The sequence below is a fragment of the Artibeus jamaicensis genome, unplaced genomic scaffold, assembly GCF_021234435.1.
Source record: "Artibeus jamaicensis isolate MK-2021 breed Jamaican fruit bat unplaced genomic scaffold, CSHL_Jam_final contig_402, whole genome shotgun sequence".
In the NCBI taxonomy this organism is placed as follows: domain Eukaryota; kingdom Metazoa; phylum Chordata; class Mammalia; order Chiroptera; family Phyllostomidae; genus Artibeus; species Artibeus jamaicensis.
The window spans coordinates 8,556,324-8,844,681 of NW_026521818.1; the positions used below are offsets into that span (position 1 = coordinate 8,556,324).

At 39.6% G+C, this 288,358-nt stretch overlaps 3 protein-coding genes, 1 long non-coding RNA gene and 2 pseudogenes across 8 annotated transcripts; 2 read left to right on the plus strand and 4 right to left on the minus strand.

The window, feature by feature from the left end:
* Nucleotides 1-23,903: 23,903 nt before the first annotated feature.
* PGGT1B (protein geranylgeranyltransferase type I subunit beta) lies at nucleotides 23,904-81,250 on the minus strand. 3 transcript variants are annotated; one of them, XM_037167054.2, is made up of 11 exons: nucleotides 81,102-81,190; nucleotides 73,842-74,018; nucleotides 73,508-73,631; nucleotides 72,739-72,857; nucleotides 55,935-56,002; nucleotides 54,662-54,813; nucleotides 53,517-53,649; nucleotides 46,156-46,201; nucleotides 36,422-36,606; nucleotides 28,254-28,362; nucleotides 23,904-25,185 (listed from the first exon to the last, which is right to left on the minus strand). In XM_037167054.2, exons 4-11 carry the CDS (start codon nucleotides 72,818-72,820, stop codon nucleotides 25,004-25,006), a joined length of 957 nt encoding a protein of 318 aa, XP_037022949.1. In that variant the 5' UTR covers nucleotides 72,821-72,857; nucleotides 73,508-73,631; nucleotides 73,842-74,018; nucleotides 81,102-81,190; the 3' UTR covers nucleotides 23,904-25,003. The 3 variants fall into 3 exon arrangements, with proteins under 3 accessions (XP_037022949.1, XP_037022948.1, XP_037022947.2); XM_037167053.2 differs by lacking the exon at nucleotides 73,842-74,018 and having other exon boundaries at nucleotides 81,102-81,191; XM_037167052.2 differs by lacking the exons at nucleotides 73,508-73,631; nucleotides 73,842-74,018 and having other exon boundaries at nucleotides 81,102-81,250.
* LOC119065106 (lys-63-specific deubiquitinase BRCC36-like) lies at nucleotides 61,358-62,229 on the minus strand (annotated as a pseudogene).
* Nucleotides 81,251-84,486: 3,236 nt separating the features above from the next.
* On the minus strand, nucleotides 84,487-162,932 carry CCDC112 (coiled-coil domain containing 112). Of its 3 annotated transcripts, XM_037167071.2 has the most exons (12): nucleotides 162,883-162,932; nucleotides 159,380-159,440; nucleotides 146,818-146,931; nucleotides 105,401-105,522; nucleotides 101,731-101,852; nucleotides 98,786-98,875; nucleotides 92,406-92,481; nucleotides 91,617-92,007; nucleotides 87,889-88,299; nucleotides 86,278-86,373; nucleotides 85,458-85,576; nucleotides 84,489-85,101 (listed from the first exon to the last, which is right to left on the minus strand). In XM_037167071.2, exons 5-12 carry the CDS (start codon nucleotides 101,777-101,779, stop codon nucleotides 85,071-85,073), a joined length of 1,263 nt encoding a protein of 420 aa, XP_037022966.2. In that variant the 5' UTR covers nucleotides 101,780-101,852; nucleotides 105,401-105,522; nucleotides 146,818-146,931; nucleotides 159,380-159,440; nucleotides 162,883-162,932; the 3' UTR covers nucleotides 84,489-85,070. The 3 variants fall into 3 exon arrangements, with proteins under 3 accessions (XP_037022965.2, XP_037022966.2, XP_037022964.2); XM_037167069.2 differs by lacking the exons at nucleotides 146,818-146,931; nucleotides 159,380-159,440; nucleotides 162,883-162,932 and adding an exon at nucleotides 114,272-114,478; XM_037167070.2 differs by lacking the exons at nucleotides 86,278-86,373; nucleotides 146,818-146,931; nucleotides 159,380-159,440; nucleotides 162,883-162,932 and adding an exon at nucleotides 114,272-114,478 and having other exon boundaries at nucleotides 84,487-85,101.
* A 7,030-nt stretch (nucleotides 162,933-169,962) lies between these two features.
* On the minus strand, nucleotides 169,963-221,992 carry LOC128627454 (uncharacterized). Its single transcript, XR_008391628.1, has 3 exons — nucleotides 221,940-221,992; nucleotides 221,747-221,815; nucleotides 169,963-170,020 (listed from the first exon to the last, which is right to left on the minus strand). It is a non-coding gene; the product is annotated as an uncharacterized LOC128627454 (long non-coding RNA).
* A 714-nt stretch (nucleotides 221,993-222,706) lies between these two features.
* Nucleotides 222,707-223,396, plus strand: LOC119062556 (GTP:AMP phosphotransferase AK3, mitochondrial-like). Its single transcript, XM_037163554.2, has one exon. It carries the CDS (start codon nucleotides 222,707-222,709, stop codon nucleotides 223,394-223,396), a length of 690 nt encoding a protein of 229 aa, XP_037019449.2.
* Nucleotides 223,397-269,886: 46,490 nt separating this feature from the next.
* LOC119062555 (keratin, type I cytoskeletal 18-like) lies at nucleotides 269,887-271,047 on the plus strand (annotated as a pseudogene).
* The last annotated feature ends 17,311 nt before the right edge of the window (nucleotides 271,048-288,358 follow it).

Here is a 288,358-nt window from a genome sequence, read left to right on the forward strand (position 1 = left end):
GAGAGTGTGTCTATTGTTCTACACTTTTAAAACCTCCTTCTCATTTTGTCGGTGTTCCTCAACAGGCTGCACAGCTCATACCTCCATTAATCTGAAACTAAGAATGTTAACACCGCCAATATAGGCTACTGATTCCTTAAGTAGTTGCCAGGACCCTAGCACTGTTGTTCTATTGCAGAGGAGAGGAGTATCTGGGAGGAAATTCACAGAATAGAAAAAAATGCTAAGAAAGGGATTCTATAAGTATCATACTATAAAAATAACACTGACTTTGAGGAGCAGGAAGGACAAGCTTTTGGCCAAGAGGCAAGCACATTTTCACCTGTCCCCAAACTACAAACTAGCCAGCCAAAGCAAAAAATGGAGCTATGGTGTATGTGTGTTTAAAATTTTTTAATCATCTTTTTCTAAATAAGATCGAGGGCACAATGGGAAAAGCATGTCAAGGAATTTATTTATTAACCCGTTTTCTGCTTTTTGTAATTGCCATATTCAGTCTTTGCACAAAAACTCCTTCAAAGTCTTGCTGCTCTTATAAGACTTAACTTGTTCTTGCTGTTCTTCTCCCCATTGCTTCTGCTCTACTTCATTTGCATCTTATGTGAATCCACAATTAAAATGGAGGGTTCTCTGTCTTTTGTAATTTGAAGTGACTACTTTGTATTTTAAGGACTCAAGAGATTTTTAGGGCCCTTTTCCCCTACAGCCACACATTTAGACAGGTCTCCAACCTGTGTACCAAGGCTTCTAGGTGCTCTAAGGCTCCTCCCACAGCTATTGTTGTCTGACAAACAAAAGGTGAAGAATTCAATAGTTTGAATGGCTTATCTGGTGTCAGAAGGCAATCGGGATTAATAACAAGCTGAAAAACCAGGACACCACTCGTAGCCTTAGGCTCTGATGCAGAACTCATGTCTCTTTGTTTACTATGACATGCACAATTTTGAATTCTACCAGGGGAAATGATATTATAACATTTTCCATTGTAGAAGATTCATCTACAAAGATTTTCTTCCTAAAACATTTCTGAAACACAGTAGCAATATTTATAAATATTCCCTCAGAGAAGCAATATGGCTATATTACTATGAATGAGATAAATATTTCTGCAAATATATTTACTTTAGAGTTGTATCAGCTCTAGGGGAGAGCACTGTATTTCATAAACACATTTCACAATATACTGTTTACTCTTTAAAGGAAAATTGTTAATATTTGTCTTTTAGTATCTTATATGTAGATTCATAATATGTTTTTCTATGTGTAATATGCTCATAATTGAAATGTTCATATCTCATGATTCCAAAAGGTTTCAGTTTCTTTTTTAAATATACCAAATTTGTTTGCCTGTATGAAAAGAAATAGTACTCATTGAGGTACAAACTTTAAATAATTTGTTACACTTTACACAATTATTTTGTTAGCAATCAGATGGAAATGACTATCGCACATAAAGCATCTGACATCTTTTAAGCCCACAAGTATTTAGTGAATGAATGAATAAACAAATGACTATATAACTGGAGAAACTGAGGTCAAAAGAAAAATTTTAGCCATAAACCAAGTACAGTATAACTCAAGTAAGAAATTCTCTAAATATTTAATTCAAATGTCTTTTCCTTAAAAGACAAAATGAAAGTTTTAATATAAGACACTCTTTGAAAGGGAAATCTGAGAGTCATGTCTTTTTTTTTAAGATTTTATTTATTTTTAGAGAGGGGAAGGGAAGGAGAAAGAGAAGGAGAGAAACATCAATGTGTGGTTGCCTCTCAAGAGCCCTGTAATGGGGACCTGGCCTGCAACCCAGGCATGTGCCCTGATCAAGAACTGAACTGGCGACCCTTGGTTCACAGGCTGGTGCTCAATCCACTGAGCCACACCAGCCAGGGCTGAGAGAGTCATGTCTTGCAGAAAAAACCTTCAGATAAAAATGAGGAAGAAAGGTATTGCATCTAAATACCATTTCTTTCTTCCTCCCTCTCTTCCTCTCTCTTTCCTTCTTCATTGTAAGAGGCTAAAATAATAATTGGAATACTATGAAGTTACAGAATCTCATCAACTGTATCTAAATTGTAGGTAAGGGAAAACTGGAAATCTAAGTAAAGTTCAAATTTTTCAAAAATTGTATAACTTCACCTTGTTTGTGTTTTTTCAAATGACTATTGAAAGCAGAAAATAAAAACAATAATACAGCTTTATCTCCACCTGCCAATGAAACTCATAATTCTATTCTGAGAAACTGTAACATGTGTTATATGAGTCTAAAATTTATTTTCTTTTTTGTTTTACAGAACCTTAAGAAATGTGCCCAACTTTAAAAAAGAAAGAGAGAAAGTGGGAGAGAGAGAGAAAGAAAGAGTAAGACAATTTCCCAGCTTGGCAGCTGGGGGTAACCAATAGATGTTAGTAGAAGTTGTAAGGGGGCTTCTCAGAAAGCCCTCTGGCCAGCTCCTTCCTTCCCCTCTAACTGAAACACAGGTCTGATGCCTGGCATGACGAGCCCCCCGGGACTACTGAGGAGGACCTGGTATAGAAGTCATGTGCCGAGATGGCTAAAGAAAGAAAGATGAGCCTGAGTCTAAGAATGGTGAGGCTGCCATTCTAGCCTTTGATTACCTGCCTCCCATCTTCTTTTACTCAAGAGAAAATTAAATTCTAATTTGTTTAAACCTTGGTACTTGAGTTATCTGTTATACAACCAAACCTAGTCTCAACTGATATAGCCACAGTGTAGCTTTTTGACCTTTAGCAATTCATTTAACTACTCTGTATCTTAGTTTACTCATCTGTAATAATGAGCACAAGTAACAGACAGTTGTTAAAGGATTAAATGAATTAATATGTGTAAAGAGCTTAGAATTGTAACCGGCACACTGAGGGCTCAATGAATCCTGTCTGCTATTATTATTCACTTGCACCACCTATAATATAATGCCTAGATTATAACTGTGAAAGAAAAGGGTGTGTGAAGGGGAGAAATCACCACATTCCTTTCTTGCCACATTTTTTGGACACAGAGACCTAGGCAAAGAGCTTAACAGAACACTGATAATACTTCTCAATTAAAAGCACTTTACAAATTACCAAGTACTTTCAGATAACTGAGTTCCTCTAATCCTTACCAGAGTTCTAAGCCGAGGGTGAATGCTGAAGCTTATTTGTGTTGGCAGGTCATTACCTTGCTGGCTGAGTGGCCAGAGTCCAAGTTCACTGTGCCAGTAAAAGCCAGTCGGCTTGGTTCCATCTCATGGCCCCAGACAGTGAAGCATACTTAGCCTTAGTTAACTGCCCTCTGAACATGATTCCAAGTTTAAACTGTATGGGAGAAGACATGAAGAAGTAGAGCTCAGACACGGCCTTGAGAAACTCTAAGGGTCTGCCTGCTCCACTTGCCAGCAGGTGCATGTGAATGGTAAGTAAGGCATTTTTTTTTTTTTTGTAAGAGAGAGATTTCCGGATCTTTCCCAGAACATTTTTTTTCAGATAGCTTATTTAGAAGGAAGGCTTCTGAGCCAAAGGATTGTAACTTTAGGATACTTCCCAGATTAGGACCATTTCAATCTTAATATAATAATGATGCTAATAGCTAATAAGTATCAAATACTATTGGTTAGGCACTTCTGTCAGTGCTTACTCATATTGTCCCATTAGAGCCCCACAAAACTCTGAGGCAGGTATTACTCTGTCCGCCAGTCAGAGATGATCGCCCTGAGGCGCAGACAGTGGAGGGACTTGCCCAGAGTCTCCCGGAGAGGCGGAGGCAGAGCCAGGAGGGAGGCAAGCTCTGTCACCACCTGATACCTGACACATTCACCAACTCTCCACTTTCTGCCTTTCCCCCACCAGATAGCGTGTGGGTTTTTTGGTTGTTTTTTTTGATCAGGTGCCTTTGCCTGTGGCCATGTTTTTATCCCACATTCCAGTCTTTCATTGAGCATGAAGGATTAAAAAACCCCTGACTGTGTCCTTTCACAGGTCAACCGCCAGGACTGCTCTGTTTTCCATGCCTGGCCTGCTGCCTTTGGTGGGTCCCCCTTCTCAGCTGGCTCTCTATCAAGCCTGTGGCTCTGAGGGACTCCTCCCAGGAAATGCTCTCTGAGGAGTCCATTTCCACGAGTGATATCCAATCAGGTAAGAATGGCTTCCTACAATACATACCAGAATAAGGTTTGTATTTAGGATCAAGCCCATTTCCTTGATCCTAAAAGGTACTATCAATATGATAACAGCTTTTGGAGGTAAAGGAGATAGCGAGGAATTGACACAGGATTTTTAAAAGTAAAAAGGCATAAAAATGCACTTCTGTCTTCCTTCCCCAAACCCATAATCCCATGTAATAATAAGAAAATAATTGAGAGGCACTGGACAAAATACCTGGCCAGTACTCCTCAAAGCTGTTAGAATCATCAACAAGGGAAGTCAAGAAACTGTCACAGCCACGAGACCGGATGACTGAATGTAGTGTGGCGTTCCGGATGGGACCCTGGAACAGAAAAAGGGCACCAGGTAAAACTGGTGGGAATCTGCATATAGTTAATAATGCATTGATATTAGTTAGATGTAGCAAATGTACCAGATGAATATAAGATGTTAATAGGGGAAACTGGGTGCTGAGTATTTGGGAACTCTCTGTCTTATCTTTGCAATGGTCCCGTTAATATAAAACCTGTGAAATAAGAAATTTATTAAAACAAAACAAAACAAACAGGGGAAACGTAGTAAAGTGCTACCATATATTCGAGATTCTACTGGGCGGTCCGACCCACTGCTGTCTCAGCAATAGCAACTGGGAACCAAACTGCCTCTCCTCTCCTGCGAAGAGCTTTGGGTGCTTCACAGATGGGAACACGTCCACATTCCTGCTTCAGCTGATCCAGGCAGCACATTTTATGGTTCCTGCGGTACAAGGTAATGAGGGCTGGCATAGGGAATGGCTCGTTAAAGGTCACTAGAACCGGACTTAGCTGGGTGGGGAGCCCTGTCTGTTTATCTTTCCCAGCACTGAAGCAGAATAGTAAAAAGCTAGGAAAATTCTTTGGCAAGTGGAATAAGGAAACTGAAGGAGATAGGTAAATGGCCAAGCAATTTATAGCCAGATAATAAATTGCACTCTTATCTTCCCTAACAAATGGTTAGGAGCAAATGGTTTACACATTCCATACCCTAAGGGGACAGACTGGCCTCGTTCCTGGTCCCTTTTGGGTGACATAATTTGAAGGTGAAACTGTCCAGAGAATGACTATACACTCATTTTGAGGAATCAGCATATTAAAGGACACACCTAGAAAGCTGATGAATATTCTATTTGAGATTCTCTCCAGACTTCCCATAAAATTCCCACCTTTAGAAAAGATAAAAACCCTGAAGACAAAGAACCCGATTTGTGCTCTCTCTCTCTCTCTCTCTCTCGCACACTCATGTCTTCCCCCCATTCCTTCTAAGGCATGTGCCTTTGCTCTCTTGCCCCTTTGCTCTAAGGGTTCCAACAAGACTTGCAACCAGGGGAGCAGAAGCGGCAGCAGCTCTTCCCAGGCTAGCCCTCTGAACCTGTCTCCAAGGGCCCCGCTTTTGCTTGTATAAGTTTCCTGAGTTCACGCAGCCCAGCTGGCTCATTTTCTGACTCTGTGACTTTCTTTGCAGAGGGCCAAGGCAGCTCCACCTAGGTTCACTTCTGTTACTTTGATCTTGCGTCTTCTATCTTAAGCTCTTACTTTGTTTCACCCTCCCCAGCTTTAATCAACATACTCTCAGAATCACCTGGATTTGTGTTATGAAATCTTTTCTGCACAAAGTCAGGAACCCACATGTTCCAGACTGTGCTGGAGATCTGTCTGGGTCCCAGTCTCTTTGCAGTGACAGTTCCATTGTAGGCTGGGCAGGAAAACTGGCTTAGATGAATTTAATTCAACGAATGTTAACAAGCACCCAGCATGTGTTGTAAGCACTGGGAATTTGAAACAATAAGGTTTAGTTCCCTGCTCAAGGGTCACCTGTTGTCACTGAGGAGAGACACATATATCAATAGATAATTTTAATAGAAGCAGCTAAGTGCCATGGCAGATGTGTAAAGATTATTGAGGAACCTGGGAGGAAAGGCACCTCCAGACAGGAGGTGGCTATTCAGCCACTGGATAAAAATCTCAGCCTGAAGTGCAGGTGAAGTCTGGTTAGAGAAATATGTGTTTCTTGGTTCTGTAGAAGTCCTGTTGCACCTGAATTCTTACAGTCCCAAGGCCTCTTCTGCAGGATTCACTTGGTGGTACTAGTGGGGCCTCGCTGGGGCCCGTGTCCTGGCAGGGCAGGACTCTTTCTTACACGGCCCAGGTCTGTGAAAACATGAAAAGGCTTTGATCACAAAATCACAGTCCAAGTAACTTGGCTTCTTCCTCTATCTTTGTGGTATGAATAGAAAAAGGAGATACATGCAGCATCTTCTAGGCTGTAAAGTATCTTGGTGCTCCTTGGAGAGTGCGACAGCCTGAATGTTCTGTTTATGTTTTTAGTGACTGATTAGCCTGTCAGGACAGTGGAGATTAATGCTATTATCTTATGTCCTTTGATAGTAAGGCCTAGCCATTCCTTCTATGGGCTTTGAATCGGATCTGGGAGACATTCCCTGGACCCCTTTCATCCCTCTGAGAGATCCTCATTAACTCCTTAGGACACTAAACCCCAGTTTTGAGGCATTGAACAAGACCCATTTTGCAAATGTAATGTTTTCTTTCTTTTGAATAGAGAGTCTTTGCATTAGAAAAGCTATGTCCTAAACCCAAAATTCATATGGTCTGTGCTGCCTAAGTTTTATTTTCTATATTTTGAAATGATCTGTTCTCTCTTCCTGTTTTCTGAGGGATTGCCAGCAATCAGCTGATGGGTCCTCTTCTTTCTCTGCTCAGAGTCATCACAGTCACCACCGTCTCCCCTTCTCATGTCCTAGTTCCTCTTCCGAGAGACAGCTGCCCACATCAGATCCTCCGAGAGTTACCATCCTTCCCATCACACCCACTTTCCTAAACTCAAGAAAGAAATACTGTCTGCTTGGCTTTTTTCAGCACTGGATGTGGTCTCACAGGCTACAGTTGTTTGGTAGATTACACCAATAATTGTTCAGCTATGAGAAGAAATTAGTCTTTTGTAACATCTCTTGTATGAGTGTCCCTAACACAGTGAAATGGCCCTTGCACCCAGATGAGGACTGAAAAGTGCTCATGGAGGCCAGCTGGACATGTATGTGGAGGTAAGTTTACAATACATAGGGAAGGAAAAGAATACAACATAAGAATCTGATTTCTAAAGTGAACACAGATCAGCTAGAAATAACAATTTTCTTAGTATCTTTAGGGAAAAGACAGTGAGTGATCAATATTTAATCTTATATTTAAAAAAATTCATCTATAATTTATCTTGATATGATTTAATTTCACTTTGAAATAACTTTGTTAACATATACTAAATTCTAAAGATCATAATTTTACATCTGGCCTGAGGCATTAGAAATGAGTTTACATACAATCTTATATTTTATAAAACTGGACACAAATCAGAGAAATACAAACAGTTATTTTGAAATGATTTATAAATATCATTTACACTGTTATCTTTAGAGGAAAGAGTTTTCTGGCTGAAAAGTCAGCAAGATTCCCTGCCATCTGCTGGAAATTCAAACATGAGTACACCAAAGTTGCTGACATCAGGAACTGACTTCTGCTTGAGGAAATGGAGAGTAAACAGATCATTGATGCTCAATGTGATAATTATTGTAACAGAAGCACATGATCAGAAATAGGGAGTCACAGGGTGGAAGATGAGCCACTCACTGACTTGCTCTGCCTAATCAGCTAGGCAGGTGAGGCTTGACTTTTTTTTTCAATTATAGTTTATAATCATTTTGTATTAGGTGTCTTGCATAGTGGTTAGACAGTCATATACTTTAGAGTGTTTAATATTTCCAGTACCCAACAGGCAAGATACATAATTATTACATTATTGACTATAATTCCCATGTTGTATATTACATTCCTATGACTTATTTTGTAACTACCAATTTGTACTTCTCAATCCCCTCACCTTTTTTACTCAGCCCCCCGGCACCTCTTCCTTCTGACAACCATGAGACTGTTCTCTGTATCTACGAATCTGTTTCTGTTTGTTTGTTAATATTGTTCTTTAGATTCCACATATAAGTGAAATCAGATGGTATTTGCCTTTCTCTGACTGACTTATTTCACAGCGTAATACTCACTGGGTACATCTATACTGTTGTAAATGGTAATATTCATTCTTTTTTATGGCCAAGTAACATTCCAGTGTGTGTATGTACCACCACTTTTTTATCCACTTGCATACTGATGGGCACTTGGGTTGCTTTCACATCTTGGCTTTTGTAAATAATGCTGCAACCAACATAGGGGTGCATGTAGACTTTCAGATTAGTGTTTTGGGTTTCTTTGGCTATATAGTGAGAAGTGGAATCACTGGGTCATAAGGCAGTTCTATTTTTAATTGAGGTATCTCCATACTCTTTTCCACAGTGGCTGCACCAAACTACATTCCCACTAGCAGTGCAAAAGGGACCACCTTTCCCCACATCCTTGCCAGCACTTGTTGATTTATTAATGATAGCCATTCTGACAAGTGTGAGGTGACATATCTCACTGTGGTTTTACTTTGTGTGTCTCTGATAATTAGTGATGTTGAGCATCTTTTCATGTCTATTAGCCATCTGTATGTCCTCTTTGGAGAAGATCTACTTAGATCCTCTGCACATTTTTAATTGGATTACTTATTTGGTGTTGTGTGAGTTCTTTATAAATTTTGGATGCTAACCCCTTATCAGATGTATGTATCACTGGTGACTATGTTCTCCCATTCAGTGGGAGAACTCAATGTCTTTTTGTTTTGTTCATGATTTCCTTCACTGTGCAAAATCTTTTTCATTTGATATAGTCCCGTTTATTTATTTATTTTCCCTTGTTCTAAGAGATATGTCAAAAAAAAATTGCCAAAAAAAATGTCCAAAATTTTAGTGCCTGTTTTCTTTTAGCATTTTTATGGCATCAAGTCTCACATTTAAGTCTTTAATCCATTTGGAGTTTATTCTGGTATATGGTGTAAGATGCTCTAGTTTCATGTTTTTTTGCACATATCTGCCCAATTTTTCCAGTATCATTTATTAAACAGACTGTCTTTATTGCAGTTTGTTCTTGCCTCCTTTGTCAAATTATTAATTGATCATATAGCTGTGGGTTTATTTTTGGGCTCTCTATTCTGTTCCATTGATCTATGTTTTTATGCTAGTACCATGCTGTTTTGATTATTATAGCCTTGTAGTATATTTTGATATCAGGTAGCATGATTCCTTCAACTTTGTTATTCTTTCTCAAGATTTCTGTAGCTATTTGGGGTCTTTGTCATTCCATATACCCTTTTGGATTCTTTGTTCTAGTTCTGTGAAATACACCTTGATATTTTTAATAGGAATTGCAATGAATCTATAGATTGCTGTCAGTAGTATGAACATTTTAACAACTTATATTCTTCCTATCCATGAGGGTAGTATATGCTTCCATTTATTTGCATCTTGTTCAATTTCTTCAGTGTCTTATAATTTTCTGAGTACAGGTCTTTTACATCCTTGGTTAAATGTATTCCTAGGCAAATTTTTTATGCAATTTTAAATGGAATATTTTTCTTAAGTTTTCTTTTTTGATTGTTATTGGTGTATAAAAGTGCACCCGATTTCTGGATATTTGTTTCATATCCTGCTACTTTACTGAATTTATCGGTTCCAGTAGTTTTTTGGTGAAATCTTTAGGGTTCTCTATATACAGTATAATGTCATCTGTAAATAATGAGTTTTACTTTACCCTTCCCAATTTGAATGCCTTTTATCTCTTTTCTTGTCTGATTGCTGTGTCTAGGATTTCCAATACTATGTTGGATATTGTTAAAAGTTTTTCTGCATCTATTGATAGGACTATATGATTTTTATATTTCATTGTTTATGTGTATCATATTAATTGATTGAAAATATTGTATTAACTTGCATCCCTGGAATAAATCCCCTTTGATCATGGTGTATGATCTTTTTAAGGTATTGCTGGATTTGGTTTGCTAATATTTTGTTGAGTATTTTTGCATCTATGTTCATCGGTTATATTGGCCTATAATTTTCTTTCTTTGTAGTGTCTTTACCTGGGTTTGGAATTAGGGTAATGCTGTCCTCATAAAATGAGCGTGGGAGTCTCCACTCCTACTGACTTTTTTTGGAATAGTTTGAAAAGAAAATGTGTTAGTTCTTTTTGAATGTTGGGTAAAACTCACATGTGAAGCCTTCCAGTCCAGGACTTTATTCATTAGAAGTTTTTTGATTACTGCTTCAATTTCATTAGTTGTGATTGGTCTGTTTATATTTTCTGTTTCTTCATTTCAGTTTTGAGAGATTGTATGTTTCTAGGAATTTACTCATTTCTTCCAGATTTATTGGCATATGGCATATTTTCTTATAATCTTTTGTATTTCTGTGATGTCAGTCATTACTTCTCTTTCATTATGGATTTTGAGTTTTCTTTTTTTCTTGATGAATCTGATTGAAGGTTGTATCAATCTTGTTTATCTTTTCAAAGAACCAGCTTTTGGCTTCATTGACCATTTGTATTTTTTTAGCTCTATTTTGTTTGTTTCTGTTGGTTTCATTATTTCCTTTCTTCTCCTCACTTTGACCTTTGTTGTTCTTTTTCTAGTTCCTTTAAGTGGAGTGTTAGGTTGTTTGAGACTTTTCATGTTTCTTTAGGTAGGCCTTTAATGTAAGTACTTGACTACTAAATTGACAGTTGAAGGACAAGTAAAAGTTTAGAAGGGTAAGTAAATGTCATTCTAGGCTGAGAGTCAGCCAGGATAGAGGAAAGACTAGAGACTGGAGTATTTCAGATATTAAAGATACTTCACTGCAGCTAGGTTGGAAGAGAGCAATGACCAAAATGAGGCTGGAAAGATAGGTAGAGCTTTACTTTCCAAGGGCTGTAGAAGCATGCCAAGGAGGTAGAGATTATGTATAGAACACTTCTCAAACTTAAATATTCACAATAATCACTTGTGGGGCTTATATTGGTTGATGGGTCTGAGTGTCAACTTTTCTAACAAGTTCCAAATGATGCTGCCACTGCTGCAATGAAGTGGTATGCCAGCCTCACTTAGGTAGTAGTGAGACTGCAAATTCCAGTTCCTGGAATGGATTCTCTGTGTACTAATATGTACCTTCAGCCTTTTGAGAGGAAGGGTGTTGGGTACAACCTGGGCCAACAGAGCTCCCAGGATGGATGTTCTCCTCATAAGGTGCCTTCTGGGTTTTCACCTTGCCTCCTGCAAGTGCTCTACAAACAATATTTTATGTTCTATGATGTGAAGAGGGTAAGGAAGCAAAGCCATACAACCAGGTCTGTGCTTCCTTGCTTTCTACTAAGTGCCAACGTTGCAGCAGATAGTCCTGGTTACCCAAAACAACTGATGTTGATTGTTTGGCATGGTCCCAAGCCTTCTCTCCTCAAGCATTCAGCGTTTGAAGGTGGAAATCCCAGCTCCAATCCACCTCTGCAGTGGGACTTAGTTCCTCTCAGCCAGTGGCAGTGCCTGCAGCAGCCCGATGCTACTAGGCTCAAAGGTGAAAGATTCCCTTATGCAGTAGCAATGAGTGGTGGAATTAAAAAACAAGAATCTTGCTCTATGACCTTCCAGTTATTATTGTTTAATTATTTTATGGGTTTATATAAGTTATTTATTAAGTCATTCCTCAATCCTTTCTCAAATGTTATGAAGATTATTAAATTGGCTATTTTTCCTAATAACTGGTAGTAGCTATCTGAAATACAAAAATGGCAGGTTATGTCAAATAAATGAAAATTTAAATTCCTTCTGAGTAAGTGTGTGAGTTTAAACACATTCATACATATGTGGTTGTATTCACAGGTCCATTGCTAGAAAACAAACTGCCCATACTTGTTTTCTCTGCAGAGAACTAGGGAATGAGGCATTGGGTATTGGAAGGAGACCTTGTTGTCTGCATACCCCTTTTGTCCTGTTTAAAATTTTTCTGATGTAACTGCTTACCTTTAAAAAGAAAATAGAAAAGAAGAGTTGAAGCACTGGTTTGGGCAGTAACAACCACTTTCCTCCTGGGGCATATAGCCTTGAAACTCTTCTTTTGCTGCTACTTCAGGGGAAAAGATGAACGTCATTAGGTCTCCAGTGTTTAAAGCCAGGCTGCTAAGTTACTCAGAGTCTGTTAGTAAGGAAATGAATCTTTGAAATAAAAAAATTCCCCATAAGTCTGGATTTTTTCCAGTTGTGTCCTTGGATGCCAATTTCTGCCCTTTTTACAGACAACAGTGAAACATAGTTGCAATGAGATGTAACATAACAAAATAAAAAGGAACTGGAGGGAAAGGCATTTCTTTTTGACAGTCAAGCATCTTCATTGATGCCTCTCCCAGCGACCTCTCTCTCCCTCCAAATATTCTATCATAAGACTTTGGGGGAAAGCACATTCCAGACATATGCTTTACTGAATACTAAAAGTGTAATGGATATCTTCGAGTATATTATTATATATTTATAAGCAGAGAAGTGTTATTGTTCAACATATTACCAAGTACTCAACATTCTACAGTTATAACCCAGTTTGCAATCTCCTATGATTTAAGTAAAATCTCATTTTAATAAAGTCTCTACAAACTCATTTAGACACTAAAATAACATCAGTGTATGGCTGTTACAGAAATAAAAGCTGAAATAATTTGGTTTGGAGCTCTACATTCTGTAATCTGTGTTACTTTTCCTCCTGATAGGCACCAAAATGTTTGAAAAAAACTTAAATGCAGAGCTTCCTGAAATTCATTTGTCTACTTAAATATTAATAGGATTTACATGTAGTAATTCTTCCTACATTTTTAGGTTTCACTTATAAAGGATATAGAGATCAATACAATGTTTTCAATATAATAACTTGGAGCCAAACCCTACTTAAATATTTTCAATAAAATCATCTTTCTTCTCCAGAGTTGGACAAAGCCTACCTAGTCTAGCCAGGCCTGACACAGAAACTGGACAGCTACTGGGATCCCTTTTTCCCCCCTCCTCAAATGCTCAGGCCTCCAATTACTGAGGAAAACCTCTTAGGAAAAAAAAATTTTTGCTAGAAACTTAACTGCCTCCTAAAGATGCTGCTCTTAACTACTATTTAGGAGACATGTATTAGCCTTAAGTCACCTGAAGATCATGTACTGTCCATGTAAGAAGGGACTTTTTGAGTTATTTAATAAAGGGATCCCTAAACCTGGCTTCTCATCAGATTCCCATGGAGCTTAAAACAGCAAATAGATTCCTGTCTCTACTCTAGCCTTCTGAATAATAAGCTTCAGAAGTAAGAAATATGTGTACATAACACAAATCATTATCACACCAAAATGAAAAATAATTGTCATTTAATATTGAGTCCATAATCAAATTTCTCTAATCCTCTCAAAGATATCTTTTTGTTCAAATTAGGACCCCAACAAAGCCCAGCATGCTGTTCTTACATTTCTTTTAATCTAAGTTTCTCCCTCCCCCTCTACTTTTCATGCCACTGACCAGCTTTGGCTTTGGGAAGTCCTGCCTTCTGATAGGGCTGATTGCTTCCTTGTGGTGCCATTCCACTTGTTCCCATTCTACTTGTTACAAGTGAGACCTAGCAGGTTGATTTGTGCTAAGTGTACCTTACATGGCATTGTATTGGGGAGTTGGTAATGTCCATTTCACTTCTAGAGACTAGGATTGGTCAGTTGGTTCAAGTGAGCCTTTGAAAGATTTCCATCAACTTTTCTCCTAATAAGTTTTCTATGTACTGATTGCTGCCTAAAATCAGCCCTTGTTAATTCTTTGCTACCTTCAACAGAGCTTTAGCAAGGAAAAAGAAATATGGATCTTTAAGAGTCTGCAGCAAAATAAGTATCTAAAGCCAGGCTTTGTCACTTGACAAAGGATATTCTAAATTTCTTAAACATGTCAAGGCAGTGGTAGAGAGAGCTCAGGAAATGAAGACAGTAAAGTCCTGGCATAAAGGCTGGAAATCTTATTACTCCCATCCCTGGGAAAGTGTGGGAAGGATGAAAGAGGTGGGCACAGGAGACATATATGGATTGCCTAGTAGCAAAGTCCTGACAGGCACGAAGAAACTTCAGAACATAGGGGCTGGTGGCCTGCCAGTACTGCCCTTAGATGTGGGCAAGAGGGGCCCTTCCACTGGAGGACCCCATTCCGGTGCTCCCCATGAGGGATGGGCGGGGCCCCTTCTAGAGCATGCCCCAGGTGCCAACCACCATGGCATTCTCCCCTGAGCCCACCCCCAAAGCCTGCATGGGGTCCTCCCCTGGCTCCTTTCTGGACTGTACTGCCAGGGTGTGCACCCCTGGGTCCAAGGTGTGAGGGTGTAACAGTTGTTTGGAGGAGTTAGAAGTGACCTGGAACTTGTCACACGCGTGAGGGAGCTCCTTAAGGTAAGAGTGCCTAGGGTGGGAAAAGGAGGACTGGCCTTGGGATAGGAACCCTGAGGCCAAGATTTCTAAATTAGAACCTGGCCTTTAAAAATCAGGTTACTCTGAGGTGCTTGAAAGAGTGGTGTTGGTGGGACAGGAGGCTGGGCACTCCTTGTGAGCAAAGATGGCCTGACTCAGACTGCGTGGAACAGAGAAAGCCTGCGATCAGAGGGAGGGGGGCAGGTGTATAAAGAGAGATCCCGTGGGGATGAAAGAACCACCCTCTTCCCTCCTTCCAAGGATAGAAAGTGGCTTTTATTCCGTGGCTATCCCCAGTGATTGCAGTGTGCCAGGGCCAGCAAGCCGGGGAGAAATCTCTTCCCTTTGCCCACTTTGCTCCAGCTCAGGAGCAGTCACTGCCAAGTCATGGCCTGGGGAGAAACATGAGGTTGACTACAGGTTTGTGCTAGTCACAGTTACATAGTATGACCTGCTATGTTTTGAAATCTATCCTTACATTTGATAACCTATGATGATAAAACACAATTTTTCTACTTTGATTTGTAACTCAAATTTGCAGACACGTGGAATGTGAAGTGGCCCTCGGAACCGCTTCTCCAGGCACTGCTTGGGAGCTGCTGCAGTCCTGGGAGAGTTTCAGCTTTCGTCTACATCCACGGTGGCCACAGTGGCTCGGTAGCATTGAAGTGGAGGGGAGGTCCCTAGACACGTGAAATGGAGACAGTGCTTCAGGAATAAATACCTAGAAGTATCTGCATATGCCGAAGGGGGTGGGGTGGGGTGGGGCGGGGTGGGGTGTGTGTGTGTGTGTGTGTGTGTGTGTGTGTGTCTGCGCACAGCGGGCTGAAGAGTGTAGATATGGAGTCACTAAGATCAGGTGGGTGGGTGGAAGCCTGGCATCAGGGCAAAGGGGCTGTAGTGCTGAGACTGTGCAATCAGAGGCGGATGGCAGGCAACCCACCTCAAAAGGCCACACTAGATCAGGGGCAGACACCTCCACACCTCTGTAGGCACCAGTCCGGGAAACAAACTGAGCAGCAACCTGCAACAGAGGCCTCCACCAATACCCACACAGCAAGGAGCAGGAGATAAAAGCAAAACAAAACACTGATATTGGAAGAGATTGAAATTACTGACCAATGTAAATGGCCCTGCTCCCAGCCTCTCCTACCCCTTGATAGCCAAATATACAGGCAAATGAAGATTGAGCCCATTTGAGAAAATAACTATGATCTTTTCTTTGCATATCTGAGCACTCATCACATTTTTAACTGTACTAAAATGGACTAATATCATTAGTTGTTTGGGGTAGGAGTAAAGATCATATTGCTGAATCATGTTGAGTTTCCTGTTAACTAACCCCTCTGCCCTTTCAATTTATGAGGTTCTCCCTTGTTTCTCCTGCCCAAGCTGCTTTTTCAAAATCAGTGATTGGTCCTCAAATGTGAGTGGGCACCAGAGCCATTTGGAAGGCTTGTTAAAATACAGACAGCCAGTCTCACCCCAGAGCTTCTGGTTTGGTGCGTCGAAAGTCAGACCTGAGAATCTGCATTTCTCAAAGTTCCCAGGTGAAGCCACTGCCCCTCTCTACAGACCACACTTCGGAAAACATTTTGTTTTTTTAAATTTCACTATCAGACATACACCGATTAGCCTTCAGTCATACAACACGTATAAAGAATAAACTTCCCCCCTAACTTAGACTTATAGGATGTGAGGAAACAGGTAATCCAATAACCTGTTCACGAGTTTATGAAAAGCTATGCTGGTTTTGAATGGTGATTTAACAGTTATTACCAAGATTTTTTAAAGTATACATGATTTGACCCAGAAATTTCCTTCTAGGAAAGCCACAGAAAAATGTATGATGTTCACCCCAACATTTGTGAACTGGAAATAACCTTAAGATGAGAAATATTAAAATAAGTCAGTCACAAAAGTAAAAAAAAAAGATATTGCCTGAACAATTATTCTTATGTGCACATTTCTACAATTTAACCACTGAATAATTCCTTCTAGCACATTCTACAGCAGAGTTCTGTCACAAATATTCTACATGGCGCGCCATCACTGAAATTCAAATGGCAAGATGAAAACCCATTAACATTCTAGAGCAAGCTACTTACGTACATTTTTTCAAATTGATTATTTTCCTTCACTCCTTAGAGACTTCATAAAGCTCTATCAAACTCCCTGACTTGCTCATCTCGGATTAAGTGAGGGAAACTGGCTTTGAGCCTAAGCTCACAGTTTCTCCAGCGACTTTTAAGACTGCTTTGTGATCACATTTAGAAATCAGTGTCAAGTTAGTATACAACAGGACGACCTTAGAAAGAAGTGTGGCAAAGGCTACCAGAATTTATAATGTGTGTATTCTCTGCCCTAGCCACTGCACATCTGTAAATTTAGTTTAAGCAATGGTACATTTTGAAAGATCTCACAGCAATATTTTTGTAATTGTGTAGGTATAAAATAAGGCACTGATTGATACATTTATGCAATGCAATACTATGCAAGTGTTTAAAAGCAAAGTATGGATAGTGAAAGGCATTCTTTAATACAGGGTCCGGCACAAATAGTGTGCCTTTTTATTACAAAATCATAAGCATGAAATTCTGTTACATAATTTCACACTCAAGCACACCATATAACATTTTAGGTGAAATGTTCAAATTAAAACTATAAATTATTACACCTAAATCATTACCCTACCAACCACTCAAGCAGGCATTACTCTTGGCGGACCCTGGATATTAATAAATGGAAACAGTTTAAAGAATCTATAGTATATCTCATATTCATATGTATATTTATAGATGTGCATTTGTGTTATGCATGTACGTGGTACTGGGAGGATTTAAGAGTGTTTTAGTATCTGGTTAGGCTAGTCCCCTCTCACTACTCTTTTTTTTTCAGTTTTCATACTTATTCTTGTATGTTCTCTCAAATAAAAATAAACATAATTTTTATTGGAACAGAATTAAATTTATAAATTAATTTAAAGGAAAAACAGCATGCTTGATGTTCAGTGTCATCTAAAAATATATCTTCTCATTTGTTCAAGACTTTTTTTGGCCTTTCAGGCGTTTTATTTTTTTAGCCCTGGCTGGTGTAGCTCAGTGGATTGAGCACGGGCTGGTAATGTTAGGGTCGCCAGTTCAATTCCCAGTCAGGGCACGTGCCTGGGTTGTGGGCCAGGCCCCCAGTATGGGGTGTGCAAGAGGCAACCACACAATGATGTTTCTCTCCCTCTCTTTCTCCCCTTTCCCCGCTCTTTAAAAGTAAATAAATAAAATCTTTTAAAAAATAGTTTTATTTTTTTATGTTTTCCTCAGAGGTTTTGTACATGTCTTAAATTTACACATAAGTTTCTTTTTTGAAATCATAAAAGGGATATTCTCAAGTATATTTTCTGACTGGTTTAGCATATATATATGTACATATATATGTATGTAAAGTCTTTCACTCTTCTTAGTAAATATTTTACTTACTATAATTATACATACAGAAAAGTGCACAAATCAAGCTCACAGCTTCATATTCACAAAGTGACTGCGCCCGTGGAAAGAGCACCCAGGCGCATTGAACATTACCGGCACCACAGAAGCTGCCTTGCATCCTTCCAGTCCCTGTGGAACTAAAGAGGACGGCTGAAAAATAATGTATGCATTATGACTCCATTTACATAAAGTTCAAAACCAGGCAAAACTAGCTGATGGTGATTACATCAGGATAGTACTTACCTTCGGGGAGGGAGGCAGTGACTAAAAGGGGCGCTGATTTCTGACACCATAAGTTAGTTTTTCCTAACTTCACTTAAATGGAATTGAGTACGCACTCTTTTCCGTCTGCTGATGACCGTTGATATGTCTATGTGAATACATTGTTACTTTACTAAGTTTTCAGAATTTTTCAACAAATTCTTTGTTTTTCAGATATAAAATTGTATCTAACAGTTTTACTCTTCCTTCCCAACTTATGTCTTTGTTTTCTTTAGTCAAGCTTCATTAACTGATCCCCCAACACAATGTTAAGTAGAGGAGATAGAGGGCCTTGTTCTGACTTGATTGGAAAGTCTCTTCTGTTTTGACATTAAGATGCTGGTTTTGGAGCAGAGGTACAATGTCAATTAATTTCTATCAACTTGTACCTGAGTACATTGGACATGAATGAGTGTTCAATTCTGTCAAATACCTTTTCTGCAAAGATGGAGATAACCATATTTTCCCCCTTAATTCTTTTAATATAAGGAATATTAATGGTTGTCTAATTTTCCTTGCATTACTATAATAAGCCCAACTTAGTGATGATTTATCACTTTTTGAAAGTGCTATTAAATTATTTGCTAATAGTTAAAATTTTTGCAATGATATTCATAAGTGACAGTGGTCTCTCAGTAATTTTCTGCCAGGTTTGGGAGACAACACTATCATATTCATGTTACAAAATTAGTCTTTTTTTTTTTTTTTTTCAGGGGGGCAGTTTGAAGTTCAAGATACCATTTCTAGCTTCTGGAATTCTTTAAACATTGAGACTATTTAATCATACAGGTTTGGCAGCAAACTCCTTGAAACAATCTGGGCCTGATGCTTTTTTTTTTGTATGGAGTCCTTTAACTATGTTTCTTCTATGATACATGGTAATTAGTGTGTGAATTTCTTTACTAGGGTAAATTTTTGCAATTGGCATTTTTCTAAAAAAGTCACTTTTGTAATTTAATATATAAAATTATTCAAAGTAGTCTTAAAATTCTGAAAGTTTTTGTTTTACAACCATTTCTACGATGTCATTTAAATTTTTGTTTCCTCCCTTTTTCTTGAGTAGGTTAGCTTGTGTATCTTATTCTCTCCCCTTCCCCACTTTTTCTAATTCCTTCTTCTGCTTTCTTTTGTCTCGCCTTTCCTTCCCATTTTTAAGACTCCTTAAGATCTGCTTAATTCTTGTAACTCTGAATGGAATTTGACTTTAATCCTTTTCATTTGCTCCTTTTTAATGTTTATTTACTGTTCAGTTAGTTGTCCTTTTCCCCACTGCTCTCCCAACCCTGCCCAGCTCCACCCCAGTCAATCCCCCTGCCCTGCACGTGCCCATAAGTCCTCTATTCGTGTTCGTTTGCTTGCCCCTTCTCCTTAGGTTAGTCTTTTTTTTCTTTAAGTTTTCCTGTACTTTTAGAAGGGAGACTAATTTTTCTTAGATCCATGGCCCCAACACTCCTTGTTCATTTTGACAAAGTGATTTTTAAAAGAGTATATATGTCTACAAATAATGCCTCTGTTTGTTGGCTTGCCTTCCAATTTTTATCTGGTCCTTCTGTTCTCTGTCCTATTTTACTTGTCCTGTCTAATGCTAGGAGTTTTTCCTCAGTGCTGGGCTTTGTCTCATTACTCTTAAGAGGAACAGACTGCTCTAGCACAATCATCACACCTTATTAAACTGCTGTAACATTCACCTGAAAATGGGAACCTGTAGAACCCCTCCCACTTTTAGTCTCTGTTCTCAGATAGGCCCATTGCAGTTTACGATGGGCCTGAGGACAGTGTTCTAGTTCTCCTGGTCTCAAGGCTTGTCAGAAACCAGTTGTCTGCCTTCTACTTCTCTCCATACAGATGCTGAAACTATGTTGGTCAGTGACTTGCCCTCACTTGGGTATTCCTGTTCATAGGGAAACTTTGTCATTTGCTTTGGAGAATAGGGTCTATGGCTATCCTAGTTACTCTGTATCCTTAGGAGGAGATTCAAAAAGTATACCGTTGCCATTGTTTTCCCCAAGTTCAAACTCTATTATTGAATAGTTTTTAATAACAATAATTTTATGGTGATTATGACAGAAATTATAATTTAAATACCATAGATTATAGGTACTTATGGTATCTCAGGTACTATGCCAAGTGCTTTATATTTATTATCTCATTTAATCCTCCACCATGTGAGATTTCCCCCGTCACTTAATCAGTGGGAGGGTTAGGGAGGGTCCAAGAAGAGTGATGCACTGGCAGATGTGGGACCAGACCCATCATCTGACTCCAGAGGGATTCTTTACTGAGTCTTAAGTATTATCAGGTCCAACGGTTTTCAAACTATGAACTCCTGTCAACAAAACTTCTACTTGAATTTAAATATTTATAAATAACTATTTAAACATCTAATAAAAATGCATACACATTACAGGTCAAAGCTAAAAACACTGTAGATGATAAACAGACTGACCTGTGCTGGAAGACCCGGTCGACCTTGTGTTCCTGAACATGCTCAAAGCGAGGCTTCTCTTACTACCTTCTCAAAACACCGCATTAGGAGTAGGGGTAAAGCACAGGGAACAGAACCGAGGTTTCGGACTTCCTACTTCCCTTCTCATTCTATCACCATTGCTAAAAATCAAAGTATGTATGTGACATATCACTTATAATTTACTTTACTAATAAGTAATTTTCTTATAAATAACTGTTTAGAAAAAGTTAGAAATAGTTTCTCCACAATTCACACTAGCCTGGCATGTTTCTGGTCAATATGCTGCTACTGAATGTGGCAATCACTGGTGCATGAAGTTTTACAAGAAGGCCTCTCACAAGTATATCAATTAGAACCATATTACAATTTACAATCTTATGCTATTAAATTATATAAAGAGTTAAAAAATTTCTTCATAGTTTTATGAAATACTTTCACCATGGAATTCTCATTCACCTATGAATACAGTTACTGCTACTGACTTTCTAACATTCCAAACACTAATGGTGATTCAGGAAAAACAGTCTGAGCTTTGCATACAGTCTGAAAGCCATTACATACATGGTGTTTTAACTCCCAATGGCTACAAGATGACACAGTTTGAGATGAGCATGTCTTAACTTGCCTGAATTTAAGCAGAAGCAATTCATGGAAGGGTGACATTTGTTGTTAAACTTATTTTTCCCCCCATATCAGAAAATTTATTTCCTTATTTAAAATCTTGATCGGCATTAAAAAAAAAAATTTTCCATGACTCTGATTTTGTTTTTTAAATGACTGGCAGGGGGCTTCCAGTCAAGATGGCGATGTAGGCAGACATGGCTCACCTCTTCACACAATCACATCAAAATTACACCTAAAATATAGAACAACTATCATTCAGGAACACCAGAAATTGAGCTGAATGGAAATCAGACAGCTACAGAACTGAAGAAACCGCATCCATCCAGGCTAGTAGGAAGGGTGCAGACTTGGAACAGGCTGGCTTCACTCCCACATGGATAAAAATTCAAGAGAGGTATCTGGGGAGCAAGGAGTCCAATACCCACACCAGGCCTCCCCACAAGCTCCCGCCCCAGCCCAGGAATCCAGTTCTAGGAAGAGTGTCCCCCAAACTTCTGGCTGCAAAAACCAGCGGGGATTGAATAGGTGGAGGAGGCTGCTGGAGCCCTAAATGGTTCCTCTGAAAGAACCCACACACAGACTCACCTACTCAGACCCACTCCCACTGAGCTCCAGCACTGGGGTGGCAGCCTGAAGGGCACCAGTGGTACACAGGGAGAAACTGAGGTGTCTGGCATCAAGGCAAGCGAGGCCATTGTCCCTTTGCTGAGCTCTCCCCCGCCAGAGCAGTAGACTGTTGCCGTATCTGACACTCCATCAACCTGGCTAACACTGTGTGACCTGCCCTAGAGGTCCCTTGAGCCTCCCTCCACCCCACCCAACTTACCTGCCCACCCAAGCTGCTTTTTCTTAAGAATGGCTCTTCTTGGCACCTAAATCCTATTAAAAGAAGCCTCTAATCCTTTCAGTCAGATTAGAGACACAGCTTGGCCTCACCTGGGAATCTCCAAACCCAGCATAAGTAGCAGCTACCTCAGATTGCTTTGTAACTCAGGCAAGGTGCCTGGGGCCAAACACAAATTGAGATCTGACCTTGGCCTGTACCACCAGGGAAACCCCAGAGCCTGCCTACCCAGTGCATAGCCACAGACCACGTCAGGGCACCACCACCCTGCCCCCATACAGCTGATCCTCCACGGAGGGCAGTGGTTGGTGGTCAGTGGTCACAACCAGTCTGCAGCTGACTGGCCTGGGTAAAATCCCTCCCATTGATCTGCCAACAGCAACCAAAGCTCAACTACAAGAGGAAGGTTTGCTCTGCCCACACAAAGGGCACACCTCATGTCCCTAGCTTGGGTGACAGCAGAAGCTGTGCCTTTGGATGCTACAAGACACCTACTGTATTAGGCCACAATACCAAGACACGGAATCAAAGCAGCTCTACCTAATACATAGAAACAAACACAGGGAGGCTGCCAAAATGAGGAGACAAAGAAACATGGTCCAAATGAAAGAACAGATAAAAACGCCAGAAAAAGAGCTAAATGAAATGGAGATAAGCAATCTATCAGATGCAGAGTTCACTACAGTTTATAAGGACGCTCAAGGAACTTAAGCATGCTACTTATGAGGACCTCTGTAGCATAAAAAAAAAAAACCCAGTCAAAAACAAAGGATAAACTAATTGAAATAAAGAACAATTTAGAGGGAAACAACAGTAGAATGGACGAAGCTGAGAACAAAATCAGTAATTTGGAACATAAGGAAGCAAAAAACAACCATGCACAACAATAAAAAGAAAAAATCCTCCCCAAATGAGAATTATAAATAGTCTCTGGGACAACTTTAAGAGGTCCAACATTTGCCTCATATGGGGTGCCAGGAGGAGAAGAGAAAAAGCAAGAAACCAGAAATCTATCTGACAAAAATAGTAAAAATTTCCCTAATTTGGTGAAGGAAATAAACTAACAAGGAAAATGGGGACAGATCCATAGATGGGAAACAGGACAAGAGCTGGTGGTGGGGAGGTTGGAGGTGGAGGGACTGAACAAAAAGGAAAAAGGACTCACAGACATGGACAACAGTGTGGAGACTGCTGGGGTAAAGAGGTATAAGGAGACTAAATGGTAATGGAAAAAATACAATAAAGATTAATTTAAAAAATGACTGGCAACCTGAGGTTTAAAACGAATTCTTTCTCCAAGTATGAAGTAGTTATCCCTTTGTTTGGGAAGGACCATTATTTAAGGTTATTTTTTTCTCCAATTTAGAAAAGAGATGAAAATAAAATGTTAAATATTACCATACCTAAACAGTGATATTAGTAATTTAGTTTTCATGCTGATACTTGGAGAACACATAATTCAACGTTTATCATCACCAAGATCGTAACTTAAAACCCAGCTCCTTTAGTGAAGCATTTTCCTTCTCCATTTCAGCACTAGTTTCATATCTTTGAACAGCACCAAGCAATAGTGACTGATGTGACTTGCTGATAAACTGATTACTAACAGGATGACTTTTTATACTACCTCACCTGTACTTATAGCAAGCTCACAGAATGAAGAAAACAAAAGAACATAAGTAAAACCCCAGTCTTTAATGCTTCCCACTTACCTGAAATATAAAAATATAAGTGACCATGTATGGAGCTAAACCATTAAATTTACTTGAGTGTCCTGCTTTTTAATTAAATTTTTACTTATTTAAGTTGAAAAAAATTAGAAAATCATTAGTTGACATCAGAGCAGCTAAAATGGGTCAACAAACAAAAAAAATAATCTAAGTGGCTAAAAATAACTCAGTTATAAAAGTACAAGTATAATTTATAATACCACACATCTCAGAAAAATAAACAAAACCACTAAACATCTTTCCTTCCAGATAATACTGTTTTCTACCCATAAAGAAAGCAACTAATAATTTGAGATTAAAATCAAAAGTAACTGTTATTCAGCCCAGCAACATCTAAATAAATGACCTGCACAACACAAAACTTTTCCATTCACTTTCACATACAGTTAAATTACTTTCCACTCAGTTACATAATAGTCTTCTTAAAACAATCTCCCTTTAGAAAACAACTGTATTAGTTAAGCCTGTTCATTCTTGCTATGAAGTTAAACTTCATTAAGTAGGCCATACAAGTTTAACTGGCACACACTTAAGAATAAAACAAATTAAGTCATTCTTTTTAAAAATTATAGGATCATTTGTTTTCAAAGAATAATCCCAGATATTTAATGATTAAAGCAATTTTCTAGCATCAGTGCTCAAGCTTTCAAAATGATCACTAATTATCCACCCAAAGATTATCAATGCTACATGAACTGTAAACTTATTTTGAAGATTTGCATCCATTTTACAATATAATACAATTTGTAAGGAAGTTTTAAAAAAGATAACCTACATACATACTGTTAATTTTTCTCAAAAGAACTTCTTAGAAATATAGTATAAACACTTAAGAACCACAAGATAGTCCACTGTAGTTCAAAATTCAAAGATTTTCCTGAAACCCACTACAAATACTGGCTCAAGACCATACCCAAAGTGACATTAGCACAAGATTTGATTGTAAGACTCTAACTCTTAAAAAAAGAGCACACTTGGTTATACAATGGCTTTTAACCTTGCGCTAAGTTATGGTACAAATCCCCCCGCTCCCCACCTAAAGTCAGTCATGAGGAGATGTGTACATTCTCTGAGCACTGTTTCAAGTCCTTGGCTCGCCAGCTCTGATGGAGATCACGAAGGCGTTCAGAGGTCCGTGTGCTGACATTCAGGGCAGGATGGACTTTACAAATTCCATGTTCCTCCATCAACGACAGGCCACAAATTCCAAAGTATGCATGCAAAGCATCTGAAAATGAACCATTTTTTAATCACAATAGGCATTCTGATTTGTACATGCTACAAAATACTTTAGCTATATATCTATCAGCCCATCACTACATTAGAAATAAATTTAGAAAAATTCTAAATATACTTTTGACATATTTGCTTTCACAAAGTCTCAAACACTAATTTTTAAATAACCAGGTAATCAAAATCAGATGTTATTTGATTGAAGACAGTAACATTAACAAAGGACAAATATTGTCTGATAACTGATTCAGACAATAACATGAACATTCAGTTCCTAACTGAAGAAGAGATACCCCAACATTCTTTGCGATTAAAGGACAAAAAAGAAGAGTAGCACTAATAAAAAAGACTACTCACTTTAGTGGGTTTTCTCATTTGCTTACTACAGAATATGGAAATGAGTTTAACTTTATTATCATAAAAGGAAAAATTTTTTCTTAAAAACTAAAAGAAACAAACCGCTGAATCTTGGTAAAAGTACCCTTACCCTTATTTCTTAAAGTTCCTAAGCTATATTCTATCCTAATATTGTGTTACATGAAAGGCAGTTAAGCAAAACAATCTATTCTGGAATGCTGTACCATATTTAACTTTCCAATTTAGGATGATATCAGTCATTCCAAAAATATATGACCTAACAACAAAAACAAGCTTACATTCTACTTGGCTATAATAATGTGAGTGCTTATAGAATAACAATTCTTCTACACTGTCCTCACTACTGTCCTTCAGGGGTCAGCAACCCTCTTCCATTCAAGTGACCACTGAAATCACACGGCTGTTGCTTGCCCAAGGGCCTTATGTGTTCTTCCACAGTTATAGGAACACTACAAAATACAGGTTTTGTAGCAGTAAAAAAATATTTTTCTATTTTTTTGATCTGGCCATCATTTATGACCTCAAGAGCTATTAAATATTAAAGTTCAAAACATCTAAGTCAAACTTTTCAAAAGAATTAAAGAAAAAGTTTTCTACTTACACTAGTATCATTTACTTTTCAAAACAGGAAAACCAATAGTTGTGCTTACACAGTGTTATTTGTGAAAAAGTTATTTCACTAATGGAGGCCCTTCTTTGTCTTTTCAAAGAATGCTTGGATTTCTTCTGGCTTATTTTCCTTTTTCAAATCACACATACAAATTTAATTTCCCTGAACTATTATATGCTCCTTGTAGCTATTCTAAAGTTATAAAAGACAAAGCAACATTAAATTTTACTATCTAAAAGTGAAGAAACTTTTGCAGTAGAAAAGAGAAATAAAATACAGTAGAAGAAGAATGCCGTAGAAAGATAATTAAAATACATCCAGAATAACATAAAATAGGGCCTTACACTTTCCAGTTAATGTAAAAATTAACTTACATTTTTCTTAAAAAGATTTTTGTAAAATCCAATGAACCAGCAGTTAACTGCCTCAAACCTCAAATAGTTAAAAAACAAAACAAAACTCCTTATCGGTGAATGGTAATGTATTCAAGCACTTTACATGTTGAATGTTTTTTTTTCCATAAAAACCACTATTTCCTCTATAAAGTATATAAAATCTCTCTGTGTCAAATATGCCGCTAGACTTATTAGGACCAAAAATCAGCTAATTTTAAAGACTTGTTAAAATTATTTTTATAAATAAAGGCTCTAGGAACAGGTCCATCAACATGAGTTCAACTTATATAAAGATTTTCTATGCTCTGTAGTGTACGGCTCTGAAGACATAGTAACATACCCATAGAAAGTATGACAACCAAGTATAACATTTGTGTTATAACATTTCTAACTTTAACATTTGTGACAACACAAATGTTAAAGTTAGAAGCTGAGCTCCCAAGAAAACAGCTTCAGGAATTTTCTTTTAAAAAAAGCTACTGTAAATACTCAAAATGTATTTTAAGTATGCTTGTATAAGAAATGCTTTCCAAGAGACTGTCATTTCCCTATTCCCATTATTTGTTAAAATAGTATCATGCAGTGACTGAGAACAATGGCATGCAGACCAAAATAATTATTTTCTTGAGTCACTTTTCTAACATATCTATGGTCATATGTTGTACATACCAAAAATCTTTATTATTTTACTTTAGAAATTAAAAGCATTGTACATTTTTTCTAAAGAATATTTTGAATGAAAATACAAATTAAGTATGGATGTAAAGAAATATTCTTGCTCATTTCAAGTATAAAAATATGATTTCATGAGCCCCTATTTATATTCTGATTCAAGTACAAATTCTGACCACAGCAGTTCTATGACAGGAGACGACCTGAAGAAATTCTAGACTAATAATAAGACCCACAATTCTACTGTGCTATACAAAATTGATCATTCCTTGACTATAATTCCATGTATTTATAGGTAATAATTTGTCAACTTGCTTATCAAACATATCAGTGTTCTGAATTATTTTAAATTCTCCACTGTTTTTTGAAGCTATAAATAGATTCATTTTGCTGGAGGTAAAAACATAAGGGAGAGGGGGCCAGTAGCCTGAAATGATGCTAGAGGTGAGGGAGGAACCAAATACCAGGAGGGCCTCCTTGTGTGCCACGCCAAAGAACCGACTATGAGCGCTGTGAAAGTGTTTGACTTTTTAAAATAGATCTAATAGAAGAGTTTAGATTAGAGGTTCTTAATCTTTTTTTTTTTTTTCATCAAAGATCCCTTTGAAAGTCTGAAAAAAACTTTGGTCCCCCTCCTCTCATTTAAGCACATATACAGACACACACACAAAGTGTCATTATGAGGGGACTAGACTAGCGGCAGGAAGACACGATAAGACTTCTGCTGAATCCTGGGCTTGAACTTGGGTCCAGTGCCACGACTGTTTTGAGGTCAGGTAGGACATGGAGATACTGAGTTCTGTTGGTAGGCACAGTGTAAATGGCTTATAGATGGCATCTGCAGGGTTACTCAGCAGGCAGTTTTACACTAGAGTATGCAGCCTGTAATCAAACCCTTCCTCTATACTTTCAATACCCCAAGTCCCATAAACTTAACAATTTACCTTTTTAAAAACATTATTTAATGTGACGAAAAACTGTTCTGGATTCACACAGAAAACAAATTACCTGGATGACTATCTGGCCACTTGGCAAATCCCCCTACGAGGCGATCTTGAGTTGATAAGATGTAATTTCTATTTTTCTCAAAGTTAGTGTATTGGAAAATTTTCAGAAGCTGAAATGACATGATATACAAATTTACTGGCATAAACTTTCATATTGACCATGGGCTCAATTTTCTGATATGTATCATTTAAATATGCTTTTTCCTAGCTAAGGCTCTCAGAGTAAGCGCCTGGTGACTTGAGCACATTATCTTTTTTATTATCCAATCAAATCTACTGTCCTGATTTCTTGACCCACTCACTGTTTTTGAACCATGCCCATGTAATCTCTTTGTATCACTTCTAGCTAGGTTCGAGACACAGCTATTCCCCAATATGTTCAACTTCTTCTCCAGTCATTTAAAAAAGTACAATTTTATCTATCCATATTTTAACTCTTATGATAAGCTTCTGAGCAAGTAAGTTGCAAACTCATAGCAGCCAGAACTAAAAATATCTCAAAAAAGAGCAACAAAAATTATTAACCAGATGCTAGAGACAGTTCTGTTTGAGAATAAAACAATGTGTAGTTCTTTAATTATGAAAAATAAAAGGTGACACAGATATAACTTTAGCATAAAAACTGTGCAGCTTACAGATTTGGGACATGTATTATTTGTTCTCTCTTAAATCCCACTGAATAGAAAAAGTGAAGGCTAACTCAAATGTAAAAAGAAGGGGATGGTGAGTGGTAGGCAAGGGAGTTCAAGAAATTTCTCTAAGACACAAAGCATTGAAAGTTTGTTAGTGACTCAGAGGGGCACAGAAGATATTTCAAAACTAAAAAAACAAAACAAAACAAAACAAAAAACCCTAATAAAAAACTTATGTACAAATAAGAAATAAACTTACTCATTTTAATTTAATTAATAGAATATATGGAAAAACTTCTGGTTAAGATGGCAGTGTGGTAAACATGGTTTACCTCTTAAACAACCACATCAAAATTAAAACTAAACTGTAGAACAACCATCATCCAGTACCACCAGAAATTGAGCTATATGGAATTCCTACAAATACAGAATTAAAGGATAAACCACATAGAGACTATTAGGAGGGGCAAAGATGCAGAAGGGGCTGATTCCATACCAATGTGTAGCAGATAAGAATCAGGAGGGATATCTCAGGAGTGATGGAGTCCCAGCCCCATCCAGGTTCCAGTGCCAAGAAAAAAGTCTCCATAAATTCTGGCTATAAAAACCAGTGGGGATTGAGGCTGTGTGACACAGAAACTGCTGAAATCCCAGGCAATTCCTCTTAAATGGGCCTCACATGGACTTATTTACCCCTTCTGAGCTCCAGTGCAGGGTAGCAGATTGAAAGGCATTAGAGACATATGGGGAGGACCTGAATTGTCTGGCATCAGGGTGAGAGCTGGGAGGCAGCTTTCTCCTAGACGAAAATGCTGGCAGAGGCCATTGTTCCTTTTCTGAGCCCTCCCCTCACAGAGCAAGTGGGCACCATATTCGAGATTCTATTAACCCGGCTATTACTGTTGTCCAACCCTGGAGATTTCCTGGGGGTCCTGGTCCCAGCCAACTTTCAGGCCTGTCCAAACAGTTTTCAGTGGCTTTTCCATATAAATGGCTTGTCGTGGCCCATGCCAAGAAACACCTGGCTTCACCTCTAAGATGCCCCAGGCCTGGCACTACTAGCAGCTGGCCTTGGTTCATGGCTTGGCCTCACCTGTGCACCTCCAAGCCCAGCACAAGTAGAAGCCATCTGCAGACTGCTTTGTAGCTTATACTTTGTGACTCTGGATACAAAACAGGCAGTGGCTGACCTTGGATGTGATTCCCAAGAGCAATCAAAGTTCAAATACAAGAAGAGGGTGTACACAGCCCACATGGTGGGCTCATCTTGAGTAATCAGCTTGGGTAATAAGTGAGGCAGTGACACAGGACCCTAAAGGACATCTACTACATTAGGCCACTCTACTGAGCCTGGGAGATGTAGCAGCCCTACTTAATACATAAAAGCAAACACAGAGAGGCTGCCAAAATGAGGAGACAAAGAAACATGGCCCGAATGAAAGAACAGATCAAAACTCCATAAAAAGAACTAAACAAAATGGAGATAAGCAACCTACTAGATACAGAGTTCAAAACACTGATTATAAGGATGCTCAATGGACTTAGTGAGGCCCTCGACAGCATAAAAAGATCCAGTCAGAAACGAAGGGTAGACTAATTGTAATAAAGAACAGTTTACAGGGAATCAACCGTAAGAGTGGATGAAGCCAAGAATCAAATCAGCTATTGGAATATAGGGAGGCAAAAAATAAAAACCAATCAGAACAAGAAGATAAAAGAATTCAAGAAAATGAGGATAGTGTAAGGAGCCTATGGGTCAACTTCAAGCACCACAACTTTCACATCATGGGGGTACTGGAAAGAGAAGAGAGACAGCAAGAAATTGGAAACCTACTTGAAAAAATTATGACAAAATTTCCCTGATTTGGTGAAGGAAGAAGACATACATATCCAGGAAGCACAGAGTTCCAAATAAGATGAACCCAAAGAGGCTCACAGCAAGACAGATCATAATTAAAAGGCCAAAGGTTAAAGACAGAGAATCTTAACAAGCAGCAAGAGAAAAGCAGTTAAGTTACCGACAGGGGAGTTCCCATACGACTGTCAGCTGATTTCTCAAAAGAAACTGCAGACTAGAAGAAACTGGCAAGAAATATTCAATGTGACAGAAAGCAAGAACCTACAACCAAGGCTATTTCTACCCAGTACAGCTATCATTTAGAATTAAAGGACAAATAAAAAGCTTCCCAGACTAAAAAAAAAAAAAAAAAAAGAAAGAAAGAAATAGGAGTTCATCACCACCAAACCAATATTATATGAAATGTTAAAGGGTCTTCTTCAAGAAGAATATTGAAAACATGAACAATAAAATGGCAATAAATATACTGGGTCAGCAGAAGTAACACCCACTTGAGTGTGGCTGGTAGGGTAGTAATATGGGTGCAATAATTTATAGTTTTAATTTAGGCATTTCACCTAAAATGTCGTATGGCGTGCTTGAGTGTGATATTATGTTACAGACTTACATGCATATGATTCTGTAATAAAAGATTTTGTAATAAAAAGGGGCATTATTTGTGCCAGATCCTGTATACCTATCAACAATTGCACCTACAGAACAAAATAAACGAGTGAGCAGAACAGAAACAGAATCACGGACACAGAGCACGTTTTGATGCCAGATGGTATGGGGTTTGGGTGGACGGGTGAAAAAGGTGAAGGGATTTTGAAGTACAAGTTGGTATCTATGGAAGAGTCATGGGGTTGTAAAGTACAGCATAAGGAATACTATAGCCAAGGGACATATATGCTTGGCCAGTGGACATAAACAAAGGTTGAGGGACTGCCTGAGAGTGGAGAAAGGCTGAGTGGAGTGGGGCAAAGGGGAAAAAATGTGGGCAACTGCAGTAGCATAAACAATAAAATATAATTGAAAAAATATATATGGAAAGAATCTTTAGAATCCTGATGTTGGAAATATTTTCCATCAAGTGGCACATGGATTATTACATAAAAAGAAACAATTTTTTAAAAAGATTTTATTTATTTATCTTTAGAGGGGAAGGGGAGAGAGGGAGAGAAACATCAATGTATGGTTGCCTGCCATGAGTCCCCTGCTGGGAACTGGCCTACAACCCAGGCATGTGCCCTGACTGGGAATCGAACCGCAATCGTGTGGTTCGCAGGCCTGTGCTCAATCTACTGAGCTACACCAGCCAGGGCTAAAAGAAACAATTTTAACACTATACTTAGTTCAGCAAAAAACAATATTTACCTAATCATACTAAGTGATTATTAGTTTTTAAATTTTAGAGTCAACCTATAGGCTAAGCATAAAATATTTTATTATTACTGTACAAAACACAATGTTACCGAATTTGACATTACAAAAGTAAAGGCAAACTGACTAAATCATAAGGTGAAAGAGGAGAAAAGGCTCAGAACTAAAAAACTAACAATCTCCCCCCAACCCTGAGAAAACTAGTTGTAACTCCCTGAAAAAAGGGAGGCTAAATTTTCATTTTTCATTTTTTTAAAAGATTTATCTTTAGAGGGGAAGGAGAGAGGGAGAGAAACACCAATGTATGGTTGCCTCTAGTGCATCCCCTGCTGGAAACTGGCCTGCAACCCAGACATGTGCCCTGACTGGGAATCGAACCACGATCCTCTGGTTCGCAGACCTACGCTCAATACACTGAGCTATACCAGCTAGGGTTGTTTCATTTTTCATAGTTGGGAATCAAAGGTAATGTCTAAAGGTGATGAGTTAAGAAATTAACATATTATATAAAGTTATCAATAAGAATTAGTTTTTAAAAAAGGTTTAAAAGTGGTCGCCTTTAGTGTCAAAGATTATCAAGGTCCCATCAGAAGGATCTAAAAGTCAACTTTTCAACAAATGATATTGAAAAAGCTGAATGTCCACATGTAAAATGATGAGGCTGGGCCCTTATTTATACCATATATAAAAATTTACTGAAATAGATTTAAGACCTAAACTCAAGAGCTATACCTATAAAACTGTTAGAAGAAAGCATTGTGGTAAATCTGCTTGACATTGGATTTGGCAATGATTTCATGGATATGACAACCAAGAGTATAAGCAACAAAAGAAAAAATAGGTAAATTAGACTTCATCATACTAAAAAACTTTTGTGCATCAAAGGACATTATCAAGAGAGTAAAAAGATAACCAAGAAATGGGAGAAAGTATCTGCAAATCATTTATCTTGATAAAGAATCAATATCCAGAATACATAAATAATGTGTAAAACCCAGCAATAAGAAAACCACCTGATTAAAAAATATGCAAGTGTTCATGAAATTGTAGAGAAACTTGAACCCACGTACACTGCTAGTGAGAATGTAAAATGATGTAGCTGCTGTGGAAAAAGTTTGGTGGTTCCTCAAAAAGTTAAACATGAATTGACTGTATGATCCAGAAATTCCATTTCTAGGTAAACATCCAGAAGAAATGAAAGCAAGGACTTGAATAGAAATTTGTACCTAAATGTTCAAAGCCACCTTTTCTTTGTTTAAATTTACTTTTTGATTACAGTTGACACATAATATTAGTTCCAGATGTACAACACAGTGACTAGACATTTATATACTTTATAAAATGATCATACTTGTCAAGTACCCACCTAAGGCCATATATAAATATTACAGTATTACTGACTATATAGCCACCTTATCTACAATACCCAAAAGGTGAAAATGATTCAAATGTCTATCAATAGATAAATACATAAACAAAATATATTACTCAGCCATAAAAAAGAATGATTATTTTGATATGTGATACAACATGGACAGACTCTCAGAACATTTATGCTAAGTGAAATAAACTAGACACAGAACACATATTATATAATCCCATTTGTATGACACACCTAGAATAGGCAAATTCAGAGAGACAGAAAGTAGGACAGAAGTTACCAGGGGTTGGAAGGAGGAAAGAATGGAGAGTTACTATTTAATGAGTACAGTGCTTATACTGAGGATGATGCAAAATTTCTGGGTGTAGACAGAAGTAATGGTTACAAAACATTGCAAATGTAATTAATGCCAATGAATTGTACACTTAGAAGTAGTTAAGTAATCTTAACTACTGGGTAGCATAATTTTGGATGTAGGTCCTTGCTTTTGATGATTTGGAATACTTCTTTCCAGCCCTTTCTTGCCTCCAAGGTTTCTTTTGAGAAATCAGCTGACAGTCTTATGGGCACTCCTTTGAGGATAACTGTCTCCTTTTCTCTTGCTACTTTTCAGATTTTCTCTTTCTCTTTAATCTTCGGTAGTGTAATTATGATGTGCCTTGGTGTGTTCCTCCTTGGTTCCAACTTCTTTGGGACTCTCTGAGCTTCCTGGACTTCCTGGAATTCTATTTCCTTTTGCCAGATTGGGGCAGTTCTCCATTATTTGTTTAAATAAGCTTCAATTTGTTGCTCTTCCTTTCTCCTTCTGGGACCCCTATGATTCAGATGCTGGAATGTTTAAAGATGTCCTGGAGGTTCCTAAGCCTCTTCTCATTTTTTTGAATTATTGTTTCTTCATTGTTTTCTGACTGGATGTTTCTTTCTTCCTTCTGGTCCACACTATTGAGTCCTGGTTTCCTTCCTGTCACTGTTGTTTCCCTATACATTTTCCTTTATTTTACTTAGCAGTGCCTTCATTTTTTCTGCTAATTTGTGACCATATGCAACCAATTCTGTGAGCATCCTGAGTACCGGTGTTTTTTAGTATATGTGCTACCGAAGCGGGCATGATTACCAGTTTTGAACTGTGCACATGATAGGTTGGCTACCTCTTCATTGCTTAGTTGTGCTTTTTCTGGAGCTTTGATCTGTCCTTTCATTTGGTCCAATTTTTTTTTTTTTTTTTTTTTGTCTCAGTGCACCTGTTATATAGTAAGAAGTGGAGCCTTAGGTATTCACCAGGGCAGGGCAACACACATCACTGCACTGTGGCTGTTTCTGGGGGAGGGATCCAAGAGGGAACAATGCCACTTGTTCCACTCTCTGCAGGATTTCAGTCACTTCCCCCACTGCCCACAATCAAATTGGGCCCCTCTGGTGCCGATTCCTGGGTTGGCTTGTGTACATTCTAGGACCCTGTGGGTCTCTCCAACAAACTCTCCTGTGAGTCTGAGAGTTTCTCCTGCTGCTGCAGCCCCCACAGGTTTTTACACTCGGAGGTTTTGAGGCTTTATTTCCCTACACTGGAATTCTGGGTTGCGTGGTCTGTCTCACTCGCCAATTGTCCCTCCTGGTTTATCTGCACACAAATGTGGGACCACCTCGTCCTCAGTCCACCCCTTTGCTGGGTCCTCTAGCTGCAGCCTTGCCGCAAGTCCTCTCCGCCCCACTGCCCATCTCCGCCCCTCCTACTGGTCTGGATGAATGTTTCTTCTTTAACTCCTTGGATGTCGAATTTCCCTACAGTTTGATTTTCTGTCAGTTCTGGTTGTTTTTTGCTTTTAAATTTGTTATTGTACTTCTGGTTGTGCAAGGAGGCACAGTGTGTTTACCTACACGCCCATCTTGGCCAGAAGTCAGAAGCTCATGGCTAATTTTTTAAATGTGACAATAATACTGCATTTCTTTAAAAAAAAACACAAAAAACAAACAAACGTATTTTTCTTCAGCAAGTATACTGAAACATTTCCAAATTATATAAAAGCAGTATCTGGGATTTGCCTTAAAATATAATAAATGGAGGGGAGAGCAGTGGATACGAGTGTGGATGAAGGAAGGCTGGCTCTAGGATGTACAGGGATTCATTATATACTATTCCTTCTACTTCTCGATATACTGACATTTTCCATAATTAAAAAAAAAATTAAAAATACTGCGGGAGAGAGGGAGGCTCTTGCCTTCATTTAAAATCATTCTGTTTTCCAAACTTATTTCAACATGTGTATGAATTATGTCTAAGAGAAAAAATTAGGAAACTATAGAAGATGAACATAGACTTTTGTTAGAATTCAGAATAGGTTCCAGGATGCAGAACTAGGTGATGCTTTCTAAGGTTGAAGGCAATTTTTAGAAAAAGAAAACATGTAGGTATTCAGTAGCTAAATAACCTTTTGGAATTATGTAAATCAGAATGTAGTAGAGATGGGGGAAAATGCATAAACATATCAACCAATACATTTCAGAAGGTTTACACAAATAAATTAATAAAAAATAGAAAACCTTAAATGATTAAAAAAACAGACCCATAATTTATCTTTTAAGATGAATATCTTCCTATAAAATCTTTACTGCTATGTTCAGACAGATCCTTGCTCTAAATGAACTACTGATCAGTTTTAGTAACAAGTTTTTTATGATCTTACACCTACTTTCTTAACTAGGTTTTGGGCCACCTGAATTTTATAAAAATGGACATTTTCAAGTAGTACAACAGATAACTGTACTGTAACAACAGATTCTATCAAAAAATCATATAGATACTAGCTTTGCCAGAGCAACAAGAAAAGCAGTAGCTTAAACTTAACAATTATTTGATGAACAGTACCAATACCAAACCCATTAAACACAGTTGATATTAACAAAGAATATAGGTTTCTAATTTTTATTATTTCTCTTACCTTTAGAGTTGCTCCCACCCAAAAAGAGTAACAGGTATCTACAGGCTTATTTGGTCTTCCATGATAACCATTTTGTTGCCTCATTATACACCATCTCTTTATCCTGTTCAATTCCTTTTCTGAAAAAACTTCTTCTAGTTTCCCCATGAGACACAGTGATGCAATGCCACAAAAAGTGGATCCTCCTATTAATCAAAACCATACATTATACTTCGAAACAGACACCTAGCAAAATGATATAAAATGGTTAGAGGAAAAAAGTGGTTAAATAACTCTAAAAAATACAAAAAAATAATTTAAATTTAAAAGACAATAATTTTAAATAGTCACTAGCACTAAAGTTTTTAATATTAATTTGATGAAAAAGAAAATAACTGAAAATAATTTAAAATAGTAAGAAACACTTTACTTACAAAAATAAGTAAGGCTTGGGGAGACTAAGAACTTGTTCAAAATTAAACAGTTAATGGCAGAGTGGGAACTAAAATGCAGGACAAACTATTATTCCCTGTATAGGACTCCGCCACCTGAGTCTGATTTTAATCCCCTTAAAGATAGTATATTTGTTATGAATTGAGCTTTCATCTGTCTGAAGCTACAGGCTAATTTTCACATATAACACACACAAGCCAGAAGCTAGTATACAGATGTGATGCTTAGTCAGCTTAAGAAATTTAAGGAAAAAAAGTTTGAGTGAGGGAGGAGGAAGAGAGTATGTGTGGGTAGGAGAAAAGAAAACTGTAGCTGGAAGTAGATGGAAAGTGAGTATCCATACTCACTACCGTAGAATGAATAAGGCCCCTCTGATGATATCCAGATCCTCATCCCTGGAACATGTGCATGTTACTATATATGACAAAAAGAACTTTGCAAATGTGATTAAGTTTAGGATCTTGAGAAGGGGAGTTCATCCTGGATCACCTGGGTAGGCCCTAAATATAACCACAAGGGTCCTTATAAAAGGAGGGCAGAAGAGATTAAACTACATAAAGAAGGGGCAACATGACTATGGAAGTAGGGACTAGAGTGATTTGGCAACCAGTCAAGGAATGGTGGCAGCCACCAGAAGCTGGATGAGGCAAATGAACAGATTCTCCCCTGCAGCCTCCAGAAGTAACCAGCCCTGTTGAGGTTTAGACTTCTGCCCTCCAGAACTGTAAGAGAATAAATTCCTGTTCTTTTATACCCCGAAGTTTGTAGTAAAAATGTTACAGTAGCAATAAAAACCAAAATGCCCACAAAGCTAATTACTTTCCTAGGAAATAAAAAGTTAGTACTTTTCCATAAAGAAAGGAAACAACACTTTCCATTGGCACTATGTTTTGTCATTTCCAAACAATTTAAAAATACTTATATTTTTTATTTACTACCATTTCACTTAGTGATTTTTATTTATTTCAGCTATTTAAGTAGATGACAGTTCCTAATATTCCTCATCCTGTAACTTTCCTTCTGCTGTTACAAATCTTGGATGTGTTCTCTGTAAAAGGAAAAGTGAGCATTCACTATAGAGAACTTAAGGCAGCTATCAAATCAAATGGATTACTGTCAGTAAGAACTATTAAATCTTTAGAATTTTTCCCAATTAGTTGGGAGATTTATGCTAGTCATGAGTAAATTAAAACAGAAAATTAAAAAAAAATTATTATAACCTTCTAGAATAACTTCTATTAAGCAACCACAACTTATCTCCTCTTCACTAACCCACTAGTTTCAACTTTTCTTTCATGAAAACTTAGACATAACTTCTGGTATTATATGATCATTAAATATAAAGCATCTCATAGTATGTCATCTTTAAAACTAACTACCAAAAAGTAAAATGAAACACTAAATTGTTACTATCCAAATTACTTGTTAGGATTCTTTAAAGCAAACTCACACAATTCAAAGTAAAAATATTTTTTACTTTGCCTAAATCACCCAATTTTGAAAATATTAACTCCTGAAATTTGAGCTCTGAGTAGTCATAAAAAGTAATTACAAAGTCTATACTTAAGCTAAACTACATTTACTAAAATTCATCCCTAAGAGGCTCTTGTTTCACATAAAATTCTACAAAACTAGTTTCAAAAGCCTACATTAAAAGCAGTATGTTAGGCATAAAAACAACAAGGAAGCACAGTTAACATCTCAATAGTAAGTAAATTAAGGAATATGATACAACAGCGGGTACAAGAACTCAAATAGAACATCTTCTTGGGAGCCAAATAAGATTAGATCAACAATTCCTACAAGCTTTTAAAAATTTCAAGAGTATTACACCATTATATTAAAGTACAAAAATTGTTTCTCACAGTAATGATTTGAATTCATCAAGAAAAGGTTAAATTGTGTTCAGTATACCTTGGCTGAAGAAGGTAGGAAAATAGTCTTCCTCTATTCTACATTTGTGGGACATACCCAATCAACTGAGCCACATTAAAGACCTGTACTCAAAAAACTACTGGACACTGAAGAAAGAAATTGAGGAAGATACAAATAAGTGGAAGCATATACCATGTTTGTGAATCATTAAAATATTCATACTACCCAAAGCAATCTATAGATTCAACACAATTCTTATTAAGATGCTAGTCATAATTCACAGATTTAGAATATTCCAAAAGTTTATACAAAACCAAAAGAGACCCAAAATAGCCTTGGCAATCATGAGAAAGAAGAACAAAATTGGAGGGATCACAATACCTGGTATAAAACTATACTCCAAAGCATTGTAATCAAAACAGTCTGATACTGGCATAAGAACAGACACACAGATCAATGGAACAGAACAGAGCCCAAAAATAAACCTATGTCTTCATGGTCAAATAACATTTGACAAAGGAGGCAAGAGCATACAATAGAGTAAAGAGAGTCTCTTCAATAAATGGTGTTGGGAGAAGTGGACTGTTACTTGAAAAAAATGAAACTAGATCACCAACTTCCATCATACACCAGAATAAAAATGGATATGAAATTTAAATATAAATGGTGATACCATAAAAATCCTAGAGGAAAACATAGGCAGTAAAATTTCAGATATCTCACACAGCAATATTTTTGCCAATATATCTCCCAAGGCAAGGGAAATAAAGAAAAAAATAAACAAATGGGACAACATCAAACTAAGAGCCTTCTGCACAGCTAAAGAAACCATCATCAAAATGAAAAGGGAACTGACTGTATGGGAGAACATATATGCCAGTGATACATAAGACAAGGGCTTAATCTCCAAAATATATGTATAAAGAATCTGTACAACTCAACACCAGGAAGACAAATAATCCACTTAAAAAACGGGCAAAGGACTTCAATAGACATTTCTCCAAGGAGGAGTGTCTATTTATGTGTGTGGGACATTTTTTTAATGGGACATACAGATGTCCCGCACACATGAAAAAATGCTCAACATCATTAGCAATCACAGACACGCAAATTAAAACCACAATAAGATATCACCTTATACCACTGGCACCATTAATGATGCCAAAAAGGCTATCATTAATAAATCAACAAACGAGTGCTGGTGAGAATGTGAAGGAAAGGGAACCCCAGTGCACTGCTGATGAGAATGCAGCCACTGTGGAAAACAGTATGGCATTTCTTCAAAAAAACTAAAAATGGAACTGTCTTTTGACCCAGTGATTCCACTTCTGGGAATACACCTGAAGACTCCTGAACCGCCAATTCAAAAGAATTTATGCACCCCTATGATCACAGCAGTGCTATTTACAATAGCCAAGACCTGGAAACAGCCTAAGTGCCCATCAGTGGATGAGTAGAGAGAAAAACTGTGGTACTTCTATGCAATGAAATACTACACAGCAGAAAGAAAGAAGGAATTTCTACATTTACAACTCCATGGGTGAAACTGGAGACTATTATGCTAAGTGAAAAAAGCCAGTTGGTGAAAGACAAATACCATATGACCTCATTTATAAGAGGAATCTAATAAACAAAATAAACTAATGAGCAAAGTAGAACCAGACACACAGAAACATGAAACAAACTGATGGCTGTAAGTGGGGAGGGTGAGGTGGGGACTGATTAAAAAAAGGGGAAGTGATTAGTTAAAGAACGTATATGAAGAACCACGGACATGGACAATGATGAGGGGACTGACTATGGAAAACGGGGGTGGGCTGGATGGAGGGGAGAAATGGGGTACAAAGTGGGACAACTATAATAGCATAAACAATAAAAACAGAGAGAGAATGGAAAAAAATAGCCTCCCTCCTCAGACGCATTAAAAGTAAAAATACTAAGGCACATACAAATAAGATTTCCTTCTGAAATTACTAAAAGTTTGCCACTTAAAGTGATATTCTTTGGTTATATGGATAATTAATGTATGTACAATATCTCAGTCATAAAACATCAAGGAAGGGACGATAGAGGTTCTCTTTAAACAATCTTTTCCAGTTCCTCCAGGTGTCGGCTAAAGGTGTTCCTGACTCTGCTTCTTTGTGCTGATTTACTTATATTTTAAAAATGTAGCACAGTTAAAAGTTAATTATTGCTTCCATTGGGTAGTACAGCTCAATTTTAAGCATTCTCTAAGTAGTATTTATTTGTATACACCAAATAATCGAGGTGCTCTGAAACGTATAACTCGAAATGGTCAACACATAATGTAGAAAGAGAAATAATTACGTACATAAATAAGCACACCGTTTTATACTTCACATGAAAAGGGTCAAGTGAGGTAAATTCAAAGAAGTTGAATACTTCGATGAAATCAGGCCAAAGAGTTTACTATTATTTCTCTTCTGGATTAAAGAGTAGAGATATTTTAAAAGAATAATGGAATCTAATTAATTTATCTGAACTTTTACTTTTTTATTATGCATTCTGAGAGAACAAATAGTTTTAATCCTAGAAAAGCAGGGAAATCCAATTCTTGCAAAGCACACAAATTATACCATCATAAGAGAATCACTAGGATAAATGGACTCATCACATGACCAGGGTCTAGAAGGGTATAACATGCCTGTTTAGTTTTCATGACAAATAGGCTCCAGGCTAGGCAGCAGCTGGAGAAGAACGCGTGAATTAAAAAACAAACAAACAAACAACAAAAAATGTGTTAAATAACATTTAGACAGCAGAATTAGGAAGAGAAGCACAATAAGAAACTTGATTATTACCGAACTGTAGCAGAGGCACACATCACAAATTCAGCCTTCTCAGGTTTGAGATACAGAGTAGAACACAGGATAACCAATTCATTAAATACTCACTGAACATTATGACATACAAGGGCATACGGAGTAAGACATGAAAAAGACAAGATCAGTTTTAGCAGAGAAAATCAAGTAAACCGAGATAAATGTCAGGAAAATGGTATGAACCAAGGATTATATAAGGAAATGGAGAAAAAGGAGGAACTGCTTAGGGCTGGGGCAGGGAAATGACACTAGATGATAAAATTTTCAGAGAATGTGACACTGGAACCAAGCATAGAAAGACAGGAAAAACTGTAAAGATTAAGAAAAGGGAAACAAGGAAAAGCAGGTGGAGGGGAAGCATTTCAGACAAAAAAAATAAATAAATAAAGAGTACTAGCAAAATCCAGAGGTGAAGAGACATGTAGGAACACTTGGAGAACACATTACCCACTCTCCAGCCTATAATAATTTCAGGTCTCTGAGTAAATGACAATAATTATTGCAGAGGTTTTGCACTATATAACTTGTCTAAGCTAGAACTTCCTGTATGGCCTGAAGCCAGAGAAATCTGTATAAGATTTGTAAGGTGGAAGTGAAGCAGCAGCCACTGCCCAGGTTGTTTCTAGGGGTGGTAAGAGACAAAGGCAGAGGTGCTGGCTGATTCTTGCTTGACCTTATGCTCCCATATACTTGAATTACAAATTTTTCTTACTTTCTGCCCCTGTGACACCGGGTTCATAAATGGATGCAGGAGCAACAGCCCTCCACAGACCCCACCATTCTGGCAGCTGGATGGACCTGGCTTTCCAGATTTCCCCGCAAAGCCTCACGTGCCCACCTGCATCAGTGCTTCAGAAGGGCTTGCCAGTGGCTTTTTCCCAATCCAACAACTACTTGTTTCAGACCCTTACTCCTCCTCCATCTTCATCTGCAACTATGTAAAATCTTATTCCTGTAATAATTCCTTGTTCTTTAATATTCATAGTGACTTTGCTTTTCTGATTGAATCTAATACAAAGATGACTACCCTAAGAGGCCTGGAATGAGGATTAAATGAGAGTACATGGTACAGCAGCAGCTAAATAAGAAAAATTATTTTCTCTTCAGTCTGTGGATCAAACATTATAAACTGGTTTCTTACAGGGGACAAATGGTATGACTGGCAAATCACATACACACACAAAGTAACAGAACAAGAGATAAAACATCCAAAATTCTGGATTTCTGGCTTCTCTGAAGGATCAGTAGATCTAGTAGTAGTAGTTCCACCTTCCTGAATAACAAGAACAGGCTTAGGAGGAAGAAAAGAGGAGAACAATGGTTTAAATATGTGCAGCTTAGAGGCTGAAGTGACCAGAGGAGCTATGCCTAGCAGGCAGGCAGGCAGGCAGGAAGGGCGCTGTGCAGCTCAGCAGCAGTATCACATGTCTGGAAACACAGTTTGGGTGACATCAACACAGGGGTAATTGATAAAGAACCACCTGCTGGTTCGTTCAACTGTGTGCCACACGTGTTATCAGTGTGGGGGACACAGCAGTGGATAGAACAGGCCCAAATCTCTGTTCTGATGAGGCTTATGTCAGGTGAGGAGACAGTGAACAAATAGCTAAAATATAAGTGACACAGAGAAAAATAAAGCCAGAAAGGGGGATAAGGGACAGGGTGTGTACGTACATGTGGTTGGTTTGTGATTCTAAATAGGGAGTGTGTATGTGGGTGGTTTGCAATTTTAATAGGAGGCTTATCCAAAAATATCATATGAACCCAGATCTAAAGGGATGTGAAATAAAGCCAGATGTATGCTGGGATTGGGGAGGGGGGATTCTCTACAAAGAAGAGCAAGTACCAGAGCCATGAGATTTAGAAAGATCGAACTACCCAAAGAAAAGAAGAAAGTTGGTAGAGGGGGGAAGGGAAAATAAGGGCATTAAATGCTACTGGAAAATACAATAAAAAGAAAAGAAGTTGGACTGAAGTAAAGAGATCAGAATGACAAACAAAAAATGGTGAAGGAACCAGAAACCTGTCAGGAAGGAGGAAAAGAAGAATGTGGTATTCCAAGAAAAAAGGCGGAGAGGTTAACAGCTTCAAATGCTTCAATAAAAAGAAGATAAGGAATGAGAGACACTGGATTTGAAATAAGGATTATTCATGACTTTAAAGGAGAAACCCCAAGATGATGAAGGCTCACAGAAAAAATTTAAAAAACAACCTATTTTTGTAGAAGGGCAAACAGTGTATTTGGACCACTATTCTAAAAAGATTAACAGAAAGAAGAAAAAGGGAGTATACAATGACTTCACAGGATGACCAATCAGGACTTTATCTAATCTCAAAGCACACAAAAGAACAAGAATATCTGATATTTGTAGGATATACCAAAGTGTCCTGAGGTGGCTGCTCCTGGTCAGAGGCCACCTTACCAGGGTCTCTAGACACCCAGGTCCTGCTTGGCTGTCCCAAAAGCTAAGGGAGCAATAGCTTGGCACACCTAGCACCCATTAGTGGTACGTCAATAAACTGGAGCACCGCGGTTAGAGAACCCTCCTTTGGAATTTCAGGCCTCCAACCTGCCAAGCTGAATTTAGAGAAAAAGAAGAATGGAAGTTTTTTGGCATGAACCACAGTCCATCACTGATGATCTTGATGGGTACAATCCTAGGCAAATCATACTGACTCAAAATCACTGCTTGTGTGACCCAGCAAGAGTTTTTCCTGCCCGGATCCCTTAGAGAGTATCATGTTTGAGCAGCTCTCTCTGTTCCACATCCCAAAGAATGTAACCCCAATTTCTTGGGAACAACAGTGTCAGTCTCACATGTCTCCTATACTGGAGGGGAGCTGGGAAGCTCCCCTCAACAAGTAAGCCCATTAACATCCTTTACAAGAGTGAGCAGAAGACCCTACCTTCACACAAATTCTTACAAATGCCAGGTTTTCTCTTTGTGTAGCGACAAGTGTATCCTTCCTTACCAAGTGGTGATGACCAGTGACATAACTGCTATTTCCAGCTTGCCCCACTGCTAATCTCAGACAGATGATGGCATACACAAGAATTAACTGTGTCCTAATTAGTGTGGCCTCAGAGGAAATCCAAGACAGTCTTCTATGCAGCCCCTAGTGACACACTCTACAAACACCTACACGGAAAGACAGAGTAAGATGTGAGAGACAGAAAAGATACCTGATAGGACAAGTTTCCAAGGGTATGAAATCGAGAAATATATATTAAAAATATCTTTTAGCCCTGGCTGGTGTAGCTCAGTGGATTGAGCACGGGCCTGCGAACCAAAAGATCGAGGTTTGATTCCCAGTCAGGGCACATGCATGGGTTGCAGGCCAGCAGGGGATGCGCCAGAAGCAACCATACATTGATCTTTCTCTCCTTCTCTTCTAAAGATAAATAAAATTAAAAAAATATATCTTTTAATACATGTTTTATAGTTTATAATCCACTTTACCTCCTATCTCTTATAATTCTAACAACAATCTTAAAAAAAATACAAAATTTTCTACTTGTTCACGAGGCAGCCTTTAGAGATACTAAGTGCGGAGCCAAGATCACACAGCTGGTGTCAGGGACGAGACCTGAATACTGACCTGGTCTTTCCATGGTATCTCACATAGGGAGGGGGAGGGGTGGGCACCACAGGGGAGCAAAAAGAACTGCTGAGATGAAGATGAAACAAGGAGTTCACTCCAAGAGCCTGCTTGATTCGGCCTTTCTTTTTTAAAAGGGAGCATGAAAGCTTATTTACTTCTATGTGGAAATATTCAACATGAAAGAGTTTAGGCTATTGATGTGCTTACATAGTGACTGTTATCTATTTTGGTTGTGCCAAAAGTGGGAAAAAATGTAAAAGGAGAGATTGTATCAATATATTGAACACACATTATGCAACAAAATGTTTCATGACTATGATTTAGGATAATTCATTAAGGAAGGTAAATAAAACTTTTAAATTTTTTTCACAAATTCACTGATTCATGTTTAATATTCTGCATCTAGCCTTTTAGTGTTATGCCAAAGAAGGAAACTTGCTATTTTCTAACAATATCTTAAGAAATTATCCGAAGGCCCTGACAAGTGTGGCTCAGTTGGTTAGGTGTCACCTGACAAAGCAAGGGGTTGCTGGTTCAATTCCTGGTCAGGGCACATGGCTGGGTTGTGGGCCAGATCCCCAGTTGGGATGTGCAAAAAGGCAACTGATCAAAGTTTCTCTCACACATCAATGTTTCTCTCCCTCTCTTTCTCCCTCCCTTCCCCCTCTCTAAAAATAAATAAATAAAACCTAAAACCAAAAACAACAACAACAAAACATCACCCCAAGATACTGTTGTGCAGCTAACACTTGAGAAGGTTACTAGAAAATACTGTATGAAAACTCTGGTTGGAATAGTTTATGAATGATTACTGACCTAGAAGAGGTGCAAACTAGTACAATAGTGTCAAAAGAGAGAAGTAGGAAAGAAGATGGTCAGGCTGAACAAAGAGCTGAGACACACTTCTGGGGTCCTCCATGTGGAAGATAACATGATGTTATTTAAAGAAACTACATGTTTACTTATTTTAAGATGCCTTACCATGAGATTCAAGTCCAGCTCCCTGTGCCAACCCATTGTCATAGGACTGAAAAAGAAAAACATTGTTTGGTTTAATAGGGAAATAATACTAAATTAAATTGTCATTATACTAATTTTTGTTGATCTAATTTTATTTCTCCTTTATATCTTTTCCACAAAGTAGTAGATATAGGAATTTTCAAGTACCTTTCTTGCCTTATTCACCACACCAAGTTACTAAAAGCATACATTAGGCACATTCTGACAGTAGACTGTTCAAAATGATGGCACCGTACTTGTATTCATTTCTACCTGGTAAAAAGACTCAACTCTCATTCCTCTCCCGCTTGTAAGAATATATGTGTTTAAGGAAGATGTAAGGATTTTATACTAAAAACACATTATAAACACAAAACAAATCTATTCTGAAGCTTTTGAGTAGCTCAGGATAATGGTGACTGCCTAAAATTTAACCCCCCCCATATCCTAACAAATCAAAACAATATAACCATATAAAACTGAAACCTTAGCAAGGCTGCAAGACATGCTCAAGCGTCAAATCACCTGTTTATAGAAAAATAAACATCACATCCCAGCAAGCCATCTCTCATACTCTTGACAAGTGTGCAGAGAGGAAGAGCAACCTGAAAAATCACGAGAAAGACCGAGGAGGGGAGCTAGTGGCAGGTCTGAGATTGATCTAAACTCACTACCTGAAAGACAGACTTCACCCTAAATGTGAAATACAGGCAGTCCTCGCTTTGCACAGCTCCCATATGCACAAATTTGAGGTGCCATAGCTTAAATAACACAATATGGCTCAAATTTCAGTAAACCACAGTACACTAACTATGAGCAACTGCATAAAATACAAACCTCCTGCTAGCTCCTCAGTCCACAAATCACTACATAAATAATAAATTTGCATCATGACAAGTGACCAATCACATCACTCTTTTCAAAGTCTGTTAGTAGTTTGTCACTGCACGTTACTCAGTTAATGCAGAGACAGCAAGTGGGTAGTTGGTTGTATTGTCCCTTTCTCCTAGTGATAAACCCACATTACAATTTATAAAAAGGCACAGCCAAAAGAGGTTATGACAATGGCTACAAAGATGAAAGTGCAGTAAAGAAAAGAAAAGCAATACCACTGGAAGTGAAACAAACCAAACACGGTGGGAATGCTGACAGTGCTACAGTCAGAACAACTATGTAAAGGCCAAACATCTACATGGGTGAAGAAAGTGGTTGTGATGAAGAAAATAAAGATATTCTAAGAAGTGAAAATGGTAAAAAAACTACACATAAAAGAAACTCGTAAAAGATATAGCGCAAAAATGAAAATGCAAAGGATAAAATGTTAGAAGCTGATACAAACTTATAAAGCAGCACAATCATTTATTTACCAAGACAGAAAAAATGATTGTTCCACTCCACATTGTAAGCCATATGAGAAGAAGCAAAGCACCGTCTAAACTACTCTTGATGAATGTTTTTACAAAGAAAACATTTTACTTCTCATCTTGCTAATGTTTTAAATTACAGTGTACTAAATAAATATTGGTCTTACCATAAAAAAAATTCTCTATACATTTATAAATGACAGTAAAAGAGTTTTCAGTGTTTTAGAAAAAAGTTGTTAAGGTCACAAAACAACTGTAACTTTACCAGTTGATGATAAAGATCATTCTGTATCATTTCGGCATGCATAAACATTATTATAGACTGGCACTACCATGCCGAGAGAGAAATGCCTGAACTGAAAGACTTCTGAGCACTGACTTTACGGACGGGAGTTAAGAGAGTGCGAGTCAAAGTGGCAGCGTGCAAAGGGAAACTCAAATGGGCAAAATTCAGAGACCTGAGAAATAAGAAAACCTCTCTCCCACCAGAATATCATAGAACTCACAACCCCGCCAATACTAAAAAAAAAAAAAAAAAACAAACAAACCAAAAAAACCCCCCAACATTCATTAAAGATGTCAGACTTTGGGAGTTTCAAACCAGATGAAGGCATATACTTCATGTTCTCACACAACCAAAAGAAGGAAACACCCATTTAAAAAACAAAAACAACCAGAACTGCCATAAAATCAAACTGTACTGAAGCCTGACAACCAAGGAGTTAAAGAAGAAAATTTTAACCAGACTGGTAGAAGAGGCAGAGAGGACCCACTGCAAGGCAGTTGGCAGACCAGGTGGTCCCAGATTCATATGTGGATAAACTGGGAGGAACAAGTGGGGAGTGAGACAGACCACGAAACCCAGGGTTCCAGCCTGGGCAAAATAAAGCCTCAGAACCTCTGGCTGTAAAAAAACCTGTGGCGGTTGTGGTGGCAGAAGAAACTGCAAATCTCTTAAAAGCCAGGCAAGAGCTTAGAGCAACCAGCATGATTCCCTCTTTCACTCCTCACACAACACACAACGGTCAGTTGCCCCACCCTGGTAAACACTTAAGGCTCCACCCCTTACAATGTAATAGGTGTGCTGAGACACAGAAATATGGCCCAAATGAAAGAACAGATCAAAAATCAAGAAAAAGAACTAAGCAAAATGGAGATAGCCAACCTACCAAATGCAGAGTTCAAAACACTGGTAATCAGGATGCTCACAGAAATGGTAGAGGAAGGTTGCAAAATAGAGGAAAAAGTGAAGGCTATCCAAAGTGAAATAAAAAAAAATGTACAGGGAACAAACAGTGAAGAGAAGGAAACTGGGACTCAAATCAATGATTTTGACCAGAAGGAAGAAATAAACATTCAACCACAACAGAATGAAGAAACAAGAATTCAAAATAATGAGGAGAGGCTTAGTAACCTCTGGGACAACTTTAAACGTTCCAACATCCAAAACACAGGGGTGCCAGACAAAGAAGAGCAAGAAATGAAAAATTTATTTGAAAAAATAATGAAGGAGACTTTACCCAACGTGGCCAAGGAAACAGACTTCCAGGAAGTCTAGGAAGCTTAGAGAGTCCCAAAGAAGTTGGACACAAGGAAGCACACACCAGGGCACATCATAACTACATTACCCTAGGTTAGAAATATGAAGAGAATCTTAAAAGCAGCAAGAGAAAAGGAGACAGTTACCTATAAGACATTCCCATAAGACTACAAGCTGATTTTTCAAAAGAAACCTTAGAGGCAAGAAGAGGCTGGAAAGAAGTATTCAAAGTCAAGAAAGGAAAGATTACTTTATCCAGCAAAGCTATCATTTAGAAGTGAAGGGCAGATAAAGTGCTTCCCAGATATAAAGTGCAGTCAAGTTAAAGGAGTTCATCATCACCAAGCCCTTATTATATGAAATGTTAAAGGGACTTAACTAAGAAAAAGAAGATGACCAAAACTATGAACAGTAAAATGAGAATAAACACAACTATCAACAATAAATCTAAAAAAAAACCCCCAAACAAATAGCAAACAACTAGAATAGGAACAGAATCATAGACATGCAGATCATTTGTAGGGATGTCAGTGGGCTGGTGATGGGGAGAATGGGGGAGGTTAAGAACAGTATAAGTGATGGAGAAGCCAAAGAACTTGTATGTATGACCCATAGACATGAACTAAGGTGGGCACTAAATTGCTGGAGAGAATGAGGGTACCAGGCAGAGGGGAGAAAGAGGAAAAAAAAGAATGGAACAACTGTGATAGCATAATCAATAAAATACACTTTAAAATAAAATGGTTATATAAAATAAAAAAGAAATCAAACTTTGTTTGCATTGAAGAATTGGCAAACTAAAAATTCTTGTAAGGAAAAATAATATACTAAATGAGTAAACAAGAAAAGACAAGTCTATGCAAACTAATTAAATTAAAGGCACAGCAATTTAAATGAAAACATGTTAGTATATGAAAATCTACTTCTACCTCCCCAAACAGTGATAAAACAGAAGAAAACTCATACAGCACCCCAAACTCAATTACATGTCCTCAGAAAAGCAACTGGAAATACAGAAAGAAAATTCTAAACGAAAAACAGAAAAAAAAATCAGTAAAAAGAAATAGAGAATTAATGATTTCAGAGAATAAAAAGAAGAAAAAGACCAAATAAGCTGAGAAATGAAGACTAAATTACAGGATGCCTAAAGAATAATAGTCTCAAATGAAAACACAATCATTAAAGAAAGACAGAATAGCCAAGAGAATAAAAATTCTCTTGAGATAAAGAAGTAAACAAGGGTCAAAGAGAAAGTGGTTGATATGAAAGATAAGCAAAGAAAGAACATACATAAATTTGGAATATCTACAGCAAAAAACCAAATAATGGACTAGAAGCAGGGGTCACCAAACCAGGAATGCAGGCAAATCTGGCTTAAGGCCTTGTTTTATATAGGCCTGGAGTTAAGAAAATGGTCACTCTTACTCCTAATAAAATAAATGCAAATTAAAAATACATTGGGATATCGTTTTTCACCCACCAGATTGGTAAAAACTGGAGAAAATATATTTAATCTGTGAGGCTATATGGAAATGGGCACTGTTCTAAATTTATGGGAACATACATTAGCTCATATTTTTTGGAGAGAAAATGGGCAACATCTAACAATATTACACATGCATTTGTCTCGATCAAGTAATTCAACTACTAGGCATTTACTCTAAAGATGTATCTTCAGTAATACATAAGCATATATGCAGAAGGTTATTAATTTCAACATTGTACTTGGAAAATATGTATTCTGTATGTAGAATAGTTGAAAAAAAACTATGGCACTTGTACACAATGGAATACTATTATTGTTTAAAAAAAAAAAAGAAGAAAAGAAAAAGAAAAAGAGGAAAATCTCCATGACCTGATATGGAATAATTTTCAAGCTATATTGTTAAGTGAAAAAAGCAAATTGCAAAAAAGCATTTAGGGTACAGTACCTTTTAGTAAGAAATTGAAGGAGAAATAAAAATATATGTATCTGCTCATCAAAAAGTACAGGAAAGACAACCTAAAAATTAATAAGAACGGTTGCCCACAGAGTGAATAGGAATAAGGTGGTAAATAACATGGTTAAAAATAGGGGTGGAATACTGACAGGACGGGAGGCCCCCAAGAGTTACAATCTCTGGATATACCTTTTTGTATAGTTCTGACTTTCAGAACCAGGTTAATATTTCACAGAAATATATAAAATCAACACAGTGTATGTGTGTGTATGTAGGGGTGGGGGATGTCCTAAAAAGAAACCCAAACAGAAACAAACTTAATTGTTTTTTCCAATAAATAACAGAATACTAAAGGGGGAAATAAAAGAAGGAAACTAAGCTTTTTCCCCCTTTGTTCCAATTTTCAGCTGAGGGCATGCTTATTGATTTTAGAGAGAGGGGAAAGGATGGAGAGAGTGGGAGAGAAATGTGGATGTGAGCTTCTCATATATACACCCCAACCTGGGACAGAAATGCAACCCAGGTATGTGCCCTGACCAGGAATTGAATCTGTGACCTTTCAGTTTACAGGACAATGCTCCAACCAACTGAGCCACACAAACTGGGGCTAAGTCTTTCTTAAATATATTTTGAATATATAACCTCAGGATTTAAAACAAAAAGTCATTCTGGATAATGGAGCCCTGTTTATCAGTGTCAGAGAAGGGAGTTAAAATGAAAAAAGATTAAAATGGACCTTGTGATGTTGGACTGAAATGTGAGGTATCAATCAGTATGGACTCCTGGTTTTTAATATAGAAGTAGATATAGAAATAGATACAAAAATCTGTAAGGGGGTATCTGTGTACATACATACACATACATACATACATACATATATACATACATACATTTTCTAGTTCTGCCTGCTGGGGAAGGAAGGAGTTAGAAGCAATGATACCCCCTTACCGATGTGCACACCCAGTGCCCAAATCCTGGTTTCTAAATAACACCCTCCAATAAGAAAAACCAGTGCTCCCTGAAGATTTAACCGAGTCCAGGGCTGAGGCTAGGAAAGTAAATGATGAACCTGGAAATATCTTGTGCCAGAAAGCAAGGAGATGCTTAAAGAATGAAGCAGGCATGTCAAAAGGAAAAAAAGCCTGCTGAAAGGTTTCTCACTGGCTAAATCTGGGACAATGTGAGCAGCAAAATAAATAATGGTAACAGATAACAGCCTTGAATACTAACTTTGAATACAACAAGAATCTAGAATCCAGTGAAGTGTAGATAGGGGCAAAGGAAAAACTTCTGGTAACAGAATTTCAATTGATTATTACAGAAGGAATGATAGAACTGGAAAATCATAAATGCATAATACTAGTGCTAGTATTGACTAGTAGTTAAAAATTATAGTCTCCAAATATCTCATAATGAGATGCTGAATAATTACAAAGGGAAAAATGCTAATTGTGCAAAGAAAAATCTGGCATACACCAACTTTACCAAGTGATCCAAGTTAACATTACTGGTACAATGCACCAAGACTATATAGAATTACTTCTTTAGTATTCATGCCAAAATTCATATCACCCACTCTTGTACATAACATAAATCTATTTTCCTTTTAAAACTCCTTTAAAGGTTTGTTCTTTCTGCCTCCAAAGCTTTTTAAAAATTTGTCCTATCTATACCTTCTATGAACTTTGATTTACATGCATATTCAGTTAAAAATAATTCCATTTTCCTAAGAATTTATATCTTCATTTTAAAATTCTGACTAGTAAAAAAGTGAAATTAACAGTCTTAAATACTGTAATTTATAAAAGTAAAAAATTTCTTATTTGGAAAATACTAAACCTGGGAAGCAACACTTTAATTTCTCCAGTTTTATATGAGACTACACAGTAGAGCAAAGGATAATTCTAGCTGAGACTAAGATTTTCTTACAACTGTCAATAAAAAGATTCTATGAAAAAATAATATGGTTGGTATTCTCCTTAAAATAAACCTTAGACTAAAACAAATGAGTAAGAAACCAAAAGTGATTAAAAAAATCTATTGTCAGTCCAGTCAACCTGGTTACACTTGGGTCTTGCAAGTCAAAATGGCTTAAGGAACTCACACTTCACATACAATATAAGAATAATCTCACCAAAGATGCCATAATTTCCCCTTATGATTGGCTAAGGCTCCCCACTGGTCCCTGCTAGGATAGACTATCAATATTTGCCTTTGAGATTTTACTATTTTTTTCTGCCTCTAATACAGACAAATCTTCTGAAAAAGACATTGTTTCTTTAGATACCATCAGATCACATTTAAATTTTAATGGTCAAACAGTCAATCTGTCCTTGAATTATTATTTCTATATGGTTATACGGATATACGACGTACTCAAAAAGCAATTTTTTTGCTCTTATTTCATATTCTTGCTGGAAGAGATGAGCCATGCATTAAACTGCAGCCCTGATATACCAATAACAACATTAAAAAAGTCAATTTAGCAACATAACTCACCATACTTCTTCTAATATAGCTGATAGCTTTTTTCATATCCATGCCAGACCAGTTGTTCAGCATATAGCAAACACAGGAAGCACAGTATACAAATCGCATGTCATTTTCACTGCCTTCGGGTACTGCACAAAAACTGAAAATAACAACAATGAGATTTACTAATAATACTGTTTTATCATTTTATTCTATCACGAATACAGTTTTAAAAACCAAATATGGGTTAAAAACCATATACTACTTGCATTATTCAATAAAGAACTATTAACTTGAATAATCTAAAATAATTTCTCAATCATTATTCCGAAGTTCTGATTTCTGGGTAGCTTTACATACTACCACAGTTACTTCTCCCAAATGCCACCAAAGTTTTGTTCTCAGCCTGAAACAGCTATGACACAATGACCAAAAAAAGAAAAAAGTTCCAGGTTTTGCTATGTGACATTTCTTCTTACTATATATAGATAACCATAAATTAATTGATCATAGTGTTTTAATTTAATTTTTCATCTACTTAATTAGTTTTACAGAGGTAATATACTGTATCTCTTATCTATTCCTTTGTTTATAAACAAAGACAGCAGTAAACAAAGACTATGTTGAAGTACTGAGAAATTAGTCACATGTGCCTGCTGAGGAAAATATTTAGATTTATAGTATTTCCAATTAATGGCAATTTAGCTTATATGTTGATGTTAATTTTCCCCTCATCAAGAGCAGCATTTTAAAAATACCACCAGGAAAATAGAGATAACACTAGATGCAACAGAGAAATAAGAACATAGCAGAATTTGTCTGCAGTCTTTTCTTTAGACAGAAACACTACTGCTATATCACCTCCAGGTTTAAAAAGTGTCACCTTAAAACTCCAGGAAAATTCTTCTTTAGTTAGATACATTGCACAAGCTGTCAAATATTAATAAACTCATTAACTTCCTCTTCTGTCCTTTAAAAATATCAAGAAAACTATCTATACTAGAATATAATATTCAATGCTCATGCTGTTCTCCTATTTATTACCAAAGGAATAAAAATTCAGATTAATGAGATTTTATAATAAACATTAAAGTTCTAGTATAGAATTAGATTCATTTTTTTGCAGTTAAAAAAATTTTTTCTTTTAAAAAGTAAGAAGGAATGACCCGTACCTCCCATCTTCCAGCTGAAGGGCTCTCAAACCTGCTAAGCAAGCTTCTTTATTTACTCGGCTTAGGTCGTCTCCAAGAATAACTAAGCATGAAAGGCCAGTGTAGGTCATTGCTATGTGGCCACTGTCATAAGGATGGGCTGTTCCAGGATTCTGAATTTAAAATGAATACAATCTTAATTAGTAAAATGAAATAAAAACTTATTTTATTAAATAATTTCAGTAAATAGGTAATTTACTATACTAATTTGTATAGCTATCTGATTGAGAAAAACAAACCTCAAATTTATATGTATTTGTATTTTACAAATCCTTTGTTTTCAGATTTCCTGCTAAAAGCAATGGGCATACAAGATTGAAAACGCCATGGCAAATTCATGACTGTGACATAGGCAAATCGGTCTACAGCTTAAGGCAGAGGAAAAAAGTTTAAGCAGTGTCTCTATCAAATCATGTCACCTTCTCCAAAATTACTATTCCTAAATTTTGAAGCAGAAAAACTGGCAGCATGCTGTTTGTCCTCAGATTGCAACTGGATATAAACCTTGAGACACTGAATGTCACCAGATAATAGCTTGTAACCATTATAGAAGCAAACCGATCTCATCAAAGAAAAAGTTTCTATTTTGTGAAACCTCTTGACGAAATGATGAAGTTGTTCTTGCCACTGTAGAAAAAAATTGGTACTCTGTGCGCAGATGAAACACTACAAAGCTTGTTCTGGGCCTGCTTCTTTAAAGAAAAAAGCTCCTTACTTTGCTAGGACTCACTGTTTTCTACACCTGTGTGTGCTGGTACCAAAGCCTCTGGAAGAAACCTTGAAGATATTCTGCCTATTGCCACGGTCAACAAATTCATCACTACTTAGGTCTTTCGCTATTGCTGTTGTAAGTGTTTTGTTGTTGTTGTTTTTTAACTAAGAAATGAGAACCATTTATAAAGTCCCTCTCTAATTGCATGTAAGTGCATGGACTTTTAGACTGCAAGTTATCAAGCACTTGAGTGATTTAATTTCATTTTCTCCAGGAAATCACCAATAATTTACAAACACACACAGGACATAAGAGAGACATAATTTTTGTGTATGCGTATTGCGCATTCTTCCAGGAAGTAAGGTGGTATAGCTTTCACTTAAAGAGTTCCAGTTTGTAATATGCATTAGACAGTATGGAGCTGTATTGAAATGTGGAAGCCTGGTTCTTATGGTATCCTTTTTAAATACTCTTTCTCACTCAAATCTCCCCACTTCCCTCCTCCTTTCTCCCAATCCTGACCTTTGATGGATTGAATGGAATACCCAGGTATGAAGAGCCTCTGAAACCACAGCGATTTAGATTTGATCCTAGAAAATAAAAACACAGACTTATTTAAAGTATCCTTTACTTTTTTGTACAGATGCTAAAGCAGTTCAATTACATCTCTCAGAAACAGAATTATTTTAGTACCAAAGCTTTGTCATCACTACCTCCATTTTCATAGCAGCTAATGTTGAATGCTTACCATGTGCCAGGTCTGTTCAAGGAGCTTTATGGAAATTTGCTTATTTGATTTCCAAACAAGTCAGGACAAAATAATGATTTTCTACCATGTACCTTTATTTTACAACCCACTTTACTGTGTATAAAAAGTTTTCATATTTTCCTTATCTGATCAACATCTTTAGTCTCTCATTTTACAGAACAGAAAACAAAAGCTCACAAGTAACATGTTCAAGGTAACTGCTGGTAACACGAAAGGATCTAGAATCCTTATCCCATCCAGTTTCTTTTTACTTTAACTCATAGCTTCTTCACAGGGGAGTAAGCTAAAAGTATAAACTGATCTATAGTCATAAAAATATATGTACTTTGTAGTTTAGCACTGGACAGACCTCGTTATGAGTCCAATTACCCATTTTGCTTTGAAGTATATAGAACACAGTTAAGTTCCCATTTAGTCTCTACTCATTCAAAATTTTACTAAAATTTTTTTCTATCTAAAAATTTTCACTTTTAAGATATAACCAGGAACTTAATATAGGAACTTATTAATGACAAGGAACTTATTAATAAGTTCCTAACCAGGAACTTATTAATGACAAGTGAACACTTCTGCACTGTTAGTGGAAATGTAAAGTGGTATAGACACTACGGAAAACAGTATGGAGGGTCCTCAAAAAATTAAAAATAGAACCACTATACCATCCAGCAATCCCACTTCTGGGTATTTATCCAAAGCTAATGACATCACTACCTCAAAGAGATATCTGTACTCTCATGTCCATTCGAGCATTATTAACAGTAACCAGAAAAGGACATAACTTAAATATCCATCAACAGGAGACTTCCGGCAAAAATGGAGGCAAGGTAGATAACACTTTGCCTCCTTGCACAACCAAAAAGACAACAACAAATTTAAAAATAAAAAATAACCAGAACCGCTAGACAATCGAACTGTATAGAAGTCCAACAACTAAGAAGTTAAAGAAGAAACACTCATCCAGACTGGGAGGAGGGGTGGAGATGGGCAGCCAGGGGAGAAAGGACTCATGGGAAGGCAGGGGAAGGCAGTGGCTGGCAGACCTGGCAGTCCCACATTTGCATGTGGATAAACTGGGAGTAACAACTGGGAAGTGAGACAGACTGCACAACCCAGAGCTCCAGTGTGGGGAAATAAAGCCTCAAAACCTCTGAGTGTAAAAACCTGTGGTCCCAGACTCACAGGAGAGTTTGTTGGAGAGACCCACTGGGTCCTAGAGCATACACAAAACCACCCACCCAGGAATCAGTACAAGAAGGGCCCCCTTTGCTTGGGAGTAGCAGGGGAAGTAACTGAAAGCTGGCCAACAGCTGAGTGAGCAGCACTGTTCCCTCTTGGACCCCTCCCCCCACATGCAGAGCTACAACATAGTACATGGGTTGCACTGCTCTGGTGAATACCTAAGGCTCTGCCCCTTACTACACAACAGGCATGCTGAGACCAAAAAAAAAAAACCACACACACAAAAAGGCCTAAATTAAAGAACAGATCAAAACTACAAAAATAGAACTAAGGGATGAAGAGATAGCCAACCAATCAGATGCACGGTTCAAAACACTGGTAATCAGGATGCTTATAGAAATGGTTAAGTATGGTATCAAAATGGAGAAAAAGTGAAGGCTATGAACAATGAAAATAAAGGAAATATACAGGGAACCAACAGTGAAGGGAAGGAAACTGGGACTCAAATCAATGATCTGGATCAGAAGGAAGAAATAAATATTAAATCGGGACAGAATGAATAGACAAGAATTCAAAAAAATGAGGAAAGGCTTAGGAACCTCTGGGACAACTTTAAATGTTCCAACATCCAAATCATACGGGTGCCAGAAGAAGAGGAAGAGCAAGAAATGGAAAACTTATTTGAAAAATTAATGAAAGAAAACTTCCCCAATCTGGCAAAGGGAATAGTCATGCAAGTCAAGGAAGCTCAGAGATTCCCAAACAATTTGGACCCAAAGAGGAACACACCAAGACACATCATAGTTAAATTACTGAAGATTAAAGATAAGGAGAGAATCTTAAAAGCAGCAGGAGAAAAGGAGATAGTTACCTACAAAGGAGTTCCCATAAGACTGTCAGCTGATTTCGCAAAAGAAACCTTGGAGGCAAGAAGGGGCTGGAAAGAAGTATTCCAAGTCATGAAAGGCAAGGACCTACATCTAAGATTACACTACTCAGCAAAGCATAATCCATTTAGAATGGAAGGGCAGATAAGTGCTTCCCAGATAAGGTCAAGTGAAAGGAGTTTGTCATCACCAAGCCATTATTATATCAAATGTTAAAGTGAGTTATCTAAGAAAAAGATAAAAGATACTAACAGTAAAATAACAAAAAACTCAAAACTATCAACAACTGAACCTAAGAAATCAAAAACAAAAAAGCAAACAATTAGAACAGGAACAGAATCACAGAAATGGAAATCACAAGGAGGGTTATTAGTGGGGAAAAGGAGGAGGGAGACAAAGGAAAAGGTACAGGGACTAAGAAGCATAATGGTAGGTAGAAAATAGATAGGGGAAGGTTATGAATAGTATGAGAAATGTGGAAGCCAAACAACTGCTATGTACAACCCATGGCCACGCACTAAGGTGCGGGAATGCTAATGGGGCAGGGGGTGGTACAGGGCGGAGGGGAACAAAGGGGAGAAAAAATAGGACAATTGTAATAGCATAATCAATAAAATACTTTTAAAAACATTTAACCATCAACAGATGGATGGATAAAGAAAAAAAATGCCACACACATACACAGAGGAATATCATTCAGCCATCAATTAAAAGGAAATCCTGCCTTTTGCAATAATATGAATGTGCCTTGAGGGCATTATGCTAAGTGAAAGAACTCATACAGAGAAAGACAAATACTCTTCTCACTTACATGTGACATATAAAAAAGCTGAAACCATAAAAATAGTAGATGGTGGTTTTTAGGGGCTGGAGGGGAAGAAGTGTGGAGATATTGGCCAAAGCATACAAAGTTTTAAGTTCTGGGGATCTAATCTATAGCATATTACTACAGTTAACAGTATTGCATTGTATACTTGAAAGTTATTGAGAGAGTAGGTCCTAAATGTTATCAGCACACAGATACAACAAAGGGTAACTTTGTGAGGAAAAAGAGGTATTAACTAACTGTATGTAGTAATCATTTCATAAAATATACATGTATCAAATCATCATGTTGTACCCCTTAAACTTATATGTCGTATCAGTGATACCTCAATAAAGCTGGAGTAAATTTTTTTAAATGTAAAATAAAAAGTGGTCACACCCTCAATTAAAAAATCAGCATGATTGATGTATCAGGTAGAAATGTATCAACAGGCTGGACATGTATAACTAGTAGAAAAAAAATCAAGTTTATTGAAAAATAGGCGTTGAGGAACTAGCTTCACATATCTTTATTTATTTAAGCATTTAAAAAATTTTAGTTATTATTCAAGTATAGTTTTCTTTTACTCCCATCCCAGCCCACCCCCCTCAGTGCTCCCCACCTCCCTCCCATTTCCACCCCCCTTAGTTGTTGTCCATGTGTCCTTTATACTTGTTCCTGTGAATCCTTCCCCAAGCTTCACATATCTTATGACTGGAACATGACTAATTCACAGTAACTAGCTTTTACTATTCTACTATTTTAATACGTATAACTTTATTTTGCAGTAATTATAGTCTTACAGGAAGTTGCAAGTAGTACAATGAGTCCCATGTACCCTTCACCCAGTATCCCCCAGTAATAAAATCCTATGTAAGTATAGTACTACTTCAAAACCAACATACTGGAAGTGGTACAATACTCCTTACTAGATTGCAGAACTTATTTCAATTTTACACGCATTCATTTGTGGGTGTATGTAGGCTTATGTAGTTTTAGCACAGATACAAATTCATTTAATTAACACCGCAATCAAGATACAGAACTGTTCTACCAGCACAAAGGAACTCCTTGTGCAATCCCTTAATAGTCACACACATTCTCTACCCCTCCAGTCCCTGTGCCTGGCAACCATTAATCTGTACTTTATTTCTATAATTTTGTCATTTCGAGAGTGTTATACTTAAAAAAAAAAATCATCATGATACCCTTCGGGTCCATCCAAGTTATATGAGTATTTGTTTTCATTGAACAATATTCCATGGTTGGTTTAACTCAATTGCAGGACATGTGGGTTGCTTCCTGTTTGGGGCTATTATAAACAAAGGCGGTAAGAACATTTATGTACAAGTTTTCTTGCCAACACAGGTTTTCATGTCTCTGATAAATGTCTAGGAGTTAAACTGCTGGGTCATATGGTATACATATGTTTAACTTACATCTTTTCTTGTGCTTACTTGCTCTTCTCTTTAGTGAAATATCTATTTATATACTTTGCTCATTTTCTGATTAGATTGTTGGTTTTTACTGTTACATATTGTAGATTGTTATATATTGTATATATGGTTTGCAAATAATTCTCTCAATAATTTACTCCTCTTAAATTTTCTGCAGAACAGTTTTTCATTTTGATAAAGTCCAACCTACTAACTTTTCTTTTTAGAACTGTGCTTTGGGGTGAAGGCTGAGAACTTTTTGCCTAGCCTAAGACAATAAAAATTTGTCCATAATTTTATCTCTAAATTTTTTAGTAAATTTTTATTTATTAAAGATTTTATTTATTTACTTATTTTAGAGAGAGGGAAAGGGCGGGAGAAGGAGAGGGAAAGAAACATCAATATGCAAAAAATACATTAATCAGTTGCCTCTTACCTGGCTGGCAACCCAGGCATATGTTCTGACTGGGAACTGAACTAGCAACTTTTGGTTCGCAGGCCAGCACTCAATCCACCAAGTCTCACCAGCCAGAGGTATTTCTAAAATTTTTATAGTTTTATATCTTATATCTAAGTTCATGACACATTTTTAATTAATTTTTATATAAGGCATACATTTTATGTCAAAGTTCATTTTTTTTGCCTTTGTGTGTCCAATTACTCCAGCATCATCTGTTGAAGACTATCCTTCCTCCATTGAATTGCTTTTGCACCTTTGTCAAAAATCAGCTGGTCATGTACCATACCATCTTGATTACTCTTGCTTTACAGTAAGTCTTAAAGTCAGGTAATCTGAGTCTTTCCAACTTTTTCTTAAAATTGACCTGGCTTATTTAATTTTATATGTGGATACTTTCATTTCCCCCCAGTTTGTCTCCCACTTTACTCTAGAGAAGAAAGTTCTTGCGTAAGCTCTTCCTTTTCTCGTTGCAACTCCTGTAAATGCTGTTGGTTTTGCTCCAGTCTGTCCTCCAGCTACTGCAGGACAGGCCCACTGACTGCTGACATCTGACTGCACAGATTCTTGGTAAACACTGAGCCATTCTGGATCTTGGTTACTGAGTTCAGATGTGTAAGACCGTGAATCCTTCTATATGCAGCCTGCTCCTCTTGGCCACAGGATCTTGGGCAGCTCAACTGTTGATTCAAGGCACACTTTCCCAATGGTTACATGAGGTACAATATGGATTGGGATTTCAGTTCTCTCACACTCTGAGTTCTTTTGAGCCTGAATAGATTGAAGGTAAGTGTAGAGTACCCAGCCAATTATTGTGTTTTTATCTTCTATGAAACAGGAAAAAATAAGTCCTACACAGCCTTGATCCATCACCTGGTACATGGCTTGTGTGCAAACATCAACATGTGAAGGCCAAACAGTTATATGAGGATGGGAAAGATATCAGCCCACAATTCTCTTGGGGTGACCTGTTAGTTCAGCCAACCACTCCGCCTCTGTTGAGGCTGTAGATAGCTGCTCTGGAAAAATTTAGACTCGATCCTTCCTTTTATCAGAACGTGGCAAGTTGAGGACAGAATGAACATGAACAATTCTGACAGTGTCAACCTTTTCAGCAACTGTGCTAATTTTAGTTCTGGCACATGTAAATTTAGAGTCATTCCTTGTATCATCATTCAACTCCCCTATACACAATCCCATCACCTGCTCCTTCTCTGTGCTCAGAGCATAGTTGAGACAAACTAGGAAAGCATGCAACTCAAGATGAACCGCCTGCACTGCCATCTTGGTCCAACCCTGCTCATGTCCACCTCGGGCCCAGTCAGGCCTGACCAACCTGGAGCTCCAGCCACTCTTCTATCCTTTAAATTGGGCACTGTGCTCAACACAGCTGGGCACAGCTTTACATACCCTAAAATACACAGAATGGTAGCTTATACATTAATTCTTTGAACAATTTAGGAAACCTTACAAATTTAAAACTTTCTACCAAATCAGTGGTTCTCAATTCTGACTGTGTACCACATAGGGATTGTTGGACAGATTAAATATAACATACTGCATCTCCTCAAAAGGAACATTATACTGCTTTTAAAGTAATTATTATGGGAAAGTACGTAGCAACATGAAGAAATGTATACAGTCAAGAGTAAGATACCAAAATATGGGCATTATGTTTATAATTAAGCAAAGGGTACTTAACCATTAAAGCCCAGAACAGAATAAACAAAATAGATACTAGATGACAAGTTAGGGTTCTAGATCCTTTTTTGTTACTGACCAACTGTTTAGTATAAACTTGCCATTTATTCCAAATTTACAACTGGATGCATACTCAGTTTAAACTTCTTGGAGATTATTAGATGGCACCACCTAGTGTTCCTATTCAGTAATAGAAAAAAACAACCACCAACCTACCAAACAAAAGACAAACCCTGAAAGAGTTCTGACAGCCTAACAGACTCAATCACAGAGCTGGAAAAAAACACAGATGTCTCTTGGGTCCTAACACAAGCCCACATAAAAGCCCTAAGAGTTGGGCTTGGATAATCACATGTAAAAAGAGAAAATAATCCCTGTGTGATACACTGAACTGAGAACTGCTAATCGGATGGATGCATCCTCCACCCTGGTACAGCCATAAAATCAAACAGGCAGACGTAATTTAGAGAGTAATATATCGTAAAAATCCATATTACTTCAGAAAATAAAATTGGGTAAATGGGAAGAAGCAACAGCAAAACTGGTAATATGAATGTGGATGTAATATGTATATATGTGTATATGCTGAGTATGTAGAAGGATGTGTTGTTAGAGAATATACCACGTTTAGGTATCAACTATAAGGAAAAACAATCCCTTTATTTGCATGCCTGTACATGAAAGACAATTATTAAGCTACAAAGCTAACTCCTGCCTAATAATTGGGTCATATCTCACTTTAAAACATAAAAGTTTTACTATTAAGCTCATAATAAACACAAACTATACGTCAAGCACTGTAAAGGCAGTGCATCTAGATTCTTTAAAAAATAAAAGTTATAAACCTATAGAATATAAAAATTTAATGAGTTTTAAAAGATTTTTTAATTAGTGGAATTGCTTTTCATAACAAAGTATATTTCCCCTCTCTTAAGAGAAAATGTTATTGTTAAAGATAAAATAAAAATACATTGAAAGGTATACTAAAGGGCCTCTAATAAAGGACAACTCAGGCTAAAGTACCACCACACTATTAATGGTGGTCATGCTGCTTAAATATAACTCAAAACCTTATTTGGTCATGTTCCTAACTTCCTAATCCCAATTTTAAAAGTTCCATTTTTGCACTGAGCAAACAATTCAAGTGAATAATAATTTGACAATTTCTATGTAAAATTTGATATTTATATTTTATGACTAGAAATAATTCTTCATAGGTCATAAGAAACACAAGATTTCAGATTTCCTGTCAAGACTGAGATGTAGGTAAACATCCTTTGCCTCCTTGCACAACTACAGAAAAATTTATAACCACACCTCAAAACAAGTAACACCCAGAAGAGCCAGAAATAGAACTGTATGGAAGTCCAACGACCAAGGATTTCAAGAAGCCACATTCATCCAGATGGGTCTGAGGGGCAGAGATGGCAAAGAGACATGGAAAGGCAGTGAAATAAGCAGTCCCATATTCACATGTGGCAGATAAAAATTGGGAGGGATACCTCAGGAGTGAAGGATCCCAGCCCCAGGTCAGACTACACAGTCCAGGAATCCAGCATCAGGAAGATAAATTCCCATAACTTCTACCTGTAAAAACCAGTGGGGCTGGAACAATAGAACAATTGTTGGATTTTCAGGAGACCCTGCTTAAAGGGCCTACACGGGCTTAGAATTTACGCAGACCCAACTCCTCTGGGATTCAGCACCAGGGCAACAGCTGAAAGGCCACTAGTCACATACAGAGAGTAAGTGACTGGAAACGGTGAGTGCCAGGCAAACCTCCAGAAGCCAGGCAGGCAGTGGTACTGTCCCCTTTCTGAGCCCTCCCCCTGCACAGAGCCACAAGTGAAGCAGGTTGCCCCACCCTGAACATAAATAAAATGCCAAAGGTTAAAGATACAGAGAAAATTTTAAAAGGAGCCAGAGAAAAGCAGACTTACCTACAATGGAATTCCCATAGACTCAGCTGATTTCTCAAAAGAAACTGCAGGTTAAAAGGGACTGGGATCCACAGTAGGGACCCACATTCAAGATTACTCTATCCAACAAAGCTATCATTTAGAATGGAAGGGCAGAGAAAGTGCTTCCCAGATAAAGTAAAACTATAGGAGTTCATCATCACCAAGCCATTATTACATAAAATGTTAAAGGGACTTATTAAAGAAGAAGAACAAAACTATGAACATTAAAAAGGCAACAAATTCACAACTATCAACTGAATCTAAAAACAAACAAACAAACAAACAAAAACACCTAAGCAAACACCCTGAACAAGAACAGAATCATACATACAGAGATCACTTGGATGGTTATCACCTAGGAGGGGGAAGGGTGAAAATGGGGGAAAAGGTACAGGGATTAAAAAGCATAATGGGCAGGTACAAAATAGATAGGGAGACATTGAGAATAGTATAGGAAATGGAGAAGCCAAAGAACTCCTAGGCATGACCCAAGGACATAAACTAAGGGGTGGGACTGCTAGAAGGAATGGGGCTACTGGATAGAGGGCAGCAAATGGGGAAAAATTGGGACAACTGTAACAGCATAATCAATGAATTATATTAAAAAAAAAGAAAACACAAGATTTGCTAGTAAAAGGACACATGTTATACAACCCTTTCCAGGATGTCTCCATCCCTATGTCTCCAAGGGAGATATAGACAAGGTATATGCAAAATTCTATAGCTTAAAAGTTTTTAAATAACATTTTCTAAATTTCACAGATTACTTTTAGAATTGAACCTAGACCAATTAAGGAAAAGGCAGGTGGAAGAGTTTCTTTCATAAATATTAGAGATTTAACAGTGTTTTATCTAACAACACAGTAAACTGAGAATTTAGAATTAGAGGTTTGTGATGTGGCCCACCACACTCACAGACACAGGGACACATGGCCAGATGGCTGGGCAAAGGGGAGGCTCCTGGGGAAGCACAGGAGAGGCTGCATCCCTGGTAAAGGGTAAACAAGTGTTACACGGCCACAGTAACCAATGTAGAGCAGCATCTGAGGACCCATTTCCCCAACCTTTGCAGAGGTGGTGGAGGCTGCGGCCCTTGCATGGAGTTCGCACAAGGCTAGAGTGGGATGAAGGAAAAATCCCTCCTATCCTCTTCTGGTTCCTGATTTGAAGAGAAACCACAGGTCACACCAACATGTGTACCCAAAGGTTAATGTGAGGGCAGGGGGGCGGTGCTGACCTTCCAGTCTAATCTGAAAAAAGGAGGGGTTAGCTATAGACGGATTTAAACGAAGGGAGGGCAGAGAGTTGCTGTTCTTTTCCTCTGGGATCCACACAGCCCCTGCATGGCCAGGTACAGAGGCTGGCAGAGGCTCTGGACCGCCCACCGTATGAGAAGCTACAGATCAGGACCCGGGGATTCAAGGAAGGGAGCCTGAAGCCAGAGAGCTGTCTGCTTAGCAGCCTTGGGCTCCAGAAGGGCAGACAGATAAGGATGAAGTGGGATTTCTGAGCCTGAGTTTGGGTTTCAGCCTTTTGGGGGACAAACAGGTTTTACATGTGTTTTGCAGAAGAGAGGAGCCTGGGAGTCCTCCATTTTCCCATGTTGTGCAACATTTTATTAAAGACCTTTCTCCTTCCCAACCAATCTTTGTCTTGTGCCTGTATTTGATGGTGGCAGCTTAACTGCACTTTTTTTCTCTAACATGACTAGGGACAGTAGGGAACACAAACCAAAAAAATCTGCAAAAAATTCTTGATCACAATGCTCCTAAAAGTTTCTCTACAATTTTTTAAACTTGCAACATATTCAATTTAGCCACAGGAAACTGTTTATATTTTAAGCATATTATTTTTTAAATTTATTTATTTATCTTTAGAGGGGAAGGGAAGGAGAAAAGGAGAGAAATATCAATGTATGGTTGCCTCTCATGCGTCCCCTGCTGGGAACTGGCCCGAAACCCAGGCATGTGCCCTAACTGGGAACTGAACCGCGATCCTCTGGTTTGCAGGCCTGAGCTCAATCCACTGAGCTACACCAGCCAGGGCCAGCATATTATTTTTAAAGGGCAGTAATCTGACTAAAAACTACTAAAAAACAAAATTGTAAGCATCTCACCTTTTTTTTTAAAAACTAAGATTTTATTTATTTATCTTTAGAGGGTAACAGAAGAGAGGGAGAGAAATATCAATGTACAGTTGTCTCTCATGTGTCCCCTGCTGGGAAGTGGCCTGCACTGCAACCCAGGCGTGTGCCCTGACTGGGAATAGAACCGTGATCCTTTGTGTTGCAGGCCTGAGCTCAATCCACTGAGCTACACCAGCCAGGGCTGGCATCTCACCTTTTAATATTAAATCACCTTATTTACATCCCCAAACACTTAACCCTAATATTTTATGAGATCTATTTAAAAAAAAACAGATACCAGTAATGAAAATAACAAAGAACTAGAAAACAAAAAACTGTATTCTAATTTGCCTCCATTCTAACTAGCTACATTATTGTGAACAAATGATTAATCTCTCTGGACATTAATATCCTCATTTATAAAACGACAGACTACAATGTTCCCTGCTCTATTCTAGCTCTAAAGTTCTCTACTTGTGCTCCTGATCAGAGAAAGGAGCACACAATTTCCAGCCTGATCCCTTGTGATTCCTAAACACTTGCAGAGGTTGATGAGAAGGGTCCCAACCCTCTAATGGTCTGACCACACACTGATTAGTAGGATACCACTGGGGTCTTTACAACTCCAGAGTTAAATTGAAGGCCAGGGTTAATTCTGATTAATTATTCACAATGTATTTAAGTGCCACACATGACAGTCTCCACTAGGGACATATATATTTCATCAGTAAAGCAGCACTGGGACTTTTGAGTCAGAAGCCTGGGATTTCAGTCTAGCTGTACCACTTAATGTGTGTGGCCTTGGGGCAGGTCTCTTAATTAACCTGCCTCATTTTCCTCTTTTAGAAAAGGCAGATCAGGGGAAGAACAAATTTAATGAAGTATTTGACAATGCTTTTGAAATTTATAAAATATTAAATAATATACACCATTATTTCTGCCACGAGCAAAATATCAATATTTATGTATACCCTTAATAACTTTAAGTTTAGTTTTTACATGTTTACTCTTGTGTGTTTTTAAGAAGTTGAACTGACTTTTTTAACTTGAATTTTTAAATACTGAAACATATTTATTGTAAACATTCAAGCAATGCAGATATAAAGACTAAAATTAAAGTATCTTATTCTTGCATCCCCATCTACTTTCCCCTCCACAAAGATTTTCTATGTATCCTTTCAGGGTTTTTCCTACATATTTATATTCACAACTTATTAGAACAAAATGTCTTTGTATATGCTGGTATTTATCATCTACCCATGTACAATGAACAATTTCATGTCCGTACATATATAGATCTACCTCAATTACTTTACTACTGCATAGTATTCTTTACTAGACCAGAGTTTAACTGTTTCACTTCTGGTGAATATTTATTTTGCTTCTAATTCATTGCTGGAATAAATAATACCAAAACAGTCTTCTGCATATATTTTTGTGCACATATATTAGCTTCCCCAGGCTAGGAACAAATTACCATAAACCTGATGGCTTGCAAACAACAGCAGTTTATTTTCTCACACTTCTGGAACCCTGCAGTCTAAAATCAAGGTGTTGGCAGGGTTGGTTTTTTTCTGCAGCTCTGAGGGAGAATTCATTCACACCTCTCTTACCTCTCTGACTCTCTTCAGTGTCTCGAATCTCCCCCTTCCTTCTCTTATAAGGACACCAGTTACTGATGTCGAGATCATTACCTTAACTACGTCTGCAAAGACCCTTACTCCAAATAAAGTCATATTCTGTGGTTCTGGGTCAACATGTTCTTTGGTGCCATTTTTCAACCCACATAAGAATGTGTCAGATACAGCAGAAAATGGTACTGCTAAAATGCCCTTCAAAAGGTTAATAATTTTCACTTCCACAAAGGGAATAAAGTGCTCTTTCCCCCACATTCTTGCCAACTTTTAAAACTTTTTGCTAAATTGAAATGTTAGTTAAAAAATAATGTAACAACACTTCTTCTATTATATCTCTGATTTTTAGTAGGGTCATTCCTCTTTTTATGTATTCGTTGATTATCTGTACTTCTTTTGTGAATTACCTATTCACGCTATTTTGTCATTTTCTAAAGTGATATATCATTTTCTTCTCAATCTTTAAGAATTCTTCAGTCTAGACAGACTTGTGGCAGGCAATATATACAATGTTCATATTTTGCCTATTCTATATATTACAATTTCCTCCAAGTCTGTCATTTATCTAACTTTTTATCTTTCACTACAAAACATTTAAAATATTTATTTAGTCAAACCTATCAAATTTTCTTTTGTGGTCTTTGGGTTTCATTTTATATTTTATTGGGTTGGCCAAAATGTTCATTTGGTTTTTTCCTGTAAGTGGCTCTAAGTTGCACTCAGTTGTCTCTAACTTCACTTCAAACAATTTTGTTAGATTATATTGTGACAGCTGTCTCACCAGTGTGCATTTAAAAAAATCAAAATTGGTCAATTTTTGTATAGCCATTTTAATATTGCAGATGGAAGAAAATATACAACATGTTCAGCATATTATGCTTTATTATTTCAAGAAAGGTAAAAAAAACAACTGAAATGCAAAACAGGATTTGTGCAGAGTACTGAGAAGTTGCTATGACTGATCAAATGTGTCAAAAGTGGTTTGCAAAGTTCTGTGCTGGAGATTTCTCCCTGGACGATGCTCCACGGTTAGGCAGATGAGTTGACAGCAATCGAATCAAGACATTAATTAGGATCAGCATTATACGATGTTATTGGCAAAAATAAAAAACGTGTCTTTAATTTTACATAAAAAAATAAACAGACTTTTTGGCCAACTCAATAGTTTTTTAAGATTGTATATGCTATCACAAAGTAGGACAAATACAGACCTATGAGTCACTGAAAGCATATTCTCCTCAGTCTGCAAATGCCTTATGAATGAGAAAATATTGGAGGTGCCAGAGGATGCTCTAGGCTAAATGTGAAAATACAGAAAGGATGAATAGTAAAGTTGGAGAAGGTACAAGTGATTTAACAATCCATCAACTGCTGATATACAACAATGCTTTATGTCTGAGAGGGAAGACAAATGTAAGGCAAACACATTTTTCAGTCCTCTAGAAGTCTACAATTAAGATGTAAGCAAAAAACATTTTAAGCAAGTTAAGTGGCAATAATTTTTCAAAAAAATTAGCAATGGGCTTCAAATCAATGGGGTCCATGGAGATGACAGTACAATGTAGAAGAGAATTCTGATTGGTTTCAAGAGATGGTGAGTACCAACCCTAATTTAAAAAAATTTGGAAACTTTCATCAAGCTATAAAAAAAAAGTGCACCTATGATAGCTAAACAGCTCAATGAACTTCTACAAAGTACTGTAAACTCACCTGCAAAACCAGCACTCAACTCAAAAAATAGTACATGACAGTACCGAAGGCCCCTCCTACTTCCTTCTGGCCACTCCTTAAAAGTTAAGATTAGTTTTGCCTATTTTTGTGTTTTATATAAATGGAGTGATATACTATGCACTTCTTTCTCTCAAAACATGTGTGACATTTATTCAAATCTTGCGTGTAGTTGTAAAATTTTCTTTCCTTCTACCGCACAGTATTCTATTACGTAAATATATGAATACATCACTTATCAATTACACCAATGACAAGGAGCTTGTGTAGTTCCTACTTCTGTGCTCTTCTGAAAAGTACTGCAATGAACATTTTAGTGCCTTGAAGTATCTTAGGGTGTATAGTATCTTTTGGCTATATATTAGAGGGAAGAACTGCTGAGTCATAGAATGTACATTACTTTCAGCTTTAGTAAATACTGGCCATATGGTAGTTATAAATGACGGTTATAAAGCTCCTTCAGCATTGTATGAGAGTTCCATTGTGCTACATTCTCATTAACACTTTTTTCCCACTCCTTTTTCACATTAGCCATTCTAGTGAGTATGTAGCAAACGCAATTAATATGAAAGTTCAAACAGTCAGCAAATCTCTCACAACAAAAGATCAAATAATGAGAAAAGGAGGCAGCCATTAAAAAGAATATGGGTATTAAGGTGTTGTAAAAAACTCATTTTCACTAATAAAATAGTAGGGGAAAGTAACACATACTAAAGACAGACAAAAATAGCTCAATCACAGAGCCAGCAAACAGTCCTTAGAAGTGGAGGAAAAAAAAATAAGAAAAGACAAAAATAGGAAGCATGGCAAATAAGTAGTCAGTATTCTGGTAACTGTAACCTACAGTATGAATTCTCTCACTAAGATATTGCAGTCCATACTTTTCTATAGGAACAATGACTACTCTATTTCGGTGATGAACATCAATAACATTTTTCCAAATAAAATACAATATTTTAGTAAAAACTTATCAAATAGCTTCTCTATATAACACAGTGTGAAATCCTACCTGCAATATATAAGATATATTTCTTTAAGAAACTACAGTGTATAGTTTGAATAGGGCATACGTTTTTAGTACAAAAACAAAAGTCAGAATCTGTAATACTATCTTCACATCTGTCTAATATCCAACTTAAAAAAAAAATCCCAGACTTCCAGTTAAGCTAGTAAGAAAAGAAAAATCCTGGCACAAAGGGAAAATACAAATTATCTCCATTTGCAGGTTAGAATCATGATCTCATGTCATCCATAAGCTCCTAGAGAATGAGGACAATATCTTGTAATTTATTAAAGTACTCTTAGCAGAACATTCAATAAATCCTACTTGCGAACATGTTAGAATCTACAACTACTAAGCAATTTATCACATATGCTGCTTCAAGTAGCTGGTGAAAAGTGATTAGATATTTATGTATTAAGTTCTGACAGACCTAGTTCAAATGCTCATTATTTATTTATTTATGTTTAGAGAGAGGGAAAGGGAGGGAGAGAGGTAGAGACACATCGATGTGCAAGAGACACATCGATTGGTCACCTCTTGCACGCAGCAACTAGGGACCTGGCCCACAATCCAGACGTGCACCCCAACCAGGAACTGAACCAGTGACGCTTCAGTTTGCAGGCTGGCACTCAATGCACTGAGTCACACAGCCAGGGCAAAATTCTCATTTTTAATAAGATTTCGTCCACAGGCACAGACTTTAAAAGTCACACACACAAAAAAAACAAACACTGGGAACTTCAAAATAACAAAGTAGAAAGCCATAAACTATGTCCAAGAGATCAAACCTCTTTTTTTTCTAAATAAAGCTTTAGCTTATTTTTGCAAAGTTCACCTTGGTGAGATTTACACTTGATTACTCCAACCAAAGAATGACACTGTTAATTTATAAATGCTGACTCTTCAAAAATTCTGATAGACCTAGTATCAGAACTAGTATCACCTAGTATATATAGTAACCTATGATAAAAATTGTGTGATTTCCTGGGAGCTTATTAGCTTGATCTTTTCCAGGTTAAAATTTCTAACATTCATAAGTTAAACTGATGTTAGGTATTTTACATTAATAGAGTGAACAATGTAGTTTATAAAACTTGTGTATATTTAGTTGATTACGTAATTTCTAAATTTTGAGAATTTATTTAATTGCTCAGAATCTGTAAAGTTTTAAGAAGTATAAAAATGACTGAAGAGTAAGAGTGAGCTCTAAGAAATCATTTAAGAAATGCTAGCGAAACATTACAGGGAAGACCAGGACACTGAAAAGAAACTTTCTGATGACAAAGAGGTTTTTACTGAAGAGACAAAAAAAAGAGCAAATGCTACAAAACTAATCAAACATAAATCAAATACAAATAATCAACAAGCAGTCATGAATATGAAAGTGCACAACACAGGATGGTGCTACAATTGTGAATCTTTTAATCCCAGACAATTCTAAATTATTCTCCCCAAAGATTACAGACTAGACTTGTTAAGTGTAGTATATGAACAGAATGGGAGTGTTGTATTACAAGAAAAATACAGATAAATAAAATATATTAATACTTTATGAATAAATGCAAAGATATGCTCATCCAACACATGTTCCACCAGGTACAACTAGCCACACTAAAAACAAAATGCTAAAAACTCACTCACTGTCTTCTGTGGGAAGGACCTGCAGGGAGTAAATCCACTCTATTATATCCTCTTTGTTCACCACATCTAAGGAATCCAACATATCCAGTCCAGACAGCGCAAAAAATGCAATTGTCAACCTAAAAGAAAAAAGTCAGATCCCATCTTTACTATCAAATCACTGAAGATTTTCTAATTCAGAGTACTAATAAACTCACTTCAATTTTCCAATTAAACTAAACACAACTCCCATTTTGCAAAAGCCAAAACACAAATATACTCTTATAATTTAGTAATAACAATCAAACCATTGTTTCAATTTTTATAAAAGGGATATTTTGGGGTTAAGAAATCAATCCTACTCATCTGAATTTACTGAAGCCTGTACATCAGTAGCCTGAAGGCTAAAAGCAGATTTAAAAAAGAGAGTTTCCTGCACTTGTTCAGTACAAATAAAGTCAAAAGCCTAGAAAAATATATAAAAATCTCAATTTTCACTAATTTGCCAAGTAATTATGCTTATAGCTGCTGCTTAGTTCTTAAGGAATGTTACAATAAATCCACTTTTATTCAAATTTGTTAACAAATATTGTGTGACCTTAGAAAAAACTTATAATGAAATTTAGAAAGGAACACTTAAAAAAAAAAACAAATGCATTTCAACCTAGTTCTCCCAAAGAGAACTATTCTTTGATGGAAGGAAAAACTGTAAGACAATATTCATTCCCCCCCTCCAAGACTGTGCACAAATCAGAATCTGAACACTATGCTTTCATATAAAAACTAGTACCTTAGTGATTGCTTCTCACATGAAGAGCTTGTTATGTATAATTCCTTTCATGTTGAAATCCATTCCAGAATGCTGTTTAGTTCAGCATGGTTATCCCATTTCCATATTTTAGTAATTCCTATGACTAATATGGATAAATTAATACTTCAAATTGTCTGGTCTAAAATCTTATATAGCAGGGCTGCTTGAGGCATTCTTTAACTTTTTAATGGAGGTTTTAAAAGAGGATTAAGGCTTAATGCCCTAAGGCAGTGTGAGGTCCTAAGGCACTTTGGACATTCAGAAACATTCTGAAGACGTTTTTGATTGTCATAAATAGGGAAGGTTGCGTCACCTTAGTTGGTAAAGGCCAGGGATGCTTCCACATGTCCAATGTTGCACAGGTCAATTCCATTAAATAAAGAGGTATCTGGCCCCAAAAGTCCATAGTGCTGAAGTTGAGAAACCATGCTTTAAAATCATATTATCTGTTTGTGTTAGCTAAATAATCTGTTTTTCATTTTATTTGCTCCTGAGAATGAAGGCAAATACCAGAAATCAGTCATCTGATGATAGGCTATTTTAAAATTTTGCATATTTAATTATTAAAGACTTTTAAAAGTCTAGCATTTTCAACTCATTGTGTTATAGAAACAAACCCCCTCTCCCTAAGGGTCTTGGTTCTTTTTTGCCCTACTCGCCACTGGGTAGGAATTGGGGCTCTCAATGCCAAGGTTGGTAAAAAGAAAAGGAACTATTCATTTAAAAGTTACACAGGTTTAGAGTAATAGAGGAATGTTGCTGTTACACCCCAAACTCCCTTTAAAACACCAGCAAACATACAGTCCTACCTCCCTTTGCCAAAACAGGCCAGGAAAAGAAAATAGAAGCTGGTAGCTCCGCTAGGCTCCCGTTCTTAATCCAAAACCACATCTTCCCGGTGAGCCTGGGAATCCTTCTGCATCTCCTCAAACCGCTGAGAGTTCCACACGGCTGCTACATCTTGCTTTCCTGCTGCCTAAACCAAGTGGTCAAGAGAGAACCCTCTCCACTTCCCAAAAGCCCGTGGTTAAGCCCTGCATTGCTTCTGTGCCTAGGTTTAAATCTCTGCGGTGTGGATCGTCCCCTGAAACTTCATTTCTGACTTCCTCCACAATTGGCTACACCTGCTAGCACTCCTGTTCTTTGCCTTCCTTGGCTTCACAGTTAGTCCCGGCAGGTATGGCCCAAGGCATGGAGGAACCATCTCTAAGCTCTCACACTGGCACAGGTACTGTAACCTGGGAGCTGCCTCCCAGTTACATCAAGGGTCAAAGTCACACTGATCTTCAAGGCTTCATACTAGCCAGGAGGCTAGTCTGCTGTTACTGATATGCAAAATAACTCTCAATACCGATGCTGCTGCTTTTTCCAGCCTCCAAACTAGGCTTGGGGGGGGGGCGGGGCGGGCCCTGAGGCCTCTTGGTTTAGCCTCACTAAACCCACACCCCATTATAACAGCAGTTGAGACTAAGTTTACAGATACAGAGCAAAGCTTATGTTTAAAAAGTGAAGCTCTCAGCAGTGGCTGGCAGACAGGACCAAGAAGTTATCTGGGGCCTATCCTAGGGTAGGTTAGGCCTACCCTACCCTTTCCTTTCAACAGAAAAAGAAAGTATTCTTTTTTCTGACCACACTAGAGTTCTCAAGTAGTCCTAAAACTTTGAGAGGAAGAAAATTAAACAGGCCACAGAAAATACAGGGACATTTTTGGGTGTGGGCCTCTGAGAGGAATAACATGGGATTTTATGGTGCCCTGATGACTGCTACTGGGGATGTAGATTGCTGTGCAACCTGCCCTGGTGCAGGCATATAGAGGAATGATCTTGTCATGCATGTACCTAAAATCCAGCTAGTGAGGTTATTTTTATTTTTCCTTTGGAGACCATCTGCCGGTTCTCTTCCATTCTTCTTTCCCCTAGAATTGAACTCTGAGTGTGTAGTCTGAAAATCCAAAAGCAAGCTAAGTCTTCCTGCCTCTTCTACTCTAACCAATACATATAAAAAGTATGGTATCTCATGGATGAAAAAGTAACATTTTTTGTCCCTACATCAACTTGCTTCACCAGTGGATCATGAATGACATCTCCAAAAGATCTCAAAATGTTCAGGCTTAAGAACAAACTGTTTGGGGGGGGGAGGAGGAGAGAAGGGAAGAAGCACAAAAAGGAACTGAGATCAAATAGAACCTCCACAAACTTTTTTTTTTTTAAGTAAAATGAGTCTGGACAGTAAAAAAAAAAAGAATTTAGCCACACTAATACGATTTTCCTATGCCACTGAGTAGGATACTATTAGGCTAGATAGAGCAGGTGAGTGACCATTTGGGAGTACACTGTAACACTGACTTATGGGAATTGACTAGATTCCCAAACTTTGGGTCTCTTCCTCTGCCCCTTTCTAGTACAATCTCTTTAATGGCATCTTCAAGTGTCTTTAACAGTAGACTACACTCCTGCCTATGTTATAGGAAAATGAAGCAACCAGACACTGAGGGATTCTGGAGTACGAGGTTTATTATTTAACGTGCACGGGCCCAGAGGAGTCAGTCTCCAAATTCTGAGCCCCAAACAAAGGATTCTTGGGGAATATATAGATTAGGGGTCTTCCTGTCTACATGACAAACATGGGATACAGAAACAGAATGTGAAAATTGTTCTATCAGCGGGGGTGCTAGTTCCAGTCCTCACTATCCGGCCACCCGCCCTCCCAGACGGCCCCATCATTCTCTCTAGGGCGCCTGGGGCCTGGGCAAATAAAGGTTAAACAGAGGTTTTTCAAAGTTTCCCATATCACCTAGACCTCAAGTGGGGCCATACCTAAATTATATTGCAAAGACTTCTAAAATTAAAAGCAGCTACATTAAAAAATGTTCCTACATTTTGTTCCTACGCTCAATAAAATGATTAACAGTGGAAATGAAGAGCCCTCCTTAAAGGACACATTAGAATTAATCTGAAGTTAAAATACACAGCAGACAGAGGCCTGAATAAATACTATGGAATGGCTGATGAACTACTGAGTAAATTCTGGAATTTTAAGCCTTATTCTTCACCTGTAGTATTTTTAAATAGCTGATTCATCTGGTAAATTTTTTTTAATATTTAATTTATTTATCTTTAGAGGGGAAGAGAAGGAGTGAGGGAGAGAAATATCAATGTATGGTTGCCTCTTGTGTGTCCCCTGCTGGGAACTGGCCTGCAACCCAGGCATGTGCCCTGACTGGGAAAAGAACGGCAATACTCTGGTTTGCAGGCCCGCGCACTCAATCCACTGAGCTACACCAGCCAGGGCTGGTAAATATTTTTAAGTTGAGTCTTTTGAGGGAGTTATTTAACATGCAAAATAATTTTTCAGTAAAAATCATTTACTGAACATCTACTACAGACAGGATTTTGTGACAAAAGTGAATAAAACAAGCATACTAACTTTAAGTAGGTTAAGTTATGGGGGGAAAAACTTAGTAACTATATGATAAGTCCTCATCTTCCTTTCTAAACCTGCCCCTTCTGTCTCTTTTTCTCTAGACCTCAGGGCAGTTTTAATCCTTTAATACGGGGACTCCTCACTTTTCCTTCATTCCTCCCTTATCCCTATTTCCACTGCCCCAGGACTTGGCTTCTGAACTACTGCAACAGCTCCCTAATTGGTCTCTTGGTTCTGGTCTTGCTCCACTTAATATAAAAACCAATCTCAAATCCAATGTTTACTTTGAAATGCGTAGTTAAGTAGGAAGATCCCAGTGATTGGCTACTTCCCATCACTTACATGATAATAAGTTCAAATTTCCTGACCTGGCACACAAAGCTCTCTGTGATCTGGTCCAAGTCTACCTCTCCAGATTAACTTCCTACCACACCTGCCTTACATTTTGAACCACTATTAGAGAACTGACTGAAGTTTCTCTGCTCAACATTCACTTACCTGACTTTATCATCTTTGTCTATTTGCCTATAATGGACTGGCATACACACACATACACAAAAAAACTGAATATTCTTTAATATTTAGGTCCAGGATTACTTCTTCTAAGAAGCCATCTCTAAGCCCATCTTTCTTCTGGTTGAGCTACGCAGGGGGGTTCCAGAATGCTCTGAATACAATTACTGTGCAAACAAACTCAAACTGTGGTCAGGAGATCTGCAACACCAGTTATCACTGGACAGCTTGTTAGAACTGCTGTATCTCAGAACCCACCTGGACCTATGCTATCAGAAACTACATTTTCAAAAGATTCCAGGTGATTCTATATGCACATTAGAGCTGGGCAGCACTATTCCAATCTGTTTCTCCTACCGGGCAAACAATCTCAATCTTCACTGTACATCAGAACCAGCCAGGATGCTTACAATAATGAAGACTCTCAGATTCACACAACATCCAATGTAGATCTGGGAGCAGGCCTAGGCACGTGCATTTTGTAAGTATGCTGATGTCACTGATTAAGAGCCTCCCACCATCACCACCATACTTTGAGGGATATGTTGCTAGATTGTGATATTCTTCAGATAAGGGAGGGAATGAAAAGACAGAATAGTTTTGGGATGGTTGGCAGCCACAGTTGCAACACAGGATGCACAGGGGAACATGGAAGGAATCAGAAGCAGAAAGATTATCTTGTAAAATAAAAGCTATCTAAACCCTTCTCCTTGAATAGTTGAATCTGTAAAAATAACATAACATGGTCAATATTTTGTTCCTCGATTGAAAAAAGCCTACTCTAATTCCTCTTAACTAAATACAAATGGCAACAAGAACATATAACCAAAAAAACCTCTCTAAACCACCCATAAGAAACCTGTTAATTGACAAAGCTCACAATCCACAGTTTACTATTCCCTTGAGGTAACTAGTAACTACCACTTTTCAAAGCTGATAAAGAAAATCCTCAAGTGAAACAACAATATACATTTGAATTTTCATAAAGCCATTATTAGAAAAGTAAAAATTATTCCTATTAGTCAGTCTAAAGGAAACAGGGAAATGAAAGAATTTTTTTAAACTGGTGGGTCAGAAAATAAAATCAAATTTTAGTCTTCTTAAGAATCAACTTTTCATATCTATCAATAAAAAGGAAGGAACACAGGAACACCTGAATTACTGGTTTAATACCATATCCCCATTCCCACGCACACAGTAGGCACTCAATAAATGCCTGTAGAATTGAACTGTGGTATTGGGTAACAATCATGTCTTTGTCAATGCACTGTTTTCCTTGAAACTCTAGTATTAGTAGAAATTTGTGACTATCATTTTTGCTTAAAAGGTTGGAGCTTCTTCACAAGTATCTTCAAGTCAATTATGAATCACATACACCACAAAAAACCAATGTAAACTAAGGATCCTGTAAAGACTGTAAATAAGAAAACTGAAAAACTTTAAAAAATCAGTACAAAAACTGATAGGTACAAATTATCTTAAATGTGTTACTGAAACTTAAGAAACCAAAAGTGGTTTTTAAAAATTCTATTCAAGTAACAAACACAAAAGATGTAATATCTCTTTGCTAATGTAACATATCTATTACCTAATATGTAATGCCTGGTCCCAAAATTATATTAATGTTATTAAGTCAATTATTACATGAGTTGTTTAAACAATTTTGCTGTTTTACTTATGCTGTGACCAGGATTACGGTTTCCTGCCAATATCCATTAGTCTATACGGTTTTGTCCATGCTGAAATTTTAAGGAACAGACCAGTCAAACACACCTGTATTTTGAAAATGCAATCACAGACCTATAATAGCTATAAGCAAAGTTCAACAATCACAACAGAATGAAAAATTTTTTAATCCACATAAAATTAATCTCATTAAAACACAAATGTGATTTATTAAAATATTTCTTAACATCTCATATCATACAATTTTGGAACTTTTTCTTAAATTGAATTTATTGAGGTAACATTGCTTAATGTTATATAAATAGAAATCTTAAGTCTAGGCATGGGCTGTGCTAGTCAATCAATACCTATGGACAGAGAAAGGCATATAAATAATGTTTTTTTTTAAACAAGCATATTTTCCATCTTTCAGGGCTCAGCTCACATTATTCAACAAATATTTACTTAATATGCTAAATACTGTTCAATGTGCCAGTACAGTGCTGTCCAATAAAACTTTCTGAGATGATGGAAATACTGAAATAGAAACAAAAGCCATTGGTCAGTGTGGTGACAGAGCACATGTACTATGGTGGCTACTGCAAACAGAACTGGGTTTTTAATTTGATTTAATTTTAACTAATTCAAATTTAAATAGCCAAATGTGGCTTATGGCTACCACATTGGACAGGGCAACCCGAGTGGTACAGAAACACACAGGGTACACAAAGACTCTGCCTTTGTGAGGTTTACAATCCACTATGGAAAAAAATATACTAAAAAGCAAGCCAATGAATATATAATTTTGGGTGGTGACTGGAAGTGGTGTCTTTTGCAAAAGGTGATTAGGAAAGGCATCTCTAAAGAAATGTGGATTAGGTACCTGCCTTTCCCATATGCTCCTATGAGCCCTAAACAAACAGCATTGACCCTACTGAAACTACTTGTCTTGGTCAGCTGTGCTCCAGCACCTAACATAATAAACATTTCTTGAACAAGTACGCAGAAGTATTCTATAAAACTTCCAAAATGAACCCAGTCGCGCAGTGTTCAAAATACACCACAGACTCTGAGTTCAAAAAATGTGGAGAAAACAACCTGCTTTTTCTTCCCAGCTAGTCCCATGCAGCTTTGGAGTCTCACTTCTAAACACAGCAATGCAGAGCAAAGACTGCCTCCTCCTTTCGTTCTTCTCATCCCCAGACTTTTACTCTGAATGATTAATTCATAGTTTCTTAGCTTCTGCCAGATCACACTCCTCAGCCACCTCCGACTTACAAGGCTTTTGCAAATACACTTTACCAGACTGCTTCATGCAACATAATTCCTTTGCCAATCTTCTATAGATTTATAGTTCCTGGAAAGTTAATTTCTATTCAAACCCCAGAAGATCCCTTCTGCTCCTATACATCAAACACAATACAGTCACTCAATTAAGAATTAATGAGTCCAATATATAATAAAGGGAAAAAAGACTTTAGTGATGAACACGCAATAACCTATACAGGAACCGAATTAGAATGTTGTAACCTGATATCTGCATGTTATTAACCAATGTTACTTCGATTTAAAAAAAAAGTCAATGAATTAGGAAAGGGAAACACAGGAGAGACTGTTTATTTAAAATACGATGACAAATTTCTCTTTTTCCGTTTATACTGGAAAGTTATGAGGCCGGAAAGACGGGGTAAAAAGGAACTCAAAGTTGACAAGAAAAATAGGAAGTGAAAAAGGCGGAAACTGGTGATTCCAAAATCCCTAAACTTACAGTTCTAAAACCCTTCCGCCGTACTTCGAAGGGAAGTGAGCGACCACAGGCCCGCGGGAGAGGAAAGGGACCGGGCTGTGCCGAGTGGGCGACGGGCGGCGTCGCAGCCCCCTGCGAGCGCCTAGTTAGCAATAGGGCTCCAGGGCTCCTTTTGGCTGAGGCCCGGGCCCCGGGACGGCCCTACTGACTGTGGTCACCAGTTACCTGCTGGTCTCGAGCGAAGAATACCGCTCCGGCAAAACCTGGAGACAGCGCTGGAAGAACCGCACGTGCCGATCCCGCAGAAAATCTAGACGCTCTCCCTCACAGTCCCCAACCAGCCGCTCGTCCTCCGTGGCCGCCATGCTGCTCCGGAAGCGCCGTCTGCCGTGACCCGGAAGAAATTGGCGAGCAGTACAAAGTAACCCCTACCGGAGAACCTAAGGCAATGCTGTACTGTCTACGGGTAGTCTCGCACAGCACTCTGTCGCCCCGGTTTCGTTCTAGGTGACGCACAACCAAACTTTTTCTACTCCTTCGATATTAGGGAGGGAGCACAATGTTTTAAGTTAGCTTTGAGAAGATGAAGGACCTAAAGAACGTGATATGGTATATAAAAACAGGAATGACTCAGTATAAATTTTCCAATACACTCACTTTGGGGGAGGCCACAGTTTTAACCTGAATGGATACGGAAACTAAACTACAAATCAAGTTATGAAAATAAACGTTTATTAAATAATTATTGACACTATAAAAGTTGAGTCGTTCCCAGTCCTCTCCAGAATATCAGAAGTCACTCTAAGATGTATCCAAGTGCACTCTACACACATACGTTCGCACATCTGGCTGTTCGTCTCCCTTGTCTTCCACTAGTCTTCCGAACGTACTCTGCTTGAGTCAGTGTTTTGACTCCAGCATCACTTTTATTAATTTGCAACAGCAAGTAAGTTCCAGATGTTCTCCAACTACCCATACACACACACACACACACACACACAAAAAGAAGTAACACGTTTCTCGCTATTTGTTCAAAAAGAGGGCTATAAGTTGCTTCAGCCATGTTCCCTATAAAACTTCACATGGAAATTTTGAGGGGAAAAAATCCACTCAAGGATCAGGCCTAAAATAGTTAAAAAGAAATCAATTGAAGTAATAGAAGTTTGGGTATACTTTTAATTGTTTCCTTAGAAAGTATTTCTTTAAAAATGTACCATGTGTATTGGAGTTATATTTATTCGGCAATCCAAAGTGCCTTATATAATTTTAGGTACTACTTATCTTATTCACAGTTTATCCTGTGTATCTTTAACAAATACTGCATTATCAAATGGCAGAGGGCTGTCCTTGGTGATTCTTACAAGTATGGAGGCCATAATCTCTGCCCTCAGGTATGCCCAATCAGAGTAGTTTTCAATACATTATTACAATTAAGATGTCTCTCACACACACATCACCACATGTCTGAAGATCTGAAGATGTTCAAAGTGGAATCATATCACATGCATTTAACTTACTATATATATAAATAGAATCAACTCTGCACACTGTGTGTGCTCAGAAAGAGAACCCTATTCAACTTGGCCCTTAAAAGTCAGTCAAATATTTCATCTGATTCTCAGCTCAAGAACCAGCAATCTGATCCAAATCTGGAGCAATCCGATCCAAATCTGGAGGAGATATTTCTATGATGGACTCATTGAGAAATAATATAATATACCCCTAGGTAAACAAAAGGTTTTTTTTTGTGGGTGATTTTGATCATAAAACGTTTTTGACATACGCATGACAGAATCTAACCCCTGCATAAAATGTCACTCTACGTTATTAGCTAAAGTATAAATAGCTCAAGTCTTCAAAGTATGAGAATGACAAAACATCCATTTATGGAATCTTATTTAGCCATTAAGTGATGATGTTTGAGTTATGTAGAAAGATAGGAAAATATGTGTACTATAACATTAAGTGCTTACAATATAGTAACTGAAATGCAGTCTATATAAAAATACAGTCAGGTGTGACTGGCATGGATCAGTGGAATGAGTGCCAGCCTGTGAAGTGGAAAAAGTCATACCTCAGTACTCATCTCAACGTCCCACTGAGATGAGAAAAAATTGTTTCAGCACTCGGTGCTTGATTGGGACTCATTGCACTTGCTACCACTTGTATGAGTCACGATGTCGCCCCATAAGAGAAAATGCTTCATCACTCATTGCTTACTTGGTTCTCATTGGTTTCGGCGCTCCTCATGAGCTCCAGAATGAATTAAAGATAAGCACCAAGGTACCACTGTATGTAAGCATACTCTTGAAAAAAGTTACTAGGGGGTGGTGGAATTACAGGTACTTTATAACATTTTTAGTATTTTTTCCTGAGTGTCTTAATATACTTTTAAAAAAATTTTTATTTATTCATTTCTAGAGAGAAATTCATTTCTAGAAGAGAGAGGGAGAGAAACATAAATGTGTGGTTGCCTCTTGTGCAACCCGTACTGGGGATCTGACCTGCAACCCTGGCATGTGCCCTGACTGGGAATTGAACTGGCAACCTCGTGGTTCAAAGCCCATGCTCAATCCACTGAGCTACACCAGCCAGGGCTAAATGTCTTAACATACTTCTAGAACCACTATAAGAAGTGCTTATTTGGCATCTCTTCTATAAGCTTGTAACTGAAGACATTTATATTATGTTTATTCTGCATAGTCTATATAAAGGATCTATATCACAAATTCCCCATTTATTTCAGATTCAGGTAGAAGGATGAGTTCCTTCAAAGAAACATCCACACCTTCTTTTATTAAAAAACAAAATAAAAATAAACAAAAAACCCTGTAAGAATCATATTCCTGGTATGCTTACCTTAGATACAGGAAACTGAAAGCTGCATTTGTGTACAAAACAGAGCAACGTGTTAGTAAGCAGCACATAAAAACCTACCCTGTTCTGTATCTTCTAGCTGTTCAGTTCTATTTTTAGATTCCCTTGTCCTATCATATATTTTACTTCTAAATGGCCTCAAATAATTTTAAAAAGTCATGGGAAATGAGTACTGCAAAATGGGCATTCCTGATTAAGGATGTTTTATGTTAATTCTCCTATTTTGAACCAATAACTGTACAATTAGAGTTCAGTTTCCTTTGAAATTATGTCTACTTTGAATAGTAAGTGTAAAATAAAGAGGTTTTGACCATTACTCATAGTAAATTCCTGAATCATCGGGCCTAAATCTATCAAATTATAATTAAAGATACTCTAAAATAAAAGTCGTAGGAAATAAGTTTCCTATGTTATTATGGCTGTGATAATTTTCCTATAAGATGAGAACTAATTAAAGTAGGGAACTAAGATTTTATCATATGAAAAGTTGAGTCAAATTGTTATATTGTTTTCATGCACAAAAGTTTGGACATTTTTAAACTAACTCTTTTAACCAAGTATATTGAGACAAAGAGAAGAAGAAAACTGAATCAGCCAGGAAGATGTGAAAGAAACAACAATTTTATAAATATGTAAAGTCCAGAAAGGCTGGAGGAAAATTTGAAAAAGCTAAAGGAAACCAAAAAGATTTTTATCAACAATACAAATAACAGAGCAGATATGAGATGTCAGGTGTGAGGCATATTTTTAAAATTAATATTCTTTATATAAAACCAAGCATGCTTCAAACAAATACAAAGTATTTATTACACAAAAATCTAGTAACTGACAAACTACCAATTTGTAAACTTAGAAAAAGTACTAACTTATTTCATAACTGAAACAAAAAAAAAACCATACATTTTTGTTACTCAAGCTAACTTACCTCCAAAATATAAATGTTACAAAATTTTGGTTTGAAAAATGTCACTCTGTGATTGTCCCAATTTATTTTGCTGTGCCATGACAAGATCAAAATATCTTTGAAGTGTTCTCAGTATTTTAAATGAAATACTGTTTGTAACATAAGCTCATTAAAAAAACTTTTACGTCAATAATAGGCCAACATACACATTAAATACCCTCTTAGTATAAACAGGAAATACTAATAACAATACCACTTGGAACTTAATGACTGTCAATTCACACACAACACAATAATCAATCTGTCTGGGCTAGTGATATTTAAAAAACATGGTTAGCACTCTGTCCTGTTATAGTTGAATATGCTAACATTCTCATCAACTGAATAACAATTTCATTATTTCATATTCTTTTCTAAACTCCTTGTCTCCAGGTTGGAATAGCCCTAAGGAGAAGAAGAAAAGAGCAATTATAAATACATGGGAATTTTTAAAAAATCTTAACTGATTAAATGTTAACTTTTATTTTATTTTTTTATAAAGCAACTTTTACTCAAGTTATTAGATAAAGAGGCTAGGCTGTGGGTTGATATGAAAGAAGCGAAAAGTACACATCCGAATAGATGTGGGCCAACTCCTGAGTAAGTTGTGCCCATTAAATGTGAACTTTTAAAAATGTATACAGATTTGTTTTATCAACCTTTCCCTATTAAATATAATATACATACGGAAGTTGCATAAAATGTAAACATGCAGTTATTAAATTATCCTAAAGTGGACACCCATTCTAACTCCTTTATACCTGTGTGGGATACGCAGAAGAGGCCCAGAGGCTGTTGGCCCTATCTTTTTAGTCCGTTCTTCCCAACCTTTGGTAGGTTTGTAAAGCCTCGAGGGGTCTCTGCTAACATTGTTTTCAACCTGTAATGAGAAGTAAAATGAGTGCCAGTTAATTTACCTGAAATATTGTTTGTATTTTTTAGTAAAATCTGTAGTAAGGATCTTAATAAGACAGCAGTTTAAGAAAAATATCTGATTTGAACTAAATAATAAAACTGTTAACAACCTCTTCAGCAAACTTTTCAATATGTTCATATAGCTAAAATAAAATTTGGACTACATAGCCTATTAATAAACTGTTACTTTAGCTTATTTTTTCCAGTTCTATTATTTTATTCAATTTCTATTATGAGGAAAATATGACTCAGCAAAGTGTGATAGTGGCACGACCAGACAATAAACTTAGGGTAAATAACAACTAGCCAGTTCTTCGTTTACCCACGAGTCACCAACATCTTTAGCTATGAGTATCACCCACTGAGATTCAGCAATGCTACTGGTCTAAAAGAGAGGTTTATACAGAAACAATGAAGAAAAGAACAGAGTAGAAAGAGATAATTAATTTAAGATAAAAGAAAATGAGGTGCTTATAATGTGAAATGGTAGAATTGAAACAATAGTTGCTTAAATTGTACTAAGCTATACTTGTGTCAGTAAGTATAAATTTTAAAGATGATGATACAGAAATGAAGCTGGATGTAAAAAAATTGATGTTTGTATTCTTGCAAATCAAGGAATTAGGATAATAACAATAAAAATAAATTAATCTGAGTACTGAGTACCTTTTCCTTTAATTTTGCCAGTCTTCTTTGTTTTTCTGCCTTTTTATCTTCCTTTGTCTGTCTATCAAGAATTTTCAATTCAAGTTTATGTAAATCCTAAAAAACATACACCAACAAAAAAAAGATAACATTATGAAAGTACAAGTCCTGACTGGTGTGGCTTACTGGGTTGGGTGCTATCCTGCAAACTGAGAGGTCACAGGTTCGATTCCCAGTTGGCGCACGTGCCTGGGTTGCAGGCCAGGTCCCTCAGGGGCCAGCGAGAAGCAATGGATCAATGTTTCATTCCTTCTCTTTCTCCCTCCCTTCTTCCCTTCTACTCTCTCTAAAAATAAATAAACAAAATCTTTTAAAAAAAAAGAAATAAAATAACTAGAATTTGTTATTTTACTTTCTGGCTTGGAAGTAAAATAAAATCACCTTAAATATTAACATTCCTTCAATATTGACCTTTTCCAACAGTAGTAAAAGCTTCACTTTCTTTGAATATAAATATACATGCACATCCTTTTAGAATCCCTTTCTTTTCAATGTCTCTTATTTTATGTTCAAGCTAAAACTCCTTTTAATAGGAGAATTAAGTGTACTTTCACTTATCGATACAGGTATGTCTGGTTTTAGATCTCTCATAGTTTTTATTTCACAGTTTTTCTTTTTTCTATGTCTTTTATTATGTGGCCTACTTGCTTTTGGGGGGAAAGGGGTATTTTGTTATTTAGGGAGTTTTTTTTAATAGAGACTAAAAGAAATTCCACTAATAATGTTTCTATTTTTTGTACTTCCCCTGCTTTTTACTTTATGCATATTGTTGCTATGTATTTTGATGCATATATCACTTCATAGCAGTTATATTCATAACAGCTATAATTCATTTGTACCCTTTTTCATTTTAAAGTAAAATTCCTTGTCTTTTTAATGCTCTTTAGACTGAATTCCACTTTGTCTGATAAGATTATAATCTCTTTCTCTGATTGGCATATTTCTTATACATATTTGCTTAAAATCACTCATAGTCCTACCTCTCAGAAATACCCTTGATTCCTTTAATAGCCTTATATTCCTTCTATATAAGGTACAAGAATGAACAAGGGGACAAAACCTCTGCCCTCATGAAGCTTCTATTATGGTGGAAGATGGACAATGAACAAGTAAGAAAATCGCCTGTCAGGAAAAGATAGTTTGGCAAAAAGAACACATTCATGACCTGGCCTTTGCTACCTTTCCAGTCTTGTCTCCTACTGGTTCCCATCTACTTGATGTCCTAAGAATGAGCTTCCCCCACAAAGCACTGTTACACTCCTTTCTTCTTCAAGACTCAAGTATCCCTTCCATCTGATACTAATGGCTATGGTAAGCTTCCTTCCCTACATATTCACCTCCTAAAATTCTGTCACACCTCAATCACTACACTATCTGCCACATTACACAGAAATCTATTTGCACATCTTTCCCACTGAACTATAATCTACCAGAAATGAAGGAGCATGGCTTATTCATCTTGGTAAGTACAAGCCTAACATACCAGAAGTACTCAACTTTTCCTGAACTGAATTTGGAAGCAATACCTCTATGTGCAGCATCACAAATTATTTAGGAAATATATTTACTTACTCTTTCTTGAAATCTGGAAATTTCATCAGCAGCAATTTTCCTTTTTTCTGTCTTTTCTGTTTTTTCTCTTTTCTCCTTTTCCAGTCTTAAAAATTCTTCCCGTTCTTTTTTCTGCTGGGTGTAGTTTTCTAGTAGTAATTTCAGTTTAAACTGGCGTTGGCGTTCTTTCTGTTGCCTTTTCTCTTTCTCTTCCTCTTCTTTTAACTGGGAAGCATATTTCATTGACATTTCTATACTTTTCTGTTTTTTCCAAGCTTCCACTGCCAATTTCTTCTTTCTTTGTTCTTCTTTTTGCTTTTGATTATCTTCTTGTTTGTTATGAAAAAGCATAGGTATGTTCTCTGCTTTTTCCTTTAACTTGAAAATTTGCTCTTTTTTTTGCTGCTTTTTAGCTTTCCAATTCTGAATAGACTAATTGGTGAAGAAAACAGAGCAAAGGAAAAATATTTTTAATAACCAACAGCACTTTAAAATACAACCTCAAGTCCATCTTTCTAGAAAGAATATTGATTGCAGGATGCTGGTTGCTTCAGTTTCCTAGTGCTTTTTGTTATTTTTGTTTGTTTTTAACAAGTGTACTTTTTCTACTTCCATTTTAAAAAACTGATGTGTCTTAAAAACTGAATGATTTATGCCTTTGGCCTTCCTCTTCCTTTCTTCATCCCCAGGTGCCTAAGGACTGCACCTCATTTGCTTGTGTGCATGGGAAACACCCTTTTCCTCTATCATCTCACATCCAAATCCTCTAAGCTTAGAATCCTTTCGCAGTGACTCTTCAAGTATCAGAAGAGGAATTAAAAGCGGCATGGTTAAGAACATAGGTTCTGAAGCCAGGATATTCAGGATCAAATCGTGGCTTTGCCATTTACTAGGTGTGACCTTGGATGAGTGCCTGAAGTACCCTGTCTTCATTTTGCTCATCTGTAAGTGGTAGGTAGTACCTCTTTAAGCAAAGATATTGCAAAGATTAAAATGAGTCAGTGACTGGCAGGTAGTGCTTTTGTGAGTGTTAAAAAAAAAAGCAAATTAGCTTAATTTACATAGAGTATGTAAAGATTATTTAAAATACTAGCAGCCTTCTCTATGCCATGAAGTATACATCCACTGAATTTCTTTACCCTCAAGTCAGTAAAATGTTCCCCTCATCTTTCCTCATGGTATATCATTCATTCAATAAATCCTTATTGTATGTATACTCTACACAAGGCAATGTGATAGGAATCACAGATGATTAAAGTAATACCAAATGCCATCTAGTACAGTGCTACTCAAGTGGCAATGCATAGGAATATCAGGGAAAGTTCAGGCCATGTCTGAAAATAAGTATCTTTATTTAGGCAAATGAAGATAGAAATGATAAATCTCCTACTCAGAATCTTAGATTTAAAACTACGTGTCTGATGCTTTCCTTAAAATTTCTTTCTCTTCCTCCAAAATGCTCTACTTCAGTAAATGGCACCTTGATTTTCATAGCCCCTCCTACCTCACCTCTACCATTTAGTCAATCATCAAATATCAGAAAACAGTGGTTGGGAACAAGAAGAGTATGCTAGAATCAAGGTGCTTTACCTTTATTACATGAAGCACTGTGTCTATTCTTTTTCCCTAGAGGTTTTTCTCAAACTTTAGCCTATAACAGAATAACCTACAGGACTTGTTAAAATACATTCCTGGGCCCCATCTCCAGAGCTTGGATTAGGGCCTGGTGAGTTCTAGTAAGTTCCCAGATGATGCTAATTTTGCTAGTCCATAAACCACTTTGCTGGGCCAGAGACCCCATGTTTTCAGTATCCAGAAAAAAGGCCCAAATAATTCCTAACAGCTTGTTATTTTGAGTCTTTAAAAATGACTTTTTTTTTCAAAATTTTTCTTAAAGTTCCAAATTTCAATCTTCCTATACTTAACTGATTTAGGGGAGATGAAACAATTTATTATTTCCTGTATAAATTTAGACTAAACATGGAATCAGTATTTCTTTGATGCTCTGTAGGTATGTCATCTGTTGAACAGTCATACTTTTGTTGTTACCTCAAGTAAGCTGAGGTTTAAAATACCTGAAGTCTACAAAAAAAAATGTGACTCCGAGTTCAAGTATCTAAAGCTATGGTTCACAACCAGGGGCAATTTTTGCCCTGTAGGGATATTTGGCAATGTCTGGAGACATTTCTGATAATCACAACTAAGGGAGTGTTACAAGCATCTAGTGGGTGGAAGCCAAGAATGTTGCTAATCATCCTGCAATGCACATCACAGCAATTACAGCAAAGAATTACGTAGCCCAAAGAGTCAACTGTGCCAAGATCAAGAAATCCTAACTAAACCAAAGCCAGAAAAATATTGTGAAAATGGAACTGTTGGGAACCGCCCTGCCTGGTTTCAGGAGCTGTAACTGTGCTGAAAGGCAAAAGAGCTCCACAGCTAAAGGACCTTGGGACTATAAGCCACAAAGGAGACAAAACTTATCTTCCCGGCAGGGGCCCAGCCTCTGCCCTCTTTACTTCACAGTGCTTGGCCCCTGGAGAATGGCTGGATAGTCAATGATGGGTAATATTCCTCAAGAAAGGAACAACCCAAGACAGGCACAGTTGCAAAGGGGCCATCAGGGAAGGACTCAGGGGATTGTGGAGGAGGGACAAAAGACCCTCACCCCTTGGCTTTATCACAGCCTAAGTCCTCATTCTATCTGTAAAAATTCTCCTAATCTCTTGGTTGCCTTGCTTCCCCAGCCTGATTCAGACCTGAAACAATGCTGAAGGGGGGTGTAGCCCTGTGCCAGAACCAGTGGTTCCTGGCAAGGGGTGATCAGGCCTAAGAAAGAATGCATAAAGTCCTGTGAAACCTGCTTTGCTAAGAATGTCCTCAATTTAAATGTTAATGGTCGAAGCACAAAATAAGTTTGTTTCCCACGGTTTTACAGCCGAGTGGAGTTACCCTGTCTTCCAGACCCTAACTCAAAAGGACCCCTGTGATCCCAGAAATATTATCTGTAAACCATACCTTCTTTCTTTGATATGCAAGCTAAAGTCAATAAAAGCTGAGTGAGAGGCTTGACACCTTTCTCCTGAGGGACTTGTCAGCCTTTCCTCCCCAAGTAGATCAAGTCTTGGTAGACTTATTCTCATCCTTGGTGGCTGGGGGAGCTCTGTGGGCTGTGGCAAGATTGAGAAGTCCTAACTAAACCAAAGCCATAAAAATATTTTTGTGAAAATGGAACTTTTTAGATATTTGCTACACTTAACAGTTACTCTTTTCTCTGGGGTAGTCAACATTTGAGTCTTTTCAAATAAGCAATGAGGCTGAAGTTCTAAACCTCAATGAAACTTTTAAGAGTCAAAGAATTTTCCTGCTGCCTCTGTATTTCTTATTGAAAACCATGTGGCCTTTGCTGGTAAGATGCCTTTCATCAAAAGCCTGGAAAGATCTGGATTTCCCACATTTCTGGTGGACACATGGGATTTTGCCCATAGTCAGAAGTCTTCTGGGCCATTGTATTATTTCTTGGGGTAGAAATGTTAGCCTTGAGAAAGTCAAACCATAGTTCCATTAGTTAAATAAAGTTACTTAACTTCTCAATGCCTGTATCACCTTCTATAAGATTGGGGGGAGGGGGTGGTAGAAACTGCAATATACCTCATGGAGTTGTAAAGTTAATAAACATGAAAGAATTTAGCACAGTACCTAGAACACAGAAATATACAACAAACAATGGCTATCATAATTATTATTACCTCTTTTTTCCTTTCCTCTAGGGCCAGAAATTTTTGATACCATTTCTCATGCTGTTGAACCTCATCTTGCGTTCTTCCAGGAAGGTGTTCTAGAACTTCTCCCATAAATGTTGGCTTCCCTTTATGTTTGTTTCTCACCTTTACAAAGTTCTGGTGATCAAAATCATCCCAGCCCCCTTGTCGACCTCCTGTATGCTGAAGGAATTTTTCAAAATCTACCACTTCTTCAGGAAGAGTACTTGGTATTACTTTGTCTACAGGAACTTTGCTTGACATTACCATGAAAGCTTCCTCTGTTTCTGAACTACCCAAAGCCCATGTGTCAATTTTTCTTGATATGGTGCTCAATTCATTTTTAGTTGTTTTCTCTTCTTTAATAAGCTCTTCATATCTAAAATTTCAAAAATAGAGTTGAATAATAAGATATAAACCAATCCATATTAACTCTATTTTCCTCTGACTTAAATTATTGCTCTTTTCGTGTCATCTTCCCCACTTAACATTATTTATGTTTATAAATTTAAGTCTTGAGTTTCCTTAGAAAATAAAACAATCTTTCAAATTCTTATTTGAGATTTTATAGTGCCCATACATAAATGAAAATTTACTTTAAACACAAAAAACAATCTAAAACCTAAAACAAAAGAAGAAAAATGTTTACGCTGCATTTGCATAAAACTAATACTAAATACATAATAATAAAATGGTTTAGATATAACAACCCAGTGGAAATTTATTGGAAATATATACAGATCAATAATTTTATATTAAAATGTGTTTAAAACATACATCAGTCTCTGTTCTTCTTTAAAAGTATTAATTGCATTTTCAATTTCTTCCATCATTTCTCTTAGCTTTTCAACAACTGTAAAAAAAAAGAAAAATTATATTACATCATTTTGGAATGACTAACAGTTAAATTGGGGAAAAAATGGAATGTTCTCTTAATTTAAAAACCTTTCTTAGCCCAAAGAATAAGAAAAATGTGCTTCTAAAAAGAGAATTTTTATGGTTCTAAATTTTTACTGCAAATTTTTCCCTATGTATACATATTATTACATCATTATTATTTTCCAAAAATGTTTTTTTCTTTTTATTTTTTGATTTAATCTTTATTGTATTTTTCCATTACCATTTAGTACCCTTATACCTCCCCCCCCCAGTAATCACCACTCTATTGTCCATGTCCATGAGTCCTTTTTCCTTTTTCCTTAGTCTCTCTACCCCCTAACATCCCCTTACTAGCTGTCATCTGTTCTCCATCTATGATTCTGCCCCCATTTTCCTAGTTAGTTCAGTTTGTTCATTAGATTACACATATGAATGAAATCATGTAGTATTTGTCTTTCTCTGAATGGTTTATTTCACTTAGCATAATGTTCTCCAGGTCTATCCATACCGTCACAAAGAGTAAAATTTAATGCTTTCTTATTTCTGAGTAGTATTACATTGTGTAAATGTCCTATATTTCTTTTATCCACTCATCTATTGATGGACACTTGGGCTGCTACCATATCTTGCTGATTATAAATAATGCTGCAACGAGCATAGGGTTACTTATGTTCTTTTGAAATAGTGTTTTAGATTCCTTCAGATATATTCCCAGAAATGGGATGGCTGGATCAAATGACAGATCCATTTTTAAATTTTTGAGGTACATTCTCCATACTGCTTTCTACAGTGGCTGCATCAATTTGCATTCCAACCAACAGTGCAAAAAAGTTCCCCTTTCTTCCCATCCTTACCAGCACTTGTTGTTTGTTGATTCATTAATGATAGCCATTTTGACAGGTATGAGATATCTCATTGTGGTTTTAATTTGCATTTCTCTCATGATTAGCGACATTGAGCATCTTTTCATATGTTTATTGGCCATCTGTATGTCCTCTTTGGAGAAGTTCTTTGCCCATTTCAGGGGCAAAATATTCAGGTCCTTTGCCCATTTTTTATTAGGGTTTTTTTTTTGGTGTTGTTTTGTAAGTACTTTGTGAATTTTGGATATTAACCCCTTATCAGATGTACTGGCAAATACGTGCTCCTAGTCTATGGATTGTGTATTTTGTTGATGTTTTCCTTTGCTGTGCAAAAGGAAAGTAGTCCCATTTGTTTATTTTTTCTTTTGTTTCCCTTGCTTCGTAAGATATATCCAATAAAAAGTTGCTACAAGCAGTGTCCAAGATTTTCTGCCTATGTTTTCTTGCAGGGTTTTTATGGTTTTGATTCTAACATTTAAGTCTAACATTGATCCATTTTTAATTTATTCTTGCCCATGGTGTAAGCAGGTGGACAAGTTTCATTTTTCTGCACATATCCATCCAATTTACACAATGCCATTTATTGAACAAACTATCTTTAGCCCATTGTATGTACCTGCTTCCCCTGTTGAATATTAGTTGACTATAAAGGTGTGTGCTTATCTCTGGACTCTCTATTCTGTTACATTGATCCATGTGTATATTTTTATGCCAGCACCATGTTGTTTTGATTACCCTGGCTTTATAGCAGGGGTCTCCAGTCTGCGGCCTGTCAGGAATCTAACCATGAGCGAAGCTTGCCTGAGCTCAGCTGCCTATCTCTTCCCCATGCTTTCCTTAGTGGGCAAGCGAGCAAAGTTCACCTGAGCTGCACCTCCTGTGCCCCTGCCCTCCAAACCAGTCCCTGGTGCCAAAAGGTTGCGGACTGCTTCCTTATAATATAGCTTGATGTTAGGTGGTGTGATTCTTTCAACTTTCTTCTTCTTTCTTACATGACTGTTGCTATGCAGGGTCTTTTGTGGTTCCATATATATTTTTGAAATATTTGTTCTAGTTCTATGAAATATGTCATTGGAATCTTTACAGGAATTTTGTTGAATCTATAGATTGCTTTGGGTAGTATGGACATTTTAATGATGTTAATTTTTCCTATCCATGAATATGGTATGTGCTTCTACTTATTTGTATCTTCCTCAGTTTGTTTCTTCAGTGCCTTATAATTTTCCACATACAGGTCTTTTATATGCTTGGTTGGTATTATTTCTACGCATTTCATTCTTTTTGAAGCAATTCTGAATGGGACTGTTTTCTTAATTTCCCTACTGTTAGTTCATTATTGGCATATAAAATGCAATCAGTTTCTGGATATTAATTCTGTATCCTGCTACTTTACTGAATTCATTTATCAATTCTAGTAGGTTTTTGGTGGAATCTTGGGTTTTCTATCAACAGTATCATGTCATCTGCAAATAAAGACAGTTTTATTTCTTCTTGTCTGACTGCTGTGACTATGACTTTGAGTACTATGTTGAATAAGAGAGGTAAAAGCGGGCATTCCTGTCTTGTTCCTGATCTTAGGGGAAGCTTATAGTTTTGGCCCACTGAGTACAATGCTGGCAGTGGGTTTGTCATATATGCCCTTTGTTATGTTTAGGTATGTTCCCTCTATTCCCACTTTGCTGAGAGTTTTTATCATAAATGGGTGCCAGATTTTATCAAATGCTTTTTCTGCATCTGTTAATATGATCACGTGGTCTTAGCCTTCCTATTCTTTATGTGGTAAAAAACAGTTATTGGCTGCAAATGTTGTACCAACTTTGCATTCTCAGAATAAATCCCACTTGATCATGGTGTATGATCTTTTTATTTATTTTTAGAGAGAGAGGAATGGAGGGAGAAAGAGAGGGACAGAAACATGAGTGTGTGGTTGCCTCTCATGCGCCCCCAACTGGGGACCCGGCCTGCAACCAAGGCATGTGCCCTGACTAGGAATTGAACCAGCAATCCTCTGGTTTGCAGGCCTGTGCTCAATCCACTGAGCTATACCAGCCAGGGCTGTATGATCTTTCTGATGCATTGCTGTACTTGGTTTGCTAGTATTTTGTTGAGGATTTTATCATCTATGCAAATCAGGGATATTGGCCTATATTTTCTTTTTTGGAGTGTCTTTATCTGGTTTTGGAATTAGGATAATGCTGGCCTCAGAGAATGAGTTTGGGAGCCTTCCCTCCTCTTGAATTTAAGAAATGGTTTGAGAAAGAGACATGGTAGTTCTTCTGAGAATGTTTGGTAACATTCACCTGTGAAGCCATCTGATTCAGGGCTTTTGTTGGTTGGGAATTTTTTGATTACTGCTCCAATTTCACTTGGTGTAATATGTCCATTTAGATTCTCTGATTCTCCCTATTCAGTTTTGGGAAATTGTATATTTCTAGGAATTTATCCATTTCATCCAGTTTGTCCAATTTGTTGGCATAAAGTTATTCATAATATTTTCTTACAAAGAAATACAAAGAAAACCTTTGTTTTCAGTTGTTATTTCTCTTTTTTCACTTGTTATTTTACTTATCTGGATCCTCTGTTTTTTTCTTGATGAGTCTGGTTAAAGGTTTGTCTATCTTTTTTATCTTTTCAAAGAACCAACTTTTGGACTCATTGATTTTTTTTTAGACTCTAATTTATTTCTGGTCTGATCTTTATTATTTCCTTCTACTCACTTTGGCTGTGTTTGTTGTTCTTTTTCAAGTTCCTTTAAGATCAGGTTAGATTGTTTATTTGAGCTTTTTCTTGGCTTTTCAGATAGGCCTGTAATGCTATGAATTTTCCTCTTAGGATTGCTTTCCCAGTGTCCCACAGACTTTGGATTGTTATGTTCCCATTTTCATTTTTTTCAAGGTATCTTTTGATTACTTCCTTGATCTTGCTATTGACCCATTCATTGTTTAATAACATGTTATTAGTTTCCATGTCTTTTTGTGTTTTTCAGTGTTCTTGTGATTGATTTCTAGTTTCATAGCAATGTGGTCAGAGAAAACACTTGATATAATTTCAATCGTCTTAAATTTATTGAGACTTGTTTTGTGTCCTAACGTGTGGTCTATCCTAGAAAACATTCCACATGCATTTGAAAAGTACGTATATTCTGCTGCTTTGGGGTGAATTGCTCTGATGATATCAGTTAAATATTTGATCTAGTGTGTCATTTAAGGTCTCTGTCTCATTGTTGATTTTCTGCCTGGGAGATCTATCCACTGAAGTCAATAAGTTGTTAAAATCTCCAACTACAACTGTATTTCTGTTGATCTCTCCCTTTATGTCCATCAAGAATTGCTTTACATATATAGGTGCTCCTATGTTGGGTACATAAATGTTTACTAGGATTATATCTTCTTGTTAGATCATTCCTTTTATTGTGATGTAGTGTCTTTCTCTGTCTCTACTACAGCTTTGGTTATAGTATATAGTCTATTTTGTTGGATATAAGTACTGCTACTCCAGCTTTTTTCTTTTCCATTTGCATGAAACATCTTTTTCTATCCCTTTACTTTCAGTCTCTGTTTATTTTTCGAACTGAGATGGGTCTCTTGGAGGCAGCTTATATATGGGTTTTTCTTATCCACTCGGCTATGCTATGCCTTTTGGTTGGAGCATTTAAGCCATTTACATTTAAAGTGATTATTACCATTTTGTTAGGCTGTTTTCCTCTGTTTTTTTTCTTCTTTCTTTCTCTTTTTCTTCTCCTTAAAGCAAGTCCTTTACCATTTGTTGCAATATTGGTTTGGTGTTAACAAACTCCTTTAGCTCTTTCTTGTCTGGGAAGCTCCTTATTTCTCCTTTGATTTTAAATGATAGCCTTGCTGGGTAAAGTATCCTTGGTTGTAAGTCCTTGCTTTTCCTCACCTTGAATATTTCATGCCACTCCCTTCTGGCCTGAAATATTTCTGTTTAGTAATCTGATGACAGTCTAATTGGTGTTCCCTTGTGGGAGAAACTACTTGCTTTTCTCTTGTGGCTGCGCAGGGTAGGGTGGGCCATCCAGCCTGAGCTACAAGGCAATCTGAAATGGCTGCTATCCGTGCTGGGCTTGGAGGTACCCAGGCAAACTCAAGCTGTGAGCCTCGGCTGGCTGTTGCTAGTGCAGGCTTAGGGACACTTAGCAAGAGTTACAGGGTTTGAGGCCTGCCTAGGTCAATTGTTGCTTGCTTGAGAGAATTTAGAAAGTTGTGAAGCATGAGCCAAAACCAGGCATTCATATGGAAAAGCCACTGTAAACAGCTTGTGTGGGCCTAAAAGTTGGGTGGGGCAGAGCCTCAGGGGACCTCCAGGGCGAGGCAAACAGTATTAGCCAAGTTGATGGAGTGACCACTTTTTTTTATGGTTTCTGATCACTGTCATTCTTATAAACCACAATACCATTATAAAAATATTAACTCATGTACTCTTCTAGTATTTTTATGGTTTCATGTATTAATTTAACAAATTATAATATTCATATTTGCTACATTTTAGTGCTTACTATGTTACAAGCAGTGCATGAATGCTTTATGTAAACTGTCTCAAATTGGTCCTGTGGTTATCTCCAGTTTAGAGCTGAGGAAAAGAAAGCTCAGAAAAGTCAAATTACTTGCCCAAAATCACCTAACTGATAGATCAAGGATTTGACTGAACATCTGATTAAGTCCATTCATTGTGAACACTTTCCTGTTTTGATCGTTTAGGAATGAATGTTGATATAAGTATAGAGGTTAGGATGCAATTTTGTTTTTTACAAATGATTAGTATTTGCCCCAATACTATTTAACCATTTCTTTAGGTATTTGATATGCTCCTAAAGCAATTATTTCAAAAAACCAATGACAGGAAAACTACTAGGCTAAGAATTCAAGATCCTAATTGGTCCTCTTCATTTTTTCCCCCTCATTGGCTCAATCTGAATCTTTACATAGCACAGATTCTTTGTCCTACAAATGACCCTAGTATCTCTTCTGCCCACTTCATAATTTATAAAGATTTATAGCATTTTAAAGATTAAAGAACCATATCAGTGTCAGATAGCACAGTTCTCCAATGTATCCTTACCACTCCTTAACCAATAAAGTAAGGCATAATTCCATTAACACCAAATAGAAAAATTCTTATTAGAAAAGTATACATTTTTTGCCCTGGTTGGTGTGGCTCAGTGGACTGTCAGCCTGTGAACCACAAGATTGCCAGTCAGGGCACCTGCCTCCAGGGCCAGGTCCCCTATAGAAGTGTGAGAGGCAACCACACATTGGTGTTTCTCTCTCTCTCGTTCTCCCTTCCCCTCCCTCTAAAAACAAATAAATTTAAAAAAAGTTGTAAGTATACATTTTTCTAATGAACAACAGAAAATACCAATATATCAGAAAGAATATAAAATCTAAATGCACTTACAATCAGGTGTAGGCTTCACATCTTTTAACTGATGCTGAAGCTTCTTTACATTGTTATGTATTTTGGCCAATTGTTGCTGGATTTTTGCTCCTATAAGGAAGAAGTATGTACTTTAAAAACATTCTATGGCAAACATGGTTACAATTCAGAATTCTACACCTGGACAGATCATCTTCACTTAGTAAAAGATAGCCGAGAGCAATTGAGTAATGAACAAAAGATGGTTCCTTAAGTTATCAAAACAGCCTGAACATTTTAATAAGTTCCCTTGCTCTAAATGAAGCTTTTCTCATTTTCCTCCAATATTTAAAAGCACAAAGGGTTAAATCTACTATAACATGTGCCAAGAAAATGTTTTTTTCTTTTTTTTTAACCCTGTGGAGATGGACTTATTGGACACAGTTTTATTTTTATTCTTTTATTTTTAATTTTAAAAAATCTTCACCTAGATATATACTTTTTATTTTAGAAAGAGAGGAAGAGGGAGACAAAGAGAGAGAAACATCAATCAGTTTCCTCCCATACATGCCCGGGACCAGGGATCGAACCCACAACCAAGGTATATGCCCTGACTGGGAATGGGTCCTGCAGCCCTTTGGTGTACAAGACCATGCTCCAGCCACTGAGCCACCCAATCAGGGCTGGGCACTGTTTTAAATACATGGATTAGAAGCTTAGGCTTAGTCATGTTTTGTTCTTCAACAGATTTTTCTTTAATTTTTTATAATTTATTGAAATAGAATTTGAAATAGATCTCAGCTCTATTTTGGGAAATATTAAAACTGTCTAAACAATATTAATTCTGTGAATACTGACAAACTTCCTAATAAGAATTAATTTCACTTAACCACATCCTCTGAGCTATGGGGGCTAATGATACACACTGTTACAGCCTTGACGAAGTGCCTCAGGTGCCAGTTAGTGGAAGATACCCTACAGGTATCTGCAGATGCCCTACAGGTTGCCAAGCTCATCCAAAGGACCAGCCTGAAAATGTTAGGCCCACAATAAAAGCCTGAAAAATAGAGGAGGGTCTCAAATAAATTTTCAGATGTTCGGTATCAGCAACAGAAAGACTGGATTACTCATTCTTATTTTCTCCCTGAATTAATAATCTTACTTTAGCATTTTATTTAAATTATTAGGCTAAAAACCATGTATTTACATGCACAACCATGTATTTACATACATATTTGTACAATACATTTAATAGTAATGTTGTTTTATCATCTTTTGGTACTTTATTTATGCCCATCCTTTTTTTTCAATGTTTTCACAAATGAGTATGAAGCACCATGTAGCTCTGTCCAAAAGTCCTTAAAAGCAATTTAAAACATTACCATTATAAATGGGCTTGAAGCCAGTGGTAATATCCCAAACAAAAATATGTCATTGGCTTATTTTTTGAATTAAAACTCAAGTGTCCCAGAAAAGCAGAAACTTTATCCAATGTATTTTTATAGGGTCTTATTCACCGTTGGAACTCCAGGTCAAGAAAGTTCTCTAGTAAAGTTAAGTAATTAGGAAAGTATTTTTGTTGTTTTGTTTTTGCCACAGTCTGATCAGCTGCAGTGACACCACTATAAAGCAAGCGATCTTTTAGTTATTCATTTGGAACTGCCACTCTATAAGCAAAGCACTTAAATACAGTATTACATAAATGCAGGCTAAAATTGTGGCATCATATTTGAGGTAAGAAAAAAGTATTTTCTACTTCTGGGCTGTGATATGGGGAAGGAAAACTTCTGTATCCCTGTGCTAAGTGCATTTCTTCCTCTCCTAAATAAGATAAACAAATACGAAGTGTGAATAAAGAGAAGCCGAAGTGTAGCAGAAAAAGAAATAAAAAGATAAAATAAAGTGGTTTTAAGAGAGAAACTGAAGTGACTTAAAATGCAGACACTGAAGATGTTCTACTTAGTGGCATGACTGAGCTCTCAGTTGTCTACAAAGGAACTAAGGGCAAGTAAGAGATAGTGAACCAGGGATGTTCAGATTGCTCTATGAATCAAAGAGGAGAACCAAAAATTTGACTTTCATATTAGGTCTTGTTGTCATTCCTACAGAAGAGGGAGAATGATTCTTGCCACTACCTGAAAAATGATAACTCTTTAATAAAACAGTACAGTGTTACATTCTGAAAGAAGTTATTAAGGATTTCTTTTAATTGGCTACAAGGAATTGCCACAGCTGTATAATCTCTACATAAATTAATATTTTATAAAGCTTAGTTGATAACCATTATTTTTCCTTTAAGCAATGCTAAGTAGTTTTTAATTATAATCTAAGAATTTTTCAATATATAAAATCTACTCTACAATGAAATAAGGTATACTTATAGAATTATTTTTAAGGCTAACATTTAGTATACTATTAACAATGACTGATATTCATAGCAAACAATAAAATATTTTCTGTCCAATCTACAAGGCACTCTCTCATATATTATCTCATGAGATGCACAGGACAGTTCCCCTGAGGTAGACAGGGTAGGTGTTACAGCACAGACAGGAAACTCAGGTTTACGAGACTGTGACCGGATTGCTTCATGCTATTATTAAGCACAGACTCTGACTCTGTTGCTGTTCTCTTAGTCCAGGTCTCAGTCAACAATACCAGGGTGATGAGCTAAGACCAGATAGCCCAGGAATAAATTTCTGTTAACTTTAAGGAATTTTAATAACATTAACTAGTTTGTCAACCAAAAAACCCAAACCCTCTTTTTCCCATTAAGTTGGAAGAAATTCACATAGAAAATAATCCAGCTAGAATCACTAAATAGTAACCTGACAAAATAAATACATATCCCTAAAAGACAAACTCATTACTAACTGGAAAGTACCTTGATAGAAAAATATAACAGTCAAAGAACAAATACAAAGCACAGGGCAAAAGTGCGACTTTATATCACTTAACAGTTTTTGTTCGTCATGAACTCAACTTACTTTCTGTTTTCCTGCTGTTAATCAACTTGTTTTCCAATTCTTCCAGCATACTATGCTCAATTCTGAAGTCACTTTTTTGGTTGTAGAAATGACTGTGTTTATCTTTTTCTATGTTAATAACTCTTTAGGAAAAGAAACAAATGGTATAAATATGACTTAAATATATTTTTAATTGCTTATAATATGAAGACACTCACAATAATCAGCACCTTATATTTCGATTCATTCATCTAAGAAGTCAAAATAGTTATAAAGGAGTTCAGCTAAAATCACAAGTAACTTGAATTATTTAAATTATAAAATCTTAATTTAAGAAAATGCTGTCATAGACTTGCTTTGAAAATATACAGGCCTTTGACTATTGATTCCAACTCAACCTCACTGAGGCCTGAAAATTGCCGCCACTGCTGACGGCTGCTTTGGTTAAAACACTATTAACTTTGTAACCTGAACCAAGACTTTTATCCCTTCCTGGTATGAATTTCCTAAGCACTAAAATGTGAATAATAACAACTCTCCACAGGGCTGTGTGTGATTAACATTATATGGGATAATACGCACAAGGGATCTTTATACAGTAAAAATGTAGTATGGAAGTGTGAGTTACTAATATTATTAATAAACTAAAACTTCAAGAGGCAAACAGTTTATGAAGACAGAAATTTTAGTATATGTGAAAGATATTGCCTACATTTACTTCACAGCTTCTTCGATTTAAGTCCATCCACCAGTAAGAAGGTCTAATGTTAGTTTGAATCCTGGGGTAAGACACACAAGCACTTGTACAATCAAGAAACTTTTTTTGTTGGACAAAGAAATTTATTTTCTCGATACCTGTTCTCTCTCTCCCAGAAGGTGGAAATTAATATGAATACTTCTCCACTAATCTTGGATTTAAGGAGTGGTGGAGTAGCTCTGACCACTGAATTTTATACAACCTGAGGGTCATCTATGGAAGGTGGAGTTCCCAAGTTTTTCACTTTGGCACACAAAGAGAAAAATTTGATATTTATAAGGCATACTTGGGAAAACAGATGAGACTGCTCCAGGCCTACCTGGCTGCCCCAAAGACTGAGAGGATCTAACTTGGTACTTGTGTGTCAGAGAGGAAGCAATGGATAGTACAGGGACATCATACAGATTTCAGGCTGAAAGTGAACTCTAATGGACTGAGGGTGGCTACCGAGTCCCATGCTCAGGACTGGGAAGCCCACCTAGGCTCTGGTTTGGGTGGCGGGCAGAAAGTACTATATAATCAGATAGAAATTTCTAGCACTGGCACTGGTTATGCTATGAGAGTAAGTTAGTTAAGTCAAGCCATTCCTGGATTAGAAAATACTAAACGATAAAGAGAGTCAAAAGGCAATAATGGAGACAAATTGTCAAACATATGAAAAGATGCTCAACCTCACTTACAATAGAAGAAATTAAAATCAAAAGTATATCACAATAACACTGTACTCCTTTCAGACTGGCAAAAAAAAATCCAAGTTTAAATAATATTTACTAATGATAAAACTGTGGGAAAATATAAATTGTCTATGGAAGACAACCTGGAAAAATATCACATGCATGTTCATATACCCTTGACCCAGCATTTCTACTTCTAGGACTATTTCCTAAAGACACACACACACATATGCAAAATGCTGTGGATATGTGAATACTGCAATTCATTGCAGCATCGTTTGTTATAATAAAGATTGAATATATGCTCCATGCCCATCACTAAGGGGCAGGTTAAATTACATCACAATCATACACAGGATGCAGTGGTCCTGTGTTCCATGCACTGATAAGGAAAGATCTCTAAGACATACTCATTTTATAACAAATAGTTTATTTGAAAATGTTAGTCATATCCAAAAGTAGAAAATGCTAAATGGACTCCCCTTGTATACACTAAAATGATATTATACTCCTCATACCACTTTGATTCCATAACTTTACTTCTTTTTCCTCTCTTGGTTCATGTATCTTTCTTTTCTTTTTCTTTTTGGTTTGCTTAAGTACTTTCAATTAAATCCACTACACTATGTAGTTTCACCCCAACATACTTCAGGGTGCATCTCTACAGATATTTGACTTATATTGTTATAATGCCATTATCATGCCTGACAAGATCAACAATTCCTTGGTATCTCAGATATACTCTAAAGTTTAAAAAAAAAAAGAGCAAGATCCAGAACAAATATTACCATTTACATAAAAAAGACAAAATATAAACATGTACTTTTATTTTTGTATAAGCATAGATTACAAAACATCTATGGTATAATACCCAAGAAACTAGAAATAGTGGTCGTCTCGGGGTGGGGCAGTGGGGGGCTGGGGTCACAGGGGAACAGAGACCGTTCACTGTGTACCCTTTGACATGTATTGATTATTAAACCATGTGAATGTACTGAATATTACCTACTCTAAAAAATAGAACACAATTACACTGCAAACTGTTTTCTTCTTTGTATGCAATGAGAAGTGCTAGATAGAAATATTCTTCCAATGGATTTTTCTAACACTCTTTCAATGAGTTTTTCCAAGATAGACGGAGGAAGCCTAATAACAGATGGAGAAAGCCTAATGAGAGCTGTAAAACCAACATATAATGGTAGACAAGGTATCAATACTGGCATAATGTACTGGTTTACTATATATATGGACGTTAACGGCTTTGCAGATTACCAATCTAGAGAGAAACATAAACCAGAACCCCTAACCTAAAGTCTAATTCTATCTGAAGTAGTACATCTTGGAAATCAAAGAAAAAACCTGCATGTTCTCAAATTGTGAGTATTAAAAATACTATGTAAGTGTTATATAAATGCAATTGAGAATTCTATCTCTTAAAGCTATAGTATAACTTTCCAAAGTCAAACGGTTACTTTTTTATTGGTAGAATTTCTAAACAGACAACTGCCACTAATTCTGGTCCAGAGATCATTTTTCACAAGTCTTTTCTCTTGGTTCTTTAGCAAATTGATACTGCATGACTTCAAAGCAGTGTTTTGATGAAGTTTTCAACTATAGGATAGGGTTGAGTGCTTTGAATTCTAATTCTTTTATCATTCCTCATGATATACATCATATCACGATGCTGCTGGCAACACTGAACATTCAATATATATCACTGGAAATATTTTTTAAAATACATATATACTATAAATTTAAAGTTCTCAATTAGCCTAGTCATAATGTGCAGGACAGATAAAAGGGATAGAGAGAGACCAAGGGAAGGAGACCAAAGAAAAGGACATTTCAAAAATATAACTTGAGGGTACAGACTTTTCACTAAATTATTCACTCACTCAAAAATAATTACCAAGTGCTTATCTTACTAAGTGAAAATGTGTTCCATCTGTTATTTGACATACATGGTCTAAAGAAATAACTGCTTTTCCCCCCTGAAATACACTGGTTCAAAATGGTAAAAAAAATAGAATTTAAACAACTCAACTTAAAATTAACTTTATATTAAATAGTCTATTATCATTTGTCTATTTCACACTTCCCATCTTTCTCTTGTTTTATATTTGAAAGGCCAGTAACCAGAATTTTGTTAATTTAATGTGGGATTGAACAGGGTGCAGTAGAATTAATTTTATACATATAATTAATTGTTCATAACAAAATGGCTAGTAATGGTATTTGAAGATCATGTTCTTATACTTACTGATTTTTAAGTTTTTCTGCCGTGCGTAAGAATTCTACTTTCTTAGTCCGACTAGCTTTCTGTTTCCAGTTGTGAAGCTGAAAAGGACGAATTCCACCTGAAGTACCAAAACAGCCATCATTCTGCATAAGAAATAAAAATAAGTTTATCAGCAATAATAAAAATGGTAAGACATGAAGGTGGACTTTTTCTCAAAGATGAAATGTCAATAATAAAATTTTTCAGGGAATAATTTTATCCATTCATCCACTGATACCTACTGCAAATAATGTTACAATGAACACGAGGTGAATATATCTTTTCAAGTTAATGTTTTCATTTCCTTCCAATAAATACCCAGAAGTGGAATTACTGAATCATACAGTAGTTCTATTTTTAATTTTTTGAGGACTGTCTATAATTTTCCAAAGTGGCCACACCAATTTACACTCCCACCAACAGTGCACAGGGTTTCTTTTTCTCCACGTCCTTGCCAACTCCCGTAACTTCTTACCCCTTTAATAATATCCATTCTAACAAGTGTGAGGTCATATCTCACTGTGGTTTTGATTTACATTTTCCTGATGATTAGTGATGTTGAGTGACCTTTCATGTACCTGTTAGCCACCTGTATATCTTTGAAAAAATGTCAGTTTTCTTCCTCTGCCTACCTCTTAATTGAATTGTTTTTCTGCTATTGAATAGTATGAGTTCTTTATATGCAGGGTGCAGCAGAATTACGGCCTGAGTGTGGTTGGTAGGGTAATAATACGGGTGTAATAATTTATAGTTTTAATTTGAACATTTCACCTAAAAAGTCATATGGTGTGCTTGAGTGTGACAGTTATGTTACAGAATTACCTGCTTATGATTTTGTAATAAAAGAGGGGTGTTATTTGTGCCAGACCCTGTATTTTGAATAGTACCTCCTTATAAAATATGATTTGCAGACATTTTCTCCCATTCAGTCAGTTGCCTTTTCACTTTGATAATGATTCCCTTTACTATACAGGAGCTTTTTAGCTTGAAATAGTGTTCTTTACATTTACAGAATAATTTTGCTGAACATAATTCTTGGTTGACAGTTTTCTTTCAGCATTTTGACTGTCATCCAGCTGCCTTCTGGAGGCCAAGGTTTCTGATAAGAAATCAGCCATTAATCTTATTGAGGATCCTTCATATGTGCTGAGTTGCTTTCAAGATTTTCTTTTTATTTTTGCCTTTATACAAGTTGATTGTGATGTATCTAGGTATGGCTCTCTCTGAATTTATTCTGTTTGGATTACATAAAACTATATATATATATATATATATATATATATAAATATTTTCATCAGACTTGGAAAGTTTTCATCCATTACTTCTTTTTTAATATGTTTTATTGATTATGCCATTACAGTTGTCCCATTTCCCCCCCTGCATTCCCCTCCACCCTGCACATCCCCTCCCACCCACATTCCCCCCCTTTAGTTCAAGTCCATACATCATAAGTTCTTTAAGCTTCTACATTTCCGACACTACTCTTGCCCTCTCCCTGTCTATGTTCTCCCCACCGTCTATGCTTATTCTCTGTACCTTCTCCCCACCTCTCCTCCTCCCACTCCCCTGTTGCTAACCTTCCATGTGATCTCCATTTCTGTGGCTCTGCTCCTGTTTTAAGTGTCTGTTTAGTTTGCTTTTGTTTTAGGTGTGGTTGTTAATAACTGAGTTTGCTGTCCTTTCACTGTTCATATTCTTTATCTTCTTTTTCTTAGGTAAGTCCCTTTAACATTTCATATAATAAGGGCTTGGTGATGATGAACTCCTTGAACTTGACCAGATTTATCTGGGAAGCACTTTATCTGTCCTTCCATTCTAAATGAAAGCTTTGCTGGATAGAGCAATCTTGGATGTAGGTCCTTGCCTTTAATGACTGGGAATACTTCTTTCCAGCCCCTTCTTGCCTGTGAGGTCTCTTTTGAGAAATCAGCTGACAGTCTGATGGGAATTCCTTTGTAGGTGACTGCCTCCTTGTCTCTTGCTGCTTCTAGGATACTCTCCTTCATTTTAAGCTCAGCTAATATAATGATGATGTGCCTTGGTGTGTTCCTCCTTGGGTCCACCTTCTTTGGGACTCTCTGAGCTTCCTGGGCTTCCTGGAAGTCCATTTCCTTTGCCAAATTAGGGGAGTTCTCCTTTATTATTTGTTCAAATAACTTTTCCACTTGTTTCTCTTCCTCTTCCTTTTCTTGTACCCCTATAATTTGGATGTCGGAATGTTTAAAGATGTCCTGGAGGTTCCTAAGCCTCTCCTCATTTTTTGCATTCTTGTTACTTCCTTCTTTCTGTAGAAACAACCTGAATTTGGTTGCTTCTTTCTTCCTTCTGGCCCACTCCATTGATTTGAGTCCCAGTTTTCTTTCCATTACCATCGGTTTCCTGAATATTTTCCTTCATTTCACTTAGTGTAGCCTTCATTTTTTCACCTAATTTGCAACCAAATTCAACCAGTTCTGTGAGCATACTGATCACCAGTGTTTTGAACTGTGCATCTGATAGGTTGGCTATCTCCTGCTTGCTTAAAAGTATTGGCTCTGGGGCTTTGATTTGTTCTTCTTTTTGAGCCATTTTTAATCAGGTCCCACCTGTCACGTATGAGGGGCGGAGGCTTAGGTCAACCCAGTGTCTGGGCTGTGTATGGGGGCACAGTCAGAGAGGGAACAATGGCGCTTGTGCCACTCTCTCTTGGATTTCAGTCCCCTCTGTTGCTTCCCACAAGCAAATGGGGCCCTTCTGGTGCTGGTTCCTGGGTAGATGGACTTGTGTACGTTCTAGGACCCTTTGGGTCTCTCCAACAAATTCTCCTGTGAGGCTGGGAATTTCTCCCTGCACCTTTTCAATTGATGCTTTTAGGCTTTATTTCCCATTGCTGGGGCCCTGGGTTGCGTGGTCTGTCTTGCTGCCCATTTTTGCCTAGTTTATCTGCACCCGAATGTGTGACCATGGTCAGCCAACAGCCTTGCATGCTCTGCTTGTTTCCTTCCTGAACCTGGGTTCTGTTAGCCCCACACTGCCTGCACTTCCCGGTCTGGCAGCCACCACCTTTTCCTGCCGCAATCCCTCTCTCCACTGGATGCCGACTCCGCCCCTCTTACCGGTCTGGTTGAATGGCTATCGGACTTCCATACAATTCAATTTTATGTCTGTTCTGGTTGTGTTTTTGTTTCTAAATCTTCCTTGTCCTTAATTTTGATTGTGCAAGGAGACACAGTGTTTCCACCTATGCCTCTATCTTGGCTGGAAGTACTCCCATTATTTCCTCAAATATTCTTCCCCTCCCCCCTTTCTTTCTTCTCACCTTCTGGGACTCGCATTATATATGATGCTCAATGGTGTCTCACAGGGCTCTGAAGCTCTGTTCTTTAGTCTGGATAATCTGAATTGACCTATCTTCAAGTTTATTAATTCTTCTGCCAGCTTAAATCTAGTGTTGAGTCTCTCTAATAAATTTCATTTGAGTTACTGTATTTTCAACTCCAGAATTACTATTTAATTCCTTTGTTATAATTTTTATCTCTTTATAGATATTTTCTATAAAATATTTCTGTAAGACATCATTCTCACATTTTTAGTTCTTTGGAAATGGTTTCCTTTGGTTTTTAAATATATTTAAAATAGTTTATTTACTTCTGGCCAAGATGGAGGCACAGGAAGATACACTTCGCCTCCTCATGCAACCATAGAAAGAACTACAACCAGGTCTCAAAACTAATAATACCCAGAACCATCAGAAAATCAAGCTGTATGGAAGTCCGCCAACCAAAATTTAAAGAAGACACATTCACGCAGATGAAGTTGCAGAGATGGGCAGAGAGGTGGTGAGATGCAGAAAGGCTGTGGCGGCAGGAATAGGAAGGGATGCCCTGGAAGTAAGAGCTCCCAGCCCCAAGCCAGACTGCACAGCCCAGGTTTCCAGCACCAGGAAGATAGATCCACCACTGGCTGTAAAAAACAGTGGTGGTTCTGGCAGGAGAAGAAACTGCCAGGTTTTCACTGCTTAAAGTGCCAGCATGATCTTAGAATGTATGCAGGCTGACCCACTCTGGGATTCACCAGCAGGGCAGCAGCTCCAGGGTGCCAGTTACACATGGGAAGGAGTTGAGGTAACTAGAAATGAGGTGACTGCCAGGTGACATGCCAGAAGCCAGGCGGCAGCACTGTCTCCTGTTGAAGCCCTCCCCACACAGCCACATAGTGGTGAATCAGGTTACTCCACTCTCACAATTACCTAAAGCTCCACTGTACACAATTTATATATGCCTTTTCTACATAGGCCACTTTACTAAGACAGAGTGTAAAAGCAGCTCACCTAATACACAGAAACAAATACAGGGGGGCTGCTAAATTGAGGAGACAAACAAAAATGGCCTAAATGAAAGAACAGAACAAATCCCCAGAAAAAGAACTAAGTGAAACAGAGACAGCCAACTTATCAGATGCAGAGTTCAAAACACTGATGATCAGGATGCTCAGAGAACTAATTGACTATGGCAAAAAAAATAAAGGAAGAAATGAAGGTACACTAAGTGAAATAAAGAATAATCCACAGGAAACCAACAGAGATGGGAAGGAAGCTGGGATTCAAACCAAGATTTGGAATATAAGGAAGAGATAAACATTCAACCAGAAGAAAGACAAAAATTCAAAAAAAAATGAGGATAGGCTGAGGAACCTCTGGGTCATCTCCAGATATTTCACTTTGAGGAAGGGTCTTCCAGTCAACATGGAGGCAAAGGTAAACATGGCTTCCCTCTTTGCACAACCACATCAAAATCACAACTACACTACAGAACCATCACTCAAAACGATCAGAAATCAAGTTGAAAGGACGTTCAACGACTATGGAACTATAGAAACCTCATCCACCCAGATTGGTAGGAGTCTAAAAATTTAGAAGGGGTATCTCAGGAACTAAGAGTACCAGCCCCAAACTGGGTCCTCCAGCCTAGGACTACAGTGCAAGGAAGATAAGCTCCCATTACTTCTGGCTGTACAAACCAGGAGAGTTTGAGTCAGTGAAAGGAACTACTGGAATTCCAAGCAGTGCCTCTTAAAGGCACTTTACTCAAACTAACTCCCTCTGAGCTCAGGTACTTGAGCAGAGCTTGAAATGCACCAGTGGCATACGGGGTAGAAGTGAAGTGTCTGGCATCAAGGCAAGAGCTGGGGGACAGATTTCTCCCAGACAGAAAGGTGGGCAGAGGCCACTGTTCCTTTTCTGAGCCCTCTCCCTACAGAGCCGGTAGGCGGGGACCATATCTGAGAGTCTGTCAACCTGGCTCACATGGTTTGCTCCATCCTGGGGAATCCCTGAGGCTCCAACTCACCCAAATGTTGGCCCACCCAAGCTGTTAACAGTGGCTTGTACATATGAATGGCTGGGTTCAGTTCAGGTTTCATATCTTCCTGAATCCTCTCAAACAAGTAACAACCAGCCTCAGTGAGCCCCAAACCCCTGTACCTCTGGCTAAAAGGCCCCAGGCTCAGTACTAGCAGCAGTCAGCTTTGGATCACAATTTAGCTTGACCTAGGAAACTCCAAGCCCAGCACATGTAGCAGCCATCTGTAGATTGCTTTACAGCTCAGGCTGGGTGGCCCTGCATGAAACACAGGTGGGGGCTGACACTGGCCTGCACCACCCAGGAAACCTCAGAGCTTGTGCACCCAGTGGACAGCTGCAGACCATGCTGGAACACCACCACTCTGTCCCTACACAGCTGATCCTCCACAAAAGACACAGGTTGGTGGTCATGGTCATAGCTAGTCCTTGCAGCTGACTGGTCTGGGTAAAACCCTCCCATTGACCTGCCAACAGCAATCAAGGCTCAACTACAAGAGGGGGTTGTACTCAGCCCACACAGAAGGTACACATTAAGTACCCAGCTTGGGTGATAGGAGAGGCTGTGCCACCGGACCCTGCAGGACACTTACTACTTTAGGCTATACTACCAAGACATGGAGTCACAGCAGCTCTACTTAATACACAGAAATAAACACAGAGACGCTGCCAAAATGAGGTGGCAAAAAAACATGGCCCAAATAGAAGAACAGATCAAAATTTCAGGAATAGAACTAAACAAGATGGAGATGAGCAATTTATCAGATGCACAATTCAAAACACTGTAAGGATGTTCAAAGAACGTAGTGAGGGCCTCAACAGCTGAAAGACCCAGGCACAAATGAAGGATATACTAATGGAAATCAAGAACAATTTACTGGGAATCAACAGTAGAATGGATGAAACCAAGAATCAAAGCAATGATAAGGAACACAAGGAAACAAAAAACAACTAATCTGAACAACACTAAGAAAAAAGAACAAATGAGGATAGTGTGAGCAGCCTCTGGGCCAACTTCAAGCATACAACATTCACATCATAGGAGTGCCAGAAGGAGAAGAGAAAGTGGCACACTGGAAATCTATTTGAAAAAACAATGAAAGAAAACTTCTCTTATTTGGTAAAGGAAATAGACATCCAAGTCCAGAACTAACAGAAAGTCCCAAAAGATGGATGCAAAGAGGCCCACTCCAAGACACATGATAATTAAAATACCAAAAGTTAAAGACAAAGAAAGAATCTTAAAAGCAGCAAGATAAAAGCAGTTAGTTATCTACAGGGGAGTTCTCATTAGACTGTCAGCTGCTTTCTCAAAAAAAAACCTTTGCAGGCTAGGAGAGATTGGCAAGGAATATTCAAAGTCATGAAAATCAGGGCCTTATAGCCAAGAACGCTCTACCCAGCAAAGTTATCATTTAGAATCGAAGGGCAGATAAAGAGCTCCCTACACAAGAAAAAACTAAAGGAGTTCATCATCACCAAAGCATTATTATACAAAATGTTAAAGGGACTTATTTAAGAGAAAGAAGATCAAAACTATGGACAATAAATAGGCAATAACCACATACCTATCAACAACTGAAAATTTAAAAAAAAACTAAACAAAGAAGAACAGAGACAGAATCATGGATATGGAGAGCACTTAATGGTGCCATATGGGAGGATTTGGGGAAATGGATAAAGAGGTAAAGGATTAAGAAGTACAAATAGGTAGTTACAGAAGAGCTGTGGGGATGTCAAGTACAGTACAGGAGAGGGAGTAGCCAAAGAACTTACACACATGACCCATGGGAATGAACAAAGTGGTAGGGATTGCCTGAGGGAGTGGGGGGTGCTATTTGGGGGAGGCAAAGAAGGAAAAACTGGGACAACCGCAATAGCATGATCAATAAAATATTGTTAAAATAAATAAATATATTTCACATATTATATATTTTTATATCTTTTATATTTTGCCCTGAGTTGTTTCAGCTAGAGTTAGAATAGTAAAGAGAGTATGGAGAATATGTGAGAAAATTTGCCTAAGGTCAATTTCTTGAATTTATATAAGTAAAGACACTGCATTTCCTTAGGGGAAGAAAAGAATGGAACCTGTCCTCAGCTCACAGCAGCCTTCCTTCAAATTTGAACTAATTCACAAATATTTAGTGAGCACCTACTATGTTCCAGGACTACACACGCAGAGCTCTTCATGCTGGGAATACAATAGTGAGTGAAACTTCCAAAGCTTTCTGCCCTCATAGAGCTTACATTCCCAATGGTGGGTAGTGGATGGCGAAAGACAATAAAGAAAACAGGTATAATATATGTAATATATCATGGTAAATAAATGCTGTAAAAAAAAAAAGAAAACCAAAAAAGAGGGCAAGTTGTGCTGGGTAAGGGAATTCAGTTTGGGAAGGTCGGGGAAAGAATCTGTGAACTGGTGGTATTTGAACAAAGATATCTGAAGGCAGTGACAGTGCTAACCATGGGGAAGAGCATTCTGATCAGAAGGAATAGCAATTTCAAAGCTCCTAAGGTAGGAGAGTGCTTGGCATCTCTAAAGGACCACCAGGAAGCCAGATTGGCTGCAGCAGACTAAGAGCAGGGACTGGAGATGAGGTGACAGGGAGGTGGTGGGGTAAGCTAATGCACCCTGAAAGAAAGGATGTCGGCTTTTACTGAGTGAGATCAACATCCTCTTGGAGACTTCTGAGCAGTAGAGTGTTATTATTACTGGCCTGAATCACCCTGGCTGTTGAGAATACTTTAGGAAGGCAAGAGAGGAAAAACAAAAACCGATTAGGAAAGTCTGTATTTCAGCCAGGGAGAAATGAGGGTGTGGACAAGGATAGTGGTGAGAAGATCGGTATTCCGGGTTTGTTCTGAAGGTGGAACAGGCAGGAATCGCTCATGCTTTAGCTGAAGTCTGTGAGAGAGTAAGAGGAGTCGAGCTCTTTGACCTGAGTTACTAGATCCAGCCATTCTCCTTGAGGGATCCTTTGTTTCTCACTGTGGGCCAAAGGGTCCCAAAAGAATCTGGAAACACATGTGCCTCGGACCATCCCATATTTGATTCCTCCTTATCTTCCCAGCGCAGGTACATTAGTAGAGCAGCCGCCAATTAATTATTCGGCAGGAAATCTTTCTCCACGGCTTGGAAAGGTGAATATTACCAGCTCATTTTTTTTTTTTTTTTTTAGAAAAGAAACTGTGTCGCCGGGAGGGTATGTTCCTATCACACTCTAGGAAACGACAGAGCCAGGGTTTCCACCCAGGTCGTCTTGGACTCCAGAACTGCTGGGAGGCGCCTCTCCAGAAAAGCAGTTAAACGCACAGGCGAACAAAGCGCAAAGCCGGGTGTCTGCCAGGCCCAGAGCAAAGAAAGGGAGGCTGACACCACGCCTCCCAGGGCCATGCTGCAGAGGACACCTGTTCAATGAGGGCCGGGGGCCCCATCCAGGCGCTGGGCTCTACAGACCCCTCGGGCCCACGTCCGCCACCGTAGAGGTTCCCGGCCCTCTTCGATTTACCTGTTGCGGCGCCAGAGCTGCTCCCACGCCGTTCCCGGTGGCCGCGCCCGCCCCCGTCACAGCGCCAGCTACCGCGGTGGCCGCCGCTGCCACCACCACTGTCGTCAGGGCAGCCATCTTTCCTCCCACCACTGTTCAGAGCGCTGCGACCACCGTAACCTGGGCGTTCCGGCGCAGGGAGCGGCCGCCTCCGCACAGTTCACAAGGCTGCGGGGCTGTTCCGGACGCTGGGCGGGACCGCGGGGCGGGGCCAGGGGCAGGGCGGAGCGCAGGGCGGGGCCCGCTGGGGTGCGGGTTCGGTGGCTGTCGTGTTTGACTGGGAGCAGCTGGCCTGTGTATAACCTTTTCCTAGAAACGCATCTCCTCTTATTCAGCAAAATCTTTCTCTCCCTAACAGCCAAGAAAATTCATTATCTTTCATTCCCATACTTACTGTATTCTTGTCATATATAGAAATATCTATATCTATCTTATATATTATAGATGTATGTTACATAATAGAACTTCTTTCTAGGTTTCTATTAAGTGCTGGTGAAACAGAGCCTAAATGAAAAAATATTATTGATGGGCTTGAACAATAAACTATATCACACTTTTCAAAGAGACAAAACAAAACATGCCCTAATTACTGGATACCAGAGACAGGAATGCCGCGGGATTTGAGGTTCTTGTTTTTCCTTAACATCTTACATATGTGCATTTCTTTTCTCTTACATTGAAAATCTGGGTTCCTTAGAATATCAACATATTTACTTTTTGCTTTTTCTTGCAACAGTATGTGATTTCAAGTGACAATTCCAATATTACCAACAGTAATCGAGTAAGCGAAGTTTAAAATCGTTTTGCAATTCTTCTTGTCTTTAGACTATCTCCTGGACAGGATGAGTGTTGTGTTGAAAAGTTTTCTGAAATCTTTTGCTTTTTGTGGTTATAGAATCAATTTGTATATAGTTGGGTTCTTTTTTTTTTTAAGATTTTATTTATTTATCTTTGGAGGGGAAGGGAAGGAGAGAGGGAGAGAAACATCAATGTACGGTTGCCTTTCGCATGTCCCCTTCTGGGAACTGGCCTGCAGGGAACCAGCCTGCAACCCAGGCCCGTGCCCTGACTGGGAATCGAACTGCAATTGTCTAGTTCACAGGCCGCACTCAATCCACTGAGCTACACCAGCCAGGACTAGTTGGGTTCTTTTGATTGTATTTGGGCTCAATGCCAGTGCTTTGTCTTTTACTTTATCTTGTTTACTGTTTTAAAAATATGTAAAACATGTAATATAGGTAAACCCAAAATTGTATGATGTGGTATGTTTAAAGAAGCCTTCCTTCCAAACACATCTTCTCTGTACCATTTCAGCTGATCTTCTATATGTAACCATTTTTTATGTCTTAGCTTGTTCTTTTACATTTCTTTTTTGCAAAAATGAATATATATACCTATGTTAACTTTCCTTTTTTTCTTTTACTTTTTTTTTTTTTTTTACAAAAACATGTAGCATATTGTGTTACTTTCCTGGGGCTTCCATAATGAATGGGGGCTTCCACAAACTGGGTGGTTAATGACAATAGAAATTCATTCTCTCACATTTCAGGAGGCCACAAGTCCAAAATCAAGGTGGTGGCAGGGTTGGTTCCTTTTGCAGGGCCCAGAGGGAATATCTGTTCCATGCCTCTCTCTTAGCTTCTTGTGGTTTAGGCAATCAGTAGTGTTCCTTGGCTTGTTAAAGTACTACTCCATTTTCTGCCTCCATCTTTGCATGGCCTAATGCCCTGTGTGTTTGTGTCCAAATTTTCCTCTTCTTATAAGGACACCAGTCATTGGATCCACTCTAATCCCACATAACCTTATCTTAATCTTATTATATCTACAAAGACCTTATTTCCAAATAAGATCACATTTATAGGCACTGGGAATTAGGATTTCAGCATATCTCTTTGGAGGACACGATTCAGCTCCTAACACATTACATATAATACTCTACACCTGACATTTTTCACATACTGTATACTGGAACTCACTGCTATTGGTCTACAGAAATCTCCCTCATTTTAAAAGTGAATATATAATATTCCATTTTTTTATTCAACGAGTCATCTACTTATAGATGTCTGGGTGATTTCTAATCTTTTGCTGTTACAAGTAATGATTCACTAGTATTTCATATTTGGACAAGTATATCTTCACTAAAGTTGTGGAATCAAAGGTGAAATGCCAACACAACACACCATACTTTGCCATCTATAATGTGCACTTTTTGCCCAATTTTTTAAGGAAAAATAAGGATGTGCATTATACATGGGTATAATGACTACATACCATGGATATAATAATCTTGTGTATAATGCACACAAAATCTAGGTGTGCATTATACACTGTCATTTTTCTTTTTTGGCTTGATCCCTCTACTCCCTACCCACCTCCTCTTTACCTGTCATTCCACTATGAGTCTGTCTCTATTTCGCTTGTTAGTTCGGTTTGTTCACTAGTTTCCACATATGAGTGAAATCATGTAATATTTGCCCTTCTCTGCCTGGTTTATTTTCACTTAGCATAATATTCTCTAGGTCCAACCACACTCTTGCAAAGGGTAAAACTTTCTTCTTTTTTATAGCTAAGTAGTATTCCATTGTGTGAATGTCCCATAGTTGTTTCATCCATACTGACTTCTGAAATCAGAATAAATGCAGTAAGTGCTCACCAATATTACATACATAGATGTATGTAATACATGGGTAGACGGGTAACAACTACCTCCACAATTTTCATTCTCAAATAAAAGCATTTGAGCTTCTTTTATCAACCCTTAAATGACTATTTCTATACAAAATCTTTGACTGTTTACACTTAACTTGGTTTCTGGAAAACTAAAAAAAAAAAGTAGTGGTTTAAAGAGTTTTTAGCTTTTCTGCTCTCATGTGACAGTTTCTCAGTAAGGTTAAATTTCCCTGACCAGATACACCCCAACAGACCCTCACTTGCCTGAGGATGGGCCGGAACGTGTTGTTGGTTAACAATACAATGATGACAATAACAATAGCCGCAGCAACAATAATGAAAATACTTTCAATGTTAAGGCAGTCTGAGGGCAACAGTAAATAAAATGGAAAATTGTGAATAGACAATGTTCCTATTTTTGATCGCCTGTTGTGTGCCAAACCCTTATTTACTCGCCTACCTACCCTAATTAACAAACCTTTGAGGACCTTAGTTAACAAATTTTTGAAGATAATATAGCTAAAATATGGCAGAGTCAAACATGAAGACTGAATATGACTATACAGTTAATACTTAATTTTCCAAAACTACAAAAACATCCAAATCCATTCTTCTTTTTTTGAAAAATAATTTTTTCCCTGGAGGACAGAAGGAAATAAAGAAGAAAATCAGTTGTGTTTAAATGGATGTTGATTAGTCATTTGCAGGTAGTCCCAGGTTTGCATCCTGCAGACCAGCCTCGGGAAAATGAAATATTCTCAGTGTGGGTGATAGGTTTATGAGTACACCACTTAGTCCCAATAGAACACTTGTCTCTGAGAATTTCAACCCACTTGATAAACATGAGCTTATCATTTAAAAATTAATTTAAGAAAAAGTTACCATAAAGTCATTCTTTTATAGTTAGATAGAAAATTAAACTTTGTTGTGTTAGAAAATTAAACCTATAGATGGTGTTGTATCATCTATATATTCCTTTAGATTTATGGGAAATGTTTCAGAAACTTTTAGCTCATAGGAACAAAATAACTTCTCAATTAAATATTGATTCTTGAGAATTTTTTTGTTTCATAAATTGCTTTTTTGTTGTTCAATTACAGTAGTCTGCATTTTCTCCCCACCACTCCCTGCCACCCCAGCCAAAGCCACCTCCCTCCTTTGCTTCCACCCACCCCCTTAGTTTTGTCCACGTGTCCTTTATAGTAGTTTCTGAAAACCCTTCTCCCCACTGTCCCCTCCCCACTCCCCTTTGGTTATTGTTAGATTGTTCTTAATTTCAATGTCTCTGGTTATATTTTGTTTGCTTTTTTTCTTTTGTTGATTATGTTCCAGTTAAAGGTGAGATCATATGGTATTTGTCTCTCACTGTCTGGCTTATTTCACTCAGCATAATGCTCTCCAGTTCCATCTATGTTGTCACCAAGGCTAGGAGCTCCTTCTTTCTTTCTGCTGCATAGAATTCCATTGTGTAAATGTACCATAGTTTTTTGATCCATTCACATGCTGATGGGCACGTAGGTTGCTTCCAACTCTTGGCTATTGTAAATTGTGCTGCTATGAACATTGGGGTGCATAGGTTCTTTTGGATTGGTGTTTCAGGGCTCTTAGGGTATAATCCCAGCAGTGGAATTGCCGGGTCAAAATTCAGTTCCATTTTTAGTTTTCTGAGGAAATTCCATACTGCTTTCCATAGTGGCTGCACCAGTCTGCATTCTCACCAACAGTGCACTAGGGTTCCCTTTTCTCCACATCCTCTCCAACACTTGTTTGTTGCTTTATTTATGATGGCCATTCTGACCAGTGTCAGGTATTATCTCATTGTGGTTTTAATTTGCATCTCTCTGATTCTAGTGATGCTGAGCATCTTTTCATATGTCTCTGGGCCCTGTGTATGTCCTCCTTGGAGAAGTGTCTGTTTAAGTCTTTTGCCCATTTTTTAATTGGATTCTTTGTCTTCTTGGAGTGGAGTCATGTGAGTTCTTTATATATTTTGGAGATCAAACCCTTGTCCAAGGTATCATTGGCAAATATGTTTTCCCATATAGTTGGTTCTGTTTTCATTTTAATGATTTTTTTTTTTAGCCATGAAAAAGCTTTTTAATTTGATGAGATCCCATTTGTTTATTCTTTCCTTTATGTCTCTTGTTTTAGGGGACATATCAGTGAAGACGTTGCTTCATAGAATGTCTGAGATTATCCTACCGACGTTTTCTTCTAGGACTTTTATGATGTCATGACATATTTAAGTCCTTTATCCACCTTGAGTTTATTTTTGTGTATGGTGTAAATTGGTGATCGAGTTTCCTTTTTTTGCATGTAGTTGTCCAGATCTCCCAACACTATTTGTTGAAGAGGCTGTTTTTACTACATTTTATGCTTCTTCCTTCTTTGTCAAATATTAATTGACTGTAGAGACTTAGGTTTATTTCTGGGCTCTCTGTTCTCTTCCATCGGTCTGTGTGCATATTCTTATGCCAGTACCAGGCTGTTTTGATTACAGTGGCCTTGTAATACAGTTTGATATCAGATATTGTGATCTCTTCTGGTTTGTTCTTCTTTCTCAAAATTGCTGCAGCTATTCAGGGTTGTTTATGGTTCCATATAAATTTCTGAAATGTTTGTTCTGTATCTATGAAATATGTCATTGGTACTTTAATAGGGATTGCACTGAATCTATAAATCGCTTTGGGTAGTACAGCCATTTTGAAGATGTTAATTCTTCCAATCCATGAGCGTGGTACATGCTTCCATTTGTTTGTGTCTTCCTTAATTTCTTTCATCAGTGTTATATAGTTTTCTGCATTAAGGTTTTTTCCCTACTTGGTTAGGTTTATTTCTAGGTACTTTATTTTTCTTGTTGCTGTATCAAAAGGGATTCCCCCCCTGATTTGCTTCTGATATTTCATTGCTGGTGTACAAAAATGTCTTTGATTTCTGAGTATTGACTTTGTAATCTGCTGTTTTGCCAAATTAACTTATTAGGTCAAGTAGTTTTTTTGGTGGAGTCTATAGAATTTTCTATGTACACTATATGTCATCTGCAAACAACGACGGTTTACTTTCTCCTTTCCAATTTAAATGCCTTTTATTTCTTTTTCTAGTCTGATTGCTGTGGCTAGGACTTCCAGTACTATGTTGAATAGGAGTGGTGAAAGCAGGCACCCTTGTCTCGTTCTTGATCTTAATGGGAAAGCTTTAAGTTTTTGTCCATTGAGTATGATGTTGGCTGTAGGTCTCTCACATATGGCCTTTATTATGTTGAGGAATGCTCCCTCTATTCGCACATTGCTGAGTTTTTTAAATCATAAATGGGTGCTGTACCTTATCAAATGCTTTTTCTGTGTCTACTGATATGATCATATGATTTTTGTGTTTTGTTTTGTTTATGTGGTGTATTATGTTTATTGATTTGCAAATATTGTACCATCCTTGCATCCCTGGGATGAATCCTACTGGATCATAGTGTATGATCTTTTTAACATATTGCTGGATACGGTTTGCCAATATTTTATTGAGGATTTTAGCACCTATGTTCATCCATGATATTGGCCTGAAGTTTTTTTCTTTGTTATGTCTTTAACTGGCTTTGGGATTAGGATGATGCTGGTTTGATAAAAAGATTTTGGGAGTCTTCCATCTTCTTGAATTTTTTTGAATAACCTGTGGAGGATGGGGGTTATTTCTCTCTTAAACGCTTTTTAAAATTCTCCTGTGAAACACTGCCCAGGGCTTTTGTGTGTCGAAAACTTTTTGGTTACTGTTTCAATTTCATCTGCTATTATTGGTCTGTTCAGACTTTCTGCTTCTTCTTCATTGAGTTTGGGAAAATTACATTTTTCTAGATATTTGTCCATTTCACCTAGGTTTTTAAATTTATTGCCATATAAATTTCTTAGTAATAGTAATAAATTTCTTTCTTCATAGTAATTTCTTATAATCCTTTGTATTTCTGTGGTATCAGTTATAATCTCTCCTCTTTCACTTCTGATTGTGTTTATTTGGGTCCTCTCTTTTTTTCTTGATGAACCTACTTAAAGGCTTGTCAATTTTGTTTATTTTTTCAAAGAACCAGCTCCTGAATTCATTGATCCTTAGAATTGTTCTTTTAGTCTCTATGTCATTTAATTTTGCTCTGATCTTGGTTATTTCCTTCCTTCTACTTGCTCTGGGATGTCTTTGTTGTTGTTCCTTGAGTTCTTATAGGTATAGGGTTAGGTTGTTTATTTGAAATGTTTCTATCTTTTTTAGGTAGACCTGTATCACTACGAACTTCCCTATCAGGACTACCTTGGCTGTGACCCATAAGTTTTGGATTGTTATGAGTTCATTTTCATTTGTTTCCAGGAACTTTTTGATTTCTTCCCTCATCTCATTCTTGACCCATTCATTGTTTAATAGCATGCTATTCAATCTCCATGATTTTCAGTGTTTGGGTTTTTTCCTTGAGGTTGGTTTCTAGTTTCAGTACCTTGTAGTAAGAGAAAATGTTTGATATGATTTCAATTTTCTTGAATTTGTTAAGGCTTGTCTTGTGTCCTATCATGTGGTCTATCTTTGAAAATGTTCCATGTGCATTTGAAAAGAATGTGTATTTTGCTTCTTTGGGATGAAAGGCTCTATATATATCAGTTAAGATCATTTCATCTAGGGCATTGTTCAATGCCACAATATCTTTGTTGATATTTTGTTCTGAAGATCTGTCCATTTTGGACAGTTGGGTATTAAAATCTCCACAATTGTATTGCCGTTGATATCTTTCCTGCAGTCCCCCAAGACTGTCTTTATGTATTTGGGTGCTCCTATGTTGGGTACATATATATTCACAATGTTTATGTCTTCTGGGTGGATTCTTCCCTTGAGTATTATGAAGTGACCTTCTGAGTCTCTTTTCAGGGCTCTATTTTTGAAGTCTATTTTGTCCAATGTATTGCTACCCCAGCTTTTTTTCCTGTCCATTTGCTTGGAACATTTGTTTCCAGCCCTTCACTTTCAGTCTGTGTAGGTCTTTTGTTCTGAGGTGCATCTCCTGTAGCATATGTGTGGGTCATGTTTTCTTATCCATTATGCTTTCCTGTGTCTTTTGATTGGGGTATTTGATCCATTTACACTTAAGGTTATTACTGGTATGTACTTATTCATTGCCATTTATTTGTGCCTCTGTTTTCCTCTATTTCACTATTTTTCTTCTTGTTCTTAAAGCAAACCCTTTAGCATCTCCTGTAGAGCTGGTTTGGAGGAGGTATATTCTTTGAGTCTTCTTTTGTCTGGGAAGCTTCTTATTTGGTCTTCCATTTTAATTGAGAGCCTTGCTGGATCAAGTAGTCTTGGTTGCAGGCCTCCAGTTCTCATTACTTGGAACATTTCTTGCTATTCCCTTCTGGCTTGGAGCATTTGCATTGAGAGCTGCTACTCTTATTGGGGCCCTCTTGTATGTTACCTCCTGTTTCTCCCTTGCCGCCTTTAAGATTCTCTCTTTGTCTTGGAATTTTTGCCATTTTAATATGACATGTCTTGAAGTGGGCCTCTTTGGGTTCCTCTTGATCGGGACTGTGTTTCCTAGATTTGTGTGACTTTTTATGTCATCAAATTAGGGAAGTTTTCCATCATTACTTTTTCAAACAGGTTTTCTATCCCTTCCTCTTCTTCTTCTTCTGGTATCCCTATTATACTGATATTATTACATTTCATGTTGTTCTGCATTTCCCTTAACCCCTCTTCATACTTTCTGAGCCTCTTTTTCTTTTCTTACTCATTCTTGGTGTTTTTTTCTACTTTGTCCTCCAGCTTGCTGATCTGATTCATCTGCTTCATCGAGCCTGCTTTTGATTCCTCCTACTGTGTTCTTCAGTTCAGAAATTGTATTCTTTATTTCCTCTTGGCCCTTATTGATAGTTTCTATTTCCTTTTTCATGTTGATATAGTGTGCAGTGAGTTCATCGTAGCTCCCCTGTAGTTTTTGGTAATGCTCTGTGAGCTCACTGAACTTCCCTATAACTGTTGTTTTGAACTCAGTATCTGATAGTTGACTTGCCTCTATTTCATCTAGCATTCTTTCTGAAGCTTCTTCTTTTCCTTTCATTTGAGAATTACTTCTTTGTCTTCCCATTGTTTGTGAAACTCTTCTTGTTAGCCTCTGCTTTATAAATTGGTCTGTTCTGCCTCTCTGGGTTTCTGGTGTGAACTTCTATGGTAGAAGACCTCTGAGATTCAGTGGTGCAGTGTCCTTGATTGCCTGAGCTCACTGGTCTTGAGCCATCACTTATGTTGGCTCTTTATATGTCTTTGGGTTTTGATTGTTGTTGGGTTTTTCTTTGGTGGGTCCTTCCCCCCAGCTGGTTAACTGAGTTCACTCTACCCACCACCTCTTCTTGTATTCTGTTGTCCAGGTGTGAACAGGTTGTGTTGAAGCTGGTTCTTCCATGTGTACAAGGTTTTGAGGATTCCCTCTCACTTTTGTTCAGTTGTTTGTTCTGAGTAATTTTTCCACCATCTAGTTGTATTTCCAGATAGGTCCTGTGTTGGTTAGTGTGGCTTCCACTCCCTGCTTCATCTTCTTCTGTTGTTATCTGTTGGTGGTTTCTTTGTTCATGGGTTTCCCCTTCCAGCAGGTATCCTGGTGTTCACTGCTTCCACCTACTCATCTGATTTTTCTATGTCCTCTACAGTTGTTGGTCTCCAATCTTCATATATGATGGGGTACTGTTGGATGTTCACTCCGTTCCTCAGAAGATTGGCTAGGTGTTTTACCCGTGTGCTGGGGGAAGTGGACTCTGCTCCTTAGTCTCTTTTTACCTGATTCTTGAGAATTTTAAGTTAACAATATATCCCTATACATAAATGTGAAATTTAACAAGTTATACATCAAGAAACTAATAAAGAAAACAGTGAATGGTTGGGACTTCTGTAATGTGGCAGGCTTTTTTGTTTTTGCTTTGTTATTGTTGTTGTTATTTTTATAATTGTCATGTGTTAATTTGAGTAGTTATACTGGCTACTTCTGAGCTTCTTTTTATTTGAGAAAAGCAGCAATTTTTAACTGTTTCTTTTTGTACTTTTGCTGAGATAATCTTGACACTGCCAGCTTAACATTAACTGATGCCTATAAAATTTAACAGAAAGTAAATGTCTAGTTATGGGCATAATTTGGAGCACAGAAACATTTTATGGCTTGCTCATGTTGGCAAGAAAATCAAGAAGCATTATAACCATTACTGAAGAAAGACTGTAGACACCAAACCAGGCTGAAAAGGATAGGGAAATACAGGAAGTGGAAGTTCTACTGTGGTGTGAGCTTGGAAGTAGGCAGTACTGAGAAACTGCACAGATGGTGATACCGAAGAGTCTGAAGGAACTATCTGGTGGAAACCTGATTTTTAAAAAAAGGAAAAACAAAAAGAAGATTCTGGCTTTATAAAATATGTAAATCCAAGTGTGTGCTTGATGTGACTGCTGGTGAGTGTAAATGAGTAAAAGATAATGACTTGTTCTTGTAGGTCTGTTTCCTCTCCTTATCAGTATTTCTGCAAGGACTGGTTCTTAATTTGGGAGGCAGGGATGTTCACTCTCTTGGCAGAGCCTGGGATTGTAGCTGTCAGACACCTGCTGCAGAACTGCTCTACTTCTTTAAGTCTGTAAATCCATGGGGAGACTACCTAGAGAAGGGCATAGTGAAGGGGACTCTCAATATAGAGTGAACTAAATGACATATTTTATAAGGTAAATATAATTTTATAAGATAGAACTAATATATTGAACTTTATTCATTGAAAACAGGGACCATACCTTCTTTTTTAACAGTCATGAAACATTCACAAAAATTGACTGTATGTTTAGACCACAAAACCCCAATAAATGTCCAAGAGCAGAAATAATGCAGGTATAATTCTCTGATCACAAATCAAACAAATGGAGAAGACAAAAAAACCCAATTACCTGGAATTTTAAAACTCTAGAGCAGTCATTTTCAATCTTTTTCATCTCATGGCACATATAAATTAATAACTAAAATTCTGCAGCAAAGCTATATACATGTATATACACATACACAGATATGTATATATTAGGTATACTTCTAATTTATTCACACTGGACTGTTACTGTTGTATTGGCTACTGTAATTTTTTTAAATTTGAAAATCTAAGGGAAAAGAGGTTAGCATGCCTGACTAAATAGTCAGGTATTGCATGTTTTTTTAACTGTTATTCATTTATAGTAGTCCCCATTTCCTCCCATTACTCTCCTCAGCCCTAACTCACTCCTCACCTCCCACATTCAATCCTCACCCCTATTGTCTTTGTCCATGGGTCCATTATACGTGTTCCTTGACTTGACCCTTCCCCTTCTTTTCCCCATTATCCCCTTCCTCCTGTGCCCCCAGTCACTGTCAGTTTGTTCTTTATTTCCATGCCTCTGGTTCTATTCTGCTTGCTTGTTTGGTTGGTTGATTAGGTTCTACTTATAGGTAAGATCACATGGTATTTATCTTTCACTGCCTGGCATATCTCACTTAGCATAATGCTCTCCAGTTCCATACATGCTGTTGTGAAGGGTAGGAGTTCCTTCTTTCTGTTGCATAGTATTCCATTTGGTAAAGGTACCACATTTTTTTGATCCACTCATTTACTGATGGACACCAAGGCTGTTTCCAATACTTGGCTATTGTAAATTGTGCTGCTATGAACATTGGGGTGCAGAGGTTCTTTTGAACTAGTTTTTCAGGATTATTAGGGTATAATTCCAGCAGTGGAATTGCTGGTCAAAAGGCAGTTCCATTTTTAGCTTTCTGAGGAAATTCCATACTATTTTCCACAGTGACTGCACCATTTAAAAATTTGGGGTGACATACCAGTGTGCCACCAGATGAAAACCACTGCTTTAGAGTCAAAGAAGATAACAAAAGTAAAATTGCAATTTAATTAGAAAGCATTGGTGACACTACATACTAGTCTCCATGGATTATAGCTAAAGCAATCCTCACAAGAAAATTAGCAGTTTCAATAACTATACTAATAAATAAGAAAGAATAAAAATAAATGAATGAATCACACAGCTTAGGGTGAAAATCAACAACCAAAAAAAGGAAAGAAGAAAAAATGATTTAAGAAATGTTAAAGCAGAACATAATAATACAGAAACCAGATAAATGATGATCCAAATGAATATATTTAACAAATTAAGGTAGTTAAACCACTAACTACCCTGTACAAAAATTAAAACTAAGAAAGTACAAATATACACAATAAAGAATACAAAGGAGACTTTTAAAACCATAGGGGACTATTTTGCTCAACTGCCTGCAAATAAATTTGAAAATCCAAATGAAATAATTTTTTTTCTAAAAAATGCAGCCTGGTGAATCGTTCATGATTTCCATGCTGAAAGGCAGTCTGTCAAACTAAAAATAGCAACACAATGCAAACCATTTTGTGACTTAGTACTTGATTGCAGACAGCTGAAATTCAATAGCTGAGGGGGGAATTAAGGACACTATCCAGACGTCTGTGATAATTCCTCTACTTTCACTCTGCCCTCCACGTTGAATGCTGCATCAATGTGTCTGCCTATTCCTTTTCTCTATAATTAAACAAGAAAACAGCACTGATATACATTTTGATCAGAAAAAATATATACCCATTCACTAAAAGACTGATGCAGAACACACCAGCAGAGTTATCTAACTAGTCTAGAAACTTTGCATATTATAATTACTGGAACCCTGGTTTTGATCCACTAATGCAATTGCAGCTGATCAGGGTAACGTCAGCAGGTGTTCCGAACAGGCGTCCCCAAGATGTGCTACATTAGCATGTGAATTATTTTGAGCTAAGGCAATGCTCCAGAAAAACTACTTTATTTTTATTTTTTATTTAGGAGGGAAGGGAGGACAGAGGGGTAGAGAGGGAGGGGGAGAGAGGCATTGATGTGAGGGAGAGGCATCAATTGGCTGCCTTCTTTACCCACCCTGACTGGGGGGTCAAACCTGCCACCCAGACATGTGCCCTGACTGGGAATCAAACCAGCGATTTTAAGTTTGCAGGATGACACCCAACCAAGCCACACCAGCCAGGCCCAAGAGTAACTTTCCCTTCTCCCCTAAAGACTTTAAATTGGGCCTTTTCCTATAATGAGTTATTACCAGAAATCTTTTTATGAGATATTTATATTTCTGGAAAAATGTCTAATTACTAAACATTTGTTCATCTTATTGCCGTGTGAAGACCTTCCACCCCTCTGAAGCCTCAGGCAACTCACCTCATTCTAAGTCTAGGTTGTCACATTTATTTCATTTTACCTTTTGCTGTGTCCGAACCTCTCAAGAATGTGGAGTTTCGTACATACATATATAACTAAATTTGGTCCTTTTCCCTTGTTAAAAAATACAATTTACTAAAATTGGTAAATTAAAAACCCAAATGTTAAACATTAAAAACATAAGAAAAAGAAAAAGTTATCAAAATGGTGGCCTCCCAAAGACCAACAGACCCATAGGGCTTCGCAGGTTAATCTTAACAAATCTTATGGAATAAATAAGCTCTAATGTTTTTAAAATTGCTCCAGAACAAAGACAAAAAGAAGAAAACTTCCAAATTCCAATAATAAAAGTAGCATACACTTTTTACCCAAAACTGACAGCAATAGCACACACACACATAAAACAATGGACAAAAATCAATTATGAATATTGATATAAAAATGTTTAACTAAGTTTAAGCAAAATTATCTAACAGCATCTCTGAAGAATTAAAAGAAAATTATTTTTTTTCATAAGATTGTAAGAGTAATTCTGTATTATCCACTATGTTAGGATGTTTGGGTACGGTCTGTTGGCTCATCAGCATCTATTCCTGCGTCTCTTTAGTGTGCCATCCTGCACTCCAGAGTCTGGGAAGCTCAGAATCCTCTTTCCCAAGCTCCCTTGCAGCTTGGGTCCTCAATGTAAATTATCTTTTGCCAATCAGATGCACTCATGTGAAACTTGATTTCGGAACTCAAGTAAATAAGGTAAGAAGTTGTGCTTGAGGCATCCACTGTGCTGGGGTAGGTTGTAGCAGACATGGTGAAACCGGAGCTGACAGTTCAAGCATCAGTTTCCTGACCCAGAGGTGACAGATAAGAAGGTGTGTTCTCCTGGAGCTAAGAATTCCGGTGGCGGCTTCTCATTCCCAGGTCACAGTAAAATGGTGTGCTCCCGGAGCTCATGGATGATGGGAGCGTAAGCGTGACTTCTTGAGTGTGGCAGAGAGAGGGAGCAGGTTTCTTTGGTGGGCCCATGCTGCAGTGTAGTTCTGGGAGTTACTCTTAGAGAACCTCCCCTGCCAGCTCTTTACTGATTTTCATTCCCTGCACTAAATGCCTTTCTGTTTCCTGCAGATGAACTCTTGCTGATAAAATAGATTAAAAGATTTTTTAAAATTGTATAATTTTATCCAAATATGCTGACAAGGCATTTGATAAATTTCAACACCCATACTTGACTTAAAAATCTTCATAAAGTAGAAAAGATAGGTATCTATTGAAAGCCAGCATTATGTTTAATAAGGAAATCTTAGATGCATTCTTATTAAAATCCGCAGTAAGGCCCTGGCTGGTGTAGCTCAGTGGATTGAGCACGGGCCTGTGAAGCAAAGGATCACTGGTTTGATTCCCAGTCAGGGCACATGCCTGGGTTGCAGACCAGGTCCCCAGTAGGGGACACATGAGAGGCAACCACACATTGATGTTTCTCTCCCACTCTTTCTACTTCCCTTCCCCTCTCTCTAAAAATAAATAAATAAAATATTTTTTAAAAATCCTCAGCAAGGCAATTATATCTACAGTCACCACTGGTACTTAGCATAGTTCTGGAAGTTGAACCAATGGACAAGAGAAAGACATAAGAGGTATAAACACTGGAAGAGAAGGACATTTATTATGGTTTACACATAGTTGTGCACCTGAGAACCCCAAGAAACTCAATTATAAATCCATGGCAAATAATACAAGAACTTATGAGATGGGCGGGTACAGAACTAGTATATAAAAATCAATTGCTGTCATCTGTACAATTATACCTCAATTAAAAAAATAAGGATCCAAATTGCAATAGCATAAAAGAAAATACCTCAAAACTGAATCCTGGTATTTGATAAAGATGACGTTTTAAATGACAAACCCACAGAGGACTCCTGAAAGGTTAACTTTCATATGTGTCTAAAAGTTCTTTTATTTTGCTCACAACAGAGAATCTGACGCCTTAGAGTTCTCAAGATAGAAAATTCCCTTCAGAATGCTGAAGATATTGTTCTGTTGTCTCCTTTGTTTAGTATTGCCACTGAGAAATCCAATGTTATGCTTCTTGTCTGTCTGTACCTAAGCAAATCATTAGGTCTTTACTGTCTGAGGTTTGAGCAGAGCTCAAAGCCTGTCAAATCCATTAGAGCACTGCAGTGCTCACTCTATCACATCTGATACCATAGTGCCTACTTACTGTGGACAACATAATGCCAAAATATAAGTAAAATTAATCTTCAACCAATTCAGTTCAAACTCTTTAGTGATTTTCTACCAGTGGAATTTGAGAACCTCACCTTTTTAAACTGCATAAAACTGCATTTCAGTTTTTATCCACCAGATGTCACCTGAGAAACAATGAACAACTGTACAGAGCCTATATTTGATTCTTCACACAAGAAAAATATTTTCATCTTTTATACATGAAAATTCAAATGTTCTTCTCATGATGTTTCAGCAGTAAGGGTAGGAAGGCGCATAGCTGTTGAATCCCTGGCAGATGAAAACATTTACTCTCATAGTCAAACTCTCAGTATAGTCAACAGACTTCTAGTTTCTTAAACAGATTTAGTTTCCTGAATTTTATACCAAGAATCTAAGAGTTCCCTTTAATGGAAGTTGTTAGAATATTTTTAATACTATCAATTTTCATATGACATAAACAGTTTTGAAAAAGCAAACCTCAACTAATTACACCAGAATGTAAGCCAAAAGAAAAGAGACAAGTGACTTCGAAGTTTGTGAACTAATTTTTACCAACAGTCTCACTCAGTCCTCCACACTCTGTCATTCCCTGATGTGTGTGACCAGACTCCTTCAGCGACCTACAAGCCCTGCATGATCTGGGCCTGACCACCTTTCTGGCTTCCCTCTCCTTCTCTCCTGGCTCTCCAGCTACCCTGGGCTGCTTTCAGATCCCCAGATATAGCAGTACCCCTTTGCATACATTAGCAGCCCAGCCTGGAGTGGGCCTCTAACGCTCCCTTTACTATTAGTCATGGTCCTTCTGGACACAGTCTGAAGGTCAGTTCTTGAGCCACCTTCAGCCCCATTTTGGGTGGGATCCCCCCTAATCTGTTTTTCCTTCACAACAGTTACTTGTTTTTATCTGTTTGTGTGATGATTGATCTAAAAAGTAACCGCCTTGGGCATCCCTGCATCTTTGTCATCTAGTCCTTAGCGGTGCTCAATAAATATAAATAAACAAGCTTATGTCCGCTTATTATTTTTATAATAAAAATTAAATCTTAATATAAATAAGTTTATATTTACTTATGGTATTTGTAAATAAAGGGCTTAATAAGTATAAATAAATGTCACTTAACAAATACTTGTTTAACGAAAGTTACTGAATTACAACGTTTGTAGCCTCCCCTATTAGAATGCAAACTCCGTGAAGGTTGATCTTCGTTCCATTCACTTTGGCGTCCGCAGCCTGACACAGGCCCACTGCAGGCATCCATAAGTATCTGGTAAGTGGGTCTGTGAATAATTGAATGTGTGTGTATTTTCTAAACCAAAAATTAGGACGTATTTGGACATGTATATGAAATGAGGACTAACTTTAGACATATGGGACAAACTGTTGCCAAACACGGGGGTAATTAAACGTCTCTTTTTTAAGAACTATTTTTGCCCACTGGTGAAGTGGTATGTGGATGACAATAATACCAGTCAACCGCGAGGCTAGTCCTGGGGGAAATGACACTAGGTGTCTTACCACACGCATTCACTCACTTAGGAACCAACCAAAAACGTGGCAGGAAACCTTCTCACAGGGTTTCTCTCCTTCCAGGGGGAAATGACAGGACTTCTTCAGCTAGGGCGGTGCAGTGCCATTACTGATCATCTCACCTGTGAGCAGAAGGCAGAGCAGCTTTTCCGCCCAAGAAATGGTTTGGACAGGGGGCTTTTCCAGGCACTGCCACGGCACGGCACAGAGACCTGAGCTGCAATTGTCAGTTATTCCACAACTATCATTCATTCATTCATTCATTCATTCAACAACTTTCTACTGAATAATCACATTGTTTAAAGCTAGGGCTATAAAAACAAAAGAGACATGATTCTTGCCCTCAAGAAGCTTACCAAGTTTCAGGGAAGACTACTAGCTGAAGTCCAGTGTGGTACATAAATACAGTGCATGGGTCTTTCGTAGCTCCACATAAATTAGGGTTGGGGTTGGGAGTTCTCAGGAGAGCTTAAAAAGGAGACACATGAGCTGAGTTTTCAAGGACAAGAAACATTTAGCTGTAGTAATAAGGGAAGGTCAGATAGCTTCCTAGAAGAGAAAATAGCCTGAGGGAGGGCGCAGAGAAAGAGAAGCAAAGGCTTGTTTACGGACAGAGGAAAAAGTTGGCATGCTATAACAAAGCACGAAGCCCATTCAACTGGAAGCTAGGAGACTCAGTGATTCCGAGAGTTCACAAGATAATTCCAGCTCCACTCTCACAGCTCACCCCTCCCAACAGCGAATTTTATTTAGTTTTTGAACAAAAGGCAAAAAAATAACTTAGAGGCAGTAGAAAAGTTGTTTTCGTTATGAGTGACAGTTATGGCAAGTGCAGGTTGACAAATCTGCATGAGCTTCTATTACTAGTTTCCTAGGGAAAATAATTGAAGCTGATCATAGAGACCAGGCAAAGATCTAGTGAGAATATATTGCATCTACAATGAGATGCTCTTATAGCCTGAGTTGTGTTAGAAACCAGAGCCTAAGGGACAAGTTTCTGAGCTGCTGCTTTTTAGGGAGGTGCCATCCCAGAGAAGACTGAAGAGTGAGGCTGGGGAAAACAAGAGGGAGGCTCCAGCCAGTCTGCCATTGCCATAAAATATGAGTAGCACTCCATCTCATGGGGTATTAACCATACTTGCTACCAAAATACTACTTCTCAAGGCAGCCCGTCAGGAGGGAAGAAAGAAAAGAAATTTATCTGCCAGCTCTTTCCTACTCCTGGTCTCCCGTTGGTCAGAGTCTGTCCCATGGGGCATTAACTCCGCTAGAAAGGTGTGACTCTCTCTCCAGGCACCTAGAGAAAGCTGAAGTTATACTACTTCACTGAAGGGGTGTTGGCCAAGGTTTTTTGACCACCCTTTCCCTTTGGGGTCATTTTATATTTGGACAGTGTCCTAATTTCAGAGTCTGCTCTCCAGAGAAGTCAGAAACTGTCTTGACATATTAGATTTTAGGATATAGAGTCCAAGTTCCGCCCATCAGACCGCCCTCACTGACATATCCTTGTGGAAGTGAGTGAGGTGCTTCAAGAAATCCATCGTGGCAGGTGGGGTGAAAGGCAGCACCTTCCAGAGACCAGGGCCAGAGGGCCCACCACTGGCCATGAGGGCTGGGCTGTCTGAGCCCAGGGACAGCGGGGTGTCCCCTGGAGCTGTTGTGCTGTGTAACTCGAATGTGGCTTCTGGTCTCAGTGAACATCCATGGTTGATTCTCTGGCCCTAACTGAGATTTTTAGAACTACTTAAAACCTTTAATAAAATTCTTTTTTTTTTTTTTTGCATAAACTAGCTACAGTAGGTTTTGTTTCTGAAATCAAGAACCTTCAAAGATTCATGTTCCCTACAAATACATTTTGGATTGTCTTCAAGTTATGACATACCTCTAATCCTGGATCTGCTCACTTGTGTGGAACACATCTCATTATTTTCTATTCTGTATCCCACAGTCATAGAATTCTAGACTCTTAGACACAGAAGGATCCTTTTAGACACTCTCTTATCACTCACCTTTGGCTTTTAGCAAATGTTCATACCATATGCATTTCAGGGAACCAAGTGTGTCCTAGAACAAACAAACAAGAATTTGTACCGGCTGAAATGCCTTTGAGCCGGTCATTCAATCAGTAGGGTTGAAAGGGTGCTGTTGGGAAATCTTATTTGTGTGAGAAACAGGTGAAGAACCTGTAGGCTATAACCCAATTCAGCCAGACACTTCTGGTAGAAAGAAATCGGTGACCTATAAATCAGTAATTTTCTTGCAATATCTAGTGAAACCAGGTCACTATTTCCAGACAGAATTTTGTTCCCTGATCTCTTACCATTTAGCTGTGCTACAAATTTCCTTTTGATGAGGTAGATTAATAAATTGGTAGAAAAAACAAAAATTTAAAGCAAAACCTACAGGAATTTTGGGGACATCAGTCCAAAAAGTATCTATCTATGTGCTACATGTGCCATAGCTGTATTATACTAGGATCCTAAATTATAACAATTTTTATGGCAATTTTTTTTCTTTTTTTTTTAGCACAACTAGAAAAAGCTGATGAAATGTTCTTTTGATTGGTTTAATTTCCCCCTTTAATGGAAGATTACAATGGCCAACAAGCACTGATTCTGGTTTTCATTTAGAACTCTTTGTTCCTCAAGGATGGCTGAGTGACTGAATATGGGTGATAGATTGGGGTGGGTCTCCAGATTGCCAGGGGACATTGTCACCACTCTCCTCCCCAACATTCCAAATGTGGCCCTTTGGGTGAGGGTGGCAGAGAAACAGAGGTCTAGGCTGGGGTTAGGTCAGGTTGGTCACAAACATTGTAAAGCAAAACGCATTAGCTGGTAAGATGGCCCTATGCAGTCCAGAGAACTCTGCCCCAAAGAGAATACCTAGAAATATCTTAAAATCTATACTACCCTGGACACAAAAAAGGATACAAGACAATTATAATGGTTATATAAGGATGTGTTCCTCTCCTGTAAACCATTCTGTGATCCCATTCCTGAGAATATTCTGCTCCTCCTGATCCTCCATTCCTCTCTGCCCATGGCCCCTTGAACAAGTTCAAAGCCACTTGTCCTGTTCCTGCAGGGTATGTGGCTCCCAGCTGAAAATCACTTGCAGGAGGAGAAATGGCTGTTCTTTAATAGACTGGATTATATTTCGTGTTGGGCCAAAATCAGATTGAGAAGCATAAACTTAGAAAAAAAGAGGACAAGTCTTGTAATATCTGGCGTCTCCTTAATTTCAAAGGAAAGTCACTAAGTCTACTTTCACTGAGTATTAATCCTTACTTTGAAATGCTATTCTCAGTAGGCAGTGGGACTAACAACCATACCTTTCTTTTTCTCACACTAAACACACATACACACATGCATGCACACACACACACAGTAAATTCAAACATAAAAGAGTATATGGTGACATTAGTCTACCTCCTGTCCCTAACGCCTATTCCTCTGGTCCCTCATTTTCCCTCTGTATTATCCCTAAAGATATTCTTTCCTATACAAGCAAATACATGTGTGTGCATTATATTGTCCTCCTATTGTTACACAAATATTTATATGCTGCATGCACTTTTTATGCATGCTTTTTTAAAGCTTAACAAATGTCTTAGAGATAATTGTATTATAAGCACAATTATTCTTTTTGATAGCTACAGAATATTTGACTATAATGGGGAACTTGATACGCTCTCAACTAAACTCTAATTATTCCACATTGCCAGTCTCACATCACTGCCAACTGTAAAGTAATTAGAGAGTGTAGTAGCATCGTTGTTAGCCAAATAGTTTACCTTGCTGTAAGAAATGCCATTTAGGTTGTTAAAGGGTACTTTGATTAAAAATGACATATTTGTGTTGTTTTTTCTTCTGTATTTTTTAAACCTGTTTTTAAAAGAAAGACTATAAACTTTCCCAAAATACTTTCTCTCCTCTGGGCATTGATTCTTTACTTACTGATCCTAAATACATGCAGGGTTCATTTTATGATATTCCCAGGTGCCTTGATATAATTATATTTCCTATTTTCAGTCAGGGTTAGATGACCGACCAGAGGACACAAGATCCGAAAGTAGCCTAGAATTTCTGAAGGATGGGGTGGAAGCCAAACTCAATCTCTAGCCTACACCAAGGGCTTCTTTAGCTTTTCTGACTTCAGAAAACCTGCCTTGGAATTTATGTTGGCCTAACATTTGGGTACAAGCTGATCTTTCTTATCAACTTTAAAGTTAATAATTTTTTTTCCTGATGGAGTTACTGAGCATTGATGTAATTAAGAGATCTCTCAAAGTCTTGAAGTTCGGGAATGTGACAATGAATGAAATCTGCTGGGCTGTTCTCCCCTGAGACCCCTTTCAACAACTACAACTAACAATATTCTCTTTTACCATACTACCAAATACAATGGCAAGAGAAAGAAGCTAACAGTAATTCTATCTATTTCTCTTTCTACAAAGACGCACAAGCTTGTAACATCATCCTTAGTACAAAAAAAAAACCTCTAGAAAATAAAAATTTTGGAGTAAATAGCTGTTTTTTGAGAAGAGAGATGCGGAAGGAAAGATGGCAATAACAGGGAACTACTTTGTGCAATTATAGGTCATTTTTAATAACTCTAACCAGCAAATCCTTTTATCTCCTTTACTTCTGCCTTTTCTTTTCATGTTGCTGTTACTTTGAGTTCTCTCCTGTTTTAGTCTCTTCTTGTTCTATATAGTATCATCGCACCATAAGTTGTGAATGTCATTCTGGTGTTTATTATTTCCATATCTCAATATTAGATTTAATCTTCATCTTTTCCCCATGATTAAGAGCCATATAGCCATGAAGTTATTGGAAATCTCCACTTGGATGTTAAATATATACCTACAACTCAATTTGTTTAAAATCAAATCTGTCATCTTTATCATCAGATTTTCACCATTTATCCAAGCAGGAAGCAAAGTGTCATCATTAATACTTTCATTTTCACATTTATCTCAAAATCCAATCAGGTGTTGATTCCTTTGGGTTTCTACAGATTCTCTGATTCCATGCTTTCTCCCACCTTCCGGCATCTCTGTAATACTATCCACATTTTCTTTGTCCTTTTTCACCCTCCCTCACTCTTCTGCAACCTATACTTCAGCAGACTAACTCCAACGCAGAACTCTGGAGTTTGTACTAAATCTCCCATAACCTCCCAAGTCTGATTTAAATGGCCCTCTTATGTGATCTTAACTTAGCATCTTAAAATCCTCTTGTTGTAATATTTCTACACTAGATTATAATGTCCTTGTTTGGAATATGTCTCATTTACTAGGTTAAATCTCCAGGAGGAACGGGGTTATATTAATTTTGTTCTCATCAGCATCCCCAATTCCTAGTCTGATGTCTGGGTCAGTGTAGAACTTCAATAGATATTACTTAAATGTAAGGGGGAAAACACCCTTTTTTTTTTGACAGAACCAGCAACACCAATTTTAGGTGTTGTGGCAGAGATAGTCAGCTGTTCTCCCAAAACTGATGTTCCTTTTCTGAAGACAGAGTAGTTTGGGGAATGAGGCTGCCTAACCAGGGGCCATATTTCCTAGCCATTTGCATTTAGATGCACTGGTTCACAACAGAATGGAACATGAAGAGATGTAATGTGTGTAGTTTCTGGGCCAGAGAGGTTAAAAAACTAGACTATCTTCTCCACTCTTTCTCCATCAACTGACTGGACATTGGCAAACAGGCTCACCTTGACAGGTGGCAGACTCTCCTTCAGCCTGGGTGTCAGAGGGGTTCTGTGGAACAGAGCTATCTTCCTCCTTCCTCACTCTCACCTTGTACATCTACTTGGACTTTAAGCAAGAAAGAAACTTTCATTGAGGTTTCAGAGCTTATCTGAACTTGGGTTAGTTACATCAGCTAGCATTTATTAATTCGTATAGACAGATATCTACCTTAGAAAAACCCTCTCACAAAGAAATATATACATGAATATCAATTGTACCATTGCTCACTCTGTAAAAACATGGAAAAAATAACTTAAAAAAGAAAAAAAACTAAACTAAGTTTAGTCATGTAGTAAAGTACTATGCAGCAACATAAATCAATAGTCTACATGTATATCATATGGGGGAAAATCTCAAAAACAGTATTTAATGGAAAAGGCAAGTTACAAAAGAATGTTCACAGGATGATACCATTTTATAAAAATTTAGACACATAAAGCAATATAATATTGCTTGTGGACATATACCTATATAGTAAAAATACCAAAACATGTATGGGAAAGATATGGTCAGGTTAGTGGTTAGTACTAGGGAAGGAAGAAAAAATACGGTGGTTGGAGGTGGGGGACCTTTAGCTATAATTGTAACTTTTATTCATCTTTAGAAGGAAGGCTCTTAGCATGGTTAAATTTTAATGTTGGGGTTTAAGGAATCCCTCAAAATAGCACCTAAGTTCTGACTGAAATAAAAGAAAGACAAAGAGTCATATTGACAACAAAAGATCACATTTATAATTATGCACTTAAATGATGAAAATGCAGCTCAGATCTCAAATTTTACACATTGGACCCCAGAAACAGGCGGCACTGATGAGCCTGTCATTAACAGGGCTAGACCTGCACGTGGGAGCCTTTGAAACTTTGCTCTTAACATGGCAGAAACCACCGAGAGCTTATGTTCTTAGAGAGCAAGCATGTTTTCAAGATGAAGAAGACAGCAAGGAACAGCGCTAAGCATGAGTAGTTCCTCTTCCCAAACTTACTAGTGAGGGAAGACCCTCTACCTCCCATGGGCAGGAGTAACTGACATCAGTAACTATCATCAGTAGCTGAGCTACCTCCATGCAGGAGGAGGAAATCTTAGGGATGAAGGAAAAGTTACCACCTTTCCTCCCCCACAGCATCTCCTTAATTCTGGGGGTGATTATATAGGCAACTGTTACATTATTCTCTATACTATTCTGTTTATTTTAAATATTACATAACTAAAATTTGAAGTTGGACAAATACTTAATATAAATGCCTCATAACTCTGCCTAGAAGCTCTCCTCGGACACAGAAAGCATTCTTCAATGGTAAAACTTCTTTCGTATCAAGGTCCACAGTAAAAAACAAAAACACTAAGCCTAAATCTCTTTGCTGGGCATTGCCAAAGGAGCTGTTCAAATACCCCGGAATTTGTCCAGAGCACTTGGCATTAGGGAAACAGCCAAATGGACCAAAACACTTTTGATTCAGATTCAAGTAAATGACATTTCTCAACTGAGAGAGCGGCCCCAGTAAAGTGCTTGTGTGTTTATGAACTCCAGAGTTGGACCTAAATTTGAATCTAGGTTCTCCTACTGACCTACTTAGCTGAGTCAACCTTGAGCAAATTACTCAACTCTCTATTTCTGTCTATGTCCTACCTGCCTGGCCATGTTGTTCCCAAGGTTTAAACAAGGCCATGGGACTAAAGCCCTTAGTAAGGTCTCGGTACTTGGCAGAGATCCAGCAGTGAGCAAACCAGGCCCCGTGTTTTCCCGTGCACGTGTGCTCTTCTTTAGAGATCCGTCTCAGTGAGTGATCTCTGTGGAAAGCAACAAAACTCTGAAGAAGACTAATCTTTCTAATCCACCAAATAGATAAAAAGCTATTTTATTTTATAAACTTCATTTAGAAAATGTATTTTTATGTGATTAAAACAAATGTCCAACGTTTAATTTGCTTCAGTAAAATCTGGGCCAAGACTCTTTTGATTCAATGAAACTATAATCCCATTGGAAAGCCATGTTTCTCGTCTGTCCCACTTGGAAATTCTCACTCAAATCTGTGTCTATGTGAAATTCTGAATTAGTGTTCCCTAGGTCTGTCCAAATCAATGTTAATAATTTACATGAAGACTAATAAAGCTTGATCAAGATGAACCTTTTCAGATATTTTGCTTGACATTCAGAACTTCAGATTTAAATATGGAATTAAATTTATTTTCTTATTTGAGGAGTATCTGTCTCCTTTCCCTAGTACCTAACTTCTGTGAGAACCTGGAATTTTATCTGCTAAATAATAGGAACTTAATAAGTCACTTTTTAATAAATAAATGAATAAATGAAGAAAACAACAAGGTTTTAATCACACAGCTAAAAACATGTATGAGCTAGAAAATGTACTTAGCTAACCTTTCATTTGTATGCATTGAGTATTACATGTAGTTTTTCCTCTAAATTTAATTAATTATTTTTCATTCTTCCCTCCTTTTTATATATAAAATTAATCTAGACTCAGTTCCCATGTGTAAACTGAGCGCCCTTTCCATTGTATGCAAATTGAAATACATTTTCAGTGATAATATTCATGTGCTATTGGCAAATGAACTAGAGTTGGTGGGTCTTAGGAGAGACTCCTTCTGGATGCCTGCTTCCACCACCACCTCAGCTCACCAGTGCAGGCAGTCCAAGAGGCTGTTTAGGTCTCTATTTCTGTGTGGAGTGTTTGCATATTTTTAGTGCTAGTATGAAAGAACTTTTGTAAGAGGTATTTCCAAGGGTTAGAGACATTCTTTATTCCATATGATGAGTCAATTTTTACTTTTTGTGAAAATATTAAACTACTCTCAGGTGTAACATTATTTTCCTTAATGGGCTTTGATATATTAACTTTTCATATTAAAAAAAAAACTGAAAATGGAACCATAAACAGAAAGTTCAAAGAGTGTTGAGAAGTGATTTTTGTTGTCTTCTAAAAGAGGGACTTGACCTTTGACCGTGGTCCCAGAGACACTGAAGGGAAAAATTACTTGCAGGCATTAGGTAAACTCAAGGAAATTCCATTTGTCTGCTGGCCTTAAAGGCAGTTTGATAAAGATTAATAGGGAGGAATGTAATTGCTAATTAAAAGACACTTCCACAGACTTTCAAGTAGGAATTTCCTGCCTAAATGGCAGGAGAACACAAGTATCAGAAAAATGTATTTTTTAAAAATATTTTTTATTAATTATGCTATTACACTTGTCCCATTTTCCCCCCTTTATTCCCCTCTGCCCTGTACCCCCACTTCTACCATCATTCCTCCACTTAGTTCATGTCCATGGGTTGTACATGTAAGTTCTTTGGCTTGTCCATTTCCCATACTATTCTTAACCTCCCCCTGTCTATTTTGTAACTACCATTTATGCTTCTTATTCCCTGTACCTTTCCCCCCATTCTCCCCCTTCTCCTCCCTGCTGATAACCCTTCCTGTGATTTCTATTTCTGTGAATCTGTCCCTATTCTAGTTGTTTGCTTAGGTTTTTTTTTTAGGTTCGGTTGTTGATAGTTGTGAGTTTATTGTTATTTTACTGTTCATATTTTCAATCTTCTTCTTTTTCTTAGATAAGTCCCTTTAACATTTGATATAATAATGGCTTGGTGATGATGAACTCCTTTAACCTGACCTTATCTGGGAGGTACTTTATCTGCCCTTCCATTCTAAATGAAAGTTTTGCTGGATAGAGTAATCTTGGATGTAGATTCTTGCCTTTCATGACTTGGAATACTTCTTGCCAGCCCCTTTTTGCCTGTAAGGTTTCCTCAGCTGAGAAATCAGCTGAGTCTTATGGGAACTCCTGTGTAGGTAACTGTCTCCTTTTCTCTTGCTGCTTTTAAGATTCTCTCCTTATCTTTAATCTTGGGCAATTTAACTATGATGTGTCTTGGTGTGTTCCTCTTTGGGTCCAACTTTTTTGGGGAATCTATGAGCTTCTTGGACTTGCATGTCTATTCCCTTCACCATATTGGGGAAGTTCTCCATTATATTTTCAAATAAGTTTTTAATTTTTTGCTCTTCCCCTTCTCCTTCTGGCAGACCTGTGATTCAGATGTTGGAGTGTTTAAAGTTGTCCCAGAGTTTCCTAAGCCTCTCCTCATTTTTTTTTTTGCATTCTTGCTTCTTCATTCTGTTCTGGTTGAATGTTTATTTCTTGCTTCTGCTCCAAAACATTGATTTCAGTACCAGTTCTCTGTATATTTTTCTATATTTCACTTTTCATAGACTTCACTTTTCCTCCATTTTGGGACCATACTCAACCATCCTATAAGCATCCTGATTACCAGTGCTTTGAACTCTGCATCTGATAGGTTGGCTGTCTCTTCATCGCTGAGTTGTATTTTTTCTGGAGCTTTGATCTCTTCTTTCATTTGGGCCATATGTTTTTGTCTTGGCATGCCTGTTACATAGAAGGGGGAGGAGACTTAGGTGTACACCAGGGTGGGGCAATCCACGTGCTACATTTTGGTGCTATATGTGGGGGAGGGGTATGAGAGGGAACAATGCCACTTGTTCACTTCTCAGCTGGCTTTCAGTCACTTCCTCCAGTACCCACAAGCAAATTGGGCACTTCTGGTGCTGATTCCAAGGTGAGTGGGTTTGTGTACATTCTAGGACCCTGTGGGTCTCTCTGATGAACTCTCCTGTGAGGCTGGGAGTTTCTCCTGCCACTGTAACCCCCACAGATTTTTTCAGTCAGAGGTTTTGAGGCTTTATTTCCTAGTGCTGGAACCCTGGATTGTGTGGCCTGTCTTGCTCCCTAGTTGTCCATCTTGCTTTATCCACAGGCAAATGTGGGACTACCCAGTCTGCCAGCTGCCACCTTGCCACAAGTCCTCTCCACCATGACTGTCTATCTCTGCCCCTCCTACCAGTCTGGATGAATGTTTCTTTTTTAAGTCCTTGGTTGTTGGACTTCCATACAGTTCAATTTTTTAGCAGTTCTGGTTGTTTTTTCTATTTTAAATTTGTTGTTGCCCTTTTTTTTGGTTGTATGAGGAGGTACTGTGTATCCACCTACACCTCCATCTTGTCCAGAAGTCCCAGAAGAATACATTTGGATATCACATTCTAAATAGTTGTTTGACAGTCTTTCTGTGTCTCCTTAAAACACTCCAAAGACATAACTGCTCCTTGACCTAAATTAACTTTTCCTAAAGAGTTCTAGTTATCTACCTCAGACCTTTTTTTAAGTTGTGGGGTAAAAATCTTGCTAGTTCATTCACTGAACAACTATCCATTGACTATCAATGTGTACAGAGGAAATTCCAGGCTCTCACAAAGCTTAGGTACTGGTGGAGGAACACAGACCTTGTCAACTAAGCAAACAGGATAATCTCAGTTAGCGATGAGGGTTATGAATAAAATAAAACAGGAAGATGTGATGGAGAATGTGAGTGCGTGATCTCAAGAGAAAGTTGTTTGGGGAAGTACCATTTGAGCTGAGGAGCAACACATGAGCAAGAACCAGCCCTGTGAAGATGTGGGGACACTGGTCCGGGCAGAGAGAAGATGAAGGAAAGCAGCTGCATGTGCTTTGAACAAAGGAAGGTTTGTGTGGTGGGACTAAGTGAGCAAGAGGAGAACAGTGGCAGATGGAGTTCAGAAAAGTAGGCAGAGCAAGATCATGAAATTCTGATTTTATGCAAAAAGAAGTTGGCAGATTTTAGTCAAGGAGGAACTGTGTTTTCAAAGATCTCTCAGCACACTATGTGAAAAATCTATTTTAGCTTTATAATTTGGAAGGATACTAATCAATCCAGGGATACTATCTAGGTTAGTAAAATAATTATTTTTCTTTGTTTTCCTTCCTTCCTTTCTCCCTTCCCCTCCCTTCCTTTCCTTCTGTTTTTTTTTCTTTTGAAAATCTAGATTAGTTTACGATTGCTTCCCTTATTCTTTCTCTTTAGATGTGGCCTCCACAAATAGCTGAGCCATTTAGGTAAATAACCTTTCCTACCTCCAAGAACATGACCATAATGACTGCTGACATAAGAAATGTCCAAACCTATAGTGAATATTTTATAAGAGTTTATCTGAGCCAAACTGATGACAAATGCCAGGGAGCAAGATCTCAAATGCTTTGAAGAATAACAGTTTTGCAAATTGTTTTAAGTTTTTGATATTAAGGAGGGGACATAAAGAAGATTAGAGAAAGCAAGGCAGGGAGTAGGTTAAGATGATGGGCTCTCCAGAGGGTTAATACTCTCTTCTAGGGAAACTACTTCTGGCATTTCAAAGGTGTGTTAACCTAGACAGACAGGGCTGGCCTGAAACCTTTCACTGTAGAAGTTATAGGCCCGGGCATGACTACCCACTATGACCTGTCCAGTTAGGAATTTATAATCAAATCACCCTGTGAGGTTACTTCCCATAGAAACCCCCCCTTTTTTGGACACATGACCTAGTATTGCCTCATGCTTACCTAGCAAATACATTTGTTTGCTTGACCTGGAAAAGCCAAGCTGCAACTGCACCAAAATTCAAGATTTTTTTTGACAGGTCAGTTATGTTTGATTCATTAAAGTGACTCTGTAGTTTTCTCTGAGAGTAGGAAACCTGTTTATCAGGTTACTGCTCTCATAACACATGCCTAAAAAAGCCAAAGAGGGGTAGGATTGAGGGTGGGAGGTGGGGATAGGTGGGGTGGGGGAAAGTGGTGGCAGGAAAATGGAGACAACTGTACTGGAACAACAGTATAAATAAATAAATAAATAAATAAATAAATAAATAAAAAATTAATAGGTTTTCTAAGTGAGAGACTTTAGAATTATGATTTCAGGATAAACTATTTGAAGTATGAACTGCACAAGGCCCTCAGTGGTCAGGGTGAGACTGTTCCCCAAGACCTCAGTGTGAACAGTGATAATAGTCAGTACTGACTGAGCACTCAGTTTTTGCCAAATATTCACCTAAACCAGGTGTGAGCAAACCTCTCCTATAAAGGACCTATTTCCTAGAAAATAAAAGTTTTAGGTTTGTGGGTTCTCTGGTCTTCTTATAACAAGTACTTAATTTTGTTGTTGCAGTGAGAAAACAGCCACAGGAAACAGGTGAGGAATGAGTTTGGCTGTGTTCCAATAAAACTTATTTTTCCAGACAGGCAGTGGGCTGGATATAGCCCACAGGACATATCTTGATGACTCCTGACCTAAATGACTTACACATATTAACTTATTTGATCTTCAAAACACCCCAATTGATATTATTCCCCTTTATTTACTGATGAGAGGCCCTGTCACTGGTGCAGATGGCAGAGCTCAAACATTACAGAGCTGAGGTTTATACCCATGCAGTGTGCCACCGAAAACTGAGCTCAGAGTCACTGCAAGTGTGGCAGGCCGGGACCAGCCCTACCCTTTGCCATGTGTAGACATCTGTGGCAAATGTATGAGTTACCTAGTTTCTTTATAGGATGCCTATGTCAGAGGATTATTAGAGAATAAAACGTCAGGGAATGACATGAACCAGGCAGTACAACACTTGTGTCAGCGGAGATTAGCAGGATGCTGTCCAGTCACTCCACATTCTTGTCCTTTTGGTGTGATATTTGAGAGATGCCTGGGTCTCTGGGGTCCCGGGGACACCTGTGTCTGGGTATGTGCACTCATCTTGGCAGTTCATGGCAGAATGGTAGTATTAGCACCCTAAGATTTTTCTGTTTCTGTTTTCCCCTTTATATACTTCATGCAATTATCGCAAGAATCAAAAGGAAGGGAAAGAAATATGCAGAACTGTGGAGAGTAAAGAGTTTCTGGGTTACACATTTTGTAGCATACAGAATGCATACAGTGAGAAACTTTATGTTTTATTTTTTTCTCTGAAAATGTGGGTAGGTATGAGTGCTCATGCTGGGGAATTCCCTCGGATTTTAAAAGATTAATAAAAATGCTTGGAGTTAAAGTTTAATTATTAATTTGGAGAGCAAAGTTTGCATGATAAAATCTACTCCATCTGTGTTAACAAGCTAAGTCAGAGAGGAAGTCTCTTGGGCTACTTTTTTAGACCCTCCAGCTTACTCTCTGTAATATCATACTGCTTCCCTTTCATACGTGTCTATTAAAAAACACTAATATTTGCAATGGAAATTTATTTTGTGTAGAAACTTCTATTTATTTATTATTTTTATGTTTTTGTGTAAGTTTTTATTTTGAGGTAATTATAGATTCACAAATTGTGAAGTACATATTATATGAAGATCTCAAATACCCTTCATCTGGTTTATTCCAGTGGTATCATCTGCATATCTATAGTCTGAAGTCAAAACCAGGAAATCGGCATTGGTAGAATACCCAGAACTTATTTAAGTTTTGCCAGTTTCACAAGCTCCATGTGCATGTACATAGTTCTGCACAGTCTTACCACATGTGCAGATGATGAGTGTAAACACCATTATAATAGGGATTCAGAACTTCCTCAACACGTCTCCCTCATGCTGCCCCTTAACCCCTGCCAACCAGTGATCTGTTCTCCATCTAAATTTGGTATCTCAAGAATGTTACATAAACGGAGTCATACATTATGCAGTCTTTTAAGACTGGCTTTTTTCCCCTACTGGGCACAGTGCCTATTGCTGTGTGTATCAGTACACATAGCAATCAATCATTTTGTCATTCTTATCGCTGAGTATGGATGTACCACAGTTTGTTTACCATTTACCACCCACTGAAAGACATTTGGGTTGTTTACAGTTTGTGGATATTATGAATAAAGCTGACATGAATATTCATGTACATGCTTTTTGTATAAATATGTTTTAATTTTCTGGGATAAATGCCCAAAAGTATAGTTGCTGGGTCACATGGTAAGTACATGTTTAATTTTAAAGAAACTACCAAACTATATATTGAAGTGACTGTACCATTTTACTCCTACTTATATTTAAAGCATATGTTAAATAAGAAAACTCCTTTGTTATTAAATATTAACCATGACACTTATTATGCCTATTTTAAATGTAGTTAAATCATTTATTTTGCCATTAACAAAGTTAATCTTGTATCTACAATATTTTTACATCAAATTCACCCAATGGTAGAAGAGAATGTAATTTTCTTCATATTTGTACTATTGGATACACTTGGTCTTTTTTGATGTTTACCCCTCTAATCTTATAAAAATAAGAGAGTCTTCACAGTACTCAAGAATGTGTTTTTCTCCTCTTTTTTAAAATAAGTGGAGTGTATAAAGCAAAGCGAAGCCAAAGGATTTTTCCAGTATACTATAGTCTGAGAGTGGGAAATATAAGCTCTTACTGGGTTGACTTAGAAGTAAATTTAAAAAAATAAAAGAATTTGATTTTTATCCCTCTTTTTTCTTTACATTTTCATGTAGGTAGACCCAAAGATCAAATTGCAGAAACTGCTTTTTCTAAAAAAATAAAAAATGCTTAGAAGGAAAGGTAACATTCTATATATAAAAAGCAAACAGAAATGAGGACAATCAGGGTGACACAGTTTCACCAACTGCAGAAGAAAAAACAGTCCATGATCTCAACTGCAATATTTGTGACAATACTAAGGTTTTGTTGAGAAGTCACTATATGCCAGACACCGTACTAGGTACTGTGGGGAGGTGGGAGTTTAACAACATAGGATAAAATGTATAACGCCATCCAAACCCTTCCTGTCCAGTTGGGTGACAGGAGGATCCCACAGGAAGAGACTGGAGAGTGATAGAGAGAGAACAGTGTAGAGTTAATGATAATAGCTGGCGTGCACAGGGATTCTGGGCCAAACACTGGGTAGACAGCTTTGCATATGTTACTCACTCGAGTCTCGCAATAACCTTGTGAGGTCACTGTCATCATTCCCATTTTACAGATGATTATAGATGAGGACACTGAGGCTTGGAGTGTCAGTTAAAATCTAGCATGTCATTTGCCATGGTCTGGTTTTCCATGCTCACTGAAAATGCCCCTCGAGTCATATCTTTCCTGCCTCAGTGATGGAATGGACAGGCCCCCTCTCTGCAAATGTGCAGCCTGAGCTGGGAGGCAGCTGTAGCAAATAATCTTCGTCCAGATGTGGCCCCGAGACTTAGTCATATTAGCTCTGCATATTAAACTCACCTGAGTTCCAGGAAGCAGGAATTAGGGCACAGAGCTTTCCATTCCAGAGAGCTTTATCTGCTTTGTTTTCCATCTTTATTTTGGCGATAGAACCCTTTTCTCAAACATTTTACACTAGAGGAAAAAAAGAAGAAAAAACAAAGAATCACTTTGGTTGAAGAAGAAGGTGGGGGAAGAGCCGGAGTCCCATCTGCTCCCACCACTTTGCTCCCCCGCATAACCCTAAGGGGCTCATATTTAAGCAGTTACTACACAAAGCTTGCTGACTCTTGCTTCTGTGAAACAAGGGGACATAACATTATGATCCTGTTGACTGCAGCAGGATGAGATACCTGGTGAGAAGATAAAATAAGAACCTAGGCGAGCAGGTGAACGAGGATACCTGTCTCACACTCAGGGTGCTTCACCTGCTCCCCCCCTTCTCTGACACCAGGATTCCACAGTTATAGCATCCATGTTCAAATGCAAGTATTTCAGAAAGGAGTAAAAGTTTAAGGTATTGTCAGGCATTTGCACCTAAGTCTAATAATAATAAAGGATCAGGAAGTTTTTACTTATTTATTTTTAGAGAGACTGGAAGGGAAGGATGTAGAGAGGGAGAGAAACATCAATGTGTGGTTGCTTCTTTCGCACCCCTGACTGAAGACCTGGCCCACAACCCAGGCCTGTGCTCTGACTGGGAATTGAACTGGCGACCCTTTGCTTCACAGGCCTGAGTTCAACCCACTGAGCTACACCAGTCAGAAATAAGGGTCAGAAAAAAATTTAATACTTAGGAGACAGAGGATGAAGAGAAAGACTTTCCAAACTGGGAAGCCAGAGGCTAAAAAAAATCTCTGCTGTACAATGTTGCTAAGATCCAGCCTTGAGTGTGAAGTTTGTGGCGAGAAACCTTTCTGCCGATTCAAGTAGGTGAAATGCTGTCAGAGCAGAGGCAGCTCAAGGCACAAACCAGATGGACAAAAACACTTGCTTAGACTCTCACACAAGGTCTTAAACAGAAAACAGAATGTCTGTGCCTAGATTTGAGAATTTGATGCATAGCAGCAGGTCATTTCACTGCTCTTTAAAACAAGCAGATCTTTTAAAGCAGATTTTTATTGCTTCCCAAATTATTCTGTGTTCTTTGGAAGCTTTATTTCTTACTTTGGCATCATGTGGTTTTCTTTTGGCTTCTTAGATGAAAAGAATATGATAAATATATTCAATATCTTTAAAAGAAAAAAAAACAAGCCCAAAGTCATGTATTTTCTAGAGAGGGAACTTTTACCCTTGCCTTTCTGTTGTGAGTCTTTGATACTCTGCCAGGATTTGATTTTGAGCCATTAATCCATTAGGATTATATAAAAATCTATCTCCTCTGCTCTGTGACCCACAGCTTGAGGTATTCAACAGAAAACTAACATTACAGCTGATGGTTCCCAGAGCCCACTGGCAAATTTCGGGGTCAGAGATTTCCAAAAGAGGAACATTTCCTGGAGAGTTTCTATGTGAAGATTTTTAGCAAGTCTCTGTCTTTTGACTATTTCAAGACTTCGTCTTTCCTTGGTGTACAACTAACAGATTGGAACAAGATGTCAGACCAAGCACATGTGCCTACCTCTCCAAGTCTTTTCAAGAATGGGATCCTTATTTTTTTAACTTAAAATTTTATTTTTCAACTATAGTTTGCATCCACTATTATTTTGTATTAGTTTCAGGTGTACAGCATTAGTGGTTAGACAATCATATACTTCACAAAGTGGTAGCCCCTATATTTCAAGCACTTGCCTGGCACCTGACATATTTATTACAATGCTATTGGCTATATTCCCAATGCTGCACTTTATATCTCAGGACTATTTTGTGACTACCAATCTGTACTTCTCAATCCCTGCACCTTCTGCACCTCTTCTCCCAACTCCCCCACTCCTCTGGAAACCATCAGTCTGTTCTCTATACCTATGAGTCTGTTTACATTTTATTTGTTTATTTCACTCTTTAGATCACACATATAAGTGAAATCATATGGCATTTGTTTTTCTCTGTCTGACTTATTTTACTTAGCATAATACTCTATAAGACCACAGGATGTGACAAAAAAAAAGATTTTTTTCATTCAGAAATTTAATTGGGATGTCCTAAAAAGGTTTAAGAAATGATATGTATTTATATGTTAATGAATCAGTTTTATTAAAAAATATAATTTTATGAAATCAGAAAAGATTTCTTCACTCCTGAACTCATTCAGTGCAATGTGCTGTCCACTCCTCTGTGGCACTTGCTGGTACTGGGTCTCAGGGACAGGGCTTCATAGGTTACCTTTCAGTTGTTGAAAGGGTCTGGAAGGCAGGTGACCAAGAAAAACACTTTATTTCAGACACACACACACAGAGACTTCCAACCAAGATGGCAGCATATATAAACACTGCTCACCTCCTTGTACAACTATATCAAAATTATGACTACAATATAGAACAACTATCATTAAGAACCATCAGAAATTAAGTTGATGGAAGTCCAACTACTATGGAATTAAAGAAACCACTTTATTCAGACTGGTAGGAAGGGCCAAGATGCAGAATGGGCTGGTCCCACATCCATGTGTCGTGAATAAAAGTTTGGTGTGGATATCTTAGGAGTGAGGAGTCCCAGCCCCACACCAGGCCCCCTAGCCCACGGTTCTACTGCCAAGAATATAAGTCCCCATAATTCTGTCTGCAAAAACTAGCAGGGATTGAGTTGGTGGAAGAAACTTCTGGAGTTCCAAGCAGTTCTCTTAAAGAACCAACAACAGACTTACTCAGACTCACTCCCTCTGAGCTCCAGTAAAGGGTGGCAGCCTGAAAGTCACCAGTGACATACAGGGAGACACTGAAGTGTATGGAACCAAGATGAGAGCTGGTATCACCTTTCTCCCACACAGAAAGGTAGGTAGAGGCCAACGTCCATTTTCTGTACCCTACCCAAGAGGGACATATAGCCAGCAGGCTGGTGCCGTATCTGAGAATCCATTAACCAGGCTAACAGTGTCTGCCCCACCCTGGAGATCTCCAGAGACTCCATTCCACCCTAATTATGGGCCCACCCAAGCTGCTTTTCCATATGAATAGCTGGTGTAGGCTCATGCTTCACAATTTCCTATATCCTCTCAAACAATCAACAGTCAGTATCAGTGAGCTCCCAGCCCCTATACCTCTTGCTAAGTGGCCCCAGGCCTGGAACTATCAGGAGCCAACCTAGATTCACAGCTTGGCTTCACCTGGAAACCTCCAAGCCCACCACAAGTAGCAGCCATCTCAGATTGCTTTATAGCTCAGGCTGGATGGCCTCAGCAAAACACAGGTGGCGATTGACCTTGGCCTGCACCACCGGGAAATCCAAGAGCCTGAGCATTCAGTGAACAGCTGTAGACCACACTGGAGTGCAACTACCCTGCTCCTGCACAGCTGGGCCTCCATGGAGGGCAGAGGTATGTGTTCAGTGGTCACAGCTGGTCCTTGCCACGGCCTGGCCTGATTAAATCTCTCCCATTGACCTGCCAAAAGCAACTAAAGCTCAACTATAAGAGGAAGTTGTACTCAGACCACAGGAAGGATGCACCTCAAGTAACCAGCTTAGGTGATAGGGGAGGTTGTGCCACTGAACCCTACAGGATGGGACTCATGGGAGTTCTACCATGGTAGTTCTATCCATAGAAACAAACACAGAGAGGCTGCCCAAATGAGGAGACAAAGAAACATGGCCCAAAATAAAGAACAGATCAAAACTCCAGGAAAAGAACTATGCAAAATGGAGACAAGTAATCTATCAGATGCAGAATGCAAAACACTGGTTATAAGGATGCTTAATGGACTTAGTGAGGCCCTCGACAACATAAAAAGATCCAGTCAGAAACAAAGATACACTAATTGAAATAAAGAACAGTTTATAGGGAATCAACAGTAGAGTGGATGCCACCAAGAATCAGATCAGCTATTTGGAATATAGGGAGGTGAAAAACAACCAATCAGAACAAGAAGAAAAAAGAATCCCCCAAAACAAGGATAGTTGCCACTGGGATAACTTCAAGCACACCAACACTCACATAATAAGGGTGCCAGAAGAAGAAGAGAAAGAGGAAGAAATAGGAAATCTATTTGAAAAAATAATGAAAGAAAAATTCCCTAATTTGGTGAAGGAAATAGACTCCCAAGTCCAGGAATCACAGAGAGTCCCAAACAAAATGGATGCAAAGAGGTCCACTCTAAGATATATCACAATTAAAATACCAAAGGTTAAAGATAAAGAAAGAACCTTAAAAGCAGCAAGAAAAAAAAGCAGTTATTTACCTACAGGGGAATTCCTATAAGACTGTTTGCTGATTTCTCAAAATATACTCTTCAGGCTATGTGAGATTGGCAAGAAATATTCAAATTTTTGAAAAGCAGGGACCTATAGCCAAGATTGCTCTACCTGGCAAAGATATAATTTAGAATTGAAGGGCAGATAAAGAGCTTCTCAGACAAGAAAAAACTAAAGGAGTTTATCATCACAAAGCCCTTATTTATGAAATGTTAAAGGGACTCATTTAAGAAAAAGATCAAAACTATGAACAATAAAATGGCAACAGACAGAACTATCAATAGTTGAATCTAAAAAACAAACTAAGCAAACAAGAACAGAGACAGAATCATGGATACGGAGAGCATTTTGATGGTTGCCAGATGGAGGGAGGTATGGAGTGGGTGAAGAGGAGAAGGGATTAAGAAGTACAAATAGGTGGTCACAGAATAGCCACAGGGATATAAAGTATATTATAGGAAACGGAGTAGCCAAATGACCCATGAACAATGGTTGGGGATTGCCTGTAGGAGTGGGGATGCTGAGTGGAGGGGGACAAATGGGGAAAATTGAGACAACTGTAATAGTGTAATAATAAAAAAGATTTTTTTTTAAAAAACACTTTCAGAAGATACTAAGAGCCATGAAGAAAACAGACTTAGATGATGTGACTAGGGATTGATAGGGACTCTATGGTTTTCTATTGCTACCCTAACAGATGACCTCAAACAGTGGCCTACACCACAAAGTGTGTGATTGCAGATGCTGTAGGTCAGAAACCTAAAGGGGGCTCATTGGGTTGGGCTTCTCTTCAAAGGCTTCGAGAGTCCCTATCCCCTCCTCAGGAGGTGCTGGTAGAATCCACTCCTGGAGGAAGAGTTCATTTCTGTGTCCCTGCCAAAGCACTCCCAGCTTCCAGGGACCACCCTCTATCTTGGCCTGTGGTCCCTTCCTCTATCCTCAAAGCCAAAAATGCAGGTTGATTCCTTCCCATAGCATCTCTAACCCAGCCTCATGCCCTCTTCCCACTTTCAACAACACCTGGTTACCTTGGCCCACCTGGCTGACCTTAGACTGTTGCATGTTATCTCTGTTTTACATCTGTGGCCTCCTGCCACGTGCTACTCCACAGTGCTGGGTCAGGACCTCTGCAGTGACTCCCCACTAGAGTCTGGGAAGGGCTTCCCAAGATCTTGTCATTTTTAAATTCAGACTTGGCTGTTGAGACAGAGCCGACCACATGGGGAACTAGGGAAGCCACTCCCAAAGGGGCAGCAAGTGCACCCAACAGAGAGAGCTAGGCTTGCTGGGGTGCAGGGGAGAGAGGGCTGGTGGATAAAGAGCCCTCGGGTGGGTTAAAAATGTTATAGAACCATTGAGGAAAAGGCACTAGATGACATGATCTGGTTTATACTTTTTAAAGATCACCCTGTGATTTGACCACCCTCTTGTTCCCATTTCTGTGCAGTTAACTCTGTCCACATTGTTCAGGAAGAACATCCAGAGGGAGGAATAAAAGGTACCTCATGCCAGCTAGCATAGCACTTCAAAGGACTATGAGAAAGGAATACACTGTCCACTTCTTTCTAAAGAAAGTCTACTTGCTGTCCACACTCACTTTCTTCCTTCCCTTTCTTCTTCTTGAAAAATGAGAACACATCTTTCTGGAGCCACCAGGATGGAGCAGGTCCACAGCTGGCCATCCCCCCACTGAAGACGAGCTCAGGACAAAATACGAAAGGCTGGTAACTGCATACTGGAAAGGCTGGACAGGAGGCAGCAGCAAGCAAACTGGGGCAGGGAGTCAGAACTGGATGAACGACCAGCACAGTGGGGAGCTGATGGGTTTTCCCTCCTTGATCTCAGCTTTGCCCTAAAGGCAGTGAGTCTCAGCACGGCTCCATGGACAGGATGGGAATGATGCAGAGAGGACTGGACAGGGGGACTGTCAGAGCCAGAATGAGGGACTGCCAGAGACCCTTCCCTCTTCTCTTCTCCTGGCCCTGCTCCGACCCTGAAGCTGCAGCCATGGGCTGGGCATAAGCTCCTAAAATGCCAAAAATTCCCCTGTTCCTGGTGAGGACTTGGAAAATTGGCTCCTGTGCTCCATAATTTTGGGGAAATGTAGCTTATTTTTTCTCTTGCCACTTTGCCCTGAAAACCAACCAGTTGTGTGAAGCTTCAAGACAGTGCATCGGGGGAGAGGAATCCGATTCTGAGAGAAACCAGAGCTTCTAGCTAGCTGAAGGGCTGAGGAAGGTGGCACGGACTCCCGGAAAGGACAGGCTGACAGTGAGCTGGGCTCGCACAGAGCACGCCGCCGCCACCGAGGCCAGCACGGGCTCTGCACCACACTAGTGCTGAGGTCACCCCCACAGGCACTGGGACAGAAGCAGGCTCTGAACTCAATGTTCTCACAGACTCGAACAGTGGCCCCTCAACCCCGACCATTCAGTGGTGGGAAGACAGACTATGGAATTTGGTCCAGGAAGAGCAGCACATCCATAGCTAGCTTCATCCAAGTTTAGAGGGAAAAAATAATTGAATTTGAACAAGCACAGAGGTCAAGTAGAGGAAGGCCAGAGCTCCAGGGCCCAGCCTGCAGTCCCTCCACTCCATGGATTTTAGTTCAGAGAATAAGTTCATTTTTGCAGATCTTTGACATTCTCAGGTTTTTTTTTTTGGTTTGTTTGCTTGTTTCCTATGTTAAAGACTAAATTTCTTTTCGGAAAGCAAACATACAAAGGGGAATCCCAAACCCCCTGAAATTTACTTATAAAAATTATGTGTTTATTCTTACGCGTTTAAACTTCAGTCACCTTCAAAGTGCTCTCCATTGGATGCAATGCACCTATCGAGACTTTTTTCCCACTGCTCAAAACAGTTGTTGAACTCATTGGTTTTCATGCCTTTTAGTGCTTCTGCTGTTTTTGTTTCACTTCTTGTACATTGGCAAGATGTTTCCCTTTGAGGGCTTTTTTCATTCAGAGAAACAAAAAAAAAAAAGTCACTTTGGTTGAGATTGGGTGAATAGGTAGGGTGGGGCACAGGGATCATGCTATTTTTTTGTCAAAAACTGTTGAACAGTCAGCACAGTGTGCACAGGTGCACTCATAAATCACCCATCATGAAATGGGCTAACATGTTGAAAGAGTCTTCAAAAAAAATTTCACAGAAGCCAAACTCAGCCTGTCACAACAATGCCAGCTAGTACACTGATACAGATGGGATCCTAGAACACTCACTTAGTGGGGGAAACCTGCATTACAAGGGGTACACCTCCAGAAGATAATTCTGGTTTACTTATGTCCCCCATCATAAGCAAGTGAAGTGCAGCTCTTGGCCCTCGGTGTGGGATGGGGGAAGGTGGTAATTCAGCCTGAGTTCCAGCCAGTGCACAGACCCAGCTGGACCTCGGCACCCAGGGAGACAAGGCTCGGCTCTGCGCCCCTAGCTAGGTGCACCTGGTGGGGTCAGTCTGTGTGCCGATGGCCCACCAACCATCCCGATTTAGATGGTAAATGTGGAGGTGCTGTGATCCACGCCCCTGTGATACAATCAAGGTTTAGTGCCCTTCTTTATGGTCATGTGGGCTTCACTGAACAGCTCCAACTGCTGGGGACTGAAGGGAGAGATTCTCTTCCAGTCACCATTGGGGGCAGGGGACAGGGTGGGGGGTAACAGTCCACAGGAAATTGAGACAAGAGTCCCCCCAAACACCTCCCCTTCCAGGAGACCCGTGGGACAGTTTATCACAGAAGCACACCCATGGCTAGGACATGGGAACAAACACTTGTGCACCCGAGTGGTCCCTTTTCTGTCCTTACTTCCAGTCACCCTACTGTGTGTTGTGACTTGTTCTACAGGCCACCTCACATTCCTGGAGGTGGGCAGGAATAGAAGACAGAGAGAGATAAATGGGGAGGTCTCTGCTTTCTCCAGGAGTTCAGAGTGACTGAGAGTTTGCTGGGAGAGAGACCAGAACTTTCTACCACAATCCTCTGTCTTTGAGGCATTTATGGAGTGTGGCATATTTAACTGGTTCATGAAAGCCTTGGACTCCTCTGAGGTGTGCTTGCTCTGCTTCCCCTCCTTGAGACCCCTACTCTATGCATTGGGTCACTTGGTGAGTAAAACCATTACTGCCCTATGGGGATAGGAAGTGCCAGACCAAATGACCTCAGATTAAAAGGAAAATAATAGCCACCCTCACAGATGTGTCTCGGAAGTTGGTCCACTTCTGACTATACATAGGTCTCACTCAAGAACATTTTAACATTATTTCTTAATAGCAATTCCTTTCTTAAAAATCACCCTTAACCCCATCTACTATCAAATAAGCACAGAAATACAAACTGTCACCACCTTGGGGCACCTCCTTGATGATACCAGAGTGGGAGCCAGAACATGATAAGTTATAGAGACAGGCAGGACGCAGCCCACTTTTATTCATACTTGACAAGTGGATCAGCATGACTGTGATATGGTATGGGCCCTCTGTTTACCCTAGTACACTTCCCTGCTGAGGGCGATAACATGCTCAGGTGCTGTGTAATTTGGCTTCATTATGGTTCAGGTGAATCTACAGTAAAGTGACTTCGGCAGGTAATGAAGAATAATTTGCCATGCCTTAAAATAGCCTATGTCGAAGGTTATAATGAGTGTTAATCTGTAAAATTAATTCAGATTATAGAAGGTCTTGAATGCTATGCTTAGGAATTTGGGCTTCTGGATACAATAAGGTGCCTTGAAGAGTCCTTGAAAATAGTAATATGATCTCAACCATATAAGGTTATAAAAATATATATATGTTATTTGTTAAGTAACTTTGTTGGCAATATAAAGGATGCATTAGAGAAATAAGGGTTGAGGTACAGAATTAGTTTGGAACAATATAATATTTATAACCAAAGTGGAAAGGTGTGAACACATAATGGATACTGAAGAAATAGAAAAAAGATAAAAAATATAAACAATAAAATGGAAATAAATACACATCTATCAACAACAGAATCTAAAAAAACGAAATGAATGAACAAGCAGAACAAACACAGACACAGAACATTCAGACCATTGCCAGGTGGGAGGGGTGTTGGTGGGGTGGGTGAGAAAGGTGGGAGGATTAACAGGTACAAACTGGTTGTCACAGTCACAAAATAGTCATGGGGCTGGTCTGAAGGTAACGAGTTATCTCAATTGATTGTTACAGAATAGTCACGGGGATGTGAAATACTGCATAGGAAATATAGTCAATAATATTCCAATAACTATGTGTGGTGTCAGATGGGTATGAGATTATTGGAATGATCACTTAGTAAGTTATATAATATCTAACTACTGGAGTATATACCTGAAACTAATATAATATCATATGTCAACTGTAATTGAAAAAAAAAGATTGAAAAAACAGAGTGCCAGTGATAAATCAGGACCAGAGAGAGGCAATTTGGGGAAAGTAGGATTATGGGAGGTGAAAACATTAAGAGATGTTCTAGAGCAGGGTTGGCAAATTTTTCTTAAAGGACCCTATAGTAAATGTTTTAGGTTTGCCAAATATAAAGTCTTTGTTCCCTTGAACTCTGCTCTTACAGTAGAAAGATAGTCATAGAAAGTATAGTAGCTGTATTTCAATAAAACTTTATTTACAAAACAGGTGCCTAGGCTACGGTTTGTTAATGCCCTGTTCTCCAGCAGTGCTTCTCAAAGCTTTAACGTGTGTGCGTGTTGTCAGAGTATCTGGTTAAAATGTAGGCAGTGACTCAGTAGGTTTGAAGTAGAGTCAATAAGCTGCACTTCTAAGAAGTTCCCAGTTGTTACTTGCTACCTAGTATTTGACCACATTTTGAGTAGGTTTCAGAGTGTTGTATCAAAGAGGTAAGGAACAGGTTAAGTATAACAGTAACAACCTTGATAAGTTCATGTTTTAAAAAAGGAAGTCCTTTTAAAACTCTCATTTCTATTTTAATCTAGCCCATTAGCCTAACTTCTAAAAATTTCCCTAGGGTAGAAGTCAAAAAGTAGTGGTTTCTTGTGGCTAAGATTTTTTAAATACCTACTCCAAATGAAGAAACTATGATGAAGTATCTAAAATTCAGGGTAAATTTTTAAAAAATACTGTCTTAAAATATTTCTACTACATAAAAGTGCTTTTCGTTGAACTAAATTATTATCTGTGGGACTTATACATGACATGAAAAGATATACTGAAAAAAATCCAGTGATTAATTTAATTAGCTTTTAACTTTTAAAGTCTCTTATCTACCAGCTATGCTACCTCTCTGAAGAGGAAAAATACTTTTTCCAAGACAGAAATCATCTGATGTAACCTAATATCTCTGAAAATAAGTCCATAAATTGTCTTCAGAACTAGAGATCTCTTTATTTAAATGTATGAGATTGAGGTAAAGAATATTTCCTACAAACTAGTCACCTGTCAGAACATGCTATGGGGGATGAGAAGAACAAGTCCCTTCTATATCTAAGGACACTTCCAAACCCTAGTGCATAGCGGCAGGATAGATTTATATGCAACACCAAATGTTTCTTGCTGTGAAAGTAACATTATTTAAACTTGTATATGAAACACATTTGACTCCTTGCTCTCTGTGCTTCGTGACTGGTTCTTAGTTCTCATTTCACATTAGACTGTGGGTAGAAAACATACTTCTAGTGTTGAATAAATTCAAAGTAATAAAAACAGACTAGTTTTTATGTTTTATTTCTCTAGTATAAATAATATAAATTACTCTCTTCATTTTAAATATGTGGTTCTCTTGAACCCTTTTATGGGACATATGTACCATTTTGATAATAGATGATTACAATAATTAAGTTGAAAAGAACATTGGTTTCATCAATTGTATTTTATCAAAATATCTCTCCAAAAAAGTGGTAAAACATTTTTTTGTTGTTTTTAGAGATTTTATGTATTTATTTTTAGAGAGGGTAAGGAAAGGAGAAAATGAGGGAGAGAAACATCAGTGTGTGGTTGCCTCTCACACACCCCCTACTGGGGACCTGGCCTGCAACCTAAACATGTGCTCTGACTGGGAATTGAACCAGTGACCCTTGGATTCACAGGCCAGTGCTCAATCCACAAGCCACACCGGCCAGGGCTGAAAGTGGTAAAGTTTTTATATGTTATTAATTTTGAGCATGCTCTATTTTTGTTACTGTATGGTAGGATGTAGAGTAATTGGAGGCAGTCTGGCTTCCTCACCCAGGTGTCTGGGTAACTAAGAGAAGCAGTGTTCCCACAGCCTTGGAGGGGCCTGGTAACCAGTGTTCTCATAGCCTTGGAGGGGCCTGATAAGTAGTGTTTTCATAGCCTTGAGGCTGGGTCCCATCAACTGTTCCCATAACATGAAGTGGGCTGGCATGTGCAGAATCATGCTATGTTACATAATTTTGTGGCTGGAAGCAGCTTTGTTTGCCTCCAGTACTTAAGCCAGCAGGGACTCCTACTGTGTGCTATGACATGTGCCAACCTGTCAGGCCTTGAACAGTCACGACACATAGAACAACTTAAAAATAATATTTAAAAAAGTTGGAATACTCACATGCCAATATGAATATTAATTCCAACCCACCAATTTTAAAATTGTCTCTATTATTGTTTTTCTGCTTTAATACTTCAATGCTTTCTATAAATTCCCAATTAAGTCCTTTATAAAAGGAACAAAAAGTATTAATAAAATACAAACTGATTATGTTGAGACAATCAATGACCAAGATATGTTCAGATTTACATAATAAAAGATGGAAGCAATTCTATTATTAAAGCTAATTATCAACTACAACTTAACATTGTGTAAAGAGTCTGGAAATGTTAAAAAATAAAATGTGCTACCCTGGCTGGTGTGGCTCAGTTGGCTGGGTGTCCTCCTGACAACCAAAAGGTTGCTGGTTTGATTCCTGGTCAGGGCACATGCCTGGGCTGTAGGTTCAGTCCCCAGTCGAGGTGTGTACAAGAGGAAACTAATCAATGTTTCTCTCCCTCACTTTCTCCATCCCTTCCCCAACAAAAGAAAAAAATTAAAAAATATTTAAAAAGTTCTAACAAAAATATGTAGTAAAAATGCTAAAAAGTTACTATATAAATTAGACTTCTCTATTAATCCAGGGAAATTTCTTTTTCTGTATTTATCCAATTTTGAAATAAAGATCTTATTTGGTAGCAAACATTCTCTACAAAAAACAAGATTTAAACTAAAAGCTTCTTTAAATTACTTAGAATAATGGCAAATGATTATCAACTTACAGTAAGGAAGAGTGGGATGAGAAGTCATTCTTCTGACATTATTAATGGCTTTCTTAATCATCTGTTAATGGAGAAAATCATTCTTTTAGTTACAATAGTAGTATTAAAATTTTACTTGGGACAAGAAATTCAAATAATATTCATTTATCTATCTATCTATCTATCTATCTATCTATCTATTTATTTATTTATATGTGACTCCATGGTTGCTGTTATGAGTGGTAAAAACACTATACACGGTGGCAGAAATCAAGTTCAGCAGCTCAGCTCTCTCACATGTAAGTGCACATACATGTTCTGGGTCACTGACCAGGCTCTAGGGAACAAGTTCACGTTGAGTGTTTTCTCTTACCTCTTTTCTTGCTAATTCTTTTCTGATCCCATTAAATTTATTGGAATAATCCTGAATAGTATAAGGTTATAAAAACAAGCAGAAGCATGTTGGGGGAAAATGATATAGACAAAAAAATTGTATAATTTTTCATTGATACTTTGGAATTGCTTGTTTACTTGTTTGTAAATCATGTTTTGAATGATTTACAAAGCCTGTCAAATAAGAGTACAAAATATATATATGAAATTAAAAAGGTAATTTTAATTTATAGAACATTTTCTATTTATGGCACCTTAACTGCAGCTACACATTACCCTAAGTTTATACTGTCAGTCTCAGGTACACTTTTTGTTGTCATTTTCGATTCTAAATTGTTCAATTAGCCTGAAGCAGTCAGGAAAGTGGGGATTTGGTAGGGAGGGAAGAGATTCTGCAGCAGAACTGCTGAGGGGCAGAAACACTGAAAGTCATATAGAGATGCTGATAATACACCAACGAAGCAGAAGTTGGTTACAACAAGTGTTCTTTTTTCATAGTATTCACAGTTCAATAAAATAATGGGATTAAGAAAATAGTTTATCAATTCTCCACCAAAATGAAAACCTGCTAAATGTTACTTTTGTTTAGTACATTTTATGTTTAAATCTCATGTTCCTCTTAATTAAAGAAATGCCTAAAGATTCCTGATCTTTCTTTTATCTTTTTTCTAACTAAATGATATTTTCTGACTAAAGTATCAAAGGAAAACACTGAATAAAAAATATACAAACACAGCTTTAAAAATGTTTCTGAAAGCATATGTAAAACATTACAAAGGGAAAAAGTCATTAATTATTTTAGAAGATCCATATAAAAAAGAACAATTATATAGGTGTATTTTTCTTGATTATGGAGTGAGACAATCTAAATTCTTATGTTTACAAATCACAATGACCCTACTGAAAATACTTTCTTCTTTAGATAGAAAATTCAGTCCCAAGGAGAATGACAATAGTTATTTCTGTATTATAATGCTTTGGAGTATAAAATATTTTCTGAGCACCTACTATATACTAAATGCTATTTTAGTTAGAGATCATCAGTGTATAAAGCAGGCATAAAGTAACCTCTCAAAGAGCTTACATCCTAGAGGGTACAAAAAAAAGACATCCAAAAAACAGATAGCTTCAAAACCGATAAAAGCTACAAAGATGATAAAATACAATGACATAGGATGACTGTGGGTAGAGTAGGGAGGGGCAGATGCCTTCACTAGATAAGCAGGGGAAATCTATGAAAATGTGAATTAAAATCTGAAAGGTAAACCAGAAAAATAGCATTTTAAGCAGAATGCAAGGCACAGCTCTGACATGGCAATGAACTTAATGTGTTCCAATGACAGAAAAAAGGCCACTGTAAGTAAAGCAAAGAGAATCAATTGTGCAATGAAGGGAGATGAGGCTGCCAGAGACCAGCAGAGGTTAAATCACAGGGGGCCTTAGCGGCCATGTTAATAAGGACTTGAATTTTTTTCAAGTTGTACTGGGAAATTTGAAGGTGTTAAGCAGCGGGGTGACAGCCTGAATAATGCTTCAGAAAGCAGCAACTCTGGTTGTTGTGTACAGAACAGGAGGCAAGTGTGGGAGCAAAAAGTTCAGCAAAGAAAGGTGTTACAGGAAGAACCTTACTGTGTTCTCAGAAACTTGAGCTGGAAAAAAGTGCCTAATATTTCTCTTCATATATTTCATATATTTAAGTTTCCCTGTAAATGGTGATAATATCAGTAGGTTTTACAAATGAATTTTAATAAATGTCAATTGGAAAGAATAACTATTAATGACCAAGTCATTCATTTGAATAATTACTAGATTGCTTTTTAAATTCTTCAATTTAATTTTTAAATGCTCCTATCTGAAATCAATGAGCTAAGGAGAATTGAGGGCTCTAATACAAGCTTTGCCAGAAATTTGAATAGTGACCTGAATTAAATTACTTGACCTTTGCCTGAAGCTTCATCTAAAGAATGAGAAGTAGGAGTGATTATAATAGCCACAACAGACATCTCAGAGAATAAATAAGATGATAGGTACAAGAAAGGAACTTCATTCAGTATTAAATATTATCAGATATTATTAACAATGATTAAGCCTTTAGTTAAATAATTACCCTTATTAATTAGTGAAAAAGAATTCTTTTTAGCCCAAGAAAGAATTTCATAGGATTTTGGAAACTAAAAAAACAAACAAACAACAAACAAACAAACAAAAACTCTACCATCTAGAAGCCACTGAGAGAATTAAGGTGCTGGGTTTCTTCAATTCTATGTATCAATTCCTACACTGTAAGTATCAATGAAAATAATCTCATGGAGGTTTAAACCTGGATCACATCTTTGGTAATTTGGTCTCAAGGAGATCTTCCATTAGTAGAGAAAAATTCTGATTCAGTTTATATGCATTTTATACTTTGCTTAAACTTAAAATAATTACATTGTTTTCCTTTGTTCAAAGAAAAGAACAATATATTTGTCTCAGGGTTAAACAAAAGTCATAGTTAATATGGGAATAGTTGTTAGTTGATATCTATTAAAAGATACTATCTAGATTAAAGGTTAACAAATATTTTTATAAAGGACAAGATAATAAATATTTTTTTACTTTATGTGCATATAGTCTTCATCTCATATACTTAATTTTGCCTTTCTAGCATGAAGGTATTCATAGGTGAAATATGAATTAATGACTATGACTATATTTCAATAAAACTTTACAGATTCTTGATTATATGAAATTTTAATTTCATATAATTTTCATGTCATAAAACACCATTCTTCTTTTGATTTTGTTTCAACCACTGAAAAATGCAAACACTATTCTTAGTATGTTATCTATACAAAAACAGATGCCGGGTACAATTTAACCATAGGCCACAGCTTGCTGATTTGGACCAGTAAGTTCCAAATAATTATTACTTAATATACTGCTCTTTGTATTTTAAACTATTTATTTAAAATATTTATCTTTTAAAAATGAAAACATATTCTTCATAATGAAAATTTATAATTTGCAGCAACTATGACTTACTAAAAAGTTAAGAATTTTTAGACCATGTTGATTAAATCATTCTTTATCTATTAAGCTAGAGGGAAAAAATCGGATGTTTACATACAAATATATTTTGCTTTACATACCACAGATGCTCCTCTGCCAGTCTGTGTACTACCAAGCCATGGCATGTTGACCAGAGTGCCAGGACTGCTATGTGTATATGGGGTTGTACCTTGCACAGCTATTGAATCATCAGGAGCATGTATAAGTAAGAAATCTTCTGACCTACAGTGCAATGTCAGCGTGAATGAAAGCAGCCCATTTTTTCTTCTATTGTACCTGAAAGCTCTAATGTATGACTTTGTTTCCCTTTAAAATTGTCTTCAGCTCTAAACTCATAACTCAGACAATAACTTCATACATGAATAATTTCCGATCCTTTCACTCATTCCCTTTCAACCTTCTTTTACCTTATATAGAGCTCCTAACACCCACTTCTTTACTCTTTTGCGCATCAGCTTCCTCTTATAATCTATGAATGTTCCTTTCAAAAAACTTTGAGTCTTTAATACATTTTGAATTTATCCTTGTGCGTGGTGTAAGAAGGTGGTCTAGTTTCATTTTTTCTGTGTGTATTTGTTCAATTTTCCTGACCCTGTTTATTGAGTAAACTATCTTTAGCCTGTTGTATGTGCTTGCTTCCTCTGTTGAATATTAATCGACTATAAAGGTGTGGGTTTATTTCTGGCCTCTCTATCCTGTTCCATTGATCTATGTGTCTGTTTTTATACAAGTACAATGCTGTTTTGATTACTATGGCCTTATAGTATAGCTTGATATAAGTTAGCATGATTCCTCCAACTTTGTTCTTCTTACTCAGGATCACTGTTGCTATGTGGGTCCTTTCGGGCTTTCATAAAAATTTTTGAAATATTGGTTCTAGTTTTGTGAAATACATCATTGGAATCTTGATAGGAATTGTATTGAATCTTTCTCTGACTGGTTTATTTCACTTATCATAACGTTCTCTAGATTTACCATGCTGTTGCAAAAGATTAAATTTTCTTTTTATGGCTCAGTAGTATTCCACTGTATAAATATCTCATAGTTGTTTTATCCACTCATATACAGTTAGATACTTCAGTTCCTTCCAAATCTTGGCGATTGTAAATAATGCTGCAGTGAACATAGGGGTGCTCATGTTCGTTTGAATTAGTGTTTTAGGCTTCTTTAGATATGTTCCCAGAAGTGGGATCACTGGGTAGAAAGACAGATCCTTTTTTGGGTAATATGGACATTTTAATGATGTTAATTCTTCCAATCTATGAACACAGTATGTGCTTCCACTTATTTGTATCTTCTTCAGTAGCTTTCTTCAGTGTCTTATAATATTCTGAGTAGAGGTCTCTTACATCCTTGGTTAGAATTATTCCTAGGAATTTTATTATTTTTGAAGCAATTGTAAATGGAATTGTTTTCTTAATTTCCTTTCTTGTTTGTTCATTGTTGGTATATAAAAATGTAACTGATCTCTTGATATTAAAATTCTACAAGAAAACATAAGCAGTAAAGTCTTGGACATCGATCATAACAATATTTTATCTAATATATCTTCCCAGGCAATGGAAACATACAAAATATTTTTGTATATTTATTAACAAAGGTGACCACATCATACTAAAAAGTTTTCTCACTGCAAAGGAAAACATCAAAGAATAAAAAGGCAACCCATGGATAGGAGAATATATTTAGCAATACATCTGATAAGGAGTTAATATCCAAAATTTAGAAAGTAATTATAAAACTCAACAGCAGAAAGCAAATGATCCAATTAAAAAATGACCTGAATAGACACTTCTCCAAAGAGGATATACAGATGGCCAATAGGTGTATGACAAGATGCTCAATGTTACTAATTATCAGAGAAATGCACATTAAAACCACAATTAGATATCATCTCACACCTGTCAGAATGGCTATCATCAATAAATCAACAAACAACAAGTGCTGGTGAGGATATGGAGAAAGGGGAACTTTTTTGCACTGTTGGTGGGAATGCAGACTGTGCAACTACTCTGGAAGGTAGTAGGGAGATACCTCAAAAAATTAAGAATGGATCTGTCTTTCTACCCAGTGATCCCACTTCTGGGAACATATCTAAAGAAGCCTAAAACACTAATTCAAACGAACTTGAGCATCCCTGTGTTCACTGCAGCACTATTTACAATCGCCAAGATTTGGAAGGAACTGAAGTATCTATCTGTATATGAGTGGATAAAACAACTATGACATATTTATACAGTGGAATACTACTGAGCCATAAAAAGAAAATTTAATCTTTTGCAACAGCATGGTGAATCTAGAGAACATTATGATAAGTGAAATAAGCCAGTCAGAGAAAGACAAATGCCATATGATTTCACTCATATGTGGAATCTAATGAATAAACTGAACTAAGAAGAAAAGTAGAAACAGGCTCAGAGATAGAGAGCATGTGACAGCTGTTGGGAGGAAGAGGTCAGGTGGTGGAGGGATTGAGCAAAAAGGAAAAAGGACTCACGGACATAGCAGTGTGGTGATCATGGGGGAGAGAAGGTATACGGGCACTAAATAGTAATGAAAAATTATACAATAAAAATAATAAAAATAGTTAAGATAAAAGTCTTTTGAAAGTTATAGATCTGTGGAATCAACATTCAAGTTGCGATGTTACTGAATAAAAACAAGTATAAGGGTGCTCTTTGGTTTTCATTTCTGTAACATCATCTACCCAAGTACGGATCTGTGTAGCCAGAATTCTAGAAACATCCAGTTCTTGGGCATCATGGCTCAGAGGAATTTCTGTACAGTTTCTATTTGCCTGAAAAATAAATCATACGGTAATTTTTCAATAATAAAGCATAACATGTATATGGGCTACTTTTGAAAATTAAAACTACAAAATAGCTTTAAGAAATGATAGCTTTAAGGTAGAGAATATATAGCATTCTTAAAAATGAATATTTTAAATTAATTTTAACAATTAAATTTTGAGTGTAATAATCATCAGCTTGAGCTTGGGGATACATTTTTGTTCTAAGAATTCAAGAACATCCAACAGAAAGCTAGCTACAAGTGGTAATGGATGTTCTACTTTATTTCTTCCAGCACTGCCTCTCTTGTATACTAGAATGGTACAGTCTCTTCAAGGTTTACATAGTTTAGAACTGGGGAGGGAGATGTTGATGGAGACAGGAGTCCTGGAAGGTAGAGAAAGATGAAGGAGATAAAGAACACGAAAGTAAAGAAAGCATGGTGAATTATTCAAATAAGATAATATCACCTTCGCCTAAAGCCTTTCAATCTTAGGTGAGAAAAGTGGAATTTGGACTTTCAGCCAAGATGGAGGTGTGGGTAGATACACCTTGCCTCCTCACATAACCAAAAGGAGAACAACAACAATTTGAAAAAAACCCAGAACCCAGAAAATTGAACCACATGGAAATCTGACAACCAAGAAGTTAAAGAAGAAACATTCATCTAGACTGGTAAGAGGGGGAGAGATGAGTAGCTGGGGCAGAGAGGTTGTGTGGCAAAGCAGCGGCTGGTGGACCCGATGGCACCACATTTGCATGCCAAGACGCATCATAGTTAAATTACCCAAAATTAAAGATAAGGAAAGAATTTTTTTGTAAGAAGTGTTTTTTTTTTTACATTTAAATTTTTTTACATTAAATTTTTTTAATTTATCTAATTATTGTTCAAGTACAGTTTTCTGTTTTTTACTCTCATCCCAGTCCACCCCCCCAGTGCCCCCCACCTCCCTCCCATTTCCACCCCCCTTAGTTGTTGTCCATGTGTCCTTTATACTAGTTCCTGTAAATACTTCCCCTTTTTCCCCTGAAATTCCCTCCCCTCTCCCCTCTGGTCACTTTCCCCCTTTTCTCTATTTCAGTGTCTTTGTTTTTATTTTGCTTATTTGTTTTGTTATTTAGCTTCCTATTAAAGGTGAGATCATATGGTATGTGTATTTCAATGCCTGGCTTATTTCATTCAACATAATACTTTCCAGTTCCATCCATGCTGTTGCAAAGGGTAGGAGCTCCTTCTTTCTTTCTGCTGCATAGAATTCCATTGTGTATATGTACCATAATTTTTTGATTCATTCATTTACTGATGGGCACCTAGGTTGCTTCCAGCTCTTGGCTATTGCAAATTGTGCTGCTATGAACACTGGGGTGCTTAAAAGCAGCAAAAGGAGACAATTACCTACATAGGAGTTCCCATAAGACTCTCAGCTGATTTCTCAAAAGGAACCTTGCAGGCAAGAAGGGGCTGGAAAGAATATTCCAAGTCATGAAAGGCCAGGCCCTACATCTAAGATTGTTCTATCCAGCAAAGCTATCATTTAGAATGGAAGGGCAGATAAAGTGCTACCCAGATAAGGTCAAGTTAAAGGAGTTCATCATCACAAAGACATTACTATATGAAATGTTAAAGGGACTTATCTAAGAAAAAGAAGATGATCAATAATATGAACAGTAAAATGATAGCAAAGTCACAACTATCAACAACTGGACCTAAAAATAACAAAAACAAAAACAACTAAGCAAACAACTAGAACAGGAACAGATTCACAGAAATGGAGATCATGTGGAAGGTTATCAGTGGAAGTGGGGAGGCAGAAGGATGGAGGTAAAGGTACAGGGAATAAGAAGCATAAATGGTACGTACAAAATAGACACAGAGAGGTTACAAATGGTATAGAAAATGGAGAAGCCAAAGAACTTATATATATATATATGACCAGTGGACATGAACTAAGGTGGGGGAATGCTGGTGGGAAGCAGGGTACAGGGCAGTGGGGAATAAAGGGGAAAAAATAGAGCAACTGTAATAGCCTCATCAATAAAATATATTTAAAAAAAAAGAAAAGAGGAATTTGGGAAGAGATTATAAAGAAAAAGTGTAGGGGTAGAAGCCCTGGCTGGTGTAGCTCAGTGGATTGAGCACGGGCCTGCAAACCAAAGGATCGCAGTGCAATTCCCAGGCAGGGCACATGCCTGGGTTGCAGGCCAGTTCCCAGCAGGAGATGCATGAGAGGCAATCATACATTGATATTTCTCTTCCTCTCTCCTTCCCTTCCCTTCTGAAGGTAAATAAATAAAATCTTTAAAAAAAAGTGTAGGGGTAGGGAAAGATGGGGGAAGTATGCCAAATAAGATCATAAGTGAAAGGTTGGTCAGATTAAATGATATACAATTTTAAACATCTATGAGTTAAAAATTTACATCTCTAAAGCAGGAAGTGGAAAGATATTGACAGCAGAGAGAAAAGTGGATTAATATTCCATCATTATATAAAATGCTAATACAAACTAATTAGAAAATAACTGAGACCCCAGAGACAGATGAAAAAAGGATGTAACTAGACTTCTGGGAGACAATTCTTCCTGGGTCTCTTCTGGGTATCCTGTTAGTGAGTCACTGACTGCCCTTTGTTCCATAGCATCACCTCTAGGAGGTCTATACGGCTATAGCCTCTCCTTCCATATCTAAGGGCAGGTATGCTCACTATCATTACAAAAGATCTGGGCTCCCTAAACTCAGTGTTCCTCTCCTGTAATGCAAACCACTTTGTGTGCAGGCATCATCTGGCCCTCGCCCTGTCGTTTTGGATATATAGCTCCAGAACCAGTGCAAAAATACTACCACTTTTGCTACTAGAAATAAACTCTCCTTTGTCAATGGTCTGAGAGTCTTGGGTCTTTTAACAGCCTCCATTAAACAAGTTAGCTTTAATGCAGAGGAATATCTCAGATCCTTCACAGTTTTTGATACATAATCCACAACTAAACAAATGGGAAAAGTTCAATCTCATTGGCATTTCTAAATACTGCAGGTAAAGCAAAAGGTATTGCTATTACACAGTAAATGACAGACTTTGTGTATGTAGATGATTGTTCATTACTAGATGCTTATATACATTCTTTCCCCCAAAGAGCAAAATGCTAGTTTTATAGCAAAGAACATTTAAAATCATATTTTCCTCAGGGGAAGGAAGGTACTTCTTGGGTGTAGACAGTAATTTTGTATTTGACGTGTACATTCCATATTACAACATGAGAACTGCCTGGGTAAGGGCTGCTTCTAAACGTGCCTTTAAAATTTTTTTTTCCATTACCATTTAGTCCCCTTGCACTCCTTTTCCCCTGCAATCACCACACTGTTGCCCATGTCCAGGAGTCCTTTTTCCTCTTTGCTCAATCCAACCCTAATGCCCCACCCCCCGCCTTAGCTGTCATACTGCTCTATGAGTCTGTCTCTATTTTGCTGTCTTGACAGAACTAGTCATTGTTCAGGGGAAGATCTCTAGGAGAGAAATGAGACAAAGGATACAGAAAAAGGTGAGGACAGAATGACAAAGGAACTACTTAGGATAAATCAAAGAAAAGAGATGGTCTAGAAGGATAGAAAACCTGTTTGTGAATGATTACTGAAAGGATGCCATAGGTTATACATCTAAGTATTATGTAAAACTTATTTTTAAGTTAGAAATACAAGGAAAAGAATATATAAATCCTTTAAATTAATGAAATAAAAAACAACAGTATCTAGAAGACAGTAGAAACTCTACAGTAAAGCAAACAGGAAATATAGGAGGGGAACATGATTCAGACAAATTTTAACCTTGGACCACCATGTATAAGGGCCTTGTAATAAGGCTACCTCTTTTGTGAGTAGCTCTAAGGAAGACGTTGAATAGAAGGCTAAAGAATACAAAGAAAATGGTCTAGTTCGGCAGCTATTACAGTTTAAGTCAAAGAGGGAGAATTTCTCTGAGTCACATAAGCTTAAATTTAACCTAATATTAAGACCAACATTTAATATGTTCATATGAAAAAAGTAGAAAACCTTTTATTTGGATTAACTCTTACAATGTGTTGTACGAATTCTAAACGCAATCACGTATATAAATACCTGATACTTCTATGTAGAATAAAACATTTTATCAGCTATATATTCAAAATAAAAAATTACATTATGCAACAATATAATCACTTTATAAAATAAAAATGTATTCACATTGCAATTTAGGAGTAAGAAGTAGCTTTGGGGAAAAGAAATACTGAAACTGAATAAACTGACAGAATGGGAAATGTTCTCCAACTATGAATACTTAATATCTGAAAAAAAGAAAAGTGCCTGTACTTACTTCATTGACAGCAAAGGCTGTGATGATATCAGATTCCTTATGAATAATTCTTGGTTTGTCTCCAGGATATCCCAAATCTCCTTCTATCTAAATGGAGAAAAAGAAAATGTAAAAATACAGTGATTTTAGTAATAGAATAATATATGCCAATCTGTCATTTAATACTAGCATAAATTATTTTCAGAAACTCTTTAGACATTTCAAAACCAAAAGTACTATTTTAAATGCTCATTATCTCTAAATAAAATCTATATAAGACAAAGCTAATTTTTTTCAAATTCACTTTTTTACATATAAGATAGTTGATATGTACATCTTACAACTTCATTAAATGCTTATGTTCCCAATCCATAATGAATTAGCTTTAAAGGATCAAGACAGTTTAACTATTAAAGTAAGATTTGTTTACATTTATTATTATTATAATTCTTTGATAATATTTTATAAATAACAAAGGATTAGATGGTAAATATTGTAGGTTTTATAGACCATAGTGTGTCGCTACAGCATATTCTTTTTAAAAACAACCTTTATAACAATAGAAAGATCATTTTTAGTTCAAAGCCTGTTCAAGAACTGGTTGAATATGGCCTGCTGAATATAGTTTACTGAATTCTGGTCTAAAATTTATAGGAGAAAAACCTCAACCCCTGAAAGGAACAGTAGTTTGCCCAAGGCAGTAATCATTTTAGGAGCTGAGTAAATCAAAATTCACGGTACTTAATTTTTTTAAAGATTTTTATTTATTTACTTTTAGAGAGAAGGAAGGAAGGGAGAAAGAGAGGGAGAGAAACATCAGTGTGTAGTTGCCTCCTGCATGCCCCCCACTGGTGAACCTGGCCCGCAACCTAGACATGTGCTCTGACTGGGAATCATACCAGTGATCTTTTGGTTCATAGGCCTGTGCTCAATTCACCAAGCTACAACAGGTAGCACTCAATGTACTTTAGATGAGAGAAATATATTTGACCTATGCTAACCCCAGAGGTATATTCAACACCTCTGAACTCCAAAGAGAGTGGTGTATAAAATCAGAATTACTAAAATATTTGCATATATATTTTATTACCTCTGGGTAAAAAGAGGAGGAAATGATTAAGAGTTGGGAATGTTGCTTAATGTAGGATATTTTCACATTATTTTACCCTCCCTAACCTTCAATCTTTAAAGTGAATTACTATAGGACTTCTGGCCAAGATGGAGGCATTGGTGGAAACACTGCCTCCTCCCACAACCAAGTTTAAAGACAACGAAGTTTTAGTAACAAAAATGCAACCAAAACACAGAAAATTGAACTATAGGGACGTCTGACAACAACAAACCATTTAGCCAGACTGGTGAGAGGGGCAGAGCCAGCAGCTGGTGGAGCGGAGTTGCCCAGGAAAACTCTGCCAGACCGACCCAGGTACTTGGAGGGAGATCCCAGGCGTGGGGTTGCAATGGGCAGACCCAGTGAGGGCGAAAGGCGGCTGGCTGACCGAGGTCACACATTCTCACACAGAAAAAACAGGCAAAGGAGTGAGCAGTGAGACAGACCACACAGGCCCCAGTGGCAGGAAGCAGCAGAGGAGACCGCTATTACCCCTCTTTGACCCCGCCCCCACAATAGCGTCATAACCCAGTGACCTGGATGGCCCCACCCTGGTGAACGCCTAGGGCTCTGCCCCTCATACTTAACAGGTGCGAACAGACCAAAACATTATGGCTCAAGAACTCAAAGTCCCAGAGCCCATAACTCTAAGCGACCAAGAAATAGCCAACCTATCAGATGTACAGTTAAAATGAATTACTATAAAATGTTTCACAACTTACTATGAAGTACAGAAGTTATTAATTTGACATTAGAATACGACAAATTTACTTTCTGCAAAATTTAGACAAAATATCATTGTTTGTCCATTCATTGTTTGACCACAGAACTGAGTAGGGTTAGCAGTAGTTTTAAAAATGGCAACTGAGATGAATGTATAATTGCAAAGTTAAAAGAGAATTATAAATAACCAAACCAAAAGAGCCCTCTGCAAACAAGTCATAGTCACTGGATGTAGAGATGTCAAATATATTCTAATCTAAAATATAATTTGATTACAAACATAAGTGAATTTAATTGTTCAGTAACATTTTGGCTTATTTGAGGGCTAACTACTTTTTTAAGGAAAGTGTTAGCTCTGCTATAAGAGGTGCATCAACTGATAAGAATGTAGAGAATAAGATTTTTTAATTTTATGACAAAATTCCAACTTAGCCACGTCTCTGCCTGGTATGTAGAGCCTACTAAGTGTCCACTATTGGGCTCTGAAGAAATTAAAAAGAGAAAATTATATTTCCATGAAATACTAAGATAATCTATTTGTTAATAAAGTATACAGTGAAGTATGATAAAGGGCATAAAGTAAATCAAGTAAGGGGACAGAGGTTAAAGGGTGGTGCATTTAGACAGGGCAGTGATTTTCAACAGGTGTGCTGCAAGAATTTTTAAAACATACAATACCTGACTATTTAATCAGGGGCACTGACCTCTTTTCCTTTAAATTAAAAAAAAAAAGACAATAGCCAACACAGCAATAGCTGTCTGGTATAAATTATTTTTTGTCAGATGGGCAAAAAATATATTTTTCAGTGTGCTACACAATTTTAGTAATTAGTTATGTGTGCCATGAGATGAAAAAAGTTGAAAATCACTGAGACAGGGGGATCAAAAGGTGACATTTGAGCTAAGACTGAATGAAGTGATGGGGAAGAGACAAGAAAATATTTAGGGAAAAAAGTGTTCCAGGCAGAGAGAAAAATACACAAAGGCTCTAAGCGGTGGGGTGCTTGACTTGTTAAAGGAACAGCAAGGAAGCCAGTGTGACTACAGTGGAGTAATCAGTGGGGAGAGACAGAAAATGATGCCTGAGAAGCAAGCAGGGGCTGTATATTAGGATCTTGGAGACCATAATAGGACTTTATTTAAGGGAGTTTATTCTCTGTGTGATGCATAGCCATTGAAGGATTTTGAGGAAAGGCGTGGTGTGCTCTGATGTAGATCTAAAAAGAATCATTCTGCCTTAAATGTTTGGAATAGACTGCAGTAGAGCAAGGGTGTCAGCCGGGAGACCAACGAGGAGGCTGGCTGTGGTAATCTATGCCATAGCTAATGGTGACTGTTGGTCTGGAGAGGTAGTGGTGGATGTCAGGAAGAACCATTGGATTTGGGACATATTTTTGAAGGTAGAGGCAGCAGATTTCAATAATGGCTTTCATAAGGGTCTGCAGAGGTGGGTTTCCTGCCACTTATACCAACCCATCCAAAATAAACATTCATTTTGCACCTAGTTCTATAGACTTTTTCTTAAAGAGAATCCTCCCTCTCTACCAATGCATGAGACTCATTTCCATAAAATTCGACTCTGTCCCTGAGGTCTGAGAGAAAAAGAAAGTAAAAAATAATGGTTCCTGGGTTTTGACCAGAGTAATAGGTGGAACGGTAGCCCCACTCCTGAGCCATGGTCCCTGGTAAACAGAATAGCTCGGTGGGGATCTGAAATTCCACTCTGGACATATTCAATAAAGCTGAAATGCCTCATGCCGGCCCTTAAGATATCATCATACTCAAAAAGACTCCCTCTGCGACCTAGGCTTCTGTTTGTGGTCAGGTTAGAATGTCCTTTCCTGTGCTCTCTCTCTTTCTCTCTCAAAATGTTACTTTTCAAGGCTCTCTTTATTTTATGTATGTATGTATGTATGTATGTATGTATGTATGTATTTTAGAGAGAGGAAGAAAGATGAAAGGGGGAGGGGGGAGAGAGAAAGGGAAGCGTTAATTTGTTGTTGTACTTGATTGTACATTCATTGGTTGCTTCTTGTACGTGGCCTGACCAGAGATCAAACTTACAACCTTGGCATGTCAGGACTATGCTCTAACCAAGTAAGCTACTAGCCAGGGTCAAGGTTCACTTTAAATGAAAACTTTTCCATAAGAGAAGACTTCCTCCTCCATAATCCAGGAGTGGAAAACCGGAAGCCCATAGCAGGACCTGGACTAAATTTGTAAAATCAAATGTGAATGTTTTAGACAGCACAAGCATTCTTCTTGTTGCTCAGTCATCCTTATATTGCCTTGGTCACTATCACTTTTATGTGACTTGCTTAATTCCTATAGCCATTTGAGCTTATGACCCATGACATTCTCAAACCATTTTGCTTATGTCTCTTCTATCACAGTTACACACTGGGTGTTTTATAAAAATTTGTAAATATTTTAAAAATATATTTTATTTATTATTGATTACAGTTTTCCCATTCCCCCCCTTCATTCCCCTCCACCCTGCACACCCCCTCCCACCCACATTCCCCACCTTTAGTTCATGTCCATGTCTTAAGTTCTTCTGTCCATGTGTCTTTAGCTTCTACATTTCCCAAACTATTCTTGCCCTCCCCATGTCTATTTTCTCCCTACTGTCTATGCTACTTATTCTCTGTACCTTTTCCCCACCTCTCCTCTTCCCACTCCCTTGTTGCTGTCTCTCTCTATGTGATCTCCATTTCTGTGGTTCTGTTCCTGTTCTAGTTATTTCCTTTATTTTTGCTTTAGGTGTGGTTGTTAATAATTGTGAATTTGCCGTCATTTTTTTAATCTTCTTTTTCTTAGATAAGTCCCTTTAACATTTCATATAATAAGGGCTTGGTAATGATGAACTCCTTGAACTTGGCCTTATCTGAAAAGCACTTTATCTGCCCTTCCATTCTAAATGAAAGCTTTGCTGGATAGAGCAATCTTGGATGTAAGTCCTTGCCTTTCATGGCTTGGAATACTTCTTTCCAGTCTCTTCTTGCCTGCAAGGTCTCTTTTGAGAAATCAGCTGACAGTCTGATGGGAACTCCCTTGTAGGTAACTACCTCCTTATCTCTTGCTGCTTCTAGGAGTCTCTCCTTCATTTTAATCTTGGCTAATGTAATTATGATGTGCCTTGGTGTGCTCCTCCTTGGGTCCAACTGCTCTGGGACTCTCTGAGCTTCCTGGATTTCCAGGAAGTTTATTTCCTTTGCCAGATTAGGGAAGTTCTCCTTTATTATTTGTTCAAATAAGTTTTCCACTGGTGGCTGTTCCTTTCCCCCTTCTGGTACCTCTATAATTCGGATGTTGGAGCATTTAAAGATGTCCTGGAGGTTCCTAAGCCTCTCCTCATTTTTTTGAATTCTTGTTTCTTCATTCTTTTCTGTTTGGTTGTTTCTTCATTTCTTCTGGTCCACTCCATTGATTTGAGTCCCAGTTTTCTTCCCATCACTACTGGTTCCCTGTGAATTTTCCTTCATTTTGCTTAGCATAGTCTTCATTTTTTCATCTAATTTGTGACTAAATTCAACTAATTCTGTGAGCATCCTGATCACCAGTGCTTTGAACTGTGCATCTGATAGGTTGGCTATCTCTTGGTCACTTAGTTGTATTTGCTGTGGAGCTTTGATCTGTTCTTCCATTTGGGCCATTTTTTTTTGTCTTGTTGGGCCTGTTATGTATGAGGGGCAGAGTCTTAGGCGTTCACCAGGACCAGGTAACCCAGTCACTGGGTTGTGACACAGTATGTAGAAGGAGGGGTCCAAGAGGGAACAATGGCACTTGCTCCGCTCTCTGTCAGATCCCAGTCCCCTCCGCTGCTTCCCCCAAGCAAACTGAACCCTATGGTACTGATTCCCTGGTGGGTGGGCTTGTGTACGTTCTAGGACCCTGTGGGTCTCTCCAACAAACTCTCCTGTGAGGCTGGGAGTCTCTCTCTGTGCCTCAACCCCCACAGGTGATTTCAGTTGGTGTTTTGAGGCTTTATTTTCTGGCACTGGGACCCTGGGTTACACAGTCTGTTTCACTCTTCAGTTTCTTCTGGTTTATCTGAATGCAAATGTGGGAAAAATCTATAAATTAATGAAGGTGCGAACACTGTGTTTTCCACATAGATACAATTGTCACAAGCAGCAGTTTGGTAGACAAAAGAGTTGCATATTTTCATAGTATTCTGTTTTTTAAAAAAGTTATTTTCCTCTTTTGTTATTTTTCTCTCATTACATTTTTGTCCCCTTACAGAAAATTTAAGCAAAGAAAGCGATTATTACCTAACTTGACTGCTGATTTTGTTTGACATAATTTCAAATTGTTCCTTGAGTTTATTTTGTAATGAAGCAAATATTTCACACTAATACCACCAGAACAGAAGGTAAACTTTATCTTTCACTTGGCTAGGGCTGTGTAAAATAGTCAGTTTGGTTCCATTAAAAATAAATTAGAATTAAGTGAATATTTTAATTATGAAATGTGTGAACAGTGTTCATTAATAAAACCTACTCCTAAATGTAATCCTTAGGTCAGCCCTTAGAAATAAGAATAAAGTGAATCCACCCTTCACAAGAATGACGTTTCTAGGCCTCTTTGCAGTTTGCAAATGCAAACAGGAGGCAAAGTCTGAGGGCAGCTTCCACATGGAAGGACTGTGGCGAAACCAGGTGACTCACGGTTTTATTTAGCAGTGGAGATGCAGACCCTTGCCAGTGTGTTTTGTTACCACGTAATTCCCAACTTCTCACCTTTTTTCTAATGAAAAATCAGCTTTCAAAAATTGCTCAACACACTGCCTTTCATGAGTCCAAATTTCATATTGGAGCCCTGATTGATGAAGTCCTTTGAATGCTGGATTTTTCTAAGTTACTTCGGGGAGGCATCAGTCAGTGGAGATGGGAGGAAAACAATGCACACAAACATTCGCTGGTGTGATAGACCATTTCTCCTCCATGCTTCACAAAATCTGAGTGAGGCTGTGGCAATCCAGCTTTGATTTTTCTCTCACTTCTCTGACTCTTCTTTTCAGAAATTTCTCCAAGGAAGTTTTCGAGGTATCTAGTTGAAAAGCATGATGTAAACTCAAGGTGTCCAACTTATCTCTGGTCTCTGCATGGAGAAGGAAGATCATTCTGAGGGCTTCTTGGGAAAGAGAAGAGGATCCTTCTAACCCTACCTACCCCCCGTATATCTGACTGTGAAGCTATGGCTGCTCTTTTACATCATCTCTGGGCAGTTTGTGCTTGAGTCCATGGCCAAGTGCACAAAGCATCATCTCTCTCTGCCCAGTATTGTTGACACCCCCTGTAACTTTGTTAGCAGACCCATGGTGCTAAATGCTTCTCCAGAAACTCTCATTCTTGGCATTAAAGATAGATACATAAAAGGAATCTTTTCAGTTAGTTCATGGCCAAAAGGCAAGATAGTAGGTGTGATAAAGCCATTACTAGTGTTTAGCCTGGTGCAGAATGGAAGGATCCTCTTCCCAGCTAGAAGATGTGACCTCTTGTGCAGGAAGGAGGCGCAGGTAATGTGTTTCTCCAGGAGATCCACCTGGCTCTCCTCCCTGAGGTGTGGAGAACCCATCACAGCCACCAAGACACAAGGCACCCATGGAATACCATCAAAGGGAAAAACACTTGCCCATCTCAGTGCAAACCTAAAGATTTCAAGACCAGGCAGGGCCCACAGCTGACTGCACTGCTACCTCTGCTCCCACTGGGCTCCTGGGTGCCCCTCACAGCAATCTCTGCCAATCCCAAGGGGAGCCAAGAGTACGGAGGAAGGGTTTTCTCCTTTACACTTAGGAGGCTATACAGCTTCTTTCTTCCTGAAGTTAATAAATAATGTGTGTGTGTGTGTGTGTACATACATACATATTCACAAATATGTATCAAAATATATAATATATAGAACAGTAAACACATATATTATATCGAACATATTGAACACAATGTGTTGTACAAATATGTGTTATACACACATGCACATGTGTGTACATGTATGCACAGGTATTTGGTAAATTTTGATTTGCATTCATGTCGATGGCCAAAGAAATAACCTTTTTTCTTCAACACACAACAGGGCACTCAAATCAAACAAGATGATGAAGCACCGAGATCTAACTCAGCCTTTCCCTAGTGGAGTTCTGTGGTAGAATTATTCCCCATGACCCTAAGACATGCATTGCATGTACTGAATTAACTCTGCTCTATGCATATGCAGTGGTGCTATTATCTTGTCTCTGGGCATCCATAATGAAACTAGTTTTGTGTCATTCTTAGTACCACCCTTGAGAGTCTTTAGAAATAGCTACTCACATAATCTTCTGAGCTCTGTCCTCTATCAAAAGTCTGGTCTCTGGATAGCGATGAGCTGCTTTCCCCTGCTTGGGGAGTAGAAAATGAAGCAGTAGGAGTGGAAAGAGGCAAAAGAAAGAACACATTTTCTCTGCACTGCTGAAGCTGACCTGGCAGTTTCTTCCCCTCTCCCCTGTACCCTTTCCCCTCAAAGGGTGGGAAGGCTTTCTGCTTAGACAGTGAGGCACCACAGTGGAGGAGCATTTGCACCATCTGAGAGTACATTTTGGAAGCATTTCAATTCCGCTGAAAGTGAAGTGTGTCAGATTTGCTTGCCTGGGGAGAGATTTAAAACCATCCACTTATATAGCAATACAAAAAGTATTTCACTTGTACATGTGCACATGCTGCCTATGTAATCAAAATAGCCTAATAATAAAGATCTGAAGGACCACTTTGTGAGCTCAGGTATTATTAATGCTTCAATGTTTTCTTTGTTTCATGTGCCTTACTCTTGCTCGGCAGCCTTGTCTGACTGGCAGTGAACTAATGTTTATCATTAGTAAAAAACTCATTCCTTCAACATGTATTATGGAGCTAATATGTTCCAGGCACTACGGGTTAAGTGGAATTGTATAAATAATGGTGGTTTAAAAAAGAATTATGATGGTAATAATAACACTAGCAGTTGTTTGTTGCTTCCTTTAAATTCATTTGCCCTTCTACAAGTATAAGAGTCCTTGACCTTCTACAAGAGTCCTGACTCTCCTTGCAAATTCAGCGCTTGCCCAGGGTGGTTCCAGCCCTGGTTCTAAGGACAGAACATGTGACTCGGCATATACTGTGTCTTTCTTTGTCCACAATGATTGGTTCAAAGATGGACACATTACCTAAACTGATCTAATCATAATAAATCTTGGGCCTTGTTCAGAAGCTACTGAAAAAGACCATGTCTTTTGAGCTGCACTTTAACCTGAGGAAATATAAAGCTAGAGCTACCCCTGCAATCACATCACTATGAAGGAGCAGCCAGGAGCCTGGGGCTACATGGAGACTGAGAATGAAGCCGAAACATGAAGCAGCAAAGTAGAGATAGAAAGAAATTGCATCCTAATGACATAACTGAAGCACTAAATCCAGCTCTGCCTGAAGCCAGCCCAGCCCCTGGCCCTTTCAGCTCCCAGAACCAGTAAGTGTACTTTTTGTCTTAAGCCTATTTGAGTTTGGTTCTAGTCACTGGAAACTAAGAAAGAACTCATACCAAGGATAATAATGATAATGCAGAGACAGTGGGGGGAAGCCAATGAAAATTTTATGTGAAGAAAAAAATGATATTCAATGTGAAGACTCTGTAGATTTTATAGAAACCTTGCCTTGACAGAAGCAAAGCAAAAAAAATGAACTAAGTCCCAGGGAAATATCACCAAGAACTTTTGGTTCACTACATTACGCAAATGGAATTGGCCTTGGCCCCAACAGGGTACATGAAACAAAAACCATACATAAGATACTAAAATCCTCAGGATCCAGAACAGCAAACCACTTTCCTGGGCAAGGCTGGAGGGAACCCCAGGGTGAAGAGATGTTTTTTTTAAGGCTAGAGTCAGAAACTTTGTACAACCAACGGAGAGAGAGGTATTTCTATCAAGTACTTACTGTCAAGACTACATATAGCCCTAAGCAATAATGTCAAAATGATAAATAAGAAAAATTATCTTTAAGAGTCAGAGGTATTGAAGATCAGAGACTAGGTACAATTTTTTATGTCCCTGAAGTGCAGGCATAAGGAAGGATTGCTTGGTGTGAAGGTAAATAGACTATCATTTGGGCAGGCACTGTGCTAAATCAAATTGTGTTCAGACTCTTCCCGGTTTTTAACCACTGAAATGAAATTCGGAAGTGCTGTCCCTCTTCCTTTGTGGCGCCCTCATGAATCACGCAGCTCAAGGAAAGGCTTGGAGCTCAGCAGTTCATTTACTATCTTCTCTATTTACTCACTTTTTTTTTTAACTCTCAGTTTCAAAGCTTTGCTAGCTAGGAGACTGCTTATCAATTTTTTCACTTGGTAGATTTCCCCAAGTAATGAAAAAAGCCAAGAACTGGGAGAGAACTTTTCTTCCGGATTCTAAGACTCCTAGAAGTTTCCCAAACTGCACTGTATCATTTGCCACAAAGTAGAGATGAGGACCCTGTGTGAAGGGGGTGGGGGAGTCTCTCCACTGAGAAGTTAATACCTGCCTCCAAAAACCATGCTGTGGTTTATTTTGTATGCCATATTTTTGTGTATTATTCTATTTTTATTTTGTGTATTATTCCAAGGACAGCCAATCTGATCCCTTAGGGATGGGCACTTTGCCTTTTAAGAATCAAATTGCTGAGTGTTTTCTACATTATTCTCCAGACGGTACCTAGCCCCATAAGGATAGTGTGGCAGATTGTAGTTTCCAAAGTTGGCCACAAAAATATCTCTGGCACAGGCAGAGTGACCTTGGCACTCCCACATCAAGAACTGGAGTTCATTTCTTCCATTTCATCACCATCCCCATCTTGAACACAGGCCAGCACTGTGACTGCTTTGACCAACAGAATATGAGGCCCTGGCTGGTGTAGCTCAGTGGATTGAGCATGGGCCTGCGAACCAAAGGATCAAGGTTTGATTCCTAGTCCGGGCACATGCCTGGGTTGCAGGCCAGTTCCCAGCAGGGGCCAGTTCCCAGCAGGGGATGCACCAGAAGCAACCATACATTGATATTTCTCTCCCTCTCTACTTCCCTCCCTTTCTAAAGATAAATAAAAAATAAATAAATAAAATTTAGAAAAGAAGAATATGATAGATACACTGTGTCAACTCTAGGTGTAGCCCATAAGTGTTCATTGTCTGCCCTTGAAGTCCAGCTGCCTTGTGTGACTAGTCTGAGATCAGCATGCTGTGAAAAGCCCCAAGTCCTGCAGAGAGGCCCAGGAGGGTGGGACAAGGCACCATGTGGGAAGAGAGAGGGGACAAGGAGCCAGGAGTTGAAGTGAAGGGACTGTCTTGGGCAACCAACACAGTCTCACCTTCAAATGATTCCAGTGCCAGCCAATATCTAACTTCAACTGTATGAGAGACCCCAAGAAGGAAGCCCCCAGCTGAGCCCAGTCAATCCCCAGAACCATGAAAGATAGTAAGAAATTGTTGTTTTAAGCTACTGAGATTTGGGAGTGTTTTGTTAGATGCAACAATAGATACCTGGAACAGATAGGTAATTTGCCAGTCTGGGTATCACATAAAGTATAGGGGATGTGGTAGATGCTATAAACAATTCTGAATATGTTACAACTACTACCATATTGGCTGGAATTCTTCATAGCAAGCAACAGAAGCTAATTCTGGTTGAGTGAATCTGGCAAGTTTTTGAAAGGATAGTGGGTAACTCATGAATTGTAGAAAGGTCTGAAGATTTGCCTTCAGGCTAAGCAGAAAATAAGAATGCCAAAGCTATGGCCCAAAGCATTCTGGGGAGGAAAGCACTGACACAATCACCATAGAAATGACAGAGTACTGCTGGCCCCTTGGTTTCAGTGTTACTAGTTCCCATGTTGAAGTCATGGCATAGGTGGCCCTGGTTGGCAGAGCCTGAGGCGTAGGCCTCTGCCTTTATCATAAGGGGGACTGGGAAAATGAGTGTCCAGCATTTTAAGACTCCATATTGAAAGGTTATCTTTCTTTCTTCAGAGTTGTTAGGATAAGGGTGACTTCCCTAAGGACAGAAGTTTAGAAGCTGAGAAGGCAAAATGAATTGCAAGAATCCATTACTGCTACCAAGAATCAAATCAGAACTTGTGTCTGATATGCGTGTGTGTGTGTGTATATATGTTTTGCATTATGCAATTTCTGCTTTATCACAATATTTGTCTTCCTCATAAACATAGCATTCTACAAAGTTAGTATTAAAATTATTATTCACACTAAAACTGATGGGGCTTATGAAAAATAATATTAGGAGCATATCTCTTAAAAATTGATACAAATTTGTAACCAGGGCATTAACAAAAACAACGATCCTAGTAAAAATATTAGAACAGCCAAAATAATTTAAACTCCTAATTAAAAAATACTACAGTAAATCTGAAAGTTTTACTTAAAAAAATTAAAAACTGAGTGTAGCTTGATAGAAGGAATACAAGGGAGTGTGAGGTTCCTGAGTTATTGTGGTTAGGACATCGTGCCCAAAGACCGGGGCAAGTCATACAGTAAACACTTTCTGGACAGAGCAGTGGATCAAAGCGAGCCAAAACAATAAGGGGTGATAGATATAGCAGACATTACTGTAGACCTCACACCTGTCATATTCAGCTGTGATCAGCTGCTGATACTCATGGAGGGGAACATTAGCATGCTGGTGAAGTCTATCAGGACTTCCATGTCACATGCCATTATTCCATGGTTTACCAAGCACATCTGAGAACATTCATGTTTATAAAGCATGCCCTTAGTAGAACAGAATGTTGTGGGTGTATATATTCAGATAACCTTTGCACATTAGGTATTATTCTCATTTCACAAATGAGGAAATGGAGGTTCAGAGAATCACAAATGTGACCTACTTCAAAAAGATAGTGTTGAGATTTGAAGCTTGAACTGTCAGGTTTTAAGATCAATGCTTTTTCTACCCTGTCTTGTCACCTACTAGGGAACCTGCTTCCACTTTTAGAGAGTTTGACCCACATCTCCAAGTTGGTAAGTGGCCATGCCCCTGGGGGAAATGGATTGCATAGTCAGCATTGTCTCTCAAACTAAAGATTGGTTCATGCTGATTTTTCTCCAAAGCAGAGACTTGGTTCCTGGACCATCCAGCAACTCCACCTCAGCCCACTCAGGGCTGGCTTCGGGAATTTGTGAAACCCGCAGTTGACATTCTACTTTCTGCTTTCACTCAGGAGTTAGAGTTCAGATGACTGTTGTAGAAGTTCAACTGTATTTTCCAAGGGCAGTTTCTAATCTCTTTGAATAATATGATATTTGTCTTGCAAAACAAAAATTTCTCACTTCCCACAGACATTAATGGAGAGAAACTGTTTCTGATGTAATAAGCATAGATTCCTGCCCATTTCTTTCCTGTTTTTAATTTTGCAGTGTGTGGATAATGGTTTATTGAGTTATACACTTGAAACCTGTCTATTTGTGCAGGCCAATGTCACCCTAATAAGATCAATAAAAAAATGAAAAGGCCTGAATAAGAATATGCCAACAAGTGGGTCAGCTTGAGTCTCCTGCAGCTGAAGGAAGCCAGCAAATATTTCACAGTTGATCACCCCTCAAGGATGAAGTTCATTAAATCAGGGGCTGAGATGTGGTCAAGGAATGAGAGGTTAAGTGGACACAAATTAGCAACCAGACTCAAAATTCTTAGAGGACATCAACCTCTTGGCCATGTCTGGATTTAAAGAGAATTATTAACCCATGTTTCCTAATAATAGCTACTCATACACAGTTGAGATATGTTCACAGGAGAGGATGTGGGACATTACCACCAGAGGAAACCCCATCATTTAGCAAGTAAGGGCAATGAGTCATTTAGTGCATTATTTTTGCATTGCACTAAACAATCCACTCAGGGGTTCCCAGAACTGATGCATCTTCTTAACATTTAACTTGCTGTTCTTAGAGCAGTGGGAGAACCCCCGCCTCTCTAAGAACATTAGTGTGCAAACCATCACCCTGAGGGCTTGTTAAAATAAGATTGCTGCTCCTCCCTGCAAGGTCTGTAGGTCTGGTATATACCTGAATAATTCACATTTCTAAAAGTTCCCAGGTTATGCTTTGAAAGCTAGTGTCCTAGAGAAAGGCTTGTCACCAGGAAGAATCCAGCCCCAATTTGTTCCAAGTGGCAAATCTGAAGTTATATTCCTTAAGCTTTTAAGAAATCAGTGGATTTTCAAAGAAATCATATTTTTCAAAAGTCATCCATATTTCTTTCTATGTAAGCTGTTTGTCTCAGCCCTAAAAAGGTTTTTTTTGGTTTTGATTATTTCAAAACATGGAAGAGACTGGAACATGATGGAGGAGAAGGTGGAAGCTGAGCCCACTTGGTCATGCCCCCAGCATGGAACTTTGGCTGATCTTCTGACCAGTGACCTGAATGATCCGTAGAATCTCAGCTGATATGAATTTTTGCAGCAAAGGGTTACAGAGGATGCTTTGCTCTGTTCAGTGATGAACCACCCCTGGGCCTTGTGCTGATAAAAAGTCATCAGGGTAGAATTGCAGGGACCAGCCAAGCCTAAAAGAGAAAGCCACAGACTATGGATAGATAGCTCGTAGCCTTGAACAGGCTGCCTAGAGCTAGACTGGTACACCATCTGACATGACCAGAGATGGATGCAGCAGAAGACAGTAGGCCAACACTCAACTCTGCTGAGACAAAGTCCACCTTGTTATTTTTTATTATTTCAGTTATTTTTTCTCCTGCATGGCTTTTAAACATCTTTTCTTTTTCTTCAATTTTGTTCCTATTATTTCACTATTTTTTGTTTTACTTTTATTTCAATTCTCATATTTTACTTTTCCCTTCTCTTACTCCATTTTGCTTTCTCCCTTCCATTTTTTTATTTTTGTTTTAAATTTTATTTTTCCCTTTTTATGCCTTGTTTCTGTTCCTCACTGTTTATCTTCCCTCCAGCCTCTCAAAACCATTTTTCCTTCTACTAGTCCTTTCACATTCTTTTTTCCTTTCTTATAATATCCTTATTTCCTTTCTATCTTTATTAATGTTTGCTTGCTTGTCATTGATGTTGTGATTATTGTTGCATTTCTTCAGTTTTTTGCTAGATGTTCACTATTTTTTATTTCAAATCTCATATTTTAATGTTCTTCTGCCCTACTTCATTTTACCTCTTCCTGCCCTTTTTTATTTTCAGTTTAAATTTTATTTTTTCCCTTTATTAGCCTGGTTTCTAATCTTTACTTTTATTATTTCTTTCTCCTCTATCCTCTCATAATTATTTTTCTTTTTGTTAAATATCTCATGATATTTTTTATTTTTTATAATATTATTATTCTCTTTCCACCTTTATTAACATTTGCTCACTTGTTGCTGATATTGCAGTTGTGGTTGCGGGTATTTTTACTGGTATGGGTTTTGTTTGCTGGGTTTTTCTTTTGTTCTGGCAGCACCTGTACAATAGCATACAAGATGTGGTGGGGGCTACAAATCTCAGTCAGCTAGCAGGACAGGAGAACCCACCAATTAACAAACCAACAGCAACCAAAACTCAATTACAACAAGAGAGCCCAAATAAACTTTATAAAGGGCATCCCTAGAGCACCCAGCTGAGGAGATCAAGGAGACTGCACCACTGAGTCCCACAGGTCTTCTACCACAGAAGGCTGCCCCATAAAGACAAGGAGTCAAAGCAGGTCAATCTAATATGCAGAAACAAATAAAAAGAGTAATTTAATAAGGGGAGACAGAGAGACAATCCCCAATCAAAAGGAAGAAATGAATCCCCAGAAAACATGCTAAATGAAATTAAGGCAAGCAATGTATCAGAGTTCAAAGTAATGGTTATATTGCTCAAGGAACTCAGTGAGAACTACCAGGAACTTTATGGGAGCTACTAGGAACTTAGTAGGAACTACAACAACATGAAAAAGGACATAGAAACTGTGAATAAGAACCAGGAGGAAATGAAGACTACAATATCTGAAATTAAGAATACACTACAAAGAATGACAGACATGCTAGATGAAGCAGAGGATCAAATCAGTGAATTGTAAGACAAGGTAGAAAAAACACCCAATCAGAGCAAAAAAACAAAAAGAAAAAGACTAGAAAAGAATGAAGATAATTTAAGAGAGTCTCAGGGCAACATTAAATGTAACAATATCCACATCATGGGGATACCAGAAGGAGAAGAAAAGGAACAAGGGGTAGAACACCTGTCTGAAAAAATAATGACAGAAAACTTCTCTAACTTAAGGGGAAAAGTCACATGAGTTCAGGAAGTACAGAGTGACCCAATCAAGATGAATCCAAAGAGGCCCACTCCAGTACACAACATAATTAAAATGGCAAACTTTAAAGAGAAAGAGAGAATCTTAAAGGCAGCAAGAGAGAACAGCTAATAATATACAAGTGAGCTCTGATAAGGCTATCAGCTTTCTCAACTGAAACACTACAAGCCAGAAGGGAGTGGCAAGAAATATTCTAAGTAATGAAAACCAAAGTCTGCAACCAAGATTACTTCATCCAGCAAGGCTCTCAATTAAAATGGAAGGTGAAATAAGGGGCTTTCCAGACCAAAAAAAAAAAAAAAGCTAAAAGAATACACCTCCACTAAACCATCATTGCAAGATATGCTAAAGGGACTGTTGTAAGAAGACGAAGAAATATAGAGAGAAAGAAGCATGGGTACAAAGGGGAAAAGTGGCAATAAACAAATACCTATCAATAATAACCTTAAATGTAAATGGATTAAATGCTCCAATCAAAAGATGTAGGGTAGCTGAAAGAATAAGAAAACACAACCTGCATATATGCTGCCTACAAGAGACACACCTCAGAACAAACAACATATACAGGCTAAAATGGAAGTGATAGAAAATAAATATTCCAAGCAAATAAACATGAAAAAAAGCGGGTATAGAAGTACTTATATCAAACAAAATAGACTTCAAAATAAAGGCTATAACAAGAGACAAAGAAGGTCACCTTACATTTAAGGGAGGAGTCCAACAAGATAATATAACCCATGTAAACATATAAGCACACAACATAGAAGCACCTAAATATATGAGGAAAATATTGGAGAAGTTTCAAAAAGAGTTTTGCAGCAATACAGTTTTCATAGGGGATTTTAACACTCTGCTGTCAACAATAAATAGGTAATACAAAAAAATCAACAAGGATATTGTGGCTTTTATTGACACTCTATATCAAATGGACTTAATTGATATTTACAGAGTATTTCACCACAAAGAAGCAAAATATACATTTTTTCAAACACATGCAGATCATTTTCAAAGATAGACTACATAGTAGGACACAAAACAAGCCTCAACAAATTCAATAAAATTGAAGTCATATCAAACATCTTTTTGGACCACAATGGCTTAAAGCTAGAACCAACCTCAAGAAAAAACTCAAAAACATGGAGACTCAATAACATGTTCTTAAATAATGAATAGGTTAACAATGAGATCAAGGAGAAACAAAAAAGTATCTAGAAACAAATAAAAATGAGCACACAACAGCCCAAAATCTATGGGACTGCAAAGGCAGTCCTGAGAGAGAAATTCATAATAATACAGGGCTACCTAAAGAAGATAGAAAAATCTCAAATAAACAACTTAATGTAAAAGAAGTGGAAGAAAAACAACAAAGAAAGAGAAGAGCAAGTAGAAGGAAAGAAATAATCAAGATTAGAGCAGAATTAAAATGACAGATACTAAAAATTAATTCAAAGGATCAGGGAATCCAGGAGCTGGTTCTTTGAAAAGATAAATAAAATTGACAAACCTTTAACCAGACTCATCAAGAAAAAATTAGAGGAGACCTAAATAAATAAAATCAGAAATGAAAGAGGAGAAGTAACAACCGATATTAAAGAAATATAAAAGATTGTAAGAAATTATTATGAACAACTATATGCCAATAAATTGGACAACCTGGGTGAAATGGATGAATTTCTAGAAACATGCAACCATCCAAAACTGAGTCAAGAAGAAGCAGAAAGCCTGAATAGACCAATAGCAACTAGCAAAACTGAAGCAGTAATGAAAAAATTTCTGGTATACAAAAGCCCTGGACCAGAAGGCTTTACAGATAAATTTTACCAAGTATTCAAAAGAAGAACTAACTCCTATCCCTCTCAAGGTATTCCAAAGAATTCAAGAAGAGGGAAGACTCCCAAACTCTTTTTATAAAGCCAGTATTATCCTAATTCCAAAAACCAGATAAAAATACAGCAAAGAAAGAAAATTACACACCAATATCTCTAAAGAACATAGATGCTAAAATCCCCAACAAAATATTGGCAAACCAGATTCAACAAAACATTAAAAAGGTCATACACAATGATCAAGTGGGATTCATTCCAAGGATGCAAGAATGGTACAATATTTACAAAGCAATAAATGTAATACACCAAATAAACAAAATAAAGGACAAAATCACATGATCATATCCATAGATGCAGAAAAGGCATTTGATAAAATCCAGTACCCACTTATGATAAAAAACACTCAGCAAAGTGGGAATAGAGGGATCAGACCTCAACATAATAAAGGCCATATATGAGAAGTCTATAGCCAACATCATAATCAATGGGGAAAAACTAAAAGCTTTTCTCTTAAGTTCAGGAACAATACAACAGTATCTGTTTACACCACTCTTATTCAGCATGGTATTGGACGTTCTAGTCATAATGATCAGACAAGAAAAAGAAACAAAAGGCATCCAAATTGGAAAGGAGGAAGTAAAAATGCCATTATCTACAGGCAGCCACCATGAAAAACAGTATGAAATTTCCTCAGAAAATTAAAAATGGAACTGCCTTTTGACCCAATGATTCCACTGCTGGGAATATACCCTAAACATCCCCAAACAGCAATTCAAAAGAACTTATATACCTCTATGTTATAGCAAAGCTATTCACAATAGCCAAGTGCTGGTAACAGCCTAAGTGGCCATCACTCAATGAGTAGATTAAAAAACTGTGGTACATTTACACAATGGAATATTACACAGCAGAATGAGAGATGGAATTCCTACCTTTTGTGACAGCATGGATGGAACTGGAGAGCATTATACTAAATGAAATAATCCAGTTGGTGAGAGACAAATACCATAGGATCTCACTTATAAGAGGAACTTAAGGAACAAAATAAACTAAAGAGCAAAATAGAACCAGAGACTTGGAAACATGGAACAAACTGACAGCTGCCAGAAGTAATGTGGAAAGAGGGGGAAAGGTGGAAAGAAGGGGAAGGGAGTAGTCAAAGAATATATATGAATGACCCATGGACATGATCAATGGTGTGGGGATTGACTGTGCAAGCAGGGGGTACTCTTGGCAGAGAAGGGCAAAGGGGGAAAAATTAGGACAACTGTAATAGAATAAACAATAATAAAAAGAAATGCGGGCTATTGGATCCTATTCCAGACCTACTGAATCAGAGACTGCATTTTAATCAGATTCCCAGATGATTTGCAGCACATTAACAATTAAGAAGCACTGACTAGATCAGGAGTCTGCAAACTATGTAGCCTGTGGGCCAAATCCAGCCTGCGTTTATAAATAAGGTTTTATTGGAACATACACACACACAAAAGAAAGATGGAGAACAGATCTATTTCCAGTGACTCAGAAAACACTTTTTCTGCTTGTCTTAAGTGAGCACCAAAGGCCGGACATATTTTCATTTGCATTTGTTTCACAGAGCTAATTTGTTTCACTGATGCACATAATATACTCATGTATACAAAATCATTAATAAAAGCATCTCATAAGAATTCTAAGCCATATTCTTGCTTTATCTATCACTTCATTTCCTGAAGTAGTTAAAAGAAAATATCAGGCATCTTATCACTTCACTTCTACAAAGTTCACCATACATCTTTAAAAAACAGTGGACATTATTATATAACTACAATGTCAAATACTAATAATTCTTTGGTATCATTCAACAGCAGTCCATCTACAAGTTTTCCTAATTGTCTCAATTGCCCTCCCACAGTTTGTTGTAATCAGGATCCAAATGAGATCTATTTATTGCACTTGGTTATTATGCCCCTTAAATATCTTTTAATGTAGAGCAGCTCCTCCTCCTCCTCTTCTTTCTGCCCCTTACTTTTTAATCCCAATGATGTGTTGGAAAAAACCAAGGCCAACTATCTTGCAGAACATGTCATGATCTGTCTTTGACTGTTTCCTGGTGGATCATTTAACTTTGTTTCTCTACCTGTGTATTTCTTATAAACTGGAAGTTAGATGTACAGGATTGATTCAGTATAGGTTAAACCTTTTTTGGCAAGAATATGTGATAAATGATGCTGTGCTTTTACTAGTACAACATACCAGGAAACACTTGCTGGTTGTCCAACTCTTAGAAATGCTGAATTTCATCAGGTAGGGCCTGATGGGTACAGGTAGGGCCACCTCGATCCCTCCTTTTGAAATTTCCAATCTACCTTTTGTCCAACGGTTTTATCCACAGATGATCAATAGGCAGGGCTTCTACACCCCTAGATAGATACCAAAGGCCTGAAATCAGAGTTTCTTTCATTGTTGTTGTCACCCCCTCTCCTCTTCCTTGATGCAGCAGAGTGCAGGGTAGGGGAGTTGATGTCAATCAACTCAGGGCAGTGGGAGTGCTCTGGGGCTGGGATGCTCCCATTTGGAAGGTGACTTTCCAGCTCATTCTAAACTTCCCATGAGCACTGATTTAAAAGTTCCAAGATAGTGGGCAGTGTCACTGAAGAAAGAATGTTTAAGTTCAAAATGTTATCTCATAGTATTTACTAGAACATCGGAAATTGGAGAGTTCTCCATGGCTGGCTGTTCACTTCATAGGCTTTGCATATGCCCAGAAAATATTTCTGTGTGAAGAATCTTGCAGCCACATTCCGGTTCACTCAGGCACAGTATTTCATGTTTCTCACCATGTACTTGGAGACTCCTTACTTCCCTCTTTATTGCACAGCGACCTTTCCATTTCTTTCATTTCCTTAACAACAGAGGGGCTAATATTTCTGTTACTATTTTTAATTTCATAAAATTTCAGACCTTATGTCAATCTGTCACTTTTATGTCATGGTGTCAATTCTCATATTTTAAAAAAATGGCTTCTCTAGAGAGATGTTCTGACTGTAACTGGCCTGCAAAGACAAGTTTTATATTTATATAACTCAAAAGGTCCAAGAGGCATCTCATTTGCTTATAGTGTTTTTTACTTGTGGGTCACACTGAACCTATTTCTGGAGGACAGAATGGGGTATACAGTAAGATTGTCAGTCCAGAATGAATACTGAATAGAGGAAACACACCTTGGCCATGACCTTCGGCCCCCTACCCTTCCTCCCTCACCACTAAATAGTTATTAGCTGCACATATTGCTGCTTTTGACTCTTCAGTCCCATCATTAAGGCAGAGGATTGTTTTTTTAAATTTTTATTTTCATCTGCACAGCAGACACTGAAGTGCAGTAGTTTCCAGCAAGCAAATTGGGCACAAAAAATAGTCTGCTTCAGATGAGTGGGTGATGGTTCCCTGGATGACAGTGGTTTGTAGGAGGCTTGTCTTAAGAGGGAAAATACTGTCTTACAGGGCAGAAGTCAATCTTCAAGCAAATAGACTAAAAAAAGAAAGCTCTCATCACTTTAGACAACCTGAAGGAGAACCCTCTAGGGTCTAGGATGTTAGCTTCTCAATTCCTTTTCTACTCAGTGTCTCCTCCTACTCCTTGCAAAGAGTTGTAACTCCAACTCACCCAGGTACTGCCTTGGTCTAGGATGATGGTGAGAAAGAGCATGGTGGACCAGGTGAAGGAGAAACCTTACATTTAGGATCTTGGGTTCTTCTCCCTAACCTCTAGCCTGGGACCCTTGCTGCAGGTCTGGCCTTCCACTTGAACTGCGCTATTGCTCTTTAGGCCCTGGAAGGATAGGACTGGGCCCAAAGAATGCTGAAGGCTTATCCCTTCCTTGTCACACCTAGGCTAAGGGCCACACCCCTCTTCTCCATGAATCCTTGGAGATTTTTTGTTGCATTTTCCTCTTAGTAACAGCAGCCATCCCTTTAGTCAAGGCCCAAAGGGCCACTTTACTTTGGGCAGAGGCTGGGGAGCACAAGACCAAGGCTTTAGAGAAGGACAAGAAAATTTGGGCTGCAAGCGGGGAGAGCTGCTTCCTTCCCTCAGCCTATTCTGCAGGATAGTAAGTGGGTACAGGCTAGGGGTGGTTGGCAACATGCCCTGGAGAAGTGGAGAGGTGTGCTCTCATGCAAGGCCCTGGACTGTCTGGTCCCTTTTTCTTCTACTCACTCTGGATCTCCGGACTCCTCTCTTTCCTGCACCCTCTCCTGCCTGCTCCATGAAGACACAAATCTCCAAGGAGTGCAGCTGAATCCAGGCAGGTGCAGCCTCCCCCAAAGCAAGAATTACCCTTTAGGAGAAGGGGGAGACTCATCCCTGCCCAGTGACTTGCTTGGAATAGAATTGGACCTTGGGCCCAAATGATCAGCCTGGAATCCACATGACATGAGAGCTGGGTGGGCCTGAACTTGCAGTGGCATGAGCTGCAGCCTCGTGACCAAGTGCATGCTGAGCTGTGAGGGCAGCTAACAGCCTGACCAGAGCCTACCTCACTGGAAGAAATAGATGTGTTGCTATAGCAAAGGAGCTGCCTTTTTGCTTATGACTTGTTACATGAGCCTATCAAGAAATGCCAAGCTCTTTCCAGTTGACCAAATTTTCCTTTATCTGTGCTGAAACCTCCTGGAGACAAAATAAAAGCCCTGAGCAGTCTTCACAGTTTTTTGATAGAAATCATCACACACAACCTGCTTTCAAGCTGCTGCTGTGGCTGAGTGACCCTCTGAAGGTACAAGACCTGAGCGCAGACGCTGTATAAGAAGGGAAGGGGGGCTCTGGGCAAGTGCCGCACACGCTGTGCCATGTCTGAAATGGGTGGGCTGCTTTGCCTTTAGGATGTTTAGCTTTAATTTCCTCAAAAAAAATTCCAAGATCATTTTATATTGTTCTAATATCCAATTTGTAAGAAGCAAAAGGTATATTCAACTTATTACACTGCTCCTGCCATTGTTGGGGAGATGAGGGAAAGAGAGGATCAGTGTATGTATAGGCTGCAGACTAGTTAAAAGGATGTTATATGGAAGAGAGGATGGTGCACTTTGTGTTTTTCCAAAAGCAAAACAAGGCAGGAAAGTTACAAAGGGTGAATATTTTATCTTAGTATAAACAAATGGGTTTTTTATTGTGGTAACATATAGATAAAATAAAACCACTTTAAGCACTTTTAAGTGCACAATCAGTGGCATTAAGTATGGAAAGTCTGTTAGGTTTTGTTCCATAAAATAAAAGACAAATTTTTCATTTTCACAAATAACTTTAGTGATTTGGATACTTTGAGTATGTCAGCTATCTCCCGCTATTGACTTCTAGTGGGTGGAAGCCATGGGTGCTGCTAGACATCTTCCAATGCATAAGACAGCCCCACAGCAAAGAATTATTTGGCCCAAATGTCAATAGTACCAAGAAACTTTGCAAACCACTTTTGACAAGGGTGATGATTTAAAAAAAAAGTATGACATTTTCTATGTTGGAGCGTGTGTCAGAACTTCCTCCCTTCTTCGGGCTAAGGAACATTCCATTGTGTGTGTGCACCATGTTTTGTTTATTCACTCACCCACTGACAGACATAGGGACTGCCTCCACCTTTGGGCAATTGTGAATACGCTGCCGTGGACAGGAGTGTACACATATCTGTCTGGGTCCCTGCTTCTAATAATTCTTTTAAGGTATTTAAAATATTCTTTTTTTTTTTTTAAATTTTATTTGGTTACTTTTCAAGTACATTTTTTTTTTCTCTTCCCCCCCCCGCCCGGTCTCCCCCCTCCCTCCCATTCCCCCCCCCCCCCAGTCCTCATCTCTGTGTCATTCATACTTGTTCCTCAAAATCCCTCCCCCTTTTTCCCCTTAAGTTCCCTTCCCTCTCCCCTCTGGTCGCTGCCCACTTGTTCTCTATTTCAGCGTCTTTGTTTTTATTCTGTTTGCTTGTTTGTTTTATTCTTTAGCTTCCTGTCACAAATACCATATGATCTCACCTTTGACAGGAAGCTAAAATATTCTTAATGAATGAAACTAGATGAAGGATATGTGTGCTCTTGAAAACTTTGTTCTCTTATATAGAGGTAATTAAATTCCTGTAAATGCCCAGCCTTTAAAGATGCCCTAGAAGAGATTCCATCTCTGAGTCATATATTTGACTCATCGGTGAATCCTACACCTGCCTTTACCTCAGAGTCACATGCATAGCATCTAAATATTATGAATGGCTATAAATCTGGTATATACTATATGAACCAAGTGATTACACTTAACAGCACCAATGATGAGACAAATGACATGTGCCTCCAATATGATGCATGCCATCTATATAGCACCACAATGCTCAACCTAAATCTAATCATGAGAAAACACACATCCAAACTGAAGTACATTCTGCAAAACAATTAAAATGTCAAGGTAATTAAAGGCAAAGAAAAAGAAAAAGTTAGAAACTGTTTCAGGTTAGAGGAGATGAAAGGGACATGAAAATGAAATATATTGAGGATTCTTAACTGGATTCAGGATGTAAAAACCAACTACAAAAAACATCGTTGAAACAACTGGGAAAGTCTGAATATGGACTTGTTAGATAATAGTATTGTGACAATGGTAAAGCTCCTGAACATGATAATTATATCGTGACTATATAAGTAAATATCTTTGTTCATAGGATAAAAATGTAGAAATATACAAAATTGAACAGAAATTGTGTTTGCAATTAATTTTCAAGGGTTCAAAGAATAAATGTGTGTGTGCATGCAGCTATATAAATATATACAGAAAGATATAAATGTGGGGAATGTTAGTAACAGTGAACCTAGGTGAAGCTGTTGTAAATATAGCTATCAATTGAACTCTCCATGAAATGTTTACATTGGGTTGAAAGTTCTAAAATAAACCAGGAAAGAGAGTAACTTGAACCCCACCCAGGACCTTCAGAACTTGTAGCTCCTGGGGCAGTGACTTGTATTTTTGTTGACTCCCTCATGAAATCCTGAAGCGGCTAGTCATGCACCAATCTGCAAACCAACATGCATGACCCGCTAAGCTAGATCCCTCTTTAGGTACCTTTCCACTGGAAATTCTGTGATGTTCTTGAGAGCAGGATTTCTAAGCAGGGGGGAAAGAGGGATCATTTGATGTTCAATGGGCTAACAATTAGAACAAAAAGAGAACTGAATGCCTACCGTACTCTGAAATAAGTAGCAGATGAATCAAATATTTAAATATAAAAATGAAAACATGAAAGCAACTTAAAAATGTGAAATAATCTTCATTAAATCTTAAAGGTCTTCGAAGAAATGGAAAAGGTCTTTCTAAGGAAGACACAAAACCTTGAAACATAAACTATTAAAAATTTATCTATCTTTCTCTGATTGGCCGTTCACTTATATGTAGAATCTATTGAACAAACTGAATTAACAAGCAAAATAGAGACAAACGCATACATAGAGAGCAGGATGACAGCTAAGGGGGAAGGTAGGTGCAGGGGTAGAGGGACTGAGCAAAAAGGAAGAAGGACTCATGGACATGGACAACAGTGTGGCGATTGCTGGGGAGGAGGGGAGTAAAGGGAACTAAATGGTAATGGAAACAATACAATAAGAATTTTTTTTAAAGAAAAACATTTCTCGACATAAAAATAAAAACTATTTCTTCACGGCTAAAAATACTTCAAAGAAAGACAAAAGACAAGCTACAAATGGGAACTAATATTAACAAAACAAGTAGCTAAAGCTAATTTACTCAATACGCAAGTTTACAAATTAAAAAGAAATAGCAGTTCTCCAAACCAACAAAAAAATGGACGAAGGATATAAAAAGAGAGTTAACAGAAAAAGACACACAAATGCCTCTTAGACATACTAAAAAATTTGTCAGCTGTGACCCATAATAAGACAAGTGGACTTTAAAATGAAACGATATGACTTTCACTTTCTTAGATAGACAATAGTCCAAAATTTAATAGCACACGATGTGGCAAAGGCGGTGAGAAAACAGGTGACTTCGTGCATTGCTGGTGGGGCTGCAGCTGGTGCGACGTCCTAGAGACCCTTCCAGCAGCAGCATCCAAACCAAATGCCACACCTTTCTGCTCAGAAATTTCCCCTCTAGGAATGCAATCAATAGACATACTCATACATGTGTTCAAACATGTAGATAGAAGATATTATGTGTAGCATTATTTGAAGTAAAAGTCTGGGATAAGCTAAGATACCATTAATAGAACACTAAAGGCATATTGGAACATTTTTATAATGGTAATCTATATATTGGGACATCTATATATTAAATAACTCAGCTCTTAAAATTAGATGGATATGTGCTGATATGGATTTCCTGAAACGGCAAAGAGCAAGATGGAGAACACCTTGTATAGTATTGCCCTTTTATGTTAAAAAAAGACTATGTGTGTATGTGTATATTTTATGCTTGTATATCAGCAAAATGTTGTGGAGAATACAGAATAAATGATTAATAGTCATTACTTCTAACGGGTTATGTGGCATTCTCTTCACTATCTTTCAAATAAGCAAAAAATTTAAAAAGATCTTTAAGACTGTTTCTGATTGTGTAAATTGGACCAGCCTTCTAAGAGGCTAATTTGACAATGCCTGTGAAATTTTAAATGTTTGTACCCTATTACCCAACAATGCAAATTTCTGTGGGAATCCATCCTATAGAAACACTGGAATGAATCACAAAATTATAGGTATCCAGTGATAGTCTGGTGGCTAATTAAGAAGTTAATCAGTATGAATAATGGAGAGGCTATGATACAAGATTGGGTGGTCCATTTAGATGTGGAATTATGCCTAAGCAACTGTGGGGATTACAATCCCTGATAGAATGTAAATATGATAAATCTTGACCATGTAAAAATGATAATATGCCAAACAAAAAAACAGAAGGGAAGAGATGTTGGGAGCATAGGTGGTAATTCATATCTCTCATAGCAAAGCAAGTTAATTTGATCTGTCAAACAGGAAGCAAATTTGCCAATCTCTTGTCTACCTAATCTCTTCCCTTCCCTTGCTTTTCTTTTTCTATAGTCAACTTTCCTAACTTTATAGGGATCATTTAGGACATAACAGCACTCATGATAAACATTTACCCACAGTTCACCAGTCCTACAGGCTGCCCCCCCCCCGCCCCCCGCATGTCGCCAGCTGCAGAGCGCTGGGAGGGCCCCCTCCTGGGGGCCACCTGGGGGTCAGCCCCGAGGCCTGGGCCGGGCTCACTGCACAACTGCACACAGAAGCCAGAGTTTACTAGAGTTTTCTTTTCTCTTAATGTTCAAGTATAAAGTTAATTTTTTTTTATTAAACATAGCAGGTATAAGATCATCCCACTGAACAAAGGTCTTTTTTCTCTAGAGCAGCAATGCAATGTGTTGCTTAGAATGCAGATTCGAGAATCATGCTGCCTGGTTTCGACCACTGACTAGCTCTGTGATTTTGGAAAAATTGCTTAGCTTCTCTATGCCTGTTTCTTCATCCATAAAACCTCACGATTACAGCCCAACTGGTACTTGTGAGGATTTAAGGAAGTAATCCTTGTAAACTGTTTAGCTGTGAAATGGGGAAGATGAGCAGCAGTCAAATACACTCAGAGTTGATGGTAAGAAGAAACACAAGACGAAGAACTCGGGTTCTGCTCCAGCGCTGCTCTGTGATCCTAGAAGGGGTGGCTCCTCTGACTGTAGTTCAGTAGAGAACTCTGCCCACCCCAGGGACCTGACTTTGTTCTAGTTTCCCACGGTTTAGAGTTACAAAAGGAATGTTTTGATATGAACCTTTTAAATGATGCCCAGCAAACACAACCAATAGAACATATTTGTGCATGTTTTGCTTTTCCGAAAAAAAAAAAAAAAAAAAAAAAGCCTTATATACACATGTATTTTTTTTATCTTCATGCTTACTGATTTTAGAGAGAGAGCAAGGGAGGAAGAAAGAGAGGGAGAGAAACACTGATCACTTGACCCTTGCATGTGCCCTGGCTGGGAACTGAACCCGCAGCCTTGTGCTCTGACAGAGTATCAAACCCATGACTTTTTGCTTTACTGGATGATGTTCCAACCAACTAAGCCACACCAGCCAGGGCAGGACTTATATTTTACAGATGATTGTTCATGGAAGCTATTATAGTCCCTTCATTCACTATGCTTATTAAGAACTTCTGATTTTTAATATTTGTGAATTGCTCTGAAGAGTTTTAGTGCCATTGGCCTGCTGTGGTTGATTTGCAAATACGGTAATCAACTGCTATCTGGTGAGTTGTGACTTTCCCTCTGTGGGCTGCATAGGACTGCCTTGAGGCTTCTTCACTGTATTTAGCTCATTTGTTACCAAAACAAAAAAAGTGATGGAGGTGTTTACAGCAGGTATAGAAAGAGCCTTAACCAATACTGTAAAGCACTTTCTGTGTACATTTTTTATTGTTTACACTAGGGAACACAAATTTATACTGTTCAGAGGAGAAAGGAGATTCATTAAGGAAGATACTGTGACAGGGTATCATCAAAACCCAATATCTCCCTGCCTAAAATTCAAACAAGCCTCACAAAACTAAGCACTTTGTGAGTCTTCAAACCCCTAACTGGTGATGGGCCTGCACAGAAACCCACACCAGCATATGTGGAATTTAATACAGCTGATGATCTCCGCCACTAAACCCGTCAGATCTACCAGAGCTTCTCAGAGGCCCCCCTCTGGTATCTTATTTGGACCATCAAGAGCCTGCCTGTCTGCTTCCCAACCATGGACCAAGGGGCCCCAGCATGTGAGCATTCACAAGTAGTATTTTAATATATTTTTCAGGGAAAAAACTCCTCCATGTAATTCTAGAAGGCTGAGTTCTACTTTCTTCTTCTATGTTTTCTTAGGGATTCACTTTCTGTATCTACACTTGTGTACCTCTCTCATCAGTTTGTTCAAGATTCCAGGAAGGAACTGCAGCTCCTTACACTCCAACACTTACCCACCTTCTTTTAGAGACTTAATATTTAAAAATAGATTTTATTTGTTTTTAATAGCTATAATATTTACATGGGTTAAAATTCAAAAGTTACAACAGTGTACGCAGAAAAATCCTTCCTGTTCTTCCCTGACAGCCACCTACCTAGTCTCCTTCCTCAGAGGCAACTGATATTATCGCTTGCTTGTGTGTTCTTATAAAAGTGCTATATATATATTCTCTCCTCTGCTTTTTCTTTTTTAAATAAAAGATGTTTTTTAAAAACTATTTTATTTATTTACTTTTAGAGAGGGGAGAAGGGAGGGAGAAAGAGAGGGAGAGAAACATGGATCACACGCCCCCAACTGGGGATCTGGCCCACAACCCAGGTATTTGCCCTGACTGGGATTCAAACTGGTGACCTTCGGTTTGCAGGCTAGAAAACAATCCACTGAGCCACACCAGCCAGGGCTTTCCTTTGCCTTTTCAACTAACATAAATATACTCTACACAAAATTCTATTCCTTGTTTTTTGCACTTGACAATCTATATGCACTTTATGGAGGAATGATCTATCTGGGAAAGGTGTCTCTCTCAACAGCTTTAGAAGGCAACAACTTAGACTAGGAGGGAAAACAGTCTATCTGCCAACCATGGGGTAAGTGTAGTCAACTCTTGTAGTCAAGTGTGGGTAGACATATCTCACAGCCAAAGCACCCTTACGTCCTCCTCAGAATTGAAAGAAACAAGGTAACTTCTCAATGTCAAGCCTAGCACCAGAAACCTAGCAGTCCTCAATAGATATTTGCCAATCAATCAATAATCAAAACTGTTGAACCTATAGATTTAAGAATAAACATGCTGCAGAACTGGTAAAAAGATTTTCAAAATTCATTAAAAGGTGTTTGTGGTAAAACAAGTTTGTTAGTATCTTTTTCTTGAGCAGAGTACACCACCCCACGCACACACATGCACTAACCTTAGGGCAAAGTGGGCAAGCTATCACCAAGAGCAGTAGGGAGCAGGTGTAACCTAAGTTGGTATGCAAACCAGAGCCTAGGGAGGTACCAGGGCAGGTCTCAGGAGAAGAACCAAGCACTGGGACTGAAGAGCAACGGAGATGCCAGAGCAAGGCAAAAGGTAAGATGCTAAAATATAAAGAACTATGGAAAGAGCAGCAGAGAGGGCAAGATGAAGTGCTTGGGAGATAAGATGGAAACTAAGGAAGGGTGCTGAGGAGTTTGATTCCATCAGCTGCCTAACTGGGAAAGGATTTGACCAGTGCACCTATGAGGACCAGCCAAGTAATAGCTTGTATGTTCTTTTAGTGCCCGTGTCCTGGAAACTCACACCTTTTTAAAGGTATAGCTGCACAATTCTTGTGTTTTTCAAAGCTCTCCTAGGATTCCCACTTGAAATTGGTCCATTTAACAGTCATCTAAGAAAACCAGTCTTATTAATTTCAATTATATACACCATAGGTTCAAGAAGTCAGTGGGATCTTTTCCCTCATTTAAAAAGGAATAAGACAACTGGAACAAAAATACTTTGATATAAGAACATTAGAAGTTATAGGTCATGTCATTAACTTGACTTGAACTATTTAGTTGAATAGTGATTAACATTTTCTTGGATTACTTAAAAAGAAGTTCTTGAGGCTACTTTCATTTTTGAGCTATCAGAATCAGATGTAAATGCCAAGCAGCCCATATAGATCTAAGCCTGAGGTTTCTATCATTAGACCTGGAGATAGCAAAGGATCTGGAATCCCCAGGCAAAACATTGCCCATGAATATTTTCCTTCCAGAGGAGTTTGTGTACAGCTATATTTTAGCATGTCTCAAGGATGGCATAAATTTGAGAGCTAATGCTACAGGATAATCTTATTGACTCTGAATCCAGACAAATAGAAGACTCAGGACATCTGGTCAAGATGGTGGCATAGGTAAACATGGCTGGCCTTGCACAATCACATCAAAATTACAACTGAAATATAGAATAACCATCACTTAGAACCATCAGAAATCAAGTTGAATGGAAGTCTGACAACTACAGAATTAAAGAAACCACATGCATCCAGACTGGTAGGAGGGGCAGAGATACAAAATGGACTTGTCCCATATCCACATGTACTGCATAAAAATTTGGGAGGGATATTTTGAGAGTGAGGAGTCCCAGCTCCATATCAGGTCCTCCAGCCCAGGGTTCCATAGCCAGAAAGATAAGTCCCCATAACTTATGGCTGCAAAACCCAGAAGGGATCGAGTCAGTAGAAGCAACTGCTGCAGTCCTAGCAGTTCTTCTTAAAACACCCACACACAGACTCACCTACTCAGACTCACTCCCTCTGAGCTCCAGCATTGGGGAAACAGCTGAAAGGCACCAGTGGTATAAAGGGAGACACTGAAGTGTCTAGAATCAAGGCAAGAGGTGGGGGACAGCTTTCTCTCACACAGAAATGAGGGCAGAGGCCATTGTCCCTTTCCTGAACCCTCCCCCAACAGAACCAAGAGCTAGCAGGCTGGTGCCATATCTGAGACTCCGTCACACTAATACTGTTTGCCCCACCCTGGAGATCCCCAGAGACCCCATCCCGCCAAAATTATGGGCCAACCCAAGCTGCTTTTCCATATGAATGGCTGGTTTTGGCTCATGTTTCAGAACTACCTAAATCTTCTCTAATAAGCAACAGCCAACCTCAGTGAGCCCCAAGTCCCCATACCTCTTGCTAAGTGGCCCCAGGCCTGTCACTAGCAGCAGCAGCCTAGATTCACAGCTTGGCTTTACCTGGGAATCTCTGAGCCTGGCACAAGTAGCAGCCATTTCAGATTGCTTGAGTTTAGGCAGGGTGGCCTTGAGCAAAACACAAGCTGGGGCTGACCTTGGCCTGTACCACTCAGGAAATTCCTGAGCCTGCATACCCATTGGACAGCTACAGACCATGTCAGAGCACCATGACAATGCCCCCACAGAGCTGATCCTCCACAGAGGGCAGAGGTTGGTGGTCAGTGGTCACAGTTAGTCACTGCAGCTGACTGGCCTGGGTAAATCCCTCTCATTAACCTGCCAACAGCAACCAAGGCTCAACTACAAGAGGAGGGTGTACTCGTCCCACATGAAGGGTGCACCTTGAGTGATAGAGGAGGCTGTGCACTGGACCCTACAGTGTACCTACTATATTAGGTCATGTTACTAAGACATGATGTGATAGCAGCTCTACCTAATACATAGAAACAAACACAGGGAAGCTGCCAGTATGAGAAGACAAAGAAATACGGCCCAATGAAAGAACAGATCAAAACTCCAGAAAAAGAACTAGAAAATATGGAGATAAGCAATCTATCAGATAGGAGCTTAAAACAGCAATTATAAGGATGCTCAAGGAACTCAGTAAGGACCTCACCAGCATAAAAAAGACCCACTCAGAAACAAAACACACACTAATTGAAATAAAGAACAATTTATAGGGAAACAGTAGAGTGGATAAAGCCAAGAATCAAATCAATGATTTGCAACATAAGGAAGCAAAAAAGAACCAATTAGAACAAGACAAAGAAGAAAGAATTTTAAAAAAGGAAGATAGTGTAAGCAGCCTCTGGGACAATTTCCAACATTTGCATCATACGGGTGCCAGAGGAGAAGAGAAATAGCAAGAACTGGGTAGAAGAAAACTTCCCTAGTTTGGTGAAGGAAATAGACATGCAAATCCAGGAAGCACAGAATATCTCAAACAAGATGGATGAGAAGAGGCCCATGCTAAGACTTATCATAATTAAAATGATAAAGGTCACTGATAAAGAGAAAACCTTAAAAGCAGCAAGAGCAAAGCAGTTACTTACCTACAGGGGAGTTCCCATAAGACTGTCAGGTGAATTCTCAAAAGAAACTCTGCAGGCTGGAAGAGCTTGGCAAGAAATATTCAAAGTCATAAAAAGTAGGGATCTACAGCCAAGATTGCTCTACCTAGCAAACAAAGATAGCATTTAGAATCTAAGGGCAGATAGCTTCCCAGACAAGAAAAATCTAAAAAAATTTATCTGCTCCAAACCATTATTATATGAAATGTTAAAGGGACTCATTTAAGAAAAAGAAGATCAAAACTATGAACAATAAAATGGCAATAAATACATACCTATCAACAATTGAAGCTAAAAAGCAAAATAAGCAAACAAGAAGACAGAAACAGAATCATGGATACAGAGAGCATTTCGATGGTTGCCAGTTCAGAGGGGGATATGGGAAAATTGGTGAAGAGGTGAGGGGATTAAGAAGTACAAATAGGTAGTTACAGAATAGCCAAGGCAATGTAAAGTGCAGTATAGGAAACGGAGTAGTTAGAGAAATTATACACATGACCCATGGACATGAACAATGGTGTGGGAATCGCTTGAGGGAGAAGGGGGTTCTGGGTAGAGAGGGGCAAATGGGGAAAATTGGGACAACTGTAACAGCATAATCAATAAAATATAATTTGAAAAATAAAAATAAATATAGGAAACAATCTTGTCCTGGCCAGGTAACTCAGTTTGCATATGATGATGTCATATGTCAAGGTTGTGGGTTTGATCCCCAGTCATGGCACATGCAGGAATCAACCAATGAATGCATAGATAAGTGGAACAACAAATCAGTTTTTCCCTCTCTCTTACTCTTTCTATCTTTCAAATCAATAAATAAAAACATTCTCATTTACAATTGTTTCAAAAAATAAAATAAAATAAAACGCCTAGGAATGTTTAAAAAAAGAATACTCAGTTAACCAGAAGTGGCTTCTAAGCAAGTACTTTTATGACAAAGTAGCAGAAGTCCAGAATTGGGTACCAGAGACATACTCACAAGACAGCTTAGGTGCAGCTGTTGGTCCTGGTTGCTTACATGTTCTACACCTGTAGAACTGCACAGTGATAGTGACAGCAATGAGGTCCTCCAAGAACCTAAAGCTCTTCTAAATTGCCAACCAAAGGGTAAAGTAATTTTAATTGCTTCTGTGGTAATGCATTTTGTTGAATTCCTTGAGAGTTGGTAAACTGCATTTTTCTTTGAAAGTTGGTAACGCATTTAGCTGAGTCCTTTTTAAGATGGTAACCTGCATATGACCACAATAAATAGCCCAGTAAGGAAAACTGATTGATCTGAACACACCCAATCCCTACCCTACAAAATAAATATGCCTTTACCAAATCTAGCACTGCATTATAAGTCACTACTGCCAAAGAGAGAGCTCTTCTTTTTCAACTGTAGACTAAGCTCATACCTAAACCACACTGAAAATAAGTCTCTTCATATGAATAGTTTGTAAATTCAGCAACGTGCCTTTGCAACAAACTGTTGTGACCTGAGGCCAAGCAAGAGCAAACCATCTCCTTGTAAAGTCTGGTTCCAGAGTGGACAAAGGTTAAAACTTATTATAGAACAGCTGAGGTTTCACACACTACGTCAAAAGTCCTTATATTTAGAAGTCTTACTCAATTTGCCTTGTGCATTGTCAGCCCTCTCAGTCGGTCACTGCTGGCTAGCCACTGGTGGACCTGACAGTGAGAAGCCTGTGGCTTTGTGTGCTTTCCATGTGCCCACAAACCATAGACCTTTGGCTCTGCTTGCTGATCCCCACCCACTCCCTCCTGTTCCTGAACCCAAGTGATTCATTCTTGTGATGACCACCATACAGGAATATACCCCTCCCTCTGTTCCCTTAGGTGTCTACTCTTGGACATCACTGGAACAGCCATAGCTGTTTATTTTTATGTAATTCTCCCAGAACTAATTCAGGTTCTGCTATCTTGCTATTCTGGAAGTGAATCGGCATTTTACATATTTTTCAAAAGTACATTTTGTTCTTCTGCATTCTTTTACTTCTACCCACTACCTATTGCTTTAGATCTCTTGCAGCAGGAAAATTAAGATTTGGCAAATTAAGTAGACCATGAAGAGGAGTGAGAGTTTGTGGGGATGTAACAGCAAACAATGACTAAATGGGCCTCCCCATTACTGTCATCATCATCATCTAACACTTTCTGTTCCAGGTTCTATGCCAGTCTCTTTGTGGGCATCACCTTACTGAATCCTTATAGTCATTCCTGGAGGAAACAGCTCCTATGGTCTAAAATGTACATATGAGAAAACTGAGGCTTTGAGAGACTGACTTGTCCAAGAACATACATCTAAAAGCATCAGAATCAGAACAGTCCTATTCTAGAACCTGGGATCTTAACTATTGAGACTAGGCAATACTGCCTCCCACTGTGGCTGGTCAAACTCTTACAAAGAGTATACTTCAAAACCCTTAAAAGGATAATCCAATATTCAGATGGGAAGTGTAATATCCTTTCCTAATCCAGCTGTGAGTGCAGCAAATGGTTGAGCAGTTGTATGTAAATCAAATTTTTTTAAATCAAATTCTATTCTAAATTCACCAGAAAAGCTTTCTTCATTCCTTCATAAAGAAAAGAAAAAAAATGATTGCAACACAATTAGTTCCAATATATCTATATGGTAAAGTTAGATTTTTATGTACATAACTATCTTAGAGCTGGATTCAACTACTGGGCCCTGACCCACATCCCACCCCTCGTAGCCCAAATTCACTCCCTGCTGACAGTATGGGTAACTAGTGATCCAGACAGGAGAAGAAAAAAGTCCACATCCCCATCCACCATAGCAGGCATTGCTGGCCTGAGGGTAGGGTAGCAGGAATCAGTGCTCCTTTGGGAGGAGAAGGGCTGGTCTGAAATATGCACGAAGCAAATTTGTACCAATGGCTAATTAACTCCTCAGTTAGCCTCCTGCTTTCTGCTCAGCTCCAGCAGCAACATGAAGATAACAGTGCTTTGAGTCATGTACCCTTCATGAAGCTATTTGAAATCCTCTTAGGAAAACAACAGTTAATAAATATCATCACATTATACGTCCATGCAGCTTCTCCTGCAGATTAAATCAGTTGTATGTAACTAGGATCTCCCATGGTTCATTAGCATTCTGCTGGACCTGGGAGGAAGAGCCTTCAGACCCAAAAGTGCATACAGCCTTCAACTGTTGACCTGTCAAGGATTGCTTTGTTTCAGAAAGCTATTTTGCCCAAGGTCATATCCTGCCCGACTGACTCCAATCATTGATGGAGGAAGGGTCATTTATAAAGGCCAGGCCACACTGGCCCAGTCTGGAACAACTCTAATAGGCCATTTTAGATCCAGAGCTCTGCAAGCAGTAAACTGAGGCTGGGAACTGACCTGGCCAATCAACTTCTCTCTCTGTTCCTTCCTCGCTTTTCCACAGGTGTGGATGCTGGGGATGCACCCCAATAAACATCGTGTATGCTACTTTCCATCTCAGAGTGTACCTCCGGGATATCACAGCCTGCAACAAGGATCTACATAAACTACTGCAAAGTGAAAGTTACTGTGTTAAGTTGTTCTTTCTGCAATTACTGTATTAAGCCTTACGATTATGTGTATAAAATCTAGGAAGCCAGACTAAAATTAAATAAAATTTGCCCTGTGTTTCCTGTTTTTCATGGTGTCAATATTAGCAAGAATGACTACTTACTATTATTTCAAATATGGTACACATCCATACAATTTATTTATCAGCCCATTTTTCTTCTGTGAAAAATTCACCTGTGATAAAATTATTTGGATCTATTTTCTCTTTACTTGGTAGGTATAACAGACTACAATTCTTCCCCTTCCTCTACCTGTGCCTCTAGCAATGCATGGGATTTGCAACCCTTCCCATCAGTAGGTGGGCTTAACCTTGAATCTGGGATAGCTTTGTGACTTGCTTTGCTAACAGAATGTGATGAAAGTGATGTGTGCTAGTTCAAAGGTAGATTTTAAAGAGGCCTTGAACACTCTGCTCTCTCAGTAGGATCCCTACCCAGCTAACGCAGATAGCCTGCTTGGAAGGTGAGGAGACTGTAGAAAGCAGCCGCAAGCTCACCCTACCACCCTACAGTTTCTAGCCAACCTAGCAGACTCATGACCAAGCCTAGCCAAGACCAGAACTGCCCAGCAAAGCTCAGCCCAAGTTGCCAATCCATAAAATTGTTAGCCACATAAATAGCCATTGTTTTTACCCATAAATTTTGGGGCAGTTTATTATGCAGCAAAAGCTACCTAATAGAATAGAGTAGCTTATGGTTATTTCCAAGACTGATTCTGGAGAATAAATTTTTGGGTAACTAGTCCATTTTCAAAAATCTAATATTCAATATTACTGCTTTCCTCTCCCATTTCACTTTTTACTTTTTTTACAGTTGGGGATCTGAATCAATGAGTAGAGGGGAAGAAATACAAAAAAGATTCTAAACAGGTACGGTTAAAATGTCACTTTAAAAAGGGCTCAAGAGACTTCTGCCAAGATGGAGGTGTAGGTGGAAACATTGTGCCTTCTCCCACAACCAAGTTTAAAAACAACAAAGTTTTAGCAACAAAAACGCAGCCAAACCACAGAAAATTGAACTGTACGGAAGTTCGACAATGACCAATCAGCCAGATCGATAACAGGGGCGGAGTCAGCAGCAGGGTGGGGTCAGCGGGAAAGATCCACTGGACCAACCCAGGCACACAACCCAGGCATGCAGGCAGCCGTGGGTGGATCCAGGTGTGAAGTAGAAGTGGGCAGACCCACTGAGGTTGCAAGGCGCAAGGCGGCAGGCTGATCTCCGTGATGCATTCATGTGCAGATAAACCAGGTGAAGGAGCTAGCAGTGAGACAGACCACGCAGGCCCCAGCGGCAGGAAGCAGCAGAAGGAACCGCTATTGTCCCACTCTGACCCCACCCCCACATATAGTGTCACAACCCAGTGACCTGGGTGGCCCCGCTCTGGTGAATACCTAGGGCTCTGCTCCTCGTACATAATAGGTGTGAACAGACCAAAACATGGCTCAAGAAGAACTCAAAGCCCCAGAGCCCATAACTTTAAGCGACCAAGAAATTGCCAACCTATTAGATGCACAGTTCAAAACACTGGTGATCAGGATGCTCACAGAACTGGTTGATTTTAGTCACAAATTAGAGGAACAAATGAAGGCTAAACTAATTGAAATGAAGGGAAATGCACAGGAAACCAATAGTAATGAAAAGGAAACTGGGACTCAAAATAAAAGGAGTGAACCAGAAGAAAGTAAAAAAATGACCAAACAGAAAAATATGAAAAACAAGAATTCAAAAAAATGAGGAGAGGCTTAGGAACCTCAAAGACATCTTTAAACACTCCAACATCCAAATTATAGGGGTACCAGAAGGGGAAGAGGAACAGCCACCAGTGGAAAACTTATTTGAACAAATAATAAAGGAGAATTTCCCCAATCTGGCAAAGGAAATAGACTTCCAGGAAATCCAGGAAGCTCAGAGAGTCCCAAAGAAGTTGGATCCAAGAAGGAACACACCAAGGCACATCATCATTACATTAGCCAAAATTAAAATGAAGGAGAGAATCCTAGAAGCAGCAAGAGCTAAGGGGACAGTCACCTACAAAGGAGTTCCCATCAGACTGTCAGCAGATTTCTCAAAAGAGACCTTACAGTCAAGAAGGGGCTGGAAAGAAGGATTCCAAGTCATGAAATCCAAAGATCTACAACCAAGATTGCTCTTCCAGCAAAGCTTTCATTTAGAATGGAAGGACAGATAAAGTACTTCTCAGATAAGATCAAATTCAAGGAGTTCATCATCACCAAGCCCTTATTCTATGAAATGTTAAAGGGACTTACCTAAGAAAAAGCAGATAAAAAAGATGAACAGTGAAAGGACAGCAAACTCACAGTTACTAAGAACCACACCTAAAACAAAAACAAACTAAGAGGACAGCTAGATCAGGAGTGGAACCACAGAAATGAAGATCACGTGGAGGAGTAGCAATAGGGGAGTGGGAGGAGGAGAAAGAGGGAGAAGGTACAGAAAATAAGTAGCATAGATGGTAGATAGAAAATAGATAGGGGGGAGGGCAAGAACAGTAGGGGAAATATAGAATCTAAAGAACTTGAGACACGTGGTCATAAACTAAAGGGGGGGAATGGTGGGGGAGGGGTGTGCAGGGTGGAGGGAAATGAAGGGGGGAAATAGAACAACTGTAATGGCATAATCAATAAAATATATATTAAAAAATAAAAAGGGCTCAAGAAAAGACTACATAGATTAAGAAATGAACTTCCACACAAATATATAAAAGGAGGTTTGTGATCAAATTGAAAGTCTGAGAATTTGACTTTCAAAGTCCCTGTGTAGCCTCCTTTCATATGTGTCTGTCCTGTGGATGGACACAAAAGTGAGGAACTATGGCAGACTCCTCTGGAGAACCTTTAAGAACTCACCACCCACCCCCTTGTCTGCTATTGGATACAGCAAGAAAAGAAAGAAAGAATATCTCATTTTGCCAGTAACAGATTAAACAACCTTATGGCTTTAAAAAACTATTTCAGAGCTGGACACTGTATTGTTACTATATCTGGTGTAAAAGGTTGTTGGCACCGCCCCTATTTCCCAGAAAAAAAATATCCCTGATTTCTGGCCCAGATGTTGATGTGAATTGGATTCCTTTTCTGCTGCTGTGATGGTCCAGAGAAATTTGCACACAGCAGCTGTTTCCACCTGCTGCTTTGCTGGAGTGAGGTGTGCATTCCTCTGACATGTGGAGCCTGAGGTAGTTTGCTGAGTCATCGCTGCACTTGGGAAATCAGGCTCCTTTCACCTCAGTCTCCAAAGCAACACTTCCAACGAACTCAACATCAGTTTATAAAAGATGTTTAACCTTCTAAAAAACCTTTGACTTCCTGATACTTCTTATTTCTCCAATATAGATGTTTAGGATACATCTGCTTTAATTAGGCTACTTCCTGCTATCCAGCAGGCAGAAGATGCTGGAAGAGATAGAGAGTTTAATTTACGTGCCTCTGACGTGGTATTTATCTGTTGACACATTGATACTCTGAACCTTTCAGTGGGCAGCTGGCCCTGGGCAGGGGTTTATAATTAGTGTGTACTACTAGCAAGGTACTCAGAAGGTCCCGCCAGTAGGTTCCATTAAATCTTCCTAAATTAGGACCTTGACCTCTCAATAGCTTTCTATATTTGCATGGTCACAATGCCACTTGCCATGAAACAGTTTTCACACAGAGAAAGTTAGAAACATGAATGTCATTGCTATCTACTGGCCACCCTCCCCCAGCACCTAGATTGCTAGAAAGAACTGAAACATTCGTTTTTCTTCTTAACAAACTCCCTCTAGGTATATTCTGACTCCATTCAACTCAATCAAGTACATTCATTTGCAAATATAGGGCAGTCAGGGTGGAAGGGAGAGGTTGGCTGGGGATACAGGTGTGGCACGTTAGTGTGCTCCTGTGACACGCTGGCCCTCCTTTATGCAGAGATAAAATGTGATGAAGATGAACAACAATTGTGGTCTTTAAGGAGACAGTCTGAGAAGGATAGCACAGGGCATGTGGGTGTGCATGTGTCTGTTGTACAAGGGGGAGGCAAACTGCACCCATGGGATCTACCTGTAGGCTAAGGAGATGAAAACACAGGCATGCATCCTCCTGGCTCATCAGAAAGAGCTCTTCAGGGGACCCCTCCAGCTAATGCACGTGCAGGCACCTAGTGATTACCATAATAAGAACCTGTTAGTTAATGCATTTTGACAATGTCAGGGAACATTTTGTAATTATCTTATGTACTTCTGAGCTTTGTCCCATATTTTTCAATGTAACAGTTTTTGCAGTTATAACTTCTAGGCAAGTGTTCAATATTTTGATGACAATAAAGTATGGACAAGTGCTTATAAGAACTATATGCATTTCTGTGTTTTTACTTTTTTATTTTTTAAGTATATTTTATTGATTATGCTATTACAGTTGTTCTAATTTTTCCCCTTTTGTCCCCCTCTACCCAGTACCCCTCTTCCCTCCAGCAATCCCCCCTTAGTTCATGTCTGTGGTCAGTGTTTTTATAGTAAGCATATTTTTTGGTGCATTTTGAACGTTTATGTGCTTAAACAAAGGCTTTTAAGTTTTAAAAAAATGTAAAAGTGTAAAACAACAATGAACCATATGTAAGAAATGTTAATGTAAGATTAGAGAAAGGTTAAATAGAATATATCAAACAAAGCTACACAAATGATGAGAGAAAAGTAAGAAGAATGCAGTAAGAATGCAAAAGTAAGAATTCAGTTAAAATAAGAATGACTAAAAATCCGAAGAGTAGATATAAGAATGATAACCACCTCTGGATGTGAATAATCAGTGAGCCGTAATGAAAAACAGAAATGCCAAAATTACGTAGTATGAATAGGAGTCCTGCAAAGTAAGGCTTTGGGGAATGAGAGTTAAATACAACGATATTTTATTAGTAAATATTAGTGTATACAACAGTGGGTATAATTATGGGAAAAACTAAGGGGAATGTGCAAAATTACAGGGTGGTTAGGCCCCTGTGTGTGCATTTTAGCAGCAGCCACTGGAGCTACCACTGATTGGCTGAGTCCCTGGGCGCTCGGGACCTCGGTACAGAGGGCCCAGTCACCACTTCAGTGGCTGTGGCTGTGTTTAAACACCTTGCTCTCATCTTGGAATAATAATAACAAAAATAATGGTAACAATTGAAATACATTATTCACAGCTAAGCTTTATTGAAAGCTTACTACCAACCAGGCTCCGTTTCAAGCTCTTTACATGTATGCGCCATCGATCCTTCCCAGGAGAATTATGAGCCTCCTTTTACAGACAAGGGAGCTGAGACAGAGCTACTAGTCCTGAGCTCAGATTAGCTGTTACCACTTTTTAAATGTCAGAGCTTGTGGGAACATCGTGAAGCAGAACACCGCACTAAGGGCCTGGGACACTCAGTGCTTTCCAGCTTGTTTGTGGGCCACCCCAGGCAGCGCTGCTACATTGCGGTCTATTTCCATCTCCAGGACTTCCAAAGGCAGCCGGTCAGCTGCCTCACACTGGCCTGCACCCCTGCACACGGCTAGAGTCATACGGGTTTATGGCCAACAGTGGGCATTCTCTTTGATCCAAGCTGGCTAAGGAATGGAATTATCTTGTTTATTGGACAATCTCATTAAGTAGGCAAGGCCTCCATTGGTTAAGAACACAAGAGGGGGGCTTTGGAGTAAAACACTCCTAGGTTCAAATCCTAAATCCACCACTTATTGGATGAGATTATGGGCAAGTAATTTAACCTCTTTAAGCTTCTGTTTTCTCCTACCCTGCAAAAAGGCAAAAGGAATTAGGTTTTACCTGCAGCATGAAGAATTTAAGTGAAAAATCAATAGACTCAGGTTTCCCAGAGTCAGCACTTCTAACACCTAGAAGGATCTGCCCGAGAGGTCACAGAATTCTCTTTTCCACAAACCTTTAAAACTACGACAGACACTCATTAGTTACAGGGGTTTTCAATGAGAGCTCTTCCTCTTGGGGAGCAATCTGGTGGTCTGTGAGGGACTCACAGGAGGTCCCTTTGGTCTCTCAGTGTCAATATTGATGACAGTCTTTCACTTTGAACCTATCTGCTTAATAAAAATTCATTTTTATTTACTGTAATCACTGTCTTGCTTGCCTTTACCCACAACCCAAACTTTATTAAAATACACTAGAAAATGAAGATATTTCTGTTTGAAAATTATCAGCCAGCCATTTATCTGTCTCAAGACAGCAGAAAGCCCCCATTCAAACTTAACACATACCTGACACTCTTTATCACTCTGCCAAAATATACCCAAAGCCAGGCAATTACTTCCAAGCATCAGTGGAATAAGTAAGCAGATAGACAGATACAAAATGCAGAATGGTTACATTAAATAAAGAATTTCTCCATTATCTTTCTGTGCCTGAGTGCTAAATTTGACTAATTTAGGTCTAGTCTATGTTTTGTGGTAGCCAGAAAAACAAAAGAAAGCCAGGTAAACAAACACAGAGGACACAACACTGAGTTTTCAGCACTGGTGATGAGAGGGTCCTCCTGAGAAGGTCAATGAGCCAGGTACAGCCCAACTGTACATGAGGCCTTGCTAGAGAAAGGCTGGCTGGTGTTTCTGAGGCAGGAAAGACCAGGGCCAGGAAGGACTTCGAGTTCTCAGCGGTACAGAAGTAGATACAGGTTCATTCCGTCCATGGCGCAGGCCAACTACACTACCTTCTGATGGTACCCCAAACCATCTAAAACTTCCCATAGAGGCAAGTAAGCAACTTCAAAAACTCATTCCATTATTCCACAAACCTCGGGTGCCCTACACGTGCCAAGCTTTGAGCTGTGCTGGGGATACAATGGTGAGCTGGACCTAATCCTTGCTTTCAGCACACTTGCAGTTTACTTAGAAAAAATTTAGAGGAAAAGTTACAATAGAGTATAATGAGAATCACGTCAGGGGAAGTAGAAGAGGTATATGATAGGAGTTCTAACCTCACCTAGGGCTCAGGGAGTTAAAGAGAAATAAAGCCAGACCCTAGTTAAAGGATGTATAGGCAGAATTTATTCAGTAACTACTACAGTAGGAAAGAGACTTCTGTATAAAACTGAGCTCAATTTAAAATACAGCAAATATAGCTAGGGATTCACAGCCAAGAAGCAGAGTGAGGTCAGTGGACTGAAAAGCACTAAGAGCAGAGAGACATCAAGGATTGGGGCTTCTTGCCTAATTGGCCTAATGGGATTTTTGCTAAAGGCAGGCCAGGGACTCAGACATCAAGAGTCGGGGGTGAAGAACTCATTTAGATGTCAGGCGTGGTCAGTTATCAGGGAGACAGGGGGCTCTCAGCAAACTGATTTAGCAGGAGCTTGCTAAACTGGTCTCAGCCAGATGAGGCCTAGTCAAAAGGAGGGCTCCGAGGAGACTCTTTCCTTTGAGGGCTTGAGGGAGACAGTCTTTATCAGTTTTTCTTGTAGAAAGATTAGTTAAACTGAATACTAATGAAAGTTGGGTGATAACATTCTGTAAGCTGAGAAAAGAATATATGAAGTTTTTAGAGGTGAAACAAAAGCAGCGAATTTGGGAAAGTGGAAAAAAGGCTGGTTACGACTGGGAAATTTGAGGCAAAAAGGTAGGGAGGGAGACTAGACACATAATTAAAAGAGATTGGGACACTTGTCAATCTTGCTAGAAGTTCAGATTTTGTCCTGAGGCCAGGAAGTAAGGTTTCACTGGGGGAATAGTCTGACCTGAGTTCCTCAGCCTGCAGAGTAGAAACAGCCGAGGGGGCGAGGCTGAAGGCAGGGAGTCCAGCTGAGCGCGAGCTGCAGTAATCTGGGTGTGCGGTAGGGTGACTTGGATGAGGACCGTGGCAGGGAGCTAGAGAGAAATGGAAGTGTCGAGATATTTAGGAAACAGGAATTGTGGGACTTGGGGCATGATTTAGTGGCAGGAGAGAGAAAGGCAGGAGTCAGGGACGACTCCCAGGTTTATGACTTTGGCAACTGGATGGATATTGAAATTGGGAACATTGATGGCAGAGCAGCTTGCATCATTATTCTGGGACATACCCTGAGTTTGATTGTAAAACTTTTAAGTTTGGAGCTCAGGTGTTGAAATCCTATTACCCTCAGTCCTATAGAACCTTCCACTCTGTCTTGAGGACTAAGGTGGCAGACATCACCTTGACCTAACGATAAAGGTTAACATCGTTGGAGGTATCATGTGGTATCTTACACCCCTGAAATGATGTGGCAAGAAGGGCATTTCACCTCTGTATTATTCCTTCCAAAAACCCATGAGCACAGTTAACCACATGAAGAACAACAGACAAACTCAAATTTGGGGAAGGGGCATTCTACAAAATACCTGGCCAGAACTCCTCAAGACTGTCAAGATCAATAAAAACAAGAAAAGAGCCCTGGCTTGGTGGCTCAGTTGATTGGAGACTTGTCCTGCCCACCAGAATGTTGCGGGTTCAATCCCCATCATGGCACATGCCTGGGTTGTGGGTTTGATCCCTGGTCAGTGTGCATATGAGAGGCAATTGATTAATGATCTCTCTCCTCTGTCTGTCCCTTTGCATCCCTCTCTCTCTCAAGTCAATAAACATATCCTCACATAAGGATTAAAAACCAAAAGAAAGAAAAACAAGGAACTGAGAAACTGTCGCAGACCAGAGGAGACTGGGGAACACATGACGAGTCAGTGCAGTGCGGTGGCCGGGATGAGATCTGGAACAGAGCGAGGACGTGAGTGCATGAGGTGGTGAAATCTAAACGGAGCCTGGAGTTTAATGAGTAGTAACTCGCCAATGTGTTTCTTAGATCCGACACGTGTGCCCTGCTGTGTAAGGTGTGCAGTAGGGGAAACTCCATGACGGGTATGTGAAAACGACCGTTCACACAACTTTTCTGTAAATCTAACATCATGCCATCAGATAAAAGTTTACTTTTAAAAAATGGCAGTGCCATCAAGAAGCATCCAATTCAAAATGGAACCAACGAGAAGTCAGCTGTGCCCCCGGGACATACAGCACCTTGTAGAAGTGCCATGGCGCCTTGTCCCCGACCCGGATGGAGAAAGAAGTGTAGCGTGGAGGTCAGCTTTTCAGAACGTTTAAACTAACCCTTCAATCACAGACAGAAAAAGTTATTTTCAGCTATTTTTTGATAGCAACCTTTCAAAAGCAGATGATAAAATTCCCGCCCTCTGAACAGAGGACACTAAGTGCCATTGAATCCTTTCTGGGTGGATCGGGGTCACTGGTGTGAACATCTGGTATCACATTACATCACATCAAGCACGGTTCTGCCTTCCATCTTCTTTCTTTTTATAATTACTTTAAAATTTATTTATTTATTTATTTTTAGACAGAGGGGAAGGGAAGGAGAATGAGAGAAACATCAGTGTGTGGTTGCCTCTCACATGGCCCTCACTGGGGACCTGGCACGCAACCTAGGCATGTGCCCTGACTGAGAATCGAACTGGTGACTCTTTGTTTCGAAGCCTGAGCTCAATCCACTGAGCTACACTGGCCAGGGCCCTTCCATCTTCTTCTTCTTCTTCTTCTTTTTTTTTTTTTTAAGATTTTATTTATTTATCTTCAGAGGGGAAAGGAAGGAAAGAGGGAGAGAAATATCAATGTATGGATGCTTCTAGCCCTGGCTGGTGTAGCTCAGTGGATTGAGTGCGGGCCTGTGAACCACACAATGTATGGTTGCTTCTCGTGCGTCCCGTGCTGGGAACTGGTCTGCAACCCAGGCACATGCCCTGACTGGGAATCCAACCATGATCCCTTAGTTTGCAGGCCTACATTCAATCCACTGAGCTACACCGGCCAGGGCCTTCCATCTTCTTTAGTGCGGTGTGAAGGTGGAAGTGCAGGGGCCACCTCCCCACAGACGATAACTGACTAACGAAAGGCCAAAAAAGACAAATGTGGGTTAACAATAAGACAGGTATTTGTGTAACCTCGGGCGAGCCCGCACTGGGTAGAAAGCATCTTCCACCTTCTCAGATGGCAGTTTTGCTCCGGAGAGCCGCTGGCTGCTGACTTTCCCATTTTTCTGTGCCATTTCATAGTTAGCAATGCACCTGCTATAGTTTGCTGACTGCAATGCGTATCTCCTGGGCAATAACTGAAGACACCACTAATCCCTGTTTGTCTCACTCTAGGTTGGCCTGGGAAGCAGGCGGAGGCGAAAGATTAACCCATCAATATTTTCTCAAGGGATTTTACACTTTTTCTGTTTCCAGCTCTACTTAGAGAATATTTTCTTTGTGCTGTATTATTTGGTTCCTATTGCATGAAGTGCCTAAAGAAGTGGGGGAGGGCAGGCAAGGTGATGTGGACCTTGGCAAAGGCAGCCAGAAAAGTAATGGGTGTTTAAGAAAAAGGAGATTAAAATTCTGACTTTTCACCAAATTTTTTCTACCGCCCTTGTCCAGAGCCCCATGGCAGCTGGGACTCCTTGCTTGAAAAGACCATATATCCCAACAACTGGCCACACTCACAGCCCCTCCTCCGGAAAGTGGGCTTCACCCAGCCCTCTGTCCCAGCTTGTCCTTTGGTCACCCCTTAACTTTTACCTAATCCCATATAAAAATAGAGAGTATCCTTCCTCTAAATTACTTCTGCCACTAAAATGCAAGCTCCTCCAGTATTGTAGGCTCTATTTTCTGCCTTATTTTTTATTGTCCAAATCACTTTATTCAAATCACTTTAGTCTAGATAAATATTTCTGGATCCACTGACTGTTTACACAATAAATCTCTCCAAGTAATTAGATGAGGCAATAGGTAGCAGCTGTCAGACTATTGGTATGGACAGAAGATATTGAAAGAGCAATGGGGATGTTCAAGAAGCTCCCTATACAATGTCCACTTGGTCACTTGTTCGTTGGAGGCAGGCCTCAAGCTTCCATCAACTTCACAGACATAAATAAACTAGGCTGAGGCCAGAGGTTTGGACCAACTAATTTGTCAGGTAACTAATCTTAGAACTTGGACCAAGGAAAAGAAATTTTAACATCCATACTATGTCTCCATTCCTCCAGAAAACTATGCAAAGACCTACACTTCACTTAGGGCAGGGTCTGTCTACTTACCTACCATTCACATGTTGCGCTGGACAATGCTTTGTTGGGGAGGGCTGCCCCACACACTGTAGCAAGTTTAGTAGCCATGTTGCTAGAGTGAGCAAATTAAATGACAGGGTTCCCCGTTAAATTGGAATTTTAGATAAAGAAAAAATAATGTTTTTAGTATAGGTATGTCCCATGCAATATTAATAGCATCCCTGGCCTCTATCTAGTAGGTACCAGTAGTTTTACCCCTCCCCCGCCACCTCCCACCCCACATAGTGACAACCAAAAATACCACCAGACGTTGCCCAATGTCCCCTGGGAGGCAACACTGCCCCTGCTTGGGAACTGCTGTCTCATAGTAACACCTTAGAAAGCTATAAATCTGAACTTCATTATTTTAGCTTCCAGAAGAAGTAGCTATATCTGGTAAAGTACCAGCAAAAGAATTAGCCATTCTTAAACCATTTTGAAATCATTATTTATTCTGTTTTTTAATGTCCCTTGGGATCAATTCCCTTTCAGTTTTTATGCCAGGTAAATTCTTGGCTCCCCTTCAGAATTAGCAGGCTCATTTTGATCATATTTCTTTTTTTTCCTCCTCACTGCTAGCAAGCTTAGAGGTAAATTTAATGCTCAGTTGCAGCAGCCATCTAAGTTCATGTAGCTAATATTTTATTTTTTAAAACAAACATCGACATAGTGGTTTTTATATGCCACATATATTTTAAGTGCTTCATAAATATTAACTTCTTGAATTCATTCCATCACTGCAACAACCCTATTTGTTAGTACTATTGTTACCCACTTTCTTCAGAATAAGACACTTGGATCTTTTTTTCTCTTCTATGAATTATTTCTCTTTTCATTAACATCCTTATTTTATGAAGTTAGCCCCTTTCGATTCTGACTGGAATTTGATTGGGTATAAGTATTGTATCATACACCTACACAACTTCAGGTCTGCTCATCCTCACCTGTTTCTCGTTCCAAATGCCGCTCTGACCACTAGCTCCAGCTACTTCCTGCAGGTGCGTCTCCCAGAGCCCAGTCTCATGCCCGCACCACACACCTCTCACCTCTTTCCTGGGCTTCCCTGTGGACCCCAAGCAGTGAGACACGGGGAACCTTGCTTTGGAGCCTAGAACCACACAACCAAGAATCACAGAGGAATTAACATCTCATAGTCAAAATGTTGCACATGGGAGACAAACCTGTTCTTTTTTTTTCACCTAGACAGTCTGTTCTAAGATGCAGCTTTCAAAGCATGGTTCTGTGAGACAGAGCAGCCAGTAGCTCTGAGTGGTGAGCAGCTCAGTCACACCTGCTCGGACTTCTCCCCCTCCTGCATGCCGCACCCCTGTGTCTCTGGCTTCTGCTCCTCAGGATTGCACTCCCTACTCAACAGCAGCAGCACAGTGCCATCAGGCTCTGCTTTCTAAGGAGTCCAGACTAAGACAATTATAAATAATTATAAATAAAATCACCCTGAACGGAGGTTCATCTAGTTATTTCCATTACCTTCAGAGTTGGTATTAGTAACAGGTTTGGTCTAATCAATTCTGGAACATTAACCCCAGCAGGACTTTAGGGACCAGCTCCCTCACCTTTGCATAGAAGGGGATTGTGTAAGATCACAGGCTCTGTTAGGGCCTTCAGACAGAGTGCCCACCTTTAGTGCCTACAGTGTCAGATTTCCGTATACATTATTTCTCTTTGTGCTTGCAAACTGAGCAACTAGTATTACTGTCCTTATTTTATGCATATGATACAGAGGCTCAGAAAAAGTGGAGTGAAATGGTCAAGGTCATGACCTTAGCAAATGGAAAAATCAGGTTTACACCAGGCCTCTAAACTCCACTTGCCTACTTCTTTCTCCAGCTGCCTCCTGGTGGTTGGGAAATAGGCCCTGGCTGTCTGGGGAGCTGAGTGGAAAACAACATGGACTTAGAGGAAGACTGGCTTGAATTCAGGTCCGAGCCCTGTGACTACATAGATTTGTGACTTTAAGTTACTTAATTTCTCTGAACCTCAATTTATTAATTCCAAGAATGGGGATTATAACGTCTACTCATAGTGTGGCTGTGAAGAGGAAATGAGATAATATATATAAATCTCCTACTGGTGTTTGCACACGGTAGGTACTTAATGAACATTAGCCAGTATCAGTTCTCTGGATTCAAAGGTGTCTCCCCCAAACAATATTACCTTCTCTGTTGTCGGTGCTTACTAAGTGCCAGGCATGATGCTAAATATTGTCTATAGAGGAAGGAATTTCTTGTAACCATCCTGACTCACTGAGGGGGGGAAGGTAAAGGGGAATGTCTACTACCTCCTCTTACTCTCTTGTTTCCTAACAATAGTTCATAAACTTTAGTCATCTATTACTCCTTTGTTGAACTGTGCCCTATCTGTGTAGCTGTCTGAAAACTTAAATTTACAGTTAAGTTTTGTCCTAAGCAAGAATATCCTGAAGTATGAGGTTGATGTGCTCATTATATTTTTCTGATATACATGAAAACATCCACAATCATCATTAAAATTAGAACGTATTATTATTTAAAATACTCCAGAAAAAATAAGATAAAATGTGATTGAAAAATACTCCAGAAAAAAAAATCAGGTAGAATAATATTGGCATAACGTTGACCATGGTTGAAACTAGAGATGACTATGTGGGACTACACCATTCTTTAATTTATGTATCTTTGAAATTTCTGTAGTTAACTATGTAACAACACAGAGTCAAACGCACTTATCAAACCTGGAGGTAGGGGAGTGGAACGCTCTTTGGCAGAGACCTAAAATCATCTCACATTCCCCAGAGGATCCCTCGGGCAACACTGGCCCATAATCCCACTAGAATGTCACTGTCACGAGAACAGACACCCAGGCTTCAGTCTTCCTCATGGGCTTTGTCCCCTGCATTTAGAACAGCTAGCTGCACAGATAAACGCCCACTGAAGGTTGGCTGAATCCGTGAATGAATATCTCACCTGCCATCCTCCTTGTGGCTCTTAGCTCTGTCTCCTGGGATGCCCTAACGTGCTCACTCTCCCTTAGGGAGTGGGCAATAAATCAACTTGAAAAGTTTCACCTTGAAATGATTAGTAATGTAACACTAGGACTAATCTGAGGAGCCCCTGCTGTTTTTCTTTTGTTGCTCTGCCATTTGGCTTCCATTATTGTAAAGAAATACCTAGAAAATTTCAATGAGCTTTTGGGTTGGCATGATTACTACTACTACTACTACTAAATGAGGTCAAATACATTCGATGATATTACTTGGCTACTGGTTATGTTTTTTGTCAAAGAATCCCTTATCAGCTGCTATTAAGAACAAGCTTCATAATCATTCGCCTCAAACAGGTTATGGGTCATCAGTCTAGAAAAAGGAGGAAGAGGCGAAGTGGTCTCAGGAGCCAGAAATGACTTTGTGCATAGGAGCCCGACACCAACCAGGAGGCCCGCATGGAGTGTGCTTGCGCTAAGCCACTCAGAAGCCCATACTCTCCCACCCACACCCAGAGCCAAGGGAATGCTACGCACTCTCTGCAGACACTCTCTGGGATGTTCTGGGATCAGAGTGTGGTACAAAATTAGGTATCTGAAGTAAAGGTTAGATATAATAGAAGTCTAAATCTATCCAGGATAGAAGGGCCTTGGTGGGATTTCTTTTTGTGCATGCAATTAATTATCCTAAAAGACATTAATAGTGTGCTGCTTTATTATGCAAATCAATTAGTATTATGAAAAATACTGTTTCAAGTTATAACATCATTTTTTTCCTTTGCTGTAGGATGTGAGCCAAATTTCTACTGAATATGCATCTACCTTTTGAGACTTCTTAGGTATTCAGTGTAACTCTTTTGGGTACAGAAACAATAAGAGAGATTAGATCACTATTTAAAGGCCCAAAATAGCAGAAACAACAAAAAAGAAATCTGAGAAATTAGAGCAGCAGTGTTACTCTGCTCCCAGAAAATACAAATACAGAAATTAGGCTTCTACTGCCCAAATTCTTATTCTGGAAATAGCTTTCTCTCTCGTTTATAGAAAGAGAACAACCCATCAGATTATGTTTATGGATCTTTTTAAGAAATGAATTGGCTCATGCATGGAAGAGAATGAAGTGGATGCAGGCCGGGTGGCTCAGCAGCCTCTGATTAGCATGAGCATTGTGGGATGCGTGGCCTGATGCTGTATTAAGCCAGTGCAGTTGGACTCCTGAAGACAAAGCGAAGGACCTGTTTCACAGCTCAAGGAGTAAACAAAACCTAAAACATTTTCCCAAGGAAGCTACTGAAGTGCATAATTGTCAATTCAAGAATTTCACATGGAAATAAAATGCAAATTGTCCCAAAACAAATGGCGAGATGCTCCATCTCACTCATATTGGAGAAATTAAATTAAAATATTTGTCCTTCCTTACCTTTCTGCTGGTCTGTTGAAATAGCCTCCTAACAGCTCCCCCTGCTTCCATTCTTGCAGACAAGTAATCCTTGAAAAACAAAAATCAAGTCATGTCTTTCCACTGCTTGAAACTTGGCTTCTCAGTTCACTTACTAGGTATATTTAAACATAAGTTCCGTGACACTTTAACACAAATGGAACATAAATTTTACCATTCTGCAACTGTTTGCAGATACGATGTCTTAGAAATCTTTTCATGTTTAGCACATAGAAATCTGCCTCTCTCTCTTCGGTTGCTGCATAATATTCCACAGTACAGTTAAGATTTGTTTAGGCGTTCTTTTATTAGTGGACATTCAGGTTGTTAACAAATTTTCACAGTTATAAATAAGGGTGAAGGGGACATCCTATATGTGCTTTCTTGTTGTTTGTGTGAGTGTTTGTGTAAGGAAGATACTGAGAAGTAATTTTTTTAAAAACCTAGAGCCACTGCCAAGTTGCTTCCCAAAATAGCAGTGGGAACACCCTACCAGTGGAGTGTGAGAAACCTATTTACCCACAACTCTGTCAACATTTGTTTCTAGATGCTCTGTACTGTTTCACTGTCTAATCTTGCAACTCATGTCATTCCTTAATTCTGGGAAATTCTTGTCTATTTAATTATTTCTTGAAATACAGTATCCCTCCATCCTCTCCATTTTCTACTTGTGAGTGGCAGAACTTTTGAATCTGCACTATATGTTTCTTGATTTTCCTTTTCTACATACCATCTCTTCAGCTCTTTGTATTGTATTGTGGGAGAATTCCTTGGCTCAGCCTTTGAATTCATGAATTGGCTCTTTGGTAGCATCTATTTAAGAAACCCATTTCCAATGCAGGTTGTACATTCTTGGCGCGTGTCCTCAAGGCGTTGGTCTGGGGCACACAGGCCAAGAGGGGGGCCCAACTGTCGTCGCGGCCAGGGATTGGCTGGGCAGCCATGGGGCCTTCCAGGCAGCTCCTCCGCGCAGTGATCCTGGGTTTTCCAGGCTCCGGCAAGCACACCCTGTCATTGCGCATCATCAAACACTTCCAGCTAAAGAAGCTCTCCACCGGGGACCTGCTCCGAGACAACGTGCTGAGGGACACAGAAATTGGTGTGCTGGCCAAGGATCTCATGGGCCAGGGGAAGCTCATCCCGGATGACCTCATGACTCGTCTGACACTTCAGGAGTTGAAAAATCTCACTCAGTATAGCTGGCTGTTATGTGGTTTCCCCAGGACTCTCCCACAAGCTGAAGCCCTTGATAAAGTTCACCAGATACACCTGGTGATTAACCTGAATGTGCCCTTTGAGGTCATCATGCAACACCTTGATGCTCGCTGGGTTCATCCAGCCAGTGGTCGCGTCTACGACCTTGAATTCAACCCCCCCAAAGTGGCCGGTAAGGATGATCTGACTGGAGAACTTCTCATTAAGCGTGAGGATGATAGACTAGAGACACTTATCAAGAAACTAAAGGCTTACGACAACCAAACAATACCTGTCCTGGAACATTACCGAAAAAAGGGGGTGTTGGAAACATTCTCTGGAACAGACAGCAACGAGCTCTGGCCCTATATACATGCCTGCCTGCAAGCAAAACTTGCACAAATACAGCAGCAATCCCATGAGGAAAAATGCTTGTAAGTAGCAAGATGAGAGTCTCCACCTTCTTTCATTTAGAAGTTCCTCATCCTAAGACTCCACCATATATGAATATTTTGAAAATGACATTAGTTTCATTTCTATGGATTTTATTCTGGGTAGTAAAGATATGCCAAATGGATCAGATACTAAGATTTATCTTTTGAAATTGTCTTCTGTGTGTAATTCAAAAACATCAGCGATGTCTAGACTTTTAAAAATTCTTTTAGAGCAAAATTAAAAGAGACATTGATAGTAATCTAACTTTTGTTCAGTATGAATGTGTGATAAGGTTTCCATATTTCCTGGAAAATAAAAAAATATATACTAATTTGGACAAAGGATCTCATCAAAGACTTTTGCATAGCCAGATGCCCACCCTACCCCCCCTCCCCCAAAAAAGTTCTAGCATGTGGGTCATGGTTTTGTGAGATGCTATGGCCATAAGATTCTAGATAAAAGTAACTGTGTTTATAGCTCCATTGCAGAATGCAAATTTACTGTTGCCTTTAAACTAAGAAACCTATAAGGTGAGCTTATAAGCTGTATTTATTGTGTTGTTAAACATAACTTCAGTTTACTGCGAATTTTCAGGTTGCTATAAAAATATATCAGATGACATTTAGGAAAAGATTACTTTGCTATGGCTTGTTCTCCTTTGAAAATACATGTGCACTAGGGATATAACCTGTTAGAAATTAATATTAGAAGTTTTTGGTTAAGCACAAAACTGAATGAATTTTCTTTAATGGAAAATGTCACTGAAGTCTTATGTTCTCAGAAGTTACTCAGATTAAGAAATGTGTGCTTTAGGATCAACTTGCCAGTTCTCTTTTTGGTCCAATGTACAATATGCCTTGAAGAGTAACAAATTAAAGTATTAAAAAATGAATAATAGAAAACTTGGGACAGAACATAAAATACACATACTTTGTCATTCGGAAATAGAAGTAGAAATAGGTATGCCTGGGGAAAATTTCCTTAACAAACCAAACAGCCATAATTAGTAAACAGATGTAGCGATAAAAAGGCTTTTTATATGATAGGTTAAAAAGGACCAGGAAAGTAAATGAGTTTGCTGAAGGTGGAGTTCTTTATTTCTGATTAAAGAAGTTGATACCTGCTTGTATTCACTGACATACTACTGAAAGGGGAAAGAAATCCTGGCAGTGTGTATAATCTGAGCAGTCATTCTTCAGTCCTTCCTCTAGATTCCTCAGTGGGGTTAGGAGGAAGCGTGCTTATGTACTGTGTGGCTGGCCGGGGCAGTGGGTCAATGTCAGGAGTACAGGAGAAACCTGACTGCATCTTCAATGGTATATTTACCTCATTCTTCTTGGTGCTACAGCAGACGAAGCAAATCCTTTTGCAAGCTGTTATTAATTGCCTTTTGTAAATTTGGCTCATTTTAACTCTACACACTTAAACTACAAATATCAGCAAGTATTTTTTAATGTATTTTGGGGAAAAACATATTTTCCTTTCTTTTGATTTTATTTTTCACTTACTGATGATTATTTTTCAAAATGGGCCAAGTCTTTTTAAAAGAATACATAAAACATTTCATTCTTCAAAAATACTTCCTGTAACCTCTTTTTTGAAAATTATTAGGTACTTTCAAAAAAAGTGAACTATTGAACTTAGGAACTATCACTAGGCAGTAGGTTATAAGACATACATTAGTTTTTATGGTAATAACATTAAACTTCAGAAAAGAAATCAATTTCATCTGCTTATTCAGTTTCTTATTGTAGGAATCAAATTTTAATCTCTGTGTCTTCTGGTTGATTTGCCGGTGACTGCTGTATCCTCACACATGTATTAGAAAAATTTACTTACCCTAGTCTTAATTCCTGCTTTGCTTGCTCTATTATTTATCTTCCTTGAGTGTTTGTTCATCCACATTGTTGAGTTTGTCATCTTTTGTATTGTTGGTCTTCCTCGAATGTGTGGTGATCTTGACTCTACAATCTTTTTTTTTTAAATGCTTGTATTGTATTTTTTCCATTATCATTTGGTTGAGATTCTCCATTAGACTGCATTCTCCGTCAGTGGGTGTCATCAGCTTGGGGATATTGCTGGTTTGAATTGTCCTCTGACCTGTTCTCAGTGACAGTGAAAAAAGATGTCACTGGGTGAGATTTCTCAGAGGTGTTCAGTTCTGGTACCCTATTCCTCTGGCAATGGCCAGCCTCATGACACATGGCCATGCCTGTCTAATTTGGGCTCCCTGGTCACAAATCCTACCTGGAAGCTGACACTCATGCTGCTATTTGGCCCAAGGTACATGTTAAGGCATCAATGGAAGAGGAATTTCTGGCCCCTCCTGCAGTGGTGCCCCAAGGACCTACATGCTCATGGTCCTTGATACTCCTCTGCTTCTGGTGTTTAGCACCTTCAGGGATGAGGCAGGCTTGGTGCTCCCTTCACCTTTGTTGCGATAGTCTTCTATGCATACTTTAGAGTGGCCTTTTTGTTTTTGCACCAAGCCAGTCTACATCTTCTTGTATCTTAGGATTTAGAGGTTTCTGGTTTATTGAAAGTTTCATTTATTTAGGATCATCAGTTGAGGCCCTTGTTGCAGGAATGAAGAAGCTACAGGATATACTTAGTCTACCATCCTGAAATGAAACCAGATTTCCTTATCCACCCTCAAAATATGAAGTCATCTGATCTCTTAGAACTGTGACTTTCAATTCTGATTGCACATTAGATAGAATCATCTGGGGAGCTCGAAGATAGAATATTGATACCCCAGGCATTTTGAGTTAGTTATAAGGGGTGGGGCTATGCTAATTGCTGTTTGTTGTATTATAAATGCTCCTGCAAACCACTTTCCTAAAGTAACCAAGCTGATTACCTCTGAGAGGGCCAGCCTTCCACTAAGGGTTCAGCAGAAGCTCAGAACCACCTGGCAGTCTCACCAGCTGGAACTTTCATCACAAAAGGCTTTGCCTTTCTTGTCACCTTTCCCCCCTACACATAGATATTTAAGCAATGGATAGTTTATCATTATTTTATCACTAGTTGCCACCATATTTAACTAACATTTTTCACTTGATCTGTGTTGCTCATCAAATTCCACATCAAATGTCACTCTAACTACTGATTTGGGAAGCTTGTTTAAACACCTTTTCCTGTGTGGCTGGTTGTTCAAATTCTCTGATATGTCTGCTGTATTTAAACTCAGCTAATGATGCTCATTTCAAGTATGCAGGTTGAAAAACCAACTTGCAATAAGATCCGGATGTATTTGCCTTATATTTTCTAATCTTTAATAGCTATTGTTTGGTCTGAATTAAAAATATGAAATAAGCAAGTTAAATGGATTTTGGAGATGAGGCAACACAAAACACAATGCATTTCTCTAAAAAAAAAGGCTATACTTTTTATTAGTAACTTAAGCTGAAATGGGAATATGCTTATGTATTCCCATTTCAGTGTCCAATAAGGACAACTGTGGGGTGTCCTTATTCTCCAAGTAGGCCTAAAATCTAGGTCCATGCCTATGGTCTTGTGAGGTTCTTGACCGTCTAGACAACTTTACAGCAATGCCTTCTGCAGCGAGTGGTAGGGAAACACCGGGTAAGCAGAGTGAATATTGACTTTAAATAGAGTGCAGGTAACGAGTCGGAATTAGAAAAAAGATTGGAGAGGTATGTGAGAGGACTTTAACTGTCATGACATGGGGGCACCTCCCTCCCTTCAGCAAGCTTAGAAAATGGTCATAATGTTACGAGACTGGAAGAAAGATTAAAAAGTGGTGATGGTGGTGAAGGACTCAAAAGGGACCAGGATTACCTATCAGTAATCAGAATGGTGTGTTAAATGAGGAGGAGGTTATGTCCTGACCGGTGTGGCTCAGCTGGTTGGCTGTCCTTTTGTAAGGCAAAAGGTAGCTGGTTCAATTCCTGGCCAGAGCACATGCCTGGGTTGCGGGTTAGATCCCCAGTATGGGTGCAGGTGAGAGGCAGCCAATTCATTTTTCTCTCTCACATCAGTGTTTCTCTCCCTTTCTCCCTCCCTTCCCTACTCCCTGAAAATAAATAAATAAAATCTTTTAAAAAGGGAGAGGAAGCATCAGGCCACATGGATACAGAATTTGACTACTGTCAAACTGTAAGGCTTTGGGAATTTATCAGCTATCCCATTCAGCCAGTGTTGCTTGGTGTCAGATGCCCAGCCAATTCTGACTTTGTGAGGAAGAAGCCATGACATAGAAGTGATGGAGAGGATGTTAGGTCAGGTGTTGACTGCAAAGACTCTGGGACGAGAATAGGAAATCAGTTTATTTGGAGGGACAGGGAATTTGAGGGTGGAATAAATTAGAAGAAAATCTTTACAACTAAGAAAGAAATTAGAAAATATCTGCAAGAGAAACAATGGGATTGCAATAGGAGAAAGAGGAACAGACCTACATTCAGAGGAAATGTCCTCTAGTTTGGCCTTCTCAGTGTTTTTAATTTATCCTTATAAAAAATAAAAAAGACTTCCGCCAAGATGGAGGCATAGGTGGAGGCACCGTATTCCTTACACAACCAAGTTTAGAGATAACTAAATACTAGCGACAGAAAACACAGTCAGAACACAGAAAATTGAACTTTTCGGAAGTCTGATAACAACAAATTCTTCAGCCTGACCGGTAAGAGGGGTGAAACCAGCAGCTGGAGGAGCAGGGTTGCACAGGAAAACTCCATCAGAGTGCGCAGGTGCGCAGAATCCAGGCGCAGGGTTGGACCTGGTGGGCAACTCAGCAAGCGACCACGGGGAAACAGCAAGGAAGCAGGGCTGCGGGTTGACTGTGGTCTCGCATCCGTGCGCGGATAGACAAGCGAGGGAGTGGGCGATTGGACGGGACCCAGCAAGACCCAGCAGGCCCCAGTGGCGAGCGGCAGCAGAGGGTGCGGCCATTTCCCTGCTCTGACCCCGTCTCCACATACAGCATCATAACCGAGCGACCTAAGTGGCCCTGCCCTGGTGAACCTCCTGAGGCTCTGCTCCTCACCCAGCGGTGTGAGAAACGGCAGAGGGGGTTGCCATTTCCCCGCTCTGACCATGCCCCCACATACAGCATCACAACCCAGCGACCAGGGAGTCCAAGGCTCCGCTCCTCGTACTTAACGGGCGTGAACAGAACAAAAATGGCTCAAAAAGATCTCAAAGCCCCAGAGCCTATAAATCTAAGTGATGAAGAAATAGCAAAACTCTCAGATGCACAGTTTAAAACATTGGTGATCAGGATCCTCACAGAACTGGTTGATTATAGCCACAAATTAGATATACATATGAAGGCGAAACTAATTGAAATGAATGGAATTACACAGGAAATCAATAGCGATGAAAGGAAAACTGGGTCTCAGATCAATGGAGTGGACCAGAAGAAAGCAAATAATGGCCAAACAGAAAAGAGTGAAGAAGCAAGAATTCAAAAAAATGAGGAGAGTCTTAGGAACCTCCAGGACATCTTTAAACGTTCCAACATCTGAATTATAGGGGTACCAGAAGGGGGAAAGGAACAGCCACCAGTGGAAAACTTACTTGAACAAATAATAAAGGAGAATTTCCCCAATCTGGCAAAGGAAATAGACTTCCAGGAAATCCAGGAAGCTCAGAGAGTCCCAAAGAAGTTGGATCCAAGAAGGAACACACCAAGGCACATCATCATTACATTAGCCAAAATTAAAATGAAGGAGAGAATCCTAGAAGCAGCAAGAGCTAAGGGGACAGTCACCTACAAAGGAGTTCCCATCAGACTGTCAGCAGATTTCTCAAAAGAGACCTTACAGGCAAGAAGGGGCTGGAAAGAGGTATTCCAAGTCATGAAATCCAAAGACCTACAACCAAGAGTGCTCTATCCAGCAAAACTTTCATTTAGAATGGAAGGGCAGATAAAGTGCTTCTCAGATAAGATCAAATTCAAGGAGTTCATCATCACCAAGCCCTTATTATATGAAATGTTAAAGGGACTTATCTAAGAAAAAGAAGTTAAAAAAACATGAACAGTGAAAGGACAGCAAACTCACAGTTACTAACAACCACACCTAAAACAAAAGCAAACTAAAAGGACAGCTAGATCAGGAGTGGAAACATAGAAATGAAGATCTCAAGGAGGGTTAGCAACAAGGGAGTGGGAGGAGAAGATGGGGGGAGAAGGTACAGAAAATAAGTAGCATAGATGGTAGATAGAAAATAGATGGGGGGGCAAGAATAGCATGGGAAATATAGAATCTAAAGAACTTGAGACACATGGTCATAAACTAAAGGGGGTAATGGTGGGGATGGGGGGTAGGGTGGAGGGGAATGAAGGGGGAATAGAACAACTGTAATGGCATAATCAATAAAAATAAATAAATAATTTTTTAAAAATGAAAAAGAATTCTTACCACATTCCTTGAGCACTGGGACGTTGATACATAAGTAAAGTAAAAAGGCCCAGGTAAATTACCTTGAAGCAAATGAAGTCTTATAGGGAGTTTTATCTAGCAAGAATAGGGACTCCCTGGAGTCATTTGGAATGGCCATTTCATTGGGTGGTAATGGGTGGAAACATCGCACAGGTTGGGTCCCCAAATGTGATCATTTTGGAAATGATGGAGAGCTAGTGAAACTCTCTAGCAAGTTTAATAATCCTAGAATCTTCCTTTTCTTAGTCTCTACAATATTCCTCTCAGAAGTTAGCAAATTTAAGCAATAAAGCAATCATATGGTATTTCTGTATTTATATGGAGCTTGGGCTCGGCATTAGCCTTTGCAGGTGACAGCAAGGCAAGAATTAGGCTGAAACAACTACAGTCTGATGGAAAAGTTTCCAACCAAATTGTAATTTGTTTGTAGCTCTCTTGTCACTTAAGTTGTCCTCATAAGTAAAGAAGTTGGGGCTCCTTAGATAAACTTTCACCAGGATACTGTAGTGACTAGTCAGTCCCAAAGAGATGCTAAGTGCTGACCAATGCTGCTTCTGGATTTGTGGGCAATTTCAAGTTCTCAAAACAAAGGAGGGGCAATGTCAAGTTCTCAAAACAAAACAAAAGTCCCTAACAACAAAAAACCAACACATAACAACAACTCGTGTCCCTTTCAGGGAAACTGTCATTCTATTTGGATGGCTTTATGCTTCTGGTCTCCTGTTCAGTAAAGTAAAAAAAAGTCTACCTATTGCCCACAGTCCCTTCCTCTTTTAATGATAGTCACCGAAAGGGGGACACACTTTTCTATTTCACAGTTAACTATAAGTCTTATAATCATCTCACAATAATCAACACTGTGCAAATAATCATTCTAGGATTAAAAGGAGGGCTAGAAGAGAGCAGAGAGCATGAAGATTGTCTATAGCAGCATGGATGGTGGTGAGGCAGGATGTGCGAAAGCCAAGAGGGAGGACAAGAAAATGATACAATACAGAAAGGGAGGCTGGAGGATAACTTTCAGTCACATTTCTGCCTAAGGCAAGGCTAAGTGGTAATCAAATATTTCTTAGTCCAGCAAACCTTCCTCCTTGCCTGCTACAGAGTGATCTCTAAAAGTTTCCTCTGATACAACAGGTACTTGCCACATCTCATCCTTGGAAATTGCTCAGCATCTGTTGCACTGATATTTTGCAATACTTTTAACAGTGACTTCTCTTTGCAGGCTGCTGCTGCTGCCAGGAAAGGGTGTCCATTCTGCGCTCTGATGCATTACAGCGGCAGTTTGCGTAGAGTTTGCTCATCACCGCAGTTTTTTCCAGTCAGAAGCCTTCTTTCATCATGTCTCACATGTGTTTGCTTAGTCATGTGATGACCCTTTCAATGATCTAAAGCTGAACAGCCAGCTGAGCATTACAGGTTCCAGGTAGATTTGGAACTTAGTCATTGGCCCTACCATCAGCAGAGCTATTGCGTGCACCCTCATGGGAACAGCATAATAACATGTTCACACAAGTATATGTGGTAGGGGGAGGATGATTCATCAGCAATACATGTTCTAATACATGTTCTAAAAAGGTAAATATCCCAAACATGCCTCAGTCTTGAGCTGCATTAGTGAGTTTGTGCATCATTAGGTAAATACATGCTCTGGACAGTTAACTAGGGAAGCCTAGCCACAAGTATGGGCCTACTTAGTGTTAGACATCTGGTCAAATCCACTTGCTCCCACCTCCCTAAAGACACAGCATGCAGCTGCATGTGGGGCTCTCCAAGGCTGAGCTGAACCAGCCAGCACCATGGGTCTGTGCGCTCAATCTGACCCTTAACACGGCCAGACAGACAGAGCCACATTCAAACTTTGGACAGAGGGTCACAGTCTCCCTGGGAATAAATTCAATGACTTGTTATTATGTTTGGATTGTGCTGCCCACACTCACCAGCTATTTTAGATAGCACATGGCTCTGACTCACAGAAAAGAGCAAAGAACCACACCATGGCTCTAAAACATGCTGCTCACCCACTGCCTTGGGTTAGAGCCAGAAAACACCCAGGTCTCTGCCGAAAGTGAGGACCCTTACCTCTCTTTGTATGTACCCATAAACAGACCCAGTAAACAAGGTCACCAAAATTCAGCAAATGTTTAAAGATATCTCCAAAATATATGAATTGACAACTTGAGCAAGAATGTGGGGGCCAAAGGAAAAAAAAGTAAAGGCATTTTATAGTTTGATGTCTTCTGTGATCTAGCTATGCCCAGATGCTGTGGATGGGAAGCAGCCCGAAAGAGTCCACATCAACAAGGATCCTGAGGCCACCCGGATGATTCACCCAGTTTTTTTAAAGGAACCAATGGCTCCAGATGATACGATGGAAATACAGCCACACAGCCTAGTCTCCTTCCCCATGGCACCTTTCCTTTGCTAGGTTAACTCTCAGAGATTGATTTAGTGAGAGCTCCTTTGGCTATCAGGTCAGAAACTCCACTCAAATTTGTTCAAATAAATTGTGTATTTTGTGGGGGTAGCTGGGAGAAGGGAGAGCACTCACTCCAGGTGCGAAATAGCCTTGGGTATTCAGGAGTTGCTAACAGCCAGACCTCACCAGGGGCAAGGACTGGGCTCCTCTGAAGCCTCCTGAGCTGAGCTCCTTCACTCAGTGCAGGGTTCGCAGGTACCCCTGCCAGTGGGGGCTCACACACATGAAACGTGGGTCCAAAATGGAAAATCACATATGTCCCCCAGGCTCAGGATCTGGGGAGCAAAAGGGAGTAGTGGGGACTCTGGGCCACCTTCATTTGTCTCATCTCCTGTAAGTTTGCTGAAAGTTCTCCAACTATGCTGAGAACTCCACAGGCAGCAGGTGAGTTGGAGTGTGCTCATTAATGCTCTTGAACGGACCCTCAGGGGAACATATGTACAGGGGAGCTCCAGTGGTCTTTCCAATGGATGTTTTAAAGGTCTGTAAGGTTCCAAACACTGCTCAAGCCTGACCTCTATGTTATCATCATGTTCATTCTTAGGTAGTCACAACTTCCAGGCAATTTGCTCTGGAAGCTCATCCATTTTAAAATATGAGCTATTCCAGTGCTTAAGTGTTGGCTATCATTTCAAATTTAATCACCCGTTAGCCAAACAAAGCATGTTGTGTGTTAGATCTGTCCTGTGGGCGGCTGGTTTGCAGAAACTGGTGCCCTGATGCCTCAGCTTACATTCCACGTATCTGTTCCCTTATGTTCCTCAACGACATTGGCAAATTCTATCTATGTCTCTGAGTTCAAAATTCCTAAAGAGTAATCTAATTGGTTTATGGCTTGGTTGGGGGCCATTCTAGGTCTAATCACCCAGAAGTTGTAGGAGAGGCCCTGACTGGTGTGAATCAATGGGTTGAGCGTCATCCCCAAATCCAGAAGGTCACTGGTTTGATTCCTGGTCAGGGCACAGGCCTGGGTTGTGGGCCAGGTCCCTGGTTGGGGGTGTGAGACAGCCAAACATACGTTGATGTTTCTCTCCCCCTCTTTCTCCCTCCCTTCTCCTCTCACTAAAAATAAATAAATAAAATCTTTTTTTTTTTTTTAAGTAAAAAAAAAAAAAAAAAGAAGTTGTAGGGAGGAAGTAGGTGTGGCAGATAAACTGAGTAACCGTTGTTGACGTTCCCAGAGGTCGTTTCCTCTTTGGGCTTCATTCTGGACCTGAGAAGGGAGCAGAGAATTTATCTCACCTGAACTTCCCGAACCTTCCTAAATAAAAGGAACTGGCAATGCTCAGGTGCCCTGTGAAAATTTCCTAGCACACTTTGAGGTGGCGATCTAATTCTGACAGGGACTATAAGGGGTGCCTTCGCCACCAATTTCTCCTCAGTCAGTTTCTGAGAACAGAGATGACTATGGGCCATCACCCAAGTTTTTCCTTTGGCCAAAATTGACTCCTCTCTCTTTTTCTTCATATGTCCACATGATGCCATTTCTCCTTACTAATGTTTGTTTGGAAACAGGTCTCTGCCTGACAACCCCGTCTATGGGAAGCATTGCAGAATATGCTCTCCCCAGGAAGACAAAGAATCGGCGGTTGTCTGTCTGAGCTACTTGCCTTCACATGGTCCTTATTTTCAAAGATGGTAAAAAGGGCCGGCAATGATGTATTTCTCTCTGCTTGCTTGATATGATCATACAATTTGCATTATGATCCAGCATTTTCCAAGTCTCTGTAGACTCCACTCAGTCTGCATTATGAAAGACATTGCTCAGTCTTACAAAAATATCTTTCCAAACATCCCATTTCTGGAAGGTGGCATCAGTGTTCTTTGCTGCTCTACCCACAGCAGAGCACAGAAGAGCCCCTCTTGGTTTGGGACCAGCGTGCTTAAGTGTGGGTTCAGCTTGTTATTCACTGGCTGCTCTGAAATTTTTTAGAAACGGAGGCAATAATGGAATAAAAATAAATTAGGTTGGCTCCCTTAGGTCTGGGGGAGGAATTAGAAAGCGCTTAGGAAAACTTGTAAATTATTTTACCTCTCTTAGTGGAAAACTAAACCAGGAACCTATCTAGGCCTGGGAATACTTCTAAGAACATGTCTGTGTTTTCTAGTCCCAATCTGTTTTCAACCCCAATACTTGGGAAAAGCACAAATAACTCAAAGACTCCAGAGTAAGCACCAAAGCCTTAGGTTTTTGTCAGGGAGTCTCCAATCCCTAACACTTCGGAGAAGAATGATATACTGGGGGTGGGGGTGTTGGTAGTCTCCCTTCTCCCTTTCATTTACCACCAGAAACTTGAACCTTGGGAGTCTATACTAGTGTAGTGGACATTTAATTATGGCCTGTTGTCTCTCATTCCTGAACCTGACAACAACACACTAATTTCCCCATAAACCTTCCCTCACACCCCACTCCCCAACCCCCAATCTGGCATGACTCTGGCTCCAGGCCTGGGTACCAGGTCTGGGCCCAGAAGGTCACAGGAGCAGTGACTGGTTCAGAGATGGACACGTGTCCCACACTGGACCAGTAAAAACCAGTCCTAATGTTATTGGAACTATACAGAAAGAGATGCCTGACTCTGGGGTTGCTAAACTGGTTGATGGAGTCCTTAGTAACCACCTTTACCACCATGTAGGGAATGAAACTCATACCAAGGGAAGCAGGGCTGAGGGAAAGAGGCAGTGACAACGCCCTTCCCTGAGTGAAGCCCTGGATCCGACTGTCCTGAAATCACCTACCCAACTCCCAAGTTACATGGATCACTAAATCGTGACTTTTCTTTAAGCCAGCTTAAATTGGGCTTGTATTTCATAATTAAAATGGTTGGGAATAATACGCCTGGTCTAGTGACAAGTTGTAGATCCCATGTTCCCCACGTATTCCTCCCTTCACCTCTCAGACCTTCCAACTCTTATTAATCTACTTGCAGTTCCATCCCTAAGGAGTGGAACGCACCACTTATTAAAGTGTGCAGCCAGCACCTAAGGCTGCTTTCCAAAGAAATAACTGTTCTATAATTGAGGCACCGATTGAGCTGCTCTTGTGAGCTTCACCTTGAGATCCTTTGGAAACAAATGTCACCTCTCCTGCCATCTGCCTCACAGTACACGCCGTCGTGCTGCTGTCTTCCTGCTGTTCTCATCCCACTCTCATTAGCAGAGCTCTCATGATGCAGGAAAGAGTCAAAATCAACCTTTGCCTTCATGAGTAAACAAACTCCTGGATACATGCCAAGTCCTGTCAGAGCCCATGTGTCCTCATTCATCTGCAAGAAACAAACAACCTGGCAAACAAAACTCCTGGCTTGGAGGCCCTGAGTGTTCCCAGGATGCTGGGTTCAGACAGAATATCAGTATCGTCCCCACACTGGTGGACAAAGCCCTTTCTGGCTCAGCCATTCCTGGGGGGCTCCTTCCTGTACTCTCCCTGATCTGCTGCAGGGGATCTGGGAAGACTTTGCTCTTGGAAAGTGCGTGACATCACACATTTATAGGGTGGGGGAGAAGCAGAAGGAAGGAGCGGGAGTGGAAGAGAGGGGGAGGAAGACGGAGAGGAGGACCGGGAAATGGACAGCAATGCCTTTACCGGAACCATTTAAATTAGTACAGATGAGAAATTACCTGAAATATTAAGAGAGTGATATTGAAGAAAATTTAAGGATTGCAAACTCTTTGAGCTATTAATTTATAAAATTAGACTTTGAGTAAATGTGTGCTACTGGAAGTAATTTTTTGTGAATATAAAGAAAGAGAGATAATAAAGAGAAAATTTAATCTATACAAAAATATATATAATGACTAGCAAAAGGCTCTCTCCACACTAACTGCCTGGCCCCCTCTCCCTTTGCTTAACAAGTTTTTGTTTTCTTCTAAAAAAACCCAATACTACATATGTGCGTACATATGCATATAATATATATATATATGTTTGCTTACACAAAAGAGATCAAACCACATGCTCTTTTGTAACTTACTCAACAGTACGCACTGAGGTATTTTGTGGCAATACAAACAGCTCTGTCTTTGAATGGTTGCCTGATGTGCCACCAAAGGCTCATTTATGTAACCAGTCCCCATGCATGGCTGTTTAGCTCCTTTACAGTGTTTGCCTTTGCAAACAATGCCATTTCTCGGTGTATATCTACAGGATCAAATTTCAACTGGATTTTCTGAGTCAATGACACTTGAACTTTTGATAGTTAATATCAGATAAACATTGCTTTATTTATTACCAATAATCAGTTGTCTGTATCAATTAGGATTATGACTCTGTGCATATATATTAAAAATCTGAAGTATTTTTGACTCAGTTACATGAAGGTTTATTCTCACTTTGTAAAACACATGCAGATAAAGACAGATTGGAGAGTAGTCAGTGACCTAGGCCCCTTCCCCTCTGCTCTGCCTTACAAGGAGTGTGGCTTCCCTCCTCAGGGCCGCCTCGTGGTCCAGTGTGGTTGCCGGAGCTCTGCACCTCGTATCCACATTGTAGGCGTCAGGAAAAAGAGAGGAGAAGGGAAGAAGGAGACACCTACAAGAGTTAACTTTCTTTAAGAAACCTTCTAGAAAGTCCCACGTAACATTTCTGCATATATCTCATTGCCCAGAACTAAACCACATGGTCGCACCTCATGATAGACTCCGGGTAGTGTCTCGATGGCAATGAAGCCTGCCAAGCAATTAGGATTCGACTTCCGAGGGAGGAAAAGAGAAAGGGCAGCTAGCCTCTCCCACATTACTCAGCTCAATTGGTTCCGAAATGCTGCTTTTCAATTTTTAGCAGAAACAACTAGATATATATGTTTAAAACAAACAAAAGTACTCCTCTACAACCCCCACATCCTCGCGGCTGTTTCACCTCTCCTTTAGTGCCCGCTCTCATCCCGGAGCAGCAGGGATGCTCATCTACAGCACAGAGTGGGCACGGAGCTCTGAAAGTGTTCCAGCACGTGGCCCCAGCACTGACTCCGTGTCTGATGAACCCACCGTCCAGCTTTAATTAGTAGCAATACACAGCCAATCTCATCTCATCAGAATCTCTCTCCCACCACTTTAGATTTTTGAAAAAGAAAACTCCAGTTGTATAATTTCATCTATAAATATCTCAGCATGTATCTCTAAAAGATATGGTATCAAAAAACATACCATAATGCCATTATCTCATGTAAAAATAATAGTTCTTTAATACAAAAAGTCAGTGTTTAATTTTTGAAGTCTCGTAAACTTTTTAATAATTTGCTTGAATCAAAAATCCAAATAAGCCCTGGCTGGTGTAGCTCAGTGGATTGAGCGCAGGCCTGCAAACCAGGAGATCACGGTTCAATTCCCAGTCAGGGCACATGCCTGGGTTGCAGGCCAGTTCCCAGCAGGGGACACATGAGAGGCAACCATACATTGATATTTCTCTCCCTCTCTCCTTCCCTTCCCCTCTAAAGATAAATAAATAAATAAATATTTAAATAAAATAAGAAAAAAGAATCCAAATAAGATCCCTGCATTACAATTGGTAGATATGTTAAAGTCTCTTTTAACTTGTAGATTTCCTCTCCATTTTGTTTTCTTACATTTAAAGGAAATTTATTGTGGGAAATTTAAAATACGTACAAAACCTTTAGGCATTTCCATTTGCAACCAGTGGTCTAACTAGTACTCAAATCTGCCCCCTTTTCTGCCATCTCCAACCTTCTTCCTCCTCTACGCACCCCCCACCCCACCATCTGCCCTGGGTCTGCCTGGGCCTTGGTGCGTGCATTCTCTGGGCTAACCCTGGGGCTTCAGGAATGTCCTGGATTTTGTCAAAGCCCAGTGCCCTGGTTCCCATTCTCTATCCTTTCCTGCCGTGGGTGATGAAGCCCTTTCCTGAGTTGGTTCCTGCCTTCTGGATCTGTCCCTGCTCACGTGCTTCAGTGTCCCTGCCTTCCACCTGCCTTGGCTGCTAGCTGCTGCCCTGTGGTCCTAGATCCCAGCTTGGCTCTCTCCTTTCCAGGTCTGAACCTGCCCCCAGGTTCAAAACTGTCATTTCAAATAGACTCCACACATCCATTTCACTAAAGCACACACATACACAGACATGAGTTCAGATCATTTTTTCTTAATTAGCCACACTAAATTATCACCATATCTCTTACTTCCTCTGTCCTGAAGCAATGAACCACCTGGGGAGGCAGCAAAACAGAGTAAGTGCCTGCATGTTAACCACATCCCTTCCCACAACCTGAGTGTGAAAACCAATGTGGAGCCTGGGCTGGGGATCTCACATCTGGACTTACAGAGATTCCCCAGGTTGTTGAATAATAATCAGGCTATATTGTGCTTATTTATGTATAACATGTATCCAAATATAAGTTTAGGTTGGTGGCAAAGATGAAACATAGTCCTGTTTCATCAAACTTACTGAATAAATTATAGTCTTGAAATCCTGGAGCTGAATTTATGCAGTAGCCAAAGAAGGGCATGACAACAGAAGGAATAGAATTACTTTTCAAGTTTGTTCACTGGCTCTGCTTTCTTCCCCTACTCTGATCCCAAATGTTCTTGGCTTCTCTGTGCAAAATAGTCTCCCAAAATAATTTGCTCCCTAGGGGTCTCTATCTCTGCTCCCTTCAATGGAGTGAACGAATATTTTTCCAAAGGCTACCCTTCAGCTGAACTTTCTGCCTTCCAGAAATAGAGCATGGCTCTAGGCAGCTAATCCTGTGTTCTGTGAGCTGCCCCGGCAGGGAGGAGCAGGCTGCTGTGATCGAGTCTTATATAAGACCCTCCACTTGAGGAGTAGTGCCCAGCTGAAGCAGGAATGTGCCAGGCAGGGCCTCACAGCTGTCCCAGTGCTCTGCTGTCCCCACCATGTGAGCTACTGGCTACTCAGAGTGGGTCATTTAATCTCCTGTTATTTTTACTACAGCTCTGGCTGCTATTTTACTAGAAAATCCAAAGGAAGGTAGCCTTCCATCTGCTAGGTCCTAATCAGGAAAGCAAGTAGCCTTTGAAAGAACGAAGATCTTGTACTGGCTGGAGAACCAGGACTGAAACCCAGGCCTTCCTCCAGCCATTCAGAAGAGCACGCTTGGAGAGCTGACTCTGGTGCTGTGGCCCACAGATGGCAGTTATTCAGGCACAGAATCTTTGAGCCAGAGTGGGCCTTAGTAGGAGAGGTTGCCTACAGGGACTCTCTTATAGCTCTAATTAAAAGATGCTAGGGAGTGTCTAACAGGCATTTCCACCGCCCAGGAGCACTTACATGGGCACAGAAAGGAAGGAGCTGAGAAACAGCTGAAATACACGCTTCTACTCCAGTTCGGATGCTGGACGAGCAAAACCGAGGTGTGTGGGGGTTTGACTCCTCCATTCCATTCCTGGCTCCCATTGCCATGGGAAATCAAGGAAGGTGACACTACAAATAACATTATAGTTGCTGTATCTGATGAATGCACATGCAGCTGAAAAGTTAGGGGATCTGACAAGACATTCCCCTCAAATGAATGTGTTCAGCTCTGAGCTTCCATTCATTTATCCGTATGATCATTGGTAGGTTATTTTTAAATGTAAAAAGGGAAAAGGTCACTTGCACAGACATGTAGTCCTGCTGTCACAACTTAAGCCACCAGACCTTTCCCTGCAGGCACAGATGGCGGCTCTGAGAGCAAGATGCTCCACTGGAACCGACAGCAAGGGCCTGCCACTCATTCAGTTGACTTCAGCGTGTTTGGTCACTGAGCAACTTTCAGTGGATGTCTTCACCTGCACATGTTGGAATGGCTCCTTTCGCTCATTCATAGTGTCTGCATATGTAGGATTAAGACCTCCCTTTAGACACCATATCACAGAAACAATGCTTTGTAGGACTCTATAATTCACTGGGGAGAAATGACAAACAAGGCTAGAATCATTGCAGGTACATGTTTAACAACTTGCCTCTACCCTGTAGAGATAAATAAAGCTCTGATTTATAGTGTTTGTCATTTTAGTGGTGTCAATACTCCCACTTTGGTCACGTTCAAGCTACCAATCTAACTTGACTGAATGTGGAGTTTGGAAGATATGCACAAAATTGGCTTTCAGTGGCAGGTGTGAGCCAGTGCAGACTGGCATCCGCACACCACTAGCTGGAACCATCAACAGGAAATAATTTCTGTCCCTTCTAAGTCATCTTACTTTTCCTAGACCAGTGCTGAAATACTGTTTTCATTAGCTTTAATTTATTTTATCCTAGGGAGCAAGTCAGACACTTTTTGGGTTACTGTTGTGTCTTAATCTCATCACTGACTCAATTATTACTTCAAGCTGTGACAGGCATGGCTGAGTTGGCTGGGTATTGTCCCACAAAGTGAAAGGTCACCAGTTCGATCCCTGTTGGTGAACATGCCTGGGTTGTGGGCTTGGTCTCCTGGTTGGGATGTGTGCTAGAGACAGCCAGTTGATGTTTCTTTTCCTTCCCCTCTCTCTAAAATAAATAAAATATTTAAAAACATTATTTTTTAAATTATTACTTTGGGATTCTGCTGGAGTCCAGACAACTTTGGGCTGCCCAATAAGATTTCGTGCACCCAGGAGAAGCAGTACAATGACTGAGGACAGGAGTTAGAGTCCAGACAAACTGAGTTCAAGGTCAATTCTATCATGAAGATAAACTAGGAAATTTAGGGTTCCATGACTTCTCCTAACCACTCTAAATTGGAGTAAAATAATACCAATGAGCTCATTGTATAGCTGGGAAGATTAAATAAGCAAATGTATGTAAAATGCCTGACTCTGCACCGGTGCACAGTGCTCCATAAATAGTAACTGCGGTCATCATCACTTGCTGTCACTTGGCCTGGTTTCTATCCCAGCACTGTCACTGCCTCGCTAGCCTACAGAGCCCCTTCCTGTGAAGAGATCGAGCTGTCTGCTTCTGGTGCTGCATGCCAGGAGCCACAGAGCAAGGCTCCATGTGTCTCACAAGGCAAGAGAGTCCTGGGGTGGGACATCAGGGAACCAGCCCCTGTAGTCCCACAGACAATTATTTTCTTTTGAGAATAAACAGCACAACAGACATTTCCAGCAGTAAGGACATGCCGTCAGTAAACAGACCGTTTTTGGAAGTGGACATAGTGGGCTTGGGGTTTCCGAAGAGCCCAGCCTGAAGTTGACTGCATCCAGGAGCCTCCCCCAGTCTTCACTGTTCTTCCAGTCCTGCCCTTTACCTGACCTGCCCCTCCTCCTCCATGGCCTCCCAGGCTTCACCCGGTGTTGAAATCCCCTGTCCCTGCTTTCTCCCTAGTCCAGGCACAGGAGTGTAACACCTTTCAAATCTGATCACAGTCCTATTTATGTGCCATAGTATGGTTTTCAAACTTTTTACTTCCATATGTATTTCATCTTATCAAAAGCTGCTGAGCAAGGAAGAGCTGATCTTACAACCCACACTTCACACATATAAAGAAACAGTGTGCCAGAGAGGCAAGTGACCTAGCCAAAGGACAGGTGATGTTTGTGGCACAGCTGCCCCGCCCCCCTTGCTGTTAGGTCTCCCTTCAGCACACTTTTCCTTATGCTTGCATTCTAACCAAAAGTCAAGCTAACTTATCAAGCCCCATTCCAAGGCCTATGTGGTCGGGATGACAAATTCTATTAGCTCTCCCCAGTCTGTGTCTGAACAGACCATTCCCATAGTTTGGCTGAAGTATCTCTGTGAACCTGACTAGTTCTACGTGATGAGAGTGCCACGGAGGCCCCTGTGTCTCCCAGGTGCACTCTTAGCCTTGTGAGTTATGTAAAGGCTCTAGAATTCTCAGAATATAATCATTAAATAAGCACTAGAGCTGGAAAGGACCTGAGGGATGACCTAGCCCAGCTTCTCATCACACTAATGATAAGTCAAGGCAGAGAGAGTCTGAGTGATGTGGACCAAGTGCTCCAACTGGTTGGCCAGTGGCCAAAGGGGTCGAGACTGCAGGCCTCCTGACTCCTGCTCTTTCACCTTAGGTTATGGCTGTTTCTTAGACTTCTAATCCTCTTCTGAAGACTTGAGATTTTCAATTATTTTTTAAAGAAGGAATAAAAAAAGCACAGTCATAAAACCCAAATGTGGTAAACCAATATAAGTTCTTCCTTTTCTATTGCAAGATTCTGCTGTTTCTTTATTTATATGCGCAAAGCAAAGAAGATTAGAAAATGTCAACTAAGGTAAAACAATATTTTATACATAAAGTACTATACCTTTAAGCATTTTGGGGTATTTTTCATTAAATATACATGAGGTCTAATTTCTAAACAATGAGATTTCCTTTCTCAAGTAAGACCAAATGTCTGAGTGAGTAGCATAAACACCAAACTCTGAATGTTTGGAATTTTCTTTGAAATCAATGGCAGTTTTTTGTATGTCTTCAGTGAAATGATCTTCTCTCTTGGTGAAATTAGATTTTTAGCACTTTCTCTAGCAAAGTCCACAAAAAAAGCCTCTGCTATCTTTCTCCCTCTCTCCACTGTAGGGATTCAGAGGATGTTGACTATTTATGTGAATCTGAGAAAGTCAATCAACCTTGGAAAACCTGTTGTGCCTCTCATGAAGAGAGACTGAGAGCTGCGCTTGCGCATATCATCCGGAGAGCAAATCAGTCTCCCTTCAGGATCAGATAAACAGCTCCAGTGGGGTGTGACGGGAAGTCTCCTTCCTTCCTCCTCCCAATCTTCTGGACAGCTGGCTGATGCCAAAATCTTCTTTTAAAAATGGTTGCACATAGAAGGGGAAGGGTGAGACTTGGCAGGGGGAGCAATTACCAGAGCAGTGAAGCCTTTCATTCTTCAATAAAAGTTTTTAAAAAATTAAAGGCGAACACCTGGTTGTGTAACCTAGTTAAGGGAGAGAGTAAGCCTTCAAACAAATCAATCCTGTAAAGGACCCATTTTCAGAGCCTTGTTGGTTTGGATAGTGTGAAAAGTTGAAGAAACAGGAAGTGTCAATTACCTTCAAGAGAAGGAAGGAAGTCCGCGGCTGGTGAGGAAGAGAACTTCTACCAGTTTAACTAGGACAAAATGTAAAAACGCTAGCTGAGGAGGATCTATTACTTAACTAATGAACCTTAAGCTCAGGTTGACTCAATTGTATAAGGTTCTTCCAAGAGTCTCCAGCCAATTTTATGTTTTTAACCTTGTTTTCCTTTTGTTTAAAGAAAGGGTCCTAGATTAAGTAAATTTCAGCTCCACCAAATCTGGATTGCATGAGCTAGGTAGAGATTCAGAGGTATAGAGTTATATGCAAAGGCCAGTCTAATGTGGGTCATGGATGAAAATGCTTCGAGCTGCTCCTTTTATTTGGATGTGCAAGAAGGACCACATCTTTCTGTTTCCTATGAATCAACCTGGTTTTCACTGGAAAGCTCTACCCTGATGGGCTGTTACACACACACTACCCCTAGGATGGCTGCTCTGTCCACGCTTGAGGCACAGGAAGTGCTTCCAGGCCTGAGAAGACCAGGAAACATGTTTCCATCTCCTCAGGTACATCATACAACCATTGCCCTTGAGGACTGGCCACTCCTTGGACTCCTGAGACAAAGGAGAAACACATTCCCTCCCCTAAAATCCATAGACCTCTTTCTTCTTCTATCTCAAGAGAACTTCCTCTTTACTATGCAGCTTCCTCCAAGACACTTGCCTCTTCTCTTTCCTGCACTTTTACAATAATTTTTGCCCACCCATAGTATGAAAATTAACAAACTAAATGTTAGTCTGTCTTTCTGTGGGGTACAAGGCCCTGACAGAAACTCTCTCAAGAAAATGGAACTTTATATCAGGTCCTTTAAATGCAGACAAAAAAAGAGGGGAAGGGAAAAGAAAACAGCACATTTCTATATTAAAATACAATGATTGTTTCCACAAGGCCATGGGTCATCACATGTAGATCTTGTTTCCTTATGTTTCCAATCACTGGGAGAAAAGGCTGTTATGACCCAGAAGAGAAAGCCCTTTATGAATTTAGATGAAGCACAGAAGAAGACAACTACCAAGGAAGACTATAGGTTGCATATAAAAAGTGTTCATATGCTAGATCCCATGGTTAGTGAAACAAAATAAAACAAAAACACCCACCAAAACACTCTTGAAGAGAATACCCAGCACAATAATGACATACATGGTTGTTCCAGCTATAAAACAGGTTTGTTTTTCAGCCTCATACTTATTGAGTCAATATTTTCAAAAGTGTTGCAAATATCACCTCAAGGAAATATTTATTACTGACTTCCTCTGGCCTCATTTTTATTGTTTGCTTATTGTTTCTGTCCTCAAGATTCATTATAAGTCTCTTATCAGGTGGTTTGAAGCCTTGTGTAGAATGATAGACTGTTGTGCAAAAATAGCAGCACTGCCCTTCCTAATGTCCATAACTGACCGAGTGAACCTTGACCTCTTCTCATGCCTTTAGTCGGCAAGACTGCCCCAGTCTCAAAGGGCAGGAGAGCTGGCCCTGGGGGAAATGTATGCAGCTTGGTGTGTGGGGGTGGTTCAGCCACACTGTAAACAGAGGTCGGCATAAAGAAAGGTGTGCTCTCTGTTTGAACAGGGAGCAGTGCTGTTTGTTTGTTTGTTTGTTTGTTTATGGTGCATGGTTTCCAATTCACTTGAATGCATTTCAGATTAATGGAACAAGAAGTGCAAAAGGGGATCTTATGCTCAAAGACGTGATGAATTAGATACAGTAATGAATCAAATCTTTGGGGAAGAGTAAACCCCTCTGAGGGTTCTTCCCAAGGGCTCTCTAAACTCTGTGCTACAAATCGAGCTGAATGTCTGCATGCCTGAGGATTTACAGCTTCCAGGTCAGATTTGTGTGCCATAAGCTCACCAAAACAACACTCTTGCTAATGCTGTTTTAAAAACTCTTAATGTTACCCAGCTTAGTGCTAAGCATACATGAGGGACTGAATAAATAGTCCCCAATTGACTCTACTTCTCTATATCCAGCTTGTGACTAGCTGAATACTCAAGAAGAGAAATTCCTCCTGAATCAACTTGTTAAGTCTGGACTCCATGTCAAGCATCCTTGAGCTTTCTACCACAATCATAGTCTTATATTTCAGGAACCCTCTGGTGCCTGTCTCTGTATTTAAGCATCTGACATTATTTAAGCTAGTAGCAACAGCACCAAGTTTACCCAGGATGTTTACCATCAGTTATTCACATAACGTGCCCACGGGGCAGGTGGCTGTTAGCACTGGCATTTTATGGGCCAGGAAACACTCCTGATGACACACAGGGAATCTGAGACAGAACCATGATCAGAATTCTAAATACTCAGGCCCTGACTGGTGTGGATCAGTTGGTTGGGTGTTGTCCCACAAAGCAAAAGGCCGCTGGTTTGATTCCAGGTCAGGGCACATGCCTGGGTTGTGGGTTTGGTCCCTAGTTGGGGTGCATACAAGAGACAACCTCCCTCTCTTTTCCCTTCCTTCCCCTTCTCTCTAAAAAGAAATTAAATCTTTTTAAAAAGACAGTTTCTTCAAAAAAGAGAATTCTAAATACTCAGGGCTGCCTATGACACAAGACAAAAACTCTACTGAGTTAGGTGAATGTTCATTATTTTACAATTGATCAATTATTAAAAGCACTACCTTCTCTAGAAGGCCTTTCTCAGTCCCTCCAGTCCACAGTGACTCCTTCCTAGAGCATTCCCCAACCATTTTCCAAACTGCTAACACATTTTATTTGAATGCTACATGGGTCTTCAATCACATCCTCTTTATATGAGCAATAATTTCCAATGGATTGTATTACCTTCCCTTTAGAATATTACCTCCTTGAGGATACTCCTTCTTATATTCCTCTACTGTTCCTAGCAACATGCTTTTTCTCAGATGGGGCTAAGAATGCACTGCCCTGTGACCACCACTAGCCTAAATGGCTACAAACTGAGAACCATAGATTGATATAAAACAGAACCAGGACAATGTACTCCTCAGTTTGACCCCAAAAGGGACACATGGATAAACCCTCCCAGGTACTGCCTTCCTTGGTGGTCTCCTCTGACCCAAGCAGGTAACAGCAGCTGCCTCCCTACAGCCCTTGCGGGAGTCTTGCTGGACGAAACCATCTAGGAACAGTCCTCTTGGTCTCTGAGTTCATGCAGAAACAGGCTCATGAGCTAACCTTGAAATGAGCACCCACAAGTTGTCAGATTGCCCTGGGGAACAGGGCAGAAAAGACAGACCTGGGGAACAGCCTGCCTGCTGTGTTCAAACCAACAAGCTCAAAAGTAAGTTCACCTGTCTACCCAGCAGGCTTCCCACTCACACTAATGATACAGGGAAAACCATAAATCACGTTACATAAAAAAAATGGTCAAAATGTTCATTGTAGAACATCTGAGAAATAGAGTATAAAAAGTTATAGAATTATCCACTGATCTCACCACCCAGAGATAAACACCATTAATGTGTTCATATATTTCTTACTAGTCTATTTTTCTATGTAAAAATATTTCTCTCCTGTAACTAAAATCACAATTTCATAACATAATTTTCTTCACTTAACAGTAGCATTCACTTAGCATTCTATGTTATTAAAAATTCCAAAATATGATGTTAATGGCTTCACAGTGTTCCCTGTCAGAGAGGCACTCGGATAATTTAACTGAGCTCCTCTTCCTGTACTGCTCATGCGCCATGTTAATGGTGCCACAGGGCGTGACTAGCAAACCTGCCCCAAATCATTCCACTGAAATCTTTTAGGAAATAGTCAGATAGTCTTTTCTTCTTGATGGAGAAAAGAAATAGAATTTCTCATAGCTAACCTATGTTTTTCAAGTATATAAAAACAATCAGCATGGCTGACCCTATCAACGCTCCAACCCGTATTTCCCTTATCCATTCTCTTCCAATGATGATGACTCCTTCCTTTTCCCCCTGACAGCTTCTCAGCTAAATCACCCAGCTGTTTTCCTTTTACCCCAGGAGCAACCCTCAGCCGTTGAGTGGGGAGTTGATGGGTAAATATCCCAACTCCCATGACCCTCCCCGGGAAAGCTCTGAAGCTCAGTCTACACAGTTACTTGAAGATTTCTAGTAGGACTGAGCTACAGAAGCCCACAGTGGTCATTCACTTAGTTTTGGCTTTCCTCCCTTCCCCATCTCACTTTTCCCACTTCTTAAGGGGGACTTTTTGATGTCTTACCCCCAAATAGCTATCTAAATTCAGTCTCATCTCTGTGTCTTCTTCAGGGAAGCCAAACAAAAACAGTCATCTAAAAGCTTATCTAAGAAATAATATAGAAGGGGGGAACCCAATATTTCACAACTGGCCAATAAGTTACTACTATTAATCATGCACTCTCTGTGGAAAATACACGTCTGTATCACTAACATAAAGACTATGTGAAACCTCTTTCCTTTCTGAGCCATCTTGACTCCCTCCCGCCACCTGTGCAATTTCCATGACTTTGAATGTGAGCAGAAGGCAGTCCCTACTTCTGCAGTGGGCATTCTTTAGAATGTGCATGTAATGTTGTCTTTAGGGCTATTTAGTCCTAAAGTGGACTCCTGTCACCTTCAGTGGTTGTTCTGCAAAGAATCTGGAAACACTGTAATTTGAAATGTCAGTAGATTTAAACAGACTGAAGCATCTGCTAAACCCAACCAATAGGTTAATAGTCTCTGTTTATACAGCTGTGTCTTGATATAACCCTGCAGCTACAGTCGAGTACCACATAAATAACTTAGCAAGGAGTGCTTGAGGCCAGTGCATGAAGCAACTGATGTTTTAAATAAATTACAAAGCCAAAGAATCTTTGAAACCTGAAACTGTTTACAAAAGAATTGAGACTCTCTTTCTGCATAGAATGATTACAAACCTTTTGCACATTTTGAGAACATTTTTACCAAGAACTGTTTTATATTCTAAACTGATTAAAGAGTTTATGCCTCTTTCTTTCCTGCTCCCCCATTCTTTGGAACCTCATTCCCCATGCAAGTATACCTTTTACTTCTTCAGTCTTGCTTTTATGCTACTTGTTATTTAGATAGATTAAAATCTTTAGAGGCTAAATTATGGTGGATCTCTCACTCCCTACTGATACATAATTTAAAATCAACACAATTCTAAATCCCAAAATGAGTAAAAGAAAGACAACAAACTCCTAATAATTCCTATGGTAAGTATTTTGGTAATCTTTTGAAGTATCAACTACATTCCAAATATATTTCTCATCTTTTCTGGTCCCCTAACATAGACTGAGTTTGCCAGCTCAGAAACCCCATCAGTGACACGCCTGTGATTATGGGTCAGTTTGCAGTACAGAGGGATGGACTGAAAGGCCAGCTGAAGTCCCAAGTCATATATTCAACTACATCCCATATATGTGCTAACAGCCAAAGAATTAAAAGCCGCCCCCAATTTGGTCCTCTGGTTAGTATTCAGACAGGTGGTGAGTTTATTTTCCAGGGAAGTGAACTGTCTCATCAAAAATGGTTATTGTGATGCCAGAGCCCCATCAAAAGAGGGTGTTATTAGTGAAAATCAAGTTGAGTTACAAGTCACCAAACAAATGTCCCCACCAGTTTCTCTACTGGCTTCTGGAAACAACTTGACCTTAAAATAGCCATTAGACGGGTCTGGCAGCACAGCCAAGTTATCACCACTCATGCTGGCCAAAACCCTCAGCTGGGTCTGACGTCCAGAAGACATGGGAGTAGATTGTCCGAACAGTTCAAGTGGCCTGAGATAAAGCGCCCAACCCTACAGGACTCTTTAAGTTGACGAGGAGAAAAACCCGACTTAAACTAGCTCAAGAGAAAAAAAGGAGGTGAGGAGCTTTTAGTTTATGGACTTGGGATGTCCTGGGCCTTCAGGAGAGTCCAGTGAACTTTAGGCAAGGCTGAATCCAGGGGCGCAAAAAGCGCCAGTGGGGCAATGCCCCTGTCTCTCCCGCCTCGGTGCTGGTTGCCTAGAAAGTTGGTGTCATTCCACAGACTGGAGCCTCTCTTTCACAGCCCCTGTAAGCCTCCAGACTGTCCCTGTTTGATGCAGCTGGCCCTGCTTGCCCATTCCTTAGTCTCAGCATAAGTCTGGAGGTGGGAATGAGAGAGGGGTGGCTCCCCAAGAGATGCTGGGCATGGACGAATAGATGTCCACTGTGATGTCTTATCCCTCTGTTAGAGCAAATGTTGATTGAGAGCAGCAACGATGTCACGTATCTTCTGTGCTCAAAGCAGCCAGCAAATATCCTCATCTCTAGTACCTGCTCATCTCCACTGTGGACCAATGGATTGACTAGCTCAGGATAAAAAACCAGGAGGGTTCCTTTAAGCAATAGGCAGTCACAGCAGTCTGTGAAGACAAAGTACCTCTCCAAAGGGCAGAGCTTACTCACACAGGTTATTAATGAACCTTTGTCGATATCTGCCTATCTTAGAAAGCATTTTAACTTCAAACAGGGAGCCCAAAGATAGGAAGGCTGGGAGACCCAGTTTCATCTAGATCTTGATACCCAACAACCAAGAACAGCATTTTTTGGGTCCTGTGGTGGGTCCTGTGTAGAGGGGAATGGGTAGCTACTTACATAATACTCTAACAACTTCATAAACATTTTTAAGTCCCTAATTTCTTCTCAGTCAACCAAAGTCTCTGTGTAGAGTACTATAGAAAAACATTGGGTTGGGTTCTAATCACTACTTTGCTATCCATAAGTTCTGTGACTTTCAGCAAATCACTTGGTCTCTCTGAGTATCCGTTGCCTCATCTATAAAGCACAGAATTAGTTCTCCTCAAGCTCTGTCATCCTGTAACCTGCAACTTACTGAGCTCTGTAAAAGAGCTCTGGCATCCAGTGTGGGATGCATATTAGAAATAGTTTGAGAGCTTTGAAAGTAACCCTGATGCCCAGGCCACAATTCAGACCAATTAAATAAGAGTTCCTGGTGACAGAAACCAGGCATCAATATGTATTTTACACCTCCCCAGGTGATTCTGATTTTCAGCCAACGTTGCACTATCCTATTTCATTCTGTGATCTTGTAGAAGAGCAAGCAGAACAGGGTGAAAGATGAGCCCCAGCAAAGCACACCTCACAGAGCCCTCATCTGCAGCCAAGTGGCCCCGCAGCTGGTGGCATCAGCCGTGAGCGCTACACTTGCTGCGCTAGAAATTACTGTCTCTTTTTGATGTTCCCAGTGGCATCTGGCACTCAACACATTTCAGGGCAAGTGTCCAGAATTAGAGTATAATTATTATTTTTTGTGCTGGATTTATAGTATAAGTTGTTCACCCGAATCGATCTCAGCCAAAGGACATTTTTCACTATGAAGAGAATAGGAGACTTCAAGGTATTCCACATGTTGCATAATGAACTATGAAATGAGAGGCACTCAAGTGATAGTTTAATCATTTCCCTTCTCTTATGTAATAACACATATTTTTGTTCTGTTACATGAATCATCAAATTTGTTCTAACATCAGAATGCACTGAAAAGCAGGGAGAAATATATTCTTGGCAATTAGCATCTTTTTGAAATTTAAAAAAAAAATCCGTCAAACTTTCTATGGTTCTATAGCGCTAACCTGCATTCCTGTCACTTTCAACGACAGGTGAGTCTGTTTCATTGAAACTTTCTCCTGAGGGAAAAAACTGCTCTACAATTTTGCGATCACATCCACACCTCCTGCCCCATAACCCCACGTTCCATGAGAGCCTGCCTCCTACGTGCAAAGGCTTGCTTCTCACCTCTGTTGTTCGTTAGTTCTTGTCTCTGCTTTGTCAGCTTTGATTCCCTTTCAAAGTAGCCAGACAGAAATAACTTGAGTTGAAGTTTCATGAAGTTACCTTATCTTTATGAAACTCCGTTTATTTAAAGGATTCCGAAAATAGATCTCACAGAACTGAAAACATAAATGAAGTCAATGGGAAGGTGAGCCCTCTTCACTCCCCACTTTCCCCTAAGCATTGAGACAGGAAAACACTCTGGTGATTCAATAAAACCAAAGTTCTCAGTTAACCAGAGTTAGAATCATCTGTTTTCTTCAAAGAGGCTCAGACTCATGGGATATATTTTCCTCTTTGTGCAGAGAGGTCCCTGGGTGTGTGGGTGGGTAGGTAGGTGGGTAGGGAGCTTGTGATTATTTCGAATGGCTTCAAACCCAGCACTTCCTACACTTCCGTGTAGGTCATACTTCTATGGGAATGCTCAAAACTTACCTCTTCTACAAGACCCTTCCTGTAGTGATTTCCCACAATAATACGGATTTTGGCTTCTCTTAATCACATTGTCTGATAACACCAGACTCTGTTTCCAAATGGCAACACTTGCCTGGGGTTGAGTAGAACTCACCCCTTTTAAAAGGAGTTTGGGTCTCTAATTCATCATTGCCTCTCCCATTCCTGCTTCACTCACTTCAGTTACCATTACTTTTCTAGGGTTTTATATTGCATTGCTCTCACATTCTCTGTACACCTCCCTGGGAGTTTGAATAAGCTCATATTAGTCAGGGTTTTCCACAAAAACAATACCCTGTAGGAGATTTTACACACACACACACATACACACATATATTCTATCCAGAAAAAGTGCAGCCATTGTTAATATAATGAGAACAGTTTGTGCAACATCAGTATAACCTGACAGCCAAGGAGAGTGGACTGGAGTGCACATGTGTGAATAATGACTTCACTGTACTAGTCAATGGGAGCAGTAGATGACATTGAGTGAGCATGTGTATTGTGTGGCCATCGCATTTAAAATGTCTGAGCAAGTAGAGCAACGAATCTGCACCAAATTTTGCGTTAAGCTTGAACATTCCTCTGCAGAAACTATTGGCATGATTCAGAAGGTTGCAGTCATGGATGTCTGGTGATTGGCAGCTTCTTCACAACAACACGCCTGCTCATGTATCATGTCTTGTGCAGAGTTTTTTGGCAAAACATCAAATTACCCAAGTGACTCAGCCCCCTACAGCCCAGATTTGGTGCCCTGTGACTTCTGGCTTTTCCCCAAACTAAAATCACCTTTGAAAGGGAAGAGATTCAGACCATTGATGAGATTCAGGAATATACAGTGGGGCAGCTGATGGTGATTGGGAAAACTGTGTGAGGTCCTAAGATGCCTATTCTGAAGGGGACTGAGGCATCATTGTCCTATGTACAATGTTTCTTGTATCTTGTATCTTCTTTAATAAACATCTCTATTTTCATATTATATGTCTGAATACCTCCTCGACAGACCATATATACTGGTTCATGTGGTTACGGGGACTTTCAAGCCCAAAAATGTGTAGGGCAGGCTAGCACCCTTGAAATTCAGGTAAGAGTTGGTCTTGCAGTCTTGGATCTGAAGTCTGGAAAATCAAGTCAGGTACGGTTTCTGTGTTGCAGTCAGGGTGCAGAATGCCTTCTTCTTTGGGAAACCTCAGTTTTTGCTCTTTAGGCCTTCAACTGATTATATGAGGCCCACCCCCCACAATGAAGGGTTATCTGCTTTACTTAGTGTCTGCTGATTGTAAATATTAATCAAATCTTTAAAAAAAATACCATCAAAGCAACAGCTAGACTAGCTTTTGACCAAACAATCGTGCCTAGCCAAGTTGACACATAACATCAACCATCACAGTGTTACAGGGAGGAGGGCCCATTTCTCAGGAAATACAATGTTAGACACCTCTTGCTTCCCCTTCAACCCTTCTCCTTCATCAACTATATGGCACTTCCTCTAGTAATAAGACCAGGGAACGCTGTATTTCTCCAAAGTTATTCATGACGTTCTGAGAAATCTTTTATCTGCTATAGCACAGTATAGACAGCATGGCCCAGCTGCCGGAGTGGGAGAGAGGCCTGGGGTATAAGGCTATATGGGAAACCATGTCCTCAAGCAGTGTTTCAGAAGGTCACCAGCCGCTGATACATTCTGAGTTCATTAGTGCTGTTTCAGCCAAACCCTCTCTTTCCCTGCCCAAATGATGGAAGGGATTTCCTTCATGACTTGTCATTAATTCCTCATCCCTCATTTACACTTAACCGTTTTTTGTGTCCTGACCTCGGCTTCCTGCCCCCACTCACTGAAACTGCTCGTTGGAGATTGCTTGATGATGTGTTAATTTTCAGATTCTCTTAGCCGCACTGTCTTTGGCCTTCGGCTGCACTGGGGTTGTTACTGCACATTTCCTTCTGGTTCGTTTTCCTATGCTCTCTCTATCTGCAAAAGGGTCTTCTCTACCTGACAGCCTAAGTGCAAATACTCTCCCAAGTTTTCCTTCAGCGGGGCTTTCTTCTCCAGCACCACCTCCTCAGTAACGTTATCTACTGTCAAACTTCATCATCTTCATAAGGAAGATTCCAAAATATTTATCTCTAGCTCCATCCCGTCTCATAAGCTCTAGACTAATATTTTTTTCTCCATGTTTAGGATTTCTCCACTCAGCTGTCCCACTGGTACCTAAATCTCATTATGTCAAAAAGTCATTGTTGAACAGCACGTGTGTGTGTGTGCATGCGTGTGTGCGTGCTTCTGTTACTGAATGCTCTATGAATGTACCATATTTTCCAAGTACTTAAGGTTTCAACTTGAAGTTGAATGGTATTTCCTCCCATTGTCTTGCCCTGGCCCCCACATATACTTCATTTCCAAGCAATACATTATTCCACCAATACACTGTCTTACAGTCTCTCCCACTGTCCCCTTTAATTATGTTCTCGCTGCCACCATCCGGGTCAAGGCCTCCTCATTGCCACAGTGACCTCACTCCTCGTGTTCCTAAGCACATCTGGGTTTCTCGCTCTCCACCCTTCCGCTTAGGTTCTCTCCTCTGCAACCACCTTTCAGGGAGTTACCCTGGTATCCATAGACTCTCCTCTGCGTCGTGTTAGCATTTTACCATATTGCCTTGTAGCACTTTGTGTGCCTCTAACTTACCCATATAACCATAATCTGTCTTGGAAGTGCCTGTAAGAGGTAAAGAGTTTATAATCTGAAAGGGCAGATAAGCTATAGCCACCAGTGTGAAGTGCTGCTCACAGAATGCTTCACAGATGCTTGTGGAAGGGAGGAATATGTATTAATCTTGAGTCTTCCCTGGAATTTAAACTAAAAGTAAGGACTTCGCCTTATACTCTTCTATTCTCATTCCCACTCCAAGCCCTGGACAGTGTGGGACATGTAAATCTCAACAAACCTCCATCACTTAAGGGACTCAGCCTTAAAAACACCTGGAAAGAACAACCCTCCCTGCCTTCAGCCAGAAAAAGATCTTAACTAAAGACAGCACCCTGGTGCCCACATACTGATGACAAACATACTCCGATGACCCACCAGTCGGGCTCCTCCATGACAATAAGAGAATTCCAAATTTCGCGTTGACCTCCATGTCCAGGCTGACAAATGAAGGCTCATTTCGCAGGGGACCTGTGCGGCCATTCCCTGCACCCGCCACCGCCTGTGGCCTCCTTCCATTTCCTCCTGCCCTTCTTCTCCTGCGTTCCAGTGAAAACACGCCAAGACCCTAAACAAAAACAAGCTTTCATCCTCACTCTCCTTAAAGAACAAATTAGAGCAACTGCTGCCAGCCCACCTCAAGTGCGGGTATTTCCCCAGAACAGGGGGAAATGAGGGAATTTCCCAAGTTCAGCAAGGATGCAGCACCACAGGTTCCAAAGAAGTTTTTAGATAAAATGTGAAAGTTCCAGAAGTCCTCTGGATATGTTGTTTATAAAACAGATACTCAGGGACTCCCAGGAATCTTCCAGATGATGAAGTGAGTCTACCCCCTTTCCATCCAGTTACCTCATTATTGTAGACTCAGCCTCTCTAACTAAGCAAGACAGTATGGTCTTGAAAACAAACTGAACTCCTTGACCCCTTAGCATAGCAGAAATACTAATGATGACTGTGAAATGTAAGTTGCTGGTTACAGCCCCAGCTGAAACAAGGCAATGCTTCAAGTGGAAGTGTGTTCAATGAATGTGTCATCAAATTCCTCAGGTATTAGTGTAATCCGATTCTCTCCCCAGAGCCAGTCTTTTCTGAGAGAAGATTATGTACTGGACTGGCAAAAAAAAAAAAAAAATCTGTATGGTTTTGCCATAAAATAAAAGATGCATTTTTCATTACACCAATAACATTACTAGTTTGGATATTTTGAGTATGCTGGCCATGTCCTGTGGGGCATAACATGGATTGTTCTCAGTTAATGTCTTGATCCGATCTCTGTCTATTCCCAGCTGTGGAGCATCATCCAGCAAGACATCTCCAGCATGAAACTTTGCAAACCACTCTGACACATTTGAGCAGTCACACCTTCTTCATATACTGCACAAATCTTTTTTTTTTTGCATTTCAGTTGCATTTTTACCTTTCTTGAAATAATAGAGCATAATATGCTGAAAATGTGTATTTTCTTCCATCTTCAATAGTAAAATGGCTACACCAAAATTCACGAATTTTGATTTTTTAAATGCATGCTGATATGACAGCTGTTACAATACAATCTAACAAAATTGTTTCAAATGATGGTAAAGACAACTAAGTACTACTAGAGCCATTGTACGGAAAAAACAAAATGAACTTTTTGGCCAACCCGATATATATATAAAACTGTACATACAGAGGTTAAGATTCCACTATGCTTTTCTTTGCCCGGGAGCACACTTCCTAGGTGGTTAATGATACAAATAAAGGGCGAGGTGTTGTCAGCTCTCCAGGTGCCTCAACTCTAAAGAAGCAGGGACTTTTCTGATTAAAACTATCACCTTAGCCTGATTCCTACCCAGACATGCACCGAATACAGGTTTCTAGATGTGTGTGTTATTATGAGGAACGATAAGCCATGCAGCTGAGCAGGCGTTGGAAGAGTAAAGGTCAGTGAGCTAATTCGCCAGGCCTAGGCCTCAAGGGTGAGGAAGGCAGCCCACACCCTCAGAGGCCATTCCCGTAGCTGGAAGCCAGGGTGCTGGCAGACTCAGGCTGGCCCGTTTGAGGGGCACCAGGAATGAGGCGTGGGCATACTTGGGCAGACCCAGAAAAAGGCCCTGCTCCCACGTGCAGTTACCTGGTGACAGTAGTGACAAAAATAAAAAACAATACCAGCATATACAGTTTCGGGCCTCGGAGGGACTGAGGCCTTCTCAACTGGGACTCCTTGCTTTGAGACACACAGGCCAAGTGCTAATCTGAGCGGGGGGTTGCTCAGCACTCCCACTGCCTCCCCCCAAGTTGCCCGTCCCCCTTGCCCATGCTGTGCACCTTGCTGTTCTTTCTGGCTGGGAACTCGGGCTCCTGCCATTCCTCCTTTCCCACCCTCTGTGTGTTCAGACCCTGCTAGCCCAGGGGCCACAAAGCGGCAGCCAAGGGACTGGGTCCTGCCTGCAGGAAGGCTTTGTTCACCCAGCACAGTTCTCTGCTCCTTGTCTTGTGCTTGGCCATTGCACACATTCCTGCCTGCCCCGAAGGCGGCACCCTACCTTTAACACCCAACTCCAAGGTCTTGACTCCCCACCTTCCAGGCCCCAGTGAGATTTCTCCCTGTGGGCTCCTGGGCGGGGGACTCACTGTCCTCCCACAGGGCTTCATTCTTGCTGATGGTATAGCATTGGTTTCTCCTCAGCCTTTGTTTAAATCAGTGTGTGCTTTTCTTCTTACCTATTGCAAACAGTGAGCTCCTTCAAGACCTGTACTTTCACACAGGTATTTTCCCACAGGGTGTTTTTAAGGGGCAGCTAAAATATCACAGAGAAGATGGGGTAGATGGGAAGACAGGAAGAGAGAGGAAAACGTGGTAAAGAACCAGCTCATTTCTTTTCATGATATGTTTGTATCCTTCAAGCCCTCAAAACATTCATTCTACCCATTCCCCAGGCGGGACACTGAGGCCCGCAGACTGTGGTGAAATCAACCACAGACCATCTGTGGGTGAGGCCTGGATCTGAGCCTAGGCTTTCCATTCGGAGCTTTTTCTGTTAAGTTGTCTTCCTTTGACCTACCTAGAAGCAAAATGAAGCAAAAGAAGTATTTCTTCTATCTGGAAAAAGGAAAAAGCCAAACCAGTTAAAACTCCCTCTCTGTCATTCACGGTAGAAGTAACTGAAGATCGGAGCAGACAGGCCAAATGAAGCCTCTTTGCTCAGCAACCCCGCCCCCCGGCACTTTCTGTGCTTCTATTACTCCCACAGGGAGAGTCCAAAGGTGCCTGTGTGCCTGGTGCCGCCCGCACGCACTTACCGGGTGGGTGCTCATGGGCCCTCGGAGCACCGGGTTCAAAATTCCTGACAAATGAAATCACCTTGGAGATGTTCTAAGCCGTGGAATGTAAGTCTCTTTTCACTTGGCAAGAAAAATCAGCTATTTTCTACCTTATTTTCACTGCTCTAGGAAAATTTTAAGAATGACAAATTGACTCCCACACTCTCCCCTCGCCCCAGAGAAGTGGAGGTGTCGCAGAGGAACCAGTGATGGTTCCGGCTTTCTGCCAGCTCTGCAGATGAAGGCTGGGCTCATCTGATTCTTTTTTTCTAGTAAAACAAAGACATAGGCAGTTTCTTGAACAGAATTCATACCAATAATAAGAGGAGAGGGGTAAATTTGGGGAGGGCAGGGTTTATGTTAGGAGTAAGGGGAATTAAGGTGCGATTGAATGGTTTGATTTTTCCCCCGGACAGGGTCAGAGCAGTCTGGCACATGGCGGCTGCTGAATGGGAAAACTCTTTACCTTTGGGGTGGTTTAAGGTCTCCGGTATCACCCTGATAGTGGAACGGGGCAGTTGGTGCCAAGACCTCACTCTTAGAAGCCAGGTCAAATCAGGCCTCTTTCTCGACAAGACCAGAGCAGAGCGGAGACGGCCTCAGAAGGTCTGCCAGTTCTGAGAGTGCAGTGTCGCGGGGCCGCAGGACTCAGCAGACCAGAGCACGGCAGGAAGGTGACCTGGGAACGCACCCGAGCGCCAGAGGATGAGGCCCTGAATCTCACAAAATTCCACAATCATTAAAAAACCTTGGGCAGCTTCTCAATCCTCCAAGCGATCACAGTCTTCCTGCCCAGCTCATCTCTCCATTTGGGCTGACACATTCTCTCCTGACTAGCTCCCATGAGGTGACAGTATGTTCCAAAGACGCGATGAGCTACCTGGGTGATGGCTTAAGGGTTAATAGTTTCTATTCTGCTCAAATGCATTTATCTCTAGGCAGTCCCCACCTTGGCTGGCTGCTGGGGACAAGTTTGCTGAACTTAGTTATGTGAGTAGATGATCTACTAACGAGTTTCAAAATTCAAAATATTAAAGTTCCATTGAAAATCTAACCCCCTCTTCCTTACGATCACTCCATCCATCCCATTCTCCACTGCCAAAGTATTAGTTCCTCAAGTATCCTTCTACTGTTTGTGCAAACACAAGCGAATATGAATCTATATTCATTTCCCATCTCTTGCACAAAATGTAGCAAACTACATACAGCATTCTGCATTTTGCTGGCAATCATTGTCTATGAGTTTACTATGAATGTCCTCACTCATTTGTGTAGCTGTACAGCGTTTATGTGGTTCCATCATTGTTCATGTACCTGCCTGTTCTCTATAGTTGGTCCCTGAGGCTGTATTCAGTCTTCACTATATTACAAAACAGGCTGCAATGGACAATGCTGTTCACATGTCCTGTTATTTATACATGTGCAAATCCATGTGTAGGAAAGTCCCCAGAAGTGAGATTGCTGGATCCATGAGTCAATGCGTTTGTAATTTTGAGGGCTCTGATCCCATTGTCTTCCAGGCAGCTGGCCCGTTTGGCCCTCGCAAGCTCTGCAGGAAAGTGCCTGTTTGGGAAGGGAAACGCTGGAGGACGGACGGGTCCCTCTGCCAGGGGCAGCCCTGAAGACACACTGCGCGAGAGAGCAAAGGGGGCGGGCTGTTCCATACTGCGCTAGTGGCACCCAGAAGGGCACTGGAATGAGTCTCAAAGACGCCAAGTCCACTGGAGTCACTCTGGGTCTCAGAGAGTGCCCTGCAGCAGGATTGCCCTTGGGAGACCTCTTTCAGAACAGGACTTCACAACTGCTCAGACCCTTAGATGAAGAACTCAGAAATTATTTGATGGCATCAAGACAAACTTTTGAGCTCATGAAACTTTCAGCGTCAGTGGCCCGAACCCTGGTGAATGACAGAAGGGTAGTGGCGGCCATGGGCCAGGGAGAGCACCGACCTGGGGGTCAGACCCCATGCGTTCTAATTCCACCTTTGTCTTTCTGTGTCCCCTGCCTTTCTGTGACTTAGCTAGCTCTCTGACCTTCAGGTCCCTCACCTGGGCAGAGAATTAAGTTACCTTTGCCTTGCATTCTTCTCAGGGTAGTCCAGGAAATCAAACAATATGGATGGAAGCTCCTCAGAATCTGTCAAGTACTCTTCATGTGTTGGGGTTATTATTGCTGAAAGGCAATGTCCAATCAGAATGCTGAGAGCTGTAGCTCAGGCCAGGCAGGTGAATAAAAAGTTGGTTATGAAAAACTGAATCATGTGGGTCCCTCAGGGGTAACCTGGTCATTTGGAGAGAATACGCATGCCATCCTGTTCTACATATTGAAGACAAGTACTGTGATTGAAAACTCCTTGACTCCTTCCCCAACACTTTTTGGCCTTTGACAAGTTTATCGTGAACAGGAAAAGGACGTTCTGTTGCTTTGGGGTCAGAGACTGACTCATTTCCCTCTTCGAGGCAATAAGCACAAAGGTCAAAGCCAGTCCCCTTAGCAGCAAGCAGCTCTGAGAGCAGTGTCCTTCTGGACTGGGGGTGGGGTAAATACCTCTATGAATATTTATTCCCTACTCATTTAGAAGTGTTCTGTGTAAAGACCCTCTGAAAGCTCATGAGAATCGGCATAAAAGGGTTTGATTAATTCCTGAGTCAGCTGGCCCCTACCCGAGAACACACGCAGTGGTTGTCATAGAGAGCTGGTTTACAAAGAAAGCGTTCCTGCAGATGTGTGGGCTCTGCACTGCAGCCGCCTCCCACTCTCCCTCGGGAACAACACAGACTCTGAGATCGGGCTGGGCCCTCAAGAATTAAGCCCCAGATGCAAAAACCAAATTAAACTTCAGCCCCCTAAGGGAACATTCTCAGTGTTTGTGTTCTCTAAGATGCCAGGGCTGAGTATGGCGGACCTCTCCCTATAACTGCTCCATTTTCTTCTGTTTATTCAGCTCCCACCCGTCCTAGACAGATCGGCTCAGACCCTACTGCCTCCCGGCAAAGGCTTCCCCACCTGCTCTGTCTCACGGGGATGTTTCATTCTGCAGTCACTGAACCGCCTGGAGGTACCTCCCATCTGAGAATGAATTACTCATCGTGCCCTCTTATCAGGTCTCCCTGCCTTGTTGGCCTGTTTTAGTAATGAGTTGATTATCATTATGTAACTTTTTCTGTGTCCTTCCCTCGGTCACTCGCTCCTGTACTCATTTCCATTCAACAGACTTGTATCAAGCAGATAATATATACCTCGACTAAGTGCTGAAGACACAAAGATAATGATGAAAATAATAATAACCTAATAACACTACAACAATATTTACAAACAACAGAACAACCATATTTACCGAGTTCTATACTCTAGCATTTCATTGTTACCACAGCCCTTTTATCCCTATTTTACAGATGAGGAAACTGAAGCTCAAAGAGACTAATTTGCCTGAAGCTACATTTATTATTAGTGATTAATAGTGATGCGCCCAGAAGTGAAGGGAAGGGCAACAAGCCCATCTTGCTACCACACAGCTATGCAAAGTCTGTCCGTGGTCACCCCTTTCCCTGGCTCTACCTGCCCCTCCTTTTATGTGGTGCCCTGTGCGGCCCTCAGCCCCTGAGGGTAAGGAGCACGCAGCTGGTCACCTGAGCTTGACTCGTCTCCAGCTTCAAGTTGTGAGTCCTCTCTAAGGCTTCAGACGACTTGCCCCTTGCTCTCCGGGTCAGTCAGAGGGCACGGAGGTGAGGAGGCCTCTGGTGCAGTGCTGAGAAAACTGCACACCAGGACTGAGCAAAGTCCACATCACCAGTGAGGAAGTCTTGAGGAAAGGAGAAATAGACTTTCCAACAGTGCCTGTGCGGACAAAGTCTGCTAGCAGAATTGTAGTAACAGGAACAAGGCACGTGAAGAGCGAGCAGGCATTAAATTACAGTTTGTTTTGTAAAAGACGCCATTTACTGAGCATTTACTACGTGTCAATGTGTTAAGTGATTTATAGATATAATCTCCTTTTCTCCTTACAACACCCTATGAGGTAAATAATTCGCTCTGTTTCAGAGAGGAGTGTCAAGGAGATTATGTAACTTTCCCAACTTGATGCTCTGGGTAAGTGGCAGGGCCAGGATTCAAACCAGCTCCAGTTGACTGAAAACCCCAAGCTCCACAAAATTCTACAATGTACTGCCTCATTCATTCATTCATTCATTCATTCCTTGAAATAAGAATTTACTCAGCACCAAGACTGAGCTGGCCAAGGCTTGTGTTACACACTGAAAATAAGACACAGTCTCTGTCCTCATGGAGCTTACAGGCCACCAGGGACACAGCCACCTCAACATCCCCTGTAGTACCATGGAAAGGCCTGCAGGCCTTACAGAGCAGCTAACGCATCCCAGCAGCAGAGAAGCCAGGGAAGGAGTCCTGGCGGAGACGATGTGTCCTTCACTTTAAACACTTTAGAGATAAGAGTACCTAATCGCGGCATGGAGGGAGACATGCTGCCCAGGGACAGCACAGCAAAGGTGAGCCTGGAAGAAAGTTGGGATGGCTCTCATCTGGAGGCGATTTTGCCCCTCTGGGGGCATTCGGGAATGTCTGGAGATATTTTCACTTGTCACAGAGGGAGAAGGGGACAGCAGAGAGGAGGTGCTACTATCATCGAGTGGGTAGAGGCCAGGGATACTGTCAAGTGAAGAATTATCTGGCCTAATATTCCTGCTAAAAAGCAAGTTGAGAAACTCTGCTTTCGATATTTAATCTAGTTCAACCCTTCATTTTTCGGAAAAGAAGGCTGAGACCCTGTGAGGTTAAGGAAGTTTGTATCTCAGAAGCCCGCAGCAGGCAGGACTTGGCACTGGTAGAGCGTGCTGGTTCAGGCTCTGGAGCCGGGCTGCCTGAACTTGAATTCCATGCCTGCCTCTTCCTACGGTACAGCTTTGGACAAGCCACTGAGCCTCTCTGTGTTTTAATTTCCTCATCTGTAAAATGAGGATAATGACCTCATTCGTGACATAGTATGGTTGTTCCAGTTATCTGGTGCTGAATACAAACTACCTAAAACATAGAGGTCTAAAACAGTTATTTAAATTTTCTCACAAGATTGTGGGTCAGGAATTTAAGCAAGATCCTCTGAGAAGTTCTCAGGTCCATGTGGTGTCACCTGGGGTAGCTGGATCCAAGATAGCTTTTTCTCTTCCATGTCTGGTGCCTGGTCAGGAAGAGCTCAAGGATGAGCTCGGCTGGTCCCTCTACCTACCCACGGAGTCTCAGGCCCCTCCCTGGGGTGTCTCCAGCAAAGTACTCAAACTTTCTATATGGTGTCTAGCTTCCCCGAGACTGAGCATCCAAGAGCAAGTTCTGAGAGACAGTTTATAACTGGCACATTCTCACTTCCACCATATTTTGTTGGTCAAAGCAGTTATAAAGCCCAGCCAGATTCCAAGAGAAGAGGCCAAATCTCAATGGGAAAAAATATCAAAGATTTGGTGGCCATCATGAATTCACCTCAATGCCTCTGGGAATTAAATGTGTTAATACATACAAAACACTTAGAACAGTCCCAACATGCATCAAGCACTACACATGTTTGCTGTGGTTGATATCGCCTTATTAGTAGTAGTACATTCAAAAGACTTGCTGGCAAGATCAGAGAAGCAGGACTTTTCACAACTGATTGCCTTCCTCCCTTTCCAAATAAAGTGGCAGTTCATGTCAGAAAGAAGATGTAATCCTGACCAACTACCTCAGCCAAGAGCAGCCCATGACTTACAGTGGCTCCTGAGGATGACTTACAGGTAAGGGAAGGGGTTTTATCCTTGCCTGGGGCCAGCACAGAATAGCCAGTGCACCGTCCGCTGCCCTGACTCACTGCAGCTTTGTGTTGGGCACATCTGGCTGTGATCACCTCCTTCATAGGACATTCTGCTCCGTGGTTTCCAGGTAAAGCCTTCAGAAAAAGGAAGACTGCATTTTCCAACTGTCTGTTATCCTTTATGGCACAGGTGGCCAACACAAAGCCTGAAGGCTGAATCCGGCCCTCCACCTTGTTTTACACGCCCCACGCCTTGTTTCTACCCCAAGGCAGCACTGGGCTCTCGCTTAACAGGTAAGGAGTAGTTCCATTCACACAGTCCTAAAATTACATTTTGACCTTTGAAGGCAACCGCAAGGTTGATGTGGCCCCCGGTGAAACTGAGTTTGACACCCCTGCTTTATGGTGTCAGACAACACCTACCTAAATGACGTCTGCCTAAAAGAGATGTGGAATAGGATGAATGAGTCTGCAAACAGAAGAAAGGTCTGTGCTGGCGTTATGAGGCCAGAAATCATCAGCACACAGACATTGTTTACAACTGAAGGACTGAATGAGATTACCCAGGGGAGCATGGAGCTAGAGAAAAGACAGGGGCATTTATACTTCCTTCCTGATAAATTTCCCACTCACCCCAAGCTGGGTAACTTAGGTTCCAGGCAAATATGGGCTCTCCTACCCCTAGACTGTATGTGTGCACCCTTCTCTCTGCCTACAATGACTTCCGTTCCGTCCCCTGCACCCCCGAAGAAGGATCAGCTCAAATCTACTTTCTGCCTTGCCTCATCAGCTCCATTGCAAACATCAGCCTGTTTGCTTCCTATAACTGTCATTGTCTGTTTGCATTTACAAAACACCGTTCTGTGTATATGTAGTTCCCTCAAATAGATCATAAGCTTTTATGATCTGCAAGAGTCTGCAAGCCTCTGTACTAACAACGTGGCAGATTGTTCAGAAAAAAGTTAAAATGAAGATCTGTTAGTCAATGACAACATGCACTCATACTTTCTTTGGGATAGTTTTTGTTCCAGTGGCTGGAAATTCATCTTGAACTCCTACGCTTGGTAAGACAGCAGCTCAGCAAGGCTGTCCCAATCAACCCTTTGAAAATGAGGCAGCAATTGTCCAATGCTTTTAAATGGTTATGGCAAATTAATGCTTGTGGCAAATAAAGAGGATATGACTCAATCCACATTGAAAAGAACTGGAGGGAAGTAGTTTCCCACAGAGGGCAACCAAAGAATTACAATGAATACCTATGAGCCACTTCTGCATCTATTCCTGAATAATGTGTTCACTGGAATACATCTCAGCGTGTTTGTGCCCAGTTAGCACTCCCTCCGCCCTTCCCAGCCAAGGTTTCATAACTTACAGTAGTCTAGAGGCGTCCCACAATGTTTCCAGGTGGTTAACCTGGACTCTCAAGCTCCAGATGGCTCAGTCGACACCAAGAATTCGGGAGAGCTCTATGTTTCTTTTTTTTTTTTTTTTTGGTCTGGTTGAACTATGAAAGACCTCTCACTGCATCTCTCCCTGAAACTATCTCTAAATCCTCAAGTTGTCTCTGCCCCAGTCTCCTGCTTTTTCAGGTGCTCTCTGTCTGGGCATGCCTTGATTGGCTACCCGTAACAGGATTCTCCAATTAGGCAAATCACCCTTCAATCCCCAAATTCTCTTTAAAGCTGCAGCAAACACACCCACAAGTGTGTAGACTCCAGTGGCTGTGGCAATGATGAAGAAAATTGAGCCGGACTGATTTAGTTTTCCAGAGACGAACTTTGCTACTGACTGAGTCAGATCTGCCTGTTTTCCAGGTCATATTATGTTTTCTTTTTTGAGCCATGATTCACTTCAAAACTAGTGTAACTTCAGAGTCTGTCGGTTGAATGTGACCTTTCATTTTTGCTTTCAGAACATCCAGCTGCACACAGCAGATGCTGTGCAGTGGGAAGGAACCCATCTTGGAACAGGCTTTCTGGATTTACCAACTTACACTTGCTGCGTGATCTCCAGCTAGTTAGCCTGAGACTGCTACTTTGCACAAAAGATGAAAGACACTTTGAAGTACAGGCATTACAGACCTACCCCAGAGATATTGCGGGTTCGGTTGCAGATCACCACAATAAAGCCAGTATTACAATAAAGGAGGTTGTTATCTTTTTGCTGGTAGAGGTCTTGCCTTGAATTTGGGGAAAAAACCTCAGCATCTGTGAAGTGCAATAAAGCGAAGAGCAATAAAACAAAGCATACCTGCATTGTTGTGAGGATTAAATGAGATAGCATAACAAAAGTGCCTACAATCAAGTCTTTCATCTAAGTTGGGGCTCAACAGAGCCGAAGTTGAAGAGATCAACGTCAAATTGGCTGGAATATTAAGAACAAAGGAGGTGAAACCTCAGAGCTGACTTTTATTTAAATCAGCAGAGAATTAAGGAACGCCAGCATGCTGCTAGGCACTTTATATGTGGGGAGATTTTCTGGACTCTGAGCTGGCAGTTAAGAAAGCTAATTTAAGAGCCAGGATGACTGTGGTTAGGAGTCTGGACTCCAGGGAGAGATTTCCTGAGATCAAAGTTCAGCTCTGCTACTCACTAACCTTGAGTAAGTTTGTTAAACAGAGTCTCATTTTTCTCCACCACATGGGATAATACAGGGTCATTGTGAGCACTAAGTTTATGGATGTAAAGTTCTTAGAACATTGAAGTGTTAAGTATCATTAACTTGATTGAAAACAGGTGGTTTGGCCTGACACGAGACCCATGGACAGTAACTGGAACCCCAGAAATGGAAAGCCAATCTTTTCTTCTTGAGTAGCCGCAATGTAGCAGCTGGGACCTCCCTTGGGAAGCTCAAGGATTGGTGGAGGAAACCACCCAGGGGAGCTCAGTGAGGATTCTCCCAGCCAATGGCATTGAGGGCTTTCTTCTGGTATTTCAAGGGAAGGGCAGAGAACTTTGCAGTTACCCAGAGCAGAGAGACTCACACATGCCCTGCAGACCCCAATGGAGAAGAGATGACAGGAGAGGAGAAGGGAGAAGCACCTACCACACTCCAGGAAGAAGCATACGCTGCCTGTTCTGGTGGGAAGTGAAAGCATAAGTTGAATTCACCATTTATTTAGCAACTCAGATTAATTGGGACTAAAACATTATAAGGAAAATGATAATAATGTCCTATGGATTTTCTCATAACCACTATTACTTATACTATTTTACTAAACACACACACACACACACACACACACACACACACACACACACACATCTGTGCGTCAGACAGGCAAAGAGAGCATTCTCTTTAAAGATGAGAAACTGAAGGGTCAGGGAGCTGAAAAGACTTACTGAAGCCTAGCTGGCCAATAGGGGATGGAGCTGGAATTCGAGTGCCATAAAAGCAGGGCCATGTTCATCTTTTTTCTTCCCAGTACCAGAGACCAAGCTCACATTTATTGATCAGTTTGTTATAGGAAAATGAAGCAACCAGACACTGAGGGATTCTGGAGTACGAAGTTTATTATTTAATGTGCACGGGCCCAGAGGAGTCAGTCTCCAAATTCTGAGCCCCGAACAAAGGATTCTTGGGGGGTTATATAGATTAGGGGTCTTCCTGTCTACATGACAAACATGGGATACAGAAGCAGAATGTGATAATTGTTCTATCAGTGGGGGTGCTAGTTCCAGTCCTCACTATCCGGCTACCCGCCCTCCCAGACGGCCCCATCATTCTCTCTAGGGCCCCTGGGGCCTGGGCAAATAAAGGTTAAACAGAGGTTTTTCAAAGTTTCCCATATCAAGTTGAATGAAAAAATGGGCTGTAACTAGAAAATAGACTCACCTCCTCAGGCTACTCCAGGTTCTCAGGCTAATGGCTCTGATGTTCCTACTTTGTAGAGTCCTGAACCTGTGGTTAGGCAGTAACTCAGAGGCATCTAAAGAAGGCAAAAGGAAAGGGTTTCCACAGTTTGTGCTAGAAAAGATTAGGTATAGTACACGTAATCAGTATAAAAAAGGCCCTTCTATATTACTCTAATGATAAGTGAGACAGACAATCCATCCATACCTCTCAGGCTGCCATTTATAATCCATTTGCTCACCTGCAAAATGAGGGGTAAAGTCTGCCTTATAAGGTTATTTTAAGAGATATCTGAAAATCACATGTCGTATATTCACATATATGCACACATACAGATATATGAGTATACATATATACATACATACATATAGATATATACATTTGCTTATTAAATGCACTATTTGATTTGACCCACATCTCATTAGGAACAGATCTGACAGAACGCTTAGAGGCTGTTTTCAGTACTTAACTATTGTACATAACATTGCTATGAACATTGGGGTGTATGGGTTCTTTTGAATTAGTGTTTCAGGATCCTTAGGGTATAATCCCAGCAGGGCCCATCAGGAAATGGGTGTATAAAAAAACAGTACATTTACACAATGCAGTACAAAAAAGAAGGAGCACCTATCTTGTGAGACAGCACAGATGGAACTAGAGAGCATTATGCTAAGTGAAATAAGCCAGGCAGTAAAAGACAAATACCACATGACTCACCTTTAAGAGGAACCTAATCAACAAAACAAACAAATGAGCAAAACAGAACCAGAGTCATGGAAATAAGAAACAGGCTGACAGTGACCAGAAGGGAGCGGGGAGGGGGATAGTGGTGGAAAGAAGAGGAAGGGACCAGTCAAAGAACATGTATGAACGGCCCATGGGCATGGACAATAGGTGGGAATTAACTGTGGGAGTGGGGGTGGGCTGGGCGGAGGAGAGTAAAGGGCGAGAAATTGGGACAACTGTAATAGAACAACAAGGAAATATTTAATTAAAAAATAAAGTTGTACAATTTGAGGCTTTAAAAAATCTCAAGAAGATCTTTGAATCAGTATCTTTGCCTGTTGGACCTTTGAAGGGATGATAGGGAAACAGGAGGTTGGGACTTCAGCAGCCTCGGACCTTGCTTCGGTGCTTCGGGCTTCCCCACCGTGTAAAGGATGTTCTTCCTCCGTCCTGATGCAGGAGAGAGTTTCATTCTAATGTCCGAGCTCCCTTTCCTGTTTCAAAGAGTTTTTCAGGATTCTGGGCTGCTGGGAGGATGTGAGAACAGGATGGTTCCCCAAATGGAGCCTGCTCAGTGAAAGACTGAGTCCGGGGGCATCACGGCTATCTGGGAAACAGATGGGCCCTGTGATAGCTGCTGTTAACTGGTGGTCCCACAGTGGCTGGGAAGGACAGCAACGAATACACAAGTGCCATGCTGCCACAACTTCCATAGCGTTTCCTGGTTCTGGTGACAGACAATGCTTGCTACCAAGAGGCAAATATTTGCAGCTTTTATTTGCTGTCTCCAAAGTCAGCGATTCTAATCTGTTTATGAGTGGAGAAAATCCTCATGAAATTGAATTTCATGAGGATTTAGAATTTCTTCTAATCTTTCTAAGTTGCCCACATTGTGGAGTTTGTATGTGTTTGTGTGTTTCATTATTCTGCAACTTCGGGAAATCTTATTCTTTCATTTCTTCCTGTATTCTTTCTGTTCTATCCTTGTGAATGTCCTATTACAAAGCTGTTGGAATTACTGGGTCTGTTTGCCAAGGCTCTCAACTCTTCCCTCACATGTTTTTCTCTTTGTCCTTTGGCACTACCTTCTGGGTCAAATTTTCAGGTCACGAATATGCTTTTCCTTTGTGTCACTTATGCTCTTCATCAAAGGAGTATTTTTAGTACAAAAGCCAACATAAAGAAAATTGTAAAAAACTTGCAGAAGGTCAGAATGATGAAAATAAATGGAGAGACTTACCACGTTTGCATAGGAAGACACCATAACATAGAATTGACATTCTCAATTTAACCTATAAATCCAAAGCAATCCTAGTAAAACCTCAAGAGAACTGTCTTTCACAGACAAACCTTCTAAAGTTTATTGGAATATGTTTTAAGAATGAGGATATTTTTATCTCCTGCTTGAGATGATATTAAATTGATAGTTAAGGCACTATAACAACAAAAGAGTAGAAACCTATAAAAGACAAAGAGAATAAAAAAGATAAAAGCAGACAAGAGAATTCAGTGTAATTTTAGAACATAGAACCAGAGGGAGGAGCAGCGAGTGATTTAGCACGGCAGAGGAAGCACCAGTGTATCACCTGGAGGGGCATGACCACCGAGTAAGCCACGCCCCCCAACGGAGAGCCTGAGAGACACTCAGCTTTGGAGACGGCAGACACAAGGAAGGGCTGGGTGGAACTGAAGAGCTGAAAATAGACATCGTTGACCGTTTGTGTATGGAGTAGTCATATCCTTTCCTCGCTTCACACAGTCAGGCTACTACCTTCCCAGTCTAGTGATTAAAGAGTTATTTTTGGTATTATTCAATGGCAAAAGTGGAGAGTCAGGGATACGCAGTGAAGGCGACAGGGGGAGGCACACAAAGTCTGCAGAAGGAATGGTTGAACTACGCAGGGACGTTTTCACAAATTGCCCTCCAGGCTGACAGACGCATAATGAATATCAGAAGATTCTTTTTTTTTTTTTTTTTTTTGACAAACTAAATGTCCCTTAAAAAAAAAACTTTCAGTTCTTTTTTCTCCCTCCTTCTCTCTCCCCTTTCTTCCATCAGTGCCAACATCTACGGGGCCTTGGGGTCCCGGATCTCTATGCCACCCTCCACCAGCATCCAGGGCAGCTGGAGGTCCAGGGGTTTGGTGGGCCTGGGGGATATCCAGAAAGGGGAGACTGTGCAACGCCTGAATGACCACCTGATGTCCTACCTGGACAGGGTGGGAGGCCTGGAGGCTGATAATAAAAAGCTAAAAAGCAAAACCTGGGAACACCTAGAGAAGAAGGGATCGCAGGTCAGAGCCTGGGGGCATTACTTCAAGACCAAGGAGGACGTGCATGCCCTTTGCAAGTTCTGTGGACAGTACCTTCATTGTTCTGCAGATTGGCAATGGCTGTCTTACTGCTGATGACTTCACAGTCAAGCATAAAATGGAGCTGGCCATGTACCAGGCTGTGGAGAGTGACATCAGTGGGCTCCAAAAGGTCATCAATGACACCAGTACTGCTTGGCTGCAGCTGGAAAGAGAGATCAAGGCTCTTGAGCTACTCCTCATAAACAAGGACCACAAGGGGAAAGTAAATTGTCTATAAAACCAGATTTCAAACTCTGGGTTGACCATGGAGTTGGATGCCCCCAGATCTCAGGACCTCAGCAAGACTATGATCGACATCTGGACCCAGTATGACGAGCTAGTCTGGAAGAGCAGAGAGGAGCTAGACAGGAGTTTGAGGAGAGCACCTCAGTGGTCACCTGGCAGACCACTGAGATAGGAGATGCTGGGGTAATACTCACAGAGCTCAGACATATGCTTCAGAGCTTGGAGATCAACCTGGACTCAATGAAAAATCTGAAGGCAAGCTTGGAGAACAGCCTGAGGGAGGTGGAGACATGCTATGTCGTGCAGAAGGCACGGTTCAGTGGGACCCTGCTGCACCTGGAGTCAGAGCCGGCCGAGACCCAAGCAGAGGGGCAGCACCAGGCCCAGGAGTACAAGGCCCTGCCAAACATCAAGGCCAAGCTGGAGGCTGAGATCACCACCTACCACTGCCTTCTTCCAGAAGGAAAAGACTTTGATTTTGGTGATGCAAAATCAAAGCAACTGAACAATAGCAACTCTATACAATCCATCCAAAAGATGACCATGTGCAGAATCGTGGGTGGTAAAGTGGTGTCTGAGGTCAATGGCACCCAAGTTCTAAGGCATTAAGGCCTGCACCCCATTAGGGGGCAGGAGACCAATAAAAAGTTCTGAGATCATTGATCATAAAAAAAAGCAAGTAGAAATCTTTCAACTCTCTTTTTATTTTTCTTATTGAATTTATTGGGGTTACATGGTTTGATAAAACTATGTAGGTTTAAGGTGTACAATTCTATAATACATCACCTTTGTGATGTATTACATATTAAGCAAAATACATATTTTGCTTAATACTTTAATGGTTTCCACCCAGCCTCCCACCCCTCCTCTCTGACAGCTATGAGTCTGTTTCTATTTTGTTTGTTAATTTGTTTTGTTCATAGATCCCACATGTAACTGAAATCACATGGCATGTGTCTTTTTCTGACTGGTTTATTTCACTTGTAACAATACTTTCCAGGTCCATCCGCGTTGTCTTAAAAGCTAAGGTTACCTTACAAAAGCTAAGGTTTTTATGGCTAAATAGTATTCCATTGTGTAAATACACCACAGCTTTTTTTTTTAATCCTCACCTGAAGACATTTTGTTCATTGCTTTTTAGAAAGAAAGGAAGCAGGGGAGAAAGAGGGAGAGAGACATCAATGGGCTGCCCTCTTGAATGTGCCACAACTGGGGATAAAAACGCACAACCTGAGCATGTGCCCTGATCAGGAAACTAACCCTTGACCTTTTAATCTATAGGATGATGCTCCAAGCAAATGAGCTACACTGGCCAGGGCAATACTACAGCTTTTTTTAGCAACTCATCTACTGATGGGCACTTGCGCAGCTTCCAAATCTTGGCTATTATAAATAACGCACAATGAACATAGGGGTGCATACATTCTTTTGAATCAGTGTTTCAGGATTCTTCAGATAAACTCCCAGAAGTGGGATCACTGGGTCATAGGTAGTTCCATTTTTAATATTCTGAGGTAACTCATATTATTTTCCACAGTGGCTGTATAGTCTGCATTCCCACCAGTGATGCACAAGGGTTCCCTTCTCTCCACATCCTCACCAGCACTTGTTGTTTCAATTCTCCTAATAGCAGGTTAGCTCAACCCTTCCACTGAGGCCAACTAACACAGTTGTATGGAAAAAATGCTATATATATCTTTATTTATTTAAGATTATATGTTTAAATGATTAAATATATTAAAACATAATTATATTAAATATATAATTAAATATATTAAATATATTAAAATACACAATTAAATATAATTTAAGTGTATATTTTTACAAATATAAATACAATACATATTTATATTTTAATTTTTCTTAAAAGCACCAGCCCTGGCTGATGTAGCTCAGTGGACTGAACGCTGGACTGTGAAGCAAAGGGTCACTGGTTCAATTACCAGTCAGGTCACATGCCTGGGTTGCAGGCCAGGTCCCCAGTAGGGGACAGGTGAGAGGCAACCACATATTGATGTTTCTTTCCCTCTCTCATTCTCTTCCCCTCTCTCTAAAAATAAATAAACAAAATATTTTTTTTAAAGCATCAAAGATCTGATAAGACAGTGAAGGATTACTATGCCAACATTTGGAAGAACATGAGAAGCACACAAAGCTGCCTTTGCCTCCATCAGGAAGAAGCAGCTGCGGTGTGGAGCTGCGGTATTTGGCAGGCTCACCGGGCAAAACAGATAAAGGGGCCTGCCAAGTGGGGAGTCTCATAAACACACACTACGTGGAGGTCCTGAAGGGCTTTACTCTTAGAGCAGAGCTTCCCAAACCTGTCTGCACGTTAGAATCCCTGGAAAGCTTTTTAAAATTCTGAAGCACAGCCCCTCCCCGCCCACAGACCAATGAAATCACAGTCTCCTGAGTGGGACACAGGAATCAGAATGTTTCGAAGCTCGCCAGGCGACTCCACGGCACAGAGGAGCTTGGGAACCGCTGCTGCGAGAGGGCATGGGAAGTAACCCGTCCTCACATGGGCGACTCGGGGAGTCTCAAGTCTGCAACTCTAATTCGGGTGGTCCCTGAGTGTCAGAAGCCAATAAAAATGCTCCGTGGAGGATTGTGTTTTCATACTCAACCTCACAGTATTTCTGCAAATAAAATGCAAGGCCAATCATAAGTTTCCTATGACTGAGAACCGGGGGAGGAAAAAGACATCAGAAACCAACCCACGAAGACATGAAACTAGACATACTAGATAATGTCTTCTAATATGCTGGGCTTAATTTGGAAATTTTTCTAAGAAAATTGTAAACCACATTAAAAGCTGATAATACTCCTAGATTATGATATGAAATACCTTCAGAATCTTAAGGCAGTACAAGCAACTAAAAAAATGGAGGAGATAAAATAGCATCCCTGTATAATATTAGTTGTAAGAACTGGAAAAAAGAAAAGTAAGCACTGGGAAAAATAGTTCCAGAAGCATTTAATTAAAAATAAATCCATCCTAGCTGTAAATAGGGTGGCGGCCCCCGGTCTGTGTGAGACATGGGGTCCTGGCTTTGCCTGGAATTGCTGGGAAGAGGAAGCCGTGGCCCAGGGGCCCAGTGCACATGCAGATATTGCCTTGATGCCCTTGCTTTAACAGGGCCACAGCCCCACGTCAAAAATAATAAATAAATAAATAAATAAATAAATAAATAAATAAATAAATAAATCCTTCTTGTCCTAATTGTTTTTAAGCCATATAGTAAGATCCTGCCCCCCACCCTCTCTCTCATAGAAAAAAATTTCAATAAAATCAAACTGAAAGCAATAGAAAAATATGGGAATAGAGGTTTTCCTATAATCCTGGAAAAGCCACATGGATATTTCAGACCTTAGGAAGCATGAAGTCTGAACCTTGACACCTCTATCTCCCACCTCACGGTCATTTGCATTTCTCCCCGTCATTTATACAAAGACTTACTGGATGCTTGCTTTTTGCCAGGCACTGTGTTGGACCCTGGGGATGTGACAACCTCAAGTTTGTTAGCAGAGGGAGTGGGAGAGAGAGACACAGGTATGCTGGATAAGCCAACAGGCAGTTAAAATTCAGAACTCAAATGCCAACCTCAAGGTGTGTGCAGAATGTGAGGGAGCCTGGAACTCAGGCTGCCTCCCCAACACACTCGGTGTTGCCCCAGTGGTGGGAAGCCTTGAAAAGGAACAGAATAGCAACAAAATCTAAAAGCATTTTCAGTTGTGATTGCAAAATAAATACCCTGTTAACATCACTCAGACAGGAAAGCGTGAAGGTGGATTTGGGAAGGTGAGTAAAGCAAAGGGAGCCAGGGAGCCATGCTGTGTTCACAGATGAAAGAAGGTCCTCAGCCACACAGCCCCTTCCCTGCCCTCCGCACCTGGCCCTGGGTCTCTGTGAATGTGGGTACCAGCATTCTGGTGCTGCTGTCGTCCCCGGTGCTGTGCACAGCTCTGCTCTACAGGAGACATCCCTGCGCCCCAGCTCCCACTGCTCCCACCACTAAGCCCTCAAGGGACGGGACCCTTCTTTCTCCCTGGTGCTTCCTGTGCCAGCCCAGGCCTCCCCTTCATTCTCCACACATGACAATGTCCTGGCAGTACCATTTGAAGAATCTGTACAAAACAGATAATGGACTTCAAAGCACGGCTTCCAAGGAGAGGCAGGTCTGCTCTCAGGGTCCCTATGTTCCTCTCCTGCTCAGTGCCCAGTTTGCTGCCACTGTGGCCAGGAAGTGCTCCAGGCCTCCTCAGAGTCCAGGGAGGCAGTATTTTCTCTTGTTTCACCCTGAGTGTCCTAAAAGAGAAATGACTGTCAACCCCGGTTCACACCTTATGTTCCAGCTTATATTAAGAGTTGCCCATTTCACTCCTCAAACAGCACCAGTTTGGATGTTAAGTTACACGATCACCCTGCCAAGGAATAACCTGCTCCAGCATGACAGTGAGAACACCCATTCCTTTCAGGGAAAACTCATTCCCAGCACCAAGGGAATGACTGGGCCCACAGGACCCCACAGTAGTCAGATGCCAGCTGTCTGCAAGTAATACCAAAGCTTTGGCTCCCTTGGTCTTACATAATATTATGCACGGGACATCAGCAACCCAGGTTGCATTGTGGCGAGATCAATACTGTCCCTTTTCAGCCACACTTCCAGTAAAAAGTTAGTCCTCTGCTAATTAGGAGTCCACATAAAATCCAAGTCCAGCTTTATTACATGCCATTCAGACAGTCGAGCCAACTGTCACAGGACAGTCTGTACAGCACAGTTCACTGCCAACGACAGAAGTCCCATGTGTTACGTGACTCAGTGATCTTAGCTGATGTACAAGCAACTAAAGGGAAAATTAACCTCAGATCCAGCTACCTACTCTATTTGAAGAGGGAGGCAAATATCAGCTCAGATGCAAGGCTCTGTCTGCAACCCTTGAGTGTGAATGGCCATGTCCAAAGCCCATCTGAGAAGCAAGCTTATGCTACTTGCGAATGAGACCAGTGAGGAAATTGGACATTGGCCGTCCCTACTCACCCTTGAACCTAGTTGCACAGACTCAGGATGTGACACGTGGGAGCCATAAAAGAGCAGGCCCAGTGAGACCCCAGCTGTAATGGGGTCTATGTGCTGTGTTGTTGTTTTTTTTCTGGTCACTTCTCATTTCAATGTTTATATCACAAATGTTGACTCTGCTGTTCTGTCCATGACTCCTATCATGTGAGACCATCATCGAACAAAGGACCATCAGTACTTCTGGGGCCCCAAGTGCCTAGCAGGCTGCACATGGCTAAGTTTTAAAGACAACCCTGCAGTCAGCTCATGCCAGATTTAAAATCTGCAGTGCCAGCCTAGAGTGGCACACAGATACCCTGTGGGTGTGAAATGCTCCAACTTTCCCCGCATGTCTAAATCTACATGGAGTTCCTTTTCTTCCAGATCAAGTCAGAAAATTTAGACCTGAGTTCTAATTCCAGCATTTCTTTTAAATAGCTCACATCTACTCTCTAGGTCCCAGGACCCCCAACTGGAAAATCCAGTGATTGGTGTGGTACTGTATAGTGATTGGTGAAAGTTCACTGACATCCCTTCCTGTTCTGGTGTTCTGTAGAATTATACTTCAGAAAACATTCTCTCTGGGCCTCAGTTTCCTCACTTGTAAAAGTGGTGGCAATATAATAAGCACCTCACAAGTATGGGGCAGGTTTTAAGTAGCACAGTGTACACAGAACATGTAGCAAATGAGTGCGCATAGTAGTAACTCAATAATGTTTGCACTGTCTCCTCAATTCTCCATCTATGAAAGCTGAACAATACTTGCCAGTCTATCTTGTGAAAATTTAAATGAGTTTTTTGGCAAGAGATGGAAAGTGCTTGGAATTAAGAAAAGCACATGCAAATAACAGGAATTATAATGGAAGAATGGACTAAAGTCAGAGTTTAAGAGAGAGCAGTAGCAGATTTGATCTTCCTGATTAACTTATTAAACAAACTACAACCACAAACAGAGACATCTGCTTAAACCCCTGGCTTGATCTCAGATGGAACTGGAAGAGGAAAGACAAAGGAGGAATCAGATGGATCCTGGGCTTGCTGGACCCAGAACCCAGGCCGTGGGGCGTGAGGGAGTGGGGAAGAGGTGACAGAGAGAGTGACTGTTGGAGGAGGGGAGCTGCTGAAGCCCAGGGAGCAGCTGGGAGCAGAGGTGATGACAGCTGAAGCAGAAGGGTTATTTCAGAACTAACTGTTCACTGTGGCTCACAGAACACTCTGGGTCTTGTTAATAAGAGGGGGCCAACTGAGCTAGAGGGAATTTTTGTTTCCCTTGTTATGAGAAAGGGCGAGCCTTCCTTGCCTAGGAGGGGAATCACCAGTACAACAGTGTGCCTTTTTCAGAGTACAGGCCTCACAGGGGCGCAGCACTCAGACACTTAGGTAGTGGATCTTCTCACAGGGGCTCAGGGGGAAGCAGGAGCCGTGGGCTGCTCAGAAAGATAGAGCTCTTGGGCAGGAATCTGGGCTTGGCTATGGGCAATATTTTTCTAATATTCTATTATGAACAATCTCAAACGTGCAACACAGTTGAAAGCACTTTCCAGTGAATACTGGCACAGTCCCAATTGAATTCTATCATGATCATTTTACTACAGCACATCTATCTGTCTACCTCTCCCTTCATTCATCCACACTACTTCTTAAGTCGAGTGCATTTCAAAGTAAATTATGTCTCAATACACTTCCCCCTAAATACTTCAGCATGCATATGATTAACTAGAGGTCAATGTCTGCTTACAGTTCTTTCTTTCTGATATAAAATTTAAATACTGTAAAATTCACAAATGCTAAGTCTGCAGGTGCTAAGTTTTGACAAGTTTATTTACCTGTATAACACAAACCCCTATCAAGATAGAAAACATCCAGTCGCCCCAAGGTTGACTCATGGGTTTACTGTACAATCTTGGACAAGGCCTGTTTAACTGCAATCCCAGCATGTCCCAAACTTTTCTGGTTATAGAACCCTTTTTTCAAGTGCCGAGTTCAAAAATTCCATCTTAAACCATTAAGCCTAGATGTGACATTAAATATCATTTAGGTAAAGCCTGCATATTACAGTGGAAAAAAACCTGAGGACTAAAGACAGTCCCCAAGCTGGTGGCACAGTTATGATAGGAAATTACTATTTACTGAGCAACCCTCCACACCAGGAAACATACCGGGGGCTGTATGTGTGATCCCTCACCATAGCCTGCCTCACAGGGTTGCCATAAGGATGAAATCCAGTTGTATATGTGGAGTCACCTGACAATGCGCCTGGCACAGAGCAGACACTTAAAGCCATCGGTGCTTTTCTCCTCTGCTCCACACCACCTGCTCATACGGCTAAGAGAGCAAATGTGCATCCTACCTCTCATTCGATTATCACGATAACCCAGTGAGGGAGGTAGAGGAGGTGTCTTCATCCCTGCCTTACAGGAGATTTGATGGCTTGTTGGTGATCATTATTAGGTGAGGATGGTGGCTCCAGGACTTAATCTCAGTCTCTTGACCCCAGATTATTTTAGGCAGAGATTTAGGAGATCTGTCCATGTTCCTGCCAGGCCACCTGGGACTGGAGCGGAAGGGCAGTTTCGAAATGCTACAAAACATCGTGTTTGACTCTCCAGCCCTCCATCCCCCACCCACCACTTTCCTCTTGTCTTGGCTCCACTTTCAAGCAGCACCAACCTCAGGGCGGCAAGCTGGCTACCAGAAGATTCTGAGTTATACCCATCTGAGTTAGCAATCTCAAACGAAAGAGAGAATGCTCTGTTTCATTGTTTGGCAAAAATTCAAAGATTGGGTATATTGAACTAACTTGTTTCCTGTGCCCACTCTTAAAACAACCATCACTTTTTCAAAAAGAATGGGATCTACTGACTGGCCACCATAGGTCATGGGCTACTCCTCCAGAACCCCATGGCCTGAAAGGGAGGGAGGGATGGTTCCCCACAGGAAAACTAATGTGCTGTTATCAGAGGGAAAGAAAAGGGATGATGGGTGCTAGGCAGCAAAATCTAATGAACAAAAAGAAGTTTAACAAAACTAGTAGGTGGACAACACCAATTGTTCAAAGTGAGTTTACCAGAGCTCTCTAGAAACTCTCTAAACCTGGTCTTTTAGAGGTTTCTGTGGAGATTTCACTATATAGGTATTACTGATTAAATCATTAGCCATTGGTATCAAACTCAATCTCTAGGCCCTTTCTCTTCCTCTGAAGAGGGTTTGTGGGGGATAAGCAGGGAAACCTGAAAGCTCTAAGCCTCTAATTACTTTGTTTTTTTGAAGATCAGCTAAATGTCCCAGTTGGGTGCATGAGCAAGTGGGCTCAGCTCCTACCTACATCACCACAAGAAACCTCAGACACGGGTTTGATCTCCAAAATAAATAAAGAACTGACATGACTCCACACCAGAAAGACAAACAACCCAGTTAAAAAATGGGCAAAAGAATTGAACAGACCCTTCTTCAAGGAGTACAGAAGGCACATAGACATATTGAAAGAATGCTCAACATCACTAGCCATGAGAGAGATGCAAACCACAATGAGTATCACTTCACACTGGTCAGAGTGGCCATCATAAACAAGTCAACAAACAAGTGTTGAAGAGGTTGTGGAGAAAAGGGGACCCTAGTGCGCTATTTGTGGGAAGCAGACTGATGCAGCATCAGAAAACTAAAAATGGAACTGTCTTTTGACCCATCAGTTCCACTGCTAGGGTTATACCCTAAGAATCCTGAAATACCAATTCAAAGGAACCTACACATCCCAATGTTCATAGCAGCACAATTTACAATAGTCCAGTCCTGGAAGCAACCTAAGTGCCAATGGGGCATGAGAGGTGGGATTTGAAAAGGCATATACCCACAACTCCTCTGTTTCTAAGGACAGATGACAGAAATAGGAAAAAGTTGCAGCAAAAATTGGAAAAGGTCAGCGAAATTCCTCTGGGCCCTGAGCCTTCTATTCTGGCTTTTCCCCATAATCTTTCCCTTTCCTTTTGACAGATTCTCAATGATTTCCTCCTTTCTAAGTCTCCCACTGGAAGTATCACGGGAAGGGGGCAGGGAAAGGAAGGACATGAAATAGGACAGAACCCATGGAAGCTCAGCATGGTGGAACTAGGGGAAACCCAGATGGTGAGAAGTGAGAACCATGACAAGAGACTTTTGAGTGAGTTGATAATGATGTTGATTGAATGTAAGATGGAATCACAGACAATCATTGGCAAGCAATAAGTAGGAAGAAAAGTTTGGCCAGATAAGATGGACACTGATTAGAAAGTCATCTTGTTCTCTAATTCAAACCTGGACTCTAACATTAGTCTCCATATCACTGCCATCCGTGCCCCCACCCCCACATCTGTCCTAGCCACCGTTGCCTGGGCTCCTCATGCCAACTCCTATTCTGTCTAGTTCAATCTTTCTAGTGACGGCCAGAGGGTATTTTCCAAAACATGAATTCAGTCATGTCACTCCCTTAAACTTTTCTACCATTCCCATGTAGTCTTAGAATAAAATCCCAAATCCTTATCATGACTTAAAACCCACATCACCTAGCTTCTGCCACCTCCCCAAACTTATCACTCTCCCTTCTTCTACTGAGTGCAGGCCAGCAAGGCCTGCTTTCAGTTTCTGGAAGCACCAGTAAACGCCCCTATGACCTGGACTCATGCTGCTATAGCCTCCTGGAGAACTCTCCCTGTTCCTGCCCCCCCGGCCCCAACACCACCTCCTTCTGTTCATCAGTGAGAATTCAGAACACTCTGTTCATGCTTCCCTCTCCATTTAGATTAGGTTCTCATGTTCTCCCATCTCCAAGGACACCGTACTTTCCTTTTATTTATTACTTAGATGTGAATATGTACATTTAGTTGTTTAAAGTCTGTATCCCACACTACACAGAAGCACCAGGCAGACTGGGACCATATTGCTTTTGTTCACTGTCATGTCCCTGGTTCCAAGCATAATAAATGACACATAGAAGCACACTATAAATGTTTGTTGAATGAATGATGAAAAAATGAACTGCTGTATAGTCACCACTCCATGGACCTACCTCTACAAACTGCACTGGGTACATCTGGCTTACTCCCTTTTCCCACCACCAGTCATGTTCCTTCTCTTAAGGCACTAACCAGTTTCTCCCAAGTTATGTTTACTTTTTTCTTCCCCTGACTGGACTATAAACACCTATAGGGCATATTTGTTTACATTTTTGCAGCCTCTATAATGTCTAGCATGGTGCCTTGCACTTTATAGATGATCTAAAACATATACTAATAAAAATTCAAACAAGGAAAGATGATTGACTTTTTGCTTATGCATCTTAACTTTCCTTGTGCCTACATTGCTAAAGTGCATTTCCATATTCCTAGATGAGCAAAGGATAGTGGAATGGGATCAGAAAGAAAAAATAAAGGGGAAATTTGTGGTATGAGGAATAGGTGAAGGGAGAAGAAAGGAAGAAGGGGAAAGTATGAGGGAAAGGAATAAAGGGGAAGAAAAGGGAAAAGGGAAAGGATGAGGTTACAACCTTATATTATGGTTAATGAAATAGATTTGAAGTGCCAGTTATTAAAAACAGTTAAAAATGTTCTTCTCGACTTCTGCCAAGATGGAGGCATAGGTGGAAACACTGTGCTTTCTCGCACAACCAAGTTTAAAGACAACAAAGTTTTAGTAACAAAAACGCAGCCAAAATACAGAAAATTGAACTGTATGAAAGTCCAATCATTCAGCCAGACCATTAAAAGGGGTGGAGCCAGCGACTGGTGGAGTGGGGTTGGGCAGGAAAACTTGACCAGGCTGGGCGGTGGTTGGCAGATCCTGGGTGTGGGGTTGTGATGGGCAGACCCAGTGAGGGGGCAAGGCGGCAGGCTGACCACGGTTACACATTTGTGCGCAGATAAACCAGTGAAAGAGGGAGCATTGACACAGACCGTGCAGGCCCCAGTGGCAGGAAGTAGCAGAGGGAATCGCTATTGCCCCTCCCTGACTTTGCCCCCACATAAGCATCACAACCCAGCAACCTGGGCGGCCCTGCCCTGGTGAACACCTAGGGCTCTACTCCTCATACCTAATGGGCATGAACAGACCAAAACATGGCTCAAGAAGAACTCAAAGCCCCAGAGCCCATAACTTTAAGTGACCAAGAAATAGCCAAACTTTCAGATGCACAATTCAAAACACTGGTTATCAGGATGCTCACAGAACTGGTCGATTTTAGTCACAAATTAGAGGAACATATGAAGGCTAAACTAATTGAAATGAAGGGAAATGCACAGGAAACCAATAGTGATGGAAAGAAAACTGGGACTCAAGTCAAAGGAGTGGACCAGAAGGAGGAAAAAAATGACCAAACAGAAAAGAATAAAGAAACAAGAATTCAAAAAAAATGAGGAGAGGCTTAGGAACCTCCAGGACATTTTTAAATGCTCCAACATCCGAATTATAGGAGTACCAGAAGGGGAAGAGGAACAGCCACCAGTGGAAAACTTATTTGAACAAATAATAAAGGAGAATTTCCCCAATCTGGCAAAGGAAATAGACTTCCAAGAAATCCAGGAAGCTCAGAGAGTCCCAAAGAAGTTGGACCCAAGAGGAACACACCAAGGCACATCATAATTACATTAGCCAAGATTAAAATGAAGGAGAGAATCCTAGAAGCAGCAAGAGATAAGGGGAGAGTTACCTACAAAGGAGTGCCCATCAGACTGTCAGCTGATTTCTCAAAAGAGATCTTACAGGTAAGAAAGGCCTGGAAAGAAGTATTCCAAGTCATGAAATCCAAAGACCTACAACCAAGATTGCTCTATCCAGCAAAGCTTTCACTTAGAATGGAAGGACAGATAAAGTGCTTCTCAGATAAGATCAAATTCAAGGAGTTCATCATCGCCAAGCCTTTATTATATGAAATGTTAAAGGGACTTATCTAAGAAAAAGCTGATAAAAATATGAACAGTGAAAGTACAGCAAACTCAGTTATTAACAACCACACCTAAAACAAAAGCAAACTAAGAGGACAGCTAGATCAGGAGTGGAACATAGAAATGAAGATCACATGGAGGGTTAGCAACAGGGGAGTGGGAGGAGGAGAAGGGGGGAGAAGGTACAGAAAATTAGTAGCATAGATGATAGGTAGAAAATAGATAGGGGGAGGGCAAGAATAGTATGGGAGATATAGAATCTAAAGAACTTGAGACATATGGACATAAACTAAAGCGGAGGGGGGAGGGGTGTGCAGGGTAGAGGGGATTAAGGGGGAGAAATAGAACAACCCTAATGGCATAATCAATAAAATATAAAAATAAGCAAAAAATTTTTAAAAATGTTCTTCTCTGCTCATTTTTCTCTGCCATATTGCATTTGATTACTTCTACTGCCCAGGATTTTTACTAAAAGTTGATGGGACTGATAGTGGTACTTCATAATTTAATCCTTGCAGCTACTGCTTATGAATTCTCCCAACAGACCTGAAGATATTAGGAGGTGACAGCAATGGAATCACCCCTATTTAACAGATGGAGAAGCTGACACGGCAATGGCTGGCCAGCTGGCCCCAGAGCATAAACTGTCAGGAAGCTCAATCTCAGGACATAAATGCAACTGACCCCCAAGGGTCTCAAAGGTATCCAGTCAGTTTTGAAACATCACAATCCCTGGGTTAAGGTATGTCCTTTACTCCCATGTGTTATCAGGATATGTCTCAAGGATTTTTTTCTTTCATGAGTGGCTCTGCTTTCTATCGTTAAATATGACATCTCAATGGTCAATCATTGTTTCATTCCATTTGGACCAAAGAATAAATGAATTTCTAACCTATGTACTAAGAAATAGTCCATTGAGATGGCTATCAAATAAAGTCAAAGTTTAAGTGGAAAATAACTTAGAACTCTATTAATATATTCTGAGACTATATACCTACTTATGGAAATAAAAGGATTCTATTGGTTGGCGGGAAAAATAGTCCAAGGATAAGTAGACACGTTAGCCTTGACAGCACTAACTTACTTTACAATAATTTCCGGACAGTAAACCGTTCGAGCCCCATGTCCCCATTCTCTCACCTGATCCTGCTCAGGGAGACACAGCATAAGGGAGGCTGAGATTTGCATGGGATCCGCTAGGGAGGAATGGCACGGGGTGAGAAGTGTGCTCAGCCAGGGATTGGAGATCTGTATTCTGTTGCCCTCTATGAATAGAAATCTTTACGACTTTGTCTAGCTTCTATTTTTTTATATTCTAGGCTATCCAGGTTAACCCCCTCCCCAATACAATAATTTGTCCTAAGTGCACTAATATAAGCATACTTCTCTCAGCTTATACCCATCAGTTAAAGAGCTCGGCTTCCCAAGGCATTTATTCCTCATTAGTCCACGTGGGGCCTTTAGAACCTGCCTCTAATTTCTTCTCATTGATCTTACAGTATGTGCCACAGAATAATTCAGAACAAGATACCTTATCTGGCCACATGCCAGGTGTTGAAAATTTAAAGACCTTATCCTAGCCTCTATTTTCTAAGTTAAACTTCTTCACCACTTTCTTTCACACTACATAAAAGTTTTCCGGACACCCCAGCATCCTTCATGCCTACGCTGGCCTCTCTCCAGTCTACCAAAGTCCATCTTAAAATGTAGTTCCCCAAATTAATTTGTCCATCCTAGTTGTGGTCTCAGCAGACATCTCAAAGGGTATGTCAAGTGATCTGTCAAAAGTACTTCTGTAAGTATTTTGACCCAGTAAGTAATAAATCAGAAGCAAGCATTGGCTGTTGATAAGGTTGCTGCTCTGTTGTTTAAAGCATCCACATCATACTGTTTCTTTCCACAGCTGTGGTTCCAGCTGAGCCTAAACTGGAATTCGGACTCTGCAAGTATCTGATGGACTGATATTAATGGTGACCCGCAGGCACTGATCATTCTGCATGAAGCAATTTTCATGGAGGAAGTAGCGTGTGAGTTGGGCTTGGCTCCAGAGTGCCTGAGGACAGGAATGGAAAGTGAGGACACAGGTGTCTAACAAAACTGTGGCCTTTGAGATGCCTTAGACCTGTGGAGAGTAGAGCTTGGAAATGATATTAGGGTACATACAAAACATTGTCAGAGATGGGGGACATGGCACCCTGCCCATTTCTACTCATGACCACGAGAAGCCCTGATGTGGTAAATACCGAAAGAAACATGGCCCTTGCATACGTTGGTCCCTGGGAGGGGACTTGGGGTTCACTGGGAACCCCCCAGCAGGAAGTAAGCAACAGACAACAGTGGCATCTGGGTAACCTGAGGAGTCCAAGGAAAGCTTAAGGACACTTTGAAGATAAACAGAGACCCTGTCTTAGGCATTTCTGGGAAATGGAAATGCCAAAGAAATCTGAGCTAGTGAGGTTGAATTATTACTGATAATGAGAGCTCACTGGGGCCAATAAGCCGATGAAGCAAAGGAAATTTGGGTTCTCATAATATTAACAGGTAATTTAATTTCTTTCATATTAATCTTAATCTAGGGCATCTAAGACTTTTATGAAAAACTCCCAACTGATGCCAAATCTGCTGGCCTGCATACTATACTTTGAGTAACAAAGAAATAAAATACATGGGTGTACACCCTCTCAAAGAAATAGTATTGAGTGAAAATTCCCCTGGACTTGGAGTATAATAAGTGCCTTCCTTGCGCTCTGCTGAGTTTCCACCTTCCTAAAGACTCTGAAACTGTCTCCTAGTTGCTAAAAATGTATCTCTGCTCCCAACATTTTTGTCATCTTTGTGTGGTCCCTGAAAATAGGGAGAGAAAACCATTAGCAAAGGAAATGCCTGGGAAGCAAAAGAAATACCTAGGAAGCAAAGGTGTCTACTTTTGGAGAGGAAAAAAAAATCGGCTCTTCCTAAGGATATATTAAAGTTAATCATAGAAACAGATTTTGAGCTTTCATTATATTTGACCTGATATTTGATGTTTCAAAATAATTAGTAAATGAGATAAGAAAGCAAAAACTAGAGGTCATTTTAATATAATTTCTCCCATTTTTTTAATCCCAATATAAACTGTCTAGGGTTCTGTGGACACTTCACCCCCATAAAACCAAAGCATTTACTTACAGGAGTCTCCTGGTGAGCTTCCAGGTTGTTCAATCAATTTGGCCCCCGAGTGGTAGAGAAGCTAAAGGGATAGATGAGGCACTAGAGAGTGATCTCACCCTGGACAGACCCTACTCTCTCTCAGCCCGCAGCCCAAGCAGCTCATTTCTCTTCTTTTAGACATTGCCCAAGAATCTCCACTATTCCCCTCAAGAATCATTTTCAAAAATCTCAAATGGAAAACTCTCCTAACAACCCACTTAACATAAGGCAGATGCTCAGGGATGAGAACATAAGCAGAAATTTCACATTACAATCAGGAACGGGGACACATAGACACACCCACTGCCAGGGGAAGATGGCGTCTCAGAGAGAGGCAGCACCAACTCGGGGTGGACCTCCAGGGAGAGCTCTGCCCTGCTTCTGTCCGGAAGTCCTGGGCCCTCAGCTCTGCAATAGCAATACTTGGGTAACCCTGCCCACTCAGGCTCGAGTAAGTGTTCTTCTGACAGTATGTGAAGAGCGGATGTGTTCACATAGGGGTTCTCTAACAGAGATGCTCCAAGCACTGCATAAGAATATTAACTTCAGAAGCCAAAGGGATGAGCAGCTGGCTTCCTCCAGCTGGCCAGGCCCAAGCAAGTCATAGGTAAGAGAACACACACATTGCACTTGGATTGCAGGAAAGCAGCTGACTCAGGTAAAGTGTCGCCAGGTGGGTATCTAAGCTGAGATAGGTGACTGGTAAAGTGGTTTACTGTGTCCTGTTTCAGTTCGCCAGCCAAGTGGTTGTTTATCATATTTCCTTCCATCAATTTATTTTTTATTCCTCACCCATGTTTAAAATACGAGGAAGTTTATGACAAAAGCCAAAATCCAACTGATCCATTTAAAAAAAAAATAAAAGAATTAGGGTCTGGACTTAAAAACCAGAAAAGTACTGAATTATAAAGTCTTAGCTACAGACACTGATTATAATCACCCCCCAAATGAGCTCTGTGCTAGCCAAGGCAAAAAGGAAAAATGATTAATTTTAAAACTCTTATCTGATAAAAGAAAACACATTTGTTTATTAAAAAGAAACAAAAACTCCCCACCTCCAAGCTCTAAATGACCCCTCCACATCTTACAGCTTCCCAGTTTGAGTAAGTCATAAATAGGAATGATTATAAATCACAGTAGCAGTTCCCTATGATTCCTGGGGACTGATACTGCCAACACGGGACGGTCGGAATGTCACCGTCCTGCTTCTGAACTGCACTTAAACCTTTAGGTAGGGAGTATGTGATGATGTTATCATTTATAAAATTATACTTCTAAAATAAAAGTGAATTACTGGACTTGAACTGTCAAGCAACCTGAATACATTGACATCGCTTACAATAGCAATTATTTCAATATCAGCGTCCCAACATCCTACGGAAAGAGGGTCTGTGGATGTGAAATTGGGGAGGAGAAGCTCATCTCCAGAAATCCTACACTCCCATCTCTTTCTTTCCCCTGACAGATAACAACGTGTATTTGTTTATGGTAATTTTTTAAACTTGAGGTTTGGTAATATTTAAAAAATATACATAACATAAAAATGACTATTTTAATAATTTTTAAGTATACAAATCAGTAGCATTAAGTACATTCACCTTCCCTCCCATTTCCACAACTTCACCTTCACCCTAGCCCCTCCTATAAAGAGAAAATCTACAGGTAGTATGCTTTTTCTTGGGACTTCAAAACTATTTACCTGTTAAAGAGAGGTGCATCTCAAGATGCATTCCTCTTTGCTAACATTTACCAAAAAGGAATGCATGAAGGATTTTCAGAGAAGAGAGACAATGAGACAAAGGACTTTGGGTAAGCAGGTCTTTCAGACATTGTTAATATAATACTTTCTTTACCTTCTGCTTTTTTAGGGGTGCTGTGGAAGAGGCATGAGATTTCCAGCTGCTCCTCTGCCATGTGTTAGTTGCACAGCTCTCAGCGGGTATCTTTCTGCCTGGATGTCTTCCTCCATAAAATAGAGGTAGTTATACTGATATGAAGGCTGGCATGTAATTTAAATGAGGCAGTACGCATCAAGAGGGATTTTAAAACTTCTGTGCACAAACGGACTATTCCTTACATGGAATTCTGGTCCTGATGAACACCACTAGGCTGCAGGCTCCCTGGAGACGGAGTCTGGGGCCTGTTCCCTGCCGTGCTGGGCCCCAGGCCTGAGCACACGCTTAGCTCTGAGCCAGTGTTAGTTAGATGTGTGGGGGGACAAGTTTTCTCCATTTTCTGAAAGCTCTTAATGTGTCCAGGATAATAAGAAGTAAAACCACAAAGAAGAAGTAAGTTGATTGAAAAAGAAAGCCAGTTTGTATAATTTGTTGTGCTCTGGGTCCAGTGGGCTAGAATTATTTGTACCTGAAAACCAGTGCTCAAGAAATGGCCACTTGTAAACTGGCATAGCCTTCCCACATGTCAATTTGACAAAGAACACAAAAACCTTACAAACAAGCACAATTTGACACAAAATTCCAAGTCAAGAGAGTTGTGAGAAATTTTCAAAAACATGTATAAACACATAACTATAAGAATGTTATATACAGAAAAACCGGAAACCACTTTCTTGCCCAACAATCCGGAATGGCAAAATAAATTATGTATCCCCAGGCATTAGGACACGATGAAGGCAGCCTTTAAAATTATTGTGTTGAAGTGTATTTATTAACAAGGAAGAGTGCTTAGAACACACTAAAAAGAGATTGACAAGCAATAAACACAAAAAGAAAAAATACATATAACAAATGTTAACAAAGG

What these genes read in the sequence shown, in the direction of transcription:
- CCDC112 (XM_037167069.2), bottom strand. Translation starts at nt 114,388, where the DNA reads ATGGCTGCCCTGACGACAGTGGTGGTGGCAGCGGCGGCCACCGCGGTA. An exon ending in TGTGAAGCCTACACCTGATT is followed by an intron (nt 92,482 to 98,785) that starts GTAAGTGCATTT and finishes TTTTTTTTACAG; the next exon opens with TTGTTGAAAAGCTAAGAGAA. An exon ending in TTTCCAGATTTCAAGAAAGA is followed by an intron (nt 86,374 to 87,888) that starts GTAAGTAAATAT and finishes TATGTTTTTTAG; the next exon opens with GATTTACATAAACTTGAATT.
- LOC119062556 (XM_037163554.2), top strand. Translation starts at nt 222,707, where the DNA reads ATGGGGCCTTCCAGGCAGCTCCTCCGCGCAGTGATCCTGGGTTTTCCA.
- PGGT1B (XM_037167052.2), bottom strand. Translation starts at nt 81,241, where the DNA reads ATGGCGGCCACGGAGGACGAGCGGCTGGTTGGGGACTGTGAGGGAGAG. An exon ending in GGTCCTTCCCACAGAAGACA is followed by an intron (nt 56,003 to 72,738) that starts GTGAGTGAGTTT and finishes TTTATTTTCTAG; the next exon opens with GATCAAATCTAAATCGCTGT. An exon ending in GTGGCCAGATAGTCATCCAG is followed by an intron (nt 25,186 to 28,253) that starts GTAATTTGTTTT and finishes GTTCATTTTCAG; the next exon opens with ATGCTTTGCATGCATACTTT.